This window comes from Eretmochelys imbricata, chromosome 7 (assembly GCF_965152235.1).
Source record: "Eretmochelys imbricata isolate rEreImb1 chromosome 7, rEreImb1.hap1, whole genome shotgun sequence".
Lineage (NCBI taxonomy): Eukaryota > Metazoa > Chordata > Testudines > Cheloniidae > Eretmochelys > Eretmochelys imbricata.
This window is the reverse complement of record NC_135578.1, coordinates 19,233,366-19,521,723: the sequence shown is the minus strand read 5'-3', so window position 1 is coordinate 19,521,723 and position 288,358 is coordinate 19,233,366. Positions and strand designations below refer to the sequence as shown.

The 288,358-nt window shown below is 43.6% G+C and overlaps 1 protein-coding gene across 8 annotated transcripts; it reads left to right on the top strand.

The window, feature by feature from the left end:
* The first annotated feature begins 86,711 nt into the window (after positions 1 to 86,711).
* On the top strand, positions 86,712 to 282,859 carry TMCC1 (transmembrane and coiled-coil domain family 1). Of its 8 annotated transcripts, XM_077820930.1 has the most exons (8): positions 86,712 to 86,839; positions 97,728 to 97,972; positions 99,428 to 99,469; positions 128,085 to 128,142; positions 131,267 to 131,969; positions 265,610 to 266,535; positions 275,139 to 275,274; positions 278,611 to 282,859. In XM_077820930.1, exons 5-8 carry the CDS (start codon positions 131,424 to 131,426, stop codon positions 278,923 to 278,925), a joined length of 1,923 nt encoding a protein of 640 aa, XP_077677056.1. In that variant the 5' UTR covers positions 86,712 to 86,839; positions 97,728 to 97,972; positions 99,428 to 99,469; positions 128,085 to 128,142; positions 131,267 to 131,423; the 3' UTR covers positions 278,926 to 282,859. The 8 variants fall into 8 exon arrangements, with proteins under 8 accessions (XP_077677056.1, XP_077677055.1, XP_077677062.1 ...); XM_077820929.1 differs by lacking the exon at positions 99,428 to 99,469; XM_077820931.1 differs by lacking the exon at positions 99,428 to 99,469 and having other exon boundaries at positions 86,745 to 86,839; positions 97,731 to 97,972.
* Positions 282,860 to 288,358: the final 5,499 nt, after the last annotated feature.

The window sequence follows — 288,358 nt, the reverse complement described above, 5'->3', positions numbered from 1 at the left end:
AAATCTGGACATAGGAGCAGAATGGCAGCAAAGGCCTTTTGAAATGTCTGCCCCTTATTAGATGTCTAAATGGGAGCTGAGCTCTGTTATAATAAATGAGTCAAATTCTGCTCTCATTTGCACAGGTGTAAATTCAGAGTAACTTCACTGGCTTCTAAAGAAATAATTTATGGAAGCTCAAGGGGAAAAAAAAGTGTGCATTAAAAACACCAAGCTACTGTATCTTAGTCCTTTGGAAATCGCCTAACTGCAGACCTGTAAAATGGATGAACTTTCTGTATTATTCCATTTCACTGGGTATCTCAAATTAGGGGTTGCTAAAGATATTTGCTTATTTCACCTACCTGCTACATAAAAGTATCTTAATCTCCTTGCTACCGTCCATGCTTCAAATGATTCAGATAAACCAATGACTCATGAAGTGACTGCCTACTCTGTTTTAAATATTATCTTTGCTGGGAAATGAAAAAACATCCAAAGAAGTTGATTTCTGTTCATAAAAGAAACTTTCTCTATAATGTTGCTGAGAAAAATGCCAGATGGTTTTGTGAAGCTGCAAGGCTTCTAAAATAAATCTGAGCTTACAAAGAGAACTCATTTAGGCAAGCACAATATACCACAGTGGATTTTGGGGGGTAATAAGTCCCACTTCATTCAATTTGACACCAGGAACATTTAGGAACCCAGGACACCAAATCCTTCCCTGGGGTAAGTCCACTGACTTCAAATTCAAGACTGAGTCGGGGATAAAGCTGAGGTAATAGTTTCAATTCTGTTACACCAGGGAGGAGTTTGGCTCCTAAAATAAAGATAAGAAGAGAATGACATAAATGGGTGAAGACTTAAGGGAAAGTCTCAGAAGTATTTTCTTTACTGATTAACCTGCAGTTCAGAAATACTCTGTTAACAGAGCTACTCATTGGCTGAATTCCAAGCTGATATCTGAGTGGCAAGTGCAAAGGTAAATCCTCTGTCAATCTGGATCATTTACCTGGCGTAGCCCTTTGTCAAGTCTGTGAAAGTCTAACAGGGCTGACCGGACTCCTCTCCGGTGATCATATTAAAAACTGCTGTAAACCGAGTCAACTCCCAGGGAAGTCCAGGGAGTCACATCCACTTTGCACTGAATTTGGCCCAGAGGATGTATTAGAGACTTCCAGAAAGAAGTAAGTGAGAAATTAAGAACCAGAGGCCAGCTCTTCAGTTGGGGTAAATCAGCATAGATGTGTGTAAATCAGGTTTACACCAGCTGGAGATCTGGCTCCCAGATATTTGTCTTTTTTCTAGCTCCCACAGGTTTTTTCTTTTCCTTTTCTCCTTTATTTCTTTGAAACAGCCTCATTGCGAATCTCCTGGTATGTGCAGGCAGAGACCTTATTCCTTTTCCTTGCAGGTTCAGGGAGATGCATGCCAGAGGGATGTTTGGGGAAATTATAAGGGTTAAAGCCTGTATCCCCCATTAGAGAAAATATTTGGTTTCTGGATAAGGACCAGCAGCAACCCCAAAAGGCTTCAAAGCCCTTCAAGCGGGGTGACAACTAGGTTTGGTTTTGGAGGCAGAATTTGGTCTTCAGGGCGGGACTTACACCCAGGAGTCATCCATCTGCAGCTTACACCCACCAGCCAGCTTGGATGAAAAGACAGCCAGCTGAGGAATATTCACTGAGACAATGGGCCAGGCAAGAAAAATTAAAGGGGGATGATCTCAGCTGTTCAGTGGACAATGAATTGCTTTTATTCTTTCAGGGCTGGTCTACACTGGAAAATGTGATTGACCCAGCTATATCACTCAGGGGCGAGAAAAATCCACACCTCTGAGTGAGGTAGTTTAGATGACCTATGTCCCTGTGTAGTCAGTGGTAGGCAGATGGAAGAATTTGTCTGTTGGCCTAGCTACCACCCCTGGGGGAGATGGATTTACTGTGGCACAGGGGGAACCCCTCACAGTGTGGAGGGAAAGCCTCAGACAAGGGTCCTTTACAACCATGTAATTTGATTGGTCTGTGTTTTCGTTCTTGAGCTGTGAAACATTGCCAGAGTTGAAGGGCTATATGGAGCTCTCTCCCAAGAAGAGCCAGACCTGGACATTGTCCTTTGTTTATTTGGATTCCTTAATAATCAGTTTGGCAGATAGGGAAGCAAACTGCTGGTAAGGTGACACTGCACTCCCAAATCTTTCCCCAAAGGTTTTATCTCACTGTGTTTGCAGTTCCCTGAATGGAACTCTCTCTCTCTCAGTTCCCACACAGAGAGTCAAAGAGTTGTGATCACCCAGACATTCAGTGCATCTTGCACTGAAATTTCCTTTTACACAGATTTCATGTCATGGGCCAGGTGCCATATCCTCTATACTTAGATACCATAGGAAAAGGTGACTTAAATAAACCTTAGATATAGATTAGATGCTGATTTCTGTTACACTGTAAATCAGAATATGCCATTTGTTCTCACCTTGATCTCAACAATCAGGTAGTTTTAAATGTGTATGCATATAACTGAATGCTTAAACTTCTCTCTTGAATCTAATATCAGCCAGTACGTGCATTAGCAATAAAATAAATCTGTTTGCCAGATCTGTGACGAGAGGCAAGTCACATAATAACCATTGTATCAGAAATGAAACACACAATTTCCTGATTGAATATCCCAAGATTCAATTGTGCCCTTTCCATTTAAGCTGCCAGAAAAGCAACCCCTCTAATTGTTCCCTGCACACACACCCCACCGCCACCATTCTAGCTTTGAATTCAGTGCCTGCCTGCAAAGGCTGTATTAGCCAGTCATGCAGCAGTGAGAAACTTAACTGGATGAATACAGTATTCCCATTCCACCTTCAACTTTCCAATAGAGATCATGAAACTTTTTTTCTTTGTTAGGGGAGGAAGGAAAGGAGCTCACCAAGAGATACTTTGCCTTGTGGAATCAGATGCAATATAATTAAATTTTTGATTAGCATCACAGTATAATAGAAATCTAGAGCTAGAGAATTTAGCAATGATGAAGAAGCACCTTAGAAAACTCCAGGGAATCTCTAAGCATCCTCTGTCTTACTTTCAGTGAATATGGGTATTGCAGTCAAACTATCAGTTTTCAGGTTAGATAAAGGAACCTATTTTCTTCTCACTGACACCAGTTTCATCCGAATGTAACTTCACTGACTGACTTATGCTAGTTACCCCATGTATGAGAACACTGGTTCCGGAGTGCATGCCTCAGAATATCTGTTAAAAACACTGGTCCTTTAAAGCGGAGAGTTCTACACACAGAGCACATGACTACCAGCAAGCATGTGACTTACAGGAAACCACACATAAAGCTTCCTGTAGCTTAGGCACTGAAGAGTGGTGATCAGGGTGACCCAGGGTTGGGGAAGGACTTCGCATGTGGTGCTCAACATACACTTGGTGGAAGTCCACGTGTGGGTCTTCCAAGTAGCCAGGCAAAGGGCTGATGGATTATAGAGTCTAGAAGGGGCTGGGCTGCAGAAAGACCTGCAGAGATGAATGACTATGAACCAAGCAGAGGGCTTGTTGACAACAGAGCCAGACACACACGGTCTCTATGAAGAGCAACTGCTTATACTTTGGTGTGTGTCTAATAAAGCAGACCCCATATGGGGAAGAAAGGAATGTTCTGTGATGTTGGGATTTATACATTTATGGGGATCCAAGAAGGGGGAACTGAGGCAGTACACATGACCTAATGGGGTAAGCTGTTGCACAGAGTAAAAACAACCCCTAAGGCAGTTGAGGTGAGATGGTTACTAAGAGCTGCAACCTGCAGGTGTCGGTGGAAAAGTTTGGACAAGGCTCCACATACCAAACTTAAAACCCACCAGATTATTTTTTAGGAAAGAGGGGCCCACACTGCAAAACTTGGTTCTAGACCAGTGGTTCTCAACCAGGGATCCGGAGTCGCGAGCAGGTTTCAGGGGGTCCGTCAAGCAGGGCCAGCATTAGACTTGCTGGGGCCCAGGGCAGAACACCAAAGCCCCACGCATGGGGCTGAAGCTGGGGCCCTGAGCAACATAGCTTCACGGGGACACCTGTGGCATGGGGGCCCAGGCAGCTGACATGTTTGATACCCTCTAATACTGGCCCTGGCTTTTACATGCAGAAAAACAGTTGTGGCACAGGTAAGGTTGAGAACTGGTGTAGACAGTGAACACCCTAAAATTCAGCAGTGCTCCCCACACATACAGAGAAGGGAAAAGGATTAGCAGGTTTGATATAAAGATAGTGTCTATGTTATTTACTACTCCTTTTAAATCCATGCATGCATCCTACTCATTGTCTGCCCAGCATCAAACAGAAGAGACATCTTGGCTGAGTTGTCAGGCACTAGTCGCCTGGCCGTGCAATACCTGCCTAGGTGTTGAACTGGGAAATCATTTACAATACATCCCAAGTGGTGGTACTTATCTTACCTAGGAGGCTACGGCTTGATTTAAGACATGGGCACTACAGGGCCATGTTCCTGGGGTCTTGTGCTTAAATCGCTTTTTTTTAAAAAACTCACACACCTAAGTTCCTGGTCCTCAGCTTTACGGGAAAAAAGCTTGAAAACACGAACCAAGTGTGACCAGTGCAGTGATGCCTGCCTGAGCCAATAGCACAGAATGGAGTGAATTGCCCCATGCCCCTTTCTGGAGTGTAGCACACCAAGTCCCACCACTCTGCAGTCCCGTCCCAACCAACTGTCCCACCAACACCATCCTAATACAGGACTGTGCATAGCAAGTACAGGAGAGTCCAGCTGGCCCAGTCGATCCAGCCAAGCCGGATGCATTCTAGCTGCTGGGGTAAGGATTTGGGGGAACCTAGCTGTACCCTCTGTCTGGTAGAGGATAGTAGGTCCCCCTGTTGCTGCTCCTATGGGGCAAAGGGAGCCCCATGCCACTGCCATTGCTTTTCTGGAAGGTTGGCCCCCCCTTGCTACCTGAGAAGGGGAGGTGTACTGCTCTTATGGTGGGGATAAGGGGGTGAAGCACATGACTCTCCTGTGTGGGAGGGTGTCCTCAGGCTGCTGTGTGGGGGTGGAGCCATTCGGGGTGTGTGCCTAGAGCCTGGATTGCCTTAATTTAGCTCTGCTGGGAGGGCCCAGGTATAGTATGTGCCAGGCAGGTTGCAACACTTCTCCTTTATAAGCAAATAGTCAGCCGGAATTACTATCCACAGTTATATGGAATCTTATAACAGTGCTGCCAGGGTGATTCTCCTCTCACCGTCATAAGTCAGGAGCAAATCTGGTGAAGTGAATGGTGTGACACCTATGTAAAACCAGTGCCAGAGAAGAATCAGACTCACCTTGTTGATAGTAGACAACTAAGGCCCAATTCTGCAACCGTGTAATAGCACTGATGCAAGCAGTCCCATTAGTATGGCTCAACATGAGTTGCAGGAGCGGGTCCAGATCAAGATTATTTAAAACAGCACTAATTGCTTCTAATTCTGATATTTATGTTTCCCCCTTTGCCTGTATGTCTGCTCCACACGTCAGAATAAGCAAAATTCCTATAAATCAAATGCCAACATTTCTTTGGGACTCAGCCGTTAGGGCCTATTTCCTTGCTAGAGACGTTTTTCCAGGTGGTTTCTTATCCGATTACCACAATGGAGCTAAAGAATATTCATCCCTCCTATCTTATAAGCACAGCATCTCATTTGCATAAACTGAATAATTACTGCATTATCAATCATTAATCCGGCTAAGGTGAACTCTGGCACAAGGTCCTTTGGTTTTTCACATCACTCAAATCAATTCAACTCTGATTTTGCTTCATAGTTTGGATTTCTCCGAATTTAAATAACAGCGAACTTGAGAGGATATTTGTCACAATATATTACACAGCATGAAGCACAGCAGCATCTGGCGGATGTTATCACTTTTTCAGACCCTGATGTCACAGTATGACTTGCAGTTATTTAACATAAATTCTTTGGGGAGGTGGAGCACAGGAACAGATCACTGGGAGCTTCCCTTCTGCTGTCCACACCAGAAGGCAACCATGTTGTAGTATCTACATGCAGTGCTCTGATCAGTGTGGGCTGAATGCTGAGCCTGGCTGCACAGGGAACACTCTTGGTATTACCCTCTGCGGGCCACCTGCATCACCAGACTCTTGCACTGTGGAAAAGTGGCTGCTACCTAGGAAAGGGAGCAGTCATCATCGGCTTCAGCTTCAGTTGCCTGGTGGCCATTACAAATGGAATGAGTGTGCTCGTTTACAAGGAGAGAAAAAAAACAATGGAAAGGTTACATTGACAAATTATTCGTCATCTAAAGAAGCTTGTAATTATCAGTCATAACAAAAACACACAAAACAGGCGATGGGCAGGATCTCCTGACAAACCTATTAAGCAGGCATTATGAAATTAATTATTATGTTCATCCAAACAGGCAGAATTAAATTTGAGTTGATCTGTGAGCAACTATTAAGATGCCAAATAATATCGCTGGCAAACTCTGTCTACTGAATGCAAGTAACCAAGGCTGACACACTTCAGCATTTGAAACATGTTTCTCAGATTGTGGTTGTATGAGTGCAGAACAATGCTGCATTTTTAATCAGAGCATTTGAAATGTGAAATGGTTTTCATTACCTAGAGAAAGGCTTTAGCAATGCTGTCTGCTGCATTATAATGGAAGAAGATAGAAGCATATTAATGCCCAGTAGGTTCATTAGCATCAGTGGACTCACAGGATGCTGTCTGAATGCTTAATGGCTGTACAGTTACTATTTTACTTTGAGTGTTAGCAAAATAAATATGTTCAGCACAAGATATGGTAAAAGAGGAAGGCTGGTCTTAGTGTGGATGTAATAATATGATACCTGGGGCTCAAATAGGGCCTTTTCATCTCAAAACACTTGACAGATGTTGAGAAATAAAGCTTCCCTAGACCCTACGAAGGAGCTAAGAACTATTATCTGTTTTACAGATGAGAAGAGTAAGGCACAGGAGAGGTGAACTGTCTTGCGCGAGTCAGTGGCAGAGCCAGAATAAGAACTCAGCAATCCCGACTCCCAGTTCCATGCTCTAACCATTAGGCCGTGGGCCATTCCTCACATCAGCTCTCTTAGGTGTTGCAGGCTGACAACTGAGCAGGCTTACTTGAAGCAATGTAGCTTTTTTACTGCTGTTTCTAGCCTTCTCCTTTCTGCGACTTAAGTGAAATGCCCAGGTGTGGCCCAGTGACTGGAGCTCTTGATCTTTTATTCACTGGATGATATTGAGAAATATTACCAAAGTAGCATTTAACTTCTGAATTTCCTTGATAACACATGTTAAAATTTCAGTACTCCCAAATTCAGAAAAACACAATAAATACTATTTTCTTTCTTTCTTGGTATTGTGACATTTCTAATATGATGGTGCCTGAAAATCAGTCATATAATATGACATTAGCATAGACTTGATTTCTTGAGGCAGGCAGAGGAAGTATTTTGACAAATGAGAACTGACTATAACACTTAAAAGACCTGTGGCAATTCATATTGCAGGAGCTAGAAACGGATCATCTGTGCATCCTCCAAGATTTCACAGCAGGGGATCTTCAGGATTGTCCAACAAACTAGCCCTTCCATCTTAACTGCCCTTAGCCTGTTCTATGATGTACTTTACTCATTTGTCAGAAAGCACACATTTTTATGCACTTCCAATGATCTCAAGAGCAGAGCTCACTGTAACAGCCATAGCTAAAAGTGGAAATCTTATGGCAAACATAGCAGATGGGACAACCTTTACCTCCTCATAGCCTAAGAGGAATTCATCTCAGGACGGACCTCCAAATTATAGGTAACACCATATGCAAACAGGCTAGATGGCTATTTTTCCACCACTTTTTAAAAAGCGGTTTTCTGGTGTCCAAATACCTGTGGTGTTGTTTTCTCCTATTGTGCCTTCTTAGTTTTCCACAAATGCCAGTGTCAGTGCTGAGCCTCCGAAGAGGCTGGAGATGATAATATATCTCTGTCTGAATTATTTGAGTGCACAAGATAACTGACATCTCCATTACTTGAAATTGCAATGTGCCTTCCTGGCATCACACCTCATGTCAACTGAAATATCTTCAGTTTCATCGAATAGACTTGACACTCTACTCCCTTCTTTTCAGCAAGCTATTGACACCCCTGCTTTCAATGTCCCCCTGCATTTCCTAAATCTCAGTAGTGGTTTTGCTCAGCTGAGTTTGTTATTTCTGACTGATTCTCTGTAAAAGAGCTTCTTAAACATTCAGCCACTTTTTATTTAGACTGTTAACCAGCTTCCACGATGCTACGCTAGCCTCCCTGAGATTAGTGTGTTAGCTGTTTATATGAGAGACTGGTGTTTTAGAAAAGATTGGAGTGGTGTTTTTAAAAAAATTGTTTCCATTTACAAACATCAAATATGCCTTTATTTGGGATTTGATGGAGGAAATAAGGTGACTTGTATTACGATTCAGGTTTGTGACTTTGCAGCAGCTCTTTAAGATGGGATGGAGGGGAGGTATTTCCTTCAAATCACAGCAAATTCACAAGGTGATTGATGGGTCAATGTAGAAGCAGTCATGGCTGAACCTCACAGCAGCCAATGGTGCACCCAGAATAATGATACTCTCTCAAGGGCGGTTCTGAGGCATCATTTCCTAAAGTCTCTGGGCCAGGTTCAGCTCTGGCTTCCATCAGGTCCCCAGGGTAGAAAGTCCATCAAGGAAGGTGTCTGTAGAATTGGAATGTGGATCCAACCTTCTCTCTGCCAGGGAACCTGCTGGAGGCCCACTTCACCCAAACCGTGGGTAGTACTTGCTGGGAAGGGTGCATGGCAACCCCCACATAGCTTTCCCAAGAAGAAACCCAGAGCATGGGCAGCCATGGCACCTCTACTGGTCTTGTGTTTCTCCATACCCAGGTCAAAGATGGATCAGCTGGCAAAGGGAGATGGCATTTACACCACCCTGTGCCAGCTTTGTTGAGACTGGTCCATTGAGTTATCGATTGTGATCTGGATTTTTTTTAAGGGCTATCTTTATGGATCAGTATCAATAAAGGCTAAGATGGGAGTCATCAAATCTCATGCTTCCGGGTGTTAACTGATCCTCATCCCATGTACAGCATTGCATAGTTGCCAGCACTATCATAGAATCTTAGAAATGTAGAGCTGGAAGGGACCTAGAGACATCATCAAGTCCAGCCCCCTGCATTAAGGCAGGACCAAGTAAACCTAGACCAGGGGTCAGCAACCTTTCAGAAGTGGTGTGCCAAGTCTTCATTTATTCACTCTAATTTAAGGTTTCACATGCCTGTAATACACTTCAATGTTTTTAGAAGGTCTCTTTTTATAAGTCCATAATATATAAATAAACTACTGTCGTATGTAAAGTAAATAAGGTTTTGAAAATGTTTAAGAAACTTAATTTAAAACTAAATTAAAATGCAGAGCCCCCCGCACCGGTGGCCAGGACCTGGGCAGTGTGAGTACCACTGAAAATCAGCTCGCGTGCCACCTTTGGCAGAACCCTGTCAAAGAAGGAAATTAGGTTGGTTTGGCATGATTTGTTCTTGACAAATTTGCGCTGGCTATTTCTTATAACTCTATATAGTCGTTATAGCCATAGTGTGGGTTTTAACTTCTCGTTCTTAAGTATCAGACAGGATACAGGATGTGATGACCAAATGGTCTGATCTGTCATGACAAATCTTTAATTCTTCTGTTCCACCCTCCAGGAGTTGATATCACAATGCCAGCCAATCCAGGGCACAGATTCTCACAGGTCGGAGAAATTGCAGAGACTTTCAAGCGATTTCCCAGTGGATCTTTGGAAAGCTGTGAATTAGGGCTAGAAGAGATGAGCACAACACAGTAGCTTGGGAATCTATCACTATTGTTTGATTTATTTTTATTAATATGATGCCCACAATGTCCTAGATGATTTACAGATACATTGAGAGATACGCCCCGGCCTGAAGAGCTTACAATCAAGGCAGTGTGGGATTCTCTCCAAAGCCAACAGTGTGAATACAAGGCCACTAAGAGACTGTAAAGGACGAGTCATGGAACAAGAGTCTGTAGGGCCTGGAGGAGGTACCAATAAATCCTCCTATTCAGGAGACAATGAGAGAGAGAAACTGATCTCCAAAATAACTGACCTTGTGGATCTGAGATTGAGATCTAAGTTGTGGGGGTGGATCTAGTACTGCATCCAAACACTTGGACTCTGGCTCCACAGATGAACTTTGCTGCTCAGCCCCTTCTCTACTGACTCAGACACACGGGCAGGGCTCTCGCTGTACAGGGAAGAGGAGCAGTGCAGCAAGCATCTCCCAGCAGCAGCAGGGGAGTGGAATCTGAATGCACCCCTGTGGGGAAGAGCCAGGGATTTAACTGGGGCAAACCATGTAAGCTCTCAATAGGGGGCAGGGTGAAAACCCTTGATCCTTCACAAATCTCCATCTCTTCTGTAACCCCATCTTCATTTGTACATAGCCAGGAGAAAAAGGCAATAAGAGGAGACCTAATACCAAGGGGCCTCCTCTTCTACACAAGCAAAGCTGAAGAGAGAACCTGTTGATCTATTCTGCCCCAGGGTCTGGCTTTTTTTTTTTTTCATTCCAGCCCACACTAGAGTCTATCACATACCTCAGTAATAAAACCAATTGTGGGCATCAGTTCTCCTGGGTGAAGCCGAAATGAGAAACAATGAAAATTTAGTTTCGTCCTGATTGAAAATAATAAGTTATTGAACCATTGCTGGTTTAAATGACAAACACTTTGGGTGACCTCAGCAATCAATTCCTGAGCTGTGTTAGAAAGAAAACTAGCACGCAAAGGAGCAAAATGCTTCAGAGTCATCTAGTTTCGTAGCAGATGTCATTACAGACAGGGGTGTCTGAGTCACACATGTAAGTCTCCTATATTAAGCACCAGCCTCCAGGCCTAGAGGACTATCTTTTCCAATTTATGCCCCTGAGCTACCGTCAGTCCCTTAATCTCATTTCATTTGGTTTGATTTTTCTCTGTGTGCGTTGCTATGGATGGGCCTTAGGTGACTTATTCAGCTTGAAGCAGAGCCGGCAGGGAACTCGGAGGCAACTTTAATATGCTCAGGTAGACAAACAAAGAGACTGAAACTGTTTATGTTCCTTTAGCTGTGCTGAACATCTTTTCAAACAGGAGGTAATAACTAGCACTATTAAGTGAAAAACTCAGGATGTTGATGATGGAGTGGAGACATGGGTCCGCTAAAATTAATGAGACATAATTAAGAAAGCTAACAAAAATAGCATCCAGACCTTGCAAGCTGTAAAGTAACAGAAATATTCAGCAGACTTCTAACGTGGTTATAGCAGTAGTGCTTCATGACTTTAATCGGGTATCCAGGTCCCATGGTGCTACGCACTATACAAACAAATATCTCCAAGGTAGTCCCTGCCCCAGAGAGCTCACAATCGGCGATAACCAACAAACAGGACAGGAGAACAAGATAACAACAGAGACAGAGTCTTCATATAAACTAGCTGTCCTGGGGGACTCTGTAGTGACAGGCGGTCCCCAGTCTAGCTAAAGCTAGAAAGACACTGGTCCAGATTCTGATCTCGCTTACACTGTTTAAATCCATTGCAGTTAAGGGAATATTCCAGATTTACACCAATATAAATAAGAGCCATCTCTCTCATTATTGGTTTCACTTTTGAGATTCTGCTTTAAAATAGCATGTGATTTGCCTACTGTGGTCTTGTGTGTCACGGTGTTTCCATTTATCCTGCAAGGATGCTGATATCACAGGATACGTAATCACAAATATTCTACTTCCCAGCAGCTCTGGGAAACAATGAACCTGACTTTCCATTGCCTTGTGTACTCACAACTGTGTAGAATGTACTAAATCAGACAGGTAGGATTTAACACACATATTGCACAGGTTTAAATGACTAATAGCCAGCTTGTGCCTTTGGTCCTGAGAAGGATCACTCATAAGATGCACCATCCCATGCATAATTCAGGGTATGTCTACTCTGCAATGCAATATCTGCAGCTGGCCTGGGCTAGCTTACTTGGACTTGGGCTGTGTGGCTATAAAGTTGCAGTGTAGACATTCGGGCTCAGGATGGAGCCTGGTGGAAAGTTCCAAAGCTGGGCTCCAGCCCAAGCCCAAATATCTACACTGTAATTGTATGTATAGCCCTGCAGCCCGACCCAGCTGACACAAGCCAGCCACGGGTGTTGTACTGCAGTGTAGACATACCCTCAGAGACAGTTGGGACCGGCACGGGGCCTTGGCCTAGGGTTAGCATTGGGGCTGGCAGCAAGCCTCAGGTGAGGGTTAGGGTCAGAGCTGGCTGGGGGCCCTGAGCAAGGGTGAGGGCCTGGGCGGCCAGCTGGCGGCCCTGAGCCAGGGTTGGGGTGGGGCTGGCTGGGGGCAAGGTTACCACCTGGCCGGTATTTGACCAGCCTGGCCTGTATTTTTATGGACTTGCTATTTGCCAGAAAAATAATTTAATCTTGGGAGTTTTCTACGTGGGTCTAAAGATTTGCATTATTATCACAGGACACTCGGATATCTAATGTTAACAGTTCCTGTGTCCAGCTAAAGATGCTGCAGCGTTCCCTCTTCTGCAGTTTAAGTAAGACAACGATGTTAGCAATCTTATCTATATGTGTTCTCTCTCTAGATATTGTAAGTGGCTGTTTGAAGGGGAGGGTTGCAGAACGGCCTTGTGGTTGACGGTTGGGGTTGAGGTAGGCTTGCCTTGTGGGGGAGGGTGGTGGTTTTTTTGCACTTCAAAGGTGGAGCCCATGGGCTAGGGTTAGAGTTGGGGCCAGCAGGAGACCCTGAGCTAGTGTTAGGGCTGGGGCCAGTGCAGGGACCCTGGAATAGGGTTAGGGTTTAGGGGTGGGTGGGGGCCATGGGCTAGGATTAGGGTTGGGGCTCAGTGTGAGCTCTGGGCTTGGGTTAAGAGCTGGCTGCAGGCCCTGGGCTAGGGTTAGGGTTGGAGCTAGCTGGGGACCCCAGGTTGGTCGGGGCTGGGTGGAGGCCACTGGCTACAGTTATGGTTGAAGTTGGGTGGAGGCTGTGGGCTAGAGTTAGAGTTGGGGTTGTGTGGGGGTCCTGAGTGAGGGTTAGGGTTGGGGCTGGCTGGGAGCCTCAGGCTAGGAGGGGTTGGGTAGAGGCTGTGGACTAGGATTGGGGCTTCACTGGGGTCCTGGTCTGGGGTTAGGCTAGGGGCCAGATGATGTTGGCTCTGTGCTGGGGTTAGGGTTAGGATTCTACTGGTATCCCCTCGTTAGGGCTGTGGCTGGCATTCTGTGTTCACCCCATAGCTTGGGCAGTGCTTTTTGCTTTTAGATGGGGACCCTGTTTTAGGGTTCGGTGAAGGTTGCTACAATATGTAAAATAATTTTTTTCCACAAAATATTTTTTATAATAAATCATGATTTTCCCCCCAAATATTTAGTTTTTCATTAAAATCACATCATGAGAAATTCAATCTCTTTTTATACGTACTTTTTTTTTCCATTTTGTTTTCAGTTTTTCTTTTCACTGCTTTGGTGTTTTTCCACATTTGTTGTGTTTTCTTGTTTCCTCCTGTTGCCTTGGTAAAGTAGTAGAAGTTTAAAAAAAAAACAGTCTGGAAGGAGGAATTATATTCCAGATTCGCTATTATATTCCATGCTTCTAAAATATATGTGCTGGATGCTAAACCTGCTGAAGTGTGTAAGCTGCTACCCTTATGTTTCTGCATTAATACACGTAATTTATACACATGAGAGAAGGCAAAGGAGTAAAACATGCAGAAGAGGGAGCAGAATTCTCACTGACATTCACATTGTGCCCAGTATTAGTCTATCTCTACGCAAATCTGGAGGTGTACCCAGTCATTCCCATGGGTTCGGGCAGATAACTACCATGTCACATCAGGTCAGCCTCTGTGAGTCGCACTGTGAAGGGCCTGGGGGCCTTGTTAACCTTAACGAAGGATGGCAATACCACATACATTTGAACCTAGGTTCCTTTTTTCGATAGCCTTATGCAAATCCAATTTCATTGGCATTGTAGATGGTTTTCATTAAGAATTCTTTGGCTTTTTCCCTTTTCTAGATGACCTTGAGAATTACATAGAGGGGCCTTAATTTGAAATTTAAAACCACAGACAACTCATACTTTAACAAGAAATCATGCATATTTTATCACTTATTGCATCCTTTCCAACTGCATCTTTAATGGTTAAGACCAGGGACTAAATTCTGCTCTCAGCTATGCTGGTGTCAATCTGGAATAACTCCATTAAAGTCTATTTTTTCTTCATTTGCATGTCTGTGCCACAGAGTCAATGTTTGAGTGTGTCTAAGCTTTCCCGAAACAATTCCTGCTCATATGCGACATCCTTCACCTGGCTTCTTCTAGGGCTGATAAGGTGACAGTTATACCCATTCAGCCATAGGCCTCATTGCTGATATTGGCAAGAAAGGGTATTATTGGGATGGTTAATTTTCGGGTGATGTAGATACCCGCACACTAAGAAATGCACTGAGTCACTGGAACAGGATGGCCTTCTCCTTTAAGGGCCAGGAGGTGTGGAATCAGTCATCCCTATTCAGTTAGCCCTGCCCTGCTACACCTGTGCTGGGCATTGGACTTCAGAGTAAGAAAGACCAGCAGCAAAGGGCTGACTGGGACGAGTGCAGACAGGCTGCTCTTACATGGGGGCAGGAAGCCTGGCTGAGGCCAGGAGCTGACTGAGGACCATGGTTGTCCTGAGTCCTTTGTAGGAAGGTCGGCCTGGACTAAACCGATGGGAGGACAAGAGATCAGGTACCTGTTGGTGGGCTGTGAGACAGGCCATTTCAACTAGGGCCCTCCTATGAGGAAGGGGAACTGAAAATGGAGCCCAGCTGGACTGAGGAGTCCTTTGTTTAGGGCTTTTATTGGACTTTATCTAAAAGACTTTGTTACCCTGGAAGGGATTGAACTCTCTCAAGCAGCTCAGCCAGAGGGCCAAGTCATACCTATGGCTGGAGTAGGGCAAAGAGTATGGTGGGGAAGCTCAGGCAGAGCATCTCCAATACCATGCTATGCTGAGAGGGGATGCTGTGGGATGGTGAGTCTTGGAACAGTCATCCTCTCCCCACCAATTCATTTCAGCCAGGCCACAGAGCAGCGCTGGAGTTCTTTCATTCACTACCAGCTCATTGGAACCTGCAACCTCGTAGCGGGAGAAGCTCTGTCCCACCGTGCCTCAGGATTACTCATCTCAAACAGAGCCCAGGCGTCGATTTGCCCTGTGATTGCTCTGCATACTGCAGCTCAGTCTTCTCTAACACAATATTTAAATGAAGTGTGGCTCCATCCGAATGTTTGGTGTAGCTTTCTTTAAAAACCCCACCGGCCTAAGGTTCTGGGTTGAGCATTTACAGAAAATGCATGCCCCTGTGAACTGATTCCAGTGATTTCCCAGAAGCAAAACTTGTATCTGATCTAATTCTTTCTTCCCCAACTGCTTCCCCATGTGGGATGCCTTAGAAAAGAGAGACTGTATATATCAAAAGCGGTATCTTCTCTTTCCACGTTCATCCTGTTTCCCCTCTGTGCTTCTCAAACACTTGAGTGATGTTTTGCTTTACTGGGTTTATCATTTTGTATTTCTGATGTATCCCAACAATGTGTCAAAGAAACCCCCTAACTACTCTGGTGCTATAAACATCAGTATGATTGCCCTGTGCTATCATCAATTCCAATATGTTGGAGATGGCCATGTTTTGTTCTATCCTGGCTCATGATACAGGGATGTATTTTACAATTATTTGATTGGTGTTGGCCTTTTTAAACTCAGTTGTATAATCCATTTCTTTGAGAATCGGGAAAAGAGGTATCCTGGGAATAAACTGATGAATAAAATGACTGACATGGCCAAGCAGGCCTGTTTGACAGCAGTAACTCTGAAAGATGCCTGGCCTGATGTTGAAATGATGGATTTGTGATTACAAGTTTTGCACAGTTTTCCTTGAACTGAGATCAGCTGTCAAAACCTTCAATAAAACATCAGGCTGCACCCTGAAATGAATAGCCAACCTTTAATGTCTTAAAGACACTCATATGAAACAGATATTTCCATCTTTATCACCATATTAAGTGTCTGTGCAACTCACCCCCCAACTTCAGTGCAACTCACCCCCCAACTCCCCTGCTGTCTAGAGAATGTAGAATAAAGACGGTGATATAGTGAATACTGTGCCTAAAAGTATCGTTTCCTGGTCAGTGTAGGACAGGACAAACCATGCCCAGCATCATGTCACTTAGAACAATTGTTGACAACTGTGTGCCAACGTGGTAAGAGTCTAATGTAGACTTGGCCCTCTTGGCTGGTAGATGCTACACCAGGAAATTGAGGCAGGTGGGCTATCACCAAATAGCCCATGAGAAAGCCACCAAAGCAAACTTCTCACTCCAGCCACATAGTGCTGCTGACCATGGTCCTGCCCATGGATCACAAGGTGCAGTCACACCACCTACCACTATATTGCTGAGCCCCCTTCTCATCCAGACTTCGTCAGGATCCTGGAAAAACGTAGGCAGGACTAGTGGCAGGAGTTTGGAAGACAGGAATTGAAGGCAGGGGTCAGAGCCTGTATCAGGGTCAAGAATCAAGCTGAGGGTGAAATCAGAGTCAGAGTCAGGAATTAAGACAAGGGTCAGAGCTAGAGACAGAGTAAGGAATCAGACCTGAGGTTCAATACCAGGTATTGGGATTCCAGGGGCAACTGAGAGTCAGATTCCAAGATCAGTAATGGGAGCTGAGAAGCAGGGCAGTCATGGCACCTAGTGACTCCCAAGCTGGGCCTCCCGGTCACCAGGTCACTAATTGCTGAGGTATCCATTCTCCAGGCTGGTCACCAGTCACTGGGGTATCCATTCTCCAGGCTGTTCACTGGCCCTCTGTAACAACAAACTCCCTCTCCCACCACCTTGTTAAACCAGTAACACACAGGGAAACTGAGCCCCATGCCCTCTGCATGCAAACCATTGAAAACAGGAAAACCTCCTACTTCATCACACCAGCACTCATCATTTTTGTGGGGTAGGAGAGCGTAGATCTAGGATTTGCCTGGAGCAGTATTAAGGTGATGAAGCAAGCTAAACAGAACGCTGATAATAATCACTCCATCCTCCTAGTGAGAGAGTCATTGTCGATAATCCTGATGAAATAGGTCCTATGCATAGTAGGCAGTTCTCATTCTTGGAGCTCTTGTTGTTACCATAGTGTGGCGTGCAAGGGTTTCAGAAGTGGTCGCACTGATTTTGGGTGCTCAGCTTGCGAAAACCTTGGCCAGGATTTTCAGAGATGCTAGTGCCCATTGCCCATCGCTTTCCGAAACTCAGCCCTGGTGTCTCAAGGTTGGCACCTAAAATCAGTGGCTACATCTGAAAATGTTGACCAATGTCACATCACTGTTCTGCTGTAGTGTCAGTCCTGTCTTAGAAGATGCTGTGTCCCAGAATCAGGGAGGTTAGAGAAGGGAAGACCTACTAGAGGACTGTTCTCTACAGCATATATTCCCTGTTTACTATAGTACATTGCCCACTCGTCCTCCTCCTTCCCAGCCTCTACCTGCTTATTTCACTCTTCCTGCCCTCTCTTAGTGAAGAAACACAGGCTCTTTCCGATGTGGTTGATCATCAGACTCCCATGCTGAGAGACAGAGTAATAAAAGTCTCTCTGATGCATGGAGGAAGATGCGTTGAAGCCATTTGGGCCATAGTCATTCCTCCCTCACCTCTCTGCTGCATTGTTTCTCTGCTGGAAGATAGAAACTACCAGAACCACTAATGTGGAACAGGTCAGAAGCCCTTGTAGTCTGGCATCCTGTCTCCGACAATGGCCACTGCTGGACACTTCAAAGGCATGTCCCACCCAGCTCTGAGTGGAACTCCGACTGAGCTCAATTCCAGCTCACTTGCTGTCACTGTTTTGCTGATTCTTTTGTTCCTAACTTGGGGAGATGGGGGCAAAAGTCTGTAACAATCTTTTTCCTTTGCAGAAGGGGTGTATTGGGAAAAAGTCCAAATGGGTCCATTCTATTGTCCCTCCAAAGAGACAGGACAAACTTTCTGCAGTCTGATCTCCCTGGGAAGGTGTTTATTAGATGATCAGGAAATAACTTGGTTTTGTTATTGGCAAGCAGTGGCTGCTATGGACTGTGTATGCCAAATGTTCCTCCAACTTGATTATCTCAACAAGACAAGGCAGGAGGGGACCAGGTAGCATCTCCTTCATTTGCGTCAGCCAGAAAAGCAATACGCTAGCTGGCTAGTACAGGCTGTTAACCCTTTCAGGGGAAGTGGAATATTTCATACAAATACAATCCCTGGTCTCTTTCTTGCTCTGACTGAAGCAGCATTTGTTCCCGATGTTTCTGCTTTATGAAGCTGCCAGTAGCCAATCTGTGATACGGGCTTCAACCAACTACCTAGCCAAGTACCATTATTGACCTTCCCCACAACAGCCGTGTCAAATGAAACTTGTTTTGGTCTGAACAGTCACCTACCGTGTCTCAAAGCAGACAGTAGTTTTATAAAAAGAAAAGGAGTACTTGTGGCACCTTAGAGACTAACAAATTTATTAGAGCATAAGCTTTCGTGGGCTACAGCCCACTTCATCGGATGCATAGAATGGAATCTATTTCCCTAAGTTAAGTATCCTCACACCTTCTTGTCAACTATCTAAATGGGCCATCTTGATTATCACTACAAAAGTTTTTTTCTCCTGCTGATAATAGCTCATCTTAACTAATTAGCCTCTCACAGTTTGTATGGCAACTTCCAATTTATCTGTATGTATGTGTATATATATCTTCTTACTATATGTTCCATTTGATGCATCTGATGAAGTGAGCTGTAGCCCACAAAAGCTTATGCGCTAATAAATTTGTTAGTCTCTAAGGAGCCACAAGTACTCCTGTTCTTTTTGCGGATACAGACTAACATGGCTGCTACTCTGAAACCAGTAGCTTTATATGTTTGTAGGAAATCATCCAAGCCAGTTTGCAATGCTGTGTGTGTGACAAGTCAATAGGTGTCAGACTGTTAGAAAAAAGGGCCAGATCACGGCTGCCCACTATAGCTGCTGTGCCATGCTTCAGCATGATTCTGTCTTATCTGCCAGGGGGAAGCTTCCTTCAGCATGGGGGAAACTCCAGAGGGCATAGAGCTCCTATGCTACACCTTTTCCTGGCCCACAGCTTGGGAGACATGGCCAGAGATTCTCCCAATGCCCCAGAGACCCCCAGCTGCTTAAGTGACTCGAGAGGCTGTGGGCAACCAGCCAGCCATAATTCATCATTGTGCTTGGACAGGCTAGGATCATAGGGGGGCATAAAGGTGTCTTAAAGCCACATTTGCACACCCCCTTGCCAAGCCGTGCAGAGGCCACCTCTGGAATGGCCAAGAAGATGGCCCAAAGCAACTAACTTTAGTTCACATACACCTCAAAGAATGTGCAAACATCTCCTACAGTTAGTCATGCCTAGGCTAGGTCAAGAATGAAAAATGGGGTGAAAATATAGCAGATAGGTAAACATTTCCATAACGGTCTGCTTAATGGCTGAGGCAATGAAGGTATTTGCTGTATTCAACTCGTTAAGCTATTTGAGGATGAGATATTCATGTGAATTACTTTCTGCAGCTGCTGCTTCTCAATTCAAAATATAAGAGAAATTAGCTGGTTTAAGCATGCTCAAAATATCGTTACCTCATTCTTCCTTCCCCCACAGACCATATTGATCAGATTCAGGCACCTATTGCAACTTGCCATTAATGGGGATTCTCTATATCCTAGTAAAGAGGAGAGGATAGAAGTTGATAAAATACAGGTAGGAACTGAAGAGAAACAGTCAAATGAAAGAGTCCCAGTCAATTACATCACAGGAGGTCAGACAACTAATAAGTGACAAATTTGATAAGGGCTTGTATACAAATGCTAGAAGTCTAACTAATAAGATAGGTGATTTTGAGTGCCTGGTACTAAATGAGGATATTGATATAATAGGCATCATAGAAACTTGGTGGAATGATGATAATGGTAATACTAGGGTAAAAAATATATAGGAATGACAGAGAATGCCATGCTGGTGGGCGAGTGGCATTACGTATGAACAAAAGCATAGAGTCAAATATAGTAAAAATCTTAAATGAATCAAACTGTACTGTAGAATCTCTATGGATAGAAATTCCATGCTAGAATAATAAGAGAATGGCAGTAGGGATATACTACCAACCACCTGACCAGGATGGTGATTGCGAAATGCTCCGGGAGATTAGAGAGAGAAAAATAGAAAGCTCAATAATAATGGGGGATTTCAACTACCCCCATATTGACTGGGTGCCTGTCACCTAAGTGTGGGATGCAGAAATAAAGTTTCTAGACACCTTTAATGGCTGCTTCTTGGAGCAGCTAGTCCTGAATCCCACAAGGAGAGAGGCAATTCTTGATTTAGTCCTAAGTGGAGCACAGGATCTGGTCCAACGGGTGAATGTAGCTGAACTGTTAGGTAATAGCGACCATAATATAATTAAATGGAACATCCTTGGAGGAGGTGAGGAATACCAAAGAAGCCCACCAGAGTAGCATTTAACTTCAGAAAGGGGAACTACACAAAAACAAGGAAACTAGTTAACCGAAAATTAAAAGGAGCAGTCACAAGAGTAAAATGCCTTCAAGCTGCATGGAAACTTTTTAAAACAACATAATAGAGGCTCAAAGTAAATGTACAGCCCAAATTAAAAAGAGGACCAAAAAAATGCCTCCATGGCTGAATAACAGAGTAGAAGAAGCAGTTAAGAAGCAGTGCAAAAAGGACATCCTTTAAAAATTGGAAGTCAAATCCTACTGATGCAAATAGGAGCATAAACTTTGGCAAGTCAAGCGTAAAAGTATAAAAAAATTCCACTCCTTTTCACTGGTTGACCTGTTGTCCAGTCGGACTTACACAAAAGTATAGTAAGGTAGGCCAAGAAAGAATATGAAGAGCAACTAAGGCTTTGTCTACACTGGCAAGTGAACAACAAAACTACACTGTGGGCTACACTGTGCGCCTTTTAGCGGCATAGCCGTGTCGCTAAAAGCTGCGTAGTGTAGACATAGCCTAACTAAAGACACAGGGGAAAAAATATAAGTAAATCAGAAGCAAGAAACCTGCCAAACAATCAGTGGAGCCAATAGAGGTGCTAAAGGAACACTCAAGGAAGACAAGGCCATTGCAGAGAAGGTAAATGAATTCTTTGTATGTGTCTTGACTGCAGAGGTGATGAGGGAGAGTCCCACACCTGAGCCATTCTTTTTAGGTGACAAATCTGAGGAACTGTCCCAGACTGAAGTATCAGTAGAGGAGCTTTTGGAACAAATTGATAAAGTAAACAGTAATAAGTCACCAGGGCCAGATGGTATTCACCCAAGTGTTCTGAAGGAGCTCATATATGAAATTGCAGAACAACTAACTGTAGTATATAACCTATCGCTTAAATCAGCCTCTGTACCAGATGACTGGAGGATAGTTAATATGACCAATTTTTAAAGAAAGCTCCAGAAGCAATCCCGGCAAATACAGGCCAGTAAGCCTAACTTCAGTACCAGGCAAATTGGTTGAAATTTTAGTAAAGAACAGAATTATCATACATATAAATGAACACGATTTGTTGGGGAAGAGTCACGTTGGTTTTTGTAAAGGGAAATCATGCCTCACCAATCTAGTAGAATTCTTTGAGGGGTCAACAAACATGGACAAGAGTGATCCAGTGGAAATATAGTGTACTTGGACTTTCAGAAAGCCTTTGGCAATGTCCCTCACCAAAGGCTCTTAAGCAAAGCAAGCTGTCATGGGATAAGAGGGAAGGTCCTTTCATGGATCAGTAACTGGTTAAAAGACAAGAAATGAAGGGTAGGAATAAATGGTCAGTTTTCAGAATGGAGAAAGATAAATAGTAGTGCCCCCTAGGGATCCGTACTGGGCTACTTACAGACCAAGGTATTTCTCAACGTGTGAAGGTAGCAAAATCTGGCCCATCATCAATGAGAGTTAGCAAAAGTGTAGGTGACTTAGGCCCAGATCCTCAAGGGTATTTAGGCACCTAAATCCCATTGAAATCAATGGGAGTCAGGCACCTAAATAACTTTGAGGATCTGGGGATCATAGTCCAGATTCTGGGAGTTCATGCAGGTTATTCCCTAGCATGTTACTGAGTACTACATCTAGCCGAGCTTTAAATGCCTCCAGGGAATCGAGCTTCCCCTACTTCCACTGGGGCACATTCTAATAGACTTCACCATGAAGAAGTTTTTTCTTATCCACTCTAAATGACCATATGCAGAATGGAGAAAGTTTTTCTAAAGCAACAGGCTGATCAATGTGAGATACAGGTCTGGGAACAGCAACAGCTGTACTTTGCTGTGGGATTATCAAAGCCCTGATTTTTCTTTAAAAGCGGCAAAGAGTCCTGTGGCACCTTATAGACTAACAGACATACTTGAGCATAAGCTTGTTCCAATACGTCTGTTAGTCTATAAGGTGCCACGGGACTCTTTGCCGCTTTTACAGATCCAGACTAACACGGCTACACTTCTGAAACTTGATTTTTCTTGCGAGTTCATGGCATGTGCCCACACATCGAAAGGTGCTCAAGGCAGAAAGCTCAGTCAGAATGCATGATAAAGATAACACATCTAGTCACTCATGTACAAGAGGCTTCCTTAGAAGCAAAATTACTACAGCCACTGAGGGAAATGTGCTCTATTTAGCTTGGAACTCTCAACCCTGGGAAAGATTTTCAACTTGGTAGCTCAGTGTTCAGTATTAAAATCAGAGCAGGAAAATGTGTGGGGCAAGCAGCCCTGTCAGACACATCATATGGATGACAAAAGATACGGATTTCCTTCTCTGATGACAGGAAGGAATTAAAACAGTTCGGCACAAATGAGTTGCCTTTGGACTTGGGCAGACTTTGCCTGCCTGATCTGCACATACATATGGTGCCTTTCTGCAGTGCTCTCTGTCTGGTACCAGCTTCACTGCTAAAGGCAGGGGCACGCTGTGGAACCACGATTAATGTGATCCATTCCGATTCACTGACACAGATATGAAAGCAAAGCAGCTGCATTTCCCAAGCTTTTAATTAAGCACAGGAATATTCATTGGGGAAATCTTCATACCATTACTCTCTCCTCACCTTTTCTCTTTCCTTCTTATGTCTACTTGTTCTGACAAGTTTTTACTGCTGTCTAACTTTGTCTCGGCAATGTTGCATCTCCTGTAACAATAATTTCCTGAACAGATTACGGGGGAGATCCTACTCTGTACTGCACAGGTGTGCTGTGATGGGGAGGGGGAGGGGAAACTCCTCCAAGCATGCAGTAGGACAGAGTCTCTTCCTATGTCTCCAGAGGGGATTAGCTTCTGTTCACAGTCTCAAAGGGGCATGGGTAGAAAGCTAGGAGGTGTACCCAATCCCACAGGCACTTCACAGCATTTAGCGGTGCCATCAGCGCCTGAACAGAGACACTGGATTTATGGCTTATTACAACAGTCTCTATAACCCATTAACCCCACCCTCCAGCTTCTCTCTCTGAGACTGGAGAGCTGTTAATGGGCTATTTCTCCTTGAACGTGCCTTGAAATATGTGTTAATGACTTATGCTAAAAAATTGGTTCCACCTTGTATTTAGCTGTGACCCCCTGAGTACATTTCCCAGACCTGAAGAAGAGCTCTGTGTAAGCTGGAAAGCTTGTCTCTCTCACCATGAGAAGCTGATCCAATAAACAATACTACCTCAGAAACCTTGTCCCTCTAATATCCTGGGACCAACACAGCTACAACACCACTGCATACATTATGTGACGGGGCAAGGCCAGATGGCTATAGAAAAGTAGTGGGAGATAGATATATTAGCTCCAGGCTAAACAAATCCCTGGTACCAGGATAAGTGAAATGGAAGCTGCTCCAGGTCAGTTAAGACACCTGGGGCCAATTAAGAACTTTCCAGAAGGCAGGGAGAAGGCTAGGTTGATTGGGATACCTGAAGCCAATCAGGGGCTGGCTGAAACTAGTTAAAAGCCTCCCAGTTAGTCAGGTGGGTGTGCATGTCGGGAGCTGTGGGAGGAAGTTGTGCTGTTGGAGAGGCTGAGTAGTACACACCATATCAGGCACAAGGAAGGAGGCCCTGAGGTAAGGGTGAAGTGGAGCTTGAGGAATTGGGGGCTGCTGTGGGGGAAGTAGCCCAGGAAATTGTACATGTCATGTTTCTAAAAGGTCAGCTACCATAGCTGATATTATTAGGGTCCCTGGGCTGGAGCCCGGTGTGGAGGGTGGGCTCGGCCCCCCCCCCCTTTGCCCCCAATTAATCACTGAGACTGGGAGACAACAGAGACTGTGCAAGGAAAGATAACTTCTCCTCACCTCCCTTGCTGGCTTATGATGAAAATGGCTCAGTAGACTGTGACCCTTGTCTCTAGAGAGAGAAGGGTTATGTGCAGGGTCACGGTGAGCCTCTGAGGCTAGCGAAATCCACCAGGAAACATGGGACCCATGGAGGCAAGTACAGAGCTTTTTCACAATTATAAGAACTAAATAGACAGATACTTAGACCAGTACAGATCAAATAGGATCCTGAGTATTTTTATTAAAGAGTTGATGTATCACATTGGGTAAAATCTCTTTTCCAGTGAGATCCCTCAATATAAGAAAGTGTCAGGGACAAGAAAAAGAATACAGTAAAGAGGTTAAGCTCAGCAAAACAATAATCTGACCAATTTCCTTGTCACTTTCTCTTATCTACAGTAACAATTATTCTCCACATATACTGACTGGAACACTGGGTTCACCAGACAGTTGAAGTTTGGTTCTTTTGTTTTAAAGAATGAAGTAATAAAGTTGCATTCCTCTTAAATCCTTAAAGGACTTAAAGAAACATTGCAAGGTATTTGGAAGATACCTGTAACCTGCATAGCTTTCTTTCCCTCCTCACACCTGAGTGAAAGGACATGCTCATTCTTCCACAGTCCTTTTAGGCTCTTTGAGGCACAGCATAGATGTTACCTATGTTTTTAAAGCACCATATGAATACACAGGTTCTGATTCCCTTATTCACACTAAGCAGCATCTTACTCTGCAAATAGGCTCACTGAAATAAACTGAAAGCTTATGCTCAAATAAATTTGTTAGTCTCTAAGGTGCCACAAGTACTCCTTTCCTTTTTGCGTATACAGACTAACACGGCTGCTACTCTGAAACCTGAAATAAACTTGACCATTTGTGGAGTAAGGTACTACTCAATATGAATAAGGGTCCTAACTATTTTATAATAATAGCTGTATCTCTGCAATAGCGAGATTGATAATGAGGATCTTCACTGTGAGGTGGACATTTGCTCACTGGAGCAACTAACACACTTAACCAAGGCCACCAAAGAGCCATTAGATGGTGAATGTTGATCATTACCAACCCATGCTGGATTCAGATGAGCCATCACACGGTGAAAGGGTCTGTAACCCATTGCCATGCTCCTGAGCCCAATAAGAAGGAGCGTGATTTTTATACACCAATGAGAGTTGCTGATCACTATTCTTGTCTTGTATGAATGATGCTAATGTGAAAACAACTGGAATACTTGGACTGATTTTTGCAGTGCATTAGCATGCAGCTCTTTTCATACACCAATCATTTTGTAGCAAGTTCTGGTCTGTGTTCTCAATAATGTAGGCATGCTTCCAAAGGGAAGGAAGAGGAAATTAGATAAAGATGACAAGAAACATCAGAACTTGAAAGAAAAGATTCCATTATCACCTGCCACCGTTTCACAGCTTTGAATTCTAAGGATTGTATTAGCCAAAAATAGAGCGCTCTTAAAGGTGTAACATTTCTCTAGGACCAAAGAAGTTTGTAGCAAAGATGAGGATGTTGCACTGTAAGAACGTCAGAATGTTGAATGGCAGAATAATACCCACCTCAACATCTGTCCCATTCGTTGGATGTGGAGCATCTGGCACTGTTGAGTCAAGTGGTGGGGTGTGGCTGCTCAGACCAAAGAGCAGCTTGTGGGGCTTTGGTCTGCAGAGAGCAGATCAGAAAGTGGCAGGTTGTAACTTACAGCAGGCTCTGGCTTCTGTGTTATGAAATTGTTATTTATTTGCATTGCGGTACTGACTAGGACCTCATGATGCTGGACACTGAACAGACACTGAACAAATGCTTGAATCAAAAGAATATGATTGTTAAATACAAACTATCATTTCAAAGAACAACGCAGACTGTACGCAGGCCAGTGCAGGTATGGGCAGCCCACCTGTTACAGGTCCATAGCCCTTTAAGGCTAGAGTTTGCCTTCAAGTGGGTCACATGACTGAGGGGTCAAGTGACGGGGGATCACATGGCTGCAAGTGTGGACTATATAAGGCAAAGCTCTTGGCTCAGGTATAGTCAGAAAGGCTAGAGTTATGGTGGGGAGGGGGCTGAACAATAGCTAGACAAGTGGTCTGGAAATGGAGTCACAAGAGCTTTAGCCTGGGCAGAGTGTAGGAAGGAGTTAAGAGAGGATGCTGACGTCTAAGGAAAGGGCCTCCTGGGCAGGGTAGGAAGTAGTCCTGAGGAAACAGCGAAGTAGGGAGGCAAGGTCAGAGCAGGTGGCTCTTTCATTAGTTGACTCCTTGGCAGTGGTGCTGGAACACTTTTAATAGTGGGAGTGCTGAAAGCCAACCCCTTTGCCCCTGTCCACCCACCTCCTCCCCCAAAGCTGGGGCTGGGAGCAGGGCCGTGTCTCCGGGAGGGGGGGACCTGGACAGGGGTAAGAGGGCCGAGGGTGGGGCCACAGCTGGAGGCAGGCGCGGGACTGGCATAAAACCAGGGGGTGCTGCAGCAAGCCCCGCACTCCTAGTTCCTGTGCCTATGCTCCTTGGGGCTGGTGTCTGGGGGAGGCACTGGGCTCCTTACGCATTTGTTGTGCCCGATACAAGGGTGGAGGACCACTAGCTGCAATCTTGAGTAAGAGGGCTATTGAAAGCTCATGGTCTGCTGGGCCTGGAGAAGGATGGGAGAGGCTATGAGTGGAATGCACAAAGGGACTTAGGTGTTGCAATGCTGACTTAGGTTTTCCTAACTTTTAGGCACCTAGAAAATCACAGGAACAAGAGAGCAACCCACAAAGCCTGAGTTTAGGCACCCAGCCTCCCTATACAACGAATGGATTGAGAGAGACACCTTAGACTGATCTACAAAGCCAACAAGCTGAGGGGATGGGAAACTAGCCAATGGGAGACGCTGACCAGAAGGGTGTGCTCAGTCCTCTTGGAGATAGGCACCTAAGTCAAGGCTGCACGGAGGCACCTATCTCTGTTAGTGGTACCCAGACTGGGGGAAGGTGCTTGACCATCTAAATTGTGTGCAGGACCTGAAACAAACCAGCTGAGGGGAAGAGGAGGACCTCCCTTTTAACCCAGTGATGAGGGTACTTACCCAGGATGTGAGAGACCCCAGTTCAAATCCACCCCCTAAACCTAAGGACAGAAGGGGTTTGAACAGGGATCTACCACCTCTCAGGTGATTGCCCTAACCACTAGACTATGGAATATTCTGATGGGGGTCTCCCACAATCTCTCCATTTTAATTAAACAATGGAATACTTAAAAATTATTTGGGCCCAAAAGAGAGGTAGAATGACTTTATAGCCAAGTGGTTAGGGCACTCACCTGAGAAAGTGGTAGATCCCTGTTCCAATCCCTTTTCCCGCTCAGGAGGAAGGAGGGCTTGAACTAGGGGTGAGGACCCTATCCACTTAACTAAAGATGATAAGGGAGGGCCTGCTCCTCCTCTGGCTGTTTTGTGTGAGGGGCCCGATCCAATAGGTGGACTCAGAGGTCTAATCTTTCCTGGTTTGTGAATCGTTCTGTAGCTTAGGTGGGAAATAGTTGTCCAAACGCCTATCAAGAGTCAGCGGTGTGCACGCTCAGGCAGAAGATAAGTGCCCGGGCACTTAGAGTGAGGGTGCAGTGTGCACACCCCGAGGAAAAAATCTTGAATGTGCCTAAACTCATTTGGCACTTTCCTGGTTAGACGGAAGGCGAGTGGAATTTTGTGGGTTGCAGTGGTGCCTAAAAACAGGACCTAGGCACATAAGTACATTCATGATCACACCCTATTTGCCTTAGATATTTTGTTTGTTGGTTTTGGTGGTGGTTGTTGCTGGTTGGTCTTTGTTATGCCTGGAAGAGGAAACCTCTACTGGAGAGTCAAAAACATCAGCGTGGCAAACAACCCTGTGGAGGACCATTGACTGAGGCATGGAGCATTGGATACTGGGCAGGATAAGCTGAGCTCTTACAATCATCTTTATCTATAGAGCTCAAGGTGCTTTACAAAGGCAGGTAAATGCCATTATCCTTAGTTTACAGATGAGGAACCTGAGGCACAGAAAGATTAAGTGAGTTACCTGAGATCACCCAGTAGAAGTGCCATGAACAGAATGCAGGTAGCCTGATTCCTAGTCCAGTTGCCTGATTCACTAAACCACAGTGGCTTACTTGAAAGCTTTTCCTCTAAAAACAGCCATTTTACCTACTTACAATTTTAGATGGAAGAGGTCCCAAACCACAGCATTTGATCCAACGCCACCTCTGAAACACTTCCAAAATCCAGGGGTATCTGGCTCTGGGATGGTAGTTTTGCCCCATCATGCAGAGAAAGGGCACTTGGTCTCTGATCTGAAGTTCTCCAGAATTTAAGATTGTTGGGAAGTGAAGCACTGTCTCTAACAAGCAAGAATTACTTTCTAAAACTAGAGACATGTCTACAGAAATGCATAACGGGCTAGGAATTTGTAAGGGTAATGCTGCTAAATGTCCCTGGTGAGAGTAGCTCATCCCAGGTGCCTACAGTGTTCACTGCCATTCAGTGCACTTGAATTTCAGGGAATTATAAACACAGTAGCAAAGATGTAGGAAGTACATTGTTAATACAGTTGTTCACCTCACACTTCCTGCTCTGTTATGTTCTAGAAGAAAACAAACTAAAAATCATCTGTAATTTCCTCTCATTTACAAAACTAATTACTTCCATATTATAATTTTGGAAGTGAATGTGTCTGAGCATTTTGGTGCAAACTTTCAGAGTCTCAGGAGACAATGGCAACCCATCTATCATTTTAGAGCTAATTTCTAGAGAGCAGCTCTGCAGACCTCAAAATTAGATCCTGGTCTCCCCAAAAATCTTACCATGGTTATTTTTTGCCATCTACAAAGAGCAGCCAGATAGTTCTAGTCAGAAGGGCCTTCACAGTAGGCTGAGAACAATAAAATAAGAGATCAGAAGTGAAGTTTCCATATGAGAAAGCAGATACAGGGCATGATTCTCCTGCCTTGGAACTTGCAAAATGACTGCACCTGATCCTCCTCTCACATACACAGGTTTGACACCGGGATTCAATGAATATACTCCTATCTTACATGAGTGTGACTGAGAGTTCAGGCCCAGCCTCTACAGGCTGGTGTGTTCCACCCCAGTACATCTGACACAAACACTGCATCTGATCTGGGAATAATGAGAGAACACACATAATGAACATTTCCTTTTTTCGAAAGCGACACACACAAACCTTAACATTGGAAAAAAATCAATGATCACTTAGCTTCTCCTGACAGTACAAGATGTCTCTAAATTAAGTCTCTCTTCTTCCCTTGCAAGATTTAAAAACAAGAGCTCTCTGCCTTTCTAATTTATTCCACTAATCAGGTGAAGTGGAAAGTGGTTTTGATCTGTCATCTGGCCAGACAGCAGACCTGTGACCATGGCCAGGGTATTCTGATTAGTCTGGAAAGCATAGCTTGGGAGATCTTTATCCTTTGGGCATCTCTTACAGCAAAAGAATCTCTTTCATCCTGGAATAGCAATAATAAAATTAAGATAACTGTGACACCTGGCCAGAAAGGGTTAAGCATCCTGCAGGATAAATACCCAAAATTCAACCTTTAGGAACATATTATTAGATAATGTTTGTGTTTTTGTGTTTACATATATACTGTTAGAGGTTAACAATGTAATCAAACAGTTCCTGTCTATGCTGTATTCTGTTAATTCAGATATCAAAAGAAGATCTTAACATTTAAATGAACTGTAAATATAGTTTTCAGAGTAGCAGCCATGTTAGTCCGTATCCACAAAAAGAAAAGGAGGACTTGTGGCACCTTAGAGACTAACAAATTTATTTGAGCATAAGCTCAAATCCGATGAAGTGAGCTGTAGCTCACGAAAGCTTATGCTCAGATAAATGTCTCTAAGGTTAGTTTCTAAGGTGCCAGAAGTACTCCTTTTCTTTTTGTAAATATAGTGATATCACTGTCTGCATCTCTCTTTGAAGTATATAGCAAATCACGTGCTGGGGAGCAGGGGAATAAGTGCTGAGTGGCCTGGGTGTGGGTCACAGAGATGTGTCCAGGTTGAGAGGACTAAGAACTGTCAACCTGTGAATAGCGCTACTTTGGAGGTACAATGGAGACCCACAACCAGCCCATTAACTTTTAAAGACTACCAGCCAAGGGCACTTTCTGAAATATGAATTGGCAATTACTTGTCTGACCACAACCCTTACCCTCTCTGAAGGGCGGCAGGGAAGGGGGCAGTATCTGTGAGAACAGTGTGATTGGCACTTGAAACAAAGCAGCCAGGACTTAAAAGGCTTGTATAAGAAATTTGTGGAAGAATCCCATTACCAACGTGGATTGCTGAGCAGGGCCTAGGAGGCTGGCTGCAGGCATAGCGGCTGGATGCAGGCATGTAGTCTGTCTGCCAGTAAATGGAAAAGGTGACTATCTGCTCTTAAAGCAGAAATAGAGGTGGGGAAGGTGGTTTTACTCCTCTTCTGAGTTCCCTCTGTTCTGGGGCCAGCCAGGAGCCACACTGACACATCTCTTTCTCCCCTCCTGCTTCCAGCAGCTACTCTAACTTATGACCAGCAGCCTGTGGCCCCAAGCAGTTGTTCTGGGAAATAGCCAGACTGCAGCAGTGTCCCAGCCATACACCCTTTCATCTGGCCATGCTCCTTGTACCGAGGTGAGGAAGAAAGGCATTACACAGGCTCTGCACCCCCCATGGATTCTCGTTACACTGGGGAATTCCCCAGTTACCAGCTCTGATATGTTTACAGCCCCTTTCCACTGGCAAAGTGGCACAAAGGAGCCGCAATGTGAAATACCCAGAACTATTGATTGTGTAAGCAGTGTCAGGATGAGCTCCACCCTGACATCTGGTGGTGAGGTGTGGCAAGTTGTGGAAAAGAACTTCAGGGGCCGATCTCATTTGCATAGGTACACCCACCACGCCTAGAATGAGACCATAGCTGCCCAAATGGTCATTTTGGCTGCTGTGGGATCCCCAGTGTCTCTGTTATTGGGGCAGGAAGAATAAATTGTTATTACCCTGATTATGGGAACTGTGCTTGGAACTGTACGTGGCCTTTTGTTATGATGGAGGGATTCACCATCAACTAAGTAGCACTCGCTAGGCAAGGGTCATGGGTTCCAAAACTGTGTGAATGAAGAGAGGCTGGGGACAAGTATTAATACTTGGTGGCATGGGCCTCTTGGTGAGGGCCTTACATGCTAATTGCACTTCCTCCTCTCTCCACTGTGGAATATCAGAGCTAATTTTGATTTCATTTGAAGTCTAGTTATAGGCTGCTGAGCTCACTTTGGGCTGACAGTGCACCAGCACTGGGGCTCCCCTACTACAAGCTGAATTCACCTAAGAGCTGAAATCACTGAGTGTTGTGTTGAGTAGTGGGGGAGCCTGAAGATATATTGTGGAGCAGTTTGCAGGACGGCTGGTGAAGCAGTTCGACGCGGAGCAGTGTGTGGCTGGCAGGAGCTGCTTGTGGGCCGTGGAGCTGAGCGAAGGAGTTCGTGGGGCGGCTGGCGGAGCGGAGCGCAGCTGAGCGAAGGAGTTTGTGGGGCGGCTGGCGGAGCGGAGCGCCGCTATGGAGCTATGGGGCGGTCAGCTTCAGATCATGTAAGGTGCCTCTTACCCCCGTCCCATTTCCACTCAGGTTGGGAGGTAAAGCTCTGCAGATAAACTTTCGAACTCTGGGGCTGCCCTGACCAGGGACAGAGACTTTTGGGGCATTGGACTTTTGGGACTTTGGGTGATTTGGGGTTGCTGGACTCAAGAACCAAAGGGAAAAGGGCATGCCCCAATTTGCCTGGGGTGGGTTTTTTTTTTTTTTGCTCATGGGTTGTGTTATGAATCCTGTTGGTGGTGTTTCCCCAACATAATGCCACATTGTTTCTCTCTGTTATTAAAAGGCTTTTGCTACACTCAGACTATGTGCTTGCGAGAGGGGAAGTATTGCCTCTTGGAGGCGCCCAGCGGGGGTGGTATATATTTGTCCCAGGTCACTGGGTGGGGGCTCGAGCCGGTTTGCATTGTGTTATTGGAATGGAACCCCTAGATATTGAACCCGGCCCTTGTTGCTGCCAACTCTGACAGGCAGAAGGGTTACAGTTGGATAGGGTTACAACCCCTTTGCACACGTGTAAAGGATGCCAGGAGCAGGACTGAAGCATCAACCCAATGGATTTGTTCTGCATTTACCCAGGTGTCATTGAGACCAGACTCTGGCCCAATAATTCCAGGATTTCAATTAATTGCATTTTCCTTATTAAGTGCAAGAGCCATGGATTGTTATTTGCTGATTAAAAGATGTTTCCAACTGCTTATTTAATTAACTGTGGCTGGTGTGTCTTGCAGAACCATTGGGAGAAGGGGCAGCTTTGCCGTGTTCTTAACATGCTGGTTGCAGTTAGTCAGAACATAACTCAATTATATTTAACAATGGGGAGGTGATGAAGTGTGTAATAAATATTATTGTTTCATTAGCGATCCTGCATTTAATTTAGATAAGTTTAATTCCTCACAAATGGAAAAGCTTTGCTCTCTTTGCTGCTTTTTGCCATAGCTACATGACAAAGTTTGGTCAATGCAAGTTATGTTGGCTTCCAGCATCAATGTTTTTATATGGCTTGGGCACCTGCACACTTGGGTGCTTATACTCACCAGGAGTGGCTGCGTCAACGTACAATGTGGTGTACCACAGGTAGGTATCCCAATGTGCTCCATGCCACCATCTGGCTCAATGCAGTGTGGGACATTTTTCTAGTTTTGTGGGATAACAGCAATTCACTGTGGGATTTCGGGAAGCCAGGGATTTCTCCCCTTGCTACTTTCTCCATCCCATAATATTTTTCACATCCCATAATTTTTTTAAACTCCTACAGTCCCAGGTGGTGCTTTTCAGTCTCCACCATCTCTCTGACACAAGAGTGGATCCTGCAGAACTCAGCACAATTCTCATGAATGTTGCTAATACAGGACACATGATTCTCCTGTATTTGCAGAGCTTGACTGAGTAGTAGTACAATCAGGATTAGGATGAGGAAGATGTGCAAGAACAATAACTGAATGTTGATGCACACAGCGGAAGAAAAATGCCAGATTGCTGCTGGCATTCATGGAGCAGCTCCATACAGTGGACTGTCACGTGTAGGCCTGAGAAACAAGCACTGATTGGTGGGATTCCATCATAATGTAGGCTTGGGATGACGAGCAGTGGTTGCAGAACTTTTGGATGCAAAAGGCCACGTTCCTAAATCTGTGTGCTGAGCTCACCCCAGATCTCCAGTACAGAGAACACCAAAATGAGAGCTGCATTGACAGTGAAGGAGAAAGTGGCAATCACACTCTTGAAGCTTGCAGTGCTGGACTGCTGTTGGTCAGTGGGCAATCGGTTTGGAGTTGAAAAATCCATGGCTGGCGGGAAAAGGGGGGAATGTTATCCAAGTGTACATGGGCATTAAGTGTCTCCTGCTGCTCAGGGCTGTGACTCCCTGTAACGTACAAGAAATAATGAATGAATTTGCAGCAATGGGGTTCCCAAACTGCAGCGGCATGATAGACAGCATACATATCCTATTCTGGCACCAGCCCACCTTGCCACTCAGTACATCAACAGCAAGGGAGACTTTTCCATGGTTACACAAGCACTAGTGGATCACCAGGGATGATCCATGTTGGCTGCTCAGGAAATGGGTATGATGCTTAGGACTTCTCAAAAAGCTGTAAGCAGAGACATTCTTCCCTGACCAGCAGATTACCACTGGCTATGTGTAAATGCCAGTAGCAATTCTCAGGGACCCAGCCTATCCCTTGCTCACCTGGCTCATGACGCCATACACTGGCCTCCTCAACAGTACCAAGGAAAGATTCACCTACCAGCTCAACAGGGGCAGAATGAGGGTTGAATGTGCTTTTGGTAGAGTGAAGGGGTGCTGGCACTGTTTGCTCACTAGATTAGAGCTCAGTGAGAAAAACATCCCCATGGCTGTAGCTGCATGAGGTGTACTGCATAATATCTGTGAGGCAAAGGGTGGAAAGCTGCCGCCAGGGTGGAGGGGCAGAGTGGACTGTCTGCCTGCTGAATTTGAACATTCAGACACAAGGGCTATTGGAAGAGCCCGGTGCGGAGCTATGTTGCTGAGGAAAACCTTCAAAGACTATTTGAACGCAGCCCCCATAGCGTTGTCTGAAACTTTTATGGAAATATCTTGCATGTGTACTTACTGAGATTAAATATTTGTGGGTCTTTGCCTCCCGCTATGAACTCTGTAATGCTTGGTGGAAATTAATGAGGACACTCTGAATTTAAAAAAAAAAAATAGAACTTTATTGCGTGCAAAGAAACAGACAACAAACACACCAGGTTAAAAAACTTTTACCGACAGTGTAACAGGGTGAACCATACTTTAAAACCCCAAGTAAAAATGACCATTTATATCCAGGAGCCTAAAACCTACTATAATGTTGTAGGCTGTTGCTACATATACAGCAACCTGTGGTTTTCACAGGCGGGTGTGTGTGTAGCTATTGTTCTCCATGTTGTCAGTCATGGAGTGGTAGGGCTAAGGCTGTACACCATGCTGCACCTGGTATGTTGGGGGACGTAGGGAGATGCAATCAAGAAGTTCTCTAGGGACGGGCAAGGCTACTGAGTCCAAGGTCCTTGGGCGTGTAGTCAGTAATACTCTGCAACATCTGAGTTTGTTGCCTGAACAAACTCATGATGTCCTGGTGCATTTCCTGATATACGTCTTGGTCCTTTTGCCTCCCTTGAAGCAAGCGCTCTCTCCAGTCTCTGTGGTCACGTTCAGATGGCCCCTCCAAACCCAGCATTCACAGTCTGAGGCCATGGAGGATCTTACTGAATATATCCTCGCTAGATCTCTTCTCTCTCCTCCTGATCAGGGTCGACGTGGAAAGCGCACCACTCAAGGCCACCACACCAGAAGCTGCTCATTGAAACAGACAGCTACACCATTAGACTTCCAGTCACAGTGGAGGGGGAAGATAAGTCTCCAAACTCCCTTAGTATCCCCCTAAATACCTTTAACAAGAAATGTCAGTTGTCATTCTCGCTTTGGAGCGCCTCGTTCCAGCACCGTTTTGCAGCTCCAACCACGATCAGAATGTCCTGGGGGGAGGTGGAGGGGGCGCTGTTGCATGGACGCAATAGATGCTGGGAACGGGCATGGGAGAAGAGCAATGAATCCCGTCACTTGTTGCACAGGCAGGGGTGATTTTGGCTGATATTGTCACTCCTAAGGGTGGCCAAGGCAAGATGACCAAGCTGCTACTGGCATCCTGAGACTCCCAAAGCTGCCCAGGCCCCTATGCTACTAGCCTATTTACTGCAATGGTAGCATCTGAACTCATTGCAGAGGGGTGCGGGAAAGTCTCCTGTCGCAGTGGAAGAAACAAGCCCTAATGAAGAACATTAAAATTGCTTATAGGTGTTTTCCTTGGCTAGCTAATGCGCTCCCATGATCATGCGGATACACGTAACGTCACAAGGATATTTGCTTTTTGGGTGAATTTATTGGCCCAGACCCGCAGCTAATTTAAGTCCATGGGGATCCTGTAGTGTTCAGTGATCACTCAGTGCTTCTAGTGTTTGCATAAGCCAAGAGATTCCTTTATTCTATGTTCATTTCCCACTTCGAACTGGCTGGGCATGAGGACAAAAGCATCACAGTGCCCTTCCCAGACACTGTCTGGGAAGCTCAGCCCTTAAAGGCACAGTTCCCAGTACTACAGCTTCATTGAATTCACAGACACAAAACAGCCATTGGCTGGTAACAAATTTAACTGCTACTTGCCTGCTGTAGACTGAAACTCGTGACCTAGATATGAGATGTTCTATGGCCTACCTTCAATGCTGTGTGCCACAGAATTCATGGCAGTAACATCTATGGGCCAGCCAGGCTGGTGTCCTATTGTGCCTGGTGCTGGATAAACATAGTAAATGGCAACGTGTGTCCCCAAAGAGGTTGCAATCTAAACTGATTTTCATTCAGAAAATGCTATTTATAATGCCTATATGATAAGCTTCATCTCTCTCTGTTTCACTCAATGGTAACTGCATTTTTTGGTCACTGTCCAGCCAGTGCTGCATTTCCCTTAATTAGTGTGCATGACCTATTGACAGCTCTTTGACCTGCCCTAGAAAATGCAAACTTCACTGGAACAAACATTCTGCCAGACTATAAAATTGGACTTTCTTTTTTTGTTGTTGTTTTATCTGATGGGCCAAGAGTCTGTCTTTCAGCTTTAATTACAAAGTTCCCTTATTAATCAAGTAGATAATAGAACAAGCTGTGCAAGCCTTGCTGGGAGGAGAATGGTGCATACAAATACACTTGCAGGGAGAGAGCTGCAAAACAATTTGTACAGAAGTGACTGGATATCCTGGCACCCCACAGCACACATTTTGCTCTACAAAACCAGCTTAGACCAATGGTCCATCAGATCCAGTATCCTGCCTACAGCAGTGTCCAATACCTGCTGCTTTCTGATTTTATTTACTTTAAAAACACATTAAAAGCACAGCAGCATTAGTATTTTCTTCACTACCATGCAGGAATTTCCTACCAGACCTACACAAATCCTACAACAGCCTCAGCCTTCCTTGACGGGTTTCGGAGTAACAGCCGTGTTAATCTGTATTCGCAAAAAGAAAAGGAGGACTTGTGGCACCTTAGAGACTAACACATTTATTTGAGCATAAGCTTTCGTGAGCTATAGCTCACTTCATTGGATGCATCCTTTATCGAGAGGGAGAGCCAGCTTTGATGCCACTGTAGATTGCGACGGCAGCAGGAGAGAGAGAGTGCCTTGGGTTGGAGGGAGGGAGGGTGGCATGCAGTTTAGGGCTTGGTAGGTCAAAACTAACACCTTCTACTCTATTCTTAGAATAGCAGAGGCCGTACATAATGCACCTAGTGCACTGTGCAATGCTGTCCAGAGATCCTGGCTAGCTGTCCAGTACTGACATCCACTCAGAGCAGGCTGATTTTCAGCAGGGCCTCAATCCAGCTTCTCTTTTCACAGGCACATCTCTGCCCCCAAAATGAACCAAAGGTGCGAGTATTAGGAGTTAGAGGTCTAACGGCCTCTTGTACCTGCTAGTCAGTTGGGCGCCTAACTCCTATTGGTTAAGCCCACAATCCCCTGCAGGCATAAAATACTGGTAGCCACCAAATTGTGTAACAAGTCACAGGTGCTGGACCGCCCACCCTGGCTTTAGAGTGGTTTCCATTATGTAAAGAGTTTACGGTTTTGATCCATGGCTCTCAGCAACCCCACTATAAAAATTGTTCGAGCCTCCCTGCAACAGGTTTAGTCTCATCCAAAAGCGAGGCCCCGAATAATCAAGGATCAGTTGGTGTACACAGCGGAAACTACAGCTTGTTTGCTTACTTACTTCTCCATTCCACTTTGGAAGTTACAGTAAAGCAGGACATCTCTAATGTACCTTCCCTCTGATTGATTGAATAACGTACTCAGGGGAACATGACCACAAGATGCTTTTAATGTTACCTTATGAGCCCAATTAACATGCCTTCCTGTTTGTACACAATGCATTATTTCTGCACGCTGGAACCTAACCGTTCCCTGAAAAGAATGAAGATGTGTCTGCTTTCAGCCCTTAATGGACAAATCCAGCGACACTTCATAGGGAGCAGAAAAGCTCCTGATACTTCTTAATGTGAAGCCAAGAAAGACTTTAATGTTGCTCTCTCAACATTTGATTAAATCAATGAGCGAGGCGGCTTCTTTTATGGAGCATGAGCATTTTAGCAGTTAACCTTCTAAAAGGCACAAAATGTCATGGCTGTGTGTCTCGGGTTTTGTTGATGGAGTCCTATTATATAATACACCAGTTCTTTATGTACACATAGTTTAGTTTAAGATGCTTTATGGAACCAGCAGCTAAGAAGGTCCTTGCACTGTTAAGTACTTTGGGAAAATAATGATAGTCTTAATCTTCTTGGACTCTGTGCGTGTGTGTGTGAATCTATAGATAATCACTGCATCATGCAAAATGAGTCATTGTCAAGCAAAACTATAAGGAATTTTGCAGCTTATTTACCTTACTAGCTTTTTTGTGCTGGGAATAGGGAGAAGAAAACTGGCAAGGGGTAGCATCCCCTCATCCAACATTTTCCTAGCTGCCTCTACTGAGGACTGATAGCTACAGCTATATGATGAATAGGGACAGAGTCTGATTTTGATCAAGTTCATACAGTCTCTGCAGCAGGTATTCTGGCTACCCAGCCCCCTCAGGCTGGAAGAATATCTTGTTACAAATCCAGAGCGAGCTAGGAGTTCATGGTTGTCTCTCTCCTGCACACTGTGGCCACTTGCAGGGATAGTGGGGTTGAAGCCAGGGTTCCACTACTCCAAATGCAGTCCCCTGGCCCTTGAACTAAAGGAGACACTCCTTGCTCTTTCAAGTGTCAGGCATGTGACAAACAGCTGAGCCATTCTGATTCTGTACAAAAGAGGGGAGAGTAGTGGGATATGTCTTTTCACAGCACCATGAGTAATTTCAATATTGGCCAGTACTTCTGGCCAGGTCATTACAGTACACTGCCTTTATCTTTTAGTAGCTTTTCTCAAAAACTTTGAGTACAGAAGGTGAAGGCCTGCAAGGATTTTAAATATTAATACTAGCCACTCCAGACTCGTATTAAACTCCCAGGGTTACAGCTTTTCTCTGACCTTGGTTTGGTAAATGCTGCCACTGCCCAAATGCTAAAAAAACCCCTTTGGACCCAGGAAGGAGCACTTGGGAATTCCTCCCTGTGGGGTACCCTCAACCCTTTCAACCCCCCTCCAGATAAGAGCTGAGAAAGAAAAAGGAAATTAGCTGTTGCTACCAGCTAAACAATGTGCACAAACCTCTTCGGACACCAAAAATCCAATCCGGTTCTTAAAAAAAGATCATTTTTATTAAAAACAAAAAGGAAAAAATACATCTGGAACTTAGGCTTTTGCTAGATTTTAGATCACACTGGCTGGGATTTCTTTCTGGAGGTTTAGGAAACAGTTAATAAGATACATGCACCTCTCATTTCACTAATAATTAGATGAAGAACTAAACAGTACTTTTTACATTTCAAGGACTACAATGATTAGAATGCAGGGACATTTTTATGTGGCTGATTCTGGGAAACCTTCCCAGGAAAGTGCATCAGCCATTTTGTTAGAGGCTCCTGAAAGGTGTTGTATTTTAAAATCAAAGTCTTGGAGAGCTAAACTCCACCAAAGAAGTTTGTTAGTCTCTTTGACTGTGTGAAGCCACTTCAGTGCAGCACGGTCAGTCTGCAGATGGAACCACTGTCCCCAAATATATGGGCATAGCTTCTCCAGAGCTTACACAATGGCATAACATTCTTTCTGAGACTGACCAGTGGCTTTCCCCTCTCAGAAAGTTTTTTGCTGAGAAACACAACAGGATGGAATTGTTGATCTGGTCCTTCCTGCATTAAAACAGCTCCCACATAACGCTTGGATGCATCTGTGGTTACGATGAACGGTTAGTTGAAGGGCCCTCAGTACAGGATCAGAGATAAGGGCCGCCTTAGGCTGGTTAAAGGCTCCCTGACACTTCAGTCCACTGAACTGCATTTGGTTGTTTTTTCCTGGTCAGGTCTGTCAATGGGGTGGCAATTTGGCTGTAGTTTGGTACAAATCATCGGAAATACCCAGCCAAGCCCAAGAAGGATTAGATCTGCTTCTTTGACTTAGGGACAGGCCAATTTTGGCTAGCATTTACCTTCGCCTGTAGGGGGTTGATAGTACCTTGACCCGCCTGGTGTCCAAGGTACGTTACCTGGTTTACACCCATTTGACACTTTATGGCCTGAACGATTAATCCTGCCTCCCTTATGTGCTGGAAGACAGCTTGGAGGTGTTCCAGGTGTTCTGCTCATGAATCTGAGAACATGGCCACATTGAGGTAGGCAACTGCAAATTCCCCAAATCCAGCCAGAAAGTTACCTAACAATCTCCAGAAGGTGGCGAGTGCACTTCGCAGTCCGAAAGGGAGCACATTAAATTCATACAGCCCTACATGGATGAAGGCTGACCTTTCCTTGGCTGGGTCATCTAGCAGCACTTGCCAGTACCCCTTAGTTAAGTCTAAGGTGGAAATGAACTGGGCATGTCCCAGTTTCTCCAACAGCTCATCTGTGCATGGCTTTGGATAGTTTTCTGGGTGGGTTACAGCATTTAGCTTATGGTAGCTCACACAAAAGCAGGAATCCCTATCTGGTTTGGGAACCAGAACCACTGGAGAGGCCCATACACTCTCAGAGGGGTGGATTACACCCATCTGTAACATGTCTTGATTTCCCTTTCTATTGTGGTTTTGGCTTTAGGAGCCATCCAGTAGGGTTGGGCTCCAATTGGACGAGCATCACCTGTGTTAATGGAGTGGTATGCCTGTTCTGTCCATCTTGGGGTGGATGAAAATATTGGCGTGAAGCTGGTGCCCAGCTCCTGGATTTGCTGTTGCTGCTTATGCCCAAGGGTCATGGAAAGGCTCACCTCCCCCATGCCACTGTTGCTTTTTCCATCATAGTAGATTCCTTCAGGCCACTAAGTGTTCTCTCTCCTGGGCTATAAACTGGAGAACCTTGGTTTCTCAGGAATAAAAGGGCTTTAGAGAATTAACATGGTATACTTTAGGTTTTAGAGTAGGGCCTGGGAATGCTATGATGTAATTAACATCTCCCAGAGGCTCTGTGACCATAAATGGCCCCTCCCATGATGATTCCATCTTATTGGCCTGGAGTGCTTTCAGGACCATGACTTGGTCACCTACTCCAAAGGAATGCTCTCTGGCATGTTTCTTATACCAGGCCTTTTGTTCTTGTTTCATGTGCTGTATATTTATACCTGCTTACCGTATTTTCCACTCCATGCATCTGATGAAGTGGGTTATAGCCCATGAAAGCTTATGCCCAAATAGATGTCAGTCTAAGGTGCCACAAGGACTCCTCGTTTTTACTGATACAGACTAATATGGACACTCCTATATCTTCCAAGGGGCATGCCCACTGGAACAGTGAGTAGTAGCTCTACCTGATTATGCAGCATTTTGCTGCCACTCTGCTTGTTAAATCAACGTCAAGACCGCACAGGATGTTAAGCCAACAGCACTGTTCAGTCGTGCAGTCAGCTGAGATATTTCTCCAGGTCTGCACTGGTGTAGCTGAAACCAGCCTCTGGCCTACTGGGACCTTTACTGCTCAGCACCTTTTTGGAGTTAGTCCATACAAAAATTGCTTGTAGAGCCATGAATTTTAGTCATGATTGTGACGTACTCAGTGTTCCTAATTAGTTCCCCTAGGGCAGCTCAGAGCACGTGCTGGTACATGAGGCTTCTGCTCTATGGACTGGCACACAGATGCCACTCAAGCCTTGCCCAAGATTATATGGTGATTCACTAGCTCAGAATGGACTAACATCCCATCAGATAGCAATCATCTCCAACCAAACTTATAGCCCCACTGTATTTACTCTTGCTGCTCTTGTTAAGGTCACAGCTTCCTGTATATTTTAGAACTTTATAGCTCCAAAATAAAAATCCCCTCCTGTCCCCACACCAGAGGCTGAAACTTGGCCTTCCAATTACAGCTAAGATGACATGAAGGGAAAGAGAAGAAAGATTAAAAATAACGACTTCTGGGTTTGACTTGCTCACTTATTCAGGCAAAACTCTGGAATCAGTGGAATACCAGACCACTTGTTTAGGAGCCTAAGTGGGGACTTAAAAACCTAACTTAGGCACCTGTTTTTTTGGAGAATCTTAGCCATAGTATATAGCGTATCAGTCCATACAAATATATTACCAACACCACTTCCTGTAGCACATAAATGAGATGACATTTAAAAAAACTCCTTACTGCCCATTATCTAGAAAACCCTGGTAGCACCCATAGCCCTGTTTTTGCCTTTGAACAATATGGCGGGGGGGGGAGAAGAGGAGGGTGGCACCCTGCTGCATTGCACTCAGTCTGAGCTCTCCCACAGTGAGCCTGTGGGAGTTTTAATTCTCAGTCCAGGAATAATTTGCATCTTCTTAGAGGAAAGACTATTAGGAATTCTCCCAGCAAAATCATGTGAAAACCATGAAGGCTGCATCCACCCTGGACACCTGAAGCACACCGCGCCTGCTCAAAGAAAGGCTAATCCAACCAGTGCTGTGCTCATCTGTGTGCTGTGGGGAGCATTTTAGTACATGGATGTGGGGGGTGAGACAGGACTGTTGGAGGGACAAAGTGGGGCCAAACTTCTCTAGTCATAGACAAGGCTAGACAGAGTGACCGAGGCTTAGTAAGTTGTTCTTAAGGCACAGAGAGCTTGTATTTGACACGGAAATTTGTATTTAAAAAATATATGACAGCAATGGCAGCCTGCTGCAAGTGTTTGCGTGTCAGGCTGTTCCACCCCTTGCAATTCAGAGCCCCACCTTCTGAAACAGAGGAGGCCCTTTGTTCTCTGCAACTACCCCCCTCACTACAGTGACAGCTATGCAGGAAAGTGCAGACGAGCACCCTCCAATGCCGTTATCACTCTGCTGTCTCTAAGCTACTTCTGTGCTCTGCTGCATATGGAACCTTAACCTGGAGATTCCCCTGCACTGTCACAGTGTCCTACCAACCCAGGTGTTCTCTTGCTGCATGTGTGGGTATCAGAATGGGTCACTTCAAAAGCTGACAGCAGAGAGGAGTCTTCTCATGAGTACTTCCAGATGTATATAGCAGAGACCTAGTTTCAACACCCAGTGCTCCTCGGAGGTCCACAAGGAGCTATTCTCGTGCTTGTCACATGTAATATTTAGCATCAAGCCCTGGCTCAGTCAGAGAAGAAAAAGTGTTCAGAAGTAACAAAGGAACAAAATGATGCATCTGGGCTAAAGCTGGACAAATACCTGGCTTTAAGCGAGTGGGTCAAAGGAAGTTTGGCCTCTTGAAACAGCATCAGTCCTAAAGAGGAGTGAATAACAGGCGGGGGTGGGGGGGTAGGGATTAAAGCTGAAAAATCCTCCAGAAATTTGGTTAGTTTTTGAATCAAAACTGAATATTTTCAGGTTTTCTTGAGAAAATGACACCCCCCCCCCACACACACACACACCTGTCCAAATTTCATTTGAGTCACAACTAACTTTCCAAAGGTCATTTCAAATCAACATCTCACTTGGAAACACTGGGGAGAAACATGTCAGAATGAAATATCAAAAAAAGAGTCAGCTGTAACTATTCCCCCAATTCAGTCTGCACTCCCGAATAGTTTTCCTGACCCCCCCAAATACATTTTTTTTGGCAGATTTACTATTTGCCAAAAAAAGAACTGCCCAGCTCTAATCAGTGTTGAGTCCCTTGCCTCTTTCCCTTTTGCACGGAGTCACTGGTGTGCATAATGCTACCCTCACCCAGTGGGAAGATAAGGGATCCGCTACCCAGCCAGGTAGGCAATAGGACCATAGGTTTTATGCAATGAAGGATCAGTTGTAGTACCAGTGGTGTGTATGCAAAAACCTATCTAGGTAAATGTGCAGCAAACAGCTTTGTTACATTAGGGCCTGATCCTGAGAAGTACAGAACGGAAATCAGCTCACTATCTCTTGGGAACAGGCCTTAAATGCTGAGATATCAGATAAACTTCAAGAGGATGGGGAGAGAGACGTTCTTAGGGTTGCCAGCTAGACAGTTGGTGTGCTGGGACTGCTGCTTAATAGGATAATCACAGTTGTTTCACTGTTGCCTTGTCCTTGTGTGTTCTAGTCGGCTGCAGTGCCTCATCATATGCGGAGGTTGTACAATTTGGGGGCAGCGGCTGTCTTTATTACATGGGTGTACAATGCCTGGCACAATGGGGCCAGGCACCTTGTCTGGGGCACCCAGATGCTACCCCAATGCAAATAAAGAGGCACAGTGATTGTTTATGGGTAACATAGGCTTGTATTTTGCATCTGTGTGATTTCTTCATGCACGTACAAATCTGGAATGAACAAAGTAGGGACACGGGGTCCTGAGCATCTCATAATAAAGACCACAAATGGGCTAGTCAAGGGCTTGCTTTTCCAAAGAGCCACTAATTTCTTAAAAAGGAGCTGAAGTTGCAAAATTTGGGGCATCTCTCCATCTAGCAATGGCCCCCAAACACTGCACTGTGCAGTTGGCTGCTACTATGGAATACTGTCACCTTTTGGTTGACTAAAGATGTTTACAGCAGGAAGTTGAACTGGTAATTGAGCTGTGTAAATTGCATTCCTGTATTCCTGGTGAAGCAAGAGTATGCTGAGCCTCTCAGGAACACCTGATCAAGCTGTTTTAAATCAATCCGCCCCCATGAGCCATGCCAGAAGCTCTCTTCTCTACATGCAGCCTCCATAAAAGTGAATAGAAAGTCAGGCAAAAGATGCCTGTATTGAAAAATGGAAGCATCATTGTTGCCTCCCTAAAAACCTGAGAAAAGGGGAGTTTAGTCTTGATTACCAGCAAGGAGATGAATTCATTGTCCACCAAGTCACTCCTGCCAAGCTGTCATTTTTGGTATTGATCCCCTCTTCTTGCAGAAGCAAACCCTGCCGGTTCCTCACAGTTCTGGTAACTGGATCAATATTCTTTCTCCTGCCCCCCACTGTGTGTTCCAGTGATGCCTTGGCAGCTACCAGTCATCTGTTGTTCATCAAGAACTTGGGGGAATAATTTGCAGCAGAGGTGAGAATGCTGCCAGCCGCCTCACATTCATTTAGGTCTCAGCTGGGACCCAGTGTGCTCTGGACCCAATCTTCATCCCTAATGAGATTCATTATCAACTTCACATAGTCCCCCATGTTTGGGCTGCAAGATTTTCCTTCAGTGTCCTACTCCAGATGTAGTGCTGGGGAGAAGCAGAGATGGCTTCGTACGGGGGGGAGTCCTTTAGCTTCACCTAGCTCCCATTATGAGGGTAGATTTAAAAGTCCTCCCTGGCTTTCCCATCTCAAGTAGCTCAGAACAAACTTTTCAGTTTGGTTCAAAGAAATAGTTTTGCAGCTGGACAATGTGTTGAATTTCCACGATCACTTATGTGATCTGAATGAAATAGGTGAATTTTGGGATGGAAGTTTTAGCCTGCAGTCTCATTATCTAAATACATATGGACAAGGCAAGGTGGGTGAGATATCTTTTATTGGACCAACTTCTGTTAGACAGGGCAGCAATTTGCCCATGGCCCCCTTCATCAGTATCTGTAGCCATGTTAACACCCTATCAGTCAACAAGCTCCCTTCATTAGTAACTGTCTACCTTCTGTGTGCACCTTTCCCACTGAATCTTTATGGGGGTCACCTGAAGATAACCATGAATCTAAACCCTAGATCCAGTCATCCTGAAACTTCAGAAGGCAAACCCATATCTGGGCCCAAACTGCCACCTCTGCCTTAACCAAACCCCAACCCTTCCTCCTAACTCTGAGCTGTTCCAAAATCGGTTTCGGATTCTCATTTAGCAAATTGTCCCATCTCTGCTGTCATCGGTGCAGCTTCTTTCCACTCTAATTGCCTTCTGTTTCTCTGTTCTCATTCTCTATTGTTTCAGAGATTTTCCTGCCCTCTTTGATTGCTGCAGCTCCGCTAATGACTTTTGTCACGTTAATTATCTTTCTTTAATTATCTCTCCATGCAAGTTTCTCTTTAATGTTAGTTCTGACTTTGTTAGGTTTCCTTTTTTTTCTTATCTTCTCCTTCCATAAAGCTTATGTAGCAGGGATGGGAGAGGGCAGGATTGTAAAGCAAATATATACAGTAATTGAGTTTGGATCCAGCCCTTCATTCCTTATGCCCTCACTCATTGGCATCCGGGGGAGTTTTGGGGGCACAAACAGCAAGACTGGGCCCACGTCACTGATCCAGCTATCAAAAGGTTTGACTGTCACTTCACCTCTCACACCCTTTGTCTTGTCAGATTGTAAGCATCTCAGGGCTCTTCCTATTGCTATGTCTACACTACAGAGTCTATGCCAGTATAGGCTCTAGTGTAGATGCAGCCTACGCTGACAGAAGGAGGTTGTTCTGCTGGCACAAAATGACATTAGCTATGCTGACAGAAGCACTCTGTCAGCACAACTGGGTCTACACTGGCAGATTTGTTGGCATAACTACATCAGTGAGGGTGTGTGTTTTTTTCATACTACTGACCAACAGTGCTGTGTCGATATACATTTTAAGGATAGACCAAGCCAACATGTTAGATGCTGAATGGTGGTGTGGGGGCACCATGATGCCAATAGGAGTACAGTGTATAAGAAGGTTTGGGATTATTTTGCCAGTAACAAAAATAACCTTTTCATAATTTCAGTGAATTGTATCAGACATTAGAAGCAGAAAACAAGTCACATCCACTGGGGATCAGTGTGGGATTGTTACCTACAGCATACCTTTGAGTGCTCTGTCCAGGCTAATTGTAAATGATTTCTGAAACCGGGTCGTACCACTTCATGTCAGAAATGATGCCACATTGTGAGCCACATCCATAATTGGTGTCCGAAACAGTTTTCATACAAGTATAACTGCCATTTAGGGATCTGATTTTTTTAAACCAACATATTTATACTGCTACAACCTCTAGTGTGGCTGTGGTTACACAGATATAAAGATATACTGGTATAATTTATTCCTGCAGAGACATTTATAGTGGCAAACTGCGTCCATCCTACAGGTTGTATCACTTTAACTATACCAGTGTAGTTAAGCAATACCGCTCGTGTGTGTAGGCAAGGCTGTAGTCCATGGAGCCATGCCAGTTTGACACTAGCTCAGGATCTGTCCCTATATTTAAAACTAAGGCAAACACTAAATTAGTATTTAACACATAAAAAATGTAGAGGATTTATTTGATCACCTTACTCAAATATTCTTACCACGTTACTACACCCAAGAGATTGCAGAAATACCTGGGTCTGTCCTGAGAACATGAAAATAAATATATTTCATGGCAGAGAGAAAAACCCTATAGAAATTCTGAATTGAAATATCCTCCCCTCCTCTCTATCACATGAAAGGGCAATTGCATCCCTAGACCACACAGAGGGGATCAGAGACTACTTTTGTAGAAGGATGCCTGGGAGACTTAAAATTTGGTCTGCCAGAATTGTCTGATCCTATGCATGGATCAATGGATGTAAACAAATCCAGCACCCTGGATTTCTTGTCTGTAGCTTGCAGTATATTGTATGTGGGATGCTTTTTTTTTTTTTTTTTTTTTACACACAAAGCAACCTTATGTTGCGATCAATCCACCACACTGTCACAGACATGCTAAACTTCCTTTGTAACTCCCCCAGGAGGCAGCAAACTGCAAATGTCTAGCTTGTGGAAGAGCAGTGAAGGGAATGCTTTAGATTTACCAAACAAACCTCCCTTTTGCTGATTCTGCCTTTGCAGAGCGAGGGTTCAAATTGCATCAATACTAGAGTACAAGACTGAGAGGAACTATGCAAAGTTGGGGCCTTGGAACACTGCAAAGGAGATCCATTTTAACCACTGCTGTTACATGACCCATGGAGTTAGCTCTTTAGAAATAACTGTACCATCAATTTAAAACAAAGGCCAGCATCTATTTTTAGGATTCTAAGGATATGTCCACACTGCAGTTAGATACCCATAGCTGGCCTGTGCCAGCTGAGTCGAACCTGCAGGGCTCGGGCTAAGGTGTTGTTTAATTGTGATGTAGAGGTGGGAGGGTCCCAGAGCTCAGGTTGCAACCAGAGTCCTAACAGCTACATCACAATTAAACAGCATCCTAGTAGGAGCCCAAGTCAACTGGCACAGGACAGCCATGGGTGTCTAACTGTAGCGGAGACATACCCTAAGAGGACAGCTTTTGGGTTTGCACCCCCCAAAGCAGCTGGGATGAACTGTCTATTCCACTGGAATAAGAGCCCACGTTGTCTTGTTAAAAGACACTGACTCCACTGGGCCAGATCCCCAGCTATCTAAATCAGGGGAGCTTCACTGCAATCAATGGAACTGCCTGGGTATGCTCCAGCTGAGGATTTGGGTCCTCCTCATCTTTAGAAGCCTATGACCTGATCCTGAGATGTGCTGAGCATCAGCAACTCTCAGTAGCTGGTCTCATGTCTGTATTATGTGAACCGAAATAACCGTTCTTGCAGAGTCTTACTGCTTGCAGTTCGAGAATTTAGCAATAATGCTGTATTGGGGTGCACTGGAGTAATGTTGTCTGACAGGTGCTCTTTGGGGGTCCTCTGAAGATGTTCACCTCAGGAGAGGATCCCAGGGAGCCAAACTGTAAAGTATAGGTCTATCCTGTCTCGATGACGGATTTAAAATGAGCCTGAACAGAGACAATGTATGAAATGGGTCTGAACTCTTCCACAGTTCAGTGATGTTTGGATCCAGGGTTTTGGTTCAGCTAAGGATGGCAATGGGGCCCAGCTGCAAAATTTGTGTGTAGAACCAAACTTTCCTAAAGTTCAAGACAATCCAGAAGAGGTAGGTCTAGTTCACATCCATCAAATTAGTAGCAGTTGGGTAGTTCGTTGATGAATAGCTATGAGTCATATCCAAACCCATGACTAGCAATATTTCCTTAGAAGCAGACAATAGTGTACCTACAGAACGGTCTTCGCATGCTTTGATGTTTGTGCCTCTAAACTTTACTTAGTAAAGTCCCAGTTAAACGTCTATATATACACACACCTGTTCCCCCCACTCATAGTACAAGTTTACAATAAGAAAAAAGGTTGTTCCAACACTTGGGTCGGATACCCAGCTGTTGTAAATCAACATAGCTCCACTGAGGTCAATAGAACTACACCAATTTACACCATCTGAGGTTCTGTCTACTTAGGGCTGATTTTTCCCCCCAAAAATATACATGCAAACCCTGTACTTACATGTGCACCACAGATAACGGTCCATTTGCACTTGCATGTAGAAATCCTAGAGATGCATGTGGAGCTCCCAGTATCCCAAATCCTCTCCCCTTCCCAGTGCATAAGGTCAAAATTCATTAGATCCCCATGTATAGTGACGCCACACTCCCTGTGCCTGATAGATCTCTGCTCCATGGGGCCTCTTTTTGCAGCTATGTGATGAAGGATAAAAACCCTGCACCAGTAAGGAAGGGGTTAAGCCGCTGCTCTGGGCCCAGCCAGCCCCACCCTACCACATCTGCAAAGCATGCATGGCTTGCAGGAGGAGCCTAAAAGCAGAACAAACCAGATCACGCTCAAGGCAGACTGCGGAGGTGAACTGACCTACTCTGAGCTCCTGCTGCAGTGACAAGAACAAACCCAAAGGGAAGAGACTTGGAATTCTCCAAAGGTCTGAGACTTTATCTTGATTTCCAGTTATTTAAGGTCTTCACTTGACCCTTTAGGAAAGGGGGGGGTCTAGTAGGAAGTGATCCAAGGAGGCAGCAATATAGCACTTTGGTGGTGCAGGACTTAGCCCATCCCCTCCACTAGCTTTCAATCCAGGACCCAGGGCCTGGATTTCCTTATCCACGCCTAGGGGCTGCCAAAGGCAGCAACTGACCCCAATATAGGGAGTCTAGGGGAAAGAAGGATCTGAGACCTCAACCCAAGGGGAGACCATTGCCTAACCCACAGGGCTACCCTGTTACTGGACTTGTTATATACCCCAAAAAGGGGTGGACATAAAACATGTCCCCTGGCTGGAGGGCTGAGTCACAGAACAACAGACCACTGTCAGACCAGTGTGGCTGTCAACAGGGGCCCCAGGAAAGAAGAGGACCTGCCCTGCCCCTAGGTGGAGCTGTAGGGAGTGATAAGAGGAAGGTGAATTAGTAGGGTGGTGGGATAGATGTAGGAGTGGGCATGGGACAATAGCCAGAGGGTCTTACACTATATATGTACAGCCCTCTACTTCCCAGGTAGGAGGCATGCAGGCAGGGCTGGTTAAAAGATAATGTAATTTTTGCAAAAAGGAGGCTGTGACAGATCCAGCACCCCTTTGTGGTAGGGGTGGATGGGATGTCAGGGCCTCACCACTGTTACATCCCCACTCCCATCCTTTAAGGGCATCCTGATGTGGCCCAATGACTGGTTTCCCTGTGCTCACCCCCTGGTCAGGGTAGCAAGACCTAACAGCCAGAGTCCATGCATTGCACCCCATATTTCTGGGCAGTGTGGCCCAGCAGCCAGAGTCCATAGCTCCCCCTCTCAGGCAGGGAAGTGGATCCCAATGGTCAGAGTGGTAGGGGGACCCAGGCCCACCCTCTCCACCGGGTCCCAACCCAGGGCTCTCCTATTGGCAGGGTTCCCCTCACACTTAGCTCAGCAGGGATCCACCCACAACATACCAAGCATCAGTGCAGCTTTAATGCTGCTTATCTCTAAAATCCCTCTGGGTGACTTCCTACCTTCACCATCATGTTCTCCACTCTGGAGAGGGGCCTCCAGTCTATCCCCTCCTGTCAGGACCTCCATCTGGGAGGCCAGGTGCATCCCAGCTTGGCTGGACCCTGGAGCATTGGGTGTCCCTCCTCAGGAGCTGACAGCATGCCTCCTTCTCCTCCAGTGGTCAGCCCAGACTAAGCACCTTTACAGGCTTTTATACCTATTCTCCAGTTGGAGCATGCCCAGCAGGGCTTCCAGAACGGGGCTTCCTCTGCCAGGAAGGAAGCATTAACCCTTGCGGTCCCAGTGCGGGGTCACTCTGCCCCATCACAGAGGCAAAAACTAAAATGTTGCATTTGAATTTTTTCACAAACTTTCCTTTTTTAGAGATGAAAAACTTCAGAACAATTTTTTGTGTACTTCTGAATTGGGTGGGGGAATCATTTTGTTTTTTCATTATTAAGTTTTGTGGCTTCCCCCACTTTTCAACGCCTCCCTTCTTTTCCAGTGTGTGTCGTGGGGGATGTGGGATTAAAGTGAGGAAAAAAGGGAGGGAGAGGATGAACCCCAAACCTTTCATTAAAAAAAGGACAAACACAAATTTTAATTTGAAACAAAGTAAAAATTCATTCATGTTGAATTCTTTAGTTTACTCCTGTTTCCCCTCCCCCCGCCCCCCCAAAAAGTATTTTTGACCAAACAAAAAAATCTGCTTTTGGTTGAAAAGCTATTTTTCATCAACTGCTCTACAAGCTGGAGCCCCAGCGTTCCATAAGCCCCTTGGGCTACACTAATATGAGTGGAATGGCTCTGTGCAAACCCACACTGGGTCCAGTTGATGAGTTTTAGGAAGCCAAATTATTTCCCCTCAGGCCTTCAAAGATCCCTGAATAACATCTGTTTGTTGCCCTCACCTCAGCAAAGCCTGACCATTGAACCCATAAGAAGCTGCGGGTTCCATCCATTTAAGGAGGAAGAGTGGGGACACGTGCAGTAGACAAAGATTCCTTCTTTTTACCAATGCTTCATTCTTACATCTGTTCCAGAATGCTCCAGGCCAGTGGTTCTCAACCAGGGGTATGTGTATCCTTGGGGGTATGCACAGGTCTACATCAACTCATTTTGATATGTGCCTAGTTTTACCACAGGCTTCAGAAAAAGCTCTAGCAGAATCAGTACAAACTTAAATTCCATACAATGACTTGTTCATAGTGCTCTATATACAATACACTGAAATGTAAGTACAATAGTTATATTCCAATTGATTTGTTTTATAATTATATGGTAAAAATGGGAAAGTAAGTACTTTTTCTGTAATAGTGTGCTGTGACATTTTTGTATCTTTATGTCTGATTTTGTAAGTAAGTAGTTTTTAAGTGAGCTGAAACTTGGGGGTATGCAAGACAAATCAGCCTCCTGAAAGAGGTGCAGTAGTCTGGAAAGGTTGAGAGCCACTGCTCCAGGCCACCAGGTTGAGTTTCTTCATTGCTGTAATGAGGGTGTGACACTCAAGAAGGCAGGTAAAAGACCAATTGTTTTCCCTGGCCTAAGTTACATGGCATGAGTCAAAGCTAAGAAGGTCACATGCCAGCAACATGGCCAGGATCAGTATCCACAGTTACATTTCTACCCACCACAAGCAGTTAAATCTGGATCCCAGCTTTCTTCCCTTCCCCAAAAGCACATGGGAAGATCTCCTGTCTGCAGAAGATGAGTGGAGGTTCAAAGAGATGATACAGAATAATATTCGCTTTCAGATTTACATAATGCAAATATCTGAAGCGGGGAAATATGGAATTCGTAGGAGGTTCATTGAAACAATACGAGATAATGGTGTGTCGTGAGCAGTGACACTCTGAAAGATTAATTACAGAGCCTGGGAATCGCAAATTGATAAGTAAGGGCCACCTGTATAATTAAAAACAGTCTAATTACATAGGTTATATAATCTTACTTCTGCTATAGTCCTGAACAATCTCCTGATGCTTTGACTGCCTGGGTGGGATATATAGATCCTATCACTATTAGAATAGAAAACATCTTTTTATAATATTAAAACTAGGAGTTTTGATTTTCCACTACATCAAACTTATGCAGTCCGTGAGCTATGTTCAAACAATGCAAAGAGAGAGGCTGCTATTCAGCTACCATGAAGAAATAATGATCAGAATGCCCCAAAGAATGCAGCCACTTTACATTAACAGGGTTAGCTCAGTGGCACGAGAGTTTAAAGTAGCAAGCCTCAGAAAGTTTGAGGGCAATATTCAGAAGGAAATCTTAAGGGAATCTGAGCTAGCGTAACTTGAACCTTCTTGCAGGCCCCTCAAAGTGTATGCTGCAACAATTTGGTCATCTTCTAAACACCTATACTCATATTTACTGAGAATCACACTCATCGACCCATGTGTAACTTACACCACCATCCCTTGCACATCACATCTGAGTTTGATTCGGTGAGCCTGATTCTCCTGTCACTTACATTGGCTTTACACTTGAATTCTGCAAATCTACTCCAGGCAATAAGGTTTACACCGGTGTAAAAAGAGGGGAATCAGTCTCTAACTCTTAATGGCACCCGCATGGAATATGCTGTTTTGCAGAGCGCACCGCTCCGCGCCTGCCAGTGTCACATCACACAATGACATCCTCCGTGCGGTGTGCTCTATAAAATGCCATCCTCTAGGTGGCATGACCTTGCACACTGGTGTCCAGAAGTGGAAGCTAGACATTCTCAGACTAAAAGCTAAGGTGCAATTTTTTAACATTGAAGGTAATTAACCATTAGTACAACTTATCTAGGGAGGTGGTGGGAGTCTTTAAGTCAAGATTGGGTATCCTTATAAAAATATGACCTAGCTCAGCCAGAAGTTGTGGCTTGATGCAGAAATTACTTGGCACAACTATTTGGTCTGTATCATGAAGGAAGGCAGGCTTGATGATCCTAATGGTTCCTTCTGTCCCTAAAGTCTGTGAGCCTATGATGTTACACTAACTTAGATACACTCATATTGGTAAATTGGTGGGAGTAGATTAAAGGGGGTTTACATTCGTGCTAGGGGATCTAAGTTACATCACCTTGCAGACCTCACCTCTGAGTTTCAACCTCAGTTTGGTTCTAAGTGCCCTAAAACTTGCCATTTCTCCAATCAACCTGGATCAAACTGGGTCTGTAAAATTGGCTTACAAATCTTATTAGCGTGAAAATTCTGGACATTTCTTGCTTCTGCCAAGCCTGGAAATAGCAGGGGCATAACCTTTCTCATGCTATTCTAGTAATACCTGACACATCTCTAGTACCTTTCATCTAAGGGTCTCAGTGTTTTACAAAGGTAAATATTATTATTGCCAGTTGACACATGGGAAATCTCAGCCACAGAAAGGTGAAGTGACCCATCAGTGTCTGTAGAACTCTAAATGTAATTACAGTCCTGGATCTGAACACGCTAAACTTAGAAGTTTTGATCCACATCTGAACTTTGCAGCCTAACTTGTATCAGCACCATTCTTTAGCTTGGTCTGTTCTCTGCCTCAGCAACATTCAGTTCTACATGCCAGAGGCTGTGCGTAAAACTGCCCCTTACACCACCAGCCCATCGCCTTCCCACACACAACACACACGCAGTTGAAATGGGCAGTACGCTGAGCAGGCAACACGGGCTTTCGGCCCATGTGTGTGCCGTGTGCTCTGGGACAGAAACTGAATATTCAGCTCATATAGATATAGCCAGAGTGAAGCCTACGCACTCAGAAGTCTCTCAGAAACAATTAGGAAATGCGCCGTACAAGTCTGTCCTTTGCAGTCTGTTCCGTGAACCAGTTCAAGCATCCTTAATTAAATCTAAGGCCTGCTGCTTCCATATCCAGCCCCAGATGTGCTGCATTTCAGTGGAAATAAAGGGATCCCGGGGGATAGTTTGCATTTAATTTTGTAAAGAACTTTTAGATGAAAATCACTGTAGAACTGTAAGGTATTAATAATGGTTGGCTTGTTTATTGATTATTGACTGACCTAAACCTCTATCCAGCCCCTGAATCTATTTTGGGCTGGGATTGGTTTAGATAAGGTCTCTCTTCACTATCCCAACCCCCACCTCTCATTCCTGAAATACCTGCCTGCACCTCAGCTCCACACACAGCCCCATACCCACCAAATGACCCCTCCCTGGCTTCCCTCTGTGGCTCCCCTCCCACCGACTGCCCCAACCCGCTCCTCGGGCACATGCCAAAGTGTGATCCAGCACTGGTAGTTGTTAGAACAAGAGATGACAGTGAGGTATGCTCATGGCAGTGAAGTCTCTGAGCTGAACAGACAATGATCAGGCTGAGTGAGAATCACTTGCGCAAAGTCAAACTGATGGGTTCTGTGTTCACCTTTGATTAATAAGCATCAGCTGTAATGTAGCCCTGTATCACATTACAGCAACAGGATGAACTCCAGGGAAGGAGGCCTGTACAGTGTCTGTCTATTCCATTTCCCCCACCCCAGAGAGACTGTCTGGTTAACAAGAATGGGCCAGGTAGAGTTGCACTGATTTATTCCATCTGAGACTCTGGCCCCAGACAGCATAATCCAAGGGGAAATTATGTCACTTTTAGCCCTCTTCCCCATTTACATGGGCTCAATGCAGAATTGCTTCCTTGCATCATGCAGCTGGGGTTCAGGAGGAGCGTATAGACCTAGGAATCTATAACAGGGCCAAGAATAAGGTGGTGAGTGAAAATCAAGCACCGCCTGCATCCTGACAGGCCCTTTTGTAGAGCAGTCACTGGCTTGGACCGATGAGTTGGATAGGGATGGAGATAGTTGAGGGACCTACCTAACCATGTAACACAGACTGTGCAGCAACTTCTGAGCTCCAAAGGGCAAACACGAAGAAATGGTTAGTGTGTAACCTCTGTTAATAGTTATGATGTATACTAAACTAGCTAAGTTAGATGGTATGTTCTGGCTGTCTCGCATCACTCAGGAACTGAACAGCAACCATAAACCTGCTTTCATCAGCCAGTTTAGCACCAGTGCAAAGCAGCTGTAAACCCATCATAAGAGCCAGAGTGTACTGGTGAATGAGTTACCACTGGGCAGAGATGAAGTTTTACTGCGGAGCATAAAATGTTATCTGTGACACTGCTGCCTCCCTGTGCTTGCAAAGTGTCATTCCTCTCTCTGATATAAAGGATGCAGCTCACGAAAGCTTATGCTCAAATAAATTTGTTAGTCTGTAAGGTGCCACAAGTACGCCTTTTCTTTTGCAGCATGAAGCTCACACACACACACACACACACAATTGAAGTTGTGCAGAAGGAGAAGTGTCAGATCTAACCTTGCTGACACTCCTTGCAATCTCTTTGCTTCGTAGCATCTGGGGTTTCTGTTTGTTTGTTTGTTGTTTCCCACAAGGATTTGGGGAAAGGGTGAGATGGGGGATATGTTGTTGGTGATATAATGGAGTGGGAATGGATTAGGATGGCATGGGTGGTTGTCAGGGGGTGTTTGCGTTTCAGTGTAATTGTGGATTGCTGTGTTTTAGGTATTGGAGGGGGCACTTCTAGTGTGGGAGTTTCAAAAGAGCCCAGCATTAATCTAAGGCTACGTCTACACTACAAACCTTACAGCTGTACGGCTGCACTGCTGTAAGGTCCCCCAGCTAGCCACTCTATGCCAGCCAGAGAGAGCTCTCCGGTCGGCATGAGTAAACTTCTTCCAACGAGCGGTGGTAGCTATGTCGGCGAGAGAACGTCTCCTGCCAACGTGGCACTGTCAACACTGGGGGTTAGGTCGGTATAACTTTGCTGCTCAGGGGTGTGGATCTGTCACATCCCTGAGGGAAGTAGTTATACCAATGTAAGTTTGATGTGTAGATCTGGCCTAAATTTCCTGCCACTGAACTCAGTGGTAAAACTCCCATTGACTTCTATGGGAGCAGCATTAGGCCAACGCTAGGTGCTTTTGAAAATCCGATCACTAGTGTGGACATTCTGAAATCAGAAAGAAAGAAATTCAAGGTTTGAATTTCCTGGGTATGTCACTGTGGAAATGGATGCAAGCTGGGCAGCTCCATGGCTTGTGTGGTACCCTGTGGGAGCCCATGGAAAGCTACAAGGACATTGCCATGGCAACAATTGTATGCTTTATAAAATTCTTACCTATGTTATTGTTAGAACAGAAAGAATTTTTACAGACGAGTTGACTTCTCTCCTTTCTTGATCTTTGTTTATTTTTGGCAGCTTGCTCAGCATATGCAGTGAAATTAGACCAGAAATCACTTTGTGTTTCTCACCCGTTAACACAATGCCCAGTGTTTGGATTGCAAAGGGATAGAGGACGTTCACTTGTTTTCCCCTTTTCTGATCTGCCAAACAAATCCTTTCCTCTCCTAAATCTGTTCTTATATCATACTCCTACAAAGCCTCTCAACAGTGACCTCTGCAAGATTTCTACAATACGTAAGACTTGTCAAATGTACACTAATTTACATCAATATAGGCTAGTGAAGGGTGCTCTGCATCTCAGAGGATAAGGCCCTGGTAGCCTTTTGTCCATCAGGAACTGCACACTTAAAATGAAGAGCTTCTGGATGACCACACAGTTCTTTGGGATTTATACCTTTGCATGTATTCTTCTATGAATATTGAAACATTTACTGAAGAATATAGACTGTAGGGATTCCATTACACTATGGAAAGGCAATATGATCCAATGGATGTGACATGGGACTAGAGAGGTTGATGCTAGCCCATTAGGGGCCTAAGCAGGAATATTTGCCGCCCCCCAACACATACTAAAAAAGCAAATAGGGAGCCCCCTTGAGCTGATCAGGGCCCGAACCAATCTCTTGGTCTGTTTATGCCTAGCACTGGCTCTGCTGGACTGGAACTCAGACCTGGATCCAGTTCACAGCTCTGCCACTGATGTGCTTTATGACCTTGGGCAAGTCACTTTACCTCTCTGTTCCCTTGTCCCCTCCCACCCTTCGACTGTCTTGTCTAGTTAGACTCTTTGGAAAAGGTACTATCACATAATGGGGTCCCAATCTCAGCAGGGGACTCCAAGCAGTACTGTAATAGAAATACAAATAACTTATTCTCCACGTTATAATTTAATACAGATATAAAGGGCAGTATTTTAACAGCAGATGGCACTCTTTCCAGTCATTTGAGAAGCAATTTTTTTTTTCAAACTGCTTATCCAGCCCTATAATCAACATCATCTTTTCAGTAGGTGTGGGGGAGGGAGTAATTCCAGTGGTTAATTCTGACTTCATGTACACCTGTGAAATCAGGATTAACTTTGTTGAAGTGAGTGGAGTTACTCAAGCCAGTCAGAGCCATCCCTTGGGTAGGGCAAATTGGGGCAGCCGCTCCAGGTCCTGCACTTTGGGGGCCCCTGCAGGCCGGTGCAATTGGCTGGTGCAGTCGGTCCCGGAAGACATAGGTATGGGAACTAGCGGGGGAGGGGTGCTGCAGCACCCCCCAGGGTCCCGGCTGCCGCCCTGCAGGCCTGGGGCTCTATCGCCCATGTTTTGGTGCAGTGAGTCCCCCGCCCTGGTCGGAGCCCTGAGCCGCCATGGCACTATGCCCAACAATAGCCCTGTGGTAGGTGCCAGCAACTGCCAGCAGCAGCAGGTAGCCCAGCACCAGGATGGATCCAGCCCAGCCACCGATGCAGAGCGGGGCCCCCAAGCCATTGGGCGCTGATTTGTCCCAGGCACCAAACCCTCCTAGGGATGGTCCTGAAGCCAGTGTATGGAAGATCAGAACTAGGCCCGAGAAATTTTCACTGAGATTTGAAGTGCTCAGCACTTTGCAGGATTGGGCCCTTTACCACTCTAAGCCTCAGTTTTCCTGTCTTTAAAATGGGGGGAAATGCTGTTTCCCCATCTCTGAGGGGTGTTGAGGCTAAATTAATTAATGCTTCAAAAGTGCATTAACATGGAAAGTGCGAAGTACTATACAGTAATTTTAGGAAATGCTACTCATATCCTAAACCGAGCCAGATTAATCACCTTTAAAGAAAATCAAACGGGTATGAACAGTACTGGGCAGTGTGAGATTCATAGCAATGTTTGTACTCAGAAGCAGAATGGGGCTGGTCATCATGAAGCCAGATGCACAGAATGGCAGACTGGGACATCTGCAGAACTCTAGAATCCTGGGTAAAAATTACAGAAGGGCCTGATCCTGAGAGGAGCTGAGAGCTCTCAGGTTCAGTGGGACTGGAGAGCACTCAGCACCTTCAGAGCCAGGCCCAAAGAAACTGTGTCATAATGCAGGTTAACAATGCATTTCCCTTGTTTAACATAACAAGAGCCTCCTCTGGACACCCTGTTATCAGAAGGGACCATGCCCAGCCTTGGGTCAGGACTGCACTGAGCAAAAGGAATAAAATCTCCTTCCTTAGAAGTTGTTGCTATGCCAACACCACAGCTGGGCATGCAGAGGCTGAGTGCCTCCTGCAGGATGCTGAGCTGAATGGGAGTCATGTGCTCAGCATTTCACAGGATTGGGCCCTGTGTGAGCAGAAAGCTTCTTAGTAATGTCCCCGTTTTACTACCAAGAATGTGAGAAGCTTGGATGGATGTAAATAGTTTACAAAGCAGTAAAATGTCCCATTTCCAAGCCAAAACACCCAGTAAAGAGAAAGTCTGTCCCAGGGTTACTGCAGTCAGAGTAGGGCTGGGTGACCACTACAGAGCATGTCATAGCTTTGGAATTAGCACATTAGCCTCATTGCTCTGGCACAGGAGCGTGGGCAGGACAATAGACCAATGGTGCTGATTTCATTTGCGCTGGTATCAATCTGAAGTCATTCCATGGTGTGATTCCGGATTTACATCGTTGCAACTAAGATATGAATCTGGCCCACGTCACTGAAAAGAAAGAGGGTGGGATGGAGAAATTTGGGTCATACCAAAAATTTCACCAGAGAAACATCCCCTGGTAATGTTTTTGTAAAGTTTGAAGCCCAATGGACTTAGCATTTCCTTAACCCTTTTTCCCACCCCCCCGCAACCGTATCTCTCTGAGGCACTGATTTGCTTGTTTCCAGTTGTCTGTCACTCTTGTTTTCTGCATCTTACTGCTATTCAGCCTGCACCTTCAATCTTTCTCCTGACAAGGAAGGGAATATAATTTTTCCCCCTCTTATCTCCCCATGCGTGTGTGTGTGTGCATGTCTCTCTCTCATTCTAATATCTGCCTAGGCATGACCTTAAAAATTGTACCAGGCAGTGAAGCTTCTAAAAGGGAATGAGGTTATCAATAAGTGCCAGGAAGTAGGCTTTGCCCCCTCAAGGGAAATTTCTGGAGTTGCCCCAAAACAACTAGCACATTGGGGCCAGATCATGGTTTTAGTTACACAAAGGCTCCTAGACATGGACAAGTCACAATTTGCTTGGAAAGCTCTTTCCAGTATACACCATAAGACCATGTCAGCCCTGGGGTAAAGCATCATGTTAACTAACATGAGTTAAACACAACAGACCCTGGTGCTTTCCACATGGTTGAATGAACTGGCTAATATGGGCACGCCCCAAACACTCATTCCAGGTCTAGTCTACAATAGAAAAGCCCCATTTCCAAACCCAGCCTGTTTGGGAATAAACGGGAAATAAATAAACGGGAAAGAAGCTACAAACTTTTCCCTGAAAGGTTCTGGAGTTAAAAATGCAGGTGGGGGCTTGGCACCTCAGTAGGAAGCCATTCATTTGCCTCTGTTGCTGGAATTGAAAGTCTCTTGTAATTATCATGCAAATAAACAAACAAAATCTTGTCCACTTATGTTCTGTTTGTTTCTAAAGGAGAGTGTCGGTCTGTGGGTGTTTCCCTTCACTGCTGCTGAAGGGCAGTGAATTGATTGCTATGGAGACGGAGACTCCTCTGTTTAACCAAGAACAGGTACAGCATGGACAGGAGCAGGTGAAGCTTTCACTTTACAACCCTTATGATAAGCCTCAGCCCTGACTGGAAGGACTCAGCTCTGTGATGAGAGGGGAGAATAGTTTCCATGGCCCCTTCAGTTCTTTGCCTCTCTGCTAAGGCAGCCAGCAGTAAGGGGGACAGTTAGAGCCCACTGTAGTTATTTATTGCTGGTGTTGCCTTAGCGCCGAAGAGCCCTAGTGGTGGAGGAGAACTTCATTGTGCTAGGTGCTGTACAAACACAGGACGAAAAGACGACCTCTGCCCCAAGGAGATTACAATCCAACGAGTTTTTTCATGAAGATACTTCTAAGGAATCGGGCCAAAACTAGCAACTCACTTTACTTGGGCCGCTGACCAGCCACCAGATGATCTGGGTTTGAACCAGTAACCCAGACATGAAAAGAGCACTTTAATTGTATGCATATAGAGCAGGGGCTCAATTTTCCCTGCTGTACTGGTGCAACTCGACTGACGTCAGTGGAGCTGCATCTCAGGGTGCAAGAGGTGAATTTGGCCCTATAACTGTAAGTGACTGTTCGTTACTTCGCCTAATCTGGATACACTTTCAGACATCTAATTCTAGCTAGCTGAAGGGATAGCAAATATTGATAATAGTAATCCTGAGGAAATAGGACTATCTCTTGATGAATGCTAGCAATGGTTTGTGTCCAATTAGACACCCTCATTTTATACATTAGCTTTGTCCAGTATTCCAAAGTTAGAAGTTTCTAAGTGCTTTCCTTAAATACCCCTATATCATGGGAAAATTATACAAATTAGCTATGCCCAGAAGAAGGGTCTCCATGATATTGGGCAGAAGGTTGAATGGTACAAAGTTGTCTTTTTCCTGACAGTGGTTTGTATGGGACTAAACACTGATCACATGATGTGTAGAAGGCGAATTCCCCATCAGCTGGGCTGAGCCCACCAGAATTTCTAATCAAGACCCCAGACACCTGAAGGGGACCAGTCTGTTTCTAAATTTTGCTGCTCCTTGGATCCCTTATGGCTTAATGCTGACAGCACAAAGAGTGCCATGTGGAAAGCTGTTATACAGGCTGTGAGGGTTAGAGGGGACACAAAAGAACCAGAGTGCAGGTGTGCAGTTTGAGGGCAGCCCCCCACTGAGACATCACAGTGATAGTCAGTGGGCCAAACTGACAGACCTGTGCATAGGGGAGAGGCTGGGGTGAGGCAGGGAGCAGCCACCAGGAACCTCCACCCTTGCGTGTCCTGCACAAGAACCTGTCAAAACTATACCCTGGGAATTGTGCCTCCCTGGGAATGGGGTGAGGTGGGGAAAAGAGAGACCCATGCCCTCACCTCCACTGCACCAGGTCACAGATTGCACTTGGCTGCAGGCTGCAGCCTTCTATAGAAGATTAGGGAAGGGATTGTGCCTCTCGCTGCTCCCTGGTGTAACTGAGAGCAGCATCAGAGCCCCTGGTTTCATAGATGGTCTTTGCATCCCACTGTCACGAATGCTTTACAGAGAGGTTTCATGGAGAGAAAGGAAAGGTTCACGTTGGAAAAGAGAGCGTGATTTAGTGGCTCAGAGGCAGTGGGGAGGTGAGCTTCACGTGCAGGAGACAGAGCAAATATCTGCATGATTGCTTTTGGGACAGACTCTGCCAGTAGGGTCTCTCATAGATCTAGGTATTGAGGAAGGCTAATGAGATCCAGAGGAGAACAATGTGAGATCAAGGTTGCCATGGCTGTGTTACATATTCTAGGTGTGAAGTGCATAGGAGGGCATTTTATTTTGCCAGGTGATTGCAGAGAATGGGGATTATATAGAGATGAGCCTGAATCACTATGTTTGGATCTGGAATCTGCTCCAAATCTACATCTCTTATGTCTCTGAGACTCAGAGGTATCCGGAGTTCCTCTTCAGCTCTTTAAACTGAAAGGCCAAAGAGTCAGATGTTCCAGTCTGGATCCAAACTGCTCAAAGACTGGGAGCAGGACTCACTATTCTGATTCAGCTCCATCTCTAATGTGAAGTGTCACTGCCTCACAGGATAATATCCAGGTGGAAAGGAACCTATCCCAGAGTGAAGTAGGCCTAGGCTTTCTTCTAGGCCAAAGGCATACAGAAATCCTCATTTCATTGCACTGAGGCTGGGAAACTGCAATTTGTCAAAGTTAAAAGTGAGATTGCGAAAGGCATCATGCTCTTCTGATGGACATGGTGGCCATGAGATAGATGGAGATGAAATAAAATGACTTGTTTTATATGGATAGATATTACTCCATCAGTTGCTCAGATCTGGAGCAGTATGTCAACAATGACAAGGGCATCAGTCACTTTTCTCTGACAGACATGCTGTGCCATGATGAACAATTTGTCTCAAATTTCTCCCAGACATCTATTTTTTGAAAACTTCCATAAATTATATTTTTATACAATTACATATTATATATAATTGTATTCCCTTGCCACCATGACACATTCCTACTCCAAGGCTAAAAGAAACTTTGTGACCAACACCAGGCTATAGACACATTTAACTTCTATGCAAAGTAGCTTTTCTTCTTACTATTCAACAATATCTTATATTTAAATAGAACCTTTCATCCCAAAGGAGTCCAAGCACTTCTACCTATACACATTGTTGAATCACTTCACCTCGCACTGAAACGTGGCTACCTCTGGGGTGGAGAGCAGCATTCAGGTAGGCAAATGGCTCATGGTATTTTCAGAACAGTTTGGAAAAGGGACCTATTTTAGCCAAGACACGAGGGCTAACTCCTACTGCTACAAAAAATTCATGGATGTCTTTAATGCCCAGGAGGAGCAGATAGGTCCTCAGGTTTCTCCGTGCGACCACTGCCCTACTCCACTGCATGGAACTTAATGAATCAACTGTATCTTAAACTGTCAGATCTCCCAGCATTTGAAATTATGGTACAGGGAATCTAGGTGTTTCAAACCTAATGCCATTGTCTCACATGCTCATAGAATGACCAGATGTCCAGATTTTATAGGGACAGTCCCAATATTCAGGGCTTTGTCTTATGTAAGCACCTATTACCCTCCCCACCCCCTGTTCTGATTTTTCACACTTGTTATCTGGTCACCCTACATGTTCACTGGGTAACTAACTAGGGAAATCCAGAGGGATTTAATAGCACTACTAAGCAGAGACCTTGGACGGGCATGGAGTAGCATGCACATTAATTATGTTAGCTGCATTTTTTAAACCAGTAACTGCTAATTACAGCTAAAGTGGGGATCACTTACTGAGTGGGCTCCTTTACCATCCTCTCCTACTGCCATTTACGTACAGGTGCAGTGAATTCACTATGGAGCAGTCCTAGGAGACACAGGTTGTCTTTGTGGCTGTAGGCTCAGGCACAGGCTCCTTAATAGGCTCTTGTTTGCACACCAGACATTTTCCCAGAAGAATTGAAAGGGCATAAACAATCTTCAAGCCAGCAGACTGAGGTTAATGGCAAGAAGCCAACAAGATCATCAGTGCCCTTTCGCAGGTAGAGCACGATGACAGAAGTAGTCTAATAATAATGGCTATGTCATGCAAAAAAAGAGACAAGAGTAACCCAGATTATTTAAGTGCCTGCTCCTTTGGAAAAGCGAACGCAATGTAGAATGACAGAAATGTGAGTTTCCAAAGCATGTTTAGCTATAATTTGGAAGCAACCCCCCCAAAAAGAATGATAGAATGAAAAAGAACTGAAAGAAGATGTGTAATGTGACTGCACTTCACCTCCGGTTTCACTGAGGCGACTCTTCTCACCTTGCTGGATCAACTCTTGCCAGTGCAGCACTCTCTCGCTGTGCCCTATTTAGCAGCAGGTGCCTGGCAGCAATAAGGAGGGAGGGTTTTCTTTGAAAAATGTGAGGATGCTACAAAAAATGGGACACACTAGGCCAAATCCATCCTCAGTGTAACTCCACGGAAGGCCAGAGTTACATCCAGGTTGCATTTGTCCCATTGATTATGGAGAAGTTAACCTACTTAACGTGCCAAGAAGAAGGGAACAGGTACATGATAGATAGTTTCCCTCCTCTGAAGATGTACACAGTAAGGGTAATAATTCTTCAGACTTGGAGACTGACCTCTTTTTCTTTTCTTCTAATGACTTGGTTTAGCACAGAGGAGATATTTCTTTTTCCCTGAGAAAACAATAGCACCTGCTGTTTAGACAGCACCTGCTGTTTGTATAGCACGATGGGGCCCTGATCTAGATCGGTGCCTCCAAGGACTGCTGTAAATCAAATAATAAAAGTAGACCTAGTTCTTAGCGATACAATTGCTCCCTGGTGGAACTCTATTGCTGTAAATGGAGTTCCACCAGGCATGGGTTTGGACCCAGGCATACTACTGAAAAACATAGGGGCCCAATTTCGCCCATAAGTGCAACTCCCACAGCGTTATTGGCACCTTCCGTAGACTTTGCATGAAAGCTCTTTGCTTCCCAGGCTAGCCCATGTCCCTTCTTGTTCTTTTTATTCCTCTCTCCCCCATGTAAATGTACATACAGAGAGAAACCAGAATTAAATGAATCAGGAAAAAGAGGGATGAAGGAATAGCTGGGATGCAAAGGGCTTTTATACAAAAGGGATGGGATTACTAGTAACTCTTACAATCAAATCCTGGAAATAGTCCCTCTTATCCTAAGAAGACAGGGGGCTCCTGTGATAAAATTCAAACTGGCCAGGCAAGAGCTAACAAACTGTTCTGGGTTTGAGCAGCCCTGCCCTACCACCTCTGCAAAGGTGCGTCATGGCAGACCTGGGAGGAGAGCGAGACTTCAACCCTCAGCTCCTGAAGAGAAGAATGCTTGCATGACCGCTGCCTATCCAAGTCCCCTGAGGGGAAGCTGGGCCTGATGTTGGAGGCATACTTTGGAACTGTTACCCAGTGACTCGCATATGATCACTGTGTAGGGCTATGGCCTGCCAGTGGCTCCCTGGAGGAAGAGAGGCCTACTGTGGGCTTGTGGCAGTTCATTTGTTTTCCCTTTGGATCTTTGACAGCCTGGGAAGGGCTGGACTCCCATTGCCCTCAGCTGAAGGGCAGAGTCTCCCATAACCAGACCTGCAATGTCAACTGCCTGGAGATTGAACACCCAAGGCTGGGTGAGTTCAGAGACCACTCACGACCCTGGGAGAGCCCTGGAGACCAATCCTTTGAGAGCTACATATTGGCACACTCTGTGCAGGTGCCCAAGAGAGGAAGGAGGGAACAAGGAACCTTCCCTTCTCTTGCAGCCCTACAGTGGGGTGAGATTTCCAGAGATGCTCAGGGCCAATTTGTCAATCTCAGCTCCCATAATGGAGGCAGAATAGCTCAGTTCCCAGTTGGGCACCTAAATAAGGGCCAGATTTTCAAAAATTGTGACACAGCTGATATGCCTGCTCAGGTGGAGAGAAATGGAATAAGTCACATTGTTAGAGATGGCCGTGTAACTAAACCAGGCTTGAGGTGGGGGCTGGGCTAGAAAAACAGAGGCCTGTAGATGGGCAAGGGAAGGGGGCTGCAGTGGGAAGCTGCAGAAAGAGAGAGTCTCTGGCAGTGGTCCCTGAGGAAGGGAGTTGTGGCTGGGTAGAAGGCCCTGGCTGGACTTTCTGCTTTCTTTTCGGGGGGAAGACAAAGAAGGCAGGACAGGCCTTGTATCTGAAAAGGCAGCACCTTAGAGAGAAAAGGTTGTGCCAGTTTACGGCCCAGGTAAACGACTCTTTTGTGGTTTTTTTGAACTTCATAGTAATAAACCAGATCCCCAAAAGAGCTGTTATTGGATTTGTGGATGCCTGTTGTGAGTATGTGAGAGGTTCAGCAACGGGAATAGAGACAGGGTGCTGCAGAGCCACCCCAGCCACGGAGGGGCTGTTAGGGAGGTGGCTGACCCCATTACATCTGGAGACCCCCTCCCATCCAGGAGGGATGAAGGAGGCAAGAAGCATAGAGGCCTTTTTCAGCAGGGAGTTGTTCACCCTCCCAAGTTGGTGTATGGAGGGATGGCAGCAAGCCCAAGACTGCCCACTGCAGTAGCCACCGGGGGCCACACAACAGAAGCAGCAGGAGGTGCAGCTAGGTGCGCTGCTGAAGAGCTACAATGGAACTGAGGCATGTTCTGATCAGGGTATTTGTTCAGACCCATCTCCTTCTTTCAGTGGTGCTGGAACAATTTTTATAGTAGGGGTGCTGAAGGCAGAAACCATGTATTTTGAGTTGTTGTTACTACTTCAAGCCAGGGGGTGCAGCAGGACCCCTAGTACCAGCACCTATGCCTTCCAGCGTTTGCTTCAGTCCAGTCTTAAACTTCCCCTGGGATGCGTCTTCCACCTCTTCTCTTAGAAAAATTACTGTGGTCGTTAAGGCGTATCCGCATCAGGTGTGAAGTACTGTGCGGCTATATTTCCTACAAGCTCCCCAGTTCCTTTGAAATATATAAAGTGTATTACATTACAGACACCCTAAGCTTTTCTTGCGGGACAGATACTTGAAGGTCTGCAATGCATCAGTGTAGGGTCAATTGCTCATTCAGATACATTGGATCCAGTCCTGGTCCTATTAAAATCAATGGGAGTTTTGCCTTTACTTTCATTTGGACCAGGACTTAGTCCATTATGTAGTGAATGCTATGAGAATGTAGAGATGAGGGAAGGCTGGCCCCAATGCTGGAATGCCATGATGAGCATTAACACTTTATCTAGCGATACAAGGAGTTTCATTGAGGCAAACTGGCTTTAATTTCTAAATAAGCAATGCTGCTTGGGACTTTGCCATTTGAGCAGCAGGAAGCCAGTAGTGCTAATGATTTACTTTGCAGTAGCCATTCAACTATTTCCGATGCCACCATCATGACAGCATGAGGCAGACCTTCATTGGGTTTAGTATGCAAAAAAACAAAAAGATCTTTGCCACCTTTACTCTTTTCCACTGGCCGTGGAAAGAAACATGAGCATGGCAGATCCATAATGGCCTTCCTTATTCTCTAATGTGGTGAAAGTACGTGACTTGATCTCTGCTGGTGTGACTCTGCTGAAGTCAATGGATTTACAGCAGTAAAAAATCCAGCCCAGCTGCTCTTTGTTCTGGCAGATGACTTTTGTGCTAGTACAAGACTGACCAGGTGATACCAGGCAACTGTAAGAACTATACTAGTTTTGTTGGGCACCTAGTTGACTCTTGATATGCTCTGCTCCTTTAAGGTAGCTGAGTCAAAATCTCAGGTATGAGGGACTGCATAATAGTAGCACCTTAATAAACTGTGGGAATAGGCCCCTATGTGTAATACACAAATAACTGCTGCAAGTCAATAACACAGTAGGCTGTTCACTCTGTGCCTCAGGGTCCCCATCTGTAAAATGGGGCTAATCACGTTTTCCTCCCTCACATGCTTGCTATGAGCTTTACTTGTTTGGAGAGCCTCAGATGGAAAGGGCTATATATTTAGTTAATTATATTAATTACTTTTGTTTTATTAATTTTAATGGCAGGGCTGGAGCGCTCACAAGAGACAGAGCACTTTTAAAATAAAAGTGCATTATTTTTCAGCATACTATTGCATTATACCATTATCCAGGGAGTAAAGTGCACCCTTCAGGGTATTACAGGCTATAATTTCATTGAAGGCTTCCTAGGATTTCTGGACCACAAGAGCAAAGCTGCAGCAGTTTAGCCACAGGGGCCAAAAAATCAAATTACAGCTCATCTAGTACCCAACTGGGGATACTCTATTGCTCTGATATACCCCAGCTGGGATTAAGTGCTTTTAATACATTAAGGCAGGATGGATTGTACCTTTTTAAAGGCACTTCAGATCACAGTAGCTTCTCAGAGTCATGCCAGACACCGGGACACTTTCCTGGTCCTCTGACATCAAGGTCAGAGCTCAGAGACTATCTGGTAATGGAAGCTGGTTGGTTGTTCCTGCTTCTCAGGTCCTGTTCAGCTATCCAAAGCATTAGGAATAACAAAGAGAAGAAGAGCTCAGAAGAAATGTTTTCTGGAATGGAAGGCAGCTGCTGATTTCAAGAATAATGGGAAGCAAAGGTTGGCAGTGTTTGGGGGAAGTCCGTTTGCATAAACCTTGTTGCAAAAGACTTCACCATGGTTTACATATAGGGTTTCACTTTCCTTGGAGTGCACTGAAGTACACCAGTCTTTTGCTGCACATCAGATGGGTCTAATCCTCACTGCAGTTTGAGGATAATACATTGGTAGAGTAGGCATGAGAGGTAACATTCAAACCAAAGTTCAGGAGCATTGTCATAGCCAGAGTTTTGACTGAGCCCATTATAGCAACAGAGGGTCAGCTACAAAGTCTGGCTCCAGATTTGTGTGTCTGAGCTTCCCCTAAGTTTGAGGACTTTCATTCCAGGCATTTACACCAGGCTCATCGAACACCCTGATATCTAGGGATTATGTGAGCCGCTAAGGAGGCGTTCTCAGAGGTCCGAGGCAACCAGTACCCAGGAAAGGACATTTGCAATTGGTGGACTTCTGGGTTATGAGCCAAGAATCCTCCCACTTTATCAGTCTGCTACCTCCTACTACTTTGCTCTGGGTTAGGTCCGGCTTCCGGCTACTCAATAGTTTCTCACTTCAGAACACCAAAAACCTTGCAGTTCTGTCTATTGTAAACCCACCACTGTCCACTTCCTACCACTGACTTTTGAAAAGTCAGCTTCAAGTTTACCCACGTTAAGTAGCATCCAGAGATTTCTTGACTAACTAGAGCATTCTATACTTCCTTTGGCTTCCATCTCTTTCTTTAAGATGCAACCACACAAGTTTTAATTTTTGCTGAAAGAAAACATGATCTCACCACATTACATGCTCTGGCTTGACTGACATCACCCAGACCCTTTGTAGTGGCATTAACTGGGACTTCACTTAGCAGGAGACTGTTGCATGTCTCTCTGGATGTTAAGCATTGGTGAGAAGATGAAGGAAATAGAATGATGCTTCTTTTAGCTATGTTTTCCAGTAGAGACACTCATAGATTACAGATTCACTCTAGAACTAATGGGACACATTGACAGAGCATTTCTGGAAAATGTGATGAATTTTCAGTTCCTACATTTTAAAAAAAACTTCTTTAGTTTATATACTTCTAATCTGGGTGTCACAGCTCCAGGCAGGTTGGCACTGTTCAAAACTACCACTTTGTGACAAAGCAGGACCCCAGCCTTCTCAGGCCATGCCTGGTGCGTAGACTGTGTCATCCAGAATCAGTAATTGCAATGGGTACTGGATTAGTTTGCCAGCTTCCATGATTAATAATCTGCAATTGGTACATAATACAGCAGCCAGGACCCTGAGTTATACTAGGGCAGATCCATCCCATTTTTGGCTCACTTGCATGTGTTCCCAGCCAGGCTTTGCATCACTTATAATGTGCTTGTGTTGATTTGTAGGCTCTCCACAAACAGGGGCCAAGTTACATCTCCAAGATCCAAATGTCAGTCCCTGAACAAAGCTGGAGTAAATAGGCTTTGTGCAGGCAACCTGCGCAGCGGGAGTGGAGGGATTTGTGAAGGGCTTGTAAAACACCTTGAATGGATGCTGTCATAAATATAAAGGGAAGGGTAAACACCTTTAAATCCCTCCTGGCCAGAGGAAAAATCCTTTCATCTGCAAAGGGTTAAGAAGCTAGGATAACCTCGCTGGCACCTGACCAAAATGACCAATGAGGAGACAAGATACTTTCAAAGCTGGAGTGGGGGAGAAACAAAGGTTCTCTTTGTCTGTGTGTTGCTTTTGCCGGGACCAGAGCAGGAATGCAGGTCAGAACTCCTGTAAAGGGTTAATAAGCAATCTAGTTAGATATGCGTTAGATTCTGTTTTGTTTAAATGGCTGATAAAATAAGTTGTGCTGAATGGAATGCATATTCCTGTTTTTGTGTCCTTTTGTAACTTAAGGTTTTGCCTAGAGGGATTCTCTCTGTTTTGAATCTGATTACCCTGTGAGGTATTTACCATCCTGATTTTACAGAGGTGATTCTTTTACTTTTTCTTCAATTAAAATTCTTCTTTTAAGGACCTGATTGCTTTTTCATTGTTCTTAAGATCCAAGGGTTTGGGTCTGTGTTCATAGGTGAACAAATTGGTGAGGATTTTTATCAAGCCTTCCCCAGGAAAGGGGGTGTAGGGTTTGGGAGGATTTTGTGGGGAAAGACGTTTCCAAGCGGGCTCTTTCCCTGTCATATATTTGTTAGACGCTTGGTGGTGGCAGCAATAAAGTCCAAGGGCAAAAGGTAAAATAGTTTGTACCTTGGGGAAGTTTTATCCTAAGCTGGTAAAAATAAGCTTAGGGGGTTTTTCATGCAGGTCCCCACATCTGTACCCTAGAGTTCAGAGTGGGGAAGGAACCTTGACAGATGCCTTGACAGGATCAGGCTCCAGAAAAACTAGAGTCAGGGCAAATTGGGAAGGGTACGAGTGGGTTCTCTTTGGCTCTGGAGAAAGATTTTGGACGAGGTGGAATTGAAACACGCATTTATGATTCCATCCTGCTTCATATGGTATGAGAGATATTTTGCTATGTTGCACCATTGTTTGTTCAGGTCCCAGTGAGAGCTTTTCCATGGGACTGTCAATTCTTCAGAGTGAAATCCAATCCCTGGGTTGGTGCTTTACAGTTAGGAAATCTCAATGAACAGTTTTATGTATTATTATCCACCAGAGGGAGCCTCTACAGCATCTCCTAACAGAATCGTGTTGAAACTGACCGAGCGTTTCAGAATGGTGTTGTATAAGGTCCAATAGTATTCAGAGGAAATGCCTCCCCCAATCCCCTGTTCCTACTTTCTGGCATGCATGCAAAACTGCATGAAAATCAGATTTAATTTACCATATTTACAATGTGCTCTGGGAGTTCTGGAGCATGAACTGTACTAAATACAGCACAGCCACAGCTTGGTGTTTGTCTTGTTCCGTGGGGTTTTCTGCTTCATCAAGAAGACGATTAAAAACGAACCGGAATGTTTCCTCTTTGGGCATGTGTTCTCCCCTTCTTCCTATATAGTAACTCACATCACCATAGAGAGGAATTGCAGTGCAAGTACCAGTCCATCAGACAGCAGGATCATCACCTAACTGCAGACTGCCAGCAACTTGCAAACCTCAGCTCCATAAGAAACCTCTCCCCATGGTTAACAAAATGAACAATCCTGCTAACTGAGCTACTAGGGTGCCATAGAAAAACACCCGTTTCTGTGGGTCTGACATCTTTCTTCCTGTGGAAGACAGGGTGCACAGATGTGTATATATATACCAACCTTGTTAAACCATGACTGTCTAACATGTTTTAAAACCCAGTGTTCTTTCTCTACACTGGTACGAAGTGGTGTTTAATAATGCATGAATTAGCTCACTTTTCCCATTTAAGCAAAGCTCTGCTGAGAGAAGAATTAACCTCTTAGGCAAACCTGCCCTGTTGTCTGGATTGTGCTAGGTGTCCAGATTAGACAGTCTCAGTCGTGTTCTCAACCTTATTAAGCTAGGCCCAGGTTCGTAGAAGGGTAATGTGTGTCAATCACCCTCAGTGCATTTCTTCTGGGAGCCATTTTGTTAACCATTTCTAATTCTTTCCTCCCCCATAACATGGTCTTCCTCGAAGAACAGAAATACATATCTGGTGTCCTTCAGCAAAGCAAAGGGAATAATATCAGGCATATCTGAGAAGAACGTTGGAAGTTATTTGGGGAGGGTGGGGAAGGAAGGAGGGAGATGTGTCAGGATTGAGCACTTTCTGCTGAGCCTGTGGACTAGTCAGGCTAGCCTCCTGGCTGATTAACAAGGTCAGCTGGATTGTGGTAGGATCACCTGATTGGCCAAAGGGAGGCCTGCTTTTAAGCTCAGCAACAGCAGTCCTCCCCCCTCCCCCCCCCGGCTCAGCCCCATTCTAACCAGTGAGCTGTACTGCCAGCATCTGCCCCTGCCAAAATGTGTAGACTGACTAAATATATCCAAGGCCAGGTTTTCACAGTTAGGATTGTGCAGTTTATATAAGCAGAGAATCAGTCAGTGCCCATAATCAAGTATTTTTGCACAAGTGTTGGGCACAGGGTACTTGCATGTGACAATAAGTAAGCCCTTCACAAATCTATGCATGCAACTGCACATGGCTGGCTTTGAAAATCTGTCTCTCAAAGCTTTCACTGGAAAATTTTAGAGCCTTTAAAGTACTGGCTGCAAAAGCTTCAAGGCCCCAATGAACCATCTTGTCTTCAGAGATCAGAGGGAATAGGTTGCTGGAGTTTGGTATTTGCAGGGCAGGATTGGAGGGAGCACTCACTGTTTGTATAATTCTGCCTATGGAAAGCCCTCCCTCTTAAGGCAGGGAGGTCTTGGAAGTGTAGGGTGACCATACGTCCCATTTTGGCCAGAACAGTCCCTTTCTAAGCCCTGTCCCAGCCGTCCGGACATTTTTTGATCAAGTTGGCAAGAAAGGAACAAATGCTCACTTTTGTCAAAAAAGTGGGGTGTGGAGGAAGGGTGCGGGGGGGGGGGAGAGAAAGCGGCGATGCCAGCCCTGCCAGGGCGGAGGGGGGAAGCCAGGGCTCAAGCAAACAGTGATGCTAGCAAACAGAGCATAGAAGTCTTTCCTTTACAAGCACTTCTGACAAGCCACAACAGCGATTTTAGTATTCTCTTCTACCTGCGATTGCTTTCAAAAAACAAACATACCATTATTTTAAAATAGGATTTATTGTGCTCTAATGCTTAGAAAGTCCATGGCCAATAAATAAATGTTATACATTTTTAAATTTTAAATAAATGTTATAAATCTAGCCTAAATTTTCAAAATTGTGTAGTGATTTTAGGTGCTCCAACTTGAGTCTCCAGAGAGGGGCCTGATTTTCAGAAAGGACTGACCACCCACCTTCTGAAAATCAGGCCCCTTTTAAGGTATCTCAGGTTGGGTACCCAAAATCGGAGATTCCCAAAATCACTAATTACTTTTGAACATGCAGGTCCTAACGTATAATCATGTTCACCTGATCTCTGGGTAACCAGACTCCCAGATAAACTGACGTGGATCATGATTCATGATATCAATGCACACCATGCATTTCCTCTCTGCAGCATTTCTCTGAAATCCCGTTTCTCCAGGGCCTGCATTATATGGATGTGTATTATGAGAAGGAAAGCTAATAATGGAGGAAGACTGAGGTGTTTATGCCTATTGTGCTTCAGTCTTCACTAAAAAAGTTAATTGTGACCAGCTGCTTAACACAACAAGGGGGAAGGATTGCAAGGACTGAAAGCCAGAACGGACTGCAAGGGAAGAACAGGTTAAAGAATATTTGGATATGTGAGTTGTATTCAAGTCAGCAGGGCATAACAAAATTCACCCTAGGATACTTAAGGAACTATCAGAAGCAATCTCTGAACCATTAACAATTACGTTTGAGAACTCACAGAGGGCAGGTGAGGTCCTAGAGGACTGGAGAAAGGCAAACATAGTACCTATCTTTAAGGGGGAAGAGGAGAACACGGGGAATTATAGACCAGTCAACTTAACTTTGACACCTTGAAAGAGCAAATATAGTGCCCATCTTTAAAAAAGGGAAGAAGGAGAACCCGGGGAACTACAGACCGGTCAGCCTCAACTCAGTCCCTAGAAAAATTGTGGAGCAGGTCCTCAAGGAAACCATTTTGAAGCACTTGGAGGAGAGGAAGGCTTGGCTGTAGACAATGGATCGTGTGGTATGGTCTGGATGAAAGCTGGAGGCATGTAGGTAGGAATAGTGGTCAGTAGGTTTCCGGTATAGGGTGGTGTTTATGTGACCATCGCTTATTAGCACCGTAGTGTCCAGGAAGTGGATCTCTTGTGTGGACTGGACCAGGCTGAGGTTGTTGGTGGGATGGAAATTGTTGAAATCATGGTGGAATTCCTCAAGGGCTTCTTTTCCATGGGTCCAGATGATGAAGATGTCATCAATGTAGCGCAAGCAGAGTAGGGGCATTAGGGGACAAGAGCTGAGGAAGTGTTGTTCTAAGTCAGCCATAAAAATGTTGGCATACTGTGGGGCCATGCGGGTACCCATAGCAGTGCCGCTGATTTGAAGGTATACATGACACTAAGCTGGGGGGAGAGGTAGATACTCTGAAGGGTAGGGATAGGGTCCAGATTGACCTAGACAAATTGGAGGATTGGGCCAAAGGAAATCTGATGTGATTCAACAAGGACAAGTGCAGAGTCCTGCACTCAGGAAGGAAGAATCCCATGCACAGCTACAGACTAGGGACCAACTTGCTAAGCGGCAGTTCTGCAGAAAAAGACCTGGGGATTACCATGGATGAGAAGCTGGATATGAGTCAGCAGTGTGTCCTTGTTGCCAAGAAGGCTAACAGCGTATTGGGCTGCATTAGTAGGTGCATTGCCAGCAGATCGAGGGAAGTGATTATTCCCCTCTGTTCGGCACTGGTGAGGCCACATCTGGAGTATTGCGTCCAGTTTTGGGCCCCCCACTACAGAAAGGATGTGAACAAATTGGAGAGAGTCCAACGGAGGGCAACGAAAATGATCAGGGAGCTGGGGCACATGACTTACGAGGAGAGGCTGAGGAAACTGGGCTTGTTTAGTCTGCAGAAGAGAAGAGTGAGGGGGGATTTGATGGCAGCCTTGAACTACCTGAAGGGGGGTTCCAAAGAGGATGGAGCTAGGCTGTTCTCAGTGGTGGCAGATGACAGAACAAGGAGCAATGGTCTCAAGTTTCAGTGTGGGAGGTCTAGGTTGGATACTAGGAAACACTATTTCACCAGGAGGGATCATGAAGCACTGGAATGGGTTACCTAGGGAGGTGGTGGAATCTCCATCCTTAGAGGTTTTTAAGGCCCGGCTTGACAAAGCCCTGGGTAAGATGATTTAGTTGGGGTTGGTCCTGGTTTGAGCAGGGGGTTGGACTTGTTGACCTCCTGAGATCTCTTTCAATCCTAATCTTCTATGATTCTATAGTGAAATAAATTATTAAACAATGAGTTTGAAAGCACTTGGAGGATAATAAGGTGATAAGTAAAAATCAACATGGATTTGTCAAGAACAAATCGTGCCAAACCAACCAAATTTCTTTCTTTGATAAGGTTACTGGCCTAGTGGACAGGAGGCCAGTGACATACCTTGATTTTAGTAAGGCTTTTGACGCAGTCCCACCTGGCATTCTCATAAGCAAACTAGGAAATTGTGGTCTAGATTAATTTACTGTAAGGTGGGTGCATAACTGGTTGAAAAAATGTACTCAAAGAGTAGTTATCAATGGTTTGCTGTCAAAGTGGAAGGGCATATTTTGCAGGGTCCTGCAGGGGTCAGTCCTGTGTCAGGTGTTAGTCAACATTTTCATTAATGACTTGGATAAAGGAGTCGAGAGCATGCTTATAAAATTTGTGAATGACACCAAGCTGGGAGGGGTTGCACTTTGGAGGACAGTATTAGAATTCAGAAAAACCTTGATAAACTGGAGAATTGGTCTGAATTCAACAAGATGAAATTCAGTAAATACAAGTGCAAAATACTACACTTAGGAAGGAAAAAAAATCAAAGGTATAACTACAACACAAGGAATACCTGGGTAGGTGGTAGAACTGTTGAAAATGTGCTGAGGGTTATAGTGGATCACAAATTGAGTATGTCAACAATGTGATGCAGTTGCAGAAAAAAGCTAATATCATTCTGGGGTGTATTAACAGGATTGTCATGTGTAAGGTATGGGAGGTAATTTTCCACTCTACTCAGCACTGGTGAGGCCTCAACTGGAAAGATGTGGACAAACTGGAGAGAATCCAGAGGATAGCAACAAAAATGATAAAAGGTTTAGAAAACATGACCTATAAGGAAAGATTTTAAAATACTTGCACATTTAGTCTTCAGAAATGAAGACCTGGGGGGGACCTGTTAACAGTTTTTAAATATGTTAAGGGCTGTTACTAAGATGATGGTGATCGATTGTTCTCCATGTCTGAAGGTAAGACAAGAAGTAATAGGCTTAATCTTCCACAATGAAGATTTACGTTAGATATTAGGAAAAAACTTTCTAACTATAAGGATAATTAGGTACTCAAATAGGTTACCAAGGGACATTGTGAAATCCTTATAATTGGAGGTTTTTAAGAACAGATTAGACAAACACCTGTCAGGGATGGTTTAGATTTACGTGGTCCTGCCTCAGCATGGGGGGCTGGACTAGATGACCTCCCTAGGTCCCTTCCAGCCCTGCATTTCTGTGATTCTATAATTATAGAGAGAAAGGCCAGCTGTAAAGTTCAGGTCCAGATCCATATGGTTCTGAGTATCCCCAAAGTTTGGGTGCATTTGGATTCTGGAATTTTGGGCTAATCCATTGAAGAGGTTCAAAGTTCACATCTGGATCTGAGTCCTACTTGCTTAGATCACTCTTTAGTCCAGGGGTGGACAAACTTTTTAGCCCGAAGGCCACATCTGGGTGTGGAAATTGTATGCAGAGCCATGAATGTAGGGCTGGGGCAGAGGATTGGGGTGCGGGAGGAAGTACGGGGTGTGGGAGGGGGTGTGGTGTGCAGGAAGGGGCTCAGGGCAAGGGTTGAGGTGCAGGAGGGGTGTGGGGTGCGGCGGAGGCTATGGGCGGGGGTTGGGGGCTCATGGCAGGGGGTTGGGGGTGCAGGAGGGGGTGTGGAATACAGGAGGGGCTCAGGGCAGAGGGTTGGGGTGTAGGAGGGGTGCAGCAGGGAGCCCAAGGCAGGGGGTTAGGGGGCTCAGGGCAGGGGGTTGGGGTGCAGGGATGCAGGCTCCAGCCCGGCGCTGCTTACCTCGAGTGGCTCCGGGGTGGCAGCAGTATGCAGCATGGCTAAGGCAGGCTCCCTGCCTGCCCTGGCCCCACGCCTCAGGGACATGGTGCTGGCCACTCCCGGGAGCCTGCCTTAGCCCCACTGTGCCACAGTGCTGGCAATCCTGCTGGCAATCCTGCTGAAAGCCCTGACAGGCCGGATCCAGCCCGCAGGCTGTAGTTTGCCCTCTCCTGCTCTAGTTCAAATGTCTGTGATTATTGGGTCTATATCTTGGACCCTTTTGAAGTTCGCTCCTCACTAGCTTATAGCAAAAAAGTCTCAAAAAACCTTGGCTCTCATATTATCTAGTCGCTCCAGATTTACCCAATTACCAGGTGTGGTTTTGCCATTAAAGTAAGATTATTGCATGCATATTTCTGAAAATCCTCTTAGTGAACTTCTGACCCCCCTCCTGCTTTCTATACTTTCCCAGTTGCTGGCCCATTTTCAGTTAAACCCTGCAGGACACATTTCTTTTTTTGTAATGGTAAGCTTTGCTGCACAGCAGCTTTTGTTCCTGACATAATAACAAAAGCAGCATTATTATGACTGCTGACATTTTTGCCGGCATGAGAGTGACGGAAGTAAAAAAAAAAAAAAATGCTCAAGTAATCGGCATTGTGTTTGCTAACAAGGCTGACTGTGCTGCTTTATTTTTAATTTTAAAAGAACAGATACTGTCCCCGCCTACACTTGAGCAAATGCTGCTAAGGATGGAATCTGTCAAGGGAGGGTGATAATGAAACACATTTTGCCGGACAAGATTTACATGTGCAATCGTTCATCTAACATTTTTAAAAAATCAGAATGCAACTGCATGCCTAACTTTGTGCATGTATTTAACATATTTGTATAAACAAATTACCAGAACTGTCTATTTATGTATGTCCAAATATTGTGTGGGACTTTGGGAATTGCATGTGTAACCCATATGCTTGCATTGCAGAATTTAGTGGTGTAAATAAGGGAAGAAACAGTGGGAGGATACACACACATATATGAACCTCTAAAATGCGACCACCTCCGGGGTGGAAAATAGCAGCTGTTTAGTAGCATACAGCAAAACTACACAACAATCATAGACAAAAAGCTGAATCCAGCTGAAACCAGAGGGGGATGTACAGATACCAAATGTACTAACTCAGTTGGATTTAAACCAAGGAACAAAAACTAATAGTCCTGTTCCCAGGGAATCTATATTATTTGCCAGCATCAAGACCTCTGTCTTTTGTATGAGAAATAAAACAGCACCTCAAACAACACAGCACCCCCAAGCACAAGGAGTGGGCATTGATTCTGTCTTGATTCTGAAGGAAGAATGCCATCTGCTAAGGCATCCGTATTACTTCCTGCAGCCTCTGTTTTCCTTAGACGTCTCCCAGTTCAGTGGTGATGTTCTTCATTGAGTTTGGGAGATCTGATGAGCTCGCAGCCCACGGTGGCATGGCTGTAGGGATGAGACTGACGTGGGTGCTGGCAGGATTTTGGTATATTCATACCAAATATCTGTGTGTTTTTTATCCAGGATTTTTCAACATGCTACTGCCTGGTAAAGGAGTTGGGGGGGGGGGGCGGGGGGAAGTGGAAAGACTCTGAGGTGCCCAAATACGACTGACGTAGCAAAGCAAGATCCAGTTTCAATAAGCTTTGCTCCATCAAAGCATGCAGTGGGGTCATTCCCCATCTGTACTGTTCTCTCGATATCCCTTCAAGGGAAGGGAAGGAAGAGGGGTAAGAAGCCAAAGCAAAGATTTGAGAAGAATACACTTACATAGACTGTTTAAGCACTATTATCTGTTCCAGGTACATCTAAGTGCAATCCAGAAGAGACTCCATTCACAAGCTCTGATAAATCCTGCTAGGTGACTTTGTATTTCCTTGGGTTGTACTATGCTGTGTGCATAGTTCTTATCAGGTCTCCTCCATGCAAAGTAAACACTGAAACTGAGCAGCTAAATGAAATGACTAATTGCCATTCATTGGTTGCCTGCTAAGGCAAAATTCAGGAACATATCTCCTGTACCCTTTATCACACACACTTCAAAAGCAGACCCAAGAGAACAGAACAGACTTCACCAGGGCAAAGGAATTTCCCAATCCCCTAAGCATTAGCTCTGTTTTGATGCAGTTCTTGCGGCAGGTCTACACTTAAAACCCTGCAGCAGCACTTCAATGAAGACATTGCTATGCTGATAGGAAAGCTTCTCCCATTGGCATAGTTAATCCACCTCCCCAAGAAATAGTAGCTATGTCAGCAGGAGAAGCCCTCTTGTCAACACAGTGCTGTCTACACTGGGGGTTAGGCTGCCATAACTGCATCGCTCAGGGGTGTATGGATTTTTCACACCCCCGAGCGATGTAGGTATGCCAGTGTAAGTTTGTAGTGTAGACCTGGCCTTGGTAGTTCTGTCAATGAGTCATAATATAGAGGAGTTAAAGAGGGACCCAAGCTGTGAAGTCAGGGTCACCATCTTGATTTCAAACCCTTCTACTTTCAAAGTTTGGTAGAGTTCAGATCCCGCGGTTAATGCAATGGATTTCATCTCAGTCACCATTTCTGGCAATACAGCTAATGCATGTTGGACCCTTCAAAACCATAGCCCAGAAGCCATCCAGTGCTAGTTTTTATAGTGACTAAAGAACTAGGGTTTGATTTGAATGCAATTTATCAACACATTACATTTAACAGTAGCTCCTGGTTAGGTAGGGCGACCAGAAAGCAAATGTGAAAAATCAGAACAGGTGGTGGAGGATAATAGGAGCCTATATAAGAAAAAGACCCAAAAATCGGGACACTCAATCTAAAATCGGGACATCCGGACACCCTCTGGTTAAGTTACTGATGAGAGATTTCAAGTCCCAGTCTACCATCTACTACTCAGGCTCTTCTCAGCAACTTCAGATGTAAGGAAGCATATATAAAAGTATAGTTAAAAAAACGTAGCAAACAGCAGCAAAGCCTCCAGAGGAAAGAAGGAGTGAGGATGGATCCCAACAAGTACAGGGACACTCATCTTACTGAAGGGCATGTTTAACAGTTACCCCTGTTACCGACCTGCCTTTATCAAGGTGGCCTGATAAAGGTTAAGCAGAATTGTGCTTAGTACATTTGTGGATTGCAAGTTAGTGGAATGATTCAGCAGCAAAAAGAATAGTCAGTCAGTGATGTGTTTTCCTCTAGCAAGCCAAGTAAGTAGCAGAAAAGGAAACATCCCAGCTTTGGGCTCAAGCCAGACCCATCACTGGTTGTGTAGACCAGAATTCCAAAGGCATTCTCCCACCTCTGTTTCCCAAGCAGATCCCCTTACAGGGCTCAATTCAACATTGCCTGACATCTTGGACAGTTATTTACACCAGAGCAAGGTGCCACCAAATCAGAATAATCTCTTACATTAATTTTGCCCCGGTATAAATGACTGCTCAAGGTGCAGGGCAATGGTGAATCAATCCTCCAGCTTGCTCTCCTATGCACCTATGTGAGGAGAGAGGGAATCTGGTTTTAGGTTAACCACTTGATTACCGGAGACCAGATCGTGCCCTTGAATTCTTTCACATGGATACTTTAGGGTGGTTTCCTAAAACAGAGGATTGTCTAAGGATGTGGCTCCTTGTACACATTTATACACATGCAGGTCTAAAAATCTGACCTGTGTGTGCATGTGTGTACACATGAACTGGCTTGATTTTTCAAAGGTGTTTCCATTTACTTCAGTAGCTCTGAAAATCAGGCCAATAAATTCATATATATATATTGGGTGTAGTATAAGAAGCTCCATAAAATAGAACAGAAATATATATATGAAATGCCATCCATATATTACTCAAAAATTTTTACTAAGTACTGAAGCTAAACATTTAAAATCAATTTTACTTATTTATAAATGTACTACTTCTTCATAGATGCTGGTTTTGACCTCTTTTAAAACATAAGTAACTATGCAAAAACATGCAATATGTGATCGCTTTATATAGGGTCTAGTCATGTTATATTTACTTGCTTGGATGCCTGGTCTGTCATTTTTGCATAACGATTAAAACCACAGATGATCTGGGGGCTTTTGAATTTTTAACAGGATTGTTAGTGATGTTATTCTTAGTCTGGTGTATATAAAAGGCCAAACTGTTGCCTACCTGGGGTCTGACCTCAATAAGTTATTGAATGGTGCATTTCTTATGAAATGATAAATACAAACAAAAAAAAAATCTTATCTGCTTCTCACCATTTATATTGTTTGTTTACTTAGTGTATTCCTCTAGTTTTAGGCAATGAAACTAGACGCATCAGTTTCACTCTCTGGTTCTTATGCACAGACACAGTACCCTAGTGTTTGGGATTTCATTGCCAAAGAGGGATGTTTACAGCCCCAAAAATAGTTTACACTGATGTTTTAAAACATGATAAAAACATTCTTGTTAATTTCTAAACTTGTAAAAACAATAAAGGAAAACAACACAATAAAACAAAAACACCCCTACCTTTTGTCCCTAAGTTACTTGACATTAGCTCTAGATCAGTGGCTCTCAACCTTTCCAGACTACTGTACCCCTTTAAGGAGTCTAATTTGTCTGCCGTACCCCCAAGTTTCACCTCACTTAAAAAGAACTTGCTTACAAAATAAGACATAAAAATACAAAATTGTCATAGCACACTATTGCTTACTTTCTCCTTTTTACCATATAATTATAAATACTGTACTTACATTTCAGTATAGTATACAGAACAGTATAAACAAGTCATTGTGTGAAATTTTAGTTTGTGCTGACTTCACTAGTGCTTTTTATGTAGCTTGTTGTAAAACTAGGCAAATATCTAGATGAGTTGATGTATCCCCGGAAGACCTTTGTGTACCCCCAGGGGTATATATACCCCTGGTTGAGAACCACTTCTCTAGATCCTACAAATCCTCATGCAGTGCACAGCAGGGAACCTTAGAGGACTAATCATTTATGAAGAAGCATAAGATGTCTTTTGACTACTGAAACTGGCCACTCCATTCACTGGAGCATGAATGGGGTGTTATTAAATGGTGAAACACCCCCTATAGAATTCTGCTTCCACAGCTCCGCAGTGCCATTGTCAATGGTGGGTATTAGCTTTAGCGTGCAAGGATCCTCAGATTTTTTCTTTCCTGCCTTTAGGTTCTTTTGGCATGTCAAGATCCATGTACTTGCTGGTCCTCCTGTGACTATAAATTCAGCTGGCAGTGCTTAAATTCAAAATGCAGCTCATGCCACTCTCCACACCCTAACATAGCATAGTCAGAGTTCTCTTTTTGCCTCCAGCTATACTGGCCTGCTGTGATTTGGTGGGGGTAGGGAGGGGGGACAGAGGAAGAAGAGTAGAGGGAGGAATATTGGCCAGCATAGATTAATACATGTGATTTAAGAGGAAATATGAATGTTAACATCAAAAGAAATGGGTATTATTTTTAATGAGTCATATAAATTTCAGACTTTTCCACCATTACTACATTAATTGCATCAGACAAACCCAGATCAAGGCCACTTTTTCATCAAATCAGCTTCTACACAAAGGACTACAACTTCTAAAAATACACAGTCACAGTCACATTGGATAATGTCACAGATCAGCTGAATGTAATAATCTCTGTTGGGTTCTGATCTGTGGCATTGTTGTGAAACAAATCCACCATGTTGCTTTCGTCTTTTCTAAAAGGCACATTGTTTGATCCGTGTATCCCTCTAATCAGTACACCCCTCCTGGTGGGGTCTACTGTACAGCATTAATAATGCTGCTCCCGCTGCAGAAGGATCTCACATCACAAGAAGGAGAGTAGAAGCAAAGTGCCGGAGCTAAAACACTTTGGGCAAGCTACTGTGGGCCAAATTCATTCACTAGGCCTGATTCTCTATTCCAGCTGAGATGGACTGAACACAAAAAAAGGAAGTGGCCATAAGGCAAAGCTAGCACGAAGGTATAGTCTTCTGAGCCAGGCTGTGTGGGGCCTGCTTGGCCCTGATGGAAATCAGACCATATAATTTATTTGACCAGGCTCCCCATTTTCTCCTAGGGACCTTAGTGTTGCTGGCTGCTCTGGTGGTGGCTGTCCCATCCCCAGCTCCCAGCATCGCCACCACTAACCATCCTACCCTACTACACACCCTTAGCATACCCATCAGCTTCAGGCCTGTGATTGATAACAGCCATTGACACCTTCCAGCATAACAATATGATCCAGGAAGCAGAAATGCAAGTGATTGGGCTACAAACAAGGATTTTGTGGGTCCTCTGCTTTCCCTCTGGATTAGAGCTTACATTGAGCAGTTATGGCCTTACAGAAACCCACAAAATAGATGGGTTATGCACTACACCTTTGAGCACACTGTCCATTTACTGGAGAGTGCAGTACTTGAAGTTACTTTCGCCTGTATCTGCTGCCCTCTTATTCTTCTTTCTCTTCCAAATATAATACCCATCTCATCTAAAAGGAGGCTATCCAGCAAGCAGATGCTTCACTGTATTTCAGGGACTGCCCTCAGCTGCCTAAATCAAGATCTTCAGCATAGCTGGACCCGGGCAGCAGAGACGAGAGACAGCTATTGAACTGTTTCAATGTGTGTAGCATACAGCACTGTACATCCATTCTTGTAGTGAGGGATGGCTAGAGGTCTTCCAGGACTCAATGTAAACTGCCATATATACCCCCCACCCACAGCAAAAGCATAAAAACCGTGTTGGTAGGTACTTTGGGTTAACATTGAAGATCTCATCCCCACCCCACCCAAAAATAGTGCAGACTAACCCTATCACTTCTGGGTTATCTTGAATAAAGATTGAAATCACATGTGCCTGTATGTGTTCCCTGCTCCTGTCTGCGTCACCACCTCCAGAAAAGCTTCAACTGATTTAAATCTTACTTCTGCTAAGGTGCCCAGGAGTATTGGGGTCATTTGCAGCTGCAGGAGTTGATGATGCTCTGGGTAGGATTGCCAAGTGTCCGGTTTTCGACCAGAATAGCTGGTTGAAAAGGGATCCTGGCGGCTCCTGTCAGCACCACTGACAGGGCCATTAGAAGTCCGGTTGGCATGGGGCTGGCAGGCTCCCTACCTGGCTCTGCACGGCTCCCTGGAAGCAGACGGCAAGTTCCTGCGGTCTCTTAGGTGGAGGGATGGCAAAGGGGGTTCCACATGCTGCCCCTGCCCAGAACACTGGCTCTGCAGCTCCCATTGGCTGGGAACCGCGGCCAATGGGAGATACGGGGACAGCGTCTGTGTGTGGAGGCAGCATGCAGAGCTGCCTGGCCACCCCTGTGCCTAGGAGCTGATGGACATGTTGCCATTTCCAGGGAGTCGACTGAGGTAAGAGCCGCCCAGAGCCTGCACCCCTCACCCTCTCCCACACCAGGCCTGAGCCCCGTCCTGCACCCAATCTCCTTCCTGGAGCCTGCATCCCCTCCCACACCCCAACCCCTGCCCCAGCCCAGAGCCCCCTCCCACACCCAAACTCCTTCCTGGATCCAGCACCCTGAACCCTTCCTGCGCTCCAACCGCTTGCCCCACCTCAGAACCCCCTCCCACACTCCAGACCCCTCGGCCCCAGCTTGGAGCTCCATCCTGTACCCCAAACCCCTCATAGAATCATAGCAGATTAGAGTTGGAAGAAACCTCAGAAGGTCATCTCGTCCAACCCCCTGCTCAAACCAGGACCAACCCCAACTAAATCATCTCAGCCAGGGTTTTGTCAAGCTGGGCCTTAAAAACCTCTAAGGATGGAGATTCCACCACCTCCCTAGGTAAGCCATTCCAGTGCTTCACCACCCTCCTGGTGAAATAGTGTTTCCTAATATCCAACCTAGACCTCCCACACTGAAACTTGAGACCATTGCTCCTTGTTCTGTCATCTGCCACCACTGAGAACAGCCGAGCTCCATCCTCTTTGGAACTCCCCTTCAGGTAATTGAAGGCTGCTATCAAATCCCCCCTCACTCTTCTCTTCTGCAGACTAAATAAGCCCAGTTCCCTCAGCGTCTCCCCCAGCCCCCCTAATCATTTTTGTTGTCCTCTGCTGGTCTCTTTCCAATTTGTCCACATCCTTTCTGTAGTGGGGGGCTCAAAACTGGATGCAATACTCCAGATGTGGCCTCACCAGTACCGAATAGAGCAGAATAATCACTTCCTTCGATCTGCTGGCAATGCTCCTACTAATGCAGCCCAATATGCCATTAGCCTTCTTGGCAACAAGGGCACACTGCTGACTCATATCCAGCTTCTCGTCCACTGTAATCCCCAGGTCCTTTTCTGCAGAACTGTCGCTTAGCCAGTCGGTCCCCAGCCTGTAGCGGTGCATGGGATTCTTCCATCCTAAGTGCAGGACTCTGCACTTCTCCTTGTTGAACCTCATCAGATTTCTTTTGGCCCAATCCTCCAGTTTGTCTAGGTCACTCTGGACCCTATCCCTGCTCTCCAGCTTATCTACCTCTCCCCACAGCTTAGTGTCACCCACGAACTTGCTGAGGGTGCAATCCATCCCAGCATCCAGCTCATTAATGAAGATGTTGAACAAAATTGGGCCCCAGGACTAATCCCTGGGGCACTCCGCTTGATACTGGCTGCCAACTAGACATGGAGCCGTTGATTACTACCGGAGGAGCCCGACAATCTAGCCCCCTTTCTATCCACCTTATAGTAAGACATCCAGGCCATACTTTTTTAACTTGCTGGCAAGAATACTGTGGGCTCACAGTATCATCCCTGGCCCCACCCCAAAACCCGCACCTCCAGCCGGAGCCCTCACCCCCTCCCGCACCCTGTGAAAATGAGGGAGTGAGGGTGAGGGAGAGCAAGGGACAGAGGGCGGGGGCTGCAGTGAGCCGGGGCAGGGCCTCGTGGAAGGGGTGGGGCAAGCGCGGGGCAAGGGTGTTCGGTTCTGTGCCATTAGAAAGTTGGCAACCCTAGCGGTCGGCTCGTCCAGGTTGTAGTTTTTAGTCCTTGGCTTCTGGGTTGAGTGGCGAATGAGGCCGAATGACGGTTGACACTTGATAAAAGTTGACTGTATGACAGGAGCACCCCTCCTCCTTCAGTCAGGTGGGGCCAAATTCACACCTGGGAACCCCCCTCAACCCAAATCTCCCACGAGGGGGAGAGGGTCTCAAAACGCGGCTTCCACGAGGGGCGGGGCTTGCGCTGATTTGGGGAGAGGGCTCCGCCCACTGTTGGGGGCGTGTCCTCAGCTGGCCTAGCCCGCTGACGCCACACTGCGTGACCGACCTCGTTGTCTGCGTGGTGACGTAACGCGTTGCAGTGGGGCGGGACGGTTGGTGGTGGCGGCGCCGGGAGCCGGGAATGGGGCAGCCGCCGCCAGAGCAGCCGGGGACCGGGTGCTGCTTCCCGCCCCTAAGCCGGTAAGTGGCCCCTTCCCCGCCCCCGGCTGCAGGGGCTTCGGCTTCGCTCGCGCCCCCGGGGCCCTTCCACACCCCGCCCCCGTTCCCGAGCGCCCCTCCGCCCCCCCTTGCTCCCCTTCCACCTCCCCCGGTTCCCGAGCTCCCCTCCGCCCCCCCCGCTCCTCTTCAACCCCCTCCGGGCCCCAGCTCCCCTCCGCCCCCCCCCCGCTCCCCTACCGCCCTCCCCCCGGGCCCCAGCTCTCCTCCGCCCCCCCCGCTCCTCTTCAACCCCCTCCGGGCCCCAGCTCCCCTCCGCCCCCCCCGCTCCTCTTCAACCTCCTCCGGGCCCCAGCTCCCTCGCCCTCCCCTCCCCGCTCCTCTTTCAACCCCCCCGGGCCCCAGCTCCCCTCCGCCTCCCCGTCCCTTCACCCCCCCGGGCCACAGCTCCCCTCCGACCCCCCGCTCCCCTTCACCCCCCCGGGCCACAGCTCCCCTCCGCCCCCCTTGCTCCCTTCCACCTCCCCCGGTTCCCGAGCTCCCCTCCGCCACCCCCGCTCCTCTTCAACCCCCTCCGGGCCCCAGCTCCCTCCGCCCCCCCCGCTCCTCTTCAACCCCCCCGGGCCCCAGCTCCCCTCCGCCTCCCCCGCTCCCCTACCACCCGCCCGCGGGCCACAGCTCCCCTCCGACCCCCCGCTCCCCTTCCACCCGCCCCGGGCCACAGCTCCCCTCCGCCCCCCCCGCTCCTCTTCAACCTCCTCCGGGCCCAGCTCCCCTCCGCCCTCCCCCGCTCCTCTTCAACCCCCTCCGGGCCCCAGCTCCCCTCCGCCCCCCCCGCTCCTCTTCAACCCCCTCCGGGCCCCAGCTCCCCTCCGCCCTCCCCCGCTCCCCTACCGCCCTCCCCCGGGCCCCAGCTCCCTCCGCCCTCCCCCGCTCCCCTTCCACCCCCTCCGGGCCCCAGCTCCCCTCCGCCCCCCCCGCTCCTCTTCAACCCCCTCCGGGCCCCAGCTCCCCTCCGCCCTCCCCCCGCTCCCCTTCAACCCCCTCCGGGCCCCAGCTCCCCTCCGCCCTCCCCCCGCTCCCCTTCAACCCCCTCCGGGCCCCAGCTCCCTCCGCCCTCCCCCCGCTCCCCTTCAACCCCCTCCGGGCCCCAGCTCCCCTCCGCCCTCCCCGCTCCCCTTCAACCCCCTCCGGGCCCCAGCTCCCTCCGCCCTCCCCCGCTCCCCTTCAACCCCTCCGGGCCCAGCTCCCCTCCGCCTCCCCGCTCCCTACCGCCCTCCCCCCGGGCCCCAGCTCCCCTCCGCCCTCCCCCCGCTCCTCTTCAACCCCCTCCGGGCCCCAGCTCCCCTCCGCCCTCCCCCCGCTCCTCTTCAACCCCCTCCGGGCCCCAGCTCCCCTCCGCCCTCCCCCTGCTCCTCTTCAACCCCTCCGGGCCCAGCTCCCCTCCGCCCTCCCCCCGCTCCCCTACCGCCCTCCCCCGGGCCCCAGCTCCCCTCCGCCTCCCCCGCTCCCCTTCCACCCCCTCCGGGCCCCAGCTCCTCTCCGCCCCCCCCGCTCCTCTTCAACCCCCTCCGGGCCCCAGCTCCCCTCCGCCTCCCCCGCTCCCTTCCACCCGCCCCGGGCCACAGCTCCCCTCCGACCCCCCCGCTCCCCTTCCACCCGCCCCGGGCCACAGCTCCCCTCCGCCCCCCCGCTCCCCTTCCACTGCCCCGGGCCACAGCTCCCCTCCGCCCCCCCGCTCCTCTTCAACCTCCTCCGGGCCCCAGCTCCCCTCCGCCCTCCCCCCGCTCCTCTTCAACCCCCCCGGGCCCCAGCTCCCCTCCGCCCTCCCCCCGCTCCTCTTCAACCCCCCCGGGCCCCAGCTCCCTCCGCCTCCCCCGCTCCCCTACCACCCGCCCCGGGCCACAGCTCCCTCCGACCCCCCCGCTCCCCTTCCACCCCCTCCGGTTCTCGAGCTCCCTCCGCCACCATCGCTCCTCTTCAACCCCCTCCGGGCCCCAGCTCCCCTCCGCCTCCCCCCGCTCCTCTTCAACCCCCTCCGGGCCCCAGCTCCCTCCGCCCTCCCCCCGCTCCCCTTCCACCCCCCCCCGGGGCCCCAGCTCCCCTCCGCCCTCCCCCGCTCCTCTTCAACCCCCCCCCCGGGGCCCCAGCTCCCCTCCGCCCTCCCCCGCTCCTCTTCAACCCCCCCCCCCGGGGCCCCAGCTCCCCCCGGGGCCCCAGCTCCCCCCGGGGCCCCAGCTCCCCTCCGCCCTCCCCGCTCCTCTTCAACCCCCCCCCCGGGGCCCCAGCTCCCCTCCGCCCTCCCCCGCTCCTCTTCAACCCCCCCCCCGGGGCCCAGCTCCCCTCCGCTCCCCCCGCTCCTCTTCAACCCCCCCCGGGGCCCAGCTCCCTCCGCTCCCGCTCTCTTCAACCCCCGCCGGGCCCAGCTCCTCCTCGTCTCAACCCCCGCCGGGCCCAGCTCCCCGCTCCGCTCCTCTTCAACTCCCCCCACCGGGCCCCAGCTCCCCTCCGCTCCCCCGCTCCTCTTCAACTCCCCCCACCCGGGCCCCAGCTCCCTCCGCTCCCCCGCTCCTCTTCAACCCCCCCCCCGGGGCCCCAGCTCCCCTCCGCTCCCCCCGCTCCTCTTCAACCCCCCCCCGGGGCCCCAGCTCCCCTCCGCTCCCCCCGCTCCTCTTCAACCCCCCCCGGGGCCCCAGCTCCCTCCGCTCCCCCCGCTCCCCTTCAACCCCCCCGCTCCCCCGGGCCCCAGCTCCCCTCCCCCGCTCCCTTCCACCTCCCCGGTTCCAGAGCTCCCCTCCCCTCGCATCCCCCGCTCCCCTTCCACCCCCCCGGTTCCCGAGCTCCCCTCCGCATCCCCCGCTCCCCATCCACCCCCCCCGGGCCCCAGTTCCCCTCCGCACCCCCATCCACCCCCCCCGGGCCCCAGTTCCCCTCCGCACCCCCCGCTCCCATCCACCCCCACCCGGGCCCCAGCTCCCCTCCGCACCCCCCGCTCCCCATCCACCCTGCACCCGGGCCCCAGCTCCCCTCTGCCCTCCCCTCCGCTCCTCTTCACCCCCCCCCGGGCCCCAGCTCCCCTCCGCTCCCCTTCCACCCCCCTCTGCCTGCCCCAGCTCCCCTCTGCCTGCCCCAGCTCCCCTCTGCCTGCCCCAGCTCCCCTTCCACTCCCCCCCGGGCCCCTGCTCCCCTTCCACCTCCCCCGGTTCCCGAGCTCCCCTCCGCTCCCCTTCCACCCCCCTGGTTCCCGAGCTCCCCCCGCTCCCCTTCCACCCCCCCGGTTCCCGAGTGCCCCTGCGTCCACCCCCCCGCTCCCCTTCCACCCACCCCCCCGGGGCCCGAGCTTCCCTCCCGACCTCCCCGGGGCCCTTACATCTCCCCCAGGGCCCAAGTTCCTTTCGGTTCCCCCCTGCTCCACTTGTTCCCTGGGGTCCTTCTGTCCCCCTGATCTTCCCTTCGGTTCCTGCCCTGCTCCTCTTCCTTATATCTGGGGCCCGAGTTCCCCTTCTGTTCTCCCCTGCTCCTCTTCTGTCCTGCCTGTGGCTTGAGCTCCCCTTGTCCTCCCCACCACCCTGGGCACTTACATCCCCCTGAGGTCCCCTTCTGAACCCCCTGCTTTCCTTCGGTCCCCCCTGGGGCCTGAGCTTCTCCCCAACCCCCCTGGGACCCTTACATCTTCTCCAGGACCTGAACTCCCTCGGTTCCCCCCCTGCTCCACTTGTTCCCTGGGGCCCTTCCATCCCCCCCTTCCCCGGAGCTCAAACTGCCCTTCCGTCCCCACAAACTATCCTTCTGTCGCCCCCAGGGCCTGAGCTCCCCTCCATCCCTGCCCCCCTTCACTTATTCCACAGGGCCTGGAGCCCATGCTGTCCGCTCTGTCTCTCTGTCACAGAATCCCTCTGCCCTTCCTCCTCCCAGGCTGAGCGCTCGCATTTCTCTTCCTTTTGGGGGTTGAATCTACTTCTTTTCTCTTCCCAGATGGGTGAATTCTTTCCTGGAGGTCACTAATCCCCCTTCCAGCTGGTTGTTACCAGCCTCCACCCTTGCTTGGCCCTAAGGGTCTCTGGTCTCACTGCCCCAAAATAAACTGTCTGCTCTGGAGTGGGGGAGGAACAGGCCTTCCATCCAGTTGGAGGAGGGGGAGGATGTCTGGGGGGGAAAGTAGTAAGTCAAAGGGAGGGAGCAACTTCTCAGTATTGGTGTGCGGGGATGTGCCCCCTCAGCATTAGTAATCATATCCTGGAATAGTTTAATGTCACTGCCTCTTCTCCCTTAAATCTGTTGTTCAAACTGGCTCTTCTAATCCTACCCCACTGTGTTTCCTGCCATTGGAAACAACTTGTCTCTGCTCTTGCTTTCCAGGGTGGAATACCCATAGCAAGAATCAAATGCTTTAAATGGGCAGAGGAAAAAATGGGACTGTGCAAGGTTGTTTTGTTGTTAAACGTCAACTGAGACTGTTTGTATCATCAAGTTTCAGCATAAACGTGCTGGGCAGCGACTTTCTTGTTTGTCGTCTCCTTTTTTGGGAGGGATTGTTTAAAAAAAAATATCTGTGCTTGACACCTTTATGTTTTGGAGCTGTCTTGAATTTCGCAATGAAGGGAGTGAATAAGGCTGGGGGGAGTAGGAGGAGGAGAACTGTGAGTCAGATGCTAGTGTAGGTGAATCTAAGGAAAAGCAAGGGCTCCTTTTACTCAGCAGTGGATTATGGATGTGGTTCAGAGAGTGTGAAGTAACTGGTGGGGGCAGAGTTTCTGAGCTCCACCTTCTCTAGCTAATAGTTGAAAAGTAGTGGCCTTTGTGTGTCGAACTGGGCTTTGCTATGCCTTTGTGAAAGATGCTGCTTAAATCTACAGAAAATTTGAATATTTTGTGGGCCTTCAGTGCCAATGGTGATGCTGTGGTATCTTCAGATACTGTAGCAGCAACAGTTCTGCAAATGCCTAGATAACATGTTTTGGTTATTTGGCTTTTTTCCAGCTTCGTGGACAATTTCTGATTTCACTGGTTTTAGTACGGGCTAGTCTACACTTGGCAGCGCTTTAATGTGGCTCTGAAAAAGCCCACCTCCACGACTGTGCTCCCAGTGCTGGTGCACCATCTACGCTGGCACTTCACAGCGCGGAAACTTGCTGCGCTCCAGAAGCGGGGGTGGGAGTGTTCTTCGCACCCCGCAGCGAGAAAGTTGCAGTGCTGGTGTAGACAACCCCTAATTAAATGCTACGTGCGGGTATGTCCATTCCCCTCCCCCCCCGTTAACTATATTTCTTGTGTAAGAAGTCGAGTACTGAATGGAGTCTCACTTAATATATTGGTAGTCATCAAGGAATTAAAAAAATAGGCTGTAATTGTTTTTAAAATCACTTTCAGGGAAGGGATCAAGCATGAAAGACAGTTGTTTCAGCACACTGAGTGTATAAAGATATCAGGAAAAACAACGAGGAGTCCTTGTGGCACCTCCTCGTTATTTTTGCTGATACAGACTAACACGGTTACCACTCTGAAATATATTCAGGTTAGAGTAGGCTGTTGGCAGTTTTAACTATTGTGTATAGCTGCAATGACGCATGTAACACCTGAAACACATGATGAATCAAGTGTTTTCTGACAGATATGAAAACCAGGTTCCTGCTTCAGAGAGTTTACGGTTCCACAGTCAAAAACAAAACATGGGAGCAACAGATCATATGTAGTAGGTTGAGGAATCATTGGCACTGACAGGCAGCAAAGGGAGGATTTGAGTTTGTGGAGATTTGGAGTAGGAGGAGGCTGCATGGTCGACAGGAAGTAGAACGCTGTTGCATATACTGTATAGGGTGACTGCATGAGTGAAGGTGTGAACACCAGAGTGGAAATGGGAGAAGCGGAGAGAAGGTTAGGAGAAATGCAGAAGAGGAAAGTAACACTCTACCAGGAATTAAAATATCTGCTTGCTTAAGTGGGATGCACATACAGAAGGCTAAACCAGCCGTTTCAACAGAATGTAAGTTTTAAAAACATTTGTAGCTCTTTCCGTTTCTATAACACTCTGAAAGGGAATGACTGTAATAAGGTCTTCCTGAGTCTGTGAACAGATGATAGTGACCTAATGCTGCCATTGCTGCTTATAGCTCTTTTAGGGCATATCTACACTTACCTCCAGAACGATTGATCCACTGTGGGTCGATTTATCGCGTCTAGCGAAGACGCGATAAATCGAGCACTCTCCCGTCAACTCTGGTACTCCACTGGAGTGAGAAGTATAGGTGGAGTTGACGGTGGAGCGGCAGCAGTTGACCTACCGCAGTGAAGACACAGTGGTAAGTAGCTCTAAGTACGTTGACTTCAGCTACGCTATTTTCATAGCTGAAGTTACGTAACTTAGACCAACTTGGCTCACCCTCCCACCCCCAGTTTAGACCAGGCCTCAAGCTGCTTCAGAGTGCATTAACAAGGTTCATGATAGCGTCACAGTTGAGGAGACAGGGAAATTGAGCTCATCTCTATCTCACTTTGAGGCAGCTTTGAACAGCAGTAAAGCTACTCATGTGGGAGTGGGGACATAAAAGGAGGTTAACATAGGTTAGGTAGTAGAGACCATCCCATACACACAAAGCTGGCAGCAGGGGCATAAAAGCATCCACTTCTCCTTTGGAAAGGTTACAAGGGTGATGAAGGAGCAAATCAGCAGACACCATCTACCTTTGCTGTAGCTACCCAACTGATGCTGAATGGTTCTCTTTTTTATTAGTCTGAGGATGGAGTGGGGGCTTCCAGTTTATATTGGACACCTATTGACCAGTGGTTGATATGACCTGGTCGGAATCCCAATGCCTCTTTTTTGCTGTGGCATAGCCAAATGTTAATGTTTGTTCTCTTGCTGGGGTGTTTCTGTTGCTCCCCCTGGGTAGTAGCGTTAGTCCCCTGATAGACATCTTTTTAACTATCATACAGTTTTGTTTCTGAGCACCTCCTAATTTAATTACTGTAGTTCGCTGAGCCAGTATAATCTGGAAGTGACAAATACATGGAAACAGGTGGAAGATGATCTTTTTGTCACTGATGCTCCCTGACTGACTAGGCTTGGTGATGAGTCAAACAGGACTCCAAGGCTTCACACTACTTCAATAATAATTAAAAGGGTGTAAAGTTTCCTATTGCAGTGATGGCTGTACATTTTTCAGGCTATTTTGTATGTTAATTGTAACTTTTTCCAGCTGGAAAAATAGACACAGTATATACTAAAAATACCCAAACTAACTAGTTTTTGGCAAGTATGCTAAAGTCATACATATTTCAAATGCTTCATGTTTCAGACCTACAATAGGTGTGAGTGAATCTCAATGAAGTGTAGTATTTAATTGTTGGATCCTAAGTTACAACTTACGTAGGCTGTGGTAGTACAGAAAATGTGCTGGAAGTTTTCCAAACACAGTGGAAGACAAATTCCGAGAGAATTGTTGCACACTATGCAATGCTTACAGATGGGTTAACTGTACTGCTTTGGCTGTCTGTCTCTGAAATTTACACTGTGACTGAGCTTCCTGTTGAAGTGTTCACACTTTAAGTAGTTGAACTTGGTGTTTGTATCTTGCTGTGATCACTTACAGAATAGTGGTTGTTAGGTAAGTCACTGCTGAAAATTGAGTTGAAAAGTAAAACTGACCAGCATCCAAAGTTAAAACTCACTACTTAGATTTCTACACTACCTAAGGGTTTCTTCTGATTTCCGAAGGATCTTTTCCTTCTTCCCACTGTTTTCTCTGTCTTGCATATACCCCCTCATTTATGGTCCCATATGTACTCCTGAGGGAATTCTGCGCCATTGTGCATGTGCGGAATTGATGTCCCCTGCAGATTTCTTTGCTTCCACGTAGAAAAATGACTTTCTGACAGGGAAGCCGCAAGAGCGGTCATGCACCCCTCCCCAGCAGTGCGGGTGCATCATTTCAGGTGCCCAGGGCAGCCAGCGGAGAGGTAAATCACAGCGGGGTGGGGAGCCCCCGGCCAGTCGCTCTTACCCTGCACCAGGCTCAGCTGCTAATCCCAGCTGGGCTGGTGGTGGGGGAGGTTGGGATTTCCATTTCCCCTGCAAGGAGCAGCTGGACTGGGGCCAGGTTAGCTCCACCCCCAGAAACCTCCCCCAGCTGCAAAAAGCTCTGCGCGCGCACCCTGCCCCTATCACTCCTCAGCTGCGGGAGAAGAGGGGTCACTGTACAGGAATCTGCGTCCCTGTCCACCCAACTCCTGTGCATCTGGACCCCCCTCCCTCCCCCGCACCCAGACCACACCACTGAGCCTCACCCCTTACATCCAGAGCCCCCCTGGATGAGGACCTTCCTGCCAAGCCTCACTCTCCCTACATCCAGACCCCTGCTGAGCCCCCTCACCCCCTGCATCCAGAACCTCCATGCACCCAGATCCCCCTGCAGAGCCCCACCCTGTGCATCTGGACCTCCACCCCTGCACCCAGATCACTCCCTGCTGAGCCCCCCCGACTTGAACCCTCAACCCGCTGAGCCACACCCTCTGCATCCAGACCCCCACCCCTGCACCCAGACTGCCCCCTGCACTGGACTACCCCGATGAGCCCCTTGACTCCCACACCACTGAGCCCCAGCCAGCTACACCTGGAACCCCATCCCACCAAGCCCCACTCTCCCAGTATCCAGACCCCCTGCTTCATGAAACTAATTTTATCCCCATCCCCTAACTTCAACCTTTCTCTTATTAGAAATGTCTTATTTGACATACCTTTGCAGATTCACACACATCAGTTAAATGAGTATTTGTTGTAAACCCAAGATTTAGTGGCTGGTAAATCAGCTATTAGGAAAAAAGTTTAGAGTTGAAAGTTACTGTAAAAGTTGGCAGCCTGGGAACAGTGATACATGATCCAAAATAAGCTTCTGGGTCAAGTCTATGGTCTAAATGGTTTGTTTAATATTAAGAAAAATCTAACCGTTTTAAAAAACTGGATATTGTCTCTGTACTACAAATCTGTTCAACAAAAAAATTAAGAATTTTTAATCCTCAGACTTAATCATCTGGTCAGGAAGGTTAAAATGATAGGTCAGTAATTTATACAAAGAGCATACAGCCAAAGTCTTTCCTGCTTTAGAAAGAAATTTATATCACCAAGCAGTACATATTAACACTCTTGTATATTCTTTTTGAATTATTTTCCTTTAACATGCTGCTAGGAGAAAATAAAACAAAACCCAAGGAGGTACCTAGATACAGAAATTTGTAAATAATCTATAGTTCAAAGCAAATAAATTCAGTAACAAGACTGAAATTCTTGAGTACTTGTGTGATATGGCATCATATGCTGAGTCTCAGGTCATACCCATGCTGGGACTGACTTCCATTGTTTACTATTTCACTCAGCAGTATGGACAGTGATCATTTTATAATGTAGTAGGCTATTCCTTAGTATATAATGAGGCTTTTTATAGTATGATTCTGAGGGATTGTATGGAATGGCTGCCCAAGAGCCTGGATCCCTGTTTGTGGGCTCAATCCTTTAGACATGAAGGAGGAAATGCTTTTAAAACAGTGTGCAGAAAGCTTATCTGTATGTCTGCTTAATGGAAATTATACAGCTGAATCTCTCCCTTTCAGGATAGATTGTAAATGAGTTTTCTAAAGGGGAACAATTTTTCCAAAGTAGAATATTCCATCCTATATCTGCTAAATCCTGTGGAATATGAACTGAAGCAGTGCTATTTGAGTTGGCACACAGTTCAGTGCCTAGGTGGCTTGTTCATAGCTTTTGTCAGGCCTTAGTGGTCTGAAACTGACAAATCTCTGGTCATTTTCATGGCTGCTGTCCAGAACCCTAAGGGCAGTCCTGAAAAATAAGTCTCCAGTTTGCTGGTGTTTGGCAGAGCTGATCAGAAACAGATACTCGGGCTATTCATAGGGGGAGAGACTCCAAAAATGGAGATGGCAGAAGAGGAAGGATAGGGGAAACACCCCAACAATTAGAAGCCACTGGTATGGTGAGAGGGTGGGGTAAAAGATAGAATAGTCTCCCAACAGTGGTGTGGAGGGAGATTTGAAATGTATCAGACTGGAAAAGGTTAAACTTTGAGCAGAGTTCAGGGCAGTATGTTTGTAGGAGTCCAGGCAGCTTAGGTTGAGGACTAAGGTTGGGCTTTTCACCAGGGTCTCATAAGCATGGATGAAAGACAAGACACTTTCTTTCTCCTTATTCGGTTCTGACAGGTTTCTGGTAAAACTTTCAAATCTGTAAAAGGGGGGAGGGAGAGGACAAACAAGTTGTTCTTACAGGGCAGTCTGATCTGATCTTTCACTTTTAAGTTACTGTTTAGGATTAGATTTTTTTTAAAAAAAAAAATAGGTGCACATAATTTACACAAGCACTTACCACAATTACATTTGCGAACAGTATAGTTCTGTGTATTTATGCACATGCAATTATGAACATTTTGGGCCTTGGATTCCTTGAAGCAGAGACACTTTTTACATGTCCATGAAACAAGGTAGTCTGTGCTATGATGGTAACACAGTCCATAATAGTTACAAATTCTTGAGGTTTAAAGAACTTTTACTCTTCACCCCCTACTTCACCATCTCTACATTGATAGCTCAAAGTGACTGGCTTGGGTGTTAATTTTAATGGATTCTTTTTCTGTCTTTGATTTCAAATGTGGTGGTGTTTAACAAGGCATTAAGTATCAGGGGGTAGCCATGTTAGTCTGTATCCACAAAAACAACAAGGAGTCCGGTGTTGTTTTTAACAAGGCATTGGCACTTACGTCAAAAGCTCAGTGTTCCAAGTAATAGTTAATTCTCTTTCCTCTGCATCAGACTTTTTGACTTAGCAGAGCATGAGTATATGTCTGTGAAACAGCAGCAATCAGCTATTAATAATTTTTCTGTTTCTTGCTATGCTTGTTAATTCCAGCAGGTCTTATTCCTGTACAAAGAAGCATTTTTGTGGAGGGTTTGCTCTGAAACTGACCTAAAGTATTAACTACAGCTGTCTGCAAATCTAGAAGGCAAATTACACCCACACCTCAGACTGTGTCCTATTTCCGATGGAATTTATCTCCAACTTTTTAAAATGAAACTTTTTTTGAAGATTTTTGGATTATAACTGCGAGCACTTCTATGCAAGAAAAGAAGAGTTAATGTGGTTATTTGTTGGAGGTATGTATGCTTCTTAGCATCATTTTATTTAAAAAAAATAAAAGATAGTGTAAGTCCTAAATAATGCATTTTTTTTAAAAGTGGGAAATAAAACAATGGCACTTGGTTACTAGAGCCAGAAACTGGTGGTGTCACCTTGCAGTGTAGGCAATGAAACACAATTTCAGTTGCACAGGAATTGGAAAGTAAAGAAGCCCTGTAGTAAATTGTTATATAGCTGAACAGAAAGCAAACTCTTGAAACCTGGGCTCCCCCTTGCTGTAGTTAAACAATGTTTTTATTTGTGTAGTGGAGGAAAATCAAACTAGAAAGAAAATATGTTCTGACAGGTTTTTTTTCCTTTCCTTGGGAAAAAGAACCCTTGACATGCAGTTCTTAAATACATATTGCTAAAATATAAAGAACTTTGGAGAATAAATTGGATGAATGTGCACTGATGCATCACTAGCACCAGAATATCAGAATTGCATTATATGTAAGATGACCTCATTTGAACCTACTGCAGGAATCTTCTAAAGGTTTCTTTCAAAAAAGCGAGTTATTTTGTAGCTGATGTCCTATATCCACACATTTTCACTCCTTTAAGTAACAGTGATTTAGAACTTTTATAGAGCTTTTAATTTTCAGTGTTTTATTAACATAGCTAATCTCTCAGTGCTTCTCTGAGGCAGATGGTATTTTCACCATTTTATAGATGAAGACACAGGCATAGAGATGAAAAGTCTCTTCCAAAATCAGAAGGTGTCTGTATTAATGGTGACTAGAACTGGGGCATACCTGATTCATATTCCTTGTGCTAATGCCTTGTCTGTCAACCATTTAGTCTGAAACAAAATTAAAATACTTTCTATTTCATCCCAAGATCTCAAAGTGCTTTATGAACATTAGTAATCTTCACAGCACCCCTTTGTGAGATAGGTAAATATTATCCTTCTCTTACAGAATTCAACAGGCTCAGAGAAGTAGTAACTTTCCCAAGGTCACAAGTCCATCAGAGCCAGGATTCCCTATCATGTGTGAGCTACAAGACCATCCTCCACATATAACATAATGGGAACAGGAAAAGAGACTTGATTGTCCCATGAAAATGCCTCCCTGCTTGGGGGCTAGAGAGCAGTCAGCAGTTTACCTGACTATTTGCCTTCCAGTTCCATTTAGCTGAGTCTCTTTCTTACATTAAGAAAAAAAGAACCTGAAATATATTATTTCCATCCATTAGGTTTGTATCTTCAAGCCTTGAGGAAACACTGCGTGTGCAATGATACTACCTACTGTCTTTTCTCCTTATGAATCTTTATAAATACTGCCATCTTTTCTCTCCATCTTGGACTTTCATGTTGACATCCACTAACAGTGGCAGGCAGAAAATCTACTTCCACCTCGCTATGGTGTAATTTAGCCAAGGCAGGTCTTTGTTCTAGAAGAGTATGATGGTTCAACCTCTTTTATTTGCAGGGGGAGGGGGACGAGAGGAAGAGAAGGAAAGGCCTGTTAAAGGTTGGTGTGTAACTGAAATATACAACATGCTACATGACCTAGGGCATTTTTACACTAATTTAATACATATTACGGAGCATACGTAACATCCTGAAATTCAAATGGGGGCAGAGGCAGAAAATTTAAAATGCTGTGGGAATTAATTTCTCTAGCATAGCAGCATTGCTTAGTGCAGGGGTGGCCAACCTGTGGCTCTGGAGCCTTATGCAGCTCTTCAGAAGTTAATATGTGGCTCCTTGCATAGGAGCTGTCTCCGGGGCTGGAGCTACAGGTACCAACTTTCCACTGCTCAACCCCAGCCCTTTACCCCAAGGCCCCCGCCCCTTCCTGCTCCCTCTCCTGTGCCTGCTGCACCCTTGCTCCTCCCCCCTCCATCCCAGAGCCTCCTGTACAGGGCGAAACAGCTGATCGCAGCAGGCAAGGAGGCACAGGAAGAGAGGGGGAGGTGCTGATCAGCAAGGCTGCCGGCAGGTAGGAGGTGCTGGGAATGGCAGAATGGGGGGAAAGGGGGCTGATGAGGGCTGCTGATTTATTTCTTTGGCAATGTACATTGGTAAATTCTGATCCCCTTCTCAGGCTCAGGTTGGCCACCCCTGGTTTAGTGAATGAGTTGCCACCTCAAGCATTTCTCATTTTGATGACCTTTCATCCCCTCCCACATCCCAGAGGCAACTGCTCTGCTTCAGCTGCGAACTGTCTTCATGTGGGGACGCAAACAGTGCATTGACTGTGGGTGAGCTTTGGCCAGTTTGGCTTACTGAAATTTTACAGGTGCTTGGAGAATATTGGTTGTGGCCAGTGGACTAGATCTGTACACCCTAGGCTTGTAGAATTTTAGAGGAAATAACCAATCCCCTCTAAGGGAAGCGCAAGGTGCCAGTGTCTGTCAAATGAGTGATTGTTAGGCCCTTGATCAAGAAACATCCTAGATCGTGATCTTGCTTACTATGTCCCTCCCCGAAGCTCCACTTAGGCCTTGTGTACACTGCCACTTTACAGCGCTGCAACTTTCTAGCTCAGGGGGGTGAACCCCCCCTTCTGCCGAGCACTGCAAGTTTCAGCGCTGTAAAGTGGCATTGTAGACAGTTCACCAGCACTGGGATCCACACTCCTTGTTTTTTTTAAACAATGCTGGGAGAGCTCTCTCCCAGTGCTGGGGCTGTGACTACACAGCTGTGGCAGCAGTTTAACGTTGCTAGTGAAGACATACCCTTAGGATGAGGTTATTGGGAGGGTCAGGGATAGACTTGCATGCAGTGGCTTTTAACCTTTCCTTCGAAGACCCTGTGTTACACCAGAAATATTTTCAAACCCCCTCCTATCTAGCTGTAAAGAAGGGGAGAATGGTCAAATCAGGACCCCCAAAATCTGCTCAGTCCCATTGGAGATGGTGGATTACCTGTGCTCTGGCAATATTTGAAGTCCTCAGATTTCCCTCCCCCTGTGCTTTTCCATATACAGTTTCAGGCCAAATCTCTATTGGTTTTGTTCATTGGTTTTCTGCTAGTGATGGACAAAGGATAGTTGTACAGACTGACTCTTAAATCAATTGACAGCCTTCGTTGTTGCTGTTTACTTTTTCAGGCAGTGGAAATGTAGACTGGATCACTCAAGTGATTGTTCTTTGCTTTTTTTTTTAGAGATACCATAGGCACAGATGTGTAACTCCTAATCCTAAGGGCTATCTTAGCTTTCCATAGCACTGTATTGTCATACCTCCTGTTATGTATTTTGTACGGTTGGCATAGGTAGTAAATTCTACAAATCCTTTTAATTTGATCCAGTGTAATGGCTCTACATTCCCATTGCCTGTCCGGGATAGGCATTTGGATTAGTATGACCTGGTTGAAACTTGACATTGGCTTTCAGTGGAGTAGCTTAACAGTAAGGCAGGGATGGTGCATGGGGCGGTATAATAATGAAGGGCTTTGCTGCTGCTTTAAGAAGGCTCATGATTTAGGGCTTCTCTTGTATTCCCCTTTTCTCCTGGTGTTCCAGCTTGCTTCAACGACCAAAGTATTTTTCTGTCTGTACTTGGTATGAGCATTGTGATCATTCCCTCAAGTATGGCCCTTTGCCTAGTTATCCCTGCTTTAATGACCTCCAGATTGGATTACAGTGGTGCTAAATGGGGCTACACAAGCAAACTGTGGCTATGTAATAGCTCACAGCTTAGCAAGGCTGGCAGGAGGGACTCCATTCAAAACATTGCACTAAATAGTGTGCTGTTGACATTTGATGTTTAATAGCTTACCAAGGCTCCATAGGCTGCGCTGGCTGCATGTTCACTTCTGGATGCAATTTAAGGTGTTGATCTATAAAGCCCTAGGAGGTGAAAGCTAATTGAGACCTGCCTTTCTCTGTGCCCCTCTTTGGCAGTTAAGGTCAACAGATAGATTCTTGCTAATAGACCTGTGAGAGAAATAGCATATATGGGAATACAGACCTGATACAAACTCTATTTTTATTGTAAATAGGTTTTATCTTAAAGCTTTGCAGTACCTTTTTTCTATCAAGATGGAAACTTCTAAAGATAAGCTGTTTGATCTAACATCCAATTCCTAAAAAAAAAAAATACATTACTTTTAAGACGATATCTGGTCACATGTTCAAATATGTTAATTTTGATTGATGAATATTGAGTGGCTGTTAGTTGCCAGGGTCCTTTAAATTATTTTTGTAGGACTTTGTGCATAACTTTCAATACACTGGTGACGGTCACCCTTTCACTCGGAGGGTTGATAAAAATTTATTTTTAAAATTTACATTAATACAGATTGATTTTTAAAAAACTGTTTAAAGTATGAAGTTGACAGCCTATGCTAAGGCCTACATTTGTAATCTAATATTTTTTGTATTTAATTTAAAGGACTTCAAGCAGTAAATTGCTGCTGAGTTTTAAAGGAACTTGATGTATAAGATTATAAGAGTTGAAGAGTTTTGAACCACCTGTTATCTTAGGCTACGTCTGCACTACAAAATTATGTTTACCTAACTTGTGTCGGCGTAGAGCTACCGCAGTTATTAAATTGCTTGTGTATGCACGCTTGACTCCTTGTGTCTGCAGTGCGTCTTCACCAGGCGTGCATGTATTAATTGTATTATCATTGTGGGACTGCTCCTGAAAGCCAGTAACAGTTGACATAAGCAACGCAGTCGATGTCTACACTACCACGGTAAGTTGACCTGTGCTACGCAACTCCAGCTAGATGGATAACGAAGCTGGAGTCGACGTACAGTAGGTCAAGTTACTATGGGGTCTACACCCTGGGCGGTCTATGGGAGAGTTTCTCCCATTGACTTACCTTACTCTTCTTGTCGGGGGTAGAATACAGGGGTTGACTGGAGAGCGATCTGCTGTCGATTTAGCGGGTCTTTACTGGATCTGCTAAATCAATTGCCAGTGAATCGATCTCACAGCGTCAATCCGGGCTGTAGTGTAGATGTAGCCTGAGTTTCAACACTGACCTGTTGACCTAATTACATAGACTATGACTCTACTGCAGTGGTTTTCAACCTGTGGTCCGTGGACCCCTGGCCGTCCACAGACTGATTTCCAAAGCCCTCCATTTGAAGATTTTTAGGGGTCCGCAAATGAAAAAAGGTTGAAAACCACTGCACTATACCACTCGTGGAGGTAGCATTACTAAATCAGCATAGAGAGGCACTTAGGTCAGCGGGAGCCAAATTTAAATGAAGACACTTGCGCAGCTAGGTTAACTCAAGGTACTTTGTCGCCCTAACTGTGTCGTGTAGACCTGGCCTTATTTTTCTGTTTTTGTCCTTGTTAGCTGAGAGGTGTCCCAGCCTTTTTATTCTTTAATTTTAGGGTGTGATGGTGTGCATAGCGTGCATGAGCACTTGTAAAGTCCGCACAGGGAAGGCACTAGAAAATTACCCTAACTTAAATAGCCCTCAACACAGTCTCATAAAGATAATTAGACTATGTGCTATCTTCTGAGAGTCCCAAGAAACTTAAAACTGTCAGCTGTAAACTGCCAAACAGGTTGTCCCAGGAGGAAGTTTTGTAACTGGTTCTGAGGTTATGGTTCCGATATTAGATACTTTTTTTTTCAGTGTTAAAATATTTAACCAGCTCCAAGTTCTGATTTGATTCACTTTGATAAAATTCTTTAGTTTATAATAAATTGACAGTCACCTCCTTAGCTGCTTTCTTTAAGATTTATAAGGGTTATTTGTTGTATTATGCTGATAATTCGTCAAATGTGATTTAATATGAATCCAATATTGATGCTAACTCTGATTTCATCTTGATTGGACAATTGTATTGTTTTTTTAGTTTAGCATTACAAACAGTAGCCTAGTTTTAGTGATATCTATGCTTTTATTTTGTTTAATAAATTGTTTAAGAAGACATTGAGTCACATTTCTTTCAATAAGCAATGTGGGTCCAGAATCCTTGAGTGTATATTAGCGGATCAGCCTACAAGCCTGACCAGTTACCCCAATTAGTCCTGAGCTACACTGCCGGGGGGGAGGGGGGTTTCGAACTAAGATATGCAACTTCTGCTACGCTATTCGCATAGCTTAAGTCAAAGTATCTTAGTTCGAGTTACCTGGCTGTCCTCACGGCGGCAAGTCGACCGCAGTGGCTCCCCCATCGACTCCGCTTACTCCTCCTGCCGAGGTGGAGTACAGGCGTTGATTTGGGGATCGATTTATCGCGTCTAGACAAGACACGATAAATTGATCCCCAATAGATTGATCACTAGCTGCTGAGCTGGTGGCTAGTGAAGATGTACCTTTAGTCTTTGATTCTGAAAGGCCTTAGATGTGGGCAGAGTGTTTTCTATGGGCTGCCCTTAACTTTGGAGCTTGCTTCACACATTGGTCAGTAGTCTGATTATCAGGGCATAGTGAAAGCCGATTTGTTTACTCAAGCCTTCAAATGAGTTTGGCAGATGGGGAAAGTTGTGTTTTTTAGAGATGGTTCTAGTTACTGGTTTGAGACATTGCCTCTACATTAATCATTCCTGTTGTAGCTGTAAGCTTGGAGTGTCCTTATAGCTAGTTATTGGCATCATAACACTTACAACTATTTATTATTTGTATTACCATAGTGCAAACTGACTTGTTGTAAATGCACCTAGGGGTTTATGCGATGGACAAATGACAGGCTCAAAGGAGTATGTTAGTTCTTTTGTATAATCCTCTGTCAGTTTTTAATTACTCTTGTACAGAGGCCTTAAAAATTGATCGTAGTCCTTCTTATTCAGGCACATCATCTACATGCCTGTCTTTAATATGCTAAAACCCAAAAGATTACTCATTTAAAAAATGTGCCCAAAGTGAGTGGGTAAGTAGATTTTTGTAAGGGTAAGTAGTAGCTGTGGGCTTTTTTTTTTAAGGTCATCAGTCAGGTGTCTTTGGGAAGATATAGTGAATTTGAACTCGTACACTGCCTCTGGCTACATGAGCCATTGTAACTTCATAGCAGAATGCCCTAATCCAGTTGCATAGACCTCCTTTCTCCTCTTGGCCCATGGGCCATAGACTTAACTGTTTCTAAAGGATGAAGTTCAGTTTTAGCAATCACTGAATACTTTTTTCTGAATGTAATTGATCTGCATTTTGTAGTTCACACCTTGCCACTGAGATTGTCCAACATCCTTTTTTAATATCACTATAGACAATAGAAACAAAAGAAATAGAACAGAATTTTATGTATAGTGGCAGGGAGAGTCTGAGATCCAGGCTTTTTTCTCTATCTAGTAATATTTAATTTGTCTTCAAAATGCTATAAAAATTAATTCAGTATCAATAAAATGATGTAGGAATGCCTCCTCAGTTTCTATAATACTGGTTTGTTTGTAGTAACTTATATGGTAATTTTCCTTCTAGATTTAAGTGTTTCCAATCTCAAAGTGTAGTATTTGGAGATATAGTCATGTCATATAACACTCTTTCCATTCCACTAGTATCTCTGGAGGATGTTAAACAGCAGCTACTAAAGTTAGACATTTTAAAATCAAAAGGTTTAGATAATTTAGATCCAAAAGTTTTTATAAAGGCAGTTGTGGAGTGGGCTGGACTGTTAATGTTGGGTTTTCAATAAGCGTTGAAACGCAAAGTTCCATAAGAAAGTTAATGTTGTGCCAATATTTAAAAAGGGGAAACTGGATGACTTGGTAAATTATAGGCCTGTTGGTCTGACATAGATTTTGGGCAAGATAATGGAGCGGCTGATACACAAGTCGATTAATACAGAATTAAAGGAGGGTAATATAATTAATGCTAGTCAACATGGATTTAGGAAAAATAGATCCCTGTCAAACTAACTTGGTATACTTTTTATGAGATTATAAATAAGGTAATAGTATTGATGTAATATATTTAGATTTCTGTGAGGAGCGGGACTTTGGTATCACATGACATCTTGATTGAAAAACTAAGAGGATATAAAATTAACATGACACATGAAATGGATTAAAAGCTGGCTGATAGGTCTCACAATGTAACTAAATGGGGAGTAACTGAACTGGTGTATTTCTAATGGGGGTCCTGCCGGAATTAGTTCTTAGCCCTCTTCGATTTAACGTTTTTATCAGTGACCTGGAAGAAAACAGTCATAGCTGATAAAGCTGCAGAGATACAAAAATTGGGGGAGTGGTAAATAATGAAGAAGAAACGTCACTGATTCAGAGAACTCAGGATCATTTACTAAACCGTGCACACACAATGTATTTTAATACAGGTAAATATATGAATATAGGAACAAATGATGGAGGCCATCTTTTGGATGGGGCGCTCTATCCTGGGAAGCAGTAACTCTGAAAAAGATTTGGGGGTCGTGGTGGGTAATCAGCTGAACATGAGCTTTCAGTGTGACGTTGTGGTCGAAAGAGTTAATGCAATCATGGGAAGCATAAACAGGAATCTCAAGTAAGAGCAGAGGTTATTTTACCTCTGTATTTGGCACTGGTGCAGTCACTGGTGTTACACTGTGTCCAGTTCTGGTGCCCACAATTCAAGAAGAATGTTGATAAATGGGAGAGAGTTCAAAGAAGAGCCACAAATGATTAAAGTTTATAAGACATTCTTTATAGTGATAGACTTAGCGATCAATCTGCTTAACCTAACAAAGAGAAGGTTAAAGGGGAGCCTTGATCGCAGTCTAGAAGTATCTACTTGGGGAACAAATATCTTCTAATAGGCTCTTCAGTCTAGCAAGGGGGTCAGCAACCTTTCAGAAGTGGTGTGCCACGTCTTCATTTATTCATCTAATTTAAGGTTTCACATGCCAGTAATACATTTTAACGGGTTTGGAAGGTCTCTTTCTATAAGTCTATAATATATAACTAAACTATTGCTGTATGTAAAGTAAATAAGGTTTTTAAAATGTTTAAGAAGCTTAATTTAAAATTAAATTAAAATGCTGAGGGCCCCGTCTCCACCCCTGGACCGGTGGCCAGGACCTGGGCAGTGTGAGTGCCACTGAAAATCAGCTTGCGTGCCGTACCGCCTTTGGCGTGCATGCCATAGGTTGCCTACCCCTGGTCTAGTAGAAGAAAGGCTGAAAGTTGAAGCTATACAAATTCAGATGGGAAATAAGGCATAAAATGTTAACAGTTAAATTATTCCAGTGGTTAATAACTCTATCAAAGGTTGTGGTGGATTCTCAAGCACACCATTTTTAGAAAAATAGCCAATCTTGACTTAAAGATCTGTTCTAGGAATTATTTTGGGGAAGTTCTGTGACCGGTGTTACACAGGAGGCAATTGGACTAGTAGGCGATTGTAATCATCCCTTCTGGCCTTGAAATCTATGACTCTAAATATAAACCTACTGATGTTTTCATACTGGATTAAAAGAATAGAATGCTCCTAAATTGATTGTGCAATGTATTTTAATCACTTATGTTAGTTTTCATATGTCCAAACAGCTGACTGGATTGTCTCTTCCGAATGCTTTTTTCCTTCATAGAATCATAGAATATCAGGGTTGGAAGGGACCTCAGGAGGTCATCTAGTCCAACCCCCTGCTCAAAAGCAGGACCCATACCCAATTAAATCATCCCAGCCAGGGCTTTGTCAAGCCTGACCTTAAAAACTTCTAAGGAAGGAGATTCCACCACCTCCCTAGGCAACGCATTCCAGTGTTTCACCACCCTCCTAGTGAAAAAGTTTTTCCTAATATCCAACCTAAACCTCCCCCACTGCAACTTGAGACCATTACTCCTTGTCCTGTCCTCTTCCACCACTGAGAATAGTCTAGAACCATCCTCTCTGGAACTACCTCTCAGGTAGTTGAAAGCAGCTATCAAATCCCCCCTCATTCTTCTCTTCTGCAGACTAAACAATCCCAGTTCCCTCAGCCTCTCCTCATAACTCATGTGTTCCAGACCCCTAATCATTTTTGTTGCCCTTCGCTAGACTCTCTCCAATTTATCCACATCCTTCTTGTAGTGTGGGGCCCAAAACTGGACACAGTACTCCAGATGAGGCCTCACCAATGTCGAATAGAGGGGGACGATCACGTCCCTCGATCTGCTCGCTATGCCCCTACTTATACATCCCAAAATGCCGTTGGCCTTCTTGGCAACAAGGGCACACTGCTGGCTCATATCCAGCTTCTCGTCCACTGTCACCCCAGGTCCTTTTCCGCAGAACTGCTGCCTAGCCGTTCGGTCCCTAGTCTGTAGCTGTGCATTGGGTTCTTCCGTCCTAAGTGCAGGACTCTGCACTTATCCTTATTGAACCTCATCAGATTTCTTTTGGCCCAATCCTCCAATTTGTCTAGGTCCCTCTGTATCCTATCCCTGCCCTCCAGCGTATCTACCTCTCCTCCCAGTTTAGTATCATCCGCAAATTTGCTGAGAGTGCAATCCACACCATCCTCCAGATCGTTTATGAAGATACTGAACAAAACCGGCCCCAGGACCGACCCCTGGGGCACTCCACTTGACACCGGCTGCCAACTAGACATGGAGCCATTGATCACTACCCGTTGAGCCTGACAATCTAGCCAACTTTCTGCCCACCTTATAGTGCATTCATCCAGCCCATACTTCCTTAACTTGCTGACAAAAATACTGTGGGAGACAGTGTCAAAAGCTTTGCTAAAGTCAAGATACAGTACATCCACTGCTTTCCCTTCATCCACACAACCAGTAATCTCATCATAGAAGGTGATTAGATTAGTCAGGCATGACCTTCCCTTGGTGAATCCATGCTGACTGTTCCTGATCACTTTCCTCTCATGTAAGTGCTTCAGGATTGATTCTTTGAGGACCTGCTCCATGATTTTTCCGGGGACTGAAGTGAGGCTTATTGGCCTGTAGTTCCCAGGATCCTCCTCCTTCCCTTTTTTAAAGATTGGCACTACATTAGCCTTTTTCCAGTCATCCGGGACTTCCCCCGTTCGCCACGAGTTTTCAAAGATAATGGCCAATGGCTCTGCAATCACAGCCGCCAGTTCCTTTAGTACTCTCGGATGCAACTCATCCGGCCCCATGGACTTGTGCACGTCCAGTTTTTCTGAATAGTCCCTAACCACCTCTTTCTCCACAGAGGGCTGACCATCTCTTCCTCATTTTGTGATGCCCAGCACAGCAGTCTGGGAGCTGACCTTGTTAGTGAAGACAGAGGCAAAAAAAGCATTGAGTACATTAGCTTTTTCCACATCCTCCGTCACTAGGTTGCCTCCCTCATTCTTTAAGGGGCCCACACTTTCCTTGGCTTTCTTCTTGTTGCCAACATACCTGAAGAAACCCTTCTTGTTACTCTTAACATCTCTCGCTAGCTGCAGCTCCAGGTGCGATTTGGCTCTCCTAATTTCATTCCTACATGCCCGAGCAATATTTTTATACTCTTCCCTGGTCATATGTCCAACCTTCCACTTCTTGTAAGCTTCTTTTTTATGCTTAAGATCTGCTAGGATTTCACCGTTAAGCCAAGCTGGTCGCCTGCCATACTTACTATTCTTTCGACACATCGGGATGGTTTGTCCCTGTAACCTCAACAGGGATTCCTTGAAATACAGCCAGCAGTCCTGGACTCCTTTCCCCTTCATGTTAGTCCCCCAGGGGATCCTACCCATCCGTTCCCTGAGGGAGTCAAAGTCTGCTTTCCTGAAGTCCAGGGTCTGTATCCTGCTGCTTACCTTTCTTCCCCGTGTCAGGATCCTGAACTCAACCAACTCATGGTCACTGCCTCCCAGATTCCCATCCACTTTTGCTTCCCCTACTAATTCTTCCCGGTTTGTGAGCAGCAGGTCAAGAAAAGCTCCCCCCTAGTTGGCTCCTCTAGCACTTGCACCAGGAAATTGTCCCCTACGCTTTCCAAAAACTTCCTGGATTGTCTATGCACTGCTGTACTGCTCTCCCAGCAGATATCAGGAAAATTAAAGTCACCCATGAGAACCAGGGCATGCGATCTAGTAGCTTCCGCGAGCTGCCGGAAGAAAGCCTCATCCACCTCATCCCCCTGGTCCGGTGGTCTATAGCAGACTCCCACCACTACATCGCTCCTGTTGCTCACACTTCTAAACTTAATCCAGAGACACTCAAGTTTTTCTGCAGTATCGTACCGGAGCTCTGAGCAGTCATACTGCTCCCTTACATACAGTGCTACTCCCCCACCTTTTCTGCCCTGCCTGTCCTTCCTGAACAGTTTATAACCATCCATGACAGTACTCCGGTCATGTGAGTTATCCCACCAAGTCTCTGTTATTCCAATCACGTCATAATTCCTTGACGTCACCAGGACCTCCAGTTCTCCCTGCTTGTTTCCAAGGCTTTGTGCATTCGTATATAAGCACTTGAGATAACCTGCTGATCGCCCCTCATTCTCAGTATGAGGCAGGAGCCCTCCCCTCACAGACATTCCTGCCTGTGCTTCCTCCCGGTATCCCGCTTTCCCACTTACCTCAGGGCTTTGGTCTCCTTCCCCCGGTGAACCTAGTTTAAAGCCCTCCTCACTAGGTTAGCCAGCCTGCTGGCAAAGATGCTCTTCCCTCTCTTCGTAAGGTGGAGCCCGTCTCTGCCCAGCACTCCTCCTTCATGGAACACCATCCCATGGTCAAAGAATCCAAAGCCTTCTCTCCAACACCACCTGCGTAGCCATTCATTGACTTCCACTATTTGACGGTCCCTACCCAGGCCTTTTCCTTCCACGGGGAGGATGGACGAGAACACCACCTGCGCCTCAAACTCCTTTATCCTTCTTCCCAGAGCCATGTAGTCCGCAGTGATCCGCTCAAGGTCATTCTTGGCAGTATCATTGGTGCCCACGTGGAGAAGCAGGAAGGGGTAGCGATCCGAGGGCTTGATGAGTCTCGGCAGTCTCGCCATCACATCGCGAATCTTAGCCCCCGGCAAGCAGCAGACTTCTCGGTTTTCCCGGTCAGGGCGGCAGATAGATGACTCAGTCCCCTGCAGTAGAGAGTCCCCGACCACCACCACCCGCCTCCTTCTCTTGGGAGTGGTGGTCGTGGAACCCCCCCATCTCAGGACAGCGCATCTCATGCCTTCCAACCAGCGGAGTCTCCTTCTGCTTTCTCCCCCCAGACATATCATCTGGTCCACTCTCCGCAACGGTACCTGTGGAGAGAACAGGAAAGCGGTTAGTTACCTGTGTCCGTGTTGCTGGAACCCGGACATTCCCCCTTCTTCTTCTGGAGGTCACATGTTGCCAGGCTTCTTCACTGGCCTCTTGGCTCCGCTGTGCAACCTGCTCTAAATCTTTAGAGCTTTGTGCCCGTAGAAGCATATCCTGACTATTGTCCAGAAAATCCTCCGTTTCTCGTGTGCAACGCAGGGTCGTTATCTGTTGCTCCAGACCTTCAATCTTCTCTTCCAGTATGGAGACCAGCTTGCATTTTGTACACACAGTCGCTTCTGTCCTGTGGAAGAAAGACCAACATGGCACATCCAGTGCAGGTCACAATAGCTGAACCCCTCCCTTCCATATCACCTTCTTACTATGAGCTTCCTCAGAGAAGTTGGCAAGATATAAACCTCACTGGGCTCACTCCAGGCAAACTCCCAGGCGAACTCCTGCTGTGTGCTGCTCTGCTGTCCCCCGCTGCTCAGCTGGTTTGCCGCTGCTCAGCTGGTTTGCGAAGCTCTGGCTATTTTTAAACAGCCAGGCTCCCCTGAAACAAACAGACCGCCCCACTGCCCGCCCCTGCTCATTGAAGGAATAAACCCAAGTGGGAGAGGGCAGACTCACTTATTCGGTATTCATGACCAAGTGACTTGAGGTATCTTGCAGCTCTAGTGTGCTCAAACACTTCACAGAGGAAGGAACATACACTGATACCACTATATATGGTGCAAGACCTCTGAAAAAAGGAAATTGCTTGCAAGTCTTCTTGTGCTCTGCTGACAGGCTCGAAGTCTTCTACACAGAGTTTAGAGCAGAATGTCACTGATTCACATTAAAGATCCTTTGGGAAATATTGAATTTTGCAAACCACTGAATAATAGAAACCAGATCTTTGAACTGAAGTGCAGGTTCAAGCATACTGTAGGGTAGTGTTATCTCTCATGCTGAAATACTATAATGAAAATGAATGTGCCATGGTAAATTACCAGGTCCACAATGTTAGTCTCTAAGGTGCCATAAGTACTCCTTTTCTTTTTGCGAAAGACCATAGAGAGAAAAAATGAGAATCTACTGTCAATTATTCCAAGCAGGGGTTTAGTTAGTAATTTTCAGGTGTATTTGCTGGCCATTTTCCTCCACCTTACCCATACATGCCTACTGCTTACAACATATTTGGCATTTCCCACAGTAGATGTATTGTCCAATATATAACCACAACCCTATTATTGTAGTTAGCTGGTGAGTTGTTGCTGTTCTTTACTAAAATATGTGAGGAATCAAATTGTGAGTTGTTAACCGTGGCAGATAGCCCCAGATACTTCAATGTGGGTAATTGCTGATAAACATCAACTTTTTAATGGTGACCACTGTGTATATCCATAGGATACACATGGTTTGTGTAGTTAATATGTGCATTCTTCAAACATACATCAAGACTAGTCACAGGGAAAATTCAGGAGGCATAAACCCCACTGTTAAACAAAAAAATCAAATGAACTAAACTATAATAGTATGAAGGCAGATTAAAACACTGAAACTACTCAGTTCAGAGTCAGTAATATTCTGAATAGGCAGCTGCCCAAATCCTAGCTTTAGATTTGCAAATAAAGTATTTAACTGATATAGAAATAAAAAGGCTGATCAGTGATACATACTGTAATATCAGGGCTACAGGCGTATGACTCTCCCTTAAGGAATTCGCTTTGATTCTAGCCCACTTTGGGCTGTAAATCTGAGCCTCTATTCAGTTTTGGGTGAACTTGGGCTTCATTTCAAACAAATCTATTATCCCTCCAATTGCTTCTCTTGGGAAGGTATTTGTGGTTTAAACTGTGACCTGAAAATGGGGAAAATATGGTGGCTTTGCATGGAAATATTGGGTGCATGAACACCTGAATCAAAACATTTGCAAACATATTGTCAAGCTCACCTTCTGCAAATCAAAATAGACAAATTAAGCACAGTTCCAGTGTGGCTACTCTTAACAAGTAGTCATTCAAAAAGAGCTAGTGTGTGGATGCATGTGAGTTATTCTCAGTAGCCCTGGTTTGTCCATGAAAATCAGTGGCATCACCGGGGGGGCTGTAATTAGACTTGCAGGAAGAGACGATGGGCCACAGGCCAAAAACAACTCTATCACTTATCAGTATGTACTTAACATTCATTTTTGTAGCCTCTGAGCCTCATAAACCCAAGATGTGTAGTCATTCATTGTTGTTATGAAACAACCCGTTTGGACCAATCTACTAGATTGAGTCTCTAACCTTCAGTTAGTTATTTAAAGCTTTCCAAGTGGAGATGCTGAAAAGCTGTGAAGAAAGGTGACCTGATAAAGTATGTGAACCCTGATCCAGGTTTAGTACATCAGTAACATGCACTTCTGTGTCACCTTCCACCTGAAGACCTCTGATCAGTTTGGAAACAATTGAATAAATCAGCATCATTGTGATACACGTGAGTATCCCCTTGGTTCAGAAGGTGAAGCTCAGAGGTCAGCCGACTTCCCTGATGTTACAGAAATTGTGTACTATAGTTGGGATAGAACCCATATTGCAAGACTCCTAATTTGTGCTGTAATCATTATTGGCTCTCCACATTCCTTGGAAAAACTTCGTGCAAGAGTAATTCTCTCCACTCCATGAAGCACTGTATAGATTTCTGAAAGGTGTCTGTGTTGTGCTGCTCTTTCCTGACTTAAACTACTTTTTGTATGCAGCACTAGTGGGAGGGATTCCTTCTTAGTAAAATCAATGTAAAAAGTCTAACCCAAAATTAAGATCTCGTGAAATTAATTTTAAAAACTTTTTTTAGACTAGACCTATTTTAAATGATGCATTCCATCCCCATAATGAGCGGACAAGCTTCCCTGCTTGGTTTATTTGGGAAAATTTCAGTCAGGAAGGAAATTTTTCATAGGGCTTGTCTACACTGGCACTTTACAGCATTGCAGCATTCTTGTTCAGGTGTGAACCCCTCGCCCCCCCGCCCTCCAAGCGCAGCAAGTTTCAGTGCTGTAAAGCACCAGTGTATGCAGTGCACCAGCGCTGGGAGCCACGCCTCTCGTGCAGGTGGTTTTTTTGCTCTGCTGCGCCTACACAAGCCACGCACTTTAACATTGCCGGTGTAGACTAACCCTTAGAGGGAGTGGTTGGGGAATTTAAAGTGGGGCATGAATAGCAGTGTTTCAGACTGAAAAGTCAGTAAAGCAGCATAAGCCAGACTTCTATATTTGTTTTGCATATTTAGCATCATGTCAGAAGAAATGAAAATACTTTCGAGGTGGTTTTGCTGCCTGCCAATTGCTTTTCAAATGACAACCATCTGTGTCTTTCACAGAAGAACTTTAAGGTCCACGTCAACAGTTGCAGGGGAACTAACCCTCATTTGGTAGATTCAAAATAATTCCTTTGTATATCTAGCAGGAGAGCCCTTTAGGTACATATTTCAAAGATAATTCATAAAAGCAGAACCAGCTTAGGAACTGGAGAGGTAAAATAAATTAATAATTTGGGTCTGCAGTGGATATCTTTCCATTCTATGGCTGATTAAGAGTTTCTGGTTCACGTTCAGTCCTCTAAGCTGTTTCATGTTGAAGTGGAATGGTTCAATTTATTTTACTAAAGCTGTGCATCAGAGTTTTTGTACATTTTATATTGACTATGGTGAAGTCAGCAAAAAAGTTTTGTGATTCTGCTGAGCTGTGTGGAAAAACTACTCTTGGTCTGAAGTGTCTTCTGTTATTGTCCCCATAGGTAAGTCAACTATTGAGCACTGAAAGATCTAGTAGTGATCTAGGGGGAGGATTTTATTACTCCAAGCCTGGATAGTTTGTGTGTTTTTTTTAAAATCACTTTGTAAATGTGCTTTCCAAAGTGAAGGAATTACAGCACTAGTTTAAACCATTCATAATGTGTGTTTGGTGGTATGTGACTCTACACAATTTCTTCCCTGACACTGATTGCTGTCATTTGAAAAGCAGTTGGCAGGCAGCAAAACTACCACCAAAGCGTTTGCATTTCTTCTGACCTGATGCAAAATATGCAAGACACATTTTTGTTGATGAAAAGTAAGTAAGACCTGTTACTTATGGCTTTTATGAAAGTCTGTCTTACATTGTCTTGCTGACTTTTGAATCTAAAAAATCTCTATTCGTGACCCCACTTTAAATCCCTTCAGTCATTCCCTCTAAGAAAGCAATTTTCTATAAGTTACGCCAGTATACTATACAAGTCTGCCAATGCAACTCACTTTGAGTTTCTCTGATTCTCTTATTCCAGTCCTGGGTATCTTTAGAACTGAAGCAGCTAGTTCATTCCAAATCATATACTGCCATTGTCACATAGCAGATTCATCAAGGGATTAAAATTAGATTCCATCTCCACACTATCATGAGCAGTGCATTTGAATATTTAACCAATCCCAAATTCTACTTCTATTTTAGCCTGTAGCCTTTTGTCTTTCCTTGGGAAGTGCAATGAAATGCCCTTATTTCCACTGTTTGTAGTTTGTTCTTGACATTTGAGTCAGCTTTGAGACATTGAAAGTGTCAGTGTTGCTTTTGATATCACCCACTGTGATTTTTAGCTCTGTGGGGAAGTTTTTCGCACTTTTGGAATACTTCTCACCTGTAGATCTCACAGTGCTTTTACAGAGGTAAGTAAGTATTGCGGTTTTACAGAAGGGGAAACTGAGTTGCAGAATTCAAGTGAGTTGCCTGAATTAGTCCTTGCCAGAGCTGGGATTAGAATTTAACTCTCCTGCCTTTGACTGGGAACTACTACTAGACCATACCAACTCTTGTCTGCAGAGATGTTCCTGACAGATGCCCTATGCAATAAAGAGTTAAACTTAGACCACACCTTGTATAGTGGACTTTTTTCTAAACAGAATGGTCTGTAATATCTTCCTGTGAGCTGGGTTTTTTCATTTTATTTATATTTTCAAAAGAATTGGCACCAAAAGTTCTGATGAAAAGCTTAGCTACACAGATAGCCTCAGGGAAGCAAAGTACAGAGCCACTTTTGAAAGGAAGTGCTGTAACTGGCTTGGCTGTCACCATTGTTTGATTTTGAGGGAGGAAAGAGGAGAGGAAGTTATGTGGTATATTTTGAAAGCTAGTCACAAAATAGTGTGAATGTTACAAATGTCCAGTGCCAGGTGTGTAGCTGAATCTGTACAGTTCCACAAGGAGGAAGTGAATCTACTGCAGCCTTGCAAAACTCCTTTTGGGTAAATATTTCTGATGGACAAATATAAAATCAGTAATTTTCTACTCAATTATGATGGTAAAAAGTGAGCAAATAGAGTTCATGCCACGCCAGTGAACTTTTTCCTTGTCTAGTTGTAAGGCTAATGCACATGTGCTGAATGCATCAAAAGTGTTTGCAGTATTAACCAGGGCTTGTTCACATCTTATGTCTTGTAAAATGTGGAAGATTAAATTTATTTGTACTTAAGGATCTTCATAAAAATCCCAGTGGTGCTAAAAAGTGAAGGTAACTTTAGTTCCAGTACTGCTCTTGATGCTAATAAGGGGATCCATGTTGACTCTTCAGGGGTTAAGTGAAACCCTTTATGGCTGGACCAGTCCTTTAAAAAAAGCTGCTCAACTGATGGAACCAGTAACTTGCTCAAGATACAATATCACGGGTGGGCAAACTTTTTGGGCCGAGGGCCACACTGGGTGGGGAAATTGTATGCAGAGCAGGGGTTTGGGGTGCAGGAGGGAGAGCAGGGTGTGGGAGGGGGTGTGGTGTGCAGGAACGGGCTCAGAGCAAGGGATTGGGGCAGAGGAGGGGTGCGGGCTGTATGAAGGGGCTCAGGGAAGGAGGTTGGGGTGCAGGAGGGGTGCGGACTGCGGGAGGGAGCTCAGGGTAGGGGGTTGGGTGCAGGAGCAGTGTGGGGTGTGAAGGGGCTCAGGGAAAGGGGTTGGGGTGCAGGGTGCAGCAGGGGGCTTAGGGCAGGGAGTTGGGGTGCAGGAGGGGTGTGAGGTGTGGCAGGGGGTTGAGGAGTGGGTTGGAGGAGGGGTTCGGGCTCCGGCCAAATGCCACTTACCTAAAGCCGCTCCAGGGTGGCAGCGGCGCGCACCAGGGCTAGGGCAGGCTGCCTGCCTGTCCTGGCCCCACGCCATGCCCCTCCGAGAAGCGGCTGGCACCATGTCCCTATGCAGCCCCTGGGGGAGGAGGGAGCACAGGGCTCTGCATGTTGCCCTTACCACGCCTCCAGGTACCTCCCCTGAAGCTCCCATTGGTCGCGATTCCCCATTCCCAGCCAATGGGAGCTGCGGGGGTGGGGGCAGTGCCTGGAGGCAAGGGCAATGCATGGAGCCCTCTGCCCCCCCCCCCCAGGCCGCAGGGACGTGGTGCCAGCCACTTCTGAGAGTGGCGCGGGGCCTGCGGCACCATGGGGGGCAATCCCTGGGCCGTAGTTTGCCCACCCCTGTAATATGTAGTCTCTTTGTGTAGAAGCAAAGGCTGTATACTCTTGGAATGCCTGAAATCTTTTACTAGTACTGACTAGTCAACAAGTATATACCTTGAAATAATATATTTTTTACTTTCATCTTGCTTCCCGCCCTACTTTGATTTTGACAAGTTTTTCATCATCAGTATTTTAATTGCTAGTGATTAATAGTTGGTATCACTGCATAGCTACTAGAATGGCTGAAGTCGTGGTTTCTCTTTCTAGCTATGCTCTAGATAGTGACCTCTAAAATCATATAGGCATTAAATGGATAAATAAAACAATATGTTCAGGCCTTTAAAATGTGTCTCTCTACTGAAACAGGGTACAAAAACTGCACATATGGGTATGTCTATGCTTTGAGCTGGGATGTGATTCCAAGCTCAAGGAGACATACTCATGCTAGCTGTGATTGAGTGTAGCCGCTACAGCTCAAGTGGCAGGATAGGCTAGTCACCCCAAATACGTGCCTTGTGTCTTAGATGGGCATATACTCAGAGCAACTAACCCATCCTGCAGCTTGCACTGCTGTGGGTACATTGTTTTTTGTGCACTAGTCCAATGAGAGCTTAGTGCAAGTACATTGTCTTGAGCTGGGAATCACAACTCAAACTTGAAATGTAATCATACCCTTAGTGCACTTTAAGGATCAGTCAGATCTTCAATGCACTGACATTGGATCAGTGATCAGAAAAACAACTTTGATCACTGGTATTTATGGCCATACTTGATCAGACTAATGGTCCATCTAGCCCATGCTGCCTTCGGACAATGACCAGTGCCAGATGCTTGAGAGGGAATGAACAAAACATGGCAATTATCAAGGGATCCGTCCCATCTCGTCCTGTCCTAGCTTCTGGCAGTCAGAGATTTAAGGACACCCAGAGCCTGGCCACTGATGGACCTATCCTCCATGAATTTACCGAATTCTCCTTTGAACCCAGTTATACGTTTAACCTTATCAACATCCCCTGGCAACAGCTTCCGCAGATTGACTGTGTGTTGCATGAAGACGTACTTCCTTATGTTTGTTTTAAATCTGCTGTCTATTAATTTCATTTGTTTACACCTGGTTCTTGTGTTATGTGATGGGGTAAATAACACTTTCTTCACTCATGATTTTATAGACCTATTTATGGTGACCAGACGTCCTGTTTTTAAAGGGACAGTCCCATACTTAAGCCCTCCTGCAGGCGTCCTGACTTTTTCTTAAAAACAGGCAAATTGTCCCATATTTTTGTTGTTCTCCCCCCCTGATAACTACTGGCAGGGGGTGGGGGTGGGGTGCAAACCTGGTGGCGGGGCAAAGATGCAATGTACTGGGCCAGCCATTCCCCCTGCAGGTCTGCCAGTGCAGCCCCTGCTGCGTGCTGGCTCTCAGGCAGCGGAGCCCCGCCCTGTTTCTGGTGGTGGATGGTTACATGTTGCCTCTGCTGCCACACATTGGCATTGGCCCTTTACATTCCCCCCCTCTCCTTGCTTTGCCCCTTTGCCCCCCCCCAGCCCCACTGTTCCTCCATATCCATCCCCCCCACGGAGCATGTCCCACTCCCAGTGCTGGGCGGAGAACCAGCCCCTGGTAAGAGCTCTCAGCTCATCAACACCCGGGCCGGCAGGCTCCTTCCTTCCCCCACTGCCTCTGGCTGGGCTGGCGCCCCAGAAAAGCCCAAGACCCTCCAGCCCAGGGTGCTGGCCAGGAGGAGCCAAGCCCTGCATGTGCCAAAGCCCCACACAGCGCTGGCATGGGGAAGACTCTCCATCCCTCAGCTAAGCTCTTGAGTGGCAGGGAGAAAGCGATTTCCAGCCTCTTCATGCCCTGAACCTGCAGGCTCCACAGAAGCCTTTGTTGCTCTTCTCTGTATTTTTTTCAATTCTAACATATATATATTTTCACATGGGGGGACTGGAATTGTATGCAGTATTCAAGGTGTGGATGTACCATGGATTTATATAGTGCCATTATCATATTTTCTGTCTTATTATCTATCCCGTTCCTAGTGGTTTCTAACGTTCTGTAAGCTTTTTTGACAGGTGCTGCACAATTGAACAGATGTTATCTGAGAACTAGCTATGATGATGATACTTGTGTTTAAGGTGTACTGTACGCATCTAACCTAATGATAGAATTGCTGTCCTCTATCCTAGCAGCATAATCAAAGATACCTTTGTGTGGGAAACCATGGTTTTGAGGCTTTGATACTATGTATGGACAAAGAGCCTTTTATTCTAGAACGTCAGCATGAAATAGTTTGAAACATTTCTGAAATAGTACAAGCAGTAAGGTGTCTTTCACTCCTAAACTATTATGGCAAAAGAGATTGCACAGTAGCTAGTACTCTTTTACTCGAGTAGTTTGTTACTCCAAGCCCAAGCTTTGATCTTATTAGGCCTTATGGCTATTTGGGCGGTATGTATTGGTCAGCACTATTATTAAACTAAAGTTATAGCCAGAAAATACTTATGCAGGTGTTAGGATTGGGTAAGGGTGGTGATGAAAAATTAGCTACACTGAGGCACTTTTTGATGAGTCTCTGAACATGCTGCCCCATATAAAGTAGAAGCATGTGAAGAATTAATGGTTACAAGAATAGAGCTAATGAATACGTTTCCTGTGTACCAAAGCATAAAATGTTCTGCAGGTGAGCCTTTCTAAATACCATCTGTTAATGGGGGTGGTGGTGGAAGGTTAAGGAGAGGTGGCTTCTCTCCCTCCTCCTCCCCACCCCACGAAAGCATGAAGATGGTTAATACCCTTCCAAATGACTTAAAGAATTGCCCTACCAAAACTATAAGCATTCAGCAGATTTGTCCAAAGAAAATTAGGGACAGGTCTCAGTAGATTTTGAAATCTAGTATAACATAGGATTGTGAGCATTCCAGAACATGGATTGTCTGCATTATATTTTTACAGGGCTAAACACATCATTGAAACTTAATGTAACTTTATTTTTGGCTTAAGTAAAACCTAGTTATTATGTACTCTGCTAATTTATATACACAAATGGCAATCTCTCCCAGTTAGTTCAATAGCACGGTTCTGTAGTAAGATTTTCTATTCCTGTGACGTCAGTACTTTCACATAATAAACTAGACTACTTTTATACTATAAATAGTCTTCTAATGTAGTTTAAAATACATATTGAATTAACAAAGTATATTTTGTGATTACCTTGTTTTTATAATTGTTTACGTGCTAATTTATAAAATTGGGTACTGTCTCATCATAAGTATGAATAATTAACATAGTGATAAGGCTTTGTATATATTTATATTGGTTTAAATGGAAATGCTAAATATTTGCTTGGTTACAGAATATTTTATTCAAGTATCTCTACAACTTTAACCTTAACACTCCTCCCCTTGTTTGGAGACAGTTGTTTTCTCATTTTACAGATGGGAAACCCTGAGGTACAGAGGTTGACTTACCCCAGGTCTCTTTGGAAGAGTCTGGCATCATTGGTTCAGCCAGTCTTCTGTCCCTTACTCTAATAACTAGGCAGTGTTCCTGCCAAATCTGCGGCTATGTCTATACTACTGCTGGATTGACACTCTGGCAGTCGATGTACCGGGGATTGATTTAGCGGGTCTATTGAAGACCCGCTAAATCGACGGCAGAGCGCTCTCCATTTGATCTCGGTACTCCACCCGGAATGAGAAGAGTAAAGTAAGTCAACGGGAGAATGTCGCAATAAGTTGGGCTGGAGTTGGAATTGCGTAACTTTGGTCGACTTACCACTGTAGTACAGTATAGACATAGCCGGTAACACAGTTCTTTTGTGGTGAGTGAGAGAGAAGGGGCTCTACGAATTCATATGCAGCACTTTCCTGGTTTTCTTACTATTTTGGATAATTTCAAGAATAAGTTAGGAGAATTTAACAATTTATGATGAAAATTATGGGAAAATAGTCTGGCATGCTAAATACTAATTTCTTCATGTATTCCAATATTTTTTACATTCACAGTGTGGAGGTGGTCTGAAAAATATTTTTATTTGGCTTTAGATTCCTTTGCTCCGCTTTCTCTTCTCTGTTCCCATTTAAGCTGTGGTTTCTGCTTGCAATAAGATGCAAGATAGTGAATTGAATCAGCTATACAACGAGGGAGGGAGGGGCCCAGCCCTCCCAACCCCTGACTGGAGCTGGAAATTTAGCCCAGTTGCTCCTCCATCCTGACAGAGGGACAGCCAGGCCAAATTTGAGTGGTGCTGAGACTTCATGTGCCAGGTCGCTACGCCCCTTAGTCATATTTGGACTGGCTGCCCCTCTCTCAAAATGGAGGGGCAGCTGGACCAAATTTTGAGTAGTGTTGCAACCCCATGCACTGCTTGGTCCCCGCCTTTGCAGTACTTTTGGCACCCATGGGCACCAGGCAACACCAGCTCCCAGGGAAGAAGTGGAGGGCAGGGGGATCAGGAACCTCAAGTCCCCAGGAGGATCGCAGAATTGAATCTGGGCATTTGGTTTTTCTGGGGAAGCAGGAAGAGGGTGGGGTTTGGTACTTCCAGAGCTACCTGACCTCTAGAAGGGATGGCGCTCTTCAGGCTCATGGACTGCCTCTCTGGGTAAGAGCTTGGGCTGGGTTTGGGGTGCAGAGATCATGGCGCTGGGTGCAGAGGAGAGAATTCAGAGCTTCGGTGTGGGGGAAAAATGTGGAGCTGGTTGTGGGGCAACAGGAAGGGAGTGTCTGGATATGGGTGCAGGGGGGAAAGTGTAGGTCCGGGTGCAGAGGCAAGGGGTGGGGGTCAAGGAAGTGTGTGGGGCTGGGTGTAGGGGGAGAAGGATGAGAGGGACTGCTTTGGGGCCCCTACTTAAGGGGTGGCACCTGAGCGTTAAATGGTATGAGGTCTCTAACCAAGCCACTGTGGATTAGTTCTCTTGATTCCTTGGTGCATACTGGCCTCCCCTTTCTATTTCATCAGATGTAGCCACTCCTGAGATTTTTACCCACTTCTGAATTTTCAATATGGTACCTAAAAGAAGGTGGGGCACACATTACTTATGCTGCAGCCAGTTTGTTACCTCTCACATCTGCAGTGGTTCGAGTTTACTAAGGCTTTCTGCCTCTGTTCCTTTCATTTAATCCTTAATCCATTTTGGCAGCACTCCCTTTGTTTCTCTCATTCTGAGTAAACTAATCTCAGGTGTGACAAAAGTTTGTGCAACCCAGATTGCTTTTGGGTCCCTGCTTCTCCTGTGTGTCTCATTTTGGTAATTTAAACACGACTTCCAGCAAGTCTTATCTTTCATTAATCTACACGAGGGGTGGTACGTGTCCTAGAACTGTGTCCTCTGCTCAATATTTTTCTTACTGACTTTTCCCATTTTACCTCTCTCCCATTAACTGTCCCACGTTCTTCATACATAGGTAGTAATATTTTTATAATCCTCCCCCTGACCCTTTTCCCATTTAATGTAACTCTCCAATCTGGCTGCCTTCAAATTCTTCTGTTGTAGCACTGTGACCAAATACACCTGTTTTGCCAGATATGTAGTCATTTCACTATTTATTTGTTCACACAGGTCAGTTCACTCACAGTTATGCCCATTGCCAACTTCCTCTGAGAGTTCTCCAAACCACAGCTCTTTAGAACATTACACCTGTTCTGGTTTCTCCCAAATCCTCTTTCTGAAAGGATTACCAGTTTTGTACACACCCACAGTTATGCCTCCTATATTAGTTTGCTGCTTGATTCTGCTAAACAGTGAACTTTTTTGTCTTAATCCCTCTTATCAACTGAAGCTGTTTACCAGTGTTCCTATAATACTGTACTTTACCGTAGGTGTCTATGCGTTCATACTGCCTTTCCAGCCTCACTTATTAAGCTTTATGCTTTGGTACAGAATCCCTTTTGGGCTAGCTTTTTGGAAATAGACTGGGCTTTTTCTTATCCTTCCTTTCATTTCCTAATATTTTCCCTCCCTGGGAGCAACTGAAGTAAAGTGCACTATCTCCAGCCAGGAGACTGGATAAGTAACTGCATAAAATTGCTGCCCAAATCTAGCAGTTTGCAGTAGGATCTGCTGATTTAGAGTGAATATTTTATAACCTGTTAGAAGCAAAAATAACAATAGTGTCTTGGCTAATTGAGCTTGGCTATTACACTATTAAGGGCCCTAATAATACCTAGCATTTGCAACATATGTGACACTACAAAATATTCTGCAAAAATAATCCCCCCCCCCCCAATAGGCTGAGATTTTGACTACTTCTCATGAAAGAAACCATCTACAAGCTGAAGCTTTTTATTAAACCAGTCCCTGTGGAGGTTTTTGTTCATGGAAAATGCATGCAGGAGAAAATTTATGGTTTCTAATTGAAACTAGGAAATATGACTTATCCTTACCAGAGTCAAGAAGGGGAAAAGGCGAGCAACTGTCACAATATAAATCTCCAAATCAGTCTTTAGTACCAGTGGAAAGTGGATTCTATGATGTGAAGGCTGTGCAGAATCCTAAGATTCTGTCTACCCACTGAGTTCTATAATGCCTTAGCATAGCTGTCCAAAGTTTTAATTGGCAAAAACTGGACAGTTCTTATAAGTTATGGTTTGACTTTTTTTAAAAACTTAATGGAAGTTCGCAAAAAGAAAAGGAGTACTTGTGGCACCTTAGAGACTAACCAATTTATTTGAGCATGAGCTTTCGTGAGCTACAGCTCACTTCATCGGATGTTCCGATGAAGTGAGCTGTAGCTCACGAAAGCTCATGCTCAAATAAATTGGTTAGTCTCTAAGGTGCCACAAGTACTCCTTTTCTTTTTGCGAATACAGACTAACACGGCTGTTACTCTGAAACCTGTCATTAATGGAAGTTGAACTTCAGTACAAAAAAATAATTTGAAGTTAAAAGGCGTACACGAAAAATATTTAAGAAAGACCATATATTTGAATAGCAGGTCATGATTAATTTTTATTGGTCAGAACGGTGTGGGAAGCATAGACATTACTCTACTTTCATGCACATCAGATTTACAAAATTACATTAGTTTTATTTTTTCAGTCAAACTACATTTAAAAAGAAAAATAGTTATTTGCAGTTCAAGTTCTTCAGCTAAGATTCAGGGAAGGCTGGGTAGCCATGTTAGGTGAACATACTGACCTTTTTTATCTAAAGAATCAGTGAATCTTTCTCTGAAGAAATGTACTCTACTGCAGGCAAAACATTAAAGCAAGTTAAAGGAGTATGGCCTGGATGAATGGACTATATAAGGTGGATAGAAAGCTGGCTAGATCATTGGGCTCAACAGGTTGTGATCAATAGCTCCATGTCTAGTTGACAGCCGGTATCAAGCGGAATGCCCCAAGGGTCGGTCCTCGGGCCGGTTTTGTTCAATATCTTCATTAATGATCTGGAGGATGGCGTGGATTGCACCCTTAGCAAGTTTGCAGATGACACTAAACTGGGAGAAGTCGTAGATATGCTGGAGGGTAGGGATTGGATACAGAAGGCCCTAGACAAATTAGAGGATTGGGCCAAAAGAAATCTGATGAGGTTCAACAAGGACAAGTGTAGAATCATGCACTTAGGACGGAAGAATCCCGTGCATTGCTACAGACTAGGGACCGAGTGGCTTGGCATGAGTTCTGCAGAAAAGGACCTAGGGGTTACAGTGGACGAGAAGCTGGATATGAGTCAACAGTGTGTCCTTGTTGCCAAGAAGGCTCACGGCATTTTGGGCTGTATAAGTAGGGGCATTGCCTACTTATGACATGATCATTCCCCTCTATTCGGCATTGGTGAGGTCTCATCTGGAGTCCTGTGTCCAGTTTTGGGCCGTGGAGGGTTACAAAAATGATTAGGGGGCTGGAGCACATGACTTATGAGGAGAGGCTGAGGGAACTGGGATTGTTTAGTCTGCAGAAGAGAAGAATGAGGGGGAATTTGATAGCTGCTTTCAACTACCTGAAAGGGGGTTCCAAGGAGGATGGATCTAGACTGTTATCAGTGGTACCAGATGACAGAACAAGGAGTAATGGTCTCAAGTTGCAGTGGGGAAGGTTTAGATTAGCTATTAGGAAAACCTTTTTCAGTAGGAGTGTGGTGAAGCACTGGAATGGATTACCTAGTGAGGTGGTGGAATCTCCTTCCTTAGAGGTTTTTAAGGTCAGGCTTGACAAAGCCCTAGCTGGGTGATTTAGTTGGGGATTGGTTCTGCTTTGAGCAGGGGGTTGGACTGGATGACCTCCTGAGGTCCCTTCCAACCCTGATATTCTATGATTATGATTAAGTGTAAGACAACTAGTAACTGAAAAATCCAATGGCAAGAATGTATATTAGAACCACTTCAAACTGGGGGCCTAATTCTTTACTGTGTAACACTGGTTTTATGCCAGTGTAAATCCTTTTAAGTCAAGATGTTTTCCCTGAACCATTTTACTTTTGAATTGTTCATATTTGTTCTCATAATGTGTTTTTTGGGTTTTTTTTTCCATTTTCTGTCATCCTACTTCAGTGATCCTGGTGATTCTTTTCTTAATTGCCTCGTTAGCAATGTGAATCTGAGGTGTGATAAATCAGTGGAGTACCCCCAATTTTACTACAAGTGCTGTCTGTCTTTGCAGCCTTCCACTTAGTGCTAATGTATTCGTAGAGCTTGCATATTTTTCCCCTCTAATTATAACGCTTATGGAAAAGTGCATAGTGGAGGGCACTGTGTATTGAAGTCTTTAGCTGCAGAACAGGTATAGCATAGGTAGCAGTGGTGCTAGTTCCCCCACACTGTCATGGCACATCTGTAGCCCTTCCAGGACAGGTGAGACAATAATTCACTCTGAAGGTCATTTAATCCTTAACCTCTTTGCCAAGACTGCCAAAAAGAGGCTTTTTGTTGGGATCCTTTGTATGAATCTCCTTCCCATTAGCAGTCTGACTGAGGGCACCACATTCAATTCACATACATCTCCAAAGAGTTTTAGGATTAGTAACAGCCTTTGGTAGTTACTGATCACGGTTTGATTTGAACTAGTGACCTAGGAATGAAGGGACAGATTTTCAAAAGACCTCCGGTTTGATTTAGACCCCAAAGTAAAGTGGCCAGATTTTCAAAGTACATCCAGCCACTCTTGTTCATCTCTAGGTCGCTAGTTAAAATGTAGCCCAGATGGGTAGTTACTACATATTTTTAATAATCCTAAAGCTCTTTGGTGACCTACATGAATTGTCAAGTGATGGTTAGTTAGATTAGTTTATTTTTTTATTTTTATTTTTTTTGTCAGGTTCCTAATGGACAAGTAACTATATACAAAAAATTTCCCCAATGATAAACCTCTTTGGTAGCCTTGGAAAAGAGGCCAAGGATTGAATGGGCCATAGAGACTGAATTATCCATTCTCCACCTCACAGGGATACTAGCACCCTTGTTCTCAAAGGACTTGCTGTATGCTGATCACTTTTGAAAACCTGGATGCTTCATGTAGGGGTCTAGATAGAATCTGAGTTCTCTTGAAAATCTGCTCAGAAAAGCACTACCAGTTCTCTGAGCCACCCAGTCCTCTTTTCAATGCTGTTTTGGTAGCAAACATACATCCTCACATTAGGCTTGTCATTCTCTTTCACCTGAAAATGGTAAACAGATTATCAGTGTACTTTTTGAATTGTTCAGATGTTAGAAAATATACTATCCTTTCTTTCTGAAAGGAAAACAAGGCAGTATTGGCTGCTTGAGATGCAGCAAGTTCCACTAAGTCTGGACCCAAAATCTTTTAAAATCTCTTGCACCCATTCCATTTTAGAGCTGCCATTCAAGGCTCCATTAGCAAGTCTTTGTAAAGAGGGCTCAAGCTTCATAGTTTAGGCTTTGTCTACACTGCCACTTTACAGTGCTGCAACTTTCTCACTCAGGGTGTGGAAAAACAACCAAACCTCCTTCCCCCCCCCCCCCCCCCAGTGCTACAAGTTTCAGCGCTGTAAAGTGGCAGTGTAGACCATGCACCAGCGCTGGGAGCTATTCCACTCCCCACGGTAAAGCGCTGCTGCTTTTGTCAGTTTATGTGCTTCCATCACTGGAAAATGTGTGGGGGGAGGGCAACACAGTTGCTGTAGTGGACTTGAAGATATCTGTTGTGATTCATGGCAAAGCATTGTCATTGGACTTAACAAAATATCAGTTCAGACAAAGTGACAGGCACAGAAGCTTAATAGATAAATGAGCTGAAAAGTGGTCTTATTTCAAATGGCAGGGGAGCCCAAAATAAACACTGAGCAAAGCTGGTTAACTTGTATCCAGAACATTTTAAAAATAAATAGAAGGGAAAGAAAAATGGCTGCACACCAGTCTGTTCTTGCAGACTCTAGCTTGAAATCCAGCTATGCTGTGTACACATACCAAAGACCATAAATTCTGAGAAACAGAACAGTCCTTCACATGAACTTCACAATTAATCTTGTAAGACTTAGTTTAAACTTCAGTTCTAATTATCTCTCTTGGGCTACTTTGAAACAGTTTTAGAAAGCTCAGCCTATTCCTGGTGCACTTAATCTGTCTTTTAAATTTAATTTTAGAACATGCTCATTTTATATCATTCTTTCCAAATATATACATTTATCTCTTCTAAGAGCTAGACGTCATGTCCAATTTCTTTTGCAGCTTCTGTTCAATGGAGGGGCTCCTACCAGTCAGCCATGCATAAGGACAAGTGATGGAGGCAAGTATCAAATGTTTTTTACACTTCTGAGCTATTTTTGCCAACTGCTCAATTTGAGCAGCTTTACTTCGCAAAGCTATTATGAAATAACTGTCCGATTGAAGGAATATTTGAATGCATTTTGAGATGTAATCAGGAAGGTGTTGTAAAGTGCTCAGTCAAGTCTTTGACAGCATATATGGATTTATTACAAAATTAATATGTTGCCATCTTTCTTCTCTAATTAACCAGATTTGCAGACTTTTGAGAGAGCTACTGAAAGGGTTTGTATTTAATTTCCTCCCAAAAGGACAATGTGAAGGTTGTTAGGTGAAAAATTTGAGGTACTTAAGACAAGATCTACAAAATAGATGTTATCTAAAGTGTTATGGCTATAAATGGGGTGATCACACCAAACAACACTTGTGAATGTTCAGTCAAATAAAATGCAGTGATTAACCGTGCTGGTATTCACAGTCTTTCATTTGTGTGTGTTTGGGAGAGCAAGTTTTTATTTGTTCCGGGAAAGTGAAGGCTAGCCACAAGTAAATAGTTGTAAGAACAAATGCATGTCTTAACTATTTTGAAAAGGACTTTTTGCCCAACAGTAGGTTCATTAAACAAAAATACAAAGTTAGGCAGGTAACTTTCAAACAGAAAAAGGGACTTCCTTATGTTTGCCACTAAGGAACCAGGAACAAGTCAAGGCATTTTAGTAATCCAGTCATAAATGCACATAGAGAATACTTAGTGACCAGTTTGCAAACAGACTGTGTGCAAACAAGCTTTATTCATCAAACTATGTCAAACTATTTTCAAATATAAAAAGATTAAAATCATCTGTTTGTGGTTAGTTTGTAAACAGAAAAAGGGCTACGTTGGTCAGGTAAGTGATTTTCACCAAATAATTCATGTACCTCTAGTTACGGGTGTTTTAACTGATCAACAAAGCTACCAGCAGTAAGCTATTAAATGTGCCACGGCAGAAGATGATACAGATATTATTTAGCGAATAAGTTGGCCATCTTTGTTCAACAAGGACTGCCTGAATAATGAATATTTTGGGAATTCTTAAAGTAAATATAGAGGTATGGATCATATGTCAAGTTATACGTTTAGTATGCCACACAGTTTTGGGGGCTCTTTTGTTAACCACTGGGATTTAACTGAACCATTTTGCATGTTGAATGAAATGGAAAATGTTTTCTAGTTTTGCCTTTTCTTCCAAAATTCAGCCTGTATAGAGATGTAGATTTGGACTGGGCCAGCTGCAGGAGGGTCCCCTTGCGGTGGCTGGGCTCCTGCAGGGGTCGCCCGCTGCTGGCTTCAGCAGAGGTTACTGAGCATGCTGAGTTCGTGTGAGCATGCTCAGTACACCCTATGTAGCAAATTCAGTCAGATAGCAGTTTTTCATACTACACGGCGGCTGGTCAGCCGTGGAGGGCGCCCAATGTCACAGAGGTCACTGGAAGTCATGGATTCTGTGACTTCTGCGACCTCTGTGACATAATCGTAGCCTTAGTCATAAAGACACAGGTCACTTGAGAAGGGTTTTCTTAAGCAGTTCAAACAAAGCCATTGGGAGTTGGAGCTCCTAGATTTTACTAGCTCTGCCACTGAATTACTGTATGAATGTGGTCAAGTCATTAACCTTTCTGTGCCTCAGTCTGCCATTCAGTCTAAAATGCGGTTATACACTTACCCCCAAAGTTTTTGAGGCTTAATGCTTTCAATATGCTTTGAAATCTTCAGGTGAAAAGTACAACACAAGAAAGTATGTTTCCTGTTAAATATTGTACTTTATTTTGCCTCCATCTGCTAAGGCATCCAAGAGGAGGAGTTTGATGCAGCTCATTTGGTTGGTCTTGCTGTGCTGCCTGCTATAATTTTCCTTGGAATGTCAGTTTAACCCATTGTGTTATGTCTAAGGTGCACAAAACTGAGGGAGATCTTGGATCATAATCCCTTCTCAATCCAGCTATGTTAAGATTAAAATTAATGTTCTAATAAATCCTAAACATATGTTGCATTTTAATAAGATCATGGTTTTTTCATGCTGTCTACTGCCAAGATTGAGAGCGGACTTCTGTGATTTGGTGTATATATTTATAGAAGCACAATCAAAATCTTCTCCCACAAGAAAACAACCTCCAATTTCTGCGCATGTGATCTCATTAACTATGGCAGTAATGTGAACCTTCCCACACTCACTCCAGCCCCCATTAAATATTCTGCTTTTAATATTAAAAGATCCTCTGTGCTCCCTTCCTCATCCCCTTGCTGCATTCCTCCTGCAGTGTGTTACCATCTTAGCACTCAACTGCAGTCAGTGTTGTGTGGGCAACTCCCATCTGAAGCAAGGGGGGAGGTGGGGTTGAGACTTGCTGGGAGAAGCTGAACACTTTCTCTTCTCAAATGGCTGAGCTAGAAATGTCTGTGCTGCTGCCTCTGTCTGTCTAGTTACTTAGTAATCTGCTTTTAGAAAGGCATTTTTTGTTTGCTCAGATACTTTTATAGACCAAATTATACCAGTTACGCCTAAGTAGCTTCCCTGTCCCCACTTGAAGGCAAGCTTTAGCATCCAGTTACCTGTAGCCTTGATGGATACTAGTAGTAATGAGCCATTCCATGGTGTATTTGATTGGAAATAAACAGCTGTGGTTGGTAATGAGCTGTGGACTCATTACTCTGTTTTCCAGTATATCTAAAATATGATAGGTGTTAGAACAGCTATTACATTTGAAGATCAGATCATTGATAAGACAATTAATCTTGCAGTGGCGATTAATCTATTATGACATAACTTATGTAACTATGAATATTGAATCTCAGTGACTCAAGTTCTATCAGGTACTGTTCTGGGCTCTATTGCATGCATTCCCTGTTTTTCATGAGAAGCATTTTTAACTTTTTTCTCACTTTCCCCAGCTTCACCTCCTGTCCTGGACATTTTCTCATTGATAAAGAATGAGCAGTCCTTTCATAGCCTCTCTGTTCTGCACACAGCATACATGATTCTAATATAATGGCTGAAGGATGCTTGAACAAAAGAGAGAGACTTTAACAGCATGTTTTCTGTATTGATTTTTTTAACCTGCTAGTTTCTGCATGGATGTGTAATATTGGCTCTTTTGTTTAACATTAGATAAGCATGAGACCTCCGTGGCACAGCTGCATGTGTAGTCGCTCTTGAAGCAATTGCACACCTAATTGGCTGACAATCTTGGCATTTAAAAAAATACATAAAGACAGGGGACATCTGTGTTTATGAATTGTCAAATAAACGTGTTGGGTGTCATCTAATGGAGCCTTCTGGCAGTGAACAGATCTATGACGACCCTGATCCTGGAGGCAAATCCCAAGATCAAGATACCAAAAAACAACACGAATCTGAGCAAAAGTTGTCCAAAATTACTCATAATGCTTTGGAGAACATTAATGTGATTGGCCAAGGCTTGAAGCAGCTTTTCCAGCACCAGCGCAGGAGGTCTTCAGTGTCTCCACATGATGTGCAACAAACTCAGGCCGATATGGAGCCCGAAATGGATTTGGAAAGCCAAAGCACCTGTACTGAAATTGATGGTGTCTCCACCCACCCCACAGCTCTGAATCGAGTGCTTCAGCAGATCAGAGTGCCACCTAAGATGAAGAGAGGGACAAGCCTCCATAGCAGGCGAGGCAAGTCGGATGCCCCAAAGGGAAGCCCACAGATCAACAGGAAATCTTCCCAAGATATGCATTCAGGCCGGCCCAGGTCTTCCTCCACCACTGATACTCCTATTAACCTGTCTGTGCTGGAGATGACTTCTGTTTGTGTAGCTGGTGAGGAGGCCACAGCAGCGGAGCGGGTAAGTTACCCAGACCGATCTTTATTTATTATCAGTCTACTTCTAGGTTTTGTTAAACCGTTTGAATTCTCTTTTAAAGCAAGTTTTTCTCTTGCCATAGACTAGAGCTACTATGTAAAATAGCATCTTCACCAGTGGAGCAAGGAGCTTGAAAAGATTCCAACATTACGTCTTTTTTTCTCAAATGATGTGTGACTTATTTTATGTGCATTTGTTCTCCAGAACTGGAGAGCTACACTTAGTGCATTATATTGGTCATGTTGTGTTCCATAATCAAAGAAGTAATGGTGGTGACAGCAACAGCTGTTCTAGTTCTACCTCTTGTTAGCGTCTGTCATTCTAGACTGCTACAGCAAATCTTTATTTAGTAAGTTGGGTAACTCTTTGGCCTTCTTTATATTACAGAAAAATTGACAGTTTAGTTTGTGTGAATGGAACTATGGATCCATCCAAGTAGACTCTGGATGTTGAGAAACTATCCCAAAACCTGGGTTTTTAGTGAACTCAGTGTGGGACTATATTTAAGATGTTTTCACGCTGCCATGTAAACTGATTGATCCTGTTTAGAGCAGCCAGGAAGCTGAATTATATTAATAGTGTCTTAGTTTACCTAATCTATGTGAGAAAGTGTTCACAAGTGATGTAGTCTCTGTCTAGTGGTATCTGTTCCAACATGTGGTTGCAAAGCTATTTCAGTTAGTGGATTGATGGGGGTAAGGTTGAGAAAAGTCTGTCTTGCACTTTTTTTCTTCTATTCTACATCGATTTACTTGGTACATTTAAAAGTGCTGACTGAGGAAAACAAAGATTCATCTCTGCCTGTTAAACTTCCTCCATTTGAAAAATTAGCCTTCTGATTTAACCAAGGCTATTGCCCGGAATATATGTGGTACTATTTATAAAAAGCCTTCATATGTCCAGATAAGTGTTGTAAGAGGGCATACTTTTTATTCACAGGAGAATAAATGTGATAATGAAAGAACATGCTGTTCTGGTAAATATATTCTGGTTTTTGTGTTCTTTATTAAAATAACTTATAAGAATCTAGCTCAGAACAAATCAGATGCAGAGCTGATGCACTATTGGATTTCATGTTTGTACAATGTTGATAAAAATTTTATAATTTTTATAAAATATAGCTTTTGAGGGATTAGGACCCTAATAAATCCATGCGTTAGGGACAAGATCTTGGAATTAGAGTTTATTGTTAAAGATATAAGGAATACTTGCCACTTCATTACTACATTTTTCATCATGCTTTGTCAAAGATGAAACAAATACTCTAATTAGGACAGTATTTTCAAGTACACAAAACTGATTTCCAAGTCTAATTTGATTTAGTATAAACGACTATAATTAACCAGATGGAGAATTGGATTTCTTTAAGCTCTTGAAGCCATTTTAGTAAATACAAAACCTCTCAAAAATTAATAGTAGTGGAGACTGAGGTTCTTAAATTACAGAATGGATACAGCAGTATTGGTTGAAAGTTTCCTCACACTGCTCCATTGATGAGACTAAACCTTGTTTTGGAGGGGCCACCTGAGAAGTGGGAAGGTAGTCCATGGGTTCTCCCTTGAGACTTCCAAGAATGGTAGTAATTGGTACCAGTTGTGTGTGAGAGACATTTTGGGCAGTGGTCACTGCTTACATCTGACTGTTCTATGGTGGCAGTTGTCAATTGCTACCAGACATCACAGGTTTTGAATTGTTGACTTATTAGTTTACTTTTAAATGTTCCAAATGACAAAAGTGCAGCTACTTTCCTTGGACTATTCCACAGTCTGATGTCTCGCTGTCTACGCTTTCCCTGGTATTTAGCCAAAAATTAGTGCATGATGAGAATTCTGTTCATATATAGGCAGTAATTAAAGTATTAGCATTCATTACAATTTTATTCTAAGGCAGACATATCAATAGAATAAAGATTCCACCTAAGATAGGCAGACTGCTTCAGTTCCTGGAGCGGTATCTGTTTGTGGCTTTAATTTCATGACAGAGTTTAGTCGAATAGCAATAAATAGTAATGTGGAATGCACATCCTTAAAGAGTACTGACTTCATACTTGAACTCTACCAAAGATAGCACCTTTCACTGGTTTTAAATTAGTTTGTGGTGGCTCCTTTTTTGTTGAGAGAAGGCTCATGGCTCATATTTTGTGAGACTTTAGTGGGAGGTAATAGACATGAGAGCTCATAAGGACCTAATTACCCAAAGCCAAAAACTATAGTAACACTGTTTGTAGTTTAACGATTAAGATGACTGACAGCCTATCGCTGGAGCTGAACTTAAATTACCATGGTCTTAAACTTATTTATCTGCAGGTGACATTACTTGTGCCTTAGAGCATACTTGCTGGGAAATGAATGTGATTGATGTTTTCACTGGAAATGATAAAACTTGTCATTTTGTTTTTGTGGTATTGTATACCATATTGTATTGTAAAAGCATTGAAATGCTTGTAGCTTGACAAGGTACAGTATGTGTACCTGGGCCGTCTTGGTACATATTACCTTTGACAATTGAAAGGCAACATTGGTGGCTGCTCTTCCTACTTAAAGGCACCACATATTGAATAGTGCCTGCCACATAAGATGGCTCTTTCACCAGAAGAGGCGGCCCTTCTCTTGCCCCCTCTGTCTTCCACCCCTCCTACCTCCCTCCAATTAGTGTTCCTCCTGACTTAAGGAGAATGGGGTTCCTCTTCCCATTCCATTTGGCTGATCTTCCTAACCACTATTTTGGGGGGAAGGGCAGGAAGGAGGGGCAATTTTTGGATTTGAGTGGTGCCTACAAGAATCGTGTGGGGTTTTTTTTTGTTTTTTTTTTTTTAAATAAGCAGACTTAGCTCACCAGCAAATAAGATCCTTTTGGGAAAACGCCACCTCTCAAAACATTTGCCACAGACAGTTGGAACATTTTAATTTGTTCCAGAAGCATGGCATATTTGGCATATTTTTTCATAATGCCAGATTGTCGGAGTTTAACTTTCAGCCTAAAGGTAAAATTGTTTCAAAATGTATGGTAAGATTTAGACCAACCATGTTATAAGAACATGAAAGTGCTGTTTTTCACTGTTTAAGACAATGGTTTAGACGACTTATGTGCTTCTATTATAGGTAGGGCATTTGGGCTGAAACTTTCCTTGCTCGGTGTTTGTACCTAATACATAATAGGATACAGACCAGGGTCACTGGATATTGATTCTATATATGATTTGTTTGATCCCTAACTGTGCTGTAAGCTGCTAACTTTTTTTGCTACTACTGCTAGAATCAGTACCTAGTGTTCATGGTCTGTATCCTACCTATTTGTATTCTGGTATCACCCAAAGGTTCCAATCAGTATCAGTACCGCATTGTTCTGGGTGCTGTACAGATGTATAGTAAGAGACTGTCCTTGCCCTGAAAAGCTAATCATCCAAAATACTTTTTGACTAGTAAGATATTGCGTATTTTAGCATATTTTAAATGTTAGTTATGTCATGGTTTTCTCCCTAGTCTGGGAGCCCCTTTCCAAAACCACCTGGTTTACTGAGGGTTCTTTTTTCCCAGTCTGAAATAGTGATTTGCTTGACTTCCACTAACACTGTCAGCTAACTGAGTCTGCTGACTGAAACTCTCATTTTGATGAGATTTTTGCTGCTGGGTTGTCATCTACCCAACATTCACTCTCCTTTTTGAAGTCACTATGATTATGCTGGAGTGTTAATCTCTGTCTCTGCAGATTGCTCCGTTAGAAGATTAACATTATCATGAAATACAGGCATTCCAGGCACTAGTTTAGAGTGAGGAATCAATATAAGAATCAAGTCAGGTGTTGTGCTGGGTATTTTGGTAGGCATGGGCTGCTTGTAGCAGAGAGAGGCAGAACAGACAATGACATTGTTACTGTGCAGTATGAACCATGAGGAGTGTAGATTTTGCAGTTCCCCAGGGGTAGCAAAAATTTGTCACTGCTACTGTACATTATGAAAAAAAATGTAACTGCTTGGTGACAAGTGAACTATTGCAGCAAACCCCACTGAAAAAAACTACTATTGGGCAATACCGATTGTACTCAAGAGGTTTAGCAAGTTAAGACTACTGCAATGTTCTTCTGGACTCATATTACAGGTCTGTGTTTTGCCACCCTTACTTTATTGGGAATATTTGTGGAGCAGGATGCTACTCTGTGAATAAGGGTGGCAGAATGTGGCTCACAGACTCCATTCTCTGTTAGAGGCATAGCAGGTTGAAAGTCACATGTTGTACCCAGTAAAATTATAAGTAATGTGTAAGAGGACTACAGCTGAGAAATTAGTAGGGAAAAAATTCTTATTTTTTTCAGTTCACTTTGTGCATTTGCCAGCCTTTTAGTCAGTTTCACTGTTTTGCTTGTATAGTCAGCTTCTCATCTGCTGGAAAGGCAGTTCAAATGATCTGGGGAGCAGAAAAAACGCACTTTTTTTTTGTTTTTTTTTTAAAAAAAGACCTTTAAAAAAACAACTTCATAAAAGGTGATGTATCAGAATCTGCATTTGTTTTTACATCAGTTAGTTTAAAAAAATATTCAAGTTGGTGTGCCTTGAGTTTCTCATTTTAGGACAGGGTATTTGTGACGGGTTGGACTGCCCCCTTCTGGGGTGCCACCTGATGTACTGGAATTTCACTGAGCCTCTCTTGCTCAACCAGCCAGGGTTCCCTCTCCCTGCTTTGCTGAATTAGACTCTCCAGCCTCTTGCAGCACACACACACACACACAGGGACACACCCCACTGCAGTCACAGACTGAAGTCAGCTCTGTGTGAGAGGCCTCTCCCAGCACTTATGTGCATACCACTTTTGGGAGATAAACCGAAAATAATACGGTCTTGCACTGTATAGAAAAATCTGCACAGCTCAAGCTAATAAAAATCCACCCTCTTCTCAACGTGAAGAGAGATGTGCATGATGTCTTGCCCCCCAGTTAGAAATTACATAAACTGGGTTTTATTATTAACAAGAAATATGTTTAACAACTACAAAAGGTGAATGTTAAGTGGTTAAAGGGATAACAAACAGAACAAAGCAGTTTACCTTAGTAAATAAACAAAAACTGCAGACTGAGTTTAACACACTACATAGGTAGTATACAAATTAACAGATTCTCACCCTGAGTGATAAACAGGCTGGCAGATTCTTAAGGCACAAGTTGCCTTGGCTTTCTCAGGTTTTCTTACACAGGCTAAAGATCTTAGCCTGGGACCATCACTTCTCACAGTTCAGTCTTTGTTCCTCAGGTATGGTGTCGTAGAGAGAGTGAGGACGCCTCATGTTGTCACTGTCCCTCTTTTATATCTTCCCCCCACTTGTTGGAAAGCTTTTTTTGCTGTGACCTGGGTCAAACAGATCCCACTGTATAGAGCTATCTCTGAGAGGTTTCTATTGCACACAGTTCCTGCAGTGGACGTAAGTAGTCTAGGTGAAACGCAGGAAAGATTAACGGTTATATGAAGGGAAATATGCATGTAGATGTTTATTTTTTTTACCCTTGATCTGCATGCTTTGTACTATTGGGTGAGTAAATAATACTTTGTTTGAATAAGCTGTGTTGGAGTTCCATTAACCACCTTGCTGGTCATAGCTACCTATAATGACGAGAGGTGCCAAAACAGAGCTGGCCCAGTTGCGTTAACATGGTTGGGAAATGGGGGGCTGCAGCCCAGAGGTTGTCTGAGAGTCATTGCATAGCATGGTTGCACCCAGAGTGAGGTGCAGGAAGCCGGTTCTGTCACCTCCGAGGTGTGCTTGAGAGAGTAAAAGGGGTCTAAGGTGCAGGTTTGCCCTGTAACCATGACAACAGGATATGTGGTAATTTTCATTTTATATAAATGTCCATCAGAGTCCTCATGCAAAATATAAACAGTTTTTGAACTGAAGTCTTATCCCACTACAAAAGCATGTTCCTTCGCTTTCCCTGCCAAAATTTTACTTCTACACTAACAAAACTCTGCAGAAGGCAGCAAACCCTGTGGTTTCAAAGGCTGCTTCAAATCTACAGTGATGTCTTTTAGTGAAAGACAGGTCATTAATAAGAACTTCAGTTCTAGTTACTCTCATCAATTTACCATAACCTTAACGAAGAGGTAATTCTAAAATGGCAATAACTGGCAATGTCATTAGTTTTTGATTTTTTTTTAATACTGTGTGTGTTTAGTGACCATTCTCTTTAGGAAAGCAGACACCCTGCCCTACAGAGTGTTTGATTTTCAGTGACAGTCCCCAGTGCCTATCATGAGGGCCTGGCATGTCACATGTTGAAGTTCTTCCAGTAGCTGCAGAACATCAGTGAGACATGCATATGCTTCTGTCTACTCTTACTATGCAGGAGAGAAGACCTGGGCAGAAGAATAAAAGGAATGAAATGCTCTAATCAATCCTCCTCTGTACAGGGGAGAGAGGCAGAAAGTAAAGTCACCTTTGTGTAGAGTACCTACAGTATTTTAAATACTTAAATACCACTGTGGTGGGGACACAGTGTAAAAACCAAGAGAGGGAAGTCATTAGTATTTAGATGATGGGCAACTCCCTTTGTCCCTCCCCTGTCGTTTAATCTTTCTCTGAAATTGTTTTCAAATACTATTAGGGTCACAAGTGAGAATGAATTTAGTGATCCCATTTGATTTATTGGTGGATGATTATCCACATCATAAAACAAATCCACCATTTGACCTAATTTTCTATGACTAAGAATGGGACCTTGAATTAAAGTTGCTGTGGGTCAGGACTGTGATTCATTGGCAGAAGATGCCGTGGTACCTGCCTGTGCAGTTTCTGGCACTGCACGCGGCTCTTTTAATGAACAGTAAACTAGTCCACAGGAATAAAATAGGTAGGGAAAGAGCTCTAGGAGGAGCAGCTCCTTCTCTTCTCTAGACAAATTTTACATGTTACAGGTGAGAAGCCCCACTTGCTTCCCTAGAGCAGAGACCAATGCTGTGTTACAGACTGTTAGGCAGTGGAGGTTGGAAGAGGTATGCAGGTGCTTCATGCTGCCTTAATCCTGAGTTTAAAATGCCTCACAAAGGCAGGGTTGAAGGTGATCTCTGTATCCCACAGGGCTCTACAATGTCTATTCCAGTAATGCTATGAAATCTGAATAATTTTACTCAGAGGTCTTACTAGACATATGACCTGCCCTTAAAACTAATCTGCATGATGGGGGGGGAGGTAAATAGCTTCTGTTCCATTGGAAGTAAAGCAGAAATGTTGCCCTATTGGTTGGAATTTCTAAATGAAAAGCAAAAAAGTTTGCTACAGAACTAACAAGTGAGCAACTTGCCTGGGATTTGCATAAAGGGCTGTGTTTGCAGAAATGATGTAGGCGTATCGGTTCTGCCTGAAACAAGAATTTTATTGTAATCTGTTCCATAGATTAAGCATGCAGTCTGAAATGTTAAAAATTACTTAAAGCTGCAATATTTGGCTAATGTTACAGTATAAATGTGTAGTACATTTAAAAAAAACCCTACATGTACATTTCAAGTCATTGATACATGTGTACTAGCAGAGTTCATTGGTTTATGATTCAGTACAACCACAATACCATCATTCAGCCCATTAGTCAAATCAGCATTTCAAAATGTGGTGTTTTGCTCTTTTGAAAAATTAATTCAGCATTGTCTGCTCCTCTGTGGCCATTTAGAGGGATTTTTCTGCAAGAGTCATGCATGATTTGTATTGCCAAAATTTGGCGCTCTCACTTCTTGCTACAATTTATATGCAGAATTAGTACCATGTAATTTCAAATGATAGCACAGGGAAGGGGTGAAAAGTGTATTTAATGGAGAAAAAGTAAGATAGAATTGAAATAAAGCTAAAAATAGTGAACCCAATAAATTTGTAAAGCCTGTCTTTAAATTCTGCATGTCTGATTTTTATGTGCAATTCATATTTTTAACCTTTAGTTTTTGTAACCCTCTGTCTAGTCTCACTTGAGACTGTAAAAGCATTGCATCTGGAATCATGGTTTACTTTGTGTGAAGTGCATAGGAAACTTAAGGAGACATAAGTGGTTCTTTTACAACAAGTGGAAGGCAGTGGTTAATCAGATCGGGGGCTCAGAGTTGAGACTCCTGGGTCCTATTCCAGCCTATGTCAATCGAGTGTACTTTGAATCTTTTAAAATAATTGCAATCCAAATAAAAGCTAGTAGGAGTTCTGGAACACAAAAGGTGAAGCTATTGGGCTATCTTTATTTAAAAGCTTTATTTTAAAAAGAAATCAGTAGCAAATTTCAGATTGAGAGTTTCAGGTAAAAAGTACTCAGCAAGCTTCTGTGGTTTTGTTTAACTGACCATGTTAGCCCTTTATGGCCTAAGCTCTTAAATAATTTTAAAAAGTATTATTAATCCTAGAAATAACACTAACAGTGTTTCATTTTCCTGATACTGATGGCAGTGTCTGAGGAAAGATTGTAACTTACATTGTCACTGCTATGTACTACTTTCTTCAAGAGATAATTGCATGCAAATAGCAAGTGAAGCTGCCATATGGGGCCTGTGATTTAATACTGATGCAATTACATAATAAACGGGAATTTCAGTCAACATTTTTTTCCTGGTTTTCGATCTTTTCTCCTCAGTTGGGCTCTCACCCATTTACAGTGGTCACGGGACAACACTTATTTATTTGTTGCCTACAATAGAATATCTGACGTGTAGCTCTTCTGTTTCCATCAGATATGTGGAAGACTTGTTTGTATCAGAGTTGTACAATACTGCTAAGGGTTTTTTGCGGGTGGAAGTGTTTAGTTTGGGTTTTTTCTTGCCCAGATCCTTCGTGTGCTTGGTTTGAAAAAAATCACTTACTCTGCCAACGGACATACCCTCTCTGGATTCCCCATCTTAGATATTTTCTTCCAGTTTTCAGATCATTACCTTTTTCATTTTGGAAGAGGAGTGGTGCTTCCTGTTTTTTTCCAGAGATTCTGTAATAACACTTTAACGTTGAAATAAGTGGCAATTCAGCCCTTTATGTTCAGTTAAATATTGCCACAAAGTCCTAATTCTGAGCTGTGAGTTGTAAACATTTTGCTATACTTAAGCCATGTCTACACTGCAAACACAAGTTACATGGGCATACAGCTGCCTAAATTTGTATATCACTCGGGCGTGTGCATACTTGGCTGCTTGCATCAGCGATGCACATACTTGCCAGGAGTTTGTGTGTGTGTGTGTATCTGTAGAGTGATGTGCAACATGGGAAGGTATCCCTGTGTGCTATGCGCTGCCATCTGTCACATTGCCTTTTGGTATACTTTTGCAATGTTTTGTGGGATAGTAATGATTAGTCCAGGGATTTCTGGGAGGTAAGGGTCAAGTTCCCAGCATGCAATGTTCTCCAGACCAGAATGCCTTCCACGTCCCCTATTTTTTGTGCCTTTTTAAAACATCCAACAAACTCTCACAGTGCTTTTCATTCTTTGACAGAAGCGTGGAGTCCACTGAGCTCAGCATTGTTCTTATGAGCATTGTAAATACAGGAGGTAGATCTCCAAGAAGTACTGCAACAACTGGGATCACAATGAGGAAGATGAGGATGTCTTTGAGGAGAGTTTGTTGGACGGGAGGTGTGGGAGGGGAGGGTGGATCCAGGTTGCTGGTGATATTCACAGAGCAGCTGCAGACAGTGGAGCACCACTTCAGGGCCTGAGACAAGCACTGATTGGTGGGTCACATAGTAATCCAGGTTTGGGATGAAGAGTGGTGTCTATAGCACTTCTGGATGCAAAAAACCTCATTGCAGTGCATGAACAGCATAATGAACAGCATAATGGGAGCTGTTTGGGCAGTGGAGAAGTGAGTGTTGATCATGATGTGGAAGCTTGCAATGTCAGATTGTTACCAGTCAGTGGGAAATAATTTTGAGGTTGGAAAATCCACACTGGGACTCTTGTCAGACAATTGTGTAGGGCCGTTAATCATCTCTCATTCCTGGCAGTGTGCAAGAAATAGTGGATGGATTTGCAACTATGGGATTTCTGAACTACAGTGGGGCAGTAAATGGATGCATATCCCTATTTTGGCACCAGCCTTCCTTGCTGCTGAGTACATCAACAGAGAGGGATACTTTTCCATGGTTATGCCAGTGTTAGTGGATCAGTGGGGACACTTCATTGATATCAGTGTGGATTGGACAGGGAAAGGTGGGTGATGCTTGCATCTTTATGAACACAAGTTTTCAGAAAACTGCATGCAGGGACACTTCTTTCCCATGTGGCAGACTGCCACTGGTGATGTGGAGATGCCCATAGTGATTCTGGGGGTCCCAGCCTACCCCTAGCTCCCTGGCTCATGAGCCATACACTGGCCATCTGGACAATGCCAAAGAAAGATTGAGCTACTGACTCAGTAGGTGCAGAGTGACTATGGAATGTTCTTTTAGTGGATTGATAGGTCATTGGCATATCCTCACTATGTTAGATCTCAGTGAGGAAAAAATAATTCCAATAGTTATAGCTGCTTGTTGTGTACTGCATAATATATTTGAGGCAAAGTGGGGAAAGCTGCCACCAGGATGGAGGGGCAAGGTGGACTGGCTCTCTGCTGAATTTGAACAGCCAGACCTCCGGGCTATTCAAAAAGTCCAACATGGAAGTATGCATTTGAAGGAGACTTTAAAGGGTCATTTTCACAGTCAGGTACAATAGTGCTCTCTTGCATGGGCAGCAGGAATGATAGGTTGTGGGGTTTGGCAAGGGAAGTTTTTGCTTTATTATGCCCCATGCAGGTTCCAGGGTGGCTGAGGCGGCAGTATGTGCTATTCAGATTCTCAGGTTCATCACCCTGGACTCCAGAGAGATTACTGCTGAACCCAGGAAGCTGAATAGCGCACAATGCCTCCTCAGCCACCCCGGAACGTGCATGGGCATATCAAAAGCTTGTTTGGGACAAGAGGCTTTTCCCTGGGTCGGCTTGGGGTCTAGTTAGGGGAGGCGCAGCTGCAACTGTCCCGGGGCTTCTCTGGGCAGGTGGGGCGGGGGATCAGGGCTTCGGGTGGCCTGGGGCTCCTCCAGCCAAGGGCGGGGGGGCGCTTGGAGTTCTGGCCATGGGGGATCAGGAGTCTCTGGGCTCCAGCCGTGGGGTGGGGTGGAGGCGGAAGGGGCCAAGCCAGGGGCTAGCCTCCCCAAAGGGAGCGCCACCTGCTACCCATGCTCTCTTGCTATATTGAAAGAGTGCCTGTCCTTTGTAATTTAAATTATGTATTTTTTTGTTTTTGCCTGCTGGTATCTAGTCTGTTGGGCCTCCTCGCCATCCCTCACAGTTAGGTGAGAGTTTTAAGCACATCAAACTTCTCTGCTAATATCCTCTCCCCAGTGTTTACTTTGTGTCTTCTTCCGTGTTGTCCCTTTATGCCTGGACCTAATTTCCTTTCTTTATGTGCAAGGCTCAGTTCTCTCCTCTTTCAGCCCCCTGTATAAAACACAATTCCAGGAAGCTAATCAGGGCTAATCACTGCAAAGTATTGCTTCATATATTAGAGAACACTTACGGGTGTTGTAAATCAATCTTCTGGTCTCTGGATGCTTTGTCTGTTGTTATGTGAGCTTTTGGGGGCAAGTACCCGTATTTCCTCCACAATCTATAGAATGCCTAACACAGTGTCAGTACTTATTAAATCAAATCTATATAAAAGATAGAGTATTATTGAAGGCAACAAAATTATCTTGATATTTTTGGTACAATGCAGAAGATTCTTCTTACTGTACCAACTAAGGCATACCAAGGATGCTTCTCTGTATCTGCACAGCACTATAATTTTTTAATTGGGCCAGGGGAGCTGTTCAGATTATATTACAAGGACAGGTGGTCAGACATGCTGAGAAATAAGTCCTAAGTTCCCTTCAAGATTTTCTTTAGAGAATTGTTTGTCATATGCTTCACATGTGTTTTTAAGAATGGATGGGTGTTACAATGGCTAGTTAATGTCGGCTCAACACTTTGAAGATGCAAAGCACTAGATGGGTCCAATTCTGTGTGGTATGGAGAACCCTCAACTCCCATTGGGAATTGAGGACATTGAGTACTTTGCAGTATAAGGCCTTGTACGTTCTTAATAATCTTCACTATCTGAACTATTTTTTTTATAGTCTCTGCTGTATTGTTCCATTTTTCTGCTCTCTGTTTGCAATTGAAATAGAAGGGTAATATGTCATCACAAAACCACAAATTGGATTTGTTCTAACATCTCCTTTACATAGTTTTGCATGTTTAATATTCCTGCTGCATGTTGTCAGGCTCCATGAAAAAATTGACAAATGTGAGTGTCGTAGCATGAAAGATAATGTAATAAAGTCTTATGTTAGACACTTCAGTCGCTTTTATGTTTTAAGCAGTGTGAATTTAAATATTTTTGCATAAAACTGTCCTCATCATCATCCTACTGAGCTGAGAAATCAGAATGGTGGTGTCTTAAAAATGATTGGCATGACATACATAGGATTCTTATATCGGTGTATATGCACAGCTCCTATTAGGGATAATGAGTTAGCTATTGAGTGATGGATGCACTGAAGTTGCCCCATCCCAAAACTATGGTATCCAAGTTCACAATTTGTAGAAAGTTTCTGTGGGCTCCATGACCAGAAGTATCCACTCTGAATTCTCTTACAGCCATGAGGGCTGTGATAATGCCTGAACCATTGCGCATCCTTCACCCTGTATGGTGCTTGTTAACTTAAGGCAAAATTCTCTTCTCATACACAGTGGATCTTGACTGATATTCTGCTCTCTCCATACAAGCACAGGTTTCCCCTTAGGAGAGTAATGTACTGGAAATTAAAATCCACAGTAGAGCTCCAAAAGGAAAGTTTTACCCTTGGGACCAGATCCTACAAGGAGCTGAGCAGTTCCTGAGATGATCCCCATCCTCAGTTTCCATTAAATGAAATGGGAGTGCAAGGTGCCAGCTCCAGGCACTTTTATGTAGCAAATATACTCTCCCTGCCCCCCTCAACTCCCCATCAAGGAGACTTGCCCTAGGTGCTGTTAACATTTGCCAAATAGGCCTTTCCTGGTGGATATTGGAGTGGGATGCTTAATGTCTGTTTTTCCTCCTCCCAATGTGAGGCTTGTTATCTCTGCCTAGCTGGTAGTGAGTGGGGGAAAAAGTAGTATTAACACAGTGTAGCTGAATACAAAATATTCTTGAGACTGGCCAGGCTCCTGAGATTTAGTGATCAGTGGACAAGCACTTGGCTCACAAAGGAACCAGAGGTGAGGTGAGCAGAGTAAGGATTACTGACTTTGGTCAAAGTTTACTTTTTTTTAAATGTTGTTTTCAAACTATTTTTTGGTTAATTCAAAGGAGGGACCAGAAAAACAGAGGTAACTACTGTCTCTGGAATGATGAGACTTCTTACAGCAAATACTAACATTGGATGGCTCCATCAGAAAATAGAGGAGAGGATGCTTATGAACTTCTGGTAGTAGATTCTTCCTCTTTGGTTTTCATTTATTGAGCTGAAACATTAAACAGATGGACACTAGGCCTACGGAAGAAACATTCTGTCTTCACAAAAGAAAAGATGATTGCAAAAGTGCAACAGCTGTTTCTTTCTAAATAAGATTCTTCCACCAAATTGTCATCTTTTCATCTTCTGTCACCAAGCCTCAGTCTTATGAAAAGGTGTTACTGGTGTGAATTCATTCATTCAGGAAGTAAACACTGCTGTGGACACCATTGTCTGCCTCCGTCTTGGCAGACCACTTGATGGAAGCCCTTGGCTGACATCTTCTGATACTGCCAAGAAGTTAGATTGATGTGAATTCACCCTAACACATTCCTCTGCATGACCTACAGCTACTCAATTCTTTGGAGTTTTTGAATACACTCTAACTCTGTTACAGCTATTTCAAAACTGTCACTTGGTTGCCTTTCTGGTTAAGGAAGAGTGGGGTTAAAACTAATTCTTAACTTTACAATGTTGGCAAAAGCTTTGCTCGTTCTTCTCAAATTGAAATGTTAATGAGATGAGATTCTGGGTTAAGGTTAGTGAACATTTTGAAGATTTTTGCTTTTGCCAGAAGAGTTGCCATGGATAACTGATACAAATTCTGTAGACAGTAGGACTTCAAAGCCTGTCACTGCAACTGTAGTTCAATGTACTTTCCTGTAGAGAGACCCTGATATGGCAGCTTTCCAAGGTACCATTCATTGCTCTTGCTTCCTGTTGGAATGTTCTGTATTTGGGGACTGTGTCTTAAAAGTTTTAATGGTCATTTATGTGAATGCTTGAAATAGGTTTGGATTTTTGGTTACTAACTTCAGACTGAATTTCATTTATGTATCAAGAAAAGGAGTATTTGTGGCACCTTAGAGACTAACCAATTTATTTGAGCATAAGCTTTCGTGAGCTACAGCTCACTTCATCGGATGCATACTGTGGAAAGTACAGAAGATCTTTTTATACACACAAACCATGAAAAAATGGGGGTGGGGGGGAGAAAACCTGGATTTGTGCTGGAAATGGCCCAACTTGATTATCATACACATTGTAAGGAGAGCGATCACTTTAGATAAGCTATTACCAGCAGGAAAGTGGGGTGTGGGGGGAAAGAAAACCTTTTGTAGTGGTAAACACCCATTTTTTCATGGTTTGTGTGTATAGAAAGGATCTTCTGTACTTTCCACAGTATGCATCCAATAAAGTGAGCTGTAGCTCACGAAAGCTTATGCTCAAATAAATTGGTTAGTCTCTAAGGTGCCACAAGTCCTCCTTTTCTTTTTGCGAATACAGACTAACACGGCTGTTACTCTGAAACCTGTCATTTATGTATCAAGTTTATTTAGAGTCTGTGTTTATGTAGTCTTTCCAGAAATGCTCTCATGTATGCTTCTAGAATAATGGCTTTTAAAAAAAATCTGATTGTGCAGTCTTTCAGTGTAATTTTGAGATGGAGGTGAATAGCGTAATCTGTTTGCCTACAACTTTAAACAAGCTGATTTCTAAAATGATTAGTATGTAACTTTATAGACCATTTAGCTCTCCCTTTGACCTAACCCCCCTTTGACTTCCTGGGAACACTGCCTCCTAAAGGTTGTGAGTAGAAATTTGTATTTAGTATTGCTAAACTGATATTTGGAAAAGTTAGTGTGGCACTATTAAATGTCTTAATACCAAACTACTGTTTTTCAGGCTTAACCTGAATCTTGAGATAATGAGCATGCTCAAGGTCCTTGCATCAAACTTTTGCTGTAGAGTATAAATACAATACCTTAATGGAAAGAAGGCTTGTGTTCATTTGAAGACTTAGGCAATGTATTGGGAGGGGAAAAAACAAGTAGTTTTGTTTATATCCTGACAAACAGTGCACTATAGAAGCCTTTGATGGATAGATGGGGAGAATTTCAGGACAATAGCAGGTAACTTTTACCTCAAGCTAGAGGTGTAAGTGCCTGGATTTATGGATATATGCATCCAGAAAACCTAAATAAACAATTGTGCATATCATAGCAAAAATCTGACTACCATACTAGACCATGAGTGTTGTTTTTTTCTGAACAATTAAAGTGAGTGGTGGTGGTTCTGAACAATTAAAAAGCCATGACTGGATGTTGATGGTTGTGAGAGTCTGACATCAAGATAAGATAAACAGTCAAATTGCAGCAAATGGCTTAATTGCAGATTTGATAGGTCAAGAGCAGACGGAAGGTTGTTTTACAAGCTCAGAAATTAATCTCTTAGTTCCTGAATTGCAGTGAAAGACCATGGCTGTACCAGGCTATGCTGTTCCCTGCCTGAATACAGTAACCTTTGTAAAACAAGAGTGGGAGCTATAAAACTCTGCAATTTTGTTTAACTGCTAATTATCTGAAATACTGTTTATATGAGAAGAGAGAGTAATGCCTATTAGAATATTTGTGTTTGCAAGACCCTGCTTTTATTTTCACAGTCTCTAGCAATAAGTAGATTTCATCCAATCCCAGACAGTTGATGACTCTCAGTTTTGCTAAATAATTACTTTGGTACATGGTATCTTTTCATTGCATTAGACCCCAAAGATACAAAAATCCACAGATTTGTTATCCATCTGTAGAAATAAGATCTGTCCATCCTTCAAGAATGTGGCAGTTATTGTCATAACTGCTTTTTTAATTGAACTTTTCTCCAGTTGGGGGATCGAGTTCTGCAATATAGAAATGTAAATCCTATGGGAGACTTAAAGATCCTTTTTAAACCTTCCCCTACTTGTTGGCAATGGTCTTTCCTTTCGAAACACCGAAGACTCTGATCTTCTCCCTTCCTTCCGTTCCCCTCATATATACCAGTCACTGAAGTTTCCAAGCTGGAACTACCATCTTTCCAGCTGAGAAGTAGTGGATGGTGACGCTTTGTGGTTTGTCTACACTGTATTTAGATTCCTCTGGCTGGCCCATGCCAGCTGACTCTGGCTCAAGGGTCTTGGGCTAAGGGGCTGTTTAACTGTGGTGTAGACGTTCAGGCTTGGGCTGTGGCCTGAGCTCTGGGACCCTCCCACTTCATAGGGCCCTAGAGCCCTGGCTCCTGCCCAAGCCTGATCCTTTACACCATAATTCAACAGACCCAAGAGCCTGAGTCAGCTGGCCTGGTTCGACCACAGGTTTTTAATTGCAGCATAGATATACCCATAGAGGCCTGGAGAAATCTTTGACCAATGTGAGGTGCATTCTTGAATGAGACTGTCTAATGTATCTAAGGGCTTGTCTACACTTGACAGTTGTTTTGTGTTAAGGTAGGTTGTGAATTTAAAGTACAATAGCTATTCCTGAATAATTATGCTGAAATAAGAGTGTCCACATATAATTATTAAGTAGTAGTTGTATCTGAATAACTCCCATGTGTATACAACTCTTTAAGGGTTTGTCTATGTGGGGAAATTTACCAGCCCAAGTTTACTGGTGTAGCTCCTGGTGTGGACACTTCTTATTCTGGGGAGTTATACAGTATAACTAGCAGTATAACTGTTACAATTATTGTGGTAAATTTCCCTGAGTAGACAAACCCCAAGGATTTCAGTCTAGTTGTTATGTATCTGTAATATCAACTACAAGCAATTACATTTCATACCATGAGTCTAACATAAATCTACAGAAGAACTGGATTTAAGGGTTTAGGCTGAAAATCTGGGCTGGTATTTTGGCCTTAACTGTCCTCTTGGGTGGAGGGGGTAGAGTGAGGAAGAGGCAGTTTGATTTACAAGCATCTGAAAGTATGTCATTAGAAACAAAAAACATCAACTCCTTGAACTCTTTTTTTTCTCCCTGCCACATTTTGAGCTTACAGTAAATTCTTAGTCGTTATAAATCACCCAACAGTAGGATTCCATAATAGAAACATTGGCAGGTAATTATAGCAAATATTACTGTACTGCAAAATACCTCCTAAGTGCCCCTACCACTGCATCAGACTGTTCCTTTCTGCACAGTGACAGTTGTACTGCACAATTTGACTTTACAGCACAGTGAACTAGGAATCACTAAATACTTAAATTAAATAGCTTATATGATGCATTTTCTGACTTAGCTACTGATCTTAGCAGGCTTCTTTTTAATAGGATCCAACCCTGGCAGCATTAAATGAAGACATCCAGTGACACTGGCCCTCTTTAGTTGTTATGGAGTAGGAGATGAGATAAGGAAGGTCTCTTACTGCCCTTTGTAGGGAAACAGACAAACATCTAGACATGCCTCATCAAACCCTGGAAACCAGTTAGAAACTATGCTGCTTTTGAATAAACATGAGGGGCATCCACATGAATTAATAAAGATTCTGTTGTAATTTCTTTATATGAGGTTTTCAAAATATATTTTACAAATGTTAACTAAGCCACACACTGATGTGAAGTAGTAGATAGGGCATATATGGAACACTTCAGCCACCTCTGTAGTGGAATGCAGCAGCTGTTTAACATCATATATGCTACACAGCAGTTTAGAAGAGGAATTTGAATACCTTGAAATTCCATGGGACATGTCAGTAGACTGATTATTTGAGTTACAATTTGGACAGCACACTGGGATTTCTCATAGAGAAATCAGAATTCTTCAAAGACCACAAGTTCTCAGTCTCAGTTTTACCTTTTTTTAAAAGATGAAAGCCCTTTTATCTAAACTGGATGTTTCATATCTAAAGCCTACTGACCCAGCCTCATCCTACATTATCCTCAGTTTTCACAAAAACAAAACTTTCAGTAAGTCTTATGGCTTCAAGTGGGTAATATTTGACTGCATGCATGTCTGCCTTAATAAATAGAGAGAAGTAATACAGAAAATGAGAGAAGTAGAATGGTTTTCTGAGTATATCCATGAAACATGAACAACTCTTTAAAACTGTGTGCAAAGATTAACCCCACAGAGATGTAGATAAGTGGTTCTAAAAATAAAATTAAAGTAATTGGGTAATGTGAAGAGTATTTAATGCTCTGTATAGCCTCTAACACCAAGAAACTGTGATCAGGCAGAAATTTGCAGAAACTAACTTATCCCATTACCCCAGGCTTGCTGAGTAAGCAATAGGACCTTGTCAAAGTTGAAGCTAGAATGCAATTGATTGTAGAAATCTGTTTACAACAGCAGGACTGATAATACAAGCAATTCTATAACCCATTGTACATGTGTATTAATGTATTACTTCCATAAGAATTGGACCCCAAGGGGCAGTGAAATCACACTTCTGTTTTTCAGCATGAGTTTAGTTGGCAACAGCTACATGTAAATTATACAGAGAGGTTTGTGGGTTTACGATAAGGAAGAAAAATGCTTCATTAAAATTTGAATTTGTTAGTGCTTAATTCCATTCCAAAGTACTGGAGAGTCAGTTTTGAGCTCTGTGATAGGAGAAGCAAATCTTATTTTATTGAACAATAAAAGGGCCAGGCAGAGTAAATCAATTAGATTAAACTCCATTAAATCCTCAGCACAACGTATCAAATCTAGAATTACTTTACTAGCTACAGTAATGACATCTTGGAGGTTTAAAAACACCTGGTGATCAAAGCCATACAACGCAAGGAGAGAGGGATTGATTCCCTGTACCCCTAAGCCTCCCTTATTTCTACATTTAGAGTAATTCACACTTCTCAGAAAATGTTAAATGTACTGTTCAGAAAAAATTTGTATCACTGTCATCTGTCTTCCCTTAGTCTTTGTCATTAAGAAACAAAAGCCCTGTTGTCAAAATATCATGACTGGGACATATATGCAGCGTATTTGTAGCCTCGTCGGTCCTAGGGTATTAGAGAGACAGGGCAGGTGAGGTAATATCTTCTGTTGGACCAACTTCTGTTGGTAAAAGAGACGAGCTTTCGAGCCACACAGAACTCTTCAGGTCTCTAGCTCGAAAGCTTGTCTTTCTCACCAACAGAAGTTGGTCGAATAAGATATTACCTCACTCACCTTATGTCTCTAATTACTGGGGCATGTCAGAATAGGCCTAAAGCTTAGCTTTCATAAGATTGAGGTTTTTATGAAATCTAAGATTGACAGAGGTCTGTAGATATTTGAAATTCCTTTTGGTTTTTTTGGGGTTTTATGTGGAGTTTTGTGTTTAGGGGTTTTTTTGGTTCAGAGCTAATACGCATAGCTTGTAACTGAAACATCCCAGCATTATGTTGGTGCTTGAGAACCAGTGAGTGAAGCAGATTAGCTTTCCATAAGAAGTTGGCTGATTTAACAAACCATTAACTGGCTCTTTTCTTGGACCAGTTTTTGTGCTTTGATGGTCATCTGAAGACCATGTCCTTACTGAATAACTAACCTTATCTCAATATTCCAAGTGCTTTTCAGATTACAGCTAATTGTTGATTTGTGAGAGAGGCTAAAGATAAGTTCAGTAAAGAAGTTACTGCTTTTAAGATGGCATTAGTTTTATGGGAAGATAAATAGATTCAGGTCTATAATGCTGTAGGTTGAAACCATAGCAGTGGAATTTAGGGGCTTTCAATGGGGCAAATTAATGTGTGGTGCATCTTTTCATCATGTTTGGTATGTTGGCTTTTACATAAATTCCCTCAGCCCTTCCCTTCTCTACCTCCAAAAATAGAATTACCCAATGCTTTATTCTAGTTACCCAGTGCTTTATAGGGATTTGTACTACACTGTTTGTATAATTATCTGCAAGTATTTAATACAATAAATAATAGTGCCACAAATTGAAAAGAAAAGGTCAGGATGATCAAGGGAGCATCACTAGAAATAACAGGATAAAATTCAGACGAAGAAAATCCAGACTGAATAGCCAGAGTGGGGGTGTTTACTGACAGTGAGAACTGAAATGGACAAGGCACTAAAAATGTACTGTAGGTAACGATTCTTTGTTGGTGAGGAAGTGGATTGGATGACCTAATAGGCTGTTTCTAACTCAGACTTTTCTGTAATATAGTACTATGATTTTTAGCTCAGAGCGTATGCTACTTGTGGTTATCACTTCCTCCACAAATGTCGCATCGTTGCTCAATTGTGAAGTTGAAAACTCAATTTTCTGTAGGCAGTATTAAAACCCAGCCGTACATCCTTAGCTGAGGTATTTCAGAGGCACAAGAAAGTGAATTGCAGACACACGTAATCACTGGTAACAAGACAACTTTCTTGGATGTCTGGCGTTACGGGCAGTGTTACTTCCACTTCAAAGAACAAAAGACCATCCAAAACCATTCAAGTCCAGAAATTTGACCAAGAACTAGATTGTACTTAACTACTCAAACTAACTGAAATCTTAATTTCATTTAAGTGAGATTATTTTCTCCATATTGGTATGAACTGTGGTGGCAAGAGATACTGTACTTCCGTTTCCCATTGTTTCCAGTGGCAGTACTGGTATATTGTAGCTAACTCACTAACACACACATTTCTGATTTACCATGAAATTTGATCTTCCATGTAGTTCTTGGTAAAGTGTGCCCACCCGTCTGATTGTGCACTATTGTGTTTCTTATACATATAGTTACTTCTGTAGCACTCATCACAGTCATATTTCAGTACTTCTGAGGCACAAAAGTTTTGTAATTGTTGCAACCATTATATAAAGAACCCGGCCTGAATTTTGAAAAGCAGATGTACGTTACACTGAAGTTAAAACACCAGTAGTCACTGGCACCTTGTCAGCGCTAATTCACCCATCATTACTACCCTTGATAAAGATGCAACTGTGTGGGGTAGGGTGAGGAAATCCTACAGTATGTTTACCCTAGAAACCTAAGTCAGTTGATTATTAGGTTGACATACAGCCACCACAGTAATTACTGCAGTGATGTATGTCCACACTACCCTCTTTGAATCTATAGTGCGTGTCCTCTTCAGGAGCTCTTCCATCAACCTAAGAGGGGCAGTGTGGGGAGCTGAGAGCCTGGTCTCTGAGCTCTGCTGGCAGCTCCCTGCTGGGAGTCTGGCTGCCCCACAGGCTCCCAGAATCCCAGCGAGCTGCGGCTCTCCCCCTGGTTCCCTGTTCCCCACTGGGAGTGGGGGAAGCTACCTCAGGGGGAAAACTGCCTTGGTTTCTTGCCCCTGGGAAGTGGGTTCCAGTTGCCCCAGCTTCTTGATTCCTGGGAGCCAGGCAGCCTTATCAATTTCCCAGCTGAGCCGTTAAATTGACAAGACTGCCAACAAGCCAGTGTGTGTATGCACTGACTGCACAGACACTGCGTTGCCCTAACTACACCAACATAAGCCCTACATCTCTTGTGGAAGGGGAGTTACTTTGTTGGTGTAGTAGGGCACTTTAATCTATGGGAGCAAAGCTGAAGTGTAGAGACTGACTTAATTAGGTCGAAGGTTGACCTAAGGCAATTTACTAACTGTGTAGCGTAGGCTAGTGGTGCTCAACCTTTCCACACTATTGTATGCCTTTCAAGAGTCTGATTTGTCTTGTGTACCCCCAAATTTCATCTCACTTAAAAACGTACAAAATCAGACCTAAAAATACAAAAATGTCACAGCACACTATTACTGAAAAATTGCTGACTTTCTCATTTTTTACTATATAATTATAAAATAAATTAATTGAAATATAAATATTATACTTACAGTTCAGTGTATATTATACAGAGCAGTATAAACAAATCATTTTATGTACCAACTTCATTAGTGCTTTTTATGTAGCCTGTTGTAAAACTAGGTAAATATCTAGATGAGTTGATGTACCTCCTGGAAGACCTCAAAGTACCCCAGGGTAAACATACCCCACTGGTTGAACACCTCTGGTGTAGACCAGACCCTAGTGTAAACATAACATTACTTCCCAGAGAGCTCAAGGCACATAGGCTTGCAACACAACCGTGTTTCTTGCATGTTGCTTGCAGCCAGGAGTCTTAAATGAAAAAAAAACAAATAATTTGGATCTAAAGTGCAATAAAGAGAAAATTAATTTACTGGGACTCATGGTAATAGTGTCTCTTTCAGTGTCTATGCTTATAAAGGTGGGGCAGTGGGGATACTATGTTTAGAGATGAGTAAACTGAGAAGGTATAGTGATTTGTCTAAGGTCAGTGGCTGGAATAGACCTGGTCTCCTGACTTAAGACATGTCTGCGCTGCCCTATAGTTCAGACTATGGGGGTGTAAATAGCACTGTGCACCAGAGGGCTGTGCTGTAACTCCCCCATGTGGATGCTGTGGGCACAAACTTTTAAGGACTGGGATTGCAATAATGTAGTCCTGTTTGAAGAGGAGCTTGTTTGCAATTGCAGCGTTCACATGGGGGAGTTATAGTGCGGCACTGTAATTCATACCCATTCCCTCCCACCCCACGCCCACCCCGTAGTTCAAAATACAGGGCAATGTAGACATGCCCCAAGTCTATTAACTTAAATCCTCCCTCCCACCATTGGTAGTGACTTCTTAATTATTTTTTTAACAGTTCAGCAGCAATATGAAAATTCAATGTTTGTCCTGTGAACTGCATTTTTATACAGTTTTGTGTGTATAGGGCAGACAAGTTAACAAAACAAAACAACCCCACCCACCCACAGCCAAAACCAAACCACCTGCGACAGAACAAAATACAGTGGGTAGAGAAATCTGAGCATCCTAGAGGTGTTCGTATTTTGTTTTGTTTGCATTAGGTTTCCAGTAAAGGAAATAAATGCTAATTTGAGGGAGCTGTGCCTGTTGGTTAAAATTTGAGATGGGGAGGCAAGAGATCTTGTTTTTTATTCTGTTAAACTTTATGTAAGTTTTGGGAAAGTCACTTCTGTACCTTTTTCAGACTAGCAGCCGTGTTAGTCTGTATCCTCAAAAAGAAAAGGAGTACTTGTGGCACCTTAGAGACTAACAAATTTATTTGAGCATAAGCTCATGAAAGCTTATGCTCAAATAAAGTTGTTAGTCTCTAAGGTGCCACAAGTACTCCTTTTCTTTCTGTACTTTGTTTGTGACTGACCTGGAAATAACACTACAACACAAAGTGTAAGTAGGGTGACTAGAACAGAAATATTTTATAAATGTTAGTTTTTCTTGGTAAGTAAATTGAATCTCTACAGCAACAACACTGTCAGTAGCTGGAATTCTTACTTTACTCAAAGTAAAAGTGTCCTGCAAAGCGGCTTTTTTAAACAAAATGGGTTTAAAAAAACCCCCATTTTAATTGACGCTTCCAAAATCTATTCTAAAATCAATTCTGCAGCAGCACTTATTTTGCCAAAAGAGGGAGCTGTGGACCTTTTCTGAAAATTCATGACACTACAAATGGTTCACTTTACCATCATTCTAAAAATAAGTTGTTTTGAGCTAATTTGGTATTCAGAGATAGACTATGCTAAATGATTATAGTATAGGTAATATTTTAAAAGTAAAGTTATCTCCCTACAGCAGGTATGGAAATCCATGTACATTTCCCAGCAAATGACTAGTAATTACAAAAAGGATTTAATTTTAAAATGTTAAAAAGAAATTTGTGCAATTATGTTTTGAACAGAACACTGTTTTCCTAAACAAAATGTAACCATATGTGATATTAATAAATTTAAAATATACAAATTTTTATTATAACTTTTTTGTAATGTGTATGGATCTTACATTTCATTGAACTACAGGAAAAGTAAGTTATGTGAGTATATATCTGATAACATTAAGAAATCTCTTATCTTTTTACAGTCTTTCTGCTTCTTACTCAAAGAGAAAGTTACTGTATCTCAAGATTAGCCTGGCCTGTCATCCCACCGCAACATTTTCTAACACTTTTTTCCAATAAGATATGGAGCTGTTCATCTGCGTGTTTAGAGATAGTGGTGACTTCGCTTTCTTACCTAAACTTCTTGCTACCCTTTTCTAAAGCTAAGAATTACTGCAATTACTGCTCAAAGTATCTGAAATGTGAGGCCAATGCTAATGCAAGTTCCCAGCAGGAGGCAGATTAAGACAGAAAATTCAAGTCTCATTAGAAACAGTTGGAAATGTAGTCTAAGGTAAGTTGTTTTTAAATGACTATATATAATATAATCTCTGTGTGTGTGTGTGTGTGTGTGTATAAAAAGACCGCTGGCAGTTGAACTAAACTATTAATAGAAATATCAAATTTACTTTAAATAACTTTGAAAGTCTCTTCCAGTGGTTTCTAGCTAGATCTGAATTTTCTACATCCTGACCTACCTCAGGAGACGAATATAAGGACAAACAAAGCGGAAACTGCTTTTTTGACAATCCATTTTAAAAAAATGGAGTGATTTTAACTTTTTTGATTTATATAGAAATTAGAATCTTATACATTAAATTCCCATTTTCATTTAATGAAATAGTTGAGTGAATTTCTGGCATTGGTGGAGTATTCCTCTAAATTACCACAAGTGGAGTAGTAATGTCCACCCTGAAGAGTAGAAACTATGTATGTGGCAGAAAATATATGCTGCTGTTACAAGTCACTGATACATATCAGAAGTGACTGTTAGAAACCAGGGTCAGCATAGCTGAGGGTACAGCCATAATGGACATTATATGCCTGAATCCTGTAAACATAAACATATATATGCTTTAATATGTAAAGTTAAGTATGTAAGTGTTGACAGGATTGGAGACTCATTCTTACATGGAAAGCATTCAGACACTCCATGATGGGGGAGCAACATTTCCTTGGTAAGCAGCAAACTGAGGAGAAGGAGAGCGGAGGTTACATTGTTAAAGAGCTGGGTGGTTGTTCCATAGTTGGGCGAGTGCACTCTTTCACTCAAATTGAACGTTATACATGACTTATATATAAGTGTGTGTGTGTGTATATATATATATATGTATATATATGTGTGTATATATATGTGTATATATGTATGTGGAATCCCGAAGAAGGTATATTAGTGGGGGAAAGTCTATGACAAAGCTGAAAGGAGAGACTCGCTTCTTAAAGGTGTCAGAGTAGCAGCCGTGTTAGTCTGTATCCGTAAAAAGAAAAGGAGTACAAATTTAAGAGAAAAGGAGGACTTGTGGCACCTTAGAGACTAACAAATTTATTTGAGCATAAGCTTTCGTGAGCTACAGCTCTCCATCGGATGCATCCTTTTTGTAGATACAGACTAACACGGCTACTACTCTGAAATTTAAGGTGCCACAAGTACTCCTTTTCTTAAAGGTGGCAGAACATCTAGCCAAAATATTGCAGTTTGGGGTTACCAGTTATTCTCCAGCTTGGTGAGGCAGCTTGGTGACTGATAATGATAGGTATTAGAGTTGTCTGAAAATGGTTCTTCAGTCATTATGGGCTGGATGAATGGACTATAAGGTGGATAGAAAGTTGGCTAGATTGTCGGGCTCAACGGATAGTGATCAGTGGCTCCATGTCTAGTTGGCAGCCGGTATCTAGTGGAGTGCCCCAAGGGTCGGTCCTCCGGCCAGTTTTGTTCAATATCTTCATAAATGATCTGGAGGATGGTGTGGATTGCACCCTCAGCAAGTTTGCAGATGACACTAAACTGGGAGGAGAGGTAGATACACTGGAGGGTAGGGATAGGATACAGAGGGCCCTAGACAAATTGGAGGATTGGACCAAAAGAAATCTGATGAGCTTCAACAAGGACAAGTGCAGAGTGCTGCACTTTGGAAGGAAGAATCCTGTGCACCGCTACAGACTAGGGACCGAATGGCTCGGCAGCAGTTCTGCAGAAAAGGACCTACTGTGATACGAGAAGCTGGATATGAGTCAACAGTGTGCCCTTGTTGCCAAGGAGGCCAATGGCATTTTGGGCTGTATAAGTAGGGGCTTTGCCAGCAGATCGAGGGACGTGATCGTTCCCCTCTATTCGACATTGGTGAGGCCTCATCTGGAGTACTGTGTCCAGTTTTGGGCCCCACACTACAAGGAGGATGTGGAAAAATTGGAAAGAGTCCAGCGGAGAGCAACAAAAATGATTAGGGGACTGGAACACATGACTTATGAGGAGAGACTGAGGGAACTGGGATTGTTTAGTCTACGGAAGAGAAGAATGAGGGGGGATTTGATAGCTGCTTTCAACTACCTGAAAGGGGGTTCCAAAGAGGATGGCGCTAGACTGTTCTCAGTGGTAGCTGATGACAGAACAAGGAGTAATGGTCTCAAGTTGCAGTGGGGGAGGTTTAGGTTGGATATTAGGAAAAACTTTTTCACTATGAGGGTGGTGAAACACTGGAATGCGTTACCTAGGGAGGTGGTGGAATCTCCTTCCTTAGATATTTTTAAGGTCAGGCTTGACAAAGCCTTGGCTGGGATGATTTAGTTGGGGATTGGTCCTGCTTTGAGCAGGGGGTTGGACTAGATGACCTCCTAGGTCACTTCCAACCCTGATATTCTATGATTTAAGGGGGTCATGATGCAATGAAGTTTGAGAACTGCTGTCACAGGATAAAGCTTATTTGCATGCAGAGGCCTTTTCAGAGGCCTCTTTGGGTATGTCTACACAGCAAAGAAAATCCTGTGGCTGGCCTGTGCCAGCTGCCTGGAACTCTCACAGGGCTCGGGCGGCAGGGCCATTTCATTGCTGAGTAGACTTGCAGGCTCAGGCTGGAGCCCAGGCTATGGAACCCTCCTATCTCACAGGGTCCTAGAGCCAATGCCTACAAAGCAATGAAACAGCTTTGCAGCCTGAGCCATGTGAGCCTGAGTCAGGTGGCACGGGCCAGCCGCAGGGTTTTCTTTGCTGTGTAGACCTTCTCTAAAGGGATCTAGAGGTGCGAGTTCTATGCACGGGGGCCAACTTTCTAATGTGTGAAAACTGGGCGCTGAGTGCTGGAACCTCCCCTGCTTCACCTCTTTTTCCATCCCCGCTGTTGCTCGCTGCTCTCTCCACCTCCCTCCCACTGCCAGCTAAGCAGGGCTCTAGAGGTGACTGGGGCAAGGCCGGGGAGGGAGAGCCATGCTCTGGGGGAGGGAGGGGTGACTGGGGCAGGGCGGGGGAGCCACTGGTATCTCTCTCTCACTCTGCACCAGAGTCGTTGCTGAGTGCTCCTCCAGGCTCCAACGGTAGCTGCTGCTCTTCCCACCACCAGCCTGCTCGGTGGCAGAGGCCGGTTATTGGAGGTAACCAGACTTTCTGGTCAATAACCAGATACCTGGCAACCGTAACAATGGGAGTATTTTCTCACATTAACTACATGTTTTAGATTCCTTTTCTTAATCTGAATGGAATCTCTTCTCTTGTTTTACAACTTTATACTTCAGCACAAACGTTCTTAGTAAGATTATCCTGACCACTCCTTGTCACTAAAGAGTACGTGGTGCGTTTTGCAGGAGTTGTAGCATATTAGTCCTGGTGACCTGGTCAAAACTCGCTTGCTTTTGCTATTTACATTCTGCTTCCCTAAATTCCTCCTGTGGTTTCAACTGACTGGGGCAACCTTCCCTTATTGACCTAAACAATTGTGTGGTGGTATTGTGCTAGGTTAAACAGCTGCTGTTTTTCACTGCAAAGTGGCTTCATTTAAACAGTGTGAATTAATTCAGACACTATATTAATGGAAAGTATTTAATTAGCTCACACCAATTTCTTATGTAGTCCTATAATTTTTAGAATTTGATCATTGATTTAAGCCATGAAAAAAATCTTGCTGTGTGGCTTGTGAGACCTGTAGTCTGCTAAAAGATTTATGATGTGATAATCCTAAACAAGTAATACCAAATGGTGTCTCCTATTAACTGAAGGCTGTGCTGCAATCAGGATTTCTGTCTTTGTTTCTGCCAGGCTTGATTACATAGCACAGTCTTGCTGTTTCTTTCCATTTGGCTGGCTTTGTTGGAAGAGCTCTTAATAAGGCCCTAAATTCTCCTGCAAGGGTTTTAGACCTGTATAAACTAGAGGGAGGGGAAGAGAGAGAGAGCATACCCTCTTGTGTAAACCTTAATTGCCTAGCTTTTGCTAAATATAGCATTGCTTTGAAAGCTTTTTCCACCTATCTAAGATGATCTATGTCTGGTGCTGGAGCACTGATAGAATGTAAAGTGGGTTTTTTTGGCCTATTCCCTCCTGGTGAGTCTATTTTCTTTTCCTGCCCCTCTTCTAATTCATCTACTACTGTTACCAAATCTGGGTGCCATGTGCATGGTGAAATAACATTAGTTCTCTTTGACAGAGACGTTAACTCCATCAAAGGGTTTCAGCTCCTTGGTTAGCTGGTTTTTCCCGTTTCCTTCTGTCACCTTACGATTTGCCTCCATGGAGTCTGGGGGAGTCCCATATGTTTATGGCATGTCCAACTTCCTGGGTGCAGAAAAGTTGGGGTTCTGTTTAACCTGTCATGGTTAGCTAGTAAACTTTGTTTTACGGTGACAAGAGCAAGTAATGAGAAGTATATTATTATTATTATTTATTATTACTAGTGATGGGTTTTGTGTTCTACCATCAAGAATTCCGAACACTGGAGTAATGAATCTTGATCTGTATGAAACGATATAGAAAAAGTAACTTCTAGCCAGCGCAGGTCTCTCTACTGCTTTTAGCTGTAACAAGGGGATGCACTTGCCATTTACAAGTGTAACCAATGACAAATCACAAGTAACCCAGAAAATTTGGGGCTCTGGAGTAAAGTGCTGCAATTGAAAGTCTTGGTTTCATGCTAAAATGTACAATTGAGTTTAACAAAATCTAGGAGTTTGGAAAAAGGAAGATGAAGCTTCATTTCTCCCAGAAGAGAGCTCTTGATGTGTTGAGCCACAAAGAAAATGTATTTTTAAACCTGTTGGTAAGTTTGCTGAAGTACATCTATGTTCTTACATGTGAATTTTTTCATACTTTGAGAAATTGAAGACACTTTTAGTTAAGCAAAATACATAGCTGGCAGAGACACAAGTAAAATAACTAAAACTTCTTCCCATATAATGCTGATAAATCAAAAGGTATATTGCCCACTTCCATTTCAATGAGAATGAAGCCAGTATTTGAGCACTGATTATTCTAACTTTCCTTTCTTCGATCTGTAGAAGGTATGATGTAGGCGTTTGTATGTACAAAATGTGAAAGTTATGATTTGACATGCATTAGAATGTTTTTGCACTCACCAACATAAATATTTTTAAAATTTTGATTCCATTTGTAAAATATGTTGGGGGGGGGGAGAGGAATGTTTCTTCACAGATGTGTTCTAGACTCTTGTAACAAAAGATCATGTCCTACTAGAAAAGGATTTACTTTGTGTTATGAAACATAGCTACATATCTAGAGCAGAGGTACTAGGGGAATGCATCCGATGAATCCGGTGATGCTGTAGCTCACGAAAGCTTATGCTCAAATAAATTTTAGTCTCTGTGGTGCCTCCTTTTCTTTTTGGGGTGTTAACAGGTTGTTTAGGACTGTATTGTTGCCCCTTGACTTGAGCAGTTAGCCAATATTCAGGGCCTTGCCAGGTTGTTTCCATTAGGAGGAGGAATTGATTGTCGGGTATTTCTTTGATGCAGTCCAATTTATTTACAAAGAATGTATGCAAAGTTCTGTTTCTCTGAACCAGTATCAGGTTTACAGTGGCACCATGCGCTGTGTCCTGAGGCCCCACCAGCCCGCTGGCTCCTCTCTGCCTCCTGGTCCCTCCCCCGCCCACTTATTGCTCCAGTTGGCTTGCAGGCCGGCAAAGGGCTCCTCTCCACCCCTGGGTCAGACCCCAGTGCAGCTCTGGCTCCAGGTGGTTACTGCTGCCCACCATCTGTGGGGCCCCCACCTGCCTCTGACTCTGGAGCCGAGCTGCCTGGGACAGATGGAGAAGCCGGGACAGTGCTGGGGCAGGGGTGATGGATACAGAGGGGGGCTTGGCAGTTGACTGGGCCCCTCCACATAGGGTGACCTAACTTCCCAGCAAGGGACATCTCAAAAGCTGCCCCCCGCCGGGCTCGCCAGAGACACCACCACCTGGGGCTAAAAGCCGGAGCCCTGTGTTGCCCAGCTGGGGTTGCTGCTCCTTTTCCTCCCCGCCCCCAGCTCCACACCGCTGGGGGCTGGGGCTGACACCCTCCCCCACCCCACCAAGCCCACATGCCACTCACTGGGGCTGGGGCTTGCTGCCCTGCCCCAGCTGCACGCGCTGCTGCCTGGGGCTGGAGCTGACCCCCAACCCTGAGCACTGTGCCACCTGGGACTGGGGCTGACCCTGAGCCTCGCTGTCCGGCACCTCAGATCGACAGAACAAGGATCAATGGTCTCAAGTTGCAGTGGGGGAGGCCTAGGTTGGGTATTCGGAAACACTATTTCACTAGGAGGGTGGTGAAGCACTGGAATGGGTTACCTAGGGAGGTGGTGGAATCTCCATCCTTTGAGGTTTTTAAGGCCTGGCTTGGCAAAGCCCTGGCTGGGATGATTTAGTTGGTGTTGGTCCTGCTTTGAGCAGGGGATTGGACTAGATGGTCTCCTGAGGTCTATTCCAACCCTGATATTCTGTGATTCTATGACTGATCAGTTGGCAAGAGCAAACAGGACAAATGTCCATTTTTGTCAAAAAAAGTCAGGACGGCCCAAGGCCAGGACAGAGCTTGAAGAGGAGTCCTGAGGGAGCCTAGCTCCTGAGAGGCCAGAGTGATTCCGCAACAGGACCAGGGGTAGGGCAGGGGGAGTGGGTCTCTGGAGGGGTCTGTACTGTGAGGGGGTGCTGGGCAGTGGGGGAGGTCTGTGGGGCGCTGTGTAGTTGTGGTAGTGGAGCTGTGGAGGTGGGAGATCTGTGTGAGTTGGGGTGCTAGGGAGAGGGGCAGTTGTGGGGGAGTCCTGGGCAGGAGGGCGCTCTGCAGGGGTGTGGTGGTGTGCAGGGAGCTATGCAGTAGTGGTGGCAGGCCTGCAGAGTGTTGGGCGGAGGGGCTGTGTGGGGTGGTGTGGGCCTGCCCCCAAGGGGAAGGGCCATGCTGGCAGCACAGGGCTGGGCAGGCCAGTGTGCGTCTGGCAACTGCCAGTTTGTAAATGGTGCCCTCACACTGGGTGGAGCGGGGCCACCATCTGAGGTGCCCCGGCCAGCCCCTCGGTCTGGGGACTGACCTCCCTGCACCATGCTCTATTGCATGGGGGCCCAGAAATATGTTTGGTGCCGGGCCCACAAAAGGTTAATCTGGCCCTGGTCTGAACACAGCAGGAACAGACGGGCAGTTTCCTTGCTCAGAGAAATCTAAGCCTGCTTTCCAGCCAGTCTTGTGCTCAAAAGAAACTCTTAGTTTCCTCCCAGAGTCATGTTCACCAGCGATTCTCTGGCTTTCTGCTTTTTTCTTGGCTTTCTGCTGGCTTTCTCCTTGTTCTGACCCACAAACACACCCAGAACCAATCAGTGCCCAGCCCCTGCATTTGCAATCAGACCCCAGGAAAACCACTCTTTATCTCTGAGTTAGTTTTTGCTCAGGCCTTCCTCATGCATTCCAGAGCCTAGGACCATGGCTTCTGTTGTTTCAACATTTATTCATAATGGAGATTATTCTTCCCTTTAGTTTGAATGAAAGGTGGCAAGCATGCAGTGCTGGTGTAGCCATGTGGGTCCAGGATATTTGAGAGAGAAGGTGGGTGAGGTATTATCTTTTACTGGACCAACTTCTGCGAGTGAGAGAGACCATCAGCTTTAAGGAGCTATAGTGATAGACTCAAGAAACTCAATCCATTTAGCTTAACAAAGAGAAGGCTAAGGGGTCACTTGATCAGTCACTTGTAGGTCTGTAAGTAGGTACATTGGGAACAAATATTTGATAATGGGGTCTTCAGTCTAGCAGTTAAAGGCATAACAAGATCCGGTGGTTGGAAGTTGAAGCTAGGCATGTTCAGACTGGAAATAAAGCATAAATTTTTAACAGGAAGGGTGGTTAATTATTGGAACAACTTACCAAGGGTTATATTGGGTTCTTCATCACTGGCGATTTTTAAATCAAGATTAGACGGGTTTCTAAAATGTGCTCTAGTTAAACAGGAATTGTTTCTGGGAAGTTCTATGGCTGTGATATATGGGAGGCGATCACAGTGGTCCCTTCTTGCCTGGGAATCTATCCATCTGTGAGGTTGTGATTGCCTATAAATCAGAGATGCCTGCTGGCAGCCACCAACACCTTCTAGTACAACAGTGTCGTAAGGGAGGGAGCTGCTGTCAGAAGAAACACCCAGCCAGCTCTTGTCCCACTGAAAGTTTCATTAGATTCCATCCATAGTTATGGTGATACTTGATGCTTCAAAACTTGAGGACACTATGCACATATTAACTTACTTCCCAGCACCTCTCTGAGGCCAGGAAATAATTTCATTTTATAGTGACGAAAACTGAGGTACAGAGTAGTTAAAGTGAGTTGCTCAAGGTCACACAGCAAGTCTGTGGTAGAGCAAAGAATTTGGGTTCTTGATTTCCAGCCCATTAGTACATGCTGCCTACACTTGATCGTTAATGGCCTCTAACCTATAAATCTGAGTAGGCCAGATGCTTCTAAAGATCCTATTACTGTAGTTTTAACACTTCTTGTATTATGCATTGACCAAGAAATCTGGACCTCGACAAAAAAGGTCCACTTAAGGAAAACTGTCTCAATCTCCTGGCCAAAAAGGATTGGGGGAAAAAAGTAGAGCAGTTACCCAATACTGTTCCTTCTTCTGTTGAGATAGGGCTGAACACAGGAAAATATAGATACAAGAGTTAAAAGGGCGCAGTGACCCTAATGGATGTGCTGCTACTACACTGTTAAATTGGCTAATGTGAGTATATCTAACCACACTTCCTTCTCAAGCTTTGTTATTGGTAATCTGTTTCCACGTTTCACTTGGGAGCTACCAGATATATTTCCAGCACAAAGCAGAGCTCAATATACTATGGAGAAAGTTCATCAGAAGTTACTTTCAACCATAGGCACCATCTTTCCCCAGCTCCAGTGGGTGCTCGCGCCCCGGCCCCGCTCCCTCCCTGCCCCTCTTAGACCCCTTCCCCAAATCCCCGCCCCGGTCCCGCCTCTTCCTCAAGCATGCTGCGTTCCCCTTCCTCCCGCTCTCTCCCAGTGCGTGCGCCGTGAAACAGCTGTTTCGCAGCGCAAGCGCTGGGGGCTAGGGGGAGAAGCAGAGCCCGGAGCACTCAAGGGAGGAGGTGGAGCGGAGGTGAGCTGGGGTGGGGAGCTGCTGGTGCGTGCAGAGCACCCACCAGTTTTCCCCTATGGGTGCTCCAGCCCTGGAGCACCAACGGAGTCGGCACCTATGCTTTCAACCCAAGAGATGATACTGCATCAGGAATGCTGAAAAGCCTTCTGGTCTTAACAGCAATAACTTTGTGGCAATTTTCCAAGTAGAGAGTATCTAAAATATAGCTATTTCCTGCAATAAGAATTTAATGGAACATACAAGGGCTTTGGAATGCAATCAAACTGCAGATCAAAAAGATCTGAACCCACTGCAAAAGGCAAAATGGTGCACCTATTATATATGGAATCCAGTGAATGTCTGGTATGTGCCCCGAGAATCTGAGGATTTTCTAGGATTTCAGTTCTGTCATTTACAGGTATTCCATCACTATGTACCCTTTGCATGACAATTACTAAATGTGGTAAAAAGAAAAGGAGTACTTGTGGCACCTTAGAGATTAACCAATTTATTTGAGCATGAGCTTTTGTGAGCTACAGCTCACTTCATCGGATGCATACTAAATGTGGTAGTAATTGGGTTGCATGTTACTTTCTTTTGCTGTAGAAAAGAGAGCATTTTGAAGAGTGATTTGGAAGGAATACCTTCTGTATGTGCTATATGGGGAGGGCGGGGAAATGGAGATTGTTTCCTGCCTTCTGAAACATCATGGACTTGCCACTGCTAGAGGCAGGATGCCATTGAACAGTGGTTTGAACTGGGATGTTGCAGCTGAAATTTAGATGCTGAAATATGCATAGCATGAATTTTTAAATGTTAATCCTGGATTATAGTTACATAAACACCTGTATTTAATCACTTTCCTCAGTTTTCCCTTTGAGCACTCTAGAGAGAGGAATGTAATGACCTTTCCATCACTCTTTCCTAGCGCATCCAAGTGCCTTTTAGACTTGATCCACACTGTTGTTTGAGGCTTTAAGAGACTGGCACTCTAGCCTTAAACCCATCTAAATTCTTGCATGTGACTTTATGTACGCATGTATGGGAATATAGCATATCTCTCAAGTGTCCCTCATTTTGAGAGATGAGGTCATTTATTTTAGTTCCAAAGTTATCTGTTCCACACATTTGGCATCCAATCAATTTTATTGTTAACAGTTGTTTACATCAGAAATAAATAATCTTGAAACGGTAATGTTAGGAGTTACTTAGGCCTTGTTTACATGGCATAGTTATATCTCTACAGTTCCATACGTGGCCACTCTTATTCTTATTGAAATGGGTTTTTTTCTCTCAATTTAATGTAAACCCCTTCCCAAGTGACATAAGCTGATTTGAAGTAAGGCACTCTTACACTGCAATAAGAGTATCTACGTGGAGTGTGTGTGGTGGTGGGAGGGGGCAGGGAGGCTATAATGCTCTAGCTTTATTGGCTTAAAGTCCCACCTTAAGTTATACTGAGAACTTTCCTGTGTAGACAAGGCCTTATGCTAAAGGAAGAATTCTTGTAGTATTTAAAATGTCCTGTATGAATGTGCCCCTCATTTTGGGTCTTTTTGTTACAGATGGTGTCCCTCATTTCAGTTTTGGCAAGTTGAGAGATATGGACTGTAATGCCATCATCCATAGACAGTGCTTTGAAGAAAGTGGTGTATTCATATAAAGTTAAGGAGTACTTGTGGCACCTTAGAGACTAACCATCGTATAAAGTTGTATCTGATCCTGAAGTTCCCAGCAGGGACCCTGAGCTTATAGGCAATTTTCTCTATCCTTGTGCTAGCCTAAACCGCAGGTGATGGACACAGCAGTAGGTGGAGACACTGGGCATTTGGTGATATCATAACCTCTATACAAAGCATCTGGATTCTACTGAACGTGCTCCTGACTCCAGCAGTTGGGAGGAGCTTCAGCTGGCTATTCCGAAGCATCCAGTATATCTTCACCACATAGCTTGGTTTCTAGTTTAATTGTTCCAAATTTCTTGCTGAAATTGTGAAGCAGTAAGTGACTCATTGTTTTTCTCTCCATTTTCAGGGTAAAAGATAATCCAAAATCTTTCATGCTAAGGTAATTTCCATATGGGTGGAAGTTAGACACCATCTGTGTATCATTGGACTTCAGATATGTGAAATACCAATATATTCTGAAAGGAAAGACATATTGTACTTTGTAACTACTTGCTAACCGCAGGTAAACTCAAACAGCATTCAGATGGCCCCCATGATGGTGGTGCAGAAGGTGTGTTTTGTGGGTAAGGATGTTGAAAGGCAATCATGAGTGCTTGTTTTAATCTGCTCAGTAGCACATCCACCTCAAGCAAACTTCATAATCTTGGGTGAACTTAGTTGTACAACATATGTACAGTGAAGAGACATCAATCTGGGAGTTCAAAAATGCGGTATGAGAAAATGGAAGTAGCCCAGAGGTCTGACAAAATAAATAGGTTAAGTCTGAGCTCTGATACCTGAGAACTTATTTTTTCAGATGTGTTCTATAGTGAAAATATTGGAATATATAGTTTGGACAAAATGTTACTGAAGCTTGTTTCCAACATCAAAAAAGAATCTTTGAGTAGGTTTTTCATATTCATCCAGATAGGATTTCTTTTCTTTTTCATCTTGGTAATCACATTTGAAAATTTTGAATTGAAATATCCAACCACCACATCAAAATGTCAAAATAGCACTAACGTAGGTGTATAATATTGGCCAATGACTTTGTAAATATTGGGGGGAAAGTAAGGGGCATGCTGTTTCGCATCCCCGGCAGAAGTATACATGTGGCTCATCTCACCACAGGTAGTGTTTTGAATGCAAGCAGTGCATTTTTTAGGCTAGCTTTTCATCATTAAGAACTGTCAAGCAACACCAAAATAAGACTGTAAGAAAGCATGCATTATCTCTTTCATCTCTGCAAAAAAGACATTGAACTGAATTGCAGTGGAAAGCAAGTAAGACTGAAAATAAAGCAGAGACGCTTTGCCTTTTAACAGAAGTCGGCTGTATCACCTGCTGAGATTTTAATGTCCAGTGTCCCTTCACATGAGAAGGCAGCATGAGTGAGAGAACTATCCATTAGAAATGAGAGCTCAATGCTTAGAAATGTTACTTTATCTCCCAGTGTCGTGAATTTTGCCCATTTTCTGTGTTTTGGATTTCTGGTGGTGGTCAAATTTTAACACATTGTTTTGTTCCATCCTGGTTAGAAATCTGCTCACTGCATTTTTAGCTAGCATGGGTTACCTCAGTCCTGAAGCAAAGGCCAGGTCTACACCACATGGTTAGGTTAACGTAAGCTGCCTTGTGTTGACCTAACTGTAGAAGTGTCTGCATTTAAATTTAACGTCTGCCAACATAAGTGCCTCTCTATACCAATTTAGTAACACCACCTCCCCAAGTGGCATAGTCGGTCAACGTAATTAGGTTGACGCAGTGTTGGTGTAGAAACTGCATTGCTTACATAGACTGTTGTGGCTTTCACAAGACATTCCACTGTGCCCCACACTGACAATACAATCCATACAAGTGCTCCTGGTGAGGGTGCGCAGCACTGACACAAGGAGGCAAGTGTGCACAGACGAGCAATTTAATAACTGTAGTGGCTGTATGCCCATGTAAGTTAGGTTGACAAAATTTTGTAGTGTAGACATGGCCTAAAATGTGACAATGCCTATTTGGGACTTGGTTACAGTCTGGCATATATGTATCTTTAGGTTCTGTCCTGCTAATGCTTACTACTTTGTGTGTGACCGTGGGTAGGTTGCCTCGTCTCTGTGACCCAGTTCCCCCTTTTGCAAAGTCGGAATAATGATGTCACATTACACAACAGAATATGCATTGATGCAGACATTGCAATGAAATGAAGACAAGACATGCATGGAATTAAGTAGCAGGCTGAAACTTTTATTAAATTTTAACACAAGGGAGGGGAGCTAGCTGCCCATCACCCATACTCTCCAATATCAGGAATTTAATTGGTTCCAGTGCAGGGGTTATAGGGCTCCTTAGTATATTATTTGTAATTCAGGGTAGGCTCTCCTTAGTCCACCCTCCATGAACTCAGCTCTCGGAATCCTAGCACACCATCCCTCATCCCCACAAGAGAGACAGAAGGTGCAGAAGGGTGAGGACCTCAGGCCGTGAAGGCCACAAGATCTGACCTCAGTTCATGAAGGCCACAAGGTCTCATGCTATCCCATGAGTCCAACGCCCGCTGCCAAAATCCTGCATTTTACCTCTGTGGACTGTTCATATTATCCTTTTAACCACACTGGAAACTGGCCATGAACTGTAACAAACAACTCAACCCACCTACCTCGGTTAAGTACTAAGCACATTCCTACTTAAACCACTGTGGCTAGATGGTGCTGAGAGGAAGGCAAAAAATTCACTGGTCTTCTGCCAATTGGTCCATAGGAGAAAAAAAAATCCTTCCTGACCCCCCCCCCTCCCAAAACAGGCAGTCAGCTAGATCTGCAGCATCTGATGAAGTGAGCTGTAGCATGGAATTAAGCAGCAGGCTGAAACTTTTATTAAATTTTAACACGGGGAGGGGAGCTACCTGCCCATCACCCATACTCTCCAATATCAGGAATTTAATTGGTTCCAGTGCAGGGGTTACAGGGCTCCTTAGTATATTATTTGTAATTCAGAGTAGGCTCTCCTTAGTCCACCCTCCAAGAATTCAGCTCTCGGAATCCTACCACACCATCCCTCATCCCACAAGAGAGACAGAGGGTGCAGAAGGGTGAGGCCCTCGGGCTGTGAAGGCCACAAGATCTGACCTCAGTTCTTGAAGGCCACAAGGTCTCATGCTATCCCATGAGCCATTTTAATGTGACAGTGCCTATTTGGTGTGTGTTTTCACACCCCCTGAATGACTAAAGTTTTAGCACTGAAAGTGGCAGTGTAGACACAGCCTGAGTGTCTACATTAACTCTGAATTGCTTTATTTCTATTGCAGCAGTGCCTAGAGGCCTCAACTAGATCAGGGCCCTATTGTGCTTGGTGCTGTATGAACGTGTAATAAATTACAGTTCCTGCCCCTTAAAGCTTTGTAGGCAGTTATAACTGTAGCATAACAGTAGGTAATTCTTGGGCTAGACCAGGTGTGGGATAAGAGGGTGCTTTTAGGAAATCTCTGTGCCTGTCATAGGAAAGCTTTTTACCCAGTGAATGAAAATGTTGAGATGGCTTGGCTACCTTACTGGTCATCCATCACACCAAGCCCTGGACTGATCAGACCACATTGGGTTGTGGCCATGTTTCTAGCTGCCACTCATGTGTGCTGTGATCAGTAGCATGTGCTGCTTATTTCCAAAAGTTCAGTGCCTTGTGGCTGCCTTCCCTGAAACAACCTTTGTGCCAGAAATTTAGGCATGCAGTTTGGCACTGCTCCACTCATGCCCCTGCATGGCTCACTCAGCTAATGGTTTAAGTGGTATGGGGGGGGTGTGCACAGCTAGTAGGTTGAATTGAAATGAATTTTTAGCCTCCACCTTCATATGGAGGTGGTTTATGTATCATCTGGAGTAACTCACGATGGGATTAAATCAAGAAAGAGTTGAGAGGGGAGGAGGGAGTTAAACTGATTAATTGCAGTAACACAGTTTATAACTTCAAGCCCTTTGTTGCCTTCAGGATGGTGGTGGTTTGGCTTTCCTGTCACTGTGCTTACGCTGACATGTTTTGTATTAATCTTTCTCCGGGTTGCTAAACCTCCAGAACAAAGCAAACACCTCTGGAGTCAGTCTTAGGTTTGTTTAAGGAATCAGAGTTGAAGTCACTGCTGTGATATGCATCCCTGCACCTGATATTCATTCCTGAAGGGCTGCCCCTCCCTATGAATAAGAGGAAATCTCTAGCCAGTTGTGTTAGACAAAGCCTTGCAGCTGCTGAGCCCAAGGGTGGGAGTGAGTCGCTTCCTCTAGCCACAGTAACCCTTTCTTCTCCCTGAGAGGGGTGAGCTGATTAATTTGTGGGGGGGGGGGGGTGAGGAGGAAGCTGTTGCTTTTTGAAGCTGACAGCTCCTGGGGGGCGGGGGGAGGATTTAATCACTGGAAGGATTTTTTGGCTGCTGGTTAACCTCCTTATCTGCACTTCAGGCAGATGCTTTGCAAACCCCACCCTGCAATAACCAGAGCAGCCAGTCAGTCCCTAAAAGGCTCAGGTGGCTCCACAGCAATGCTCGCTAATGAATCTGAGGAGGGGGTGGTCCGTCTGTCTGTCTGGACCCCTCACAGCTGACTCACAGGAAGTGCTAAAAAAGCTTGGCACAGGGTGAGCAGCTCCAGGCTTCTGCCCCTCCCACTTTCCCTGCTTGTAGATTTCACAGGATCGTTTTAAAGAACAATGAAGTGGCTTTAAGTTTTAGGACTATCAAAACATTCACCTAGTCGTGTCCCTCTGACAGCCTGGAGGATGTGTTGCTTCAGACAATTATAGGTAGCTGTCAATCTTGCCCTTCTCCCCCCGCCCCCCCCCTTCCCCTCTTGTGGACTGCTTTGTCTGAAGACAGAGGGTGACCATGGTTCAGCGCTTTAGCCTCAGGAGGCAGCTATCAAAGGTGGGTTGTATCTGTAATTGTGATATGCATGACACTTATAGCTTCCTTTTCTGATTACAGATCAGTAAAATCTCTGCTTATACAGAGGTGGGTGAGTCTGTGTGGGAGACGCAGCCCTGCCTTTTGTTCTCTTCTCTTAGACAAAGGTTTTTTAAGGCGGACTGCCCATTGGTAGGCACAGGTTTTGTTCCCTTTAGGCTGGAACTGGAGCTCTAGATTTGTGGGAGGCTGCAGCTTCCTCTCTCAACTTGAATTGCTGATGTGTTTGGGGTGGAGGGGGCTGTGGGAAAGAGGGAATTGAATTAACAGTTATGCCAGCATGTGGACATACATCAAATCAAAACATGATGGTTACTTAAACATGTGCTTTATGTCAGTTAGAGTTTCAGTAGTAGGGGTAGCCAGTAGGAGAGACCACAAAGTGTCCCAGGCATCCACCTGAAAACTTGTACTCCTCACTTTGAAGTATTAGGCAGGGCTTTCTGACTATGTTAATTAAGAACAAAGGAGATGTTAAGAGATTTTGCTGCTTAATAACTATATATGTGTGCCTCTTTGTTTTAAGAAGTGAGTATTTAATCCATGTTTTGTAGATTTATCATAGAATAAATCCAATGGGTTTAATCTGAAAAACACTTAAGCCTGCTTCAGGAAAATCAACCCATGAATAAAATGAGGGTGTGCAGTGCCCTTCAGGTGAGTATGCTGGTGCTACAAGCCAGACATAGCAACCCCATTCTTTTCTTTCTAATCATATAGATTATGCAGACTTCTCTCTGAAAAGAGATATTACCATAGTTAACCTTGTATTTAACATTTTTTTGACATTTGAAGCTCTTTTCTAAAGTCTGTATAAAGGGTTTTTAACTTAGAAAATGCTGTGATCAGCAGTTAAAATAGGTCAAAACTTGTTCTCTGCAGACAGTATGTTGGGAAAGGCTATGATGTTGCAATAAACTGTTATTCTTTGTCCCTTGGAGTTCATCAGCATCTGTAAAATACCGAACCATGGGCATTCCAAGTGGCCGTGAAAAGGAGAAACCTACATCTTTTCCCTTTAATTGTTCACATTGTTTCGTGCTACGAACTGTGCCTTCAAAAAAGCAAATCTTCAGTGGCAATACACAAATTTAATTTCGCCCTAAAAAATGACTGTGTGGTTAATAATGAGCCTCGCATTTTAGTTGTGCTTAGACTGTTTTTGCCAGTGTGATCTGTTTTAAAAGCCATTCTGGCTAACTGAGCCAAACAGGGTGAATGGGATCATATTATTTAAACAGAGTTCAGCTTCTAGCCTACGAAAACTGTTCATAGGGGTATTAAACACATCTGGCCCTTTTCATGCTGGGTGGCTTAATAGTGTGTTAAACTGAATTAGTCTGAATTGTATCACACCTGTTTACAAAATGGTTCATGCAGTGTTCCTTTGCCCCAAGTGGGACCTGCCTACTCACATCATAGGTTTGTTAGGTTTGCTTGAAATTATAGTTACATAAAGGAGCAATCAAAATGGATCTCACTCTTTCGTGAACTGGACTGGGACTCTGGAGAGCTGGGTTCTGTTCCTGGTTCTGCTAATGGCCTGCTGGGTGGCCTTGGGCAAGTCACTTACCTTTTTTCTGTGCCTCAGTTTCCCCCATCTGCAAGGATGGGGAAGATACCCTTTGTAATTCACTTTGAGATCTGCTAAGTGCTATATAAAAGCTAGGTGTTATTTACTATGAGCAGATTTCGCAGCAGAATGACTGAAGCTGGAATGTATAGATCAAATAAAAGAATAGTTTTACAATCCATTCATACTAAGATCTCAAAGCTTTACATGGCAGTTTAACCTTAATGTATGTAAAGTAGGCAAAGTGATATAGGTATTGGCTCACCCATCATTGACAGGCAGTCACCTCTTGGATTAAATGTGACATGTTAAATGTGTGTATAGTGATGTCATGTACTCTTAAAGTCATGAAGTAAAGATAATCTCCAGATGAATCTGAAGGAGAGGAATTTAAATTGGGAGAATGGAATGACACAGAATTACGATTTACAAATGCTGAGAAATTGTCACCACTGAATATAAAACTAGAAAGGGGAATCTAGAGCCACAGAAAGGGAGAAAAGGTGGCCTTTTGACACAGGACCAAGAGTCAAAGAGCTGGTTTCAATTTCCAACTTTACCACACATGTCCTGCATGACCTTTGGGCAAGTCACTTAATCTCTCTGGGCCTCCATTCCTAATCTGTAAAATGGGGATAAAACTCCTTCCCTTTCTCAATTAGGTTAACTAATGGTTACGAGGTGCTCGGATACTATACTTATCAGAGCCATACAGTACATAATGTTGTATTGAGCTATGAAATGTCCACTCCACAAGAAAAAGGTTTTACCAGAAGAAATCAATTTTGTTACTAATTCCTTTGAGTTGCATTTGTCATGCACTTTAAAAGACCAAATATTGGTGTCTTTTTAGGAGGTGCATATTGATACTTGTGTGTAACTGCCTGTTCTTTGCATCTTTCTGCCAGTGTGAGTGTCCGTATATGGAATTTTGGATATTCTAGGAAGTCTCCTGTGGTAGAAACTGTGGCCTTAGTATATTGACCTTTCACTGTAAAACCTTAAAAAGGCAAAGCACTTAGTGGCGTGTGAATTTGTTTCAATAAATAGGTGAGCATGCCAAATTCCAGTTATGCACTTGGTTTTGGATAAACTGTATCTTAATTTTTGTCTTATAGTGTGGAATGCTCCAAAAACAATATTTTCTTTAAGCCTTTTCAAGTATGTTAATTTCCATCGCCGCCCTCCATTTCTTTATTCTTTGAAAACCCCTAAATGGCTAAGAATTACTGTCAGCCCAATAGCAAAATCTCAAGAAGTGCTCCTGCTGCCTTGTCTGTAGTGTGGGAATTCCTTCACTCTTGGAATGATGGAGCACAACTGTATCCCCCTTTATGTGGCTTGACTTTGTCCATATGTTTAAGCCCAGGTTGTGAAAGCAATATAATGGAAATAAATGGAACCGTGTTCAAGGAAACATCTTCCAAATAAAAAAAACATGCCATTTCATTTTATGTATACGTTTTAGGTCTGCTTGTGAAGAAAAAGATTGAGGGCTTGTCTGCACTACAAAATTAGGTCGACTTAACTTAGGGCACGTCTAGGCTGGCAAAGTTACAGCGCCGAAGGAAAACTGCTGTTGTGTGTTCATACTGACAGCTGCCTGTGCAATAGCATGTTCACACTTGCCGTGCTGTTCGGAGCAGTGCACTCTGGGCAGCTATCCCACAGAGCATCTCTTTCGTCACTAAGACTTGCGGGATGGCGGAAGGGGTTGCGGGGCATCCTGGGTCTTGTCCCAATGCCCTGTGATGCATTGCTCGCATCCCAGCAATCCCTGTGCTTCCATCCGCATTTGGCGCCATCTTTCAGCTGTTTGTGTATTGCGCACCCTGCCCTGCCTCTTTCGGGCTGCAGGAATGGATCCCAAGCTGTTGACAAGAATGCTGCTCACGCTGACCAATGCGTCACGAGTGGCAGTGGAGTTATTCCTTAAACTACAAGGTCAAGAGGAATGTGACGTTGATCTTGCCACATGTAGTAGCTATGTCAAGAGATTGCTTGTGGCATTCATGGAGGTGCTGACTACACTGGGATGCGGCTTTTGGGCATGGGAAACAAGCACTGAATGGTGGGATCACTTTGTGATGCATGTCTAGGATGATGAGCAGTGGCTGCAGAACTTTCTCTGTGAAAGCAATATAATATTTTTCTCATGAGGAAAGCCACATTCATGGGACTGTGTGATGAGCTTGCGCCAGCCCTGCACCGCAAGGACACGAGAATGAGAGCTGCCCTGCCATTGGAGAAGCATGTGGCGATTGCGCCGTGGAAGCTGGCTACTCCAGACTGCTACCAATCGGTCGTTAACCAGTTCGAAGTGGGAAAGTCTACCTTTGGACTCGTGTTGATGGAAGTGTGCAGGACCATTAATCACATCCTGCTCCGAAAGACAATGTGACATTGTGGATGGCTTTGCACAAATGGGCTTCCCAAACTGCGGAGGGGCGATCAATGGCACGCATATTCCAATTCTGGCACCAGACCATCTAGTCACTGAGTACATTATTAATCACAAGGGGTTTTTCTCAATGGTTCTCCAGGTGCTTGTGGATCACCAGGGGCGTTCCACAGACATTAACGCAGGCTGGTCTGGAAAGGTGCATGATGCATTTTTCGGAACGCTGGCCTGTTCAAGAACCTGCAAGCAGGCACTTTCTTCCCGGACCAGAAAATCACTGTAGGGGAAGTTGAAATGCCCACTGTGATCCTGGGAGACCACGCCTACCTCTTAAGGCCCTGGCTCATGAAGCCATACATGGGGAAACTTGACAGCAGCAAGGAGCGGTTCAACAACAGGCTAACCAAGTACATTGTGTGGACTGTGGAGTGTGCATTTGGCCATTTAAAAGCCCGCTGGCGATGCCTACATGGGAAGCTGGACATAGCCGATGACCATAATCCTGTGCTTATAGCCGAGTGCTGTAGGCTCCATAATATTTGTGAAGGGAAAGGTGAACGCTTCACTCAGGGCTGGACCGCAGAGGCTCAGTGCCTGGAGGCTGAGTTTGAACAGCCAGAGACCAGAGCTATTAGAGGGACACAGCGCGGGGTCATAAGGATCAGGGATGCTTTGAGGCAGCAATTTGAAGCTGAAAGCCACTAATATTTGTTGCTATGCTTGGGATTGCGGTGCTTGTAATGCTAGGATTGGTGCATATGATGCATTCCACAGTGAAGAAACCTAATTGTATGTTGCTTTGCTTTTTTGCTTTCACTTAATAGAATAAAGATCGCTTTCAAACAAACACAATTATTTTATAGAACGACAACAACCAGAGGAGAGAGTCAAATGAAAAAAATCATCAGCGGGGCGGGTGATGGGGGAAGGGAAGGTCTCGAGGAGGAGGGGTCCCGAGACTGCTACAGATCTGTGTATGTCCAGGGATCATACCCAACTTTCTCCTATGATGAGTATGATGCAGTGGGTGCTGTACTTCAGCAGGGCCAAACTGCAGATGAATGGGTGTTGAGTGCAGTGGGTAGTGGGAGTCCACACTGCTGGACTGTGAGGAGGCAGGAGTGGAATGCTGCGGGTAGAGTGTGGAGCCAGGAGGCTGATAAGAGTGTGTTGGCTGTGTGTGGGAGGGTGCATGGGAAAGAATTTTGCGGCTGTGAGGGCGGCGCGGAACTGCTCGGTTTGAAGGGCTAGTATTGCCTGAGCATGTCCGCTTGGCGCTCCGTACCTGTTAAGAGCCACTCCGTGGCTTCTTCCTGGTGTGCTGCGTTCTCCTTTCGGTCCCTCTTCTCTCTGTCCTGCCACTCCTTCCATTCTTTTTTCTCGGCTGTGGAGTGCATCATAACCTCATGCATAAAGTCCTCCTCAGTTCTTCTTGGACGCTTTCTAATTCTGCGCAGCCGTTCTGCCACCAATAACAGAGGGACGCTGTGCTCCCAACGTCATCTCTGTAAAGTTTAAATGCAAAATTTTACAGAAGCAGTATTGTTTGCAACACAGACAACACTGTTTCATTGCTTTAAAACAGTCAGTACTCGCAACACCTGTCACTAACTGGCTGACCCCAGGCAAGCACACATGAGGCTCAAGACCCCCGCAATGGTGAGTAGCCGCAGGGGCAGGGTAAATCACTGTTCCAGGACCCTGCCGTACACTGGGCACATGGCTCTTGGGCACATGGGGAGAGCCAGTACTGTTGGGTGGGCCTGATAATCGTTCCTGTCCCCGCCACTTTCCACAGGAGATGATCGTTATGGAAGATATCTCGCTGCTGAGGGTGAGCAAGGAATCAAGGGAGAGTCTTCTCCAAGCCTGCAGCTTTCGCCCTGGCACCTATTTGGCTAGCCTGTGTGCAGCAATGGTTTCCCTTCTTGTCGTCTGCCGCCTCCCTCCCCCGTGACGGCACAGTGGCGCAGGAAAGTTACTGTTAATGGGGCAGGAAACAAAACAGTTCTGCCGAGGAACCTGTGGAAGCAGATGGCCCAGTATCTCCACGAGAGTGCCCTGGAGATCTCTGAGGGAGATTCCCGTGAAGTGAGGGAGTGTACCAACAGCCTGTTCCGCTGCTTAGACTGGGCATGAGGTGAGGACAAGCCTGCTTTCTGCAGCCCTCCTGCCCCCAACAACTCGCTTCAGCAATTCCCAAAATCAGATCCACTTATCAGGGGCCTCCTCTGCTGTTTGCGCTTCGCCAAGCTCCGACTGCTGTGACTGGCTAGACTCCTCAGGGGTAGAGCTCCTGACTGCATGCATCTCTGGCCTCAGTCATCCTCTGCCTCTGGGTCCTCCTTCCCCTCTTCATCCAAGATTGCCTCCTCCTGGCTCAGTCCACTCATGACTGTCACGCAAGCCAACAAAGTATCCACAGGGTCCTTTGCAGTTGAGGTGGGGTCGCCACCGAGTATCGTGTCCAGCTCTTTGTAGAACCGGCAGCTCATGGACACAGCACTGGAGTGGCAGTTTGCCTCCCGTGCTTTGTGGTAGGCCTTCCGCAGCTCCTTCACTTTGACCCTACACTGCAGTGTGTCCCGGTCATGGCCCCTTTCTGTCATGCATCGTGAAATCTGTCCATCGGTATAATTCCGACAGCTGGAGCACAGCTGGGACTGGACAGCCTCCTCTCCTCAAATACTGATAAGGTCCAATAGCTTGGCATTGCTCCAAGCAGGGGATCGCCTGGTGCGTGGAGCAGGCATGGCCACCTGGAAAGATGCACTGAGACCACTGCACGCATCACCAAGCAAACAGGAAGGGGATTTTCAAATTTGCAAAGGAGTGTACAGGGTGGGGCTCACGGTTGGTCACCTGGGGGCAGGGCAGTAGCATTTAAACTGATGGCCAGAGAGGCGAGAACAGGCATTGTGGGACACCTCCCGGAGGCCAATCTCAGTGCAGTAATCACCACGGTGTCTACACTGGCACTGTAGCCCCAGCGCAGAACACTCTACTCCTCTTGTCAGGGTGTGTTGTTTTTTTTAAAAGAGCGCTGCATCTGCACATTTTCTGCACACTCAGTGGCTTGGCAGCGTGTCCACCTCGGGAGTTACAGCGCTCAAAGCTGCTTTACTGCGCACAAACTTGCCAGTGTAGATAGGGCCTAAGGTTGACCTACAGCCACCACAGTAATTCAGTCAGCTGTTGGTGTCCACACTACCCGCCGTCTGCTGGTGAACTGTGTCCTCACCAGGAGTGCTTGCACTGACTGAAGTGGGGCATTGTGGGGCACTGACAGCTGAGTGTGGGGTGACAGCACCAGCTGTGAGCCCCACAGGGGCTCAGTTTTGCAGCACAGAATCGATCAGCAGTGAAATTGAGATTCTTTTCAATTTCACACTGCTATTGTCTCCACTCAGAGCACACACACTCTGATAGCTCTAGGAGCGCTCTGGGGAGCTGGGAGACCAGGCTCTCAGGGTCTGACAGCTGGGCTTGGAGTGGGGAGCCCAGGCAGCAGCTCGGCTGGGACCGGGTAGCTGGGAGCCTGGCGGGCAGCAGGGCTCACAGTGTGGAGACAGGAGCCTGGGCAGCAACCTGCTAAGAGCGCGGGCGGGCAACTGGTCTCTAGCTGGAGCCCCCACATCTAATCCGGGGTGTGACAGCCCGAGCTGTGAGACAGGTGCAGGGTTCCTACCAGGGAACCTACCAGCCTTTCTTGTCATTTCAGGGCTCCAGTAGGGAGCTGTGAAGTTGACAAGCTAAAATTTGTCAGCCCATGTAAGTAAGGCAGCATCTACACGGACACTGCGTTGCCCTAACTATTTCGATATAAGCCCTACACCTCTTATGGAGGTGGAGTTATGTCTGCGTAGGACATCAGCGGGAGCAAGGCTGTAGTGTAGACACTAACATAGTTAGGTTTCAGAGTAGCAGCCGCGTTAGTCGTATTCGCAAAAAGAAAAGGAGTACTTGTGGCACCTTAGAGACTAACAAATTTATTTGAGCGTAAGCTTTCGTGAGCTACAGCTCACTTCATCGGATGCACCACTGAATGCATCCGATGAAGTGAGCTGTATACAGCTCACGAAAGCTTACGCTCAAATTTGTTAGTCTCTAAGGTGCCACAAGTACTCAACATAGGTTGACGTCAACGTGACCAAGCCTTAGATATGCCAAACGCAGCTTTTTTATGTAACTGCACTTTGAGTAAGTGAAGGACATTACTAATTTTATGTCTGATTTAGACCCTTCGTTGAAGTGGAATGGTATTGAGTGAGTTTAACCAGAATGTTGCAAAGTCTTGGAATGGCCCTTCATTTTTGAGGCACTTCTTGTGGACAAACAGACCTCTTAAAAAGTGGCCTATCACTACTTTGCCCTGAAGCAGCGAGTGGGTTATCAACATCTGAGTTTTTTCCTTCTTGCTCATGTGGACCAAGTTTTACTTGGGGGACTGGAACCTAAACTGATCATGGCAAAATAGAGGTTGGGATCATACTATGATAAAACTGTAAGATGTCATGCTTAGTCACTGAAGGAAGTAATATTATAGCTGTAGCATTGAAGTGCATGAATTTGCTATTTTGCTCCTAATGTGGAGTTTTACATTCCTACTTCCCATTTCCATAAGCAGGTTTTTTTCCCCTGCCGTGCTTATTCAGAGCTGCTTTCTCCACCTTATACTCTTTTCTACCATATTGAGTTTGACTCTGGACAGGTAAGGCAGGTCCAGTGATAGTCAGTTTTATGCCAGTTGTCCACTGATCATTTCCTTCATTCTGGTTGCTACTGATCTTTTATTAAACTAGAGCATTTGAGGGGACTCTTTCAATACACTCATCTCAGCCCTTCTGGAATATTGTGCAGAGGAATGTAGTCTAAACCTGGGGATTCTTGTAATTTTAATTTCCTTGATACAAATAGATATTCACTAGCATACAATATTGATTATTTAAGGAAACCCAGTGATTTTACACCATGAAGGTGGGAGGCATCGTCAATGCAGAGGAGGAATGGAATATTTTATAGGAAGATCTGGATGACCTGGAAGTCTGAAGTGACAGATATGGGATGAAATTCAGTAGTACGAAATGCAAGGTCCTGTACTTAAGGTCCAGTAATAATTTCTGCTATTAGCTGGGATCTTCAGTTGGACGTGACAGAGAAGGAGAGAGACCTGGGTGTGTGGGTCGATCACAGGATGACTGAGCCACTCAGATGTGATTCTAAGGGGTATCAAGTGAGGCATTTCCAATAGAGTTAGAGAAGTATTAATGCTATTGTACAAGGTACTGTAAGACCTCCTTTGGAACACAGTGTACAATTCTGGTCACCCAAGTTCGAAAATGATTAATCCAAACTGGAACAGGTGAAGAAGAGAAGAGCTACTAGGATGATGAGAGGAATGGGGGACCTATCTTATGAGAGAAGACTGGAAGAGCTTGGTTTGTTTAGCAAAAAGAAGGCTGAGCGGGGATGTGATTGCTCTTCATAAATACATTAGGGGGATAATTATCATAGAGGGTGAAAAACTACTTAAACTAATGGACAATATGGGCACAAGAACAACTGGATTTAAACTGGCCATGAACAAATTCAGGCTGGAAATTAGAAGGTTTCTAACCATGAGAGGGATGAGGTTCTGAAATAACTTCCCATTAGGAGTTGTGGAGGTAAAAAACCGAATAGGTTTTTAGAGAGAGCTGGACACATTTGAGTGTGATTGTATAATGGAGTTGCTTGTAATGGTAGGAGGCAGGGCTCAGCAGCTCTGGGCTCACTTTTGGCTTATGTTTTATGTTCCTAAAAGTTCATGCTTCAAGGTTTCAGCTGGACACCATCAGGGGGTCAGGAATGGATTCCCCTCCCTCCACCACTGTATTCTGTGTTTATCTCCTTATCCTTCTTCCGAAGCATCAGGGATGGCCATGGCTAGAGATAGGACATTGGATGAGGAGGGTTAGGCCTTTGAGTGACACTGAGCAGTTTGTCTCAGTTGCTTGGCTAACTAACTCTTGCTTACATGCTCAGGAATTAACTGATCACCATATGTGGTGCTGGGAAGGAATTTTCCCCCAGTCAGATTGGCAGTGACTTTTGGATTTTTCTCCCTGCCTCTGCAGCATATGAGTGAAGGTCACTTGCCAGGATTATCTGGGTATATCTCACTTTGTTGTCATTGCAGGGGCGTTGGGCACTGGTATACTTCCTTCCATCCTGTTCTCTGCCTGTGGCACATAATAGTCTAGTAGGCTGTAGTACTTTGGTCTAATTTTGGTTGTTGAGTTTAGTGTGTCGTGCTGGGTGGTGTTGGTGGCCTGTGATATATAGGAAGTCAGACCAGATGATCTAATGGTCCCTTCTGGCCTTAAACTCTGACAACTACAAGCCTGAAATTGGAATCCCTAACCAAAATATGTTCTAAGGTAGACATCATGATTCTTAAAGAGCCAGGAATCCTTTTGCATAGGGGAAAAGGGAAATCAGTCCTTTTTCAAATTGCCAGAGTCAAGGACTTGAACTCTTCACGTCTGTCTGCTTGTGGCTTGAAGAGTTTGTAGTGTGAAAATAAATCCAGCTCACTCATTTTTCATCAATGGAATAGTCTCCCAGTAAGTTAATGGTAGAGTGGCTGCATTCCCCAGGGTTCAGGAGCCAGGGCTCATGTGGCTGTGTTCCATCTGTCAGTGCTATATCATGACAGCAAGCTTGGATGTGATCTCTGATTTAAGAAAGCACTTACTTATACAGAATCCATTTTTTAAAAAAATTGGTACTGCTTGGCTTTTAAGATGAATCTGTTCCTGGATGAAGGAGGCTCATTTTTCCAGTGGCGTGATTCATTGACAAGCCACCCTGCCCTCCCTCCCTGTCCCCCGTGCGCGCGTGCACACAAGCACATTGTAAAAAGCTGGTACTGCCAGCTGGCCCGGCAAGGCAGATACTCCGGTAGTATTTAATACCCAAACCATAAATTACATTCAGGTGAGGTATGATCACACTCAACGTTTTCATGTGTCAGATGGCTGGAAGAGAGATACTTCTGTTTATTTTGACATGCTGGATTTTGTGTTATAGCATCAAACTTGAAAATAAATAAATATCATTCCAACTGAAGCATCATCTTCGCTAGGGGAAAGCGTGGCAAAAAATTTCCCGTTATTTGTCCACTCACGTTAACGATGGTGGAAGCCCTAGTGGAGACAGATCCATCAGCTACTACCACCTTTTTCAGCATCATGTCAGATAACACTATTAACTGCATTAACACTATCTAATATCTAAGACATCAGTTGATGACTGGACAAAACATTGATCTAAACAGTTTTGGCAGGTGATGGGATACAAATGCTGATGCTCACAATGGTGGAGCTAAACTAGTGTAGTCGTGGCTATTGAGACTGGGAATAATTTCCATTGCATACTCTTGCTCCCAGGAATGTCTAGTGTTAGTAACAAATTCAGCTCCTGAAAGGAAACTAGTATCCTCTCCATCCAATTAAAGGAGCAAGATTGACAAGTTTTGAAACATTGAGACAGGAAAGAATTCCCAATACCGATGGCAGAGTCTTGGATGGAATGATGGTGCAGAAATAAAATAGGCCCTGATGAACTCAGAGGTGCGCTGCCTCCCCTGCTCCATGATGCAGGTATTTAGTGGTTAGAGGCAGGAATATATCAGTCTCTGCATGTCTCTAAGAAAAACTTTAGATAATCCAAAGAAACCCCATTACACATTTACATACCAGCTGGAGGTCTGGTAAATTGTATATGATGATTCATTGCCAAATAGACTTATAACCTTAATGGATATAAACACATTCCTCTTGTAGTCTGTGTTTTAAACTAATGCATTTTTATAGTGATATTTTGCTGCTCATGGTTGTTTACTTTGTAGAATATAATCATACATTGTAACAGATGCCTGTGGGGAGGGTGGATAGTAATAACAATTGGAATTTCCCCTCAGCAGTGATCAAAGGAAGTATTAAAAAGGGGTGCTGGAACAGGTTTTTGTAGCAGGGGTACTGAGAGCCATTGAACCAATCTGTAACCCTGTATATTATGGAAACCACTTCAAGCCATTGGGTGCAGCACCTATGAACAAAGACCACCTTATGATATAACTGGTTTGCCTTTTTCCCCAGCTTGTTTCCAAACTCTGCAGATGGGAAAGATTTTGATCTTAGTTGGCTGTTTGTTACCTTTTCTTTTTGCGGGATGGCTGTTCAGGATAACATACACACACACTGTCCTGTTTCAGAAAGGATGGGAAAAATCTTTGAGGGAAAGGATAACAAAGCCCAATTCTTGATCTTTAAAAAAACAAAAAAAGGAACAACTCATGGGGTACAGGGGAGAAAGCACTTGATTAAAATTTGTCTATAGGACTTATCTGACACCCAGTTTTAGTTAGCATTGACCAGTAGTTTAGATAAGGGGCATGATTAGAATTGTGAGAATCTTCTAAATAATTCTGGTCACAGGTGTGTTTGTGCTTTTGTAAAAGGTGCTTGCTGGTTAGCAGACAAAGCACTTTCCAAAGCTTCAGCTGTGAGAAACTGTGTGGTTCAGGGAAATGGTGATAGAATCCAGAACCTCTGACCCTCTACATCAGCAGTTCAGATATGGCCCAGTTTTTTTTAAAGTAATCGTCTGAAGACTGGTGTTCGTCCTTGAAATGCGTTGATAGTCTCAGTCTCGTTCCTCATAGATAAATGGTCATATCTTTAAAAACAAACGGGGAAAAAAAATCCTACCATAATTGATGCCCCTCTAGCAGAGTGGTCAGTATCTGAATCAACCATAAAACCTTAAGTAATCCTTTCACACACACCCCAGAGCTTCTCCCTGCAGGTTATATTTATATTGGCAGGGCACTGGGGCCACTCCTGGACAGTGCCTTTTCTGTCCGTTGAATAGGATTTGTCTCCAGGGCTATCAATGGAAGATACTTTGTCAGCACTAAATTCACTTATTTTAAGACCAAGAAATATCCAGTATGGGCACTTTTACTGTGGAAATACTTCCATGCCTTGGCCTCAGGTGTCTCATCCTTTAGGGTCCTAGGAAAAATGTGCAGTCTGTGATCCTCTCTTTCATCCTCTTCATACATACATCTGTTCTTAGACACCCAAAGGAAATCTCCAGTTTTTCAGTAAGCAAGTTCACTGATGTGAACCATCATAAGTAGGTTAGCATCCAATAAACTGCTTCTGGGAAAATAATGAATTAAAAAGTTTCCCTTGCATAACCAAACATAGAGTAAATAATAAGGCAGCACATAAAACTGCCATGCACGTTGACAGACCAAAGGAAACCTTTAAAATGTTAGAAGATCCTCTGCAAGCCTTTCTGCCAGATGACTTGAAGATACCATCTATACTGGGGCACCCGATGAAGTGAGCTGTAGCTCACGAAAGCTTATGCTCAAATAAATTGGTTAGTCTCTAAGGTGCCACTGGTACTCCTTTCCTTTTTACTGGGGAAGGTGATGTTCCTCTGCTGCAAGTAACTACTGGACTGTAGATTGTAAGGTATGTGACTGTTTGAGAACACAGTAGTATAGCCCCTGAATTACAGAGCTCACGACAAATCTGCAGGGTAGCATCTTTCTTTGAATCAGTGTTTGGCTAAAAAGTGAAATTCTTATCCACAGCAATCTCTTTTCTGTCCCCTCCCTAAATAAAACATGTGGGGAAAAGCAAATAAATCAGACAACGGGCAGACTGTGCACTAAGAGCTGAACTGAAAACCTAATCTGAGTAAGACAACTATATGCAATTGCACACATTCTTCCTGGGTCCTTGCTGGGCCAGAATGTTTCTTGGCAAGTGTATGCACTCTTCTGATTCTTATATATATATATTTTTAATTTGATTTGTTGGAATAGCAGCTATTTTCCTGACCACCGAGGCAGATGTAGCTGTCAATCTTGTCCCATCAACTCTTCGAAGTTTATAGAACATAGAACATCTTTTCTATGTGCTGTAATTGTTGATCTGCTATTTGTTTTAAACTATACAGCAGTGGTGAGGTTTGTGGTGGGAGGGAGGATACAAATGTGTCCCATGACAAAGACCTGAATTTGGTGGAGCTCTATTGGTTAAGTTACCTGAAAGACATTACTTTATTCTAGTTTTCATCTTCTCTGCAGTTCCATAACTTTTTTTTGTGGTTATAAAAATGGTTTCATCTGAACAGCTGGTTTAGCTTTACAATAAGTAAAATGTTCAGAAAGCACTGATACTTAATTACTACAAATCTTCCCCTCTTTCCAATTTTAAGAGCAGGAAGCAGTCAGTTTCTAGGCTCCAAATTAAAGTCCCTGTAAATAAAGTTCATGATAGGATGCAGATTTGAAAGTAATCATTTCAGAATCATTTTGTTACCAAGAGATAATTAAAACAATGGGAGCTCTTGTTACTCTGAGGTAAATAAACTTGAATGCACAGTTTGAGGCAGACATTTCAATCATTTGAGAACTTGCTTGTTCTCTAAACATAGACATTCATTTTACTTCCAGGCACAAGCTGAGAAGCTAAACCATTCGTTGTGCTAACATGAAAACTACAGTAATAAAGTTCCATACAGTCATTTAAGGACTAATCTAAAGCCCATTGAAAGCAATGGGAGTGTTTCTCATAATTTCAATGGCCATTGGATCAGGAATTGAGATTACAAACATTTTGGATGTTTTTGCCATTTATTTGAATTGTGAGGCTTTGGGGATCTATAAAGTTAATGGAGAAATTTGATAAAGAAATGGAGCAAGATTTTAATCGCTTGAGGTATTGTTACAAACAGTAGCATGTTTTAAAAAGAGGGGAAAATACATGCTCTAAATTCAGTCTGCAATCTCAAGTAACCTATTATAGCACCACAGGGTAGTTGCTAACGTTTAAGAGTCATAGTAAGGGTCATTCAGAGAGCATGTCCTTGACAAGTTAAGGCCAGGATCATAAGAATACAGAAGTGGGACGTTATAAGGCTCAAGATCTAAAACTTCCCATTAATGAAAAACATTCAATAATAGCAGAAAGTATTCTGCTTCTCCATATCATCTGCATATATGTTGTTTAAATCACAAAAGGCAACCGGGGTTGTAGGAGTGGAAAATTCACAACTTTTAACACCTCTGAGGTGGTAAAAACTGTTGAAAACAAAATTTGAAGAACTAACCTGTTTGAAGGTTAAACATGGCAAACCAGTTCTACAGTCAATATTGATTCTCGTGCATTGAAAGACTTGAATATTGGTAGAAGAGTGAGGCCCTAAATGGGTTCCTAAAGAAGGGGCTGAAATATTTTTGAGCCCAGGTTCAATGTCTTCTATAAAATAACAAAACTACAGAATGCCTGTGTGTGAATATGGGCAGTAGACAGACATGCTGGAACCTCCTTCTCTTTTTACATGGTTATAACTTGAAAAATGCTATTTCACTGCACACTGCTGGCATGTTCCTAAAGATTACCTACTGGTTATGCTTCGGTCCAAAAGCACTCGAGTGATATCAGCTCTCTCATTTGAAGCTCAATATTAAGGTAGTAATTATGATGCCACATCACATCATTACCCTCCTATGATACCTCTGGTACTTGCTATGTAAGGATTGGGCCATATGCACTTTGTGTACTTGTGCAACTTCTGCCCCCATCACTACAGTGATGGAAATCTATTGGGCCACCCAGTGTCTCACTGCCAGTGTTGGATGGTTCTCTGCAGCATATCTGTGCTTTGACCAGTCCAGCAGAAGTGATAAAGCACCCTGGAAAACAACATTCCATATTTTCATCACCATTGGGTAACTGCTGCTTAGTCCTGGGTGATACGATCTCCTTACACACAACTTGTAAAGCACTTTGGAATCCTTCAAGAATGAAAGATGAACATTATTTAATGTATTGGCTTGTTGTTTTGCCAGCTAAAAAAAATCAAGGTAACATGAATTTTGCATATGGTAAAAAGAAAAGGAGTACTTGTGGCACCTTAGAGACTAACAAATTTATTTGAGCATAAGCTTTCGTGAGCTGTATACAGCTCACTTCATCGGATGCATTCAGTGGATCCACTCCAATGAAGTGAGCTGTAGCTCACGAAAGCTTATGCTCAGATAAATTGGTTAGTCTCTAAGGTGCCACAAGTACTCCTTTTCTTTTTGCGAATACAGACTAACATGGCTGCTACTCTGAAACTTTGCATATGGTATGGGGAAATAAAAGTGGAAGATTAATCCTGATTTTGAAAGAGTCCATTGTGAACTTGTCATCTGCCTTAAGTGTCCATTGTCAGCACATGGTTTAACCCACTTAAGCATGTTGACTGTATGGATGGCTAATCACTACAGCTAAAAAAAATATTTTTGAAAGAGGAGAAAAAAGATTTGTAGTGGATGTTCATGAAGTTGGATACCAGTGTACAATAGTTATAGAAGGGAACTTCAAAGCAGCTTGATGGCTAAAGTGGCTTATTGTACCATTGTTTAAATACTGCTGATATGGAAACAACCATGGGGGGAAGGAAAGACCCTATAGATAATGTTGCACTCTGTAGCTGTTACTGCTTTTAATGAAAATTTTCCCCAAGCACCCGCAAAACACTAAAATGTCTCCTCAAATTATCCACACTTCTCAAAGGCTAAAAAACAAATGTTTCTTTCTAGTTGCAAAGATGCTGTGCTCAGAAGCCTGAATGTGCTTGGTCTTTCTTGGTTTTTGTAAAACTTCAGATGGGAAAGTGGTGCTAAATTTTTTTGCTTGCTTAAGTGTGCATGCCTGCGAAGTGCACTGAAGCCCACTGCCTATGTCACCGATGCAAAAGAAGCAGGGCCCTGTTGGTGGAGAACAAAGGAGTCATGGGGAAAACCTCCTTCTTTCAGCAGGAATAAATTGTTTTAGCCTGATCACATGGGCTGTGGAACAATAGAAGCAGAGGAAATGAAAAGCTTCAAGTTGGTAAGGAGTTGGTAGTTCATTTGAGGTTGGATTGCAAAACGCGAAATATTAGTCCAGAACTGTTACCCATTTGTCTTCAGTGTTTGGGCTCAGTGTTCTGGAAAGGGACTGAAACTTGCAAGCAATTTCTCTTGTTTTAAAATGAGCTTTTCATAGGAATGCCTTTGTTCCAACAGGATTTAGATTCTTTTTTTTTTTTTTACATTAAGTTAAAATCAAGACAGGTTCTACTCCTGTTTTGGATAGCAGGTACAGCATTAACTATAGTTGGAGTTGTGGGAGCTTGGCATCTCTCATGATCAGACGCGTTAATATAAGAAACAATACCTAGCCTATAATGAGGCTGAGGTGTCCTGGGCCCTGGAAAAGTACTTCCTACTGTAGGAAGTACATACTTCTAATCTACAGTTGTAGAATACTGAACTCTTCAAGGAAGGAGAAGCTATTGTAAATTGAACTATTTGTGAAATTAACAGCTCTTCTACAAGCGTTCAGGTTCAGACTTCTCAGTGTAAAGAGTCTGAACAGAAAAACAATTTATTGCTAGCACATATTTTTAAAATACTTCACTGATGATTTTGTCCATACTCTCCCTGCCGGTTTAAAAATTTGAGTCACGTTTGGTATCACTAATCTAGAAGTTGCAACTCACTTCTTGTTGTGTAATATCTACAGCAATTCAGATTGTGCTATAGCCTACTGTATGCATTCATTCTGTCATACAGTGTGTAAAAATGATTCTTCCATAGCAATATATCACAACTGAGCAGAGAAGCATGACTAGATGATGTAGTAAAAACTGGGTAATCTCAAAGTAGCAGGTGGAAAAGTTTGTCTAAGCTACGTAGATAAATGGGCACCTCTGTTTTGAGAAGATGGAGGCTCATCCATTGAACAAAGGAATGTCTTAAAAGCCCATTTTTTTCATATGCTGCTATTTTTAGACATGAGAATTCCCCAGCTCATATGGTCAGTGCCATTCTAGAGAAAATCTAAATCACTCTGACCCTCCTTTGCTAAGTGACAACAGCCCTAGTTAAAGAAGTTCCTAATTCTGAAAGAGAGGAGACTGTGTTCCAAATAATCCTTCCATTTCGTATTGTCATGTCTCCCTCTAATTGTGTGTGCCTCAGATTCTATCTGTAGCCAACAAAGATGTATGTCACAGGTTTGAGCAACTGCTGCATTGCTCAACTGAACACCGTTTCAGCCTTTCACATAGCTTTTATCTTACCATACAGACCTGAATGACCAGAACTGATACCAGGTTACAGATGACAAATTAATCTCTTTTAGTGCTCCGTAATTTAAGAACTCATGGTTTTTTTACATTTTAAAATAGTTCAAAAATCATCCTAGCTTTTTAATACATTTAAACATTTACTATTTTCAGGATTTTAACAGTAGGTGTAGTGTTGAAGGACCATTGAACCATAATTTGCTGATCATGGGCCAACTTTTGCCTTCAGTCACATTGCCATTGACTTCATAGCAATTGCATGGGTAGAATTAGACTTGCCCATTAATCAATCCAGAGGAAGGTTGGACAAAAGTCAGAATTAAGATTACAGGGTGTGTCTCAAACATCTCAAAATCAGGAAATAGTTACGTGTAGGTATACCTGACATTCTGGAAGGGTACAAAGTTTGTCATCAACTTTAACTCTGCCTTAATAAAGGTTTTGAACAATGACTATGTGAATCTTGTATGTAGGAACCTTTGGCTATGATGCAATACAAATCCTCTGGAGAAAGGGGCCCAAAGTCTCCCAATTTTTTGCCTTTATGGTGTCTTGCAAGTTTGAGAGGAGGTTGATATCCCCCCTCCCCCGAGAAAAATAGGACCATCACAAAATTTCGCAACCACGATGCAGCCTCCAGGCTGTCTTGTTAAGAGATGTTAAAGCTCTAGCATTCATTAGCATAGAAATCCAAAGCATTCCTTAGTAAAATCTTAAGATTAGTACAGGATTTGAAAAACATGCGGTATATTGCGTGTAATAGACTGATACAATAATGCCATGCATTTTTCTTCTAAATCTAGATATAGTAGTTATGCAGAATGGAGAAGGGAGACGCTGTGCTAATTTCAAGATCGGAGAATAGAATCACTGCACAACTTATCACTTACCATTCCAGCTTTGATGTGGAAAACCAATCATGAACAGTGGTTGTGGGGCAAAGTTGCAAGGCATTGTTTCCCCAGAATCGGCAACAGGTGGCAGTGCAAACAAACAGCACTGGTGGGAAGTGGAACATAGAGGGGGGAAAAAGCCATCCCTTGCATGGAAAGTGGAAATGTAGGATTTACAATGATGCATGAGGGCCACAAAGATCACTTTCAGTTCACCCAACACCAGAATTGGGTTAGTTATCTGAACATCAGGTGTGAAACACCAGAACACCCTGCAACAGGTTCCATTCAGAACTTCAGTCTTCCAAGGTAGATAAACTGAGTTCCATACAGGACTACTGAAGGACTTCATAAACACAGGTCCTATATGCTATGGATGAACGCTAGAGATCGCATGACATTCCCTACTTCTTCTGCTGTCGCACTTGTGCAGTGTACTGTGGAGTGGTGTTGGACTGGCTGCTTCCCATGATCCCAGGAGTGTCTACGCTTCAATGATGTGGTGGTGTTTGTTTGTATATAGTTCCTCAAATGCTTTGGGATTTTTGGGGGATGTAAGATTCTGTGTAAATGTAAAATTTTGATTGTTAAAAACGTTGTAATACCCATTGCCAGAGTTGTAAAATCACTGAATATGTCTTTTAGATTTCCTTTTGACTATTACTTTTACTAGAATTAACAGTAGTGTTGCTTTAGTTAACAAAATAATCACATTCATATCACCTTCCTGGAAAACTTCTATAAGACAACCAAAGAAATCATTATAGTCTCACTGATTGTGTGTCTTTTAAAAGCAAAAACAAAAGTTCAGGTGTCCACAGAGTAAAAGAGCCCTGTCTAGAATAAATTATGCTAAAATGAGGGGGTGGTAGCGTAGAAGAATGGCACTGTCAATGGCACTTCAGTGCTCTCTGGGGCCTTCGTTCTGGCGTGTGTCTGGTTATTGCTCAGGACCTCTGGGATAATTGTGAGCTGCAGCATGCTATGTTCTGGCTTTGAGGAAGGGGAAATGAGTATATAGCTTAAAATTTCCACATTTGTTTTTAGTTGTACCAGTTGGATTTCATGGCTATAGTAGCAACCTTCAGAGAGATCAGGAGCGTAAAACTGTCCATTTGGATGAGTATTTAAAAAATATCAGTTACATTGATTGTTTTAAGTGCTTGTTTCTAAGGTGAATAATACACCAAAAATACAGAAGCACTTTGTTTGTAGAACTTAAAGATCAAATAATGAATGGCAGCAACTTGAGGTCAGATTTTCCATCTATGGAGTGGTCACTAGCAATTCTTGGTTGTTGAGCACAACCTCTCACTGGATTAGCACTCTCTCATTTGATGGCAAAATGGACCAGCTTCTCTATTTAGGAGGTGATGGGGAAACAGAGGTCTCTTGCTCTGTTAAATTTAGAGTTCATTCTGTGCAGGTCTTCATTTTTGAAGCCCTCTGGAATCCTTGGGAATGAAGGTTACTGTAAGGGTTGGTGACTTTTTTTTTAAATCTGAGGATTGTGTGACATCCATGGCAACAGATTTTCATTCCAGTATTCTTTCAACAATATCATGTCTGTTGAGAGAGAATATAAGACGCTTTTCCCAGGTTTTCTTCAGAGGTAAAGCACCCCCTTTCTCTCCCATTGAAATAAATGAGCTAAAATGTGTAGGAACAAAGGGCTCCATTTCCAAACGTGCTTGCTATTCACTGACTTAAGAAATGAGTAACTGAACATTTTTAGGGGGTCCTATTAACAAGCTTGTCTTAGAGGCAACTTATGCGTATTGCACAATCGTGTTTTAATTAGGCCTGTCAAGCGATTAAAATTAATCAGGATTAATCGTGCGATTAAACAATATACTATTTATATAAATATTTTGTATGTTTTCCATATTTTCAAATATATTGATTTCAATTACAACACAGAATACAAAGTGTACAGTGCTCACTTTATATTTTTATCAATATTTGCACTGTAAAAATAAAAGAAATAGTATTTTTCAATTCACTTAATACAAGTACTGTAATGCAATCTCTTTAACATGAAAGTTGAACTTACAAATGTAGAATTATGTACAAAAAAGCCCTACATTAAAAATAAGTGTAAAACTTTAGCGCCTGCAAGTCCACTCAGTCCTACTTCTTGTTCAGCCAATCGCTAAGAGAAACAAGTTTGTTTACATTTACAGGAGATAATGCTGCCCACTTCTTGTTTGCAATCTCACCTGAAAGTGAGAACAGGCTTTTGCATGGCACTGTTGTAGCTGGCGTTGCAAGATATTTACATGCCAGATGCACTAAAGATTCATATGTCCCTTCGTGCTTCAACCTAGAGGACATGCTTCCATGCTGATGATGGGTTCTGCCTGATAACAGTCCAAAGCAGTGCAGACTAACGCATGTCTATTTACTTTATCTGAGTCAGATTCCTCCAGCAGAAGGTTGATTTTCTGTTTTGGTGGTTCGGGTTCTGTAGTTTCCGCATCAGAGTTTTGCTCTTTTAAGACTTCTGAAAGCATGCGCCACACCCCATCTCGATCAGATTTTGGAAGGCACTTCAGATTCTTAAGTCTTGGGTCGAGTGCAATAGCGTAGCCAGGGAGGGAGTGGTTGCTCCCCCTCTGAGCACAAGTGGCGCCTTTTTAATTTATAGGCGCTTTTTAAAATTTTTATTCACCCGGCGGCGCTTCAGCTCCTTGGCGGCATTTCAGCGGCGGGGGCCTTCAGTGCCGCTGAGGACCCAGAGCGCCTCCCGGTGAGTACAAGCTGGTGGCATCTTTTTTTATGTCCGCTGCCCCTGTTCGCTCCACCTAGCTACGCCACTGGTCAAGTGCTGTGGCTATCTTTAGAAATCTTACATTGGTACCTTCTTTGCCTTTCGTCAAATCTGCAGTGAAAGTGTTCTTAAAATGAACAACATGCTGGGTCATCATCCGAGACTGCTATAACATGAAATATATGGCAGAATGCAGGTAGAACAGAGCAGGAGACATACAATTCTCCCCCCAAGGAGTTCAGTCACATCTAATTAATGCATTTTTTTAACGAGCTCTTGTCAGCATGGAAGCATGTCCGCTGGAATGGTGGCCAAAGCCTGAAGGAGCATATGAATGTTTAGCATATGTGGCACATAAATACCTTGCAATGCCGGCTACAAAAGTGCTATATGCAAATGTCTGTCCTCACTTTCAGGTGACGTAAATAAGAAGCAGCATTATCTCTCATAAATGTAAACAAACTTGTTTCTCTTAGCAATTGGCTGAACAAGAAATAGGACTGAGTGGACTTGAAGCTCTAAAGTTTTACGTTATTTTGTTTTTGAGTGCAGTTATGTAACAAAAAAAAATCTACATTTGTGAGTTGTGCTCTCACAATAAAGAGATTGCACTACGGTACTTGTATGAGGTGAATTGAAAAATATTATTTCTTTACCATTTTTAAAGTACAAATATTTGTAATAAAAATATTAAGTGAGTACAGCACACTTTGTATTCTGTTTTAATTGAAATCAATATATTTGAAAATGTAGAAAAACTTCCAAAACATTAAGTCATTTCAATTGGTATTCTATTTAACTGTGCGATTAAAACTGCGATTAATCGACAGTCCTAGTTTTAATTAAGTCTCTCTTCTTTCCCCACCTTCCCCCTTTGAAATGATCATATGTGCACTCTATGCAAGGGGCTTTTCAAAGGGGTGTGTCCTTTTGGAATCTAGTGTAAGCATCAATAATACATGTCAAAACTGGAGTTGTGCAGTTTTTATTCAAACTGGGCACATCACAGGTATCTTAACTGAGGTTTGACTGTGTGCAGCACCAACACCTGCCTTGGAACTTGACTAGAGCAGACTATGAATTATTAAAAACTATGATTCAGTCAAACAGGAGGAAAATGGAATGCTGCTTTCTTTGGTGTCGGAATTTTTAACCTAGTTTTTTTCATTGTTGAGATACCAATTATATCTTGTTTTCTTCCTTTATGAAACTAGTTCAGACGAGGCTGATATTTTAGTCCTGTTCAGATCTATTTAGATTTTTTAAGAGGGGGGGCAACCCTTTTGTAAGTTTTTTTCTTTAAAAACTAAAGAGAAAATATTCCTTACATGTTCACTGTTCTAATTGTATTCAGATTCTTATACTGTGCTGATGCAACATGACTTGCATCTATCCCCTCTGTTCTTTACAGGAATATGCATCTAGAGGAAAAGACAGACTGCATGGCTCAATAAATTGTTAATAGGATAATATCTTTTACCTCGTTCAAATCCTGCCCAGGTCAGTAGTGACCGAAAGACCACTACTATCTGATATTTGCTTAGTGGCTTAAGTGAAAGGAATGTGGAAAAGTGTCCACAGAGCAACATATCTGCCCAACACATTAAACAGAACTATGTTTACAGATTTCAGAGTAACAGCCGTGTTAGTCTGTATTTGCAAAAAGAAAAGGAGTACTTGTGGCACCTTAGAAACTAACTAATTTATTTGAGCATAAGCTTTTGTGAGCTACAGCTCACTTCATCGTATGAAATAGAAAATAAAGTGTGTTTGTGTGACGTGCTGTAAGTTCTGGTATTTTGTACAGGTATTTGAAAGTCTTTTTTCATTAATCTTACTTTCAGAAATCTTAATTTCATTAAGGACCTCTGCTGGATATTCTTAATAATCAGAAGCATTTTAGTACAGCGGTGAAGAAACCACAGCTAATGAGGCCAGGGGCGTCAGATATTAGATGTTACATCCAGCACTGAAATTGGCTGCAGTTACAAAGCACTCATTTTAGAGCTCAGGAAAATGTAAATGATCCTCTTGGTCTCTTCTCTCACATAACTGCTGTGTGAACTGTGTGGTTAAGGGAAGGTTCTGCTTACAGTTGTGATTTTAAGTAGAGTTGCTGCCAAACTGCTGAGGTGATAAGGCTGACTTCTGTGTAACTGAATACACTCTTAAAAACAAAACAGTCCACACATGATTATGCACAATCTTTTATTTGTAAATGGAGGCCAAGGGACTTAAGGATTGTAAATCTGATCTTCTCAAAATCAAATACTAACTTCACTTCATTCTCAGACTATGCTTGGGAGCAGATCGTTTTGAGAGTTGTAAAGAAGTTCTATATTAAGGTATGAGCAAGGCTTGGCTATAACAAATCCTTGTAGGCGTTGTGTATGATGCTGCTGCTGAAATCATACACTAAGCCAGTGGTCCCCAAACTGTGGGATGCATCCCACTAGGGGTGTGTGGAGAAATGTCTGTTGGGGGGGCACAGCAGTCCACACAGTAGGGCAGGGAGGGAGCAACACTCAGTCCCATTCTGCGTCCAGCTCTGCTTTGGCCCAGCACCAGCCCAGCTCGGGCCCTGGCCACAGCCTTGTTCCCGGCCCCAGCTGTGATTCCCAGGAGTGACGTCGACAGGTTCCATTCCATAAGGAGGTACACAACGGAAAAAGTTTGGGGACCACTGCACTGAGCAAACAACAACACAGTTTATTAGCACAACTTCCCTGACCAACATTGACAGGGATTTCTTGCGGGGGTCAGTATTTACTACTACTGTTCATTTTGATTTATGTATTGTCCAAAACATACTCCGAGCTTTCCAAGCAAAGGGAAGACAAGTCCCTGCCTGGAAATGAACACAGTCTAAATCATGGCTTCCAAATTTAGAAAACCTTGCTCAGTGACATGCACTAAAAAAGAGAACCTCATTTTGGGGAACTCTGCTACAATACAACAGTCTTGGGAATGGTTCAAACTCTGGCAGCATAAGTCGGATCAAACCATGCATTAACTTTGGTCCCCAACCATCCTTTAGCCCTCTAAATATCCACAACTATAGCACAAGTCAGGAACCCATAAAAACATGATTCATTCCATCCCATGCTGCAGGATTTGTATTCTTTTAGCCATGTCTAAGGCTACTATGTCCTAGCAGATTTCCCTAGTATAAATTTTCTTTTCTTTTCATTGTAGATTGAAGTTGAAGCATGGTGGTATCTGTTTAAAAAACTGCCAGCTGGTCAAGGAAACTTGTACTAGCCACAGATGTGTCTGAAATATTTGAGAGGAAGCCTGGTTTAATGGTTAAAGCATAAGACTGAGTTCAGAGACTTGGGTTGCATTCCCAGCTCTGACATAGTATCTCTGTGACCTTGTGCTTCATTTTTCCCCTCTGCAAATAACACTTACCTTATATGGGTATTAAAAGGTTTAATTTAACAACATAAAAAATTGTAAAAATGCTTTGAGATCTTTGGACTGAAGATGCTATCAAATTGCAAAGTATTATTAACCATGATATAGACAGAGTCTTGGCTTTGTATTCATGGCATTTCAGATAACTGGTATTTCGAAGGAAAAATAATAATAATTCAAGGGTTTTGTCAAATTATTTGTCCAGGTACACTTTGGCTGTTAAATTCTCCGGTGTGGTGTTTTTTGTCTGTTCCTTTACTCCATCCTTTGCAGTGTAACTTAAAAGCAGATCAGCCCTCCTTGAAGGGAGTATTTGTTAAAGGTCTCTCTTGAATAAGTATCTCCTATAATCCACAGATAAACAGGCAGATCCACTTCAGAATTGCTTCTTGAATAAATGCAGTCAATTTAAGCACCACACTGCTGGCATGAAAAAGAGGCTGCTCAGAGATGCCCTTTGAGTGCCCAGAGGGAGTTCAGTAAAGTTCCTATGTAGAACTTCTTTTTCTTCCTCTGATTTTTTTTTTCCTGAAGGGAAAATAAAGGATGACTTTACACAGTAAAAGATGAGGCCAGTGCACCCAGACAATGATTGTTACACCCAGTATTATTGTTTCAAGGAAAGGTCTGGTAACATTCATATGCCTGATTTTATAACCAGCTGGAGTGGTTTTCCTCTGATCTGTGTATGAGTCTTGCTTAACCTGAAGACTCACTGTGATCTGACCTGAAATATCCCATAAAAAACATTTTGGCCGGGGGTGGGGGGTTATTGAGAGGTGGGGGATTCAGAGGAATAATGGGGTCAAAATCAAATAGCTCTTAAATCAAACCAAGTGCATTATTTTTTGTCATTCTTGTTTTATTGCTTCTGGGGCATAGGTAACAGATCTTTTCCAGGGAGAATTAGAATTTCCTATCTTTTCTATACATCAGTCTTCTAGTTCTTCAATATGACTCCCAAGCCTTTTACTTTTTGTCAGTGAACTATTGATAAAATATTAATGAATGTATGTTATGCCGCCTCTCCTTCCCTTTGAAGATCTCCATGTCTCTGTCCCTGCCCACACCCCTGCTTTCATATTTCACCCAACCTTCCTTACCACTCCTCTCATCTGTCAACTCTGGATCTTGTTCCATATTATCCCACGTGCTTGGAACAGCATTCAACCCAACACAAAGCAAGCTTCCTTCCATCTCCTCACTTCAAAATTTCCTAAAAACCCACCTACAAATATTCTCTGAAACATTCAAGTTCTAATGGCCATACTCCATTTTGTGTGTATTGAGTCTTGCTCTGCATAGCTTTGATTAAAACCTTGAGATGGCAAATCCTTTTGGGGTAGGGACTTTTTATGTGTTATGGTGCACCATGTACGCTTAGGTGATAGGAATCATCAATACCATTTCAAAACCTTTAAAAATACCTTAATCACAATCTAATGCAGTGGTCACAATTGAAAATAATGTGGCTCTGTGAAAATTACCCCATTTGTTCTGTGCTCTGGGATACTAAAATGCATGTTGGCTCAAACCATGGAGAAGATTAAGCATGAAATACCCTGCATGTAATGTGCAAAACTACTGTACAGTTGGTTAAGTTTGAAGAAACGGCTGTCACTGTTACAAATACAATAGGTGTTAAAAATCTTACCACCTTACAACGGCTATCTACTGAGAGTAAGTCTGCTCAGCACCCTGCATAAAGTCCTTAGTTTGCATAGAACCAGTCGTCGTCTGCTTGCGGACATTAGTGAATAACTTTTCTTTAAAAATGAAGCTTATTTGTGTTTGATTTAAAAATGTTGTTGGTTGATAATATTGAATAACCTGAAAGAGCTGAAATGAAGAGTATGAGAGCTTAACCTCTCACGCTGGTAGAAATTGGAGCAATATTAAGAGTTCCCAACCTAATTAGTGTTGTCTAAAGATGGTGCAAAATAGTGTAAAAGTGCAAAAGCAATTGCATATTGTTTTTAATAGCTGTAGTTTGTAATCAGACACACACTGTGACCCAAATCTTACACACTGCTGAAGAAGCTATTAGCAGGTGGAGATATTGTTAGTCGGTTTTCCCAACACAGAATATTTTTATGGAGCAGTGATAAAGGGTCAAAACCAGGATGTTTAACTTCTTCCCTAATCAGAAAAACGACAACTGTTACTGTTTATATATTGAAAGAGAGACCATGTTTACAGTGACCTCTTATCTACCTATGAATAAACTGCAGATAAAATTACATTGTGAACTGTGTTTGAACTCCAGCTGTCAATGCAAGTCCCTTATTTGATTTTTCTAAATAAAAATCTGCTATAGTTTGCAGTAGAGGGTCTGACTATGGCTTAATAGGCTAAAATAGAAGGGGTATCGTTTTTCAGAACGTTTGTCATTTAAATTGCTTTTTGGTTATGCTTTTCTTTAAGCGAGTTTAGAATACACTCAGTGGAAGAATATCCGCTTCCTAGCCCAGGAATAATGTTGATGAATATGTCTTGAGGTTTCTTGGGGAGATCCTGATTCCCCCTGTATAAGTTCTTGAGATTTGTTGCTCTATCTTCGGTAAATAGCTATGTCTCATGTACAATCCCAAGTATTGTAGTGGTATGTAAAGTTATTCATTCAACTTGTTGAAGGAGGACGGTAAGAGAAATTTCTGTGATATTTAGGAAATAATTAGGCTTTTCAAATTTTAGATCACCATTAATTGAAAGTCAATAGATAAAGAGAAGAATTGGGACCGAGGACAGTTGTGGAGATCCCACAAAGTGCCTTTCTAAATAGGCCTGGACGCAAGCATTTTGCCAGCTAATTAAAATTCTAGACTACACCATATTTCTTGTATATTATTTACAGGGCCATGGTGGGCATGATCTTTCACAGGTGTACAGGAAGACAAGGCTCCTGAAGATCTTAAAATATTAGACACATCCATTAACACAATTGGTGCCTGAAGTAGGGAGAAGAGACAACAGTAACTAATGAGAAAAGAATACAGCAGATCATACACAGGATGTTTCCTTTCATTTCTGTACATCTGAAACCTTGTTACTAAGGGCTTGTCTACATTGGCACTTTACAGCGCTGCAACGTTCTCGCTCAGGGGTGTGAAAAAACACACCCGTGAGCGCAGCAAGTTTCAGCACTGTAAAGCGCCAGTGTAGACAGTGCACCAGCGCTAGGAGCCGCGCCCCTCGTGGAGGTGGGTTTTTTAGAGTGCTTGGAGAGCTCTCTCCCATTGCTCTGCCGTGACTACACAAGCCACGTTAAAGCACTGCCGTGGCAGAGCTTTAACATTGCCAGTGTAGACTAGCCCTTAGATTAAAGGAGAAGATCTGCTTATGTACGTGAAAGAGTACTTCGTAGTGCCAGAGTGGTACTGGATAGAGAAGGCTCAGTAATAGGAAAATGGGGCTTTTTCTATGAATTTGTCATCTGTAGGCTTTCACACCATTTACTCGTTTCTTAAATTTTTGCGAGAATATTTTTGCCCCAGTACTTTCTAAATAAAAATGCCTTAAATAGTTCAGGTCCTAAACTTAGGAATTGTTACACTGGATCACACCAGTGGTGTCTTTTAGGTCTACAGGAGGCAAACACTTGATGTTTATACAGTTTAAATGCCTGTTTAATTCCTTTGTGGCCTCACAGAATGGAACAGGCTTCAAGTGAGGGGTTGGAGCTACTGCCTTTAAAAACAGATCTGTGGTTTCTGTGAGAAAACTAGAGAGCAGCTATTGTAAGGAATCAGTTTGGCATTGCACTCCTATAATAATCCTGCTATTACAAGTTGATCGTTTTTACAAATTTTCCTTGTGGTGTTCAGTCCTTTGTGCCTGTTTCAAGATTCCTTTAGCCTGCATGAATTTGCACCTATAAAATAGACTTTTTGACTCCCTAAATTAGCTGTTTGTTTTGGAACAGGTCCTATTACTAATGCTCCCTGTTTGTCATAGAGGTCATGAAGTCACTGATTCTGTGACTTCCGTGACATCCATGATTTCTGTAGCAGTTGGCACGCCTGGCCCTGAGCAGCTCAGGCAGCCCCTGGGCCAGGCACACCGGCCGCTGCTGGGGCAGTCTCAGGGCCCCCCACCAGCCAGCAGCAGGAGTTTGGGTTGCGGGGGCTCAGGGATAGGGTGGGGGGGGGTGCTTACCTGGGGGAACTCCCTGAAAGGGTGACTGCAACTCCCCTCCCTCAGCTCCTAGCTCCACGTACTATCTCTGCCTGCAGGCACCGCCACTGCAGCGTGAGCAGAATCCTCAAAGCTATTCACACATTAGAAAAAATGTCCTTCAGCTCTGCATCATGAATGAATTGGAGAACTTGTTGTGGAGAGTGCTTTCCATGTTGTAAAGTGTGACTGATGTTGTCCAATTCGACATCATCATTGAAGTCCGAATATCCCCATGTGTCAGTGTCAAGTGAAGGTTCGTACAATTGTTCAAGAGTGTTTTTCTGTCTGCCTTATCTCACTGACTGACTGGCAACATCCCACCCCGTAAATACGCACAAGGGCATGCCTGACAACGTTCTAGGAGGTTCAAGGAAAATGTAGTTCTCAAAGTCTGGAAGGTTCCACATCATTCTACAAAAGTCCAGAACATTCTGGAAGGGGTTAGTGAAAAATGAACCCACATACAGAATACCTGAAACATGTTACTTCAAACATTCCATTGTCCCTTTTGTCACTAACAACAAAATCAGCACCCCAAACCCGGTGCCCCCCAAGCCCAGCACTGCAGTGGGTCGCCTGCCCCTAAATCCGGTCCTGGCTTGGGTGTGAAAAATCCACACCCCATAGCAATGTAGTTATACCAACCAAGCCCCCTGTGTAGGTAGCGCTATGTTGGTTGGAGAGCTTCTCCTGCTGATATAGCTACTGACTCTTGGACAGGTGGATTAACTACGCTGACGGGAGAGCTCTCTCCTCTCGGCTTAGAGCATCTCCATTAAAGCACTACAGCCGCACAGCTTTATTGGTGCAGCTGTGCTGATGCAGCTTTTTAAGTGTAGACTTGTCTTTCGTCCTCTATCCTCATCTCCCAAAAAATGTGATTGGTTATTCTTCTGAAAGTTACCTTTACTTGCTTGCTTACAATAATGTTTTGGCTTTAATTAATCTTTTTCATTAGGACATTTGCATTCTGGTGTTTTAAGTAGATTAGAGCTGGTTGGTTTTTTTTATAAAATGGACTGAAACAAAGCTTGCACTGATGTTTCCAGATGGGTTCTTTAGAGTTTTAATACACTTTTAATCAAGATATCTTATTTTTTAAATAAATACATCTCTTGCGGGGAAGAAGAATGCTATTTTAGTTGGTGTACTTTAGTTTCTTTGCACGAACAGCGTGTTGAAGTCCATATATGCCTCCTCATATTGCAGCAGTGCAGTGTGATGTATTGGTGAAAGTACAGTTATGGAGGTGGAGTGGATAACGTTCAACATTACTTCATGGTTTTTTAAGTGGAGGAAAAGCTTATGGTGGACAGACTAAGTTTGTAAACCTTCCCCTCCACCCCCCGGCAAGATTGATTGCTTGATACTGTGTGCTGAATTATCTCTAGTTCAAAAAGCTGTCTCCATTCTTACGGAGCTCGGATCAATTTATTGCTGACAGCTGTATAGTGCTGGATTACCCAAGATACGGATACACCCCTGGAGGGGTGGGAGAGCTTGTCTTTCATTACCAAGTACTGGAGTACTATGCAGGTATTCTAAATGGCCTGATGTGGTAACTCGCAAACAGGATGTTTGGTTTCAGAATAAAGGAAGCCAAGTTCTTCCTACTGGCACAACTTGGAAAAATTTTGATTGTTTGTTTGTTTTTTGTTATTGGGGAAACTGGGAGAATCCCTGATTGAAAAGTATATAAAGAAAATAATCTCCTGTCACACACAGATAATACCTTGGTGTAGAAATCAAAGGGAGAACTTGATCCTTAAGCTTTCCTAAAGATGACTTAGCCATGAATACAAAGTACAGCTGATTATGTACTGATTCCTGTGTCATATCATGTTATAAAAGCGAACTCACATTGCAAAAGCTCTTTGAACTATCTCAAGTATGAAACAAGTATTTAGTAAGTTAAATGTATAATTACTTCTTGAAATCAGGCAGCTTATACTACTGGCATTTTTGGTGCGCTGTCCTTTTGCTGAGTGTGGTGCCTTAAACTGCTTGTTCCAAGCTATTGTGCAATTTCTAGATACAGTCTTTGAATTTTCTGTGTCTTGTCACATTTCACCCTGTGGGTATTTTTTCATTCTGTTGTAATAACAGGGGTGGCTCCTGAGAAATAGTACCTCACTTATGCCTAAATTCTTCAGTATCAGATTGTATCAGTTGTGTTTGTCAGGATAATGGTACTAGCCAACCTAAAATGTGACCTTTGCTCCTCTTTACATTTTGTTGTTTAATGTACATTTTGTTAAAGAGAAATTGTAACTAGTTAGTTTTGCTCTTCAACACTTTAAAGTTACATGCACCCCTTAAACAAATCTTTAATTTCAGTATGTGCTTAGTATTCTGTGTCACTAAAGGTACTCTATATTATCAAATAACTTAAGGGGCACTGTGTGGCATTTGAAATCTCTCATTGCTCCTCTCTTTTCTAATCTGATGTTAAGTGGTATGAAATTTTCAGATCCATAAAATCAGTTTCTTCACAATTAATGATGCTATGTAGCCATTAATTCAGTTCAATCAGTATCATTATTGATAAATGCCCATCTGATGCTTGAGTGAGCGTGGCATTAGAGCCTACATTACATATAGTAGAGTAATTAAAATTCATCCCCAAAGCCAGTAATTTTGAAGCAGTCCCATTAACTTCTCTGACTTTTGCTGGATTATAATGGATTCCCAGCTTCTATTATTCAGTCTTTTTTTTCTGTTTTTTTCTTCTCCAGCTCAGTAGTTGAATTTTACAAGATGGCTAAAGCTACATCCTTGTGTTGTGATCTCATGGGCAGGATGGGCCTGGGTCAGTACTTCGATAAGAGACCTTCAAGAAATAGTATCATTTTTATTCAGTAGGTGGTGCTTCGTTCTGTAAGTGTTGAAAATGCCACAGTATGCTGTCTTTTGCCTTCAGGCACACTCCTACATTGTTGTAAAATGAAAATTTAGGATTGGTTAGTATAACACAATTTTTAATATGCATTCTTCAGCCAGCAACAAAACTGGGACCTTTCTGTGATATTTCTAATCAAACTTTATGCTGTAAACTAGCTCTTGGGTGTTTTCAAAAGTAACACAATTGCTTTTGACAGTGGGCCTCTAAGAACACCCCAGAACAGTTGTTTCTGCATGCCTTTTCCAAAGTTGGGCTATGTATATGCCCTTTGTTGGCTCCTTATTAAATCCTCCTGATTAATTTGTCAACAGAATTCCAACAGTGTCCTACTGAGCAATTTATTTCCTTCTCCTTCACTTCAATGTATTTGGCATCTTCATACAAACTGTTCTGAGTATACCATTCCTCTGCTGTTTTCTTTTGCAGACCTGTGAAACAGCGTGTACATTTTCAGTGTTGTCTTTCTTCGTTGTGCTGGAGTTACCTCTGGGAGAGGCAGCCCTTTGCTGCTAAAACCTCCCTGGGATACCTATTCACCTTACTTTGTCTGTTGCCTTGAGTTTGTAAAATACTACGTGCTTAGTCACCTCCTCATCATTCAAGTCATCTGTCTTTGTTCAGTGAAACGCTGCATAATATTTGTACTATTTGTTATTATGGTAACTCTCAAAGGCTGCATCTGTTCAAGCCTATCCCATCATCTTTACTTTCAGAAGTTTTTATGCAGGAGTGAGCTGTAGTTACTGAAAGTGATGAAATTTCAATGGGAGTTGGACACCTAACTCCCTTAAATTCCTCGGTAATGCTGCTTGAATAAAGTAGTTGCAGTAAACAGACAGACTGTGCATCCCTTATGGTTTTTATTGTTGGTGAACCAGAAAATCCTTTACAGATAGCTCTGGTGACCTTACTCAGCCCAGAATTTGGATGTAATAATGCTGAGAATTGACCTTACTCAGCCCAGAATTTGGATGTAATAATGCTGAGAATTTAGCATGATCTAAGGTTCAGTTAGCATTAGTGAGCACTATTTTAAAAAATAAAAATAAGCACCATGGTATTTTTCCCCACCAATGTATTTTGAACACTAATCAAGGAAGAGAAGGCCTGTCAAATTCTAAAATCCAATGATTTTCTTTCATAGAACTGCATCAATGTACTGCATCAGGAAAGTAAAATGGTGAGAGATCAGAAAGACCGCAACCTCCCTCCTCCTCTTCTTTCCTCCCCGCCCCACCCCCCTTCCCTTGGGAACCAGGATGTCTGGCAACCCTGCACCTAGAGGCTGATCGCTATAGCTTTCTTTGCAGAGCAATTTGTACTGCTGAAAAGGATTCCACTGAAAAGCTGAGCTGCGATGTGCACTAAATCTTCATTGGTATAGGCTGGTCTTCACTATGAAGTCCCCTGCATTAGCACCACAGCATGACACCCACCATAAAGCTGTTCGCACAGAGGTGAGGAGGAGAAGTTCGGGACCAAAGGAAGCTAGAGGGAGAAAATTGAGGGAGGCTGCAATGAAATGCTATTCAATCCAAAACTGGCAAGAGAGAGACATGGTAAGTTGGAGCAGGTTCCCCGAACACTTGAAATATCGCATTGAAATAATGCTGACTTGTCTCATTGTATTTATCATTGATTGGTCTACAGTTTCCTCAGACCAGCTTGTATTTCCTGTTCTGCAGTGGGTCTTTTGGACTGGATTTCCAACACTACCTTACATCTAAAGTGGGTTTGACATCTTACCATTGCTAGATTGTGCTTCATTCCTCTGCTGCTAGGATAGGTTAGGTCTCACTCTTGTCAGTGTGGTTTGAAACACTAAATCTAATAAAAATATTTAATTTTTTTAATATAGTACTTGGGAACTAGAAAAAAAACTATTTAAGGGCAGGATGTAGTACCCCAGTAGAGGAAGAATCTGATACTGATATAAAATAGTTATCTTTTAAGAGAATAAAATGGTTCCACTTTTATTTTAGGATTCACCCCTCCATACATCTATCATAGAATGAGAGTGTTTGAGAGGCCTGATGTCAGATTGGCCTGTTGGTAATCAGCAAGAGATCAGTTAAGACTCTAGTCTGGCTCCTCTCCCTCCCTCTTTCCTCCCCGGCTCCTACACTGAGTGACTATAAAAGCTCTTTGCAGCAGGTACTTTGGTACATAGGGGAATAAACATCTCAGGTTATCTGAACTTCTGATTAAAGAACCTGTTTGGCATTGGACTGCAAACTCATGCTGTCAATTCATTGCACAATTTACAGATGAAAGTCCTATCTATGCCTAGTGGTGGAAAAATGCCTTGTATCGGTGATCTGATCTTGTAGAAGCTAGTTTGTGTGGTGCCTCAAATAATTTTTGTTCAGTATGTGATCATTCTATGAATTTAACTTTTGCCAGGTTTTGGGCCTGGGTTTGAAAAATATTCCTTAGAGCAAGAAAAAGTTGAATTTCCACTGCAATTATTTTCTCTCATTTACCTGCCAAGTCAGGATTCTGTTTCTCCAGTCATACCATCAGTAGTAACTCCTAAAGCAGAGCAGGGAGTTCAGGTGTTTTAGGTGTCAGTGATGTCAGATGTTTGTTACAAGATTATAAATATGGAACCTTGAACTCAGTTTTTTGGCAAGTTAAACATCTTTTCCATCCACTTTTAGGCCATTGTGACCAAGTTAGCTAATCATATAAGCCCCTCAACTTGTCCCTCAGAGTCCTGTTCTGAATTGTTAGGTTGATTATCCAGATAAAAGCAAAGTTTCTTCTTGTTCAATAGCAATGTAGCAGAAGAAAAAGTCAGACCTTTAATGGTTGCTGTGTACTGCCTGCTACATCTTGTGCTTCAGCTTCTAATTTTACTGCAACTCTTCCTAGTCTTTGTTCTATGATAGTTTTTCAGTTATTTAAACATACCTTTAATAAAGTAAAAGTAATCACATTATTGGTGGCAATCAGCAACAGAAATGAGAGGGGGTTAAGGCAACTTTGTGAAAGTGGAAAAACTAATAACTGAAGTCAAAGGGGCTCTTAGTTTGGTCTGGCAACTATTCTATGCTAACTTTTAAAGGAGCCACCTCAGAATGCAATGAGTCTGGCATAGCTACAAGTACACAAAATCAGGAAAAATGTGTTCCATCTGGATGAAGGCTCCCCACCAAACTGAAAAAGTAGATACATGAGGTCTAGATTTCTCTAGAGCAGAGATTTCTATGAATGTACTTTACAGACTGAAGTAGTAGCAAGAGGCATCCTCTCTGGAAGAGTTTGTGTTTGTCATCTTGCCTCTAATATGAATGAGAAGGGAAGTATAATTCCATTATCCACACTGGTGGGGAGAGTTCACAGAAAGAAAATCTACTGGTCCAAATTGCCATGCATGTAATTGCGTTTAGGCCCTGAGCTTAGGGTATTGTATGCTTTGGAAAGGTGGGTCGACAACTTTTTTTAAGTGTGGTTATACTTCTGAAAATCTTTCTTAAAATGATATCATGGAGTTCCATTTTTTTTCCCCTTAGTGACTTCGAGATCAAATTTGGCAGTTTATAAGTGAAAATGTTTTTCTAAGCATTGGCCTGAAACCTGGGATCTAAAAGTCAAGCTGGATTTTTGATGGCGCACACATTGCCAGCTAAGTTCCCTCTAAGCTGTGCTGCCACGCGGCAGGCTATCAAGGGCCGCACAGGCGGGGAGAGGCACCTCTTGCTCCAGGCTGCTGTGGCAAGAGAGAGCTGGGGGAAGTCATCTCTGCCTGCTGCAGCCCCCGGACAGGCCTGCACCCCAAACCCCTCATCCCCAGCCCCATCCCAGAGCCAGCACCCCCAGCCAGAGCCCTCACCCCCCACACTCCAACCTTCTGCCTGAGCCCTCACCCAACCCTGAGCCCCCTCCCACACTCCGAACCCTTCAACCCCATCCCCGCCATACATCACCTCCATATCGGTGCACATGACAAAATTCATTCCACACATGGATATAAAAAATTAGAGGGAACATTGATTACCAGTAATTCTGAAGTTGGAATTTACATGATTATATGTGAACTAGAATAGAATCCAGCTCCCTCATAGCTGCTCTGACTTTGCAGCGCTATCAGGAGTGAAAACCTGTATGAATCATAAAGCTATGCCTCAAAATACCCACAGGAAGCAGATCTATTGATCTTTACTACATGGGTACTTTGCTGATCATACTGGCACTTTAAATATTAATTCCTTCCATACGTTTTCCATCACTTCACACTGAACAGTTTCAATACAGGAGAAGCTTAAAGATGTTTAGTAATTCTCACATTCTGGTTAGCAGCATAAGCTAATAATGAATGGAACTCAAATGAGCTGGTGACCTTTTTTTAACTAGCCTGTGTGTATCTTTCTCACAGTAGTATTGAGGTCATTGTAGCTCCATGAATTTCCTTTTGATTATTTTAAGTAATTTGTTATAGTAACACAGGAGGTTACAGGGAGGCCCACTATAGTGAAGGGCGAGGTTGAGTGCGAAATCTGTTTGTGGTTTTTTTAATTCCTCATCCTCTCTATCCTTTACAAGTGAAGTGTAAAAGTGAAGTTATGAACACTGGAAGGGAGGGGAATGGGAACAAAGAAAAATACATTGTTCTTGGATATAGGTCAAATGGAGCTGCATATAATAGTACATAGCTGTTTATCTTAGATGCTGAAATAAAAGAAGTAAGGTGGTCGTTGCTATAATATTCCTCATGGAGATAGCCTCTGTTTACATACTGGCCTTTTGAAGCTTGCCCAAAGAGATGAATAGCCGAGAGAGACTGAAAAGAAAAACTTCACACAGTTCTCAAAAATTCCACCAGTGATACAGAAGAGGGGGCAGGTCTGAGTTACCATAAAAGCATTATATTTTATGTATTTAACTCATAAGAGGGAAAAAAAATCCCATATTGTGTCAAGTACTACTACATTGTCATGCTTTCTAGCCACATATTTCAAGTTACTAAGGATTAACAGTCAAGAATTCTTCTGCTTCCTTTCTGAGCAAACCTGATTTCTAGATTAAACCACAGCTCTGTTCCAAGGGCTAATTAATTGAAGGATTAAATAGCCTGTTGGTAAAGAATGGTGTAGATATCTTGGCAGCCTTGATGATATTTCAGCAAAGGCTTCTTATGCAGTACTTAAAGTGGTATAAACCTTTTCTTCCCATTAATGTCATTACTGAATAATTAGCAACCAATGTTTATATTACATTTATAAAAAGACAAATTAAGCTTTTTTATGCATTATGCAGAGATTTTATGCATTATGCTGGAGAAAAGTGCCTTTCGATTATGTAAGTGGGATCAGTGGATATTTTGATTGAAACTCCATATGCCAATGTAGAAATTAGTTCTATTTTTGACAGCATAAGACAACCCCGGTGGAATTAGGCACCAGACTAACTTTTCAGAGTGCATTTTCATGCACCACTTTTGACTCTCCTGGGTAAGGCTTAAGTGTGTAATTTTTCTTGTATACTCTTAGTTGTTAAAGTTTATGATTAAGCTTTTCAACTAATCAAAGGAGCCATTCCCATTAATAGCTATGATGAAAACTCTCAAGTTAAGGAGCAAGTACGTATTTGTAGACATATATTCTCTGCTTTGAAAAATCCGGTTTTGAGCCAAAAAGTGTTGTTAAGGAGTTAGAACAGGGACTGGAAGTCAGGACTCCTGGATGCCATCCTTTAATATGCCACTGACTAGCACTATGACCTTGTGCAAGACTCGCACGGAATTTACCCCTTTGGAAAATAGAATACTTTGGATGGAAATCACCATGTCACTCCACTTACTTTTTTTTTTTTAAGAGTATGTCTACATAGCGACTGGGAGATGTAATTCCCAGCACAGGAATTCCTCAGTTTGAGCAAATGCCTAAAAACAGTGGTGTGGCCAGGCTGTGGTGGCTTAGGCTGGTCATCCATGTACAATCCTGTCTGACCACCTGGGTAAATACTTGAGCTGCTAGACTGAGCTGCCACCTGTGCCACAGCTATATTTAAGCACTAACTCAAGCAGAACTAGTGCATGTATGTCTGTGTGTGCTGGGAATTACACTTCCCATAGCCTAAGAAGATTTGGCGTCTTTCAGGCATCCACTGTCTAGACTGTGCTACTGAAGATGGCTATTATCTTCCTGGCAAACACTGATAGATAAATTAGTTCAGGGCTACTCTCCATAGCCAGCAGATTCATTTTCGCTCTAGGACTAGGTCTTTTCTCCATTATGAGGTTGCCTTCTCAGACCCATACTTGTGAGGCTGGTCATGCAATCATGCAGCCTTCCTGAGTAGTGCATCCCATGTGAGGTTGTGCGCATGTCCTTCAAGCCTAATATTCCATTTTCCAAAAGTGTAAATATCCTGGCTTCCATAATAGGGTTCAAGAAATCCTCTTGTCTTGCAAAAATGAGTCACTACAGGCCTATAACTTTGCAGCACCTTTGCAAAGGACTTTCTTTCAAAGGTTTTGTAACAGGGTTAGGGGAATGTTGAAGCAATATTATGCATAACTTTATTACACTCCCTGTCTCCTGCACCTCAGCTTAGTTCTTGGCTGAAGCATAGACAAGGATTGTCTTTTTTTTAAGGACTTTCCTGAAACCGTTACACAAAGTTAAACTTCAGGGCTGTTTTACTTATCATGGCTTTACGTATGTGTTGTTAATTCTCAGTAGACTTGAAAGGGACTGCCACATAGTTTCTTAATTTGTGTGTATTTAAGATTTATTTATTATAAGTAGTATAAAGCATTTTAAATAGTATTTGGAAAACTATGGCTAACTTTTAAACAAAAACTGCTAGGCAGTAAGTCTGCTCATGTTCCTTGCATAGATTTCTCCACTTTGTACATGCATATGCACATACATACACATTCCCCTCTGATCTTACAGAATTATTTCAGTCTTTATAGAGTGACCATAATATATAGTGTCACCTCATCTCTTCACAGCTTGAGAAGAATGGGAGCATCACAATCCTTTTAAACTCTTCAAAACCCTGTTGGCAAATAAACAGTCGGGATCTTCACAGCTTGCATCATTCCAGCCCTTGAGTTAGTAGTTGACTGGTCCTACATTAGTGGTGAAACGGAAATCGGCAGCCTGTATCCAAAGTAATGACCCACCCAGCCCTCACATCACACATCTCTTGGTCTCGCATCAATCAGCCTCTGAGTTCATAGGGCTGTCTCTATTTAGAATCTTCTAGCCATCCCTCAAGATGCTCTGAGAGGGTAACTGGGTGTGTGACCTGTGTGGTGGCTGACTTACTTCGAAAACTTCCTGTACAGCTTCAGAAACAGCTACTGAGTAGCCTGGCTAGTAGCTGCCAAACACTAATTTGCTGTGGTGGTATAACCATGTTGGTCCCCAGGATTTTAGAGAGACAAGGTGGGTGAGGCAATATCTTTTATTGGACCAGCTTCTGATGGTGAAAGAGAGAAGCTTTTGAGCTACATGGAGCACTTTTTAAGATATAGTTCTGCATGTGTCTGGGCCCTTCTGAGTTGCCCCATCCTGCTCTCTGTATGTGAGCAGAGACACAGTATTTGAACTAATCCTTGTCTCTGCCCCACTGTTTCTCTCCCTTTCTTTGCGCCAAACAAATCAAGTATTGTAGTACAAAGTCTTGCATGGTTTTGTTATGGTGAGCCAAGAAGAAGAGCTAAAGACTTGGGTGTTCCTTATTCAGGAGATTCTGTTGGCTGAGGGATCCTGATACTCTCTGTGCCCTTGCAGGCCAGCTCCATCACCTAAGGCCTCTTCTGGTTCCAAATAAGGATCTTTAAAATACGCACAGCAGCAGACTTCATCCCATCTACTGATCCAGGAGTCATAAACTTGCAGATCATATATTTCTATCAAAGAACATAAGGCTTCAGGTCAGTTTGTTTTCCTGAAGATACAAGATACTCTCTGTGCCCTTGCAGGCCAGCTCCATCACCTAAGGCCTCTTCTGGTTCCAAATAAGGATCTTTAAAATACGCACAGCAGCAGACTTCATCCCATCTACTGATCCAGGAGTCATAAACTTGCAGATCATATATTTCTATCAAAGAACATAAGGCTTCAGGTCAGTTTGTTTTCCTGAAGATACAAGAGGACTATAGATCTGTCAGCAAAGATGACTAAATATAGTCTCATACAGAAATACTCCAGGCTACTAGATCCAGCAGTCGGATCAAATCCTGTCTGGGGGTGTGGTTTGTAGAGAATGGAATTGAGGGATGGTTACAATGGGTGGATATTTATACCCACGGAATATAGGAATGTTTAGTTTAAGGGATATTCACTTGTCGTCTTGTTGTTCACTATCCCAAAAGCTTCTGTAGCCACCAGCTCAGACTCTAATCTTCTACAGCGTACAGCACTAACTTCTGAGAAACAGCTGCATCTTGGGTAAGTCACCTTCTTACCAAGCCGGTCATTAAAACTGAACTGCTCGTGATCTGCAAAGTGGGATGAGAGGAATAGTTACGTTAATTGGAGTGGATAATTTATTTTGTTAGACTATGGAAACATACCAGTGTAAGCTATACTAGCAGCATTTTTAATTTGCTGTAATAGCTGTTTATAACATGTTTTAAATACCCTTTGTTCATACAGAGATATTTAGAGCTTCCTGATCTAAAACCACCAGTGTTTACATTTATAATTGGCTAGAAATATTAAAATCTAGCCAACTGGGGACAGAGGTGAAAGGCATTTCAGCACATTGTAAAATGAAGAGCCTGCCCCGAAGGATTGGCCAAACAGCATCTGGGCAGTGAGACAGGATGAGGTTCCCTTCAAAGTTCAGCAACTTCATCCTTGATCATCCTGCAGAGATTGCTATGGAATAGTAGAAGGTGGTTACCACTATGACAGAGGTGTCATTTCTCACTTCTTCTAAGACCTGTAAAACCCAGAAAAGGTAGAAGGTGAGGCAAAAGATCAGGCTTGTGTTTTGACATGGGGAAAACCCATGTGCTGGATATTCCAAGCCCATGGTTTTTTGAGTCATCAGTTATGTGTGAAGGTCTTCTGATGGTGTTCCTGGGCTTGTCTTCACTGCAATGTTAGCACAACTTAGTACACGTCTGTTACTGCACTCAAGATAGCCTAGCTTCAGTGAGAGAGGCCACACTTCAAAACAACATGAGTTAAAATGAGAGTGTGTGTAACTGCAATTCGACAACTGTGGCTGGCCCATGCCAGCTGGCTCAGGCTAAGGGGCTGTTTCAGTGTGGTGTAGACTTCGAGGCTCGGGCTGGAGCCTGGGCTCTAAGACACTGCGAGGTGGGAGGGTCCCCAAGCCCAAACATCTACACCACAATGAAACAGCCCCTTAGCCTAAGCCCTGCAAGCCCAAGTCAGCTGGTATGGGCCAACTGCAGGTGTCTGAGTGTAGACTACCCTGAATGATTGTATTAGCTGCTGATGAGTTTGTAACTTGAGCTGTTGCATCACAACTGCATTACTAACTTGAGCATCAGCATCACTCGAGCTTCAAAACCCAACCCCACCACCCTTAACTGGCAAGTTAGCTCAAGCTTAAAGCTCCACTTACCTTGAGCTAGAGATTTTTGTGTGTGGACGGAGTCAAGTCAGGGTTAACACTCAAGTTATAGCTCAATCTATCCATTCTGTGAAGATATTACCTGTCTTCCAATATTTGTTTCCCTAAATTGGGGCAGTTGCTCATGTTACTATTTGGCAGAGATGCTTACCAAATGTGGAAATTTGATTGGTGGGAATAATTAGCTTGGCATCAGAGTATACCGTGGTGTGGAGCTCTCCAAGGAGCTGAATGTGTGCACTTCAAAAGTTTGTTGGAACCACTGTGAAGCTGATAATGGTTACAAGCCCTGAGATGAACTTTATATGGCCTATCCACAGAGCTGGTGACATGCTCTTGAATGAGAAAAGTGTATAATGCACTATGTTCTCTTGGCACTGATACCCACCTCCATCCTTTGATTGCATACATTACTGACAGCCAAGCTGATTAGCAATTAACTGAACACAGACGCTGTGTTCTGGTACTGTCTGGACAAATAAATTAACGTGTCTTAAAATAAGTTCCTCCCTTGGGGTGGGTCTGCCCTTTGGAGGGGTTATTTGAAGGTCATTTATCATTGAGCAGCTGACCATGAGCCCCACAAAATGATTAGAAGTCACTGCCTCACTTTCAACTAATAATCCCCTAAAACACACAGGGCATCCATTAGTCTCCTAGTTAAGAGGATACAGTTCTTGTCTAAATCCCTTTCCTCTTGGAAGAGGTCTGTATCCCTGTTAGAGCCCTCAGAATCTATTCTGTTCCATCTTCCTCAGAATTAAGACCTTATGGGAACAATTAACATCCTGGCAAAGGAGGACTGGAAGTTGGTTCCAAGAGCTTGTTGGTGTAGTTTCTAGATTGCCCAGAAGAGGCCATTGCAGGTGTACTTGCAGCCTCTGTCCAATTGGGTAGTGAAAAAGACTGAGATTAGCGCTGGTTTTACCGCACTCAGTGGCCCCATTTTCAGCCATTCAAAGCTTTCCATAAATGCTTTGATTATAAATAACTTAATATTTTCAGTTCTGGCAGAAGGGGTGACGGTGGTTTTGTTTGCCAAACTTGTCCATGTAATTCACAACTTTCCACGCTGTAGGTGCTTAAATCTACTTGATTTCTCATTTCTGCATCTGTTAAAGGTCCCGGGAAGTAAAGAATCTCTTTCTCTCCCCTGGCGCCCCCTTTATAGATGGAGAAACTATGGCAGAGGATACAGTTTGCCCACATTTCCTAGACGAAATTGATGTAAAATGTGGGGTGAGGATTTAGGAGCTCTGGCTTTCAGACCTGTGCTCTGATCATTTGACACTACCTATGTTTTAACAAAACGTTATTTCTTCCCTCTTTATAAAACTTTTTTATAACTGCCCTGATCACTTTCAGGTTGACAAGAAGCACCTTCCCTCTTGCTTTATTCATTTTCAGAGACCAGGAGCCTAACTTCAGATCTCCTCCTGTCTCTGTCAGTGACTGGAAGTATTTTTAGTGGGCTCAGAAACGTTTGTGATGTGTTCATGTGACAAGGGCAGTTCACTTGTTTGGAGTTGCTGTTGATTTCTAGAATATCCATTCAGGGCTTTTGCCAACATACACAGGGTACTCCTGTTTCATATTACAGTGACACTGCTTTGTCAGGGTAGAATTCAGCCCAGCATGGCTGGAGCCTGTCTCTGCTAACCTCATTCCATAGTACAGCATGTTCAAGCTAAGGAGAGGCATTTGCGTAGACTGCAAATTCCTTCACTTACTTCAGAACCAGTATGGAAACCTCAATGACTTCTTCTGAAACAGTATGTTTTTTCTTTTCCCCTCAAATGTGATGATATTGAGTTGTAAATATGGCTAGTTTGCTAGATAGACGTGAATAGGCAATGAATATCTAGGCTCAGCATTTCTGTCAATCACCGCTTACAACTTTGGTATTTGCACTCTAAAATTCTGTATAATAGCTGCTATTTACTACTATGAATGAAACAAAATTAAATAAATATCATGTACTTTCCCTTGTGTGACTAAATAACCACATTTCTTAATTTCTTTGGATTTGTGAGGAGAGAGATTTGGAACTTGTATATTGCCGTATCTGTTGTTGCCCCAACTCTGAGTATTAAAAACTAGAAAACCAATTGTGCTATTGATGGACTACTTGTTTTTAAAAGGTTTGTTCAGTTTTACTGTGTGGGTGGCTCTCATGATGAGAAGTGGCTCGTGTGCAAAATAAAGCTGTTTTGGTTCCATGACTTATTAGAAATCATTTTTAATTCAAAAGGTCCTTGTCTTTTGGCTCCTTGTTAGGGCTGTTTCGGCTATGATAAGTGACTTTTTTTTCCCTTGATAGCTGAAGTCAGACTTTTCTGCAGCAGTACGCAGCAGAGATGCTGAACTTGCGTCTCAAGCAGCATAGAATGTTCAGAATTTGACAAAAAATGCCAAGCACAGATTTGCCTGCCAGTAAGTCCAGAAGAAGCAAATATACTTGCATTAATATTTAGGATTGTTTTTTTTAAATAGCATAAAATGTATTCTTATGTAGGCAGTTTATTCACATAACTCCTTCCTCTTCAAGCCAAGAATCTACCTCTTCTGGCGTCCCTCCACCTGTGTCCTGGTTTTACAAGCAGTCTTTATGGATGACTTTGAAACCAGGTGCTTGAACAATAGAACAGTGATGCTTCTCCAACTCCTGGCAAGTAGTATTGTCTTCTTAAAACTAGATGAAGATTAAGTTATTTTTGCAGTAACTAAAATTGTCTGTTAATGCTACTGGCAGTGAAAAGACTCAATGTTTACTAGTTTGTGGGATCCAAATAAAGATTTTTCCACACAGTGAGTTTAAACTTAATTTATTTTCTGTCTTAACAGTTAATGTTTTCAATGTAAGCTTTGTTAGAAACAGTTGGATTTTTTATGCTCCTTCTTTTGAGTCAGCAATACTGACGCATCTCCCTTTGTTCAGAGGTTATAAAAGGTCAGCCTGCTGTGGCTGCATCTAGCTTAACATCCAACTACAACTTGTATCAAGAAATGTCAGAGAGGGAGGGGTGGAGGAGTGGCTGCAAATAAATGGAGATCCATAGGAATGAAAATGACATACTGTATTGGCCTCTGTGTTCTTGCTTGCAGAGCACAGAGCTGCTTTGTTGGGACAGAATGTGAAAATAGCCAAAGCATTTAAACTATTTGCTTTTATTTGAGTATGCTTTCTTTTATATTGCTCTGATAAATCACCAGACTAGAAAGTTGAGCCGTTACAACCCCAAAGGTGACTTGCAAAGAAAGAAATTGGGCTTGTGCATATTGGTTTTTATGATTTATAAAGAAGGCCTGAAAATTTAAAAAATAATTGTTTTGGTGTTTTGAATTAGAAATTCAGGTGATGTCTAGGCTGACAGGCTCTGGCTGGAGAACTAGTGTGAGAGACTAATGAAAGCTGAGTTGTTTAGAGCGGGAAGGACCTTTCAGTCCATCTGCTAAAATGTTTTTGGTGATACCTATGTAATTTAGTGAGTAATCTTTTGACTAAGGAAGTTTATGTTAAAGGTTCAGCAGCTTCATTCCATTCAACTGAGATCTCTCAGTAAACAGCCTACTGCTACTAATAGTTCTCTCAACATCAAGAAAGATCATCCTTTGCAGTCCTCATATTTCTAAAGTTTAGAAGAAAAAGGGACGGGGGAGCACTTTGCAGGTCACCTTTAAAGGAAGGAAAATCATTTTATTGCTGAAAATAATTCCAGAGTTGGGATCTGTGTGTTAAGAAAATGTTTATCTTTGGTGTTGCAGTTCTGAGATTCTTATACTAGGTCACTAAGAAGTCTCAGCACAGGACAAGGCCATGTTGTTCATTGCTATCTGCCATTACAAAACAGGAATTTACAGCTCCCTTATATTGGTGACACATGCTATTCACTCTGGGGATTAGTCTCAATTTGAAGCCATAGTATTAGTTCTAATCCTGTGGATCTAGTTGATAATCTGCCAAATAGTCAATGTGAACTGTAGTCTGGTTTTGCAGAGAGAGTGTAATATCCAGTGTGACTCACTGTTTGCTAGCTCACATTACCCTATGCTTTTGTACATGGTACCATGAAACACTATGGAGAGATGATCATAAACTAAAATCAGAAGGAAATATTTAAACACCATATTTAAAATGAGAAGTGACTTCATTGTTTGTAGGGTGGCAGGAGGGGAAGTTGTTCCAGGGATGTGGAAGAAGCTGTAGTAAGAGCACCCTTCTTTCCTGTTTTGGAAAATTGTGGGAAGGGAACTTAAAGGAGACCAAAATAGGAGAACCGGTTTGAGGATGCAGGGAGTGTGTTGATCTGGTAGCCAGACATAAAATGCAGCACACACTCATGAAGAGTGTAAGATCATTTAGAATTGGATTTAGAGCTAGACAGGAAACAATAACAAGTATTTGTACTCTATGGGTATGTCTACACAGCAAAGAAAAACCTGCAGCTGGCCTGTGCCAGCCAAATTGGGCTAGGGCTGAGGGGTTGTTTTGTTGCTGTGTAGACTTCCAGGCTTTGGCTGAGGCCGAGGCTCTGGGATTCTCCTACCCGGCGGGCTCCTAGAGCCCAGGCACTAGCCGAAGCCCGGAGGGCTATGCAGCAGTGAAACAGCCCTGCAGCCCGAGCCCCACAATCCCGAGTTGGCTGGCACAGGCCAGCCGTGGATTTTTCTTGTCTGTGTAGACGTACCCTAAAGGTGAGCTGTTGCTGCTGCTTCCCGGAGTGAAAGGAGTATGGCCACAGCACTGAGGATGCTTTCTTGGGGCAGAACTGGGATTTAGGGCTTGCCTTCACATACAAGTGGAGTGGCTGCACTGTTGTATTTGCACCACCATAGCACTTTATTGAAGACTCTACTGCGCTAACAGGAGAGCTTCTCCCATCGTCCTGGTTAACCCATCTCCCTAAGAAGTGGTAGCTATATAAGACTGTACAATATAAGTCTGTAGTGTAGACCTGGCCTTAGAAAATCATGATGAATGGATGGTAAAGATTTCAGAAGAGGGGTAAGAAGAAGTTCTGGCAATTTTCCAGAGATAAGATATCTGCAAGAAAGCTGTAGGAGAAAAAGGCATTTCATGGTCAAAGATGACTCCAAAGATTTCTGACCTTGAGCATGGAGATGAGAATGACAGTCAGACCAAAGGACTTTTTACCTAAAGGAAGACTTTGTCTCATGAAGCATGCAGTAAGTTGTGGTTATGATACACTCCAAAGCTCACAAGCAGATGGGGGAACAGTACAGGTAACCAAGGCTGAAACTAGTTTGGAGATATCCCAGAGGAAGATGGTTAAGAGTACAGAGCCAAGAACAGAACTTTCATGCTATTCCATAAGAGAGGGGAAGATTTAAAGCCTAACCCGTAAATGAGAGGGAAGCATTTGAAGAGGTGGGATTCAAACCAGTTGGAGACAATGTTCTTGTTCGCTAATCCATAGTATTGAAAACTGTCCTGACATGGAGAGTGAGGAGAGAGAAGTAAAACCTGATGTCTCCTCCTTTATCAGCGTCTTAATTCCACATACATCATTTTAGAAATCTCTTCTTTGTCACGAATGTGTCTTGCTTGCATTTAACTTCATCTACACTTTGCCCTGTGGACCAACAGTTATGTGGGATGAAGAGGGTGCATATTTTAGGGAAAGACTGGTGGAGGAGGAAAGGGTTAAAGAAAAACAGAAAAGAAACATACATTTTAGATAATCTGAGGGCCAGCCAACTTTACAGCCAGTGAGAATGGGATGGAACCTCCTCTGTCAGTGAATTGAGTTTTAACAGATTGCTGGTAATAGCTGATCTTATTGTCAACTTCTATCAGAGGCTTTTGTCCATGTCACTAGCTAGGCAGGTGAAACTTCATAAGCTTCTGGGATAAGACCCTCCGTTCAGGGTGCCGTGTCTATGCTTAAACTGCTACAGCGGCACAGCCAGCTGTTCTCCTGTTGGCATAGGTAATGCATCTCCCGGAAAAGGTAGCTTTGTCAACAGAAGAATTCTTCCACCAGCCTAGCGCTATCTACACCAGGGGTTAGGTTGGCATAGTTACATCTCTGGTGGTGGGGGGGTTGATTTTTTTCCCCATGCCTGAGAGATTTATCTATGCCAATGTAAATTCCCAGTGTAGACTAGCCCTGAGTTTAGCAATTATGCCACGTTGGGGATTAATTCAGCAATGAAGTCTTGCAAATTATTCCTAATCTTTTTCTTAAGAAAAATTTGAAGAGAAATTACTGTATGCCAGTCACTGACTTTGAAAGCCTATTCCATAATCCAAACACTGGCCATGTAAAGAAATTCTGATCAATACTTAGCACTGAACACTATCTCTGAAGTTTTACAACAGCAACAAAATTTTCTGATATTCTCTGTGTAATCAGTGTCCTAGTTTATAGTTTAAATTCACATGCTTGGTTTTTGTAATCTGAGGTAATGGAGTCTTTCTAGATGATTCATTCATGGCTAATTTACAGCTCATCGTAGATCCTTTTTAGACTGGCATGAAGTTATTAGCAACTAATGCATGGTCTTAATCAAATGTTAGTTTAATTACAGTGAGCAACTCTGGCAAATGGACTTTGGTTAATGTGAAAATTACTTGCTGACGTAAAGGTTTCATTAGTCTTCCTGCCAGTAATATTTTTGTAGAGATTTGCTCTGCGGGTACCAATGTTATGCTGAATATCTAACAAAGTGATCTGTTGCTTCAGATTTTCACTTACGCAGTGTTTTTAGCCCAGTCCATTGTTGGTAAAACAGCAGTCATGTGAACATTAACTAGTGCAACAGAAAAAAAAAAAAAAAAACCCTGTACTGATGCTTTGCATGGGAATTCTGGCTCCATAATCTGTGGCAGGGGCATGGAACTCCTTTAGAATCATGAAAGACTTTCTGGGAGCATCTTTTATTTTTACTTTATTAGAAGATTCTCTAGTTACTTACTTTTAAGCAAATCTGAGCAGTATTCATGAATGTAAACTACACTGCACACAGCCCAGGAGCTTTAATTGATTGTAGGGCGATTTTTGCTTCCTTGTCTTAGAGCAGAGGTTCTCAAACTCTGGTCCACAGACCACCAGTGGTCTGCGAGCTCCATTCAGGTGGTCCGTGGATAGTTCCCTCTAAGGTGCGTGCCTGGGTGGCCGCACACGAGAGAATGAAGGGCCACCCACCTTACTAGTGGAGCTGCACAGGCGTGGCTCCACTAATTAGGTGCCTGGACCCTGGAGAAGAGACAGATATAAGGTGAGGTGGTGGCCTTGGGGGATATAGAGGGTAGGTGGGAGGGGGCAGTGGGCTGAGAAGAGGGGGTGGGGGGAATTTGGGATATGCAGGGCTGTGGCAGCCAGAGAAAGAGGTGACTTTCCCCAGCTCCAGGGCAGCAGTTGCCAGGGAGAGAGAGCCCGCCTTCCTAGCCTCAGCTCTGTGTGGCGGAGGAGAGAGGGCACATCCATCGCATTAGAAAGGTAAGACTACTGATATTAAAATGAGTTGTGTGTTTTTATTTGTAGAACAAAAAAACTTTTAAGTTTTTTTAATACAGCGCTTTACAATAGTAAGCTAATGGTACAAACAACATTTGGAAAGATAATTAAGTGGTCCACCAAGAACCTCACCAATTTTCAAGTGGTCTGCGGAAAAAAAAAAGTTTGAGAACTGTCTTAGAGCATTCACTCTGCTCTGTGCCTCCTGTAGACGATCAGTGAATTCAGAAACTGAAACAGTCTTCGTTTCCCTCTAGTAACTCTAGTAAAATATAATATTATGGCAAGTCTCTATTAGAGGAGCAGAGCACAATCCATATCAATTAGAATTATGTTTAGACTCCACAATGAAGGATATTTCAAAAATATCTAGGGTAGAAATGAAAGATTAAACCTATCTGGAAATACTTCATCCCATCACTGTAGTGTGTTAAGTTGCAACTTTATTGGTAACTGTAAGTCCCTGGCACTATTAGAATAATATGTAGTCATTTATACGGATGGACTGGGCATCTAGTCTTGACTGTGGCTTCTGTGATATCCGTGGTGACATTACAAAGTATGCTTTAAACCCCTGTTTTATGTTGTACAGTGTAAAGAATTACTTGCTTGTGAGGAAGGATGGAAAGAATGTATACAGGATGGCTCTGGTAGGTTAGCAGTCTTTCAGTCCCAATGAAAAGGTCAACTGTAACTTAACTGTTTTAGTTTTTGAAGTTTAAAGACTATGGACTCATTTTCAACTTGCTTATCTAAACAGGAACCCTTAAAAATATACCTGAAATGGAAATTGGGTAACATAGCAATTTGATTGCTCAATTTTGGAATTGGGTGCTAACTATGATAAGTATTGAAGCTAAAATAGAGTACCCATAATGATGAGCATAAAAAAGGTACTATAAATCAGGTTCTCCTGTTTGCCCCATTGCATAATACTAGAGCATCCAGTGAAGTTGAAAGGTGACAGAGGAAAGTCTGTGGAAAAGGCATTTCATTTTTATTGTGTTAAATATCTTGTGGCAATGAATTTCACCGGTTTATATGAAAGGCTTTTTAGTGGGATTAAAAAATTATATCCTTCTGTAGGAAAAATGAGAACATCCACAGTTGCATTTAAATAGGTTCCAAAAGAAATGTAGGCGTTGTCTTCATGGGGAAACTATTGCAAAATAAGCTATGTTGAGAATTTAAAGCACAATAGCTATTCTGTGTTAGCTTTCCTGCAGGTACTCCTTTTCTGTGCTAAAGCTATGACTCTGTAGCCCGGTAGTTCAGATTCTGGAGGGAGGGGAGTGAATTGCAGCACGCATTAGTGTGACCCCACCGTAATTCCCCCATGTGGACACCACAGGTGCGAAATAAGAAACCTGTTTCTGTTAGGGTAAGTTCCTTTTTAGTTCATGCCTTTGGTGATCACACGGGTGTTACAGTGCAGCATGTTAATAATGCACACTGCAGTTCACACCCCCATAATCCAAACTACAGGGCTGTGTAGACAAACCCTTTGTGTGCACTTTTTTGGCACTTTAGCCTTAATCTTCTTACAAAATGGATTAAACTAAACTGCAGAAAGGTACATTTAGCCCTCGTCTACACTACGAGTTTAGGTCGAATTTAGCAGCGTTAAATCGATTTAACCCTGCACCCGTCCACACAACGAAGCCATTTTTGTCGACTTAATGGGCTCTTAAAATCGATTTCTGTAATCCTCCCCGACGAGGGGATTAGCGCTGAAATTGACATCGCTGGGTCGAATTTGGGTTAGTGTGGATGCAATTCAACAGTATTGGCCTCTGGGAGCAATCCCATGGTGCTCCATTGTGACCCCTCTGGACAGCACTCTCAACTCGGATGCACTGGCCAGGTACACAGGAAAAGCCCCGCAAACTTTTGAATTTCATTTCCTGTTTGGCCACCATGGTGTGACCACACACAGCTCATCAGCAGAGATGACCATAGAGTCCCAGAATCGCAAAAGAGCTCCAGCATGGACTGAACGGGAGGTACTGGATCTGATCACTGTATGGGGAGATGAATCCATGCTATCAGAACTCGTTCCAAAAGACGAAATGCGAAAATATTTGAAAAAATCTCCCAGGACATGAAGGACAGAGGGTAGCACAGGGACCCGCAGCAGTGCCTTGTGAAACTTAAGGAGCTCAGGCAAGCCTACCAAAAAACCCAAGAGGCAAACGCCCGCTCAGGGTCAGAGCCCCAGACATGCCGCTTCTATGATGAGCTGCATGCAATTCTAGGGGGTGCCCCTACAACTACCCCACACCTGTATGTGGACTCATGCAAGGGAGTCTCACGCAACAGGGATGAGGATTTAGGGGATGAGGAAGATGATAGCATACACCAGGCAAGCGGAGAAACCATTCTCCCCGACAGCCAGGAACTGTTTGTCACCCTGGACCCAATACCTTCCCAACCCAGGCTCCCGGACCTTGAAGGCAGAGAAGGCACCTCTGGTGAGTTTACCTTTTGTGAATATAATACACAGTTTAAAAGCAAGCGTATTTAATGATTAATTTGCCCTGGAGACTTGGGATGCATTCGCAGCCAGTACAGCTACTGGAAGAGCCTGTTAACGTGTCTGGGGATGGAGCAGAAATCCTCCAGGGACATCTCAATGAAGCTGTCCTGGAGCTACTCCCAAAGCCTTTGCAAAAGGTTTATGGGGAGGGCAGCCTTGTTGCATCCTCCATGGTAGGACACTTTACCATGCCAGGCCAGTAGCATGTAATCTGGAATCATTGCATAAGAAAGCATGGCAGCATGTGGTCCCAGTGTTTGCTGGCATTCAAGCAACATCTGTTCTTTATCTCTGTGTTATCCTCAGGAGAGTGGTGATATTCATGGTCACCTCGTTGAAATAGGGGAATTTTATTAAGGGGACATTCAGAGGTGGCTGTTCCTGCTGGGCTGTTTGCCTGTGGCTGTAAAGAAATCATCCCCTCCCTGTTAGCCACGCAGTGGGGGGAGGGGTGAAGCGATCATCCCAGAGAGAATTGGGTGTCTGGGGGTGGGGAGGGGGGGTTAGTTGGGTTTGTGCTGCACATTAACCTGAAAACATCAGCCCCTCCTTTTAAATGGCCAATGTGTCTTTTTCAATTTTACTCTCCCTTTTTTTCCTCCTGCAGCTGCAAATGTTTCAATGCTGCCACCAGCATCTCCATCCTAGAGGCTAGTGCAGATAAGAAGGTGAAAAAAACACACTCGCGATTAAATGTTCTGAGCTCATGCAGTCCTCCCACACTGAAAAAGCCCAGCAGAATGCGTGGAGGCAGACAATGGCAGAGTCCAGGAAAGCACAAAATGAACGTGAGGGCAGATGGCTGGAGCAACAGGAAAGGTGATGGCAGCATGATGAGAGAAGGCAGGATGCAATGCTGAGGCTACTGGAGGATCAAACTGATATGCTCCAGCATATGGTTGAGGTGCAGGAAAAGCACAGACCGCCACTGCAGCCCCTGTGTAATCAACCACCCTCCTCCCCAAGTTCCATAGCCTCCTCACCCAGACGCCCAAGAGTGTGGGGGGGAGGGGACGCGCTCTGGGCACCCAACCACTCCACCCCAGAGAACTGCCCAAGCAACAGAAGGCTGGCATTCAATAAGTTTTGAAGTGCAGTGTGGCCTTGTCCTTCCCTCACCTATGCGGTCCCACCAGTCTGTCTTGTTTCCTGGGTCCAGAATTGGCATTCCACAGCATGAGCCTGCCCCATTGCCACCAGGATGGCGCACTCGTCACCGCATTGCCATTGCTTCCTCACCTGCTTTTGCAGGTTCTGGTTCTGCATATACTTCATGATAATGCGTGAGGTGTTTACAATGCTCATAACTGCCGCGGTGATCTGAGCGGGCTCCATGCTTGCCATGGTATGGCGTCTGCAGGAGAGCACAGTTGCAAGGGAAGCGGTGGTTGGATGACCAGTTTTGCAGACCTACTGCACCGTCTGCTGCCAGGACACAACAGCTGAGAGGGCTGCACGCTTGCCGTGGTATTGCGAGCCGAGCAGAGTTGCAGTGGAAGCGGCCCTGTGAGACCACCAGGAAAGCAGAGTGGCAGCGGAAGCAGTGGTTCGACGACGACTGTGAGCAGTCCTACTGCACCATCTGCTGAAATCAGTATGGCGCCCACACAGAAAAAAGGTGCAAAACAATTGTCTGCTGTTGCTTTCACAGAGGGAGGGGCGACTGACAACATGTACGCAAAACCAGCTGTGGCAATGTTTTTGCCCCATCAGGCGTTGGGAGCTTAACACAGAATTCTGTTGTGCAGCGGAGATTGTGGGAACTGTGGGATAGCTACCCACAGTGCAATGCTCTGAAAGTCTACGCTAGCCTCGGTACTGTGGACACACTTGGCCGGCTTAATGCGCTTAGTAGGGGGAGACACGACTGACTGTATAAAATCGCTTTCTAAAAAATTGACTTCTATACATTCGACCTAATTTCATAGTGTAGACGTACCCTTAGTGTAGAATAAGTTTTCACACAAGGAGCTATGTTAGGACATAGATATTCAGGCCTGTCTGTAAAGGCCTATACGCTAAGAATTTAGGTGTATTCTTATTACTTAGCTAGTTATAGAGGTATAAAAGAATCAAAATCACTGTCTGCCGGTGTAAGGGCCTTCTCTTACTGTGACAGTCTGATGCCCTGTTCTTAGGCTAAGGCCTTTGGCTAAGCAGCAGAGGCGGACATAAGCTGGGAAGTGAACGGTCACATCCTCACATTCCAAACTAGTCACATTGAAATAAGGTGCTATTGCGCTGTTAGGCATTATCAGGACAGGATTGTATTCCTATTACCTTCAGAGAAAGGGAAGAAAATGTAAAAGGAAACTTAGTTTGATAGCATTCTGTTTGGCAAGAACTCACTTATCAATAGCTGGGATGTGAAATCCTCATTTCTCTGTTGTTCTATCACTGTAGTCCACACTTTTCTGTTGTTTGTATAATCTGTCTGGTTCTGTGATTGTTTTTGTTTGCTGTATAGTTAATTTTGTTGGGTGTAAATTAATTAAGGTGGTGGGATATAATTGGTTAAATAATGATGTTACAATATGTTAGGATTGGTTAGTTAAATTTCAGTAAAATGATTGGTTAAGGTAGCTAAGCAGAACTTAAGTTTTACTATATAGTCTGCAGTCACTCAGGAAGTAAGGGGGGAATGGGGGTGGGGAAATTGGAATCATGTTTTGCTAAGGGGGGAATGGGAACAGGGACACAGGTAAGGCTCTGTGGTGTCAGAGCGGGGAAGGGGGACACTAAGGAAGGAAACTGGAATCATGCTTGCTGGAAGTTCACCCCAATAAACATTGAATTGTTTGCACCTTTGGACTTTGGGTATTGTTGCTCTCTGTTCATGCGAGAAGGACCAGGGAAGTAAGTGGGTGAAGGAATAAGCCCCTAACAAGGTAGTGCAGAATAGCTATTCTGAGCCTATTTCTTGTGTAAATAAGCCCTTAGAAGGGATCTAAAGCCTGTTCCGTGGCATTAGCTAGTTTCTAATTGAGGGCGCGGGGGTGGAGGGGGGGAGAGGAGGGAGTTCCCCTATGGGCAAGTTAATATGTAATTGTCCACTGTAGGTTTTCTTGCACCTTCTTATGAAGCCTCTGGTACTAGCTACTGTCTGATCCAGGATGGCAATTCCTTTGTTCCTGTTTAGAATTAGAAGGTTGCATGCTTCTGCAGGCAGCTCTCATTGTGCACACCAGGGGTTTTCTGTCTCCCTCCCTGCCCCCATTCTCCTCCATTTCCCCTTCATCTCTTCCTCCCTACCCCACCCCCCATTATTTCTTTTTTCTGACTCGAAGATAGGCCATTTAGGGTGTCAACATTTTAAACGCTTTTGGGATGATGGGCAAAGCTGAGCTGGGGGGGTGTGTTATGATGGAGTTATAAGGTGTTAATGGTTTCATTACTGGGTCTTTGATCTGTGTGCAGTCACAGAAGTGGTTGAAGCTGCTGAGTCTGCTAACCAAAGGCTGGGGCTCAGCATGTCTCTCCCTTTTAGTTTTCCTATTTTCAGCAAAATCAATACGATTCTGCCCACTGTTGTCTAGACCATGTCCCTAAAATTGTGGAATTGATTGGATGCACCATTCAAACATCATATTACATACAAAGAAATATCATCATACAAAGAAATGTCATCAAGTTGAGTGTAGGGCCTCAATTCGCTTGGCCAATTAGCCCACTTAGGTAGTGTATGAAGAGAGACATTGGAGGAATCCTGTGTGAGTATAGAGATTACAGTTCATTGATTAGGAATTCCTGGAGTGAACAGTCTCATCTTTTCCAAGCAATGTCTAATCTGAAATGATTAATGGGTCACTTTGTCTTTGTGAACTGAAGGGATTAATTAACTATTAAGAAAGTAATAGTGTAATGTGTGCTGGGGGGCAAAATTTAGATAATTGATGATTGGCCATTAATCCTTATTAACAATAAAATTCAGTTATATATCACTACACACCCACAGATTTCCAAGCACTTTACAAAGGAGGATTTTATTATTTCCATTTTACAGGTGAGTAAACTAAAAAACAGAGAGGAGGAAGGTGAAATGATTTCCCAAATTCATAAAGCTAGTTAACTGCAGAGTGGGGAATAAAATCCAAATAATAGCCAAAAGGGATAAAGATTTTTATGTTGCCAAATGACAGTTGTAACAGATAGGTGACATACAAATGTTTCACATTGAGCTGGGATCTAGAAGTGTGATAGTGATTCCATTATGAGCTGCAGAAACCAGTTTGGGTATGGGAAGGGAACAAATTTGAACATTGACTTTTCACTCCGGTCAGTAAAGGATCATTAGTCTTTCTTAGGAGATATCAGTTCACTCCACAGGAGGTGCTTAGCTAGAAGGAAAGGGAAAGAACCCAGAAAGTTCCATGGCAGTTGGAAAGTTGATTGTGGTGGGAGTGGACACCATCAGCAATGCACAGCCCAAGACACACCCTGAGTACTGAGAGCGGGTATGAGGCCTCAAGTCTGGAGAAATATAAGGTAATTTTGAGATGCCTCCTTCCAGCTAATGGAATTTAGACCATAAAATTATAGAAAGTGGGTGTATTGTAGGTTCCAGCAGTAACAGACAAACCTGTCTGAAGAGAGAACCACTATCGGCTTAGTATCAACATTAAGATCATAGTAAAATAAAGGACAGCTATGTGGCTTGAAGGCATATAGCACTAGGCTGTGTGTCTAGGAAATCTCAGAATGCTTTTCAGTTGTACCCCTTCAGGTAACTGGGAATTCAGCCCCTTTCTTGAAGCGCTACCTTCTCTCCACCTGGCAATTGCTGAACTCTGCAGTTTTTACCTTTTGATAGCAGGCTTGGGAGACAACCAGCAGAGCAGCTCTAAAGTGGTCATTTTGCGGCCTCTTGCTGAAGTTGCAAATCTCTTTCTGAGGAAGGCATGATTTTAGCTCTGTTCATGTTCTCTTTTGACTTTCTTTCATTGCTGTGGAGGTAGCAAGTTCAGTACTGCCTCTGAAGCAAGGTGAGCTGGTGGATCCCATTACTGCTGAATGGAGATTTGGTTATGGTGAAGGAGAATGGGTTTACCTTGCCAAGCCTCTCCAGGAAAAGAATGATGAGAATGGGACCACCCCTAAAAACATTGGCGGTAGTAGGGATTGCAGGTTACTGAATCCTCCTCCCTCTACCACTAAGACAACAAAAGATCAGGGTATTTAGGCCTGTTGGGAATGTTTTGAGCAGGGAAGTTATCAAACAAACAGGCCCATTTCCAGCCCCAACAGAGCAAGTTCCCACACCTCAGCTGCCTTTTGGATTGATATTGAACTCTGAAACTAGAACTGAAAGGTCCCTGTGAAAGACTCCTTTGTACTGTAGCCAAATGCTATTCTGCATTATGCCCATATACATTATTTGTAGGAAAAGACTGTAATTGTGTGTCTGAAACAGAACTTCAGCAGCACTAGTGACGTATCTTCCACATACTGTGTAGTAATCAGGACCTTCACAACCCTGGCCCAATCTATACTAGAGGAATTTTTCAGAAATGTCTTGCCTTTGCTAATACTGGTTCAGCTCCACTGGCAGTCTGCAACATCAGAAATCCCTTATTTAAACTGGATGCCAGCATTTTCAAGCACCATGGCATAAACCAGGGTTGGGCAAACTACTGGCCATATCCGGCCCATCAGATGTTTTAATTGAGCTCCCGCTGGGGAGAGGGTTCTGGAGCTTGCCCTGCTCCAGCACTCCAGCCGGGGAATGGGGTCAGGGGCTTGCCCCGCTATGCGCGGCTCCCAGAAGCAGTGGCATGTCCCCCATCTGGCTCCTATGTGTAGGAGCAGCCAGGGCGTCCACAATCCACACACTACCCCCGCCCCAAGCGCCATCCCCACAGCTCCCATTGCCCGGGGACTGCGGCCAATGGGAGCTGTAGGGGTGGCGCCAGCAGACAAGGCAGCATGCAGATCCGCCTGGCCAGTGCTGCACCTCCACGTAGGAGCCGGAGTGGGGACATGCTGCTTCTGGGAGCTGCTGGAGGTAAGCAGCGCAGAGAGCCTGCATCCCTGACCACCTCCCATGCCCCAACCCTGATCCCCCTCCCGCACCCCAACTGCCTCATCCCCAGCCCCACACCAGAGCCCTCATTCCCAGTCCCACCCCAGAGCCTGCACCCCCAGCTGGAGTCCTCATCCTCTCTCATTCACATTCACACTCACACACACACACACACCCACACCCAGAGCCCCCTCCCGCACCCTGAACTCAGTTCTGGCACCAACCTCAGAGCCCGTATCCCCAGTCAGAACTCTTACCCCCTCCTGCACCCCAGCCCCCAATTTTGTGAGCATTTGTGGGCCGCCATATAATTTCCATACCCAGATGTGGCCCTCGGGCCAAAACGTTTGCTCACCCTTGGCATAAACCCTGCTCAGAATATATCTAAAGCATGATCAGCAGCCAGCTATGGTGGTATTCCCAATTTTGCTAACACTGGTAAAGTTGAACTGTTAGCAATGATCAGGAATATTTGAAAAATTCCCTTGTATAGACAGGGCCTAAAATGATCTTCCTCTTTCCACAAACTTTAGTCTCTTAACTTAGTACAGGGAGCCCTCTAGTGGCTAATTATAACCATAACCACATTTTGTAGCTTGAAAGTGGGAAGTTGGTGTCCCTTATTTAGACACCTGGGATTGGAATTTGTTAATAAAGTATCCTCCCTCACTCCCTTGATATTCAGGGTGCTGCACAGTGACTCAAGCTAAAATGATTATTAAAAACACTTTAAAATGCAAGAGGGACACCTTGCTAAGATAAGAGAACTGTTTATGGGAGTCTGTACAGGAAGAAGGGACAGGTTCCATACATGAGACTAACCATAGTTATATTTTTTTAAAAACTTTGAAGATAAGTGGAGAAAGGGTTTCATATGGGGGTTAATAATGGGGTGAAGAGACTGGGACAGATGACTAGGAGAAGCAAGCGCCTGAAATCCTTAAGACAGATGAAGTTGACTATGAATATCCATCTAGATAAAGTTCAAGGAAAAAGTCCCTGATATAGTGAGAACCCTAAATGTCTGATCTTAGATTAGAAGGTAAATATTAAATAACGTGCATGTTTAATGTAAAGTTCTCCAGACTAAAACTCACCTTACCTGATCACTCTCCTTACAGTTATTTAGATGCATCCGATGAAGTGAGCTGTAGCTCACGAAAGCTTGTGCTCAAATAAATTGGTTAGTTTCTAAGGTGCCACAAGTATTCCTTTTCTCCTTACAGTGTGTATGGTAACACCCATTGTTTCGTGTTGTGTGTAGAAATCTCCTCACTCTATTTTCCACTGAATACACCCGATGAAGTGAGCTGTAGCTCACGAAAGTTTATGCTCAAATTTGTTAGTCTCTAAGGTGCCACAAGTCCTCCTTTTCTTTTTCCTAGTTACTGAAGGCATTCTTGTAGCTATTGAACTCTCAGTAATCTGTGTTCATTGTAAAGTATGATAGTAACTGTTCATGAGATGTCCTGTCACTTGCACTAGTGCAGTACTGTGGTACAGTTTGTGTCCTCTGTATTTAAAAAGCATTCATTTCAAAGGACTCCGTTGTGGCATTTTTAATAATTTTAATATACTTTCCCCTTCAGTTGTTTGTAAATAACATCTTAGAAGCTTGAACCTAAAATCTGTTTTTCACCAAAATTGTGTTTCTCATCTTATACATGGGTCTGATGTTGAGTTGCAGTGGCTTTTAAATATTTATTTTGGAAGACAAACAAATAAATTGACTTTGCAAATATGTCTAAAAAGCCAAAAAGATCAGATCCTGGTTCTTCCAGTCTTTTGATAGAATCCCTTTAAAGATCATGTGGTTTGTGAGGTTTTTTAAAATGTGCCAATACTTAAAAAAATAAAATAAATAAAAAGCCCTGGAGGGTTTTCTCCAGAAAAAGTTCTTTACTTTTTAAACTAGAAATATCTCTTGTTTTTTTTGGATTCTGTGACTAACTGAAGAATCACTGGGGTTATGACATCAGAGATACTATGCAAATAAAAGCTAGTAATTTTTATTCAGATAGTTCAAAACTTTTAAATTAGACTCTGTTTAGCTCAAGTTCCACACAGGAGAGAAGATTCAGCATCTCCATCTCTTCATTAGTTGTGGGCTGGGTAGGCTCATAATACACATTCACAGCCTTTGAATCCTCCAGCAGAACCACAGGAGATCAGACATGATATTCTTGATACTTCTAATGTTAAAACTGAGCAGGTGAAAAAACCTTTTATGCCTTCTTTATAGATCATAAAGAAATAAAAAGGGGACAAACCTGTTTATTCCTTGGCAACTCCTTTGTCATTCACAGTATCATGTACAATCTGGCAGCTACATCAGGGCTTGTTAAAGTTTAAATCAAAAGACCTTTCGAGAGGAAAGCTTTGTTTGTTCTTATCTGTTCCCTGCAAAGTTAGATGGCAGATGGCGAGTGACTAATCTGTGATTGGTTTTAATAGGCACAGCAACCATTAGGTGCCTTTTTGGTTAATTTGTGTGCAACTTTTCTTTTTATAGTTTAAGGTCTTCAGAATGGTTATGTTTGTACATAGCAGAGTGGGGCCTCTTAAGGCCTTTAATCATTATTGTAATACAAGCAATTATAATATATGTTGAGTTGATTGTTGCCGCTGCTTATAACACTTTCCGCTCCATGTAGCATACAGGCCACTTCTGCCTCTTAGAAAAGAAAGGAAAGCAATTGTCCTGTTTGTCCTGTGAATAACCCCAATTTTGAAAAATCAAGCCCATATAGTTTTGATTGTTTTATATAAACCAATGCAAAATTCTGTGTAGATGCTCCTTATATAGGTTTAGCTTGCATCGGTAAATTACCATGTGCAAGCTAAACTGCTGTAAGTGTGTCCATACATGGTTTGTAGAAGTTTAGCTAAATCTGTTTTCAAACCAATATTTAATATTACATATTGCAGAAACAGATTTACAGATTGCGAATACTGTATGTTTTAAAACAAAACTCCATTTTCTCCTTCATTTACGGGCCAAGACCTAATCTCATGGTTCTTTGTCTGCCCTGAGACAATGTAAGATATCAATATTGCTGAGGGAGATCAGAAATAAAGCTCACTGGACTGCTTAAAGTGCTAGTAAAGTTGTCAGCAGTTGAGGTAGGGGACACAGAACCCTGACTTCCTATCCTGTCCTCTTCCTGGCTTTTCAGTTCATTCTGAGGGGCTTTAGTAATTCCTATACGTTTTACATGCAAATATAGAAGTATTTCCAAGTGCATTAGACATAATGTTATAAGGATCATGTCACATAATCTACTTCAGCGAGAAATAATAGCAGCATGTCCCTTTAAAAAACAAAAATAACTTTGCATCATTTTATGCTACAGTTATCCCTTTTATTGGTCCAGTGAATAAGTTCCAAAGCATAAAGCTATGGAATGTGTATCCTTCCCTGCCTCCCCCCATCCTTTTCTAGACAGTGACAATTTATTTTAAACAAATAATGAGAGAAACTCCTGAAGCATGAAGAGAGGACATTTTTGGACCCCAAACTTCTGTGCATTAAAATATTAGCTCCAACAAATGAGATCCAATTATCTACCTGGTCACTCTTCTTCCTAGTATCAGAGCAGATATTTATATCTCCTGCATGCAAATGGTACCAAAGTCTTTGTCTCAGTCTGTGAATTAACTAACCTGTTAACATCTACAGCACTCTTATTGTGTGTGTGTGTGTATCTATTTATTGCTGTAGAAATGTGTTGTTAGATCAAAAAAAAATCAGCAGATGTTTCAGTATGTTACTCATGCAAAATGTTTTGTGGAAGTAGCTAATTTCAGTTTTCCACTGCAGTGCACAAGCAGTGTCCACTTAGAAGATTTAAATCCAGTATTTTATAGGTCACATATTTATAACAGGCTGGCTAACTGCCCCCTTTGCTCTCACACACAGGCTGCATGTACTAGTCTGGGGAAAACTCAGGAGTGTTGGTGGAGCCAATGGTGCAGCACCGCTAGTAGTAGCAATTGTGACAGCGGTAGTGTAGAAAGAAAGACACAAGTGTTTTCACCACCACGTCACCTACCAATGCCTAAAAGGAATCTGTTAAAAATGACTGAGCCGTGTCTATCCTGCAGCTTCCATCATTGCTAACAGAAATGGAAAGTTAAAGGGCCCAACTGTCCATTAGACAAGGCCATAGATTTGAACTGCTGTTCCCAGTCTCCAACAGGAATGTGGGGGGTGGGATGCAAGTGCATGAGTTTTCTATATTGGGTTCCAGGACTGTGGCTCTCACTCATTGCTAACATAGTGCAGATTTTGAGGGATACTGCACTATTATAGATGCCATCCTTTGGATAAGAAAAACTAAGTGTCCCTTCTCTTCATCATTGGTGGTTGTCATGCTAAAACCTGATTTTTGAAGCTCAGATTATCTTTGAGTGCACTCTAATGTATAACTTGTATAAAATATAGTAAAGTCTTGTCTTTACTGGGATTAAGTGCCTGGGAGTGGGGAAATCCTTGTTTTAATTTGAAGGCAGTTGAGCCTTTTGAATTTTGAACTTATCAGTACAGTGATGCATTCTTGAGGACTAAAAAACAGTTTTCCTTTTGCACCCCTGAAAGTAAGTTGATTTGTGTCAAGAGTCTGACAAACCCAGTTGAAGTCTGACAGGGTTCACTGAACTGGAACTGAGGTTTCTTTTAAGGCTTTGCACTCCGTATGCAGTAGCAGAGCTGGCCATCCTTTGTTGTATTCAGAGAAAAAGCAAATTCGATAGAACTGAAAATAATTTGATAGGAAAATTCATTTGAAAAACAAGAAACAAAGCTTGCAGTGATTGTGCTATCTTTACACTGCAAATGGATCAGACGAATGCTTATATTGCACAGTTCATGTATACACAAGTAGCTAATGAGTAGTCATTGTTTAATTTGGGTATAATTTATTAAGTATGGACATTGGCAATATGCTCAATACTAAAAAGACATACATTTAGACAGTCCCTGCTTGTGAGCATCACAAAAGATCCAGGACCAAGATTTTCAAAAATACAAGCCTAACACATAAGTCCATATTTAGGCTCCTACAGAAGTGACCTGTTTTTAAAAAAAAGGTTGAGTGTCTAGCAGGTTCCATTGACTTTTCAACCTGAGATTTTAGGGGAGGATCTTTATCTATAAAGAACAAGGGTTACATTTTTTCTTTTATGTCACTGGGAAACAAAGTGTAATGAATTTACACTTCCAGGGCATACTGTCGTATTTAATATTATACATCTAAAACTTTTTCTGTTACAAAGACCACCTTAAATTGTAAAAACAAGATAAATTTAAAAAATCTAATTTACTTTTCACTTTATGGGTGGTTTATTTGCACTCTTTCAGTTTGGACATACTAGTTTCTGGTGAATTTCACATTCAGGTTCTCATGCAGTAGCAGAAACCACAATGTTTGATTTACAGTGAGAGAGACATGTTTGTCTGAAAAAAATCTTTCACCTGGAATTAAGGTATTTTTGGTTTGTTTGTTCCTTAGAAGCCTCTTTGGGTTTAATTCTTTTAAAACCTTATTTTACATTGCCTACATTTTGGTTCAAATTAGACCTCCAATGTCACTTCCAACTATAGGGAATATCTCTTTTAAAAATTAGAGGGAAGACAGTAGTATTAATGTGGCCAGATTATTTCCTTCTCCTTCCAGAATATTAACTCCTCGTATTACTTCTCTGTGTGAAGGGTGGAATGAGATTTTCTTGAGTCTCAAATGACATCCTCTCAACTTTTGTTCAGTATGACCCACCTTGAGTCTGAACAGATCTAATGTTCAGAATCACTCTGACCTCTTGCTTCATTAATTCATTAACATACGCTATGACAAAGTGGGAATTTTCTGTAATATTTTTATGAATCCTCTGTGCCTCAGTTTCCCTCTGTACTTTGCATTGCTACTCAGTGGTGCAAAAGGGTTAAACCTGCTCTTGGAGCAGAGCAGAAGACAGGAGGTGTGTCTCTCATCCAGCCAACTGGAGTGGAATGAATGAGTCATTTAAAGAACTGGTCAAAACTGACAAATATCAACAGGGGCTCCAGAGAAACGATGAAAAGCCCAAGGATCAAACAATCAACACCTAACAGGTGGAACCTGTGAATTCAGCTGGAGAACAAAGGGGAAAGGTGGCAGATGGCTGACACAAGGGCAACCCTCTGAAGAGACATAGGACCATCACCTTGAACTGACAAGGAGTTGGAGGGAGAGGACCCAGAAGTAGTGTGTGTATTAGCACGTATGGGGTCGGAATGGACTCTCCCTAAAGGTTATGCTAAACTAAGGACTTTGCAAGACTATCCTTACAGTTGGCTAATAAATCCTACTGTTCTGAAAAGGCTGCAGGCAAATATTTGCTATGGGCTATTGGTCCCTGAAGGGGATAAAAGTCTGACCAGGAGTCTATCTTAGTTTGCCAGAGCTCCCTCCGTGAAACCAGAGTGGTGGAGCCTAGAATCTCAGACTCGGAGGTATTAAGGCCATGGGGCCTACCCTTAAGGAAGATTGGGATCCGTTGGGGGTCTCCCACACAGAAGGAGTTCCTCCAAGGGACGTAGTACAGATCCTGTGGATCCATGACTCACAACCCTTCTCTCTGTCTCAGTCTTAACTCACTGGTGTCACTTCGACCCTCAGCAGCTGTGAATGTTATTCATTCCCTGGAACTTTCTGTGCATAAGAGGCAGTCGCGCATGTTTCCCTAAAGACCATGCTTCCTTTGGAGAGTGACTTTGCTTCATCCATCTGTATCTGTTCTTTCATTTTGTGCAGTTACATAACACATTTTTGAGAGGTTGCATGTTCTGAAAGCTGTAGCATCTATATTTTATGTGTGTATACAAAAATCTTAGGACGTAAATACTAATGTGTAGAGTAAGTCCCTCTATTTGAAGTAATACTGTTTGGGACTTTTGGAAACAGCTGCATAAGAACAGTTTGATTCCACAGTTAGACATCTGAATCGGCAAGCACTGTTCATGTTACACTGCCGCTTTTCAGAACAATCACAGCTGGAGACTTTTCTTTTGTACACTTAACTTGATTCCCAGCTACCTCTTTATTAAAATTCCTTTTACAAGTACGCTTAGAGGTTCTTATGCAAATTTCCTTTGATATGATAGACACAAACTATAATACAGGAATCCTCTTCCTCTGTACTTGAAAATTTTTGGCTGTCTCTTATGGCTTGCTTACAGCAGTGGTTCCCAAACTTTTTACCAATTGCGTTTTGTCCCTTTTTTTGGTGATCCACCATTACATATGTACACCTCTACCGCAGTACTAAGGTCCTAATCCTGACCCAGTGTGGAGGCAGCTGGACCCAACCTGCATGGTGCTGCAACTCTGGATCAGGTCACGGTGCCTGGATCAGAGAGCCAGGCCCAGCTTCGCAGGACTAGACCTGCCACTGCGGGATGAGCATGGGGCAGCCTCACTCTCCAAAACAGATGTGCACACTTGTGCTCTCTCTTCCCCCTCACCCTCTCCAGCCAGGGGCCAGCCTAAACCAGGGCCCAGGGATGGGTTAATCTGGCTCAGGATATGGCCACCCATCTAGAACCGTTGACCCACTGTTCAGGAAACACTGGTTTATAGCCGTGCTTACAGGTTGGTCTTCTGTGGCACCTCAGCCTCCACTTGTGCACATACAGTTTTGCATGTGTTCACTTTCTCTGCATTGGCGTCTCATATGCAGTAACAATTTCCTAACTGGGTGTCTTTTATACACTTTTATATGTTGAACAAAAAATTGGGTTTGATATGGCTTTATCCAGGCATATTCTGTTGCCTGAACATGAAAGCCTTAGTCCATAGAAGCACAAATAAAATTGCATGTGTGTGAGAGAAGACCTATGCTGAAATCAGTTCCTGAATGTGTTAGGACTTTGTGGTGTATATCAAAGTAAATTCTAATATTCATAATTTGATTCACCCAAGCATACACACTTTTTTCCCCGCCTATGGCTTAGTCCATACCACCCTCTTGGCTTTACCAGTCTATCCTCCTTCCACAAGAGAACTGGATGAAAGTGTCTTGATTCCTCAGGGATTGCAGCTCTTCTGGCACCAGGCAATGGCAGAATGGGACTGGATACCTCAATACAGGTTCATTCACTGAACAGCTTGGCACAAACACTAGGTCAGCCTTCTAGTAATCCATTCTGAATTATTGAGAAATGGAAAGGGTCTGAATATAAAACTTTAGTCTAAGTAGCTAGTAAAATAACTAGCTTAACCAACTGATGACTAGCTTTCAATACTGGAGAAGAGGAACTCTATTTATTATGATATAGATCAGTAATTTGCAGTTTACTATGGTTGGAATTCACCCAGCCTGTAGTGCTCCCTTAACCAGATTCCCTTTCTCTTGTACCACTAGATAGGTTTGAACTAAGTGGAGCAAACCAATTTCTCTTGCACATACTGGAGGAGCTGTGGTGGTTTCTAAAAAGAATGCTGCTTTGGCATTGGGCCATGAGTTGGGTTTTTTCTTTTTTTTGATGCATTCTTTTTTCCGTTTGTCTCCCGCTGCTTGTAGATTGTACGTAGAGTCCCTATGTCTTTTCATGCAGTTGTTTCAAATTCAAGTAGTGGAAGGCCTAATTAGGAAATCTTGATCAAACAAGCATTAAAAACAGCAGTATAATAAGTTGAAATTTAATTAGGACAAAGACTGTTTAATAAATTAGTAAATTCTGAATATAACTTTCTCTACAGAAATTTGCCTTAACTATATCAGGATTTAACTTCTGGAGTGCTGTCTAGCAGACCAGTACATGAGAGAAAAATGCACCTGGAATACTGACAAGTCACACGCTACATCTATACAGAGGTTGCATTTGTGTTTAGCAATGAACCAGTTAATTCTTCACTCTGAATAATTTATCATATGACTGCAGCCACACCATCTCTGTTATAATCCCATAAAACCTCACAGGCCAAGCAGGGTCAGTTCAGTACTTGAATAAGAGAACTGTAGCATGCACTTTAGTACAGAAGTTGGTGGTGTTGAGTATAATTCATTGTAGATTCACTTAATTGTAGCATGGGTAACAGTAGTAGTGAAGACAAAGCAACACGGGCTTCAGTGTGGGCTAGTTGCCCCCAGCACAAGCCCACCGGAGATTCTGGGTAAATACTCAGGTTGCTGGCCTGTGCTGGAGTCCATGCCACCACATCTTCACTATTCTTATGTGCACTCGCTAGATTAAAGCTAGCATCCATATGTCTACCCATGCTATGGTTACACCATAATTTGAAGTGTAGGCATACCCTAAAAGTTGGACTTCCATTACTCCTGAATCACTGCCTCTGGGTGGTTTTAGCTGGTATGATGCCACTGGCTGGAGGTGCTGGTTTTCAAATGAGATGTAAACCTGAGCTTCTTACCACTTGTTTACTGAAGACTTAGTGGCACTTGTAGCAAGAATTAGGGATGTTTTATCAATGCGTGTGTTAGCTTGGTTCCATCACTGATAATTATTCTCCCTCCTTAAATTCTTCTGCTGCTTCAGTGTTTTTTTCCTTAATGGTTGTCTTAAATAAAGTTGGAATAGTAACAGAAACTGATGCATTGTGTGCTGTTAAACTGTTACTGCACTTTTGATGGCTGGTGATCCTGTTTCTAGTTTTTATGTCACTAAGGCCATGTCTACACTTCTACTTTGTTGGTACAACTTCTGTCACACGGGGTGTGAAAAAACACACCCCTGACTGACTTAGGTTACACCAACAAAAGCGTAAGTGTGTTGACAGGAGAGCTTTTCCCGCCGACATAGCTACCGCCTCTTGTGGCGGTGGTTTTATTATGTCAATGGGAAAGCTCTCTCCTGTCAGCATAAAGCAGCTACATGAGCAATCTTACAGCAGCACAGCTGCATCAATACAATTGTGTCACTGTAAGGCAGGGGTGGCCAACCTGAGCCTGAGAAGCAGCCAGAATTTACCAATGTACATTGTCAAAGAGCCATAGTAATACGTCAGCAGCCCCTCATCAGTTCCCCCCCGGCTCCCAGCACCTCCCATCCATGGGCAGCTCTGCGGTTCAGCGCTTCCCCCTCCCTTCCTCCCTCCCCGCACCTCCAAATGATTCAAACCTCCAAATGTTTCGTGGCATGCAGCAGGCTCTGGGGAGGACATGGCAGGCTCAGGGGAGGAGTAGGGGCAGGGCCTGTGGCAGAGCCAGAGGTTGAGCAGTGAGCACCCCCCAGCACATTGGAAAGTTGGCGTCTGTAGCTCCATCCCTGGAGTCGGTGCCTATACAAGAGCTGCATATTAACTTCTGAGGAGCCGCAGGTTGGCCACCCCTGCTATAAGGTCTCTAGTGTAGACATGGATGTATCAGAGCATCACCTGTGGTACTATATACAAATACTTTTAATGTGCAAAATGCTCTGGATACTTGAAAAATCACTCTCTAAATAGATCTTATTTCACATGTTAAGCATCACTTTGGGGAAATTTACAATAAAGCTTTTGAGTTTAACTCAGCTCTGAAGTGTTCCCTCTGCTTCTCCGCCTCTTGCTGTTACTTGATTTTTTTTACATTATTTAATTTTTGGCAACAGCCAACTTCCAGCACATGCAGTACTTTAGCCTCTATCCCCCTTTTCTAAACTAATTGGGTTCAAGCAGCCTTGGAAAGAGGCCTCCTCTTGTTACTGTAGTCATATGAGCATCTAATCTCAAAAGTTTTTAAGCCGCATCAAAATTCATGTGCTTTGTTTTCTCAGCCCTCCTCCCTCCACTTTCAGTTCCACTAAGTGACTTCAGCTCAGAGGAAATGCTGCAGGCAGACAAAGACAGCGACTCTTCTTTGGGCCTCCTGAGTCCCTAATTAAATTAGGGCCTCACTAGCTGGAACAGGACTCTGAGGGGGAGGGGAAAGAAGAGGCCTTTTGGAGTATACAAGAACTACGCTCAAGCTGGGGCTTTTTAAGCTAAGTGCTTTCATCACATAAGACCTTCTGAATGATCTCCTCCATAAGATTGCAGAGGCTGTATATTGATTGATTAGCCTTTTTCTGTATTTGGCTTGGACGCATGAAACGTTCATGTCCCTGACGTTAGTTAAAGGCTTGATCAAGTCATCTGGCTTCTGCTGAAGTAGTTAAACTGCTGCAAGCAGTGTCTTCCACTGTACATGGCTTCATACTGAGAACAAAGGCAAGAAAGAAGGGGCGGGGGGAAACATGACAATCGGCAGTGAAGCACTAGACTAGAGAATTCATTGCAGATGTGAGGCTTTACGTACAGACTGCCAGGTTACATCTTGTCAGTGAGTGGAAAGAACCTTTTCAATTTTGTTTATAACGAAGACTTGTTTCTTAGCATTCTTATAAAGATGTTTCAGTACATTTGTGACAGTAGAAATCCATTCTTAATGCCATTGCATAACTAACAAAACTTAAAGAAGAAACATGCCCTCACCTTGAATGGGGAATGTGACTGATTTTCTTAATGGAGGTGATACTGAGCCTGGTAGGTTGATTAATTTGTTTAATTTTGTAATAGTCTCTTATTGTTCTGTAAGATTTAGGAAGACTCTCAGATACTATGATGATCGGGATTATTGAAGAGAGTTTTTGGGGGGTTGTTTGCACGTTTTGTTCCTTCATTATGGTGAGTCTAATCCATAGGGATTCCAATGCTCTCCAAACTAGGTTTTTTACCCAGGAAGATTGATCTTTTTCTTGTTGTCCTGTAAGGAAAAACTAAAGTGAGGTGCTACGAAGAGACTGAACAGTGACAGGGCAAATCTTCTCACGATTGTCATTTCCTCACATCTGTCTTTCTAGACATATGTGTTTTACTAACGAGGTTCCATTTGAGAAATGTCTATGCTGAAAGAATTTTATAACTTTCTCTAACCCAGGCACAGTTTAACTTTTGAAGTGAAAACTCTGTGCAACTTCCACTGACCTTGCTCTGTGTGTGTGTGTGTGTGTGTGTGTGTGTGTGTGTGATACTGAGCGCACAACAGCAGTGATAGCATCTGCCCTTGTACCAGCTTTAAACCTGAGACTGGATGTATTTGAATTGATTCATATTCTTAGTTGTCCTGTAACACAGTTGAAGGGGTAGGAATCCTACATTTAGTCAAACTACTGGGAGAATACTGTGGATTGCAGCTTTGTAAAATTGTTCTCACTTATGCCTCAGATAAGCTTTTTTTGCAGATGAGAAGAATATCATAATCTGGTAAAGAGCAAGGAGTAGATTTTGTGTTGGCTAGAATACTAGCTTTTTACCCACAGCTTTCCTAGGGTCCCTTCTCTAGGGGCTTGTTTACATGGTGCAGAGGGCTGATTCTTAAATTCCTCTGCTGATGCCATGTGGACCCTGCTGGTGCTCACTGAACGTACCTTTCAGAGTAACAGCCATGTTAGTCTGTATTTGCATAAAGAAAAGGAGTACTTGTGGCACCTTAGAGACTAACCAATTTATTCGAGAAGTGAGCTTGTAGCTCACGAAAGCTTATGCTCAAATAAATTGGTTAGTCTCTAAGGTGCCACAAGTACTCCTTTTCTTTTTAAAGGTACCTTGTTTGCATTAATGTAGTCCTGTTTGAAACCTGTGTCAGCAGGATCTACAAAAGGCAATTAGAGGACAGCATGTTCGTGTGCTTTACAAATCGCACCCTCGAGTGCATTTGCTGGCGCTGTATAGGAAAGCCCTAGTTTAAATGCTGTACTTCACTTCTTAGAGCAGTGCTTTCTAGTGATCAGAGTGTCTCAACTTTTCATATCTCTGATGATCTTTTATCATTTACAGTATTTTGAACAACCTGACTAAAGATATTGGAGTTTTTCCAAACTAAGCAAGGAAACAGTAATAAGAACATCAATTTCATGAAATTATTCTTGCATCTTCTATTCTTGAAACCATTTTGATGGCAACACACCTTTCTTATTAACGTTTTATCATGGTTGTGCCTAGACTCAACAAGGTTGGTTCCTTTTTCTGCTAGGTGCTGTATAAATGTGTGGTAAATTACACTCCTTTCAATTGTTTGACTACCGAAGCTCCCCTGCACTGTTCCTGGAAGGAGGGACTTTGTGGCAATGTAGTGGAGAATGAGGTGAGAGAGAATGAGGTGAAGTAGTGCAGCCGCAATAATTGTTTCTACCTGTTCAGACTAAGCAAAACCGTTGTAGACTGTGCTGCACAACCAGACCTACAGTAGGGTTGCCAATCCTCCAGGATTGTCCTGGAGTCTCCAAGAGTTTAAGATTAACCTTTAATTGAAGATTGTCATGATGGAATATCCAGGAATACATCCAACCAAAATTGGCAACCCTAACCTACGGTAAAGATCTGCTTCCTAGTGTTGCAATCAACACTTGTAAAACACCCGAGATGGCAGCTGTACGTAGACACACTGTGCTCTACAAGTGTTATACGTTTAGTGTTCCAACCAGTGGGTTTTTGCATGGTATAGACTCCTCCCAGGACTCCATGGCATTGTGTACAAAAGGGGTAGCTATTCCTGTAGGAAGGGGGAATAATAGTGATACCAGTATAAGGCAACTTTATACTGATATGAATGCTTCCACAGTTGGGCGTTATATCAGTTTAACTATTTCAATAGAAAAATAAGCCGCCTCCAACTGAAATAGTTAATCTAGAGTAAACACTACAGGTAGACAAGGCCTAAGTTGCTTTTCTTTACTAATCCTATTTATTCTCACTGGAGATAATGTTTTTTTAGCTACATTTAAGTTGACTTGATGGCAAGGCAGAAGTAGAAATTGGTTGAAGTTTTACATCTAAACTTTCTGAAAAAGTGTTTTGAGTAACAGAGCTCACCTGTTGTCCAAGTACCTGCTATCATGTATATCATTCTATCTAAGGAAATTCTTGCATTAAGTTGAATATACAGTTGCACAGCAGACACCATTGTTTGAACGCTTGATAGGAATTCTTTCTATGAGGTCATCTTCTTGTGACAATCCCAATTAAAGGTTTGAACTTCCACCAAACAGAAGTGAAATAACGAGGAGGCTTTTCATCCAGAAGTTTGCAAGAACCACGTGTCCAGCGGGCCTCCAGTCTTGCGTGCCTGCATTTGTGCACAAAGAGGTTGGGTGCTCGACTACTCTGTGTTGAACCACCCATTCTGAGTCTGGGCTTGAAATAGGTGGCCCATAACATACCATTGCTTTGGGTGCCGACTAATTTTTTCTGACTCAAAATGAGGAATACATGCTAGATAAGCGTTCAACCTGAGAATTAATTTTACAGCAGCTTCTGTGAAGCTGAAGTACCTTTTAACTTCTTTGTAACAATGCTGTTTGTTTTTTTCCTCTGAATCTCAACAGACTTCCCGCTGCTGCCACCCCAACCTCTCTTTCGGTCTCTGTCCCCCTGCAAGCACTTGATGCTCCTTCCCTGTAGTGCTTGTCTAGTAGCACCATCTCAAATACTAACATAAACATGCATTAAGAGGACATGGCCAAACCTTTTTTTAAAATTTCTCTTTCCTTCAATTGAAAGCTGAAAGTGAATTTTTCCCCATGTAATGTTTTCCTTCTTGTTGCTCATATGCTGGTCTATTATAGAATTTGCCCCTTAGCTGGGTTGTTGGGTCTCATTTTTATAAACTAATTGTAGATTTTCTTCACAGCAGAAAGAATTGCATGGATTTTACAAAACAGCATAAGGGAAAAAGCACAAAGTTGTGTTTTAGCTTGGCTAATATACTCCACGCTTGTATAACTCTGTATCTGCGGGTCAGCAGAGTAGTCCAGAGGATAAGGAGCAGAAAAGAGAAGCAAAAGAGTTGGGAAAAGCTGTAAGTCCTTGAGTCCACTGTGACTGCAAATATGCTGCTGTGACTAACGCAGTGGCAATCTCTTGAAACCCACTTTTCCTTCCTGTTGGTCCCTAATACAGCTGGAGTCAGGAGCCATTAGCACATACAGGACTGTGGGCTCTTCAGCAGTTCACTGCCTATGCTCAACTAGTCTATCACTGTACATAGCTCAGGCTCAACAGCATGAGTTTCAACCTCATAGAGCCACTAATATGAGCCTCCCACTCCCAGCACTAAGTAGCAGGCTGAGTGACAGACTGGGCCGGGAAGCAACCACGGAATGGAGATGCAAAGACCAAGAAAGGGGGAATTTTTTTTATAAAGATGAGGCTGGTGTGAGGTTTGGAGGAAGAAAATTGCGGGGGGAGAGAGGGGAGAAATACGATAACAGGGAATGGTGTGAGGGGATATGATAGGAGTGCCTCTTCACCAAACTCTACCGCAGATTATTTTACATCTTCTGAGCACAATACAAAGAATGATTGATTAACCTTCACCACACCTCTGTAAGGTAGCATCCCCTTTAGCAGATGGAGAAACTGAGGTGTACAGGATGAAGTGACTTAACAAAGTTTTCTTTGTGTCAATGACAGGGCCAGGATTCGAACTCAGTTCTTTCCTCCTGATCTGTGCTTGGCCCACTAGACCAGCAGTTCTCAAACTGTGGGTTGGGACCCCATTTTAATGGGGGTCGCATTAGACTTGCCAAAGCCCGAGCCCCACCGCCCAGGGACGAAGCCCAGGGACCGGGACCAAGCCCAAGCCCCACTACCCAGGGACAAAGCCAAAGCCTGAGGGCTTCAGACCTGGGTGGCGGGGCTCAGTTTACAGGCCCCCCACCTAGGGCTGGGGCTTTGGCCCCCATGCCCAGGGCAGGCTCAGGCTTCATTTCCCGCCCATTCCTGGGGTTCTATAGTAATTTTTGTTAGAAAGGGGTCACAGTGCAATGAAGTTTGAGAACCCCTGCACTAGACCATGATACCTTCATACCGGAGTTTCTTCCTGGTGTGCTGTCATAAGAACATAAGAATGGCCATACTGGATCAGACCAAAGGTCTGTTCAGCCCAGTATCCTGTCTACCGACAGTGGCCAATACCAGGTGCCCCAGAGCGAGTGAACCTAACAGGTAATGATCAAGTGATCTCTTTCTCCTGCCATCCTTCTCCACCCTCTGACAAACAGAGGCTAGGGACACAATTCCTTACCCATCCTGGCTAATAGCTATTAATGGACTTAACCTCCATGAATTTATCCAGTTCTCTTTTAAACCCTGTTGTAGTCCTAGCCTTCACAACCTCCTCAAGCAAGGAGTTCCACAAGTTGACCGTGTGCTGAGTGAAGAACTACTTACAGACATAGAATATCAGGATTGGAAGGGACCTCAGGAGGTCATCTAGTCCAACCCCCTGCTTGAAGCAGGACCAATCCCCAATTTTTGCCCCAAATGGCCCCCTCAAGGATTGAACTCACAACCCTAGATTTAGCAGGCCAATGCTCAAACCACTGAGCTCCCTTTTATTTGTTTTAAACCTGCTGCCCATTAATTTCATTTGGTGGCCCCTAGTTCTTATATTATGGGAACAAGTAAATAACTTTTCCTTATTCACTTTCTCCACACCACTCATGATTGTATATACCTCTATCTATCATATCCTTCCCCCCACCCCAGTCTCCTCTTTTCAAACTAATCTGCTGAAAATTGTTTCAACTGATATTTAATGGTGTGTGTAATTTATACCCTGCTGTGTGGGTGGATATTGGGGGGGGTATTTTTTAATCCCAGCTCAGAATTTTCTTGTAAACCCAATATTTTGCACTCCCTCAGGAACACCAGTTATCTTGTTTATACAGCTGATATTTTTACTTTACTACATTGTCCGTTTGTTACCTTTCTCAGTGTTTTTGAGAGTGCTGCATAAATAAAATGTAGTGTAATTAATATAGAATTGAATGCCCTGTAGCTTTAAATCTAACAGTCCCAATGCTTTTGTATGTAAACAAAATGCTCCCAGTGGGGCTGGAGGAGAGAAGCATATACTGTGCATGAGTGCTGAGTGTAACTGTTTGCATCAGCAGCACTGGAGGTCTGCACACAGTGATGCTTGTTTTGGCAAAGGCTTTCTGTTTATAAGGCAAGTGTCCAGAGCCCTCTCTCTCAGATGTAGGGAGCAGTGTAGTCAGTGTGGGAGACTGTCCAAGCAGTACCTAGCACTGAGGAGGACTTTGCAGATTGGCCATGCAGTGATGTTTATGTGGTGCTGCTGTACCTGTATGTGCTGCGACAAACACTTCTCCGAGCCGGTGAAGGTGAGAAGATCATGGAACATCCGTGCATCCTATTTGGCTGTTTTATTTAGATCTCCAGTACAGTAGCACTTGACCTCATTTATAGCATTATTCTTGGAAACCCTGTTTTCCTCCAGGCTTGACTGTTACATTCTGTGGTCTGATTTTTATATATATAGTTTTATTCGTCTTGGAAGCTGGAAAGTATGGAAAAGTCTTCTGTCTGAGTGAGTGTTTCAATTTATAATCAAGATCAAGTATGTCCTTGCATAGTACAATGAAGTATGAAAGCTAGGGCTAGTAAAAGCAGCCCAGTGTCACGGGGGGTATTTTGATCAGGCATATCTTTAAATATGAATGCATGCTTTGCTTTTTCAGCTGTGTAAAAGGCATTTCCAGGAGGACATAAACATATTGCAGAATCATATCTGACACTAGGCAAAGAAATTGTCATCTGGCTTCTCAGAGTGCCTGGTGACCTTCACAAACAAATGTGTAATTCTTTGGCCTTTATAAGCAGTGTAATCAGGAATCGCCTCCTCCACAAAAGTGTGTTACAGCAAGACCTATTCCCCACTTACATTTATGAGAAATCTAGAGTGGGGGTTGGGAGTCTGATCTTCTATGAAAAATGTATACAAGTTCTTGCCTGGTGGTTCTCTGATCTGCTGTGACTCCAGTGTACAGAAGGAAGGAAGGAGAAACCCAGGAGCCTGTCATTTTGGTTTTACCATGTGGGGGAGGAGGGAATATTTTCCTTGGATTTATTACCAGTCCCTAAATACATGATGCACATATTAAGCAGTCGCTAGTGCTGTGTTTGAGGCATATATATATATCTAACCCCACTTATTGCCTAGACCCATCATTTTCTTTAAGAGCGACCAGTTCTCGGGAGAGGTACATTTTTCTTTTTCTTACTGTGTTTGTCCGTCTCTTTAATAAAAGTAACGTAGAGGTGGCTACTGCTGGTACCTGTTAACACAAAAATTGAGAGCTGAAATTGTGCAGGAAGTAGCTTAGGGGGGTGGATTGAGGGCAGGGAAGGGTTTTGTTTACCATTGACACTAGCATTTTATTTGTATTCAGCTTTCAGGGGAAATACCTGCTGGACTACAGTGGATACATCAGTGTCTGTTCTTAGAGAATGCAACGCCTGGATCTTCTATAAGACTGAAGATTCACACCATATTGCTTTAAGTACAGTTTTAGAATCTGTTGCCATTACTGCCTCTGGTGCACAGTTCCTGCTTGTTCATAGATCCTCTTCTAATATTAGCAACAGTACTTGTTCTTAGCGGGGCCTCCTGAGATGGAGTTCCAAATCTGCCTTTATGTTTGTTGCAGATAGTTTGCAGTAAATATATTGATTTCAGCTTTCCGTTAATATAGTATTTACTGTAGACTTTTAAACAAGTTTCTCCACTGCCTTTCTGTGCTGGAGACTGCCACCTCTTGCATGAAACTTCCTCATTAAATATAGCTTGTCCCTTTCAGGTCTCCAAAGGCATATGTATGTGTATGGCAGCCCAGCAGGAGGCGGCAGGCTTTTCCTTTGTTCTGTAGTGGCATATATTAGCTCTCCATTGTCTCTGACTAGCTGAGCGGGTCTTCTCTTTGCGACTTCGTTATCTCATGACTCTACCATGATGTTAGGGCTTGGCTACACTTACATTTTATAGGTTTCAGAGTAGCAGCCATGTTAGTCTGTATTTGCAAAAAGAAAAGGAGTACTTGTGGCACCTTTAAAATTTTAAATTTGTTAGTCTCTAAGGTGCCACAAGTACTCCTTTTCTTTTTGCATTTTATAGCGCTCTAACTTGCTGGCTCGGGTGTAAAAAATCACCCCTCTGAGCGCAGCAAGTCAGAGCGCTTTAAAGCACTAGTGTAAACAGGCTCCGAGCGCCGGGAGCTAATCCCCTCGTGGAGGTGGATTACCAGGAGCACTGGGAAAGCTCTCTCCCAGGGCTGGCGCACGACCACACTCGCACTTCAAAGCGCAGCCACGGGAGCGTTCCCTCGACATCGCTTTGAAGTTTCCAATGTAGCCATGCCCTTAGTGTGGCTCCCATACAGCATTTAGAGCTTGAACAACTGCAGATTTTGATAGTAAAGCAACCTCTGCAGTATCCAAACTATTGTGTAGCTTCCTGGCAAATAAGAAATTTGTTGCTGTGCACTCTGTGTGTATTATAAAGGCTTAAAGGAAGGGTTAATGTATTGAGAAACTATAGATACAACTTCCAAATAATGCAGTGACAGGACACGTGAATCTTGTTGCAGTTTCAAGACATATTTATCTTTTAGTACAAGTGGTTGATTACATGAATCCAGAAATAAGTTTACAGAAAGGCTTTTGGTTACAGTGGAGCTCAGTTAAATGACAGTTATACCTGCAAAAGAAACCACTTCTAAAAATACGTTCTCAGTGTATCAAACAAAAACATGTATGGAAATGTAGTTGCACCCTTCAAAATGACTACTTTATGTCAGAGATGAATTGCAATAGAAAAGATCTGTTAAATGATAACATAACAAGACAAATTAGATTTCAACAGAGAAGACTCCTCTTAAAAGGGGGGAAAATGCTTGTTTTAAGTGTGGTTGTACTGTGTAGAATGATCCTGTAAAAATGACCTTGTGAAGTTGGATATTTATTCTCACTGATTCTATATCCAATTTGCTCACTCATTTTACAAGTCAAATGTAACTTGCAGCCTGCAATCTGAAAACCAAGCTCTGTTCTTTACTGTGCCTTACACATTCACCAGTAATATTCTGCATTAGTTTATTCGATAACAGGTTGATGTGTGAGACAAAATAGACTACTGGTGTTATACCAATAAAATAAAAACCAGCAGGATCTTATTAAAGGGAAAAAGGCAAAATACCACATTTATTGTGAATACAGAAAGAATCATAGTAAGCAGTTAGTTATAGCTATAACATTCCATTCAATCTCATATTTATTCACACATTCATTCATACAAACACACACACACACAGGTTCTGCAAGGTTGTTATCATAGTTACCAGCCTTAGAATTGCTCATGCCAAGCCACTGGCCAGGTGGCCTGGACATGAGGAGGGAGCAGGGCCTTGTCAGATGCTCATCTGATGCTCCTGGAAGTTGGTTTGCAGAATCAGACCCCAAAGTTCTCACTTTCTAGAGTCCATTTTTATAGGAATTTCTTCCTATACCAGGCTATGGGAATTGCTTCATCACGCTGTTGCTGAATCAGTCAGCAGATAGCACATTCCTGACGGCTCCATGCTGCTAGATGTTATCTTGTTCTTTGGTTCTCCCATTCTTGAGGCTGTTGGGTGGATTCCAGTCTGCCCTCCGGGGGGTCCTCTGGTTATTTCCACTTGATGCCTTCTTCAGCCAATGGACACTGGATTCTTAGGCTGGCACCTCCCTGATCATTCAGTTATTATCCACACCAAGCATCCATCCGCATCCATCCACATACATCCTCTAGCTCTATTTTAATCACAATTGTTAATACAACAAAAGGGTGGGGAGTCTCTGGGTGCTGTTTCTGTTGTTACAGAGTATTGCTTTGAGTCTCTCTCTGTGTGAACTGCTTTGAGAACAGACTCTGTCTTAGAATGTACTAACGCAATTAGCAGTTTGCAAGTTTCACACATAGAGGGAGAGAAACAGTACCAAAAACCAAGAGATCTCTTAATTAGTAATACCCTGGTATTTAAACTATGGGGAATCAAACTCATTTGTGATTTTAATACAGAACTTCTTTAATATGATCCAACACTGGCTCTAACAATAGTAAAAGCTTTGTTTTGTCAGTAAATGAAGCAAATATGACTCTCATACACAGGGGAAACTGGAATGAGAGAAAAGAGTGCCATTTTATGTAGTCATTCCGATGATTATACCCTGTATTTCAAATAAATAGACTTGTTTTCAAGATATCTAGCCCTATAATTAAAATTCATCCACCTCCTCTCCTGTTTTTATTAGTGTAACCGCCTGCTCCCTGGACTTCCTGACATCCACATGGTTTCCCTTCAGTCAATTTTATATATATAGCCTTGAGGAACTCCTGTTTCATAGCACATCTATCGGTAGTTTGCCTTAAGACCTGGTTGTGTATGTACCTTTGCACTGTGTGGAAAACCTTGTTAAAAGAATGTCTCCATGAATAATTGACTTTATCAATTTCTGGACCTTCAACCTGTTCTTGCATTGATCCACATATATATATGGCAATGTCTATTACTATCTCTTCCTCTTTCCTCTCAAAGATCAAGCTCCTTCAGGGCCCTGCACATAATTCTGTCCTCATTTATCTACCTCTATATTCTTGTAATGTGTTGCCTATGATGTCAGTCTTAATGTCCCACTTGTCCACCTATCACAAGTGATTTTCTTCCACACGCCTCTTTACATCTGGGAAGTCATTCCTGAATTGATCCACTAAATCATTACTCTATGCATTCAAGACCTTCCTGAAGACCCACTTCTACTGTGACACCTATAAGAAGTCAAACTGGCTGATTGTGCCTTGATGGCGGGGTATTTGGAGGTAGTTTTAATCATTTTTAAAAATGTAAAATGTGTGAATAATCACTTGTTGAACACTTGTATGTTGTGCCCTTTCCTCTCTCCTCAGAGTGAGGACCATGTCTCATCCTATGTCTGTATTGCACCTACATAATAAATATTCACCTTTATATCATCCCTTTCCACACACCCCACCTGCTTCTGGTTCTTGGGCAGTGGTTGAACCATATGTATTCCTCAAGGAGAATGTGTTTCTTGTCAATCAGCTTTTACCTTTTAGCAGTTAGTAGTGACTGATTCCTAAAAGAGTCCCTTCCAGTCTTAGACCAGAAGAATGGTGACCAAGATGCAGGGCTTCAGCCAACTGGGTATAAAAGTGAGAAGAATATATGATCTTGCAAGCGGTACCAGATTTGTAGACCTCAACAATCCAGGGAATAACCAGGGTTACTGGGGGGTGGGCTGGTTGGTTTGTGTGTGTGCGGAGGGCGGGGGGTGTTTGTGTGTTAGTGCACTAAGTAAAGGTGCAAGAATGTGAAATGTGTTGTGTTGGTTGTGTTGTAACTGACACCACAGTTAATTCTTTCTGATAAGACAGGTCACGGCAGTAGCAACATTAAACATATTTTTTTTCTTTCATTTCACTTACTAATGCTCAAATATTGGTCCTTTTCTGGAACTCTCGTGCGTTGCAGATATATGGAAAATAAAGCTGGTTGCTCTGTCACTTTAACCAGCAAGTTAGATCACGTCTACATTACAAAATAGAACCACTTATTGACTGGGTCAGGACAGCTATATTGTAACTGAAAACTGTCGGGTGAAAATTTTCAAGGTTGCCTAAGTCCTATTTTCAAAGTGATTTAGGAGCCTACATCTCACAGTTCATTTAAGTCCTATTAAAAACTTTGCCTATAATGTAGATGGGCAAGTAGTCCTTATGCCCCTGGTTAGTTATATACCTTCGGTCATTCCCCCTTCTGTAAGCTGGTGGTATAAATGTTTACCATGCAGAGATATTGAGGCGTGATTATTGTCTATATAAAGTTTTGACGATGTAACACACCATATACAGTAGAACTGCTTTAGTGGTCATTTTAGTTTCTATGGATAAATTACAAAGCTATTTCCTCTTGGTGCTAAGTTGTTTGTCCCTTATACTTTGTAGTTGGGGCAAGCAAAAGAATCAAATTGGAAGCAATTTTTCTGATTTTTCTTTTTCAAAGATAGGAAAGAACTTCATACCTCCTTGAGGGGCAGTTGGCTGCAGGCAAAAAATGTTACTGATTCTGGGAGGTCCTGTTAATGTCAATTAGACCTGACTGACTAGCTTGAGTATTAAAAATACGAGCAAGACTCTCAAGTCTATGCTTCTGTTCACGTGTCTGATTTAGCAAGCTCTGTCTTTTAGATCTGAATATATTGAGAATTTGAATGTAAAGATCATAATAGGAGTTGCTCAAAACAATTCTTAGATGCTGACTTACCGAAGGCTCCTATGTGTATGTGGAATAGAATGTTACAGTGCAGAGCTGTAAAGAATGTGTGGGGGACTGAACACTCAGCCTTTAGGAACTCCTGTTTCATAGCACATCTGTCGTCAGTTTGCCTTAAGATATAGTTGTGTATGTTCCTTTGCATTGTGTGGAAAACCTTGTTAAAAGAATGTCTCCATGAATAATTCACTTTATCAATTTCTGGACCTTCAACCTGTTCTTGCATTGATCCAGACTTGAATGTTAACAGAAATTTCCTCTATTTACATCTATACTATAGGGCCCCTCCTTGATGTGTATGGAGAATCTAAGAATGATTAAGTCTGTGTGTTACATAAACAACGAACCAGAAGGCTGGTGATTGAGAATGTGTGTAGTTCTGCACTGGACAAACAAAGGCTTGTGGTAGGGGGTCCTCTTACCGTTAGAGAAATTTTGTGCAGATTTAATAAGCAGCCTCCAAAAAGCAGATGTAGCATTAAAAAAGTGAAATAAGACGTGGGACTAGAATAGCTCGTTACACTAACAAAGCTGTTCTTCTGTAGTTCATGTGAATATTGTTTACATTAAAATCTAGAAAAGTCACACCTAGTGTGTTGTGCTTTCAGACCAGGGCTGTGTTCAGTTCTGATATTTCACTGTTGCACACATTAATGCACCTTAATTGTACTATTCCATCTGAAGCCAGCCACCTCCATGACATTTTCTGATTATCCTTTTTTGATATCACAGAGCAGCAACACAATGCCTAGCCTGTAGATTGTTGCAACCCTATCTGTCATGGATACCAACTGGGTATCTTCCATGTTCTATCAAAAGGCTAACTGTTGAATAAACGCTGAAGTAGCTAAAGAATTTCTCAGACCCCTTCAGGTGAGCCGTAATGTCCCCTCACAGACTATTTGCATTTCTGACATAAAATCTGAGTAGATGGAGCACCAAAGCACAATCTGAAATTTTTTTTCATTCTGATTAATAATAATGCCAAGAAGGCTTCTCACAAAGTGAAATCTTGCAGAAAAACTGCTGCTGCTTCAAGTGATGGTCCCTCTTGTAGTCCACTGAGAGGGTTATGCCTGCACACCAAGCGTCCGGAGTCGGAGAATTTGAAAGTAATGTCCACTGGTCCCTGCATGCACCTGGCTCGCCCTACTTTCAAATTCTCCAACTTCGGACACAGTGGAATACAGATAGGGACCACACATTGAAGAACCTCCAATTACAGGTAAATAACCTCCTCTTCCTTCTCTGTGGAATGCAATTGGGACTGAAGAGAAGAGTTTTATTACACAAGTAACCTGACTTCAGTTAGGGTGGACAATGTAGTAGCCTCAGTGCATATGTCAAAGGCTTCCTGGTGGCTTATAAAGTTTGTTTTACTTTTACTTTTGCATTTGAATGTGGTTATTTGTGCCAGCCTTGCAGAGCTGAGATTAACTGTTTCCATAGATCAGAGGTTTTCAGATTTTTTCATATTAAGGACAACACAAATAATGTGGACCACACGCTCTACCTTTCACAATATTATGGAGTATCTTTACTACCATTCACAGTTGCATAACATCCCTGTGGCATATACAGCGATTGCCTGTATGGAAAAGTAATATTAGGAAAGCATTTAATATATTTGAGCGGCTTTTTAATTCAATTTAGCAGTGGCAAATGAGGAAGCACTATGTGATCAGCCAGCTCTCTTCAAACCACCTGTGGTCTGTAGACCACAATTTGAAAACTTCTGCCATGGAGGTTGACCATTTTTCTTTCTTTCTCACATGTTGTTAATCTTAAAAATGTGATGTCTTTAGGGCTGGTACAATCTTAATCCAAACATTGCTCAACTAAGGGAAGAACCACTTGCTGTAAGGTTTGTGGTAGGTGACTGTCTTCCTTCTGACAGATTTCAGAGTAACAGCCGTGTTAGTCTGTATTCGCAAAAAGAAAAGGAGTACTTGCGGCACCTTAGAGACTGACCAATTTATTTGAGCATGAGCTTTCGTGAGCTACAGCTCACTTCATCGGATGCATACTGTGGAAACTGTCTTCCTTCTGTTGATCACAAATTATATTTAAATGTGTGTGTTGAAGCTGATTTATAGTAATCCCTGATATTTGCATATCTCCTTTCATTCAGAAGGATTACTATGTGCTTTTTCATGTAGTATGTAGTGGGATGATCAAATAGAGATGCACAGTCATATATGGGATAGATGCTATCATTTCTGTCCTATGCTAGGAACGCTGCAAAAACTAATTGGATTTAGTACAGGGCATTGGGGTTAACTCTTCTGTTTTTGCAACAAGTGTTATGGGATTTTCAGCAACCACAAGTTGTCAGGATTTTAGTCTCACATCTAAGGTGAGACTGCACCTCACAAGCACAGCACAGCACTCCCTAGAGCCATACTGGGGTATTGGTTCATTACTGATTCAAAGGGAACAGTGAGATCTTCAGAGACCAACACCACTTCATGCGGCACTTGCGGTTTGTTGAATGGATATCTAATATTGCCTGTTTTTCATTAACTGTATGATGTAATTAGTAAGATGTGAAAATTTTGCTTTTTAAGGAACATTGCTTGTCAAAGTAAGAAATGCTGATCTTAAAATGGAACAATGGAAGAGAGCAACTAAAGCTAGATCAGAGAACCATGCCTGGTATATGTTCCATTTTAAACAAACATGAGACCCTTTTATAAAGTGTCGGATCCATGTCATTTCTCAAGCTCGGGGGGGATTTCTCAAGCTCAGAAATGCCTGGAGTGTTGAGATACAGCTGTACCTGTTCTTCCTCTTTAACCTACCTCAGTACAAATAGCCATGTTCTCTGTGCTCTTAGAGGTTAAGATAATATATGGAACATCCAGGAGGTCAGTGTGGCCTCATGGTTAGAGTACTTGTCTGGGATTCAAGAGACTCTTCTATTCCCAGCTCTGCCAGTGGACTGCTGGGTGTCCTTGTGCAAGTCACTTTGCCCCTCTGTGCCTCAGTTTCCCCTTCTATAAAATGGGATAACTCTGACCTCATAAAATATCTTGAAAGCTCCAGATAAGAGGTAGGCATTAACATCCTTGGGTCTGAATCCATTTGGAACCTTACAGTTGACCCATGTTCCAACCAGCAGTTAGTACACAGAGAAAAGCAGTAGGTAAACAGAATTTCCTTTTGCCTTGTTTCTACCTTCTGTAGCAGCTGCTTGGGACTGTGAGGAGGTTTAGTCCCATATAGTGACTCATCCATAATACTGCAGACACATGCCACACAGTAACCAGATCAGAATGCAAAAGGAAGTGTCTTAGTCAGGTGATGGCAATGGTAATGACCCTGGCCACAATTGACTACTGATCCTCTACAGCCCTAATAAAAAAAACAACAATACATACACATTGATCTTGTGTCTTGCACTGGCCCTCTGAAAACACTCTGCCAAAAAATCAGAAAGCTGCTACTGTTTACAATGCCTGTCTAATGCAATCATTTCAGCTTTGCTGGAATTCAGTCATAGCCACTTTTTTCTTGTCCAGGGTACTTTAAATCTTTAAGATGATGAAAGCACTCAGTCTATTGGACATCAGTGGTCTTTTGACTAACGTCAGATAACTGATTATTTTAGTACCATATCTTGGCATTTTTGTCTGTCTATCCCCACACACTCCGTCTGTCTGTATGTCTGTCTATGCGAGATTCCCAGGAATGGGATTGCAGCATATCTTTTCCCCTTGTCACTGTAAAAAGCTAATTAAAACCAACTTAAAAACTGAGTTTATATACACAAACCTTACTGTTCCCTGGGGACACCTGCATTTCTAATTGCATGTAGAAAAATGGGCTGTGATTTATACAGGAGGGAAAGATAAATCTGTCTCTTGTAATGAATAAAATATTTTCAAAGAAACAAGTTTTATCAGATTTTATGGTAAAATACTTTGTTCTCTATAAAAGCAAGTAATCTCTTAAGAATAGAATAGTGATTGGTTTTGTTGTCTCCTACTCTCTCATGCTTTGTCTTCATGATTTAAAAAAGGTTTGTTTTTGTTGTTTGGGCTTCGTTGTCATTTTTAAACCCCAGGGTAACAGGTATTAGCTATCCCACTATGTTTAAAAAATACACTACCTTTTTGGCAGTGAAGACTTAGCCGAAAAGTGCTACTCTGAAACCTGTCATTTAAAAGAATGTGTCAACTCAGAAAGGCAGAATGTAATTACTCACACTGAGCATTTGGTTGACAGTTTTAACTACTGCAGAACTTTACCATGGGAGATCTAAAAACAAGTGGTCAGGACCACACTTTTACATCTCCTCTGAAAGACCACAACTCCAGGTGTCCCTACCATGACTCTGAGGCCCTGGTTAAGTAGTGCTAGCTATTGATCTGACCCTAACCACTTTTGCTTTTGGGAATTGATGAGATTACAGCTTGAAGAGGGTGTGGCTACAGACATGAATCTTTAAAGAGCAGTAGGCCGGCGATTCAGTCAAACATGAAAAAGGCTTGTCTTCATGTACTGCGCTGCAGCGGCTCAGCTGCACCACTTTAGTGAGGATGCTCCTGCGCTGATGGGAGCTTCAGCCATCGGCGTAGTTAATCCACCTCCCCTAAAGGCGGTAGCTGTGTCAACAGGAGACATAGTGCTGTCTACACGGGGTCGGAGGTGGGGGTTAGATCAGTATAACTACATCACTATGGGCTGAGGATTTTTCACAGCCCTGAGCAATGTAGTTATACTGATATAGGTCTGTAGTGTAGACCTGGCCAGAGATTTCTTCTCTCCTCTTTAATTTTTGTTCCCCTAAAAATGATTACAGATCTCACTTTATTAATGGTTTGACTGCCTCTTAACCATCAGTGGGATCCCAAGAGTCTATACTCTCTCGTGTGCTTTGAGGAAAGAAGAGTCTGTCTATTCCTTGTGAATTAGTTAGCTCTTGGCTACTAGGAATTTCAATACCAATCCTCCGATTCTCTCTCCACCTACTGTATATCCATTGTATTAAATGTACTTTAATGAATCTGTTCATTTAGAGAGGGGAAATTTCAACAGGAAATCAGACTCATGACTTCTGTTTTGATCTTATGGTGGTGTGGGGAGTTTTTTGGGGCGGGGAGGGGATACAGTGCAAACACTTCTTGAGTGTTTAGTTGTTGTGAATGTTTATCACGTATGGAGAGATCTTGATCATCAGGAGACATGACTTGTCCAATCTGCTCAGAAACCAGTTATGCACCTTCCCAGAGCTACTCCCAGCAGAGTCATCCTTCCCTTGCAACAGCCAGATCCTCTCTCACCTTCCCATAGTTTTTTTATTCTAAGACGACACTTCTTGGTCACGTTTTCAAAGCTTCAGGCAGAGAGGAGGGAATAGAAGCTGCAATAAACGGCTCCTAAAACCATGTGTGCCCGGAGCGATGCTGTTACTGGCTTAAAGCCAGCTGCCCTACTTGGAAACAAAGTAAGTCTGGATTTTCAATGAGTCGGCAGGTACCTTTGTGTGTGTGTGAAATGTTCCCACCAAGGTTTATTAAGACGACCCACCATACTGTAAATAAGACTCTGTGTATATATAATCTATAGAAAGACTGCGGGGGAGGAGGGAAAAAAGATTCTTCATAGGCTCTGCGCTGTGGAGTAGATATGTAGAAAAACTCTTGTAGGGGACTAATCCTGTCAATTTAAACAGTGATGAATTAACAATGAATTAAACCCTTTAGCTAAGGCATCCAGAAGACAATCTCCACCTGCCAGGAAGTAGGAAAAAAAACTGGGGTCATCATGTGGCCCAGTCTCCTTTAATAGTGGGGACAAAACAGCTTTCAGGACATTTCTTGTTTTCATATGCTGCTAAAAGGTCATACTAGCCTGTCTGGACTGACTTATTAGGTAGGACATTGGGGAAACACATTTGCGATATGAGCAATTGAATGTTAACTCACTTTCAGGTGTTCACACTGAACATATTATATTCCTTCCACAGCATCCCTATAGCATCTAACTAAGGTAGATTTTTCAGTAATCCTACATCATTAGTTTTAGACACCAGAACTCCCCAGTGTTCTGAAGGATATAGGTTTTGCCAAGTGTTTGGGGTTTCTTGACCAAACTAGCTGTAGTACAATAAAAAATCAATTTCATTCCAGAATAGTGTCCACACAGGCAGCTATTCTGGAATATTTTATTCTGCTGTGGCTGTTAGTCAGTTTCCCCATGTAAACAAGGCCTTAAAACCCTAAGGAATCTTGATCAGGCTGGTGAAAAGAAAGCGACCCAACTGTTTCACTATGAAGTTCCACCACTGACCACCTCTCCATGAAAGAAAACCAACTTGGAGTGTTAGAGAAAGAGGTTGGGGCATTAGAATGATTTAGAGCATCTCCCAGTGGAACCAGCTTACAGTGCACCAAAATCTAGTGAAATTATTTTTATAGTAAAATAGTGTTTAACATCCCATATTGTTTCATAGCATTGAAATGTGCAAATTGCTGTTATGGTTATAGTAAAAGCTCAGCTTGGGGAGAAGCTGATTTGTGAAAAATAACATAATTGTGTTGCTCTCTACAGGTTTGTCTCTTATGTCCTGGATAGATTCCACAACCGCTCACTTTTAGCACCCTATGCTCTTGAGAGACCGTATTAATTTATCGAAGAAATTGATCTCTTTCAGAACCATTATTTTCTGAGAATTTTGCATTAGTTTTCAGTTTATTTTCACATGCACTTGGTATTAGTTTCCCTAATCCAGCAATAAGGGGTAAATCTTTGTGAACAGTTTAATAAAGACTCCTCTCACTAGAGCTGCAAAGCTACTGTATAAGGCAATTGAGAGGAGTGATAAGATCATATCAACACACTGAGTAAGCAGGGCTGTGTTGGTGCTTCTGTAAGAATGTCAAGTGAGAGAAATTGTAAACTGAACCACAACTGCATGTAAAGTATCTGTTGACTTGATCAGGGATCCCGTACAAGGTCCTTGTTCGATATACGGCTTGATGAGGTAATCAGATATCAGAGCTACAGTCCTAAGAAAAGATTGATGAAAATCACGAATTCCAAGTAGAGAAACTTAATTACATACTCTTCAAAAATACATGTAAGCCTGTATCTCAGAGATTTAATATTCTCTGTGTAGTATTGCTAACCTGTGTGCTTTTAGCAGAACAGATTAATACTAACTATTGGTACTGCCTAGAAACCTTTTTTTTTTTTAAACCAGTATCCCCTCTTGATTACCAAGCAATTTCTATGACTAAGGCTGCTTCAGTCAGTAGCTGATATTTCCACAGTCACCCCAGACGGAAGAATAATATTCCTAGGTTTCCAGCACCCAGAATCCTTTAGAACATAAAATGAAATGTCAAACAATATAACTTCCAAATGTCAGACAAGATTTTGTGTAATAATAAACAGTGAACTTCAGTGCTAGGTTACTAGCTAGTGGCCCTGCTGACCCTGCCCAGCACTAATTTGTGTTATGACAGTGCAGTAGATTGCTGCCTATCTAATGGAGGGTATTTATTACAACTTACTGTATGTATACTGTATTGTGTCAAGGGTATATTAAACTTCATGGAGGGAGGAAATCTATCTCTGAAGCTTCATTCTAATAGATTTTTTTTTTTGTGCTTGACAAAGTGCATGTTCTTAAAATGAATGCAGGAATGTTTCCTGTGGGGTTTACAGATTGAGATATAAATTGGATTAAAATAATTATCTAAATAGACTAGTGAGGGGCGCTGCCAAGTGTTTAAGACAGTCAGCAGGCTAGTCAGGGAGAAGAGAATGAGCACCATTATGATGTTTGTGATCCATGCTTCGCAAATCTCACAACCTATTTATGTAGAGCTTTAAAGGTCACATGAAGCCCAAAATGCAAGTTTGTTTTTACACCGCTTTAGTCCAGTAGAAATATTTCACTGATTCTATTTATTCCAGTGGAAGCAGTTTATAAAACATTGTACCAAACACAGCCGCATTGTACTAGTGCATAAGAACCTGATAGTGAAAAAGTCTAGAAACAAAATGTGAAATGGGCTTTTCGTTGTTTGCTTTTCCTGCAGCTTGTATAACGAAGTTTCAAGAATGAGAAAGGAATTAATTGTTTTAAATGGATGAGTTACCACTGTGTGCCTCCTTTTATACAAATGCTGGACATGAAAGGAGGAGTAAAAGGATGTTTTTTTTTCCCTGCCCTGAACCCAAATTCCTGAGTCACATAACCTCGGCCTCAGTGTCCCCATCTCAAAGACGGGGGAAAAAACAAATTGCCTAGTCCAAGGCAAGTGCTCTTTACTTATGTAGCACTTTTAATCTCCAGTATGTGTTACAAATAGACATTATTAGTTGTTAATGACTGATAGGCCAGTTCAGGAATGCTGTGTTAACAATGGCAACTCAGAGCAATTCACTCTTGCAAAAATTTCGTCTGTCCTTTGTTTGAGCTTTCATATTATTCGTGGTTATTTGTTTCTTTACATCCCACCATTTCCTTGTGTTCAAATGACAGACTTCAATAGAAATATGTGGCTTGTAAATTGATACATTCTAGGCACAGAGCATTGGACGGATTACAGTGAGAGCAATGAGAAAGAAAAAGCCTTCTGGCATAAAGAAAGCAGTCAAGTCTAGGGGACAGAGCAGGAGTTACATTTTACCTAGTAACCAGGTTCCTGAAATACACAGCCCCAGGGACTTCTAAGGAAAAACGTTGACTTCCAAGGAAAGAGAGTTGTTAAAAGCTGCATTGTTTGAGTGTCCACTGTTTCTTCACTGTGACCGAGGAAATGTATTGAATGCTATGCAGGAAAAGAACTGCATCTGGAAAGCTGAGGCTTCTAATTGCACTGCTCATTGATAAATATTTCCTAGAGGGTGTAATGGGCTTTATTAAATAAACTTCCCAAGTTTATTTGGGCCAAGTGCTGTCATCAGAAGCAGCAAAAAATAGTAGCTCTAATTAAATTAAACCTGTTTTCCATTGTTTTCTCTTTGTCTAACTTGTTTTATGCTGGTGTCCTGCATGGCAAATGCAGGAATAAACAGTGCTGTGACTTTCCTTTCAGCAGTGCTGTATTAATACTGCTCTTATCAGAGTTTGGTAATTTGTTCTGTATGGCCATGACTCTGTCATGCCCTTTGTCTTATGTGGCTCTTGTTTTACAGCATAAACTGTGGGGAAGGAGCATGAATGGTAGAAAGAGAGCAAACTTTTGCTTTGTCTACATCTCTAGCACTTTTTGCTCCATGCAACCTAACTCATAGCTGCTACTTTGTATCTGAAAATGGGATTGCTATTCTATAATTACACAACTGAGTCCAGTGGGTAAAATGGAAATTCATGCTTTTGGATATTGCCATCTATGTGCAGGCTTGCATTAATGCTTTACTTTGAATGTTATAAAAATGAGCTGTCCCTTTAATATTTTTTTCCATGGCTGGGATGATGTCATGTTTTTATTTCACCCCCAAGCCTTGTGCAGGGATAATGCCTTTCCTCTTGAAGGGGAGGAGTTACTAAGTAATTACATGATTCATGGTTTCAGGTAGTGATTAGTGAGCTACCTTCAGACAACTGATTAGTTTTGCTGTACTCAGATCAGAACAAGAGCTTGGCTTTTAGTAGAGCTGTTGTAGGCATGTTAACTCTTCTTTGTGGAAGCCATGCACTGGGAAAGGTTATTGCATCTCAGAAAAGCCAAGGTAGGCTAGATGAGAGACAGCACATTCTTGTACTTGCAGGGTGGAGGGCAGGGAGTGCAAAATCTAAAGGGTTTTTCAACTCTAAGGGTTCAGTATTTTCCACTTTATTAGGAAGCTATGTAACAAACACTCTTCTTACTTCTCCCTTTACACTTTGTTGCCAATGTAGATCAGTATATGTCTGTTTTATGAATTAATTTATATTGCTTCCTCCTGAGGATAATTTCAGTGTCTGCTTCTATCTATTGTCATCTCTGCAAATCCATGGGGTGTGAACATTTATGGTTTAAATCAATATATTTGTTCAAAGATGTTAAAGGAAACCTGCCTGTAGGGGTCAAAAGTCATGTAGTCTCTGCTCGAAAAATCATGTTTATGTGTACAGATATACTGTATACACTTGGTAGGCAATTTTAAGGATACCAGGTAGAATTTTCAAAAGTTACTAAGAGATTTAAAACGCTAGTCTCATTTTCAAAAGTGATTTAGGCTCTTCGGAGCAAAACCACATCCTAAATGCATGTCACTTTTGAAAATGGGTCTAGACTCGTAAATCTCTGACACTTCCAAAAATGTTAGCCTACACTGAAACCAGCTTCCACCTCCTTGAGTTGTAACAGTGCATCAATTAGTGGTTGCAAAAAGAAAAGGAGTACTTGTGGCACCTTAGAGACTAACCAATTTATTTGAGCATGAGCTTTTGTGAGCTACAGCTCACTTCTGTAGCTCACGAAAGCTCATGCTCAAATAAATTGGTTAGTCTCTAAGGTGCCACAAGTACTCCTTTTCTTTTTGCGAATACAGACTAACACGGCTGTTACTCTGAAACCTGTAATTAGTGGTTGGTTTCTTTTGATTGACAACTCTTTGTAGTTAAATTCCTTTTCTTCCAAAGTGAAAAGTCTTGGACAGACTAGTGGTTGGTGCTCTACACTTAAGAGATATGCTGTGATGTCTCCTTACAAAGTGCATACAAACAGTAAGAATGTTGAAAGGCACCAGATAATGGAAACCAAGACTGAGGCAGGAAAAACACTGAACATGGGTTGTTAATGTTGGAGATTCTGTAGTGAAAATAAATGTTATGCTTTTATTTTTCTTAAACATTAAGACATTTTTTCAAAGGGAAATAAGTTGGAATCTCTGTTTCTGGTTACTAGGCAAATTGCCGTTAATGTGTGTATATAAGTGCTGTTGGTACTGAGAAGAAATACTTTAGAAATTACCCATTCACTTTTATTGCTATTGGTATGTTGGATAGTTACCAATAGTGCTTTCTGCAGATCTCCGTCTGCCCCTGCTCATTTTTCAACTCGCTTCATTTTATTGTATGCTCAACATTGATCCAAACCAGCCTTAGTCTTGGCAGAATAAAAAATAGTCTGAATTCAGAAAGAAAAGTGTGATGCTTCAACTCAAGGGCACTGGTCTGTACCTGTTCTGAATGGAAACAAGGCTTGGCACTTTTTCTGTCCCATAACTGTTTAAAATAATTTATTTACTGCAGGCATTAAGAGTTTTAAAGATTCCAAGTAAACTATATTTTTGAAACGCTGGCATTTCAGGCCATGGTCTGTCCCCCCTGCAGGAAAAGAGGCTGTGGGCTCACTTTAGGACTCGATTTGACCCCTTTATTGTTACAATAATAGCACATTTTGCACGGATGAGAACATGAAGTATATATGTGAATATTTTCAATAGCCTACCTTAGTTCTTATTTCTTGCTCTTTGAAGGACCTAGGGGTTACAGTGGATGAGAAGCTGGATATGAGTCAACAGTGTGCCCTTGTTGCCAAGAAGGCCAATGGCATTTTGGGATGTATAAGTAGGGGTGTTGCCAGCAGATCGAGGGACGTGATCGTTCCCCTCTATTCGACATTGGTGAGGCCTCATCTGGAGTACTGTGTCCAGTTTTGGGCCCCACACTACAAGAAGGATGTGGAAAAATTGGAGAGAGTCCAGCGGAGAGCAACAAAAATGATTAGGGGACTGGAACACATGACTTATGAGGAGAGGCTGAGGGAACTGGGGATGTTTAGTCTACGGAAGAGAAGAATGAAGGGGGATTTGATAGCTGCTTTCAACTACCTGAAAGGGGATTCCAAAGAGGATGGCTCTAGACTGTTCTCAGTGGTAGCAGATGACAGAACAAGGAGTAACGGTCTCAAGTTGCAGTGGGGGAGATTTAGGTTGGATATTAGGAAAAACTTTTTCACTATGAGGGTGGTGAAACACTGGAATGAGTTACCTAGGGAGGTGGTGGAATCTCCTTCCCTAGAAGTTTTTAAGGTCAGGCTTGACAAAGCCTTGGCTGGGATGATTTAGTCGGGGATCGGTCCTGCTTTGAGCAGGGGGTTGGACTAGATGACCTCCTGAGGTCCCTTCCAACCCTGATATTCTATGATTCTATGAATTGCAATGTTGTCACTTGCATTTATTGCAGCAATAAAAGTTGTTGTCAGGAATTGCCTCAATTCAGTATAATGTATTTGAAATAAGTGGCTTTTGGCCTTTCGTTTTGAGCATCATCCCTTTAGATGCCCATGAACTACATAGAGCTCACAAATGCTCTTCTCCCCCCATTGTAGGATGGGAATTAAAGAGAAATGGAAAAATGAGATGTGGGTGACAAGGTGGAAATGACTGTTTTTAAAAATCAACATTAGAGTAATTTTTCTGTGCAGTTTCAATGACTCTAAGCAAAGTTTTTGTTTTGAAGATCTTGGAATGTAGTTTATGATCATTGATGGTTACTGCCCAGCAAAGTGGATGGTTTTTGAATTAGGATAGCCAATGTTTTTTAACCTTCACATTCTTTCCCCCTTTGTCTAGATTGAGCGGTCGGAAGTAAGCAGCCTAGCACAAACCCCTAGTGCAGTGGCCTCAAGCACTGATGGCAGCATCAACGCAGATTCTGTTGATGGGACCCCGGATCCACAGCGGACAAAAGTAGCCATCACTCACCTGCAGCAGAAGATACTGAAGTTGACAGAGCAGATCAAAATTGAGCAAACAGCCCGGGATGACAATGTGGCAGAATACCTGAAACTAGCCAACAATGCTGACAAGCAGCAGAGCGCCCGCATCAAGCAAGTGTTTGAGAAGAAGAACCAGAAATCGGCCCAAACCATTTTGCAGCTGCAGAAGAAGCTAGAGCACTACCATCGGAAGCTTCGTGAGGTTGAACAAAATGGAATCCCTCGGCAGCCAAAGGATGTCTTCAGGGATATGCACCAGGGCTTGAAGGATGTGGGAGCAAAGGTCACTGGCTTTAGTGAAGGAGTTGTAGACAGTGTTAAAGGTGGGCTTTCCAGCTTCTCCCAAGCCACGCATTCGGCAGCAGGGGCTGTGGTCTCCAAACCCCGGGAGATTGCCTCCCTGATAAGGAACAAATTTGGGAGTGCAGACAATATTGCTAATCTAAAGGACTCTTTGGAAGAAGGCCAAGAAGATGGGAAGACTCTTGGTGTTATTCATAACTTTCAGTCAAGCCCAAAATATGGCAGTGAGGAGGACTGTTCAAGTGCCACATCTGGTTCAGTGGGAGCTAATAGCACCACAGGGGGTCCAGTGGGAGCTTCTAGCTCCAAAACAAACACTCTGGATATGCAGAGCTCAGGGTTTGATGCAATACTACATGAGATTCAAGAGATCCGAGAGACACAGGCAAGACTGGAAGAATCCTTTGAGAACCTTAAGGCTCACTATCAGAGGGATTATTCGTTAATAATGCAGGCTCTGCAAGAGGAGCGGTACAGGTAGGCATTTTATTAATTAGCCCCCATATTAAATACTGAGGAGTTACAGAGCAGTAAAAATCTAAAGTACTCAGCGGACTATAAACAGCTTAGGGCAGGCAATGTATTGTGTCTTTCCCAGGACAGTGCTAACTGAGTATACTTGTGTAGTGGAAATTCCATCATTATGGTCCCAGTATAGAAATCAGGGTTAAAAATTGAGACAGTGGGAATGCTTTTGTGTGGTGCAGGTCTGCGTTTATCTTTTTAAAATATTTTGGGTGGAAATATCTATCTCCAGGAAGCCACCCTGCAATACTTGTTTAGCTTCACCAAGGGAAACATTCTCTGTGATCTGTACCCGTCCAAATGTTCCAATTATAATTCTTCCCAGCCAACACATGGAGACAGAATAAGAAGTCTTTTATGACATATCCTCTTGTAACAGGGCCCTGACTCTGCCCTCGTCCTCTTCCCTCCAGAAACCGCATTGATTCCACTGGGTGTGCTCTCAGTGAAACTTTATTGCAAATCCCCTTCACCAAGATCACCACAATCCCCCATGCTACCGCCTATTTACAATATTGGCCGATCTTTAGCCCTCTCAGCAGGACCTGAGGGGAACAGAGGTCTCCCCATTCTGAGGACTCTGTATGACTAGACTCAGCTAGCTCTGTTCCTCCCTCTCTCCTTCTGAGCTTCCTTCTTGTATATCTTTTATCAGCCCTGCTCTGAGGGGGCCAGCTGAGTTCTTACCCCACCCAGCCCACCAGCCTGATCAGTTAGTTTCCCCCAGTCAGCTTCTCCTGGGGCTCTACTTAGCATCTAAATGACCAGAGAGCAGACTCACTCCCTGCAGTGTCACCTCTATATGTGGGTCTGGCCATCTCTGGAGCTTCACTTAGTTGGAAGACTTATATCCATCAGGCAGACTGCTAAAAGTCAGAAACCAGCCCCAGAGGTGTAGGACCCCTTCACCATACATCTGTATATAAAGCTGCTACTATAGCTTGTGAGAGGAATCAGTGGCCTATGGGGCCTCAGTCCTACATGGTCCAAGCTTCCTCTCTGATATCATGGCTGAACTGAACAAGGGAGCCAGGGCCTTCTCCAGCATATGCATATGCTGCCAGGCCCAAACCTAGCCAAGCATTGCAGTATCCTTCCAGAGGCGCTGGACCTAGGAGTGCTGGGGGTGCTGCAGCACCCCCTGGCTTGAAGTGGTTTCCATCATATACAGGGTTTATAGTTTGATTCAATGGCTTTCAGCACCCCCACTTTAAAAATTGTTCCAACTCCACTGTATCCTTCCGTACAAACTGAGGATTTTGAGTTTTGAATCTGTCTCCTTTGTTCTTATGTTATGAGACAGGGAGAACAGAAACTCTCCATTTACAATATTTATACTATTTGTTATTTTATATACTTGTTCCCTTGTCATCTCCCTTCTCAGATAAACAATCTCTCATCAGAGAGGCTTTCCATGCCTCTAATTGTTCTGTGCCATACTCTGAATCGGTCTAACTCTGCAATATACTTTCTGAAATAGGGTGACCAGATCCACGCATGAAATTATAGGCAAGACCTCACCGTTGATTTACATAACATTTTCTATGTTCTCCATCCCACTCTTATGCATCCTGGTGTCTTGTTTGCCTTTTGACTGCAGCTGCCCATTGAACAGAGATCTCCACTGAGCTGTGTACACTGATGCTTAGGTCCTTTTCTTGAGTTGATGCAGTTAGTTTAGAAGTAGTATGAGTAGTTCAGAATTTTCCTTCTAGTGTACCTTACTTTGCCATTTATCAACATTGAACTTCATCTGCCATCATGTTGCCCATTCACCTCTGAAGTTCCTCATGGTCTTCTCGGACTTGACTGTCATAAATAACTCCTATAAATTCTGCCATCTCACTGCTCTGCTCCTCTTTCCTGATCAAGAAGTGAATAGCAGGGAAGAGTCTCCCCTTACAGAGTCCCTCCAAGGTAAGTAGTTAACTAAAGAGGGTTTGGGGGCAAATGTACTTCAGGACTAGCGCTTCCTACCTCAGCTGTAGTTATTGAACCCCTGCTCTCCCCTGAAAAAACTGTGCCTGCTCCCAGGTAAGGTAGAAGAAACCCTGCCTCCTCCAACCATTGAGACAAGAACCTGCATCTGACTAGGAAAATGGGAGCGTTGAAGCCTAACCCCAGCCCTTCCTCCCATATGTCCAGCAGCTGTCTCAGAAGGCATGCTTATTGTCAATGTATCCAAAGACCAGGGTTCTGTGCTCCCCTGCTCCACAGTGGCAAAGGACGGTTAAATAGAATGTATTGTCAACCATTCCACACAACAGTTGCATTCCCACTGCAGAGACAGTGTGAGTGTGGAAGCAGCGGGTATCCCTGTAGTTTACATATTCTGTGTCCCCCACTTTGCAGGGGGCAGAAGGGTGGTGGAGCTATTCCAACAGCAGTGTCTCCTACCCTCCAGTGCCTTAAGCTCTACAGGTTTCAGAGTGGTAGCCATGTTAGTCTGTATCAGCAAAAAAACCAAGGCACACTTGTGGCACCTTAGAGACTAACAAATTTATTTGGGCATAAGCTTTTGTGGGCTAAAACCCACTTCATCGGATGCATGCAGTGGAAAATACAGTAGGAAGATATATATACACAAAGAACATGGAAAAATGGGTGTTGCCACACCAACTGTAACGAGACTAATCAATTAAGGTGGGCTATTATCAGCAGGAGAAGAAAAACTGCATGCATCCGATGAAGTGGGTTTTAGCCCACAAAAGGTTATGCCCAAATAAATTTGTAAGCCTCTAAGGTGCCACAAGTACTCCTCGTTTTTTAAGCTCTACAGCAGTGGTCTGCAATCTTTCTGTGGAAATAGCACATTCCTATTCCCAGAAGACTGTGGCGGGCACCGGACACCCCGCCGCCGAAATGCCGCCGAGAAGTGGCAGCAGAAAGAAGCGTCGCCGCCAAAATGTTGCCAAGAAATGGCAGTGCTTCTCGGCGGCATTTCAGTGGGCAGTTCTCCAGCAGTTTGGCGGCGCAGTGTCCGGCAGGCGCACACAACTGCCCCAGCAGGCGCCATTGCGCCCATGGGCACCGCGTTGGGGACGCCTGCTCTACAGAGTATCAGCCTAGAAGGAAAAGGTGGAGAAAGCCACAGAGGGGAAGTAGTGGGTACCATGGCTGCACTCCAAAGGCCTCAGTGGAGCAACCCGTAGGAGTGGCAGCTATTGCAGCAGCACCTCCCTCAGCCAGTGCCACGGATACAAAGAAGAGGGTGCCAAAAGGAGCCCACTCCTCTCCATCAGTTACAGGCTCCACCTACCAAAGCTACCAAGCAGTCTCCCCATCAGAACACTTTGGATCTTACCCCTCAGGTTCTAGGACTCCTCCCCAGCAGCATCTTGCTATGGCTTTGTAGGCAGGTCCTCTGCCAGCCTCTCCAGGCTCCACAGCCCAGATTTCATGATTTCATGTCATGATTTCAGCTATTGAAATCAGAAATTTCATGGTGTTGTAACTTTAGGGGTCTTGACCCATAAAGGAGATGGGGGAGGGGGCGTTTTTTGCGAAACTGCTTCCTTTACTTCTGTGTGGCTGCTGATGGCAGCACTGACTTCACACCTGGGCAGCTGGAGAGTGGCAGCTGCCGGCAGGGAGCCCAGCTCTGAAGTCAGCGCCACCGCTAACAGCCGCACAGAAGTAAGGCTGGCATGGTATGGTATTGCTACCCTTATTTTTGCGCTGTACCGGGAGAGCTTGGCCCTCAGTCAGCAGCTGCCGCTCTCCAACCGCCTAGCTCTGAAGGTAGCAGCGCAGAAGTCAGGGTGGCGTGGCATGGTATGGTATTGCCACCCTTACGTCTGCGCTCCTGCTGGCAAGGCACTGCCTTCAGAGCTGAGCGCCCAGCCAATAGCCGCTGCTCTCCAGCTGCCCAGCTCTGAAGACAGCGCAGAAATGTGGATGGTAATACTGTGACCCCTCCTAAAATAACTCTCTTTTAGGTCAGGACCCTCAATTTGAGAAACACTGGTCTCCCCTGTGAAATCTGTATAGTATAGGGTAAAAGCACACACCAGACAAGATTTCATGGTCTGTGGTGCATTTTTCATGTCTACGAATTTGGTAGGGCCCTATTTATTATCCTACAGTCCCTTAGCAAAGTGATGTGGAATCTGATCTGCCAATCCATAATAAAGAGAGGTTCTGCTTGTTTGTTTCAATTTAATATTTTGTTGGACAACATGTAGCACTAGCCATCCATATTTAGTAGGTAACAATGCTGCATACAAACTACAGCACAAGCAAAATGGCAGCCTGAACTAATACAATAGGAGGCGGTCGGGCTTTAATATATTGTCAGCTGAGCTAGTTAGTCCTGCCCTGGAGGCATTTAGCAAAGTTTACTTGTAATTTGGGGTAGGGGGAACTCTTGCCCACTAATGTTCGGTAAGAACAAGATATCATACAAAGCCCCATACATATTAGGAAACCAGCTAAATACTCATTCAGCTGAATGCAGGGGACAATAGGGTAGTGGGGAGACTTAGAGATGAAAAGTTGTTAATTGCACAGGGAAGTGTCTGATCTGGAAAGATCTGAAAGACTAAATCACAGCAAACTAAATTAGTTCATTGTAGTAACTGTGACTACTGAATTTATTATTAAAACCTACCACTTAATAGATCTTTTAAAGCATCCGGAAGACAGAAGCTAACACTTCTGTGAGAGGAGAAAACTGAAGAGGGAACTAAATGCTTTTCCCAAGGCCATAGAGGAAGCCACTGTCCTCGCTCAGATTAGAACTCTGGAATGCCTGACTCTAGTCCTATTTGGACTGTAGTCCACTCTTTTTCCTCAAGAGAAATCCTGCAGGGAAGATGGAGACACAGATTGTGGTTTAATTTGTCAGGCTGGGGATTTGTATTGATCATACCTGGCCTTAAAAGCTATGAATAGCTAACAGGTGTGTGCTATTTCTGGGGAACCTTTCAGAAACTAGCACAAAGTGCAGATTTTCTAACATACTGTTTTTTAGGAGAACCACTTGCTGAGTGTTTTTATCTGTCCTGGCAATTGGAAGATACAAGCGCCATAATCTTTTTCCATCAAACTTCTGTGTCCAGCTCAGTCTTCTTAAATGTCCTCCTTACCCCCACCCTTTTTTGCAGGTGGATGGCCTTTGTTTTGTGTTGCCTTAGTTTCTATTTACCAGCCAGTACTTACCCTACAGGTTTTCTGTGACCTGCCTGATTCCCTGCCCTTTTCAGCTCTTGACTATCAGTATAGCTCTTATGCTAACTAGCCCTGGGGTGGGGTGGTATTAGTGCAGTCTCTCCAGTTCTTCCTGTGTCTGTCTTTTTATTTCCCCTGAACTGCAGGTTGCTCCAGCTGTCCCAGTGTACGTATTGCCAAGGCTATGTGAACGGCTGTGCTACCTGCCCATTGGCCAGCTGATATGGCCCCAGACAGTTTAACCACCCACTCTTAGAACTGAGTCATCGAACAAGGAAGATCCTGGTCTTGTCCTCTGCAGTCTTTTTCAGCTGGAACAAACTCCAAAATAGCCTGTTGCTTATCTCATCCTTTGAAAGGTGGCAGTTGTTTACTGAGAGAAGCAGGGACTTTCCGTTCTGTAGAGAACCCAAAATAAAGTGCCTGCTGAGGTTTTTTTTCATGGTTCCTGTCCCATTAGGGGAACCTGTTTGCAAACAGCAAAATCATGAGGTCATATAGTTGGGATGTGTCCAGCTCCCTCACACCAGTGAGTGTTTAAGCCAGCATCACTGGAAAGTACAGTTAGCTCTCGCAGGATCCTGCTATGAGAAACCCATCAGCCAAAATGCTACAATATAATGCTTTAATTGATTCTTTTATAGTTAGAACTGGTTGGACCTCATACTAATTACATTTGTTTGTTTAAAAGACTGCTTGCTGGGGTAACCTTTGACTTCTAGAACTACTGGGCCAGATTTTCAGTTTTATGGTTGGCGAGTAAAAAGAAATGGCAGCTCTTAGAATCTGCTCAGGGGCTAGGAATGTTAAATAGCCCATTGAGGATTAGTACAGAAGAGGCAGCCAGATGTCTGATAAATGAAAATTATCACATGGATGTTACCACCCTCACATACATGGTGTGGGTGGGTGTATATATATGTGTGTGTGTGTGTGTGTGTGTATATATATATATATACACACACATATATATATTAGCCCCTCTTTACAGATGACTTTACAAGGGACAAAATAAGACATTTACTTTGTAATACCACCAAATCTAAACTTCTTTATCTTTTCTCAAATAAATTTTGGCTCCCAGTCCTGCATTTTTGTCATAAGACCAACTCTTCATCTTTTCCAATGTGATAGACTAAAACCCCCCAACTCTTAAACTCATAGATGTTACAAACAAAATAAGAAATGAAAATCAAATAAACAGAGTAAGGTTAGTCCCAATAAGTATATCTAAAATCTGTGTATTGGACAATTGTTGAGTTGGAGTATGGGAACAAATCAATCTGCAAAAGCTGTGGATGGCTCCTTGCTGTAAGTGGGGAAAGCATTGTTAAGTTAGCAAGCAGGAGTCACATGAAGTTCGTTTTGTTTCGGAATAAACCAGTAGCTCTTCATTTCAGGGTCCAGGAAGCACAATGCCAGCTTCTTTGCTAATTGTGTTAGCCCAAATCCTGAGGTTTACAGATTTGCAGGGTTTCCTTATGTTTCCTTTAGATTGAGATATATTCTGAAGTTATCCAAATCCAGTTGTTTGTAATAAAACAGGATTTAAGATTCTTGGCAACAACTGTTGTATGGTGTGTCTGTCTCTTATAAAGACATAATCACTGTATTTTTCGTAAAAGTTCAAATCCATTTTTGTTTAACAAACCTTTTGGAAAAGCTTGAAATTTAAAGTATCAACATGCAGAATACTTTTCCTCCTAATTTATGCTGCACTTAGGGGTTTGTGTTGATTTGTGTTAGTCGGGGGGAGGATGTTAATTTTGATCCTGAGTGCTTGGCTGGTGGCAGACTATTTTTTAATTAAGTATTTTTGGGAAAGGGAAGTGGGGTGGGAGCAAGCGGCTATATTATAAATAACTGGCCAAACTTTTCACCAGTCCATCTCTACATTGCTTCTCATGTTCTTTGATTCCCCAGTCCTGACAAGGTGCTCTTGTTGTTTTTCCCAATGGTGTATCTTGACAATGAAGATGCCCTGGGAACTTTTTTCAGAATGAGCAGCATCAGTCAGTGATGTGCTCTTGCATCCCAACTGGTTGACCATGTATGATTGTCATTGTTTGAGACTCTCACGTGCCGAAGCTGTCTGTGTTTCAACTACAAACTATTTTTAAAAGTCAAGTCTTTAAGTAAAGCCCCACTATTTGAGATAACAAGCATCAAACATCTTCAGAGTTTTGTTCTTTTCATTGCAACAATGTAATGCTAAAGGTAGCTCAGGTCCAGAAGCCTGTTAGTCAGTCAGCCACTATTTGTTAGTGAACCATCAAATATTAACTTTAAAAGGAGAGTAGAAGATTTATGTTGCATTGTGAGCGTTCCCACAATAGCTACCACTCAAGCAGTTGAACCAGTGGCAGTAATGGCGGGAAACTTTAGAGGGGGAAAAAGGCCAGCCTGGACAGTGCCTATAACTTAGGATTTTTGCGTCCTTGTTCTCTGTTTTTCAGTTTACTGTTCAGAAAGTATGTGAATATTTTAACCCAATTCACAGGGGTATTGAAACCTAATTGCTTGTAAAGCACTTTGAAATCTTCAAGTGAAAGGGCTATATATAAATGCAAAATACTTCACATTTGAAAGGTTACAATTGCTTTGTGGGGTTAGTGCTGAACAATTACTACATGTTTTGCTAACAGGAGAGACTTTTTTCACCTTTGGAATAACTCACATTTCAAACCTTTTCCCCCAAATGGGAATCACTTGCAGTCCACTTGCCACTGGAAATCTAAATAATGAGCCTACAGGCTAGTGATTTACATGCTCTTCTCATAAATAATAGAACATGGTAATTTTGCCAGTCAGAAGGAATCACTCTCAGAAGCTAATGGGAAAAAAAATCCATCCATGTGACCTTACATGTAGTGATGTAATGCCAAACAAGCCCGTCACATTCTCTGACTTCGACATTATTATTCAGTCTTATTAATTACTGAGTTGTTACCCTCCACATTGCTTCACTGAGTATGGGGGGGGGGGGGAGAACTGTGTGTTAATGTTGTATGGAGGATGATTGGTGATTAAAACACAAGACTGAGAATAAGGAATTCTGAATTCTGTTTCCACATCTGTCCTTAACTTCCTTTGTAACCTTGGGAAAGTCATTTAATCTCTCTGTGCCTGTTTCTTTCTCTTTAAAATGGGGCTGTTTGCCTACTTCATGGGCAAGATCTACCTATCTCACAGTGAGGAGGCATAGTCTGTTGTCCGAAATCACTCTGAGATCCACAGAGTGAAGAGGCAAGGAAAACACAAATAATTTAATATCAGCCATGCCGGTTTTCAAGGAAAATCTCCACTACTCATCTCTTGATTCTTGTTGGTGTAATTTTACCTTTGTGTTCTCACTAAAATAACTCCCCTATGTTTCTCACTTCTAGATGTGAACGACTAGAAGAGCAGCTAAATGACCTGACAGAGCTCCACCAGAATGAGATCCTTAATCTAAAGCAGGAGTTGGCCAGCATGGAAGAGAAAATAGCTTATCAGTCCTATGAGCGAGCTCGAGACATCCAGGTTGGTGAGAGGCTGGGCTTAGCAAGTTCCTGCTTTCACTTCAGAATACTCAAGCACACAGTAGCAATGGCTATTTCCCTAGTTTTGCAAAATGTTCTTGGTTCCTTATGTGTGTGTTTTAATAGCAGTATAACAAAGGCGAATGGGAGAGTTGTGTACCTTGAGCTTTCAAGAGCACCTTAATTTACCTTTAGCTCTCACAATTCTCTCTCTAACAGCCCTGATGCAGGGGAAGCCATTGTGTATTTGTCAACTATATATGTATGACTGTTCATGTATCCATGTTCAGAGGAACCTGCCACAGTAATTTTCTTTGGGCTACATTTGTTGACCCAACTGCAGGATTGATTGAATCAGTTTTGCCTATTGCTTTCAAATTATGTAACCTCTGGGAAGCCCTCGATAAGTTTGACCTCCACAGCAATATCAGAGTTTTACGCAATAGCAGAGAAATGTAACAAGTAACAATGACCTTTCTAGAATAAAGCTAAAATAAATAAACGTCTGGGGACAGTGGTACCATGGCCTTTACCCTATCAAATATCAGGATTTCACTTTTAGATGTGCTAGACAGATCCGGCTGTACACCTCTCTCAGATTTACCCAGGCAGGAGAAAAAAGTAGGACAGGAAGCATAAAATGAGGTGGGATTCATCAGTAGCCTTTGTCTTAACCTCCGTTTCATGATTCATCATTTCTGATGTAAATTTTCCATGTTGATAAGGCACTTTGCAAACATGACTTAATCCTCAACGCTGCTGTGAGTGGGGTGAATATTAGTCCTATTTTTCAGATGAGGAAACTGTTAAGTAACTTGCCTGAAATGACAGAACAGAAACTATAATTCAGGAAATCCTGGCGCTCAGTCCACTAGACGGTGCTGCATTCTTCAGCACACAAGATTTAGGTAGGATGGTGACATGACACAGTTGGGAGAGATGGTTCATTTGGCTAAATGGGAAATAAATGTACAACTTCTCGTAATAGGGTATTGAAACCTCATTTTAAAAATAATAAAGTGATAGGTAGAACTTGTTTCTCCCTGGACTCTGGCCTAATGGTTGCTCTGTAGTCTGCAGCACAAGGTAGGATACCTGAGTTCAGATTTATCGTAGTGAAAATAAGATTGCTCAAAAGTGAGCCCCAAGCCAATTAAGGATCATCTCTGAGTGCTGCTCAGTTCAAATGAGGGGTTCCTCAGGATTGTGAGAATGATGGCCAACTGGGGAAAAGGAGGAAGAATCCGAGAAGATATTTTAGAAAGTGTTTGTAAAAGGAGCTTGTAGCGGGGCGAGACTCACCCCTGCAGCACCACCTGCTGGTTGTCCAGGGAATTAGCATTTCCAGCCTCCGGAGCACCCTCTGCAGGCCGGTGTCCCACTTGCCGCTGGGCCCCGAGTCCCTCCTGGACCCCGGTGCCCCTTTCATGTCAGGGTGCTGCCCCCTAGCAGTACCCCCACAGATCTGGGTCTCTCTCCCTCCCTCCCTCCCACCCCTGTGAAACCCCCACCCTCTATCTCCACCTCGCCTCAGTCTTTGGCTACTGCCAGTCACCATCCCTGGGGCGGACTGCAGTATAATTGCCACTCATCATCGGCAAGGAGGGTCTGGACCTGCTGCTCCTGCCTACCCTTGGGCTGCCCTCTGCAACCCCAGTACCCTTTTCCTAGGCCTTCATCAAGGCCTGCAGCCTGGGGGTTTCTCAGACCAGAGCTCCCCAGCTCCTCTGGCCTTTTCCCAGCCCTCCTCTACTTCAGGTACCCTGCTCAGCTCCCAGCAGTCAGGCCCCTCCCTCTTAATATCTAGAAAGAAAGACTGTGTCCTCCTGGCCCACTGCCCTCTTATAAAGGGCATTGGGCGTGGCCGCAGCGGTGGCTGTTTCCCCAATCAGCTGAGGCTTGCTGCTTTCCCTAGCAGCAGCCGTCTCCTAGGGCTGATTTCAGGCCCTTCAGAGAAGGAGCGGGTGACCACCCCGCTACAGAGCTAGATTAACAGCCCTGGACGTTGAAGTCCTCTCACTCCAAAACCGGCACAGTAAAGGCAGACGTAATGCAAGAGTCCCTTACGTGAAGGGATTACCTCTAGGAACAAGACAGGATAATTCAGTTTCCATAGCCCATTCAGTCCTACATGTCTCTGAGTTTGCCAACAAAGATAACACGAGTGCCACAAGCTCATTTTACATAGGATGCTGTCAGATGGTAACTACTGACCCAAACAGCATTAGAACAGAGGAATAAAAGGTTGAAAAGCTCCCATCTCTCATCCCTCTAAGCAGAATCTGGTTTTGACTCTAAAATGTCTGATAGCACTGAAGAGGTGGAAAATACTTTTGCCTCTGTTACAGCCCTGGCTGAATTTTCCCTGGTGAGCAGTCACCAGGCTGGGGTATTAGACTCAGCCCACACAGGCACTCTGGGAACTAGGTGACGGTTACAGGAAAAACCAGACGGGCTTTGCAAAGTAGCTTCTTAAACACCCACACGCTAAACTATTAGGAGGTACATGTGATTTACAGATCTGTGGAAGAGTAACAAACACCTGAACCCAAGACCCTCCATCCAGTGTCCTTGCCATTCCTGAATATCATTTCGATTTTGGTCAGTGTCCTGCAGGGGTCGAGATCCCTCCTGGCCAACCTTACTTGTTCTGGCAGAGTGGGTCTCTTTTTAAAACCAGTTTCTAACACCTCATGGTCCTTCTGGTGAGTTTTTTCCATTCTCCCACCCTCTATGGGATTGCTTACACAGGTTCATTAACGGTCAACAGAGGAGAACCTCCATCATCGTAATATGGGAAGATTATTCAATTGTTGACGGTCCTCTCATTCAGGGTTAGACAGCTACATGCCAGGCTCCTCCGACACAAGAGGGATGATGCAGTCTAACAAAACTGTTACAATATACAGTGAAACACAAGTTAACACTCAAAAGGGAGGCTGAAATAAAACATGGTGGGTTTTTTCCACAAAATCAATTTGGGGAAACAGATATGACCCCCAACCTGTCACACACATGAAAACCACAGTAAATCAAGAATTAACTCCACTGCAGTCAATGGAGGAACACTCGTAAATGAGATCAGACTCAGGTATTTTGCTGCAACCTGCAGTTCCTACTTAATGAGGGAGTCATATAGATCATGAGAAATGGCATGAGGTTCCTCTTCTCCTGCTGCAGGATATGAAATCAGTTTGAGTGACTCATATCCTGCAGCGGGTAAGCAGGACCCAAAGAATGTAACTACATTCCAGTAGGCACCAATTAAAGTATTTAAGTACCCCTGTGATTCACCATGCAAACACTGAAAACATAACCGTCCCATTCTTCCCAACAGGAGGCGCTAGAAGCCTGTCAGACCAGGATCTCCAAGATGGAACTTCAGCAGCAGCAGCAGCAAGTGGTGCAGCTGGAGGGGCTGGAAAATGCCACTGCCAGAAACCTACTGGGTAAATTCATCAACATCCTTCTGGCCGTCATGGCTGTTCTCCTAGTCTTTGTCTCTACCGTGGCCAACTGCGTTGTCCCCCTCATGAAAACTCGCAACAGGACGTTCAGCACTTTATTTGTGGTGGTTTTCATCGCCTTTATGTGGAAGCACTGGGACGCCATCGCTGGCTACTTGGAACGATTCTTGTCGCCCCCCAGATGATGGCACAAGGAATCAGCTGCTTCACCCCACTGACCCACCCACCCTGGCGCTCACGGGCAAGTGAGCGCAGCAAAGATTAGTCAGCAACTCTTCCGCTGAAATTTTAAAGTGTCCGAGTGAATTTGTTTACATTTAGAATAACATTTTTCTCTGCGAGATGCATTGCAATAGTATTTTTTAGATTTTATTCAAGAACTCTTTTTGGCAAGAATCCTGAATAATTTTTATGTAGCATGGTTCTCTTTGGATGCAAATCTTAAGATTCTTTAAGTGTACAAAAGAATAAAATAAAAATTTGGAGCATACCAATGGGCAATTTAAATTATGGCTTGAACTACAGTACTAAACCTGTTAGGAAGAGGAGAACGTGGTTAGCTTAAAAATAGCAAAGATTAAGCTAGTGTGCACAGCCTTGTACAATGGTACCACAGCGAATCTGTAACGCTAATGTTTACTGTGAAGCCTGCTCACATTCCATGTCCGAATGTATGGATTCAGGGTGGCTTGTTTTTTTCCTTAATGAGAGAAAAAACAACGCATGGATCTCCCCCCAACTCAGCTTCTGTGTCAGCCATTTGTGCTGACCTGACATACAATAATTTTCTAGAAGGCCTGTTAAGTCTTGCTAAGCATACCAAGTGGAAGCGTCATGCTGTACACAGTAACTGCACAGTCGTACTACAGTATTTTGAAGTAGCCCTTTAAATATTTATCTTTAAGCAAAAGCCCTTGGTCGCACTTTTAAGGTTTTTTTATATATGTATATTCACAGATTTAAAAAAATCCGAACAGCATACTTGAAGAGTGTAATACTCAAACTCTCAGTGCTTCCTTATTGTTTCTATAATAGGATTTTTTATTATTATTATTATTATTATTATTATGGGTTTTTTGGAAGGGGTTGGGAGGGTCATTATTTTCCTCTTTAATAAAGAAGTGATGTTTTTTAAATGAAGAATTGCGTGAATAATTAAGTGTGAGCAGTTTTGTCCTGAAACAGTTTTGAGGAGGGTGGAAAGTAGTTTCTATTGACACTGGTCTGAGGAAGGCATAGCTGTTCCCATGCCGTTTAACTATCCTCCTGGGCTTGCAGATGCAGCATCATGAATAACTTCCTCCTTCTCCACACATTTTTGTCATGCCATTTTTTTTCCTATCCTTTTTGTGGGTGTGAGGGAGGCATGGGGTGTTAGATTTCTCATTCCCAAATCTGTCCACCTGGCCTCAGAATGTTTTCCTTAGAACAAGGAATTTCTCCTCATCCCTTTTTGGGGAAAGACAGATTCTTAAAGAGAGAAAAACTATTAAAGGGATAGTTCATTCAAACGACTGATCCCCTCATAAATATCCCTGATAATTTATTTTTAAATGCACCTCTGATAACTGAAACCAAAGTTGTCATCCCATCAGACTGTGGTAAGATCATTGTCTTTATGTATGCTGTGTATCCAGGTAGCATGCCACATAGAGCCCCTTTCCTGCAGCCGTGAAGGCAAGGACTTAATACAGTTCCGTTGTCAAAGCACTAGAGAACATGTCAGTTACAAATATGACTCAAGTCACAGCAACATCTTTTCCCAGTGATCTGTTGTTACTGGCAAGTTTTCATATTGAAGGATTTTTAAAAAAAAAATTTGGCTCAGTATCTGTTTCCACTGGAACAAAGTAAAGTTTTTAGTTCCAGTGAAAGTCTTTGTAGCACAAATAAGATTCGTGGATTCTCTTTCACTTGATTTGCAGTATTTAATCAGACTTTGTTCTCCTTCTCCCTTGGCCTAAGTTCTATGTAGAAACCAAATTATGGCCAAGTGACTTAAAATGATATGTAATAGCAAGTATAGGAATTCATGCTATTGTGCCTACCCCAAACCCCAGGAAATTCTCCAGATCTAAGTTAGCATCTCCCTCTCTGCTGGGACGAAGGTCTTAATATTCTGATCACTGCCAGCCAGGAGAAGAAAGTTCTCTGCTGCTCAACCATCCTTGTTCCTCCTTCAGAGATTCAGCATGTCACCTTCATAGCCACACTTCTGTCTTTAAACTCAGGTACCCTGTGACAATTCCAGCACACCTCACTTTGTCACTGTGCACTAATCCACTACTGTCCTTGTTAAAAACAAGTTGCCAGTTGCAACTGACTCAAGCCAAAAATAATCATTTCTGTTTCCACAAAAGTTGCAGATAGAGAGCATGTATGTATAAACAATTCCCTTAACAGATGACAGTTGCCAGCCACGGCAAAACTCGATGGGGTTTAATGCCCTTGTCTGACTAAATTAGATCTATAATTTTCATCCACCCATATAAAAATACTCTGTTCCTGTTAGGTTTCCACAGAAACAAAGGTAGGGAGATCAGAGTAATAAACTCTTGACACACGATCTGAGAGCTTTGTTGCCTCAATATTTCTGAAGCCCAGTCTTTGCACCTCTTTATAGTTTAGGTCACGCTATAAAAGTATACAGTTGGTTTAGTACATAAACAAACTTGGGAATGAATTAAAAGCCAACTGATTTTTACACTCATACACCCACATCCTGTTAATGTCTGAAGGAAGTATTTGCCTGTTTTCTGCTAGATACCCTACCTTCAGTTACAGTCTCTCGATGATGATGTGTTTAATCTTCTTTAGCAAAGAAGCAATTTGCCAGAAGTAATGGACTTAATAGAAACGTTCACCACAAAACTGTTTTGTGAAGGCCATTTACTTGGTCCTGGACAATGTTGTCTGTCTGTGTCTCTCTCTCCAACAGTTTTCCATTCCAAAAAGTTGTCTGCAGTTAATGCCATATATGATGCTGCATCCATTTTTATTTTTTAATATTCTAACAGGACTAGCGTGAGGGTTTTTGCCTTTCATTAGCAGAACACTTGGTTTATTTCCTCCCCCTTCAATCTGAAATTCTGTGATGACTTCTAATAGTTTAACAATTATTATGTTGTTGGAAATGTGACTCTAGCTTTAAAGCTCCTTTTCCTTGTATGTGGGTTGTGTTCATTCTCTTTAAGGTGAAGCATTCCTGGATGACTTGTAGAAGACAGTATCTGCCATGGGTGTGTGTGATTGTGAGATTTTTATTATCCTTTCCTCTGTGTGTAAACTTGTGTGACCATCTCTGAGTTGCAGAACATTTCATGTTTGGAGTTGAAACAATTCTGGAATTGCTTAGATATGTTTAGTACATATCACAGGTGCATATAAGGAAGGAAAGAATATAATGTACTGCATTAGTTCAAAAAGAAGTGACTGTTAAATGATATTCCATGGTTCAAATGAAGTTCACCTGCTCCCCCATTTCCTGTCTCCTGTTTTTTAAAAAAAAGTTCCTATTTTTAGACAGGTTTACAAAATTCTCCTTCCCTTGAGCTTCATTAATTTAATTATGCTGAGCATGTTCACAGCAATTACTTTATTGGTTTATTCCAATCTAGTGAATACTTAAGATCTGATCTGATTAAATGGTGAGTTCTGTACATTGTTGCACTGGGCCAGGAGAGAGACTGTCTTTCAGCTTTGAAAAATATGCATTTTTAAAATATTAAACAAAAAGCAGCATTATAACAGAAGAAGCCAAGCTATGAAGGGATCTGTGTTGAGATTGGATGGCTTTGCCAGTTTTAAGTGAATTCTGAATGTGGCTAAAGAGTTAAAAGCCCTACGTGTGTCTGTGTTGTGTATGCCAGGTGGTATCGTAGTAGGCAATTGACTTAGCTGTAAGTGTGTTTAAGTGTAAAAAAAATAAAAACAGAAAATCTCACTTGCACGGGATGAAAAGTACAGAAATGACACTTGTGAACGTAACACTGTAGTTTATAGATCTTAAGCTGCTAATTGTTGAGAGAGATTTACATATGTCTTGTCTGATCGTCACAGATTCATCTGTGACACTTTTACTGTATATAAAAAACTTTAAATAAAGACCTCAGCTATTAACGGTGTGTGCTTTGGTTGTTTTCAAAGGTAGTCTGGGTGACTGAAGACAGGGAAATGGTGAGAGGGCCTATTGTAATGCACTGAGACATTTCATAACCACATAGAATTCAAGTCAAGTGCTCCAGAAGTCCCCTAACTGGACACCACCCTGTAATCAGAGACATACTGGACTGTCACACAGGAAGAACAAGAAGCAATGTGTATGAAGTCTTGGCCATTTCCCTCTGTTGAGCCATCTAAGGTATTTATGTGGACCCCATTACGGTGGTAGGATGCCCCACTATCTTTAGTGTATTTATCCTCACAACACTGTGGTGAAGTAGGGAAGTACCATTATTATCCCCATTTTACAGCTGGGGAACTGAAGAAGAGAGGGTATGTCCACACTGCAGCTCAGAGTGAGCCCCCTAGCCTGGATAGACAGACTTGTGCTAGTGGGGATCATGCTATAAATAGTCATATAAATGATGTAGCTTGGGCTCGAAAACCCCTCTGACTCCATAGGCTTGAGAGTCTGAGCTGCAACACCTGAACCTAGTGTTGCAGCTCAGACTAGTGTTTTAGGGTGCTAGCGTGAGCTCACTCCCAGCTGCAGTGTACATGTACCCGGAGAGGCTGAATTACTTGCCTAAGGTGTCACAGACTCTGGCAGAGCAAGGAATTAAACCTGGTCTCATAAGTTCCAAGCTAGCACTCTGATCACTCAACTGTTCCTCCAAGTCTCTGGAATTCAATGCCCAGAATCTCTCTTGGTACTTGCACACATGGGAATGGACATGTGCACTAAGTTTGGCATTATTGGAGGGGAGAATCGTACCCTTTGTGACAGTCAGCAAACTGAGCCATTTAAAAAAAAAAAAAGCAGCCATCCACTAGAGCAACTGTCTGCAAATCGAGGCACTAACATTAAATAGGGGGAAGAGACTGGTAGTTTTCTGGGATTCTTAGAGAAACAGACAAGTGGCACAGAATGAGTTAGAGATCAGAAAGCAAAGGCAACTGTTTGCCGGATGTTAACTCCCCACACATCTTCATGGGGCCACAGTGTTAATTTCAGTATAGTTAAAGAGATTAAATATTCATTCCTTTTCTTCTCCTGCTAGAACCCTGGGCCAGCTGTAAAATGGGCATAATGCATTATAGGGTTGGTGTGAGGCTCAATATTCCTGTACTACTTTTGGGTTCCTCTGGAAGGTGCTACTTAAGAACATAGTAGTCTTATTGCTATTAGCTCCAGAGCAGAAAACAAGCGAGGGACAGGATGGCGCAGGGTGTAGGTGGTGGCCCTTCAGGTCAATGGTTTTAAATCCAGCCTAGTTAGGGGACCAGGAGTCATTACCATCTGGATGCTTTCTGATGGTCTATAAGAACATATGAATGGCCATACTAGGTCAGAGCAAAAGTCCATCAAGCCCAGTATCCTGTGTTCCGACAGTGGCCAATACCAGGTGCCCAAGAGGAAATAAACAGAAGAGGTAATCACCAAGTGATTCATCCCATTGCCCATTCCAAGCTTCTGGAAAACAGACTAGGGACACCATCCCTGTCCATCCTGGCTAATAGCCATTGATGCACCTATCCTCCATGAACTTATCTAGTTCTTTTTTAAGTCCTGTTATAGTCTTGACCTTCACAACATCCTCAGGCAAGGAGTTACACAGGTTGACTGTGCAGTGTGTGAAAAAATACTTCCTTTTGTTTGTTTTATACCTGGTGCCTATTAATTTCATTTGGTGACCCCATAGTTCTTGTGTTATGAGAAGGAGAAATAACACTTCCTTATTTACTTTCTCCACACCAGTCATTATTTTATAGACCTCAGTCATATCCCCCTTTAATTGTCTCTTTTCCAAGCTGAAAAGTCCCAGTCTTATTAATCTCTCCACATCTGGCAGCTGTTCCATGCTGCTAATCATTTTTGTTGCCCTTTTCTGAACCTTTTCCAATTGCAATATTTATTTATTTTTTGAGATGTGGTGGCCACATCTGCATACAGCATTCAAGATGTGGGCGTACCATGGATTTATATAGAGGCAATATGATTTCTTCTGTCTTACTATCTATCCCTTTCTTAATGATTCCCAACATTCTGTTCACTTTTTTGACTGCTGCTGCACATTGAGTGGATGTTTTCAGAGAACTATCCACAATGACTCCAAGATCTTTCTTGAGTGGTAACCGCCAATTTAGACCCCATCATTTTATATGTACAGTTGGGATTATGTTTTCCAATGTGTGTTACTTTGCATTTTTCAACACTGAATTTAATCTGCCATTTTGTTGCCCAGTCGCCCAGTTTTGAAAGATCCTTTTGTAGCTCTTGCAGTCTGTCTGGGACTTAGTTATCTTGAGCAATTTTGTGTCATCTGCAAATTTTGCCACCTCACTGTTTACCGCTTTTTCCAGATCATTTATCAATATGTTGAATAGGACTGGGCCCAATACAGACTCTTGGGGGACACCATTTACCTCTCCATTCTGAAAACTGACCATTTATTCCTGCCCTTTGTTTCCTATCTTTTACAAGTTACCAATCCATAAGTTACCAATCCCTCTTATCCCATGAGAGCTTACTTTGCTTAAGAGCCTTTGGTGAGGGACCTTGTCAAAGTCTTTCTGAAAATCTAAGTACACTGTATCTACTGGATCCCCTTTGTCCACATGTTTGTTGACCCTTTCAAAGAATTCTAGTAGATTGCTGAGGCCCGATTTCCCTTTACAAAAACCATGTTGACTCTTCCCCAACACATTATGTTCATCTATGTCTGACAATTTTGTTCTTTGCTATAGTTTCAACCAGTTTGCCCGGTACTGAAGTCAGGCTTATGGGCTGTAATTGCCAGGATCACCTTTGGAGCCCTTTTTAAAAATTGGTATCACATTAGCGATCCTTCAGTCATTTGGTACAAAAGCTGAATTAAATGATAGGTTACATACCACAGTTAGTAGTTCTGCAATTTCACATTTGAATTTCTTCAGCACTCTTGGGTGAATACCATCTGGTCCTGGTGACTTATTACTGATTAGTTTATCAATTTGTTCCAAAACCTCCTCTAATGACACCTCAATCTGGGACAGTTCCTCAGGTTTGTCACCTAAAACAATGGTTCAGGTTTCACAATCTCCCTCACATCTCAGCTGTGAAGACCGATGCAAAGAATTCATTTAGTTTCTCTGCAATGGCCTTATTGTCCTTGAGTGCTCTTCTAGCATCTCGATCGCCCAGTGGCCCTACTGGTTGTTTAGCAGGCTATCTGAAAACATTGCTATTGCTTTTTGAATCTTTGGCTAGCTGTTCTTCAAATTCTTTTTTGGCCTTCCTAATTATATTTTTACATTTCATTTGCCAGAGTTTATGCTCCTTTTTATTTTCCTCACTAGGATTTAACTTCCACTTCTTAAAGGATGCCTTTTTGCCTCTCACTGCTTCTTTTACTTTGTTTAGCCATGTGGCACTTTTTTGTTTCTCTTACTATGTTTTTTAATTTGGGGTATACATTTAAGTTGAGCCTCTCATGGGTGGCGAGTTCTATGGGCCCATGGTGCCAGGGCACCAGGAATATTCCTGGCCCAGGGGTCCGGCTACACCAAAGTTTCCCGCCTGCCCACCCACCCTGTGCATGTCCCCTGGCCCCGCCTGCTGCCCCCAGGCGATTTAAAATAGCCCGGGAGCTCCTGCCAGCACCTGGCAGTGCAGCAGGGCTGGGCGGCTTCCTGCGGGCTCATTCCACGTCGTTGCCGGCACATCCTTGCAGCCCGGAGGAGGTGGGGGCGGGGGCTGTGTTGCTGCACACTGTCCCCTCCCTGAACACCCCTGCAGGGGCGGTGCCTGGGGACAGCAGTGCACAGACACCCCCCGGCCTTCCCTGCCTAGGAGCTGTTGCCGGAGGGGGGTGCTCCAGGTAAGCACCGAACCCCCCATCCACTTCCAGAGCTTGCACCCACAGCCCCTCTCTGCACACACCCTCCGACCCCCAAATTTTCTGCACCTCCACTCCCTGCACCCTCTCTCACCTCCAAACTCCCTCCCAGAGCTTGCGCCTTTCACCCCCTCTTCCATTCCCACCCTCTGCCCCAGCCCAGAGCCAGCACCCAAACTACCTCCCAGAGCAGAGCTGGGCAAACTACGGCCCGCAGGACCATCCTGGCCAGCCCTTCAGCTCCTGTCCGGGGAGGCTAGCCCCTGGCCCCTCCCCTGCTGTCCCCCCTGCCCTGCAGCCTCACCTCGCCACACCACCAGGGTTCTGGCCCGCAGCTCCTGCCATGAAGCGCAGCAGCGTGGCTGGCTTCAGCCGGGCGGCGGGGCTGTGAGCTCCCGCTGCTCTGAGCGGCATGGGGAGCGGGTGAGCGGGAGTTGGATAAGGGACAGGGAGTTCTGAGGGGCAGTCAGGGGACAGGGAGCAGGGGGTGGTTGGATGGGGCAGAGGTTCTGGGGGGGACGGTCAGGGGACAGGGAACAGAGGGCGTTGAATAGGCATGGGATTCAGGGGGTATGGGTGTGGATAGGGGTTGGGGCAGTCAGGAGGTTGGGGTGGGGATCCCAGGAGGGGGCAGTCAGGGTACAAGGAGCAGGGGGGGTTGGATGGGTCCGTGGTTTTGAGGGGGACAGTCAGCGGGCGAGAAGGGGAAGGATAGGGAGCAGGGGCCAGGCTGTTTGGGGAGGCACAGCCTGCCCTACCCCGCCCTCCATACAATTTCGTAACCTCGATGTGGCCCTCGGACCAAAAAGTTTGCCCACCCCTGTCCCAGCCCCTGCACCCCAATGCCTTTCCCCAGCCCAGAGCCTGCACCCCTCATGCCCCCTGCACCCAAACTCCCTCCCAGAGCCTGACCTCTCACCCCTCCTGCACCCAAACTCCCTCTCAGAGCCCACACCCCTCCTGCACCCCAATCCCCTGCCGCTGCCCAGAGCCTCTACCCAAACTCCATCCCAGAGCCTGCAACCCAGACCCCCTCCTCCAGCCAAACTCCCTCCCAGAGCCTTAGGCAGGTGCTGGGGAAGTTTGCGGGGGTGGGTTCTGGGTGTTCTGGGCACCAACAAAATTTTTACAAACCTGCCACCCCAGCCAGTTTGTACGAGACCCGCTTCCCTTTCTGTTCTCAGTCCTGGCCTATGCTGCCCTCTAGTGACTCATGGGCAGAGGCTCCCACTGTGCAACTATAAAGCAAAGTCTATCCTCTGCTGCTCCTGTTAACCCTGCGTGCGTTCCCCTGGTCTCCACCGGATCGGCTCTCTGCACTCGGAATTTGAGGACTTGTTTTTCAGGCCTGGTGTTCAAAGCACCTGCTTCTTAAACCTGGCAGACCCCTGCACGCTCTAGCAGTCACCCTGGGCCAGCCGCGCTAACCATTGCAGGGGGACAAGGGCTAATTTCTCCCTACCTCCCCCCCAGGATATAGACTGTCTCCCAGCTTTTCCATTACTTTCACTGCATCAGAGACCGGTGGGAATTAGAGCTGAAAATAAAGCCCTATTAGGTCATCCAAGCTCAGGACAAT

Excerpts from the sequence above, each read along its gene's own strand:
- TMCC1 (XM_077820929.1), top strand. The coding sequence starts at position 131,424 with ATGGAGCCTTCTGGCAGTGAACAGATCTATGACGACCCTGATCCTGGA. Across the intron at positions 131,970-265,609 it reads AGGCCACAGCAGCGGAGCGG|ATTGAGCGGTCGGAAGTAAG; the intron begins GTAAGTTACCCA and ends CCCTTTGTCTAG. Across the intron at positions 266,536-275,138 it reads CTGCAAGAGGAGCGGTACAG|ATGTGAACGACTAGAAGAGC; the intron begins GTAGGCATTTTA and ends TCTCACTTCTAG.